The 243,793-nt window shown below is 42.5% G+C and overlaps 3 protein-coding genes, 2 long non-coding RNA genes and 1 pseudogene across 5 annotated transcripts; 3 read left to right on the top strand and 3 right to left on the bottom strand.

Annotated features, from left to right (window-relative positions):
• The first annotated feature begins 12,265 nt into the window (after positions 1 to 12,265).
• Positions 12,266 to 214,511, top strand: WWC2 (WW and C2 domain containing 2). Its single transcript, XM_064585704.1, has 23 exons — positions 12,266 to 12,742; positions 113,233 to 113,342; positions 125,463 to 125,666; positions 126,465 to 126,541; positions 145,164 to 145,243; positions 150,032 to 150,161; positions 153,278 to 153,424; positions 154,463 to 154,536; positions 158,192 to 158,434; positions 163,939 to 164,028; positions 164,860 to 165,479; positions 168,938 to 169,067; positions 169,597 to 169,677; positions 169,773 to 169,859; positions 173,289 to 173,481; positions 175,267 to 175,431; positions 185,043 to 185,179; positions 187,347 to 187,545; positions 188,969 to 189,133; positions 190,402 to 190,494; positions 193,320 to 193,562; positions 210,036 to 210,163; positions 211,721 to 214,511. Exons 1-23 carry the CDS (start codon positions 12,612 to 12,614, stop codon positions 211,785 to 211,787), a joined length of 3,594 nt encoding a protein of 1,197 aa, XP_064441774.1. The 5' UTR covers positions 12,266 to 12,611; the 3' UTR covers positions 211,788 to 214,511.
• Positions 34,591 to 75,086, top strand: LOC135363708 (uncharacterized). Its single transcript, XR_010409737.1, has 2 exons — positions 34,591 to 65,080; positions 66,318 to 75,086. It is a non-coding gene; the product is annotated as an uncharacterized LOC135363708 (long non-coding RNA).
• On the bottom strand, positions 127,731 to 135,650 carry LOC123847831 (uncharacterized). Its single transcript, XR_006791601.2, has 3 exons — positions 135,554 to 135,650; positions 134,171 to 134,337; positions 127,731 to 128,801 (listed from the first exon to the last, which is right to left on the bottom strand). It is a non-coding gene; the product is annotated as an uncharacterized LOC123847831 (long non-coding RNA).
• LOC129045953 (mitochondrial import inner membrane translocase subunit TIM14-like) lies at positions 129,420 to 145,243 on the top strand (annotated as a pseudogene).
• A 935-nt stretch (positions 214,512 to 215,446) lies between the features above and the next one.
• On the bottom strand, positions 215,447 to 216,258 carry LOC123842570 (claudin-22-like). Its single transcript, XM_045871851.3, has one exon. It carries the CDS (start codon positions 216,229 to 216,231, stop codon positions 215,578 to 215,580), a length of 654 nt encoding a protein of 217 aa, XP_045727807.2. The 5' UTR covers positions 216,232 to 216,258; the 3' UTR covers positions 215,447 to 215,577.
• A 1,554-nt stretch (positions 216,259 to 217,812) lies between these two features.
• LOC123841992 (putative claudin-24) lies at positions 217,813 to 218,475 on the bottom strand. The gene has a single exon (XM_045871438.2). It carries the CDS (start codon positions 218,473 to 218,475, stop codon positions 217,813 to 217,815), a length of 663 nt encoding a protein of 220 aa, XP_045727394.2.
• Between the last annotated feature and the right edge of the window lie 25,318 nt (positions 218,476 to 243,793).

Here is a 243,793-nt window from a genome sequence, read left to right as displayed (position 1 = left end):
AGTTTCTTTAAAAATGTAAAAATATCTGAAATATTTAGCCTTGACAAAGATATAAAAGATAAGTTCTGAATCTATCATTCATGTATATCTCCTTGGCCCTTTACAGCTGCTCTGTCTATAGTCTGCGTGCACTTTTTCCTTTAAAGTTCATGGCTATTGGTTCCTAATTAAATAAGGTCTTTGTATAGTTAGGCGGAATCAAAATATTATAGAACCAGAGAGATTGTTCGGAGTAGTTCAGGGCAACATTTACAAAACTCACTTAATCAAAGGAGTAATGCCGAACTTATTCAAGAGAAGCTCGGGTTCTTATTAAACACAGATTCCACTCCTTTCTTCCCCTGGAGAGTCTGATGCCATAGTGCTGACCCTGCAAATCCGAATGTTTATCAAGAGTTCCAGGTGATGCTCACCATCAGGCAAGTCTGGAAACACTGATTTAATCCAAGACCCTGCTTTTATAGTAGGAAATTGAGGGCTTCCTGTCGAGGGTGTGGATTTCAGTCTCATTTCAATGGGTTGAATCAGAGTCTCTGGAAGTGTGAGCTGATAATCTGCATTTTTAACAAGGTCATCAAGAAATTCTTATGTTTAAGAAATGCTGCCCAGAGCCTTAGCAGGGTGAGGAGGGCATCCACACAGAGGGGCAGCATGGTGTGGGATATCGGGGCCCAAGAGGGGTAAGGACAGTATGTGCATGGGTGGGGAATAAAACGAACAGGGTGAAAATGGTGTCCCCATGGAGGGGTGGCCCAGCACAGGGTGTTGGAACCCAGGCAGATGAGAGAATCATCTTTCGAGGGAGCGGGGTGCCTCGGTGTGGGGTGTGGGAGCCCCACAGTGGCTAAGGAAGGTTTTGGGAGGGGGTGAGCCAGGCGTGGGGTGTGCATTTCACTGGGGTAGGCACAGTGGCAACCTTTGAGGTTAGTTAGATTCAGAGGTATTGATTAAATACATAAATACATTAAGGATAAGGAGAGTCAGCTTTCTCCCTGTTGAAGAAGGGAGTTACAAATATGGAAAGGAAACAAAATGGGAGTGAATCCTGTGGTGTGGCATGAGAATGGAAGGAATTTGCATAGACTTATAGTTCTTGATATGCATGTGCATGTGTCTGCTAAGAGGGCCTGGGTCGTGCTCCAATAGCGGTGACTTCACCCATGTGTTAGTTTCTAAATACCTCCCATTACAAGCAACTGGAGTCCTTGGAGAAATAGCTGATTCTGGCTCTGGGACAGGGAAAGCCTACAAGAAGCCTGGATTATCTTCTTGTGTCAGAAAACAAGTGTTCAGGGGTGCCTGGGTAGCTCAGTGTGTTAAGCGTCCTACTCTTGGTTTCAGCTCAGGTCATGATCTCAGGGTCCTGAGATCCAGCCCCAGGTGGGGCTCTGCGCTGGGCGGGGAGCCTGCTTAACATTCTCTCTCTCCCTCTGCCCCTCCCTCTTCGCTCACATGCGTACTCTCTCTCTCAAAAAAAGACAAGCCAGACAAAACAAGACAAGACAAGAAAAAGAAAACAAGTTTTAGAAGAATAACGGGGATATATGAGAGGACACGTGAGCCAGACTGAAGGAACACCCATTGACCAGAAATTAGGGGGGAGGGGAGAATGGGGAGTTAATGTCTAATGCGTACATAGTTCATTTGGGGAAGATGAGAAAGTTCTGGGGATGGATGTTGGTGATGGTCGCACAATGTGAATGTGCTTCATGCCGCTGAACTATATTGTTAAAAATGGTTAATGTAACAAATTTTATGCTATGTAAATTTCACCACAATAAAAAAATGATGGTAAAAGAAAAAACAATCCCCTGGGTTCCTAATGATAAATAATGATAATGCTACTGCTGAGAATAATAATAATAGCAAGAAGAGATAAGGAAAGTTCTTTACAAAAAAAATGCTGGCTGCTAAATGTGGGGGGGGGAAACCATCATTTTGGAAAACCATCAATGTAATAATTGATGTATGGAAGCACGGATCTTCAGTAAAATGCCAAATCCAGTGGGTGAAAGATTCATTTGGGAAAAGGATATTCACACAATCTCAAAGAACCACCCCACAGATAGCTGTTAACTACAGAGGAGAAAAGCTATCTTTCAAATGGCATCAGATGCACTTGGCAGCTACCACTGTAACTGAGCAAATCGGGCATGACCAATGGTGGCACAAAACCAGAGACACGTGCCTCCAAGTGTGATGAAGTGGGAAGTCCGTAACCTAACCAGGAAGCTCTCCCGTCACAAATTTTAATCTGAAACTAATCCCGAAGAGCTCAGCTATAACCTGATTGTGAGATGTTTTGCAAAACTGCTGGCTTAGGCTCTATGTCCTTGTCATGAAAGATTAAAAAAAAAAGAAGCAAAGGGACGTTTGAAATTAAAGGGGACTAAGCAGACAGGACAATTAAGCACAATATGATGTCCTTGACCACATCCTGCTTTAAACAAAGAAGCCAATAATAAATAGCTAGAGAGGATGTCTTGGGGCAACAGGGGAAATTTGAATACTGACTGTATATTAGATAAAATTTATTATAACAATTTTAATCTTTTAGGTTTGATAATAATGCTGTGGTCATATGGGAGGATATCCTCTTTTTTTTTTAGGAGATACATATTGAAATAGTTAGAAATCAAATGTCCTATTTGAAATTTACTTTCAAAAGGTTGAGTAAAAAAGTCTATCTATTGACAAATAAAAACGATGTGGCAAAATGTTCATATTTCCCGCTGAATCTGGAAGACAGATCCATAAATACTCATTATTCTTTCCATTTTTCTGCAGTTTTTCCATATTTCAAAATTAAAAGTAAAGTCTAACTCTCTCAGGTATGTCTCAAGAAATAAATGGCTTGGGATTTCTTATTTTAAAAATACTAAAATAACTGTATGACACCACCAAAATGATAGATATTGACAGACATACAAACAGGGCAATCTATGGGAATAGCTAAATATGGAGAATCAGCGTTGCAATCCAGCAGGGATCTGGTACTTACTCACCTTTTAGTCTTCGGAGTGTGGTTCATAGTAAGCGCTTAATAAACGTTGAGTGGGTGAGTGAGGCATTTGCTTTGTGACTGGATGTTTTAGGCAACTCCTTGAAAAGGGAATTTGGATGTTTTATGCAGAAGGAGGCTAGATGAGCTGAAGGGTAAGAGCAAACACTGGTGCGCACAATGCTGCTGGGGGAGATGCGGGGGTGGGGTTGACCCCCACTGGCCTTGCCATCCCCACCTGACCACCAGAGGATGCTGTTTTATTTTATTTTTATTTTTTTATTTTTATTTTTATTTTAAAGATTTTATTTATTTATTTGAGAGAGAGAGAATGAGAGACAGAGAGCATGAGAGGGAGGAGGGTCAGAGGGAGAAGCAGACCCCCCGCTGAGCAGGGAGCCCGATGTGGGACTCGATCCCGGGACTCCAGGATCATGACCTGAGCCGAAGGCAGTTGCCCAACCAACTGAGCCACCCAGGCGCCCTTTTTTATTTTTTTAAAGATTTTATTTATTTATTTGACAGAGAGAGCACAAGCAGGCGGATCGGGAGAGGGAGAAGCAGGCTCCCCGCTGAGCAGAACCCCGGGATCATGACCTGAGCCGAAGGCAGACCGGCTGATGCTGTTTTAAAATAAAAGTGTTAACTAAGTGGATAGAGCATTCCTTGTGCAGAGCTACTGTTGTGCATAATTTATTACGGTTTTAAAAAGTTCTGGCACAGGATTGTCATATGAAGGATATAGTTTTGTTTTATGGAATTATGGTAATTGGATCTTATTTGTATATGTGTCCCCAAAATCTGTGAATAAATAAACAAAGGAACTCTTAGTCTATTTTAGGAAGAATAAACTTGAGGGTGGCATTTGCATTCACACACTAAATGTGCTAATTATAAGTAACTTTTGCATCTGTTCATTAAAGCATGTTTCCCAAGTGTTGGGGTAGGTGGTGGGTATTCCTCACACTTCAAACTATGGTATTTCTGTGTGTGTGTGTGTGTGTGTGTGTGTGTGAGAGAGAGAGAGTGTGAAAGAGACAGAGAGAGAGAAAGAGAAATTGAACGTACAGAGAACTGTATAAAGCACGTACATATAGTGTAACAAATAAATATAAAGCAAACAAGTGAAAAAACAGAACATTTTTAGAACTCCCCTCCCCATGTCCTCCTCCCCAAGTTCAACATCTTCCTTCTCTTTAGAAATAAGCACTATCTTGACCTTTGTGTTAATTATTTTCTTGTTTTTCTTTATACTTTTGCCTCCTTGTATACATCTCTAACCAATATGGCTTGGTTTTACCTGTTTTTGTGAACTTCATATGAATGAAATCATCCTATACAAATTCTTCTGTTTCTTGCTTCTTTTATCCAACATTATGTTTTTATTGTTTTTATTTTTTTTAAGATTTTATTTCTTTATTTGACAGAGAGAGACACAGCGAGAGAGGGAACACAAGCAGAGGGAGGGGCAGAGGGAGAAGCAGGCTTCCCACCGAGCAGGGAGCCCGATGCGGGGCTTGATCCCAGGACCCTGGAACCATGACCCGAGCCAAAGGCAGATGCTTAACGACTGAGCCACCCAGGCGCCCCAACATTATGTTTTTAAAGACTCACCTAAAGTGTTTTGTGCAGTGGTAGATCACCCTTTATTACTGATGTATTGTACTTCATTGTTTAAAGACATTACAACTAATTTACCCACTATGCTCTTTCTTGTACATTTGCATACTTCAGTTTGGGGCTACTGAAAGTAATACTGCTATAAACATGCTTTTTTAAAAAAAGATTTCATTAATTTATTTATTTGAGAGAGAGAGAGAGCCCAAGTAGGGGGAGAGGCAAAGGGAGAGAAACAAGCAGACTCCCCGATGAGTGCGGAGCCCCACACACGGCTCAATGTGGGGCTTGATCCCAGGAACCTGAAATCATGACCTGAGCCGAAGTCAGATGCTTAACCAACTGAGCCACCCAGGCGCCCCTATAAACATTCTTATACATGGATCTGATGCATATGTATGTATTTCTCTTTCTCTCTCTCTTTTTTAAGTAGGCTCCACACCCAGCATGGAGCTCGACGCTGGGCTCAAACTCAAAACCTTGAGATCAAGACTTGAGCTGAGATCAGAGTCAGACATTCAACCAACTGAGCCACCCCAGGTACCCCTATATGTGTTTCTCTAGGGGTATACCTAGGAGTGGAATCACGAGGTCATAAGGTGTGGATATCCTCAATTTTCCTAGATAAAGCCAAATTGTGGTTATACCCATTTGTATTCCCATCTGTCTTTGATGAGAATTCCTGTTGCTCCACATTCTTGCCAACACTTGATATTACTAAACTTTAAAATTTCGCCAATCTAGTAGTTGTATAAGTATCTCATTGTGGTTTGAGTTTTCATTTCATTGGTTACTAATGATGTTGAGCACCTTTCTATGTGTTTATTGTCAAAATAGATTTCTTTGAACATGTTTTATTCCATAGACCTTTCCCCCCCCAATCTATTTGAATATTCCCAAATGAGACACATTTAGGAGATTATATTGTAGCTAAATTTCTTTTTTTTTTTTCTATTTTTTTAAAAGTAGGCTTCACACCCAATGTAGGGCTTGAACTCATGACCCTGAGATCAAGAGTCACACGGTCTCCCACCTGAGCCAGCCAGGCACCCCAATTGTAGCTAAATTTCTTAAAATCAATTTTACAGCATTGAGGTCAACATCAGAGAACCAAGAAGAGACGGGATGAATGAGGAGAGAGACAGGCTGATAAATAACAACTAGAAATAATTTTTTTCTTTTTTAATTTAAATTCAATTAATTAACATATAATGTATTATTAGTTTCAGAAGTAGAGGTCAGTGATTCATCAGTTGCATATAATACCCAGTGCTCATTACATCATGTGCCCTTTTTAATGCCCATCACCCAGTTACCCCATCCCTCTAACCCCAACCCCAGCAATCCTCAGTTAGTTTCCTATAGGTAAAAGTCTCTTATGGTTTGTCTCCCTCTCTGATTTCATCTTGTTTTATTTTTTCCTTCCTTCCCCTGTGATCCTCTGTTTTGTTTCTTAAATTCCACATATCAGTGAGATCATATGATAATTATCTTTTTCTGATTGACTTATTTCACTTAGCTTAATACCCTCTAGTTCCATCCATGTTGTTGCAAATGGCAAGATTTCATTTTTTTTTGATGGCTGCGTAATATTCCATTGTATATACACCACATCTTCTTTATCCGTTCATCTGTCATTGGACATCTGGGCTCTTTCCCATAGTTTGGCTATTGTGGACATTGCTGCTATAAACATTGGGGTGCATGAACCCCTTCGGATCACTACGCTTGTATCTTTGGGGTAAATACCCCGTACTGCAATTGCTGGTCATATGGTAGCTCTATTTTCAACTTTTTGAGGAACCTCCATATAGTTTTCCAGAGTGGCTGCACCAGCTTGCATTCCCACCAACAGTGTAGGAGGGTTCCCCTTTCTCCACATCACCGCCAACATCTGTCATTTCCTGACTTGTTAATTTTAGCCATTCTGACTGGTGTGAGGTGGTATCTCATGGTAGTCTTGATTTGTATAGAAATAAAAATTTTAATAGAAAATTCAGAGGGGTTGGAAGAAAGACGTAAAATTCTCTCCAAATGAGAGGATACATATAATCCACCCTTTATTTATTTATTTATTTATTTATTTTAAAGATTTTATTTATTTATTTGACAGAGAGAGACACAGCGAGAGCAGGAACACAAGCAGGGGGAGTAGGAGAAGGAGAAGCAGGCTTCCCACCTAGCAGAGAGCCCAATGTGGTGCTCGATCCCAGGACCCTGGGATCGTGACCTGAGCCGAAGGCAGACGCTTAATGACTGAGCCACCCAGGTGCCCCACAACCCATCCTTTTAAAGAAGCTGTTTTTTATCGACTGTGAAGTTGGAGGGAAAAAGAAAAAAGCAAGCTAAAAGTGGTAAAAGGGGAATAGAACCTCATATTATTTCGTTATATAAGAAAGAATGTAAATGAATACCCATTCTAGAAGTCTACCCCACAGAGTATACAAGAGGTACCCTCTGAGGGCCTCATTCATATAAATGTGGCATTTAAGCTTTTGTTCCTTTCCATTATAAGATGGAGATTCTATATGTTCAGTATCTTTTTAGCCACCGTAGAATTTGCTCAGTGTGAGGCTTCTGTCTGCAGTGAATAAGGTAAAACCTAATCTGTTTGATGTTGCTTACTATTGAATTGCAGTGATGGTTGTTGAACTAAGGTGTTTTTATAATAATTAACTGGAGGGGAAGTGGTTATGGTTAATCAAGGTTTCTGGTTTGGCCCAGCACTGGGAATTCTTAAAGATCACATGCTTGTCTTCTTAAGGACTGTCTAGACAATAAATTTTAGGAATTGTGGATTAGGGTTACCTAGTCACAGTAATAGAAATGTTATTTATTTCAACCAGTTTGGTGGCAGAAGAGCAGAAACAAAAAAAACCCCACTAATTTGATTCAGAAAAAAAAGGAACGTTCTCTTTATTAAGAAGTTCCAGTTTATATAATCCCTGATCTCCTTGAGGAAACAGGGGATATTAAAATATTGGAAACCTGTTCATCTTGTCCTATACATGAGTCAATTGATTAGCATAACGATAAAGGTTATGATAAGAATTCATTCAGAGATGATTTATACACTACTAACTAATTCTTACACACATCCTGAAAATGAGACCATGTTTTACAAAGAGATAAACTAAATCATATCGAATTACTGAGGAGTTAGAGGCCAAAAATAGGATTAGAGATGGGTGACTTAAATCTCATTGACGAGTACTGAGATTTCCTTTCCAATATTCAGTCCTGAATTCTCAGCCCTCCACAGACTTTTAGATGGATGACGCCCCACCATACATTTGCAGTCCTGGCCTCTTGTTTGAGCTTGAGTCCTGACCTTTCACTTTCTGTTGAGTATCTCTAATTTCTAAAAACAGCCTCCATATCAGATCCCCCTTTGGACTTCGTCATTTATTTCACTACTTGAGTCTCTCTTGATGGCCTAAAATCTTGGACTCATACCAGACTCCGCCTTCTGCTCGATTCACTGTGCCCTTCTTAATCTAATCAGTAGCAAATTCTTGCTAGATCATTTCTTTTCATCCCTCCTTGCCTTATTTCTGATGCAGACCTTTATCTCTCTCATACCTATACTATCATGCGGCCTCCAAACTCCATGGCTCCAGCCAGTCTTGGGCTCTTGCGCGCCAGATTCATCTTTGAGCTTTGCACAAGCACGCCCTGCCCTGGCGGGCCGTTCTGGGGTCGTGTCTGTGCTCATCTCTACCCCATCCCCTTTCTTTAATGATCATTTTCCTCATGTGTACTTCTTTGATGGAACTCCCCCAGATGGCCCCCATTCTCTATAAAAACTCCCTTACTTTACTGAGAACTCAGAGAGCTCTTCCTCTGACACTAAGCAAATGTAGAGGACACCGTGTTGTTCTTTACATTTTATGATCAGCCCCACCTCCCACGAAGTTTGCAAGCATCTTTTTGCACCTTGCTTTTTTCACTTAATGTATCCTGGACATCCTTTTTTTTTTTTTTTTTAATCAGAACATATATGTTTATCTAATGCTCTTTATTTTTAGATAGGCTCCATGCCCATGCGTGGGGCTTGAGCTCACGACCCTGAGACTGAGAGTCCATGCTCTACCTCCTGAGTCAGCCCTTTAAATGCCTGCTGAGTATGGGTGTTCGATAACTCATTTAATCAGTCCCCTACTCATGGACACTGGTGGCTTCTTCAGTTTTGTTATCATCAAACATGCTGCAATGAACATCCTTGTGTATCTTGAGCTTTCAGATCCGTAAGCAAAATTGCAGCACTGGGATTGCTGGGTTGAAAGCATATACATTTTAAATTTGGGTTGATATAACTAATTATCTTTTGAAATAATTTGCACCCTCTATACTTCCATTTTAGATATCACCAATTTTCCTGCCGTCCAGGATTTGGACATCGACAGTGGGGGTTTTGCTTAATGCCGGTTCATCTCCTCAGACTATTAGTACCAGGGAGAATGTAGAGCCAGGAGGAAAGGGAAACAAAGTCCAGAGAACAGACCCTTCAGTGGCTAGCGTAGAGTTCCTTCGGCTGGGGAAATCAGCCATCCAGGACAGCAGGACGCACCATCTTTCTTTGCCAACAACGATCAACTAGAGCTAAATGAAATCCAAATGTGTCCATTTATAAAATAGGGATGATCTTTATACCTATTTTATTTTTATGGATGTGAATATCAATAAGATAAAATTTCATTGTCTTAACCATTAGGAATTCTCCAGAGAGGTGGTAGGGTAAGCACGTGAACTCAGGGCAGCAGAGTTCAAACCCGATCAAGACACAAAAGCTGTAGAGCAGTGACTTGCTTGTCATCTTAACTGCTTTTGTGTGACCAAATGTTTCCTGTGCCAACCAGTGGGAGAGAAGAAGTGAGCTTGTCTTTTAATTGCTTTAGAGTTTTGTTTATCTATTTAGCATCCCTTTTTGAAGTCCCAGGATTTATGGAACAATAAATGCCATTTACCGCTATGTGCTATCTTGGAATCCCCATCGGTTTTAGGAGTTTCGGTAAAAATATTTATCTGAAAGCTTATCAAATTTGAAATTGTACCAAGAAGTATTTTGCAGTAATTCATCCCAGTGAAACAAATTAAACTGTGGCAACGGCAAAGTTACTGTTTTGTTTTGTTTTTTTTTAATAGTAGGATACAGATATTTACATATAATATATGATTCCTAATGGGTGGGTGGGGAGCCTGGAAGGAAGGCTGAAAAGAGAATGGTTTGGCTGGGGTGCTGAATGATGGTTTTTTTTGTTTTGTTTTGTTTTTAAATTTTATTTATTTATTTGAAAGAGAGAGAGAGTAAGTAAGAGAGAGAGAGCACGAGGCGGGGAAGGGGCAGAGGGAGAGGGAGAAGGACAAGCAGACTCCCCAGTGAGCAGGGCTGGATCCCAGGGCAGTGGGACCATGGCAGTGGGACCATGACCTGAGCCCAAGGTAGCCGCTTAACCAAGAGAGCCACCCAGGCACCCCTGAATGATGTTATTAGTTTACTCTAATACAAATTTTGGCCATGCAAGTGAGCCAATTTAGAGCATCCGAAACAAAGCACCTTCACCTTCTCACCTTAATAGTGTGAGAGATTAGTTTTAGACAGGTTTCATTTTTTTCACAGCATTCAGAAGTCCAATCTTAAGATTACCCAGCAGGATGTCACATGTCACATCTCACTGGGAACTAGAGAAGCTTGCCTGGTGTGATCATGACTTGATGAATGGAGTGGGGCAGAACAAGGGACCAAGAGGTGGGGGCTGCTCTTTGCTAAGGGCAAGCTTAGTGTAAAAGAGGAAGACCTAGAAGGACAAAGGGAGTGAATTCATTGGGTGACTCCCTTGCCCACCTCCTGCTCCCTCTGGTTTGTTCCTCCCGAGGACTGAACTCCCCAGAGTTTCTGGTGGTTTGAAGTTTCTGCTCCAGAGCAGACTACTCCAAGTGCAAATACAACGTCTAAGACTTTCGCCCAAGAAGGCAAGTCCAGTCCCTGCTGTGAAGCTGTTCCAAGCCTGGCCCTCCGTCCTTACTCTTCAGGACCTCCCTCCTCCACCTTCAGATTGACCGCAGATGCCCTGATGGCCTGGGGATCCAAACCCTCCGCATCCCCCGGGGGGCAGCAGCTACCCAAAACCCCGCTGCGCTGGAATCCCAAGTCCCTTGACTCCCTTACGGGTCTATGAATCCAGGAGGAGAGACGACTTTGTTCCACACCCTCTGTAAGCCCCTATCCAACGCTGTGTCCTGCAGAAGGTGGGGAAGTCATTACGCATTGGCCGGCAGGATTAAGCGAATTCACACCAAGAGGTGAATGATTGAGCTCCGGGGCCTTCTGCGGGCATTTTACTTTAAAAGAAGCTGTTAGTAACCCGGAAGAATATGAACGGGGGACGGTGTAGACCAGGCTGGAGAGGAGCTTTGGGACTGGGAGGCTCCCTCCCAGCCCGAGGGGCTGGGGGCACTGAAGGCCCTGTGCCCAGGCCCTGCCAGTCCTACTGCCCGTGGCACTGACCTACCCGGAGCCCAAGGTCCGGCCCCTCCTCAGTGCCCACCAGGAAGCAGTAGGGGATGAATAGAGAAACGCTTGTGGACTAAGGGAAGATCCACATTCCGTTTAAGACGCAATCCAGGGCCTAGGAAAGCCTGGCCTGCGGGCTGCAGTGGGGTCCCTCCAGTGTGGTCGCCCACACCTTCTTGGCCACAGCAGGGTTCGGGGTGGGGGACTTCCCGCGGCGGGGGCTGGGCGGAAGGGAATGGTTTCGGGATTAGTGCACGTCCAGCTGTCCTAACCCCCTCCACCGGAGGCCAGCCGCCGAGGGTCCCCGGTGGCTGGCCTGGGCCCCCCGGGTGGAGCGGCCGGACCGGCGGGAGGCTCGAGTGCCTTCTAGCTTCCCAGGGTCAGGCTGGAGTTTCCCCCGCAGGCCACTGGGGCAGGCGTGTCTCGGCGCTCTGGGACAGCCGGGCCCGCCTTCGCTTTCCGCCGCGAGGCCCGTAGCCGCTGGGCTGAGGTCATGGAGGGCCAGGCGCTCTGCAGAGGCCCCGGAGGCGACACCGCCCCGGACACGCCACGGACACGCTAAGCGCTTTCGGTGCTTTTCACACTTTCCCACCGCTCCGGACCGCCCTCGGGTTCCCAAGTAGCCCAGGGCGCGGCGTGGGGAGCCTTTGTGCCCTCGCTGGTTGCTGGGACTTTTTCTTCCGAAAAGAGCTTCCCCCACCCCTTTCCTCTCGAAAGTCTTGTGGTTTCCCTAGAAGTCGGCAAGAAGTTGAGAAGGTTGCGGAGCGCTCTCTAGCTCTTTCCCGTCCCCAAACTCTAAAAACCCGAGGCGTTCGGCCGCTGGGAGATATTTGGGGTCAAGGGGAGGGAGCGAACGGTGCATTCCTTCGCCCTCCTCCCTCCCACCTGGTCCCTCCGCTCCCCTCCTCCGCCCCCGCCCCGGGCTCGGCCCTGCGCCCCGGCTCTCGCAGCGGGACCCGGGAGCTGCAGGGTTAAGCCCTGGAATGTGGCGGCGAGGAATGTGCATGCAGATGAGCCCAGCGAGGGGAGGGGCGGACGGAGGCGGGCCCGGGGCGGGGCGCATGCTAATCGCACGCAAATGAGGAGGCCCGTCGCCGCCGCGGCCGCCGCTCCGCCGAGCTTCCCGGATCCGAGCCCAGACGGCGGCGGCTCGGGCAGCCTGGGCGCCGCGACCCTCGGCGGCCACAGGGGGACGGGGAGGAGGAGGAGGAAGAGGCGGAGGCAGCGGCTGCAGCCGCGAGGAGGAGGAGGAGGGTTCGCTCGCCAGCTCCGACGCAGACATGGTGGACTGATCCCCGGCGGGGCCGAGAGCAGGGCTTCCTGAGGCGCCCCCCGCGCGTGGCCCCGCCGCGCCCCGCGCCCCGCAGCCCCTCGCCGGCGCCTGCGGCGGGTGCGGCGGCCGGGCCGGGCAGTCACGTTCCCGCCGCGTCCCGCGCCCGGTCCCTATGGAGGCGCCGCTCGCCGGCGAGGCCGCCGACCATGCCTAGGAGGGCCGGGAGCGGGCAGCTGCCGCTACCCCGGGGCTGGGAGGAGGCCAGGGACTACGACGGCAAGGTCTTCTACATCGACCACAACACCAGGAGGACCAGCTGGATCGACCCCCGGGACAGGTGGGCGGCCGGGCCGCGGGTGGGCGCGGGGACCCGCTTCAGAAGCGCGGCGGCGGCTGTGGTCCCGGAGATCCGGCCGATCGGCGGCGCCCGCGGCGCGGGGGGCGTGGGGCGTGGGGCGTCGCCGGCCCCGGGGTGCCGGGAGGGGTCTCGGGAAGGAGGTTGGGGACCATCAGCCGGTGAGGAGCCCCGGAGGGGCTTGGTTGGAGCCGCCCCTTCCAGGGCCTCTTTGCCCGCTCCCTTCCCGACTCCCCCTGGGACCTTTAGACACTCCCGGCCCGGAGGGAAGGGTGGAATTTGGCGCCCCGGGCTGGCACTTCGTGTCCCGTTAACGGACCCCGAGGAGCCACCTGAGCCTTGCCGCGAGCTCGCCTCCACCTAAAGTGGGCCACATTGGAGCTGGCGGGTAGCCTCGGCCTTTGGAAGGCGGGGACGGGCCGGGAGCCTCCGGGAGAAGGCCTAAGTGCAAGGTGGGGAACCGGCCGACCGAGCCACCTGTGGCATCTCTCTGGCCGTCCTTGGCAGCCAGCCTTGACTGCAAGTTCTTGACGGGCCACCGGTCAGGCGGGAGGTCCTGGGCATGGGGGGGGGGGGGGCGGTTCCAGGCACCCTTCCTCGCCGGGCCCTGGCTGTGGGTGTTACTAGCTTTGCCCCTCAGAGTTTAGAAACGCTTTTTTGGGGGGTGGGTGGAGGGTTTGGTTTACTGCTTACTCTAAGTCTTCACCTGAAAACTTGAACTGAGTCTTAGATCTTGAAAAGGCAAATTCTGTTTTGAAGAAAGAAGTGCAGTGAACATCGAAACGGACTTGAGCTTAGCATGATGTCTTGTAGTTTTCAACACACACTTTTTAGTCCTGCTTGGAGGTAACGTGGAGAAGCATAACCAAATCATCGTCCAAGGAGCTGAGGAGCTGAAATTTCGCCTAATGTTCACAAATGTTGGAACTCTATCTCATCTGTCTTGTTACCCTTACAAGGAAAATTTCTGAAAGTTGGACCTATTATAAGCATAAAGGAGATATTCCTAATTGTAAATTTGTAAATTGGCCATTAAGGAGGCGTTCCTAATTGTAAATTAGGGGTTTATAACCTTTTAGGTGCTTCTATTACTCCTTTTCTTAATTCGAAGTTGAAATAGTTTCGTACTTTATGTTCTTAGTTAACTTTTATCTTAAGAATATTGTTTTTTGAAAGCTAGTAAAGAGTAATTATAAGAAAGTCATAAATGGCATTATAAATTTATGGAACAATCCTTATTAAATTATCCATGAAGGTATCAGTTTAGGTTTCCCTTCTGAAATGAGAAAAGGCACTTGTGCTGAGGTTCTCTCTTGCCACAGCCTGGCTGCCTGTTGCTGGCCTGATGAAAGTCAGGAAAGGCATCACACCTTCACAGTTTCTCCAGACATATTAGTTGTTGTCATAAACTTCACGCTCCAGGTCAGTTACTTGACTTATGCCCTTGCACTTGAAACTGTTTAACAGATAGTAAATGTCAGTGATGATGGTGTGCACCCAGCAGTGACTTCTAAGGCACCTGTATAAATATTTGACTTTTACAGTTATGTGGTAATTCTGCTTTCTCATACTTGGAGTTTCAGGTTCTTGAAATTGCAGTGAATTCTTGAAATTTTTAGGCATTTCAGATTCCCTTCATTTTGCATGTTCAATTATATCGTCTCATTTATATTTACCAACAAAGATTATAAAGAACATGTGATGCCTGGGTAAAACAAATAGAAAGTGAGGTAAGATATGACTTGGCTTATCCATATCACTACTTCTTAAACAAGTTAAGCATGCCTTTTACTTTAAACTGTTAATGGATTAACAATTATTATGAACTCTGTTTTCAGGAAACTGGGTAGCCAATTCATTTGATGTGGATAAACAGTTTTGACTAAGATGACTTGTTATTATTCCAGTTTTCTTTGAAGCAGTTAGATCTTTAAGTATTTGGAAATAGAAATTTGGTTATAAACATTTCTGGATCTCACTAGGAGTGCTAAAAAATTCTGTGAGATCAGGGTCATTGCTGACATACTTAGTTTAAATTTGATTCTGTTTTCTTTTAGGGCAATGAAGTGACTGTAAGTCTTGCTAAATTGTGTGAGAGGATATTTGGAACAACTATGAACTCTAGTCAGTTTTGTTAGACACTTACCAAACATATGGAAAAAGAGATGTTACACAGGCCAATTGGAGTGTGCCCATTCTTCTACAGGATCAAATTACAAATCCTGGAAGAAAAGTGTCTTGATAAACTGTGGGTATGCAGTACCTTTGAACTTTTAAAGTCAATTAATTAAAATGGTCACGATGACTTACCCAGTTGTATTTATGTTAAGAAAAATTCTGACGGTCTATCAGAATTGGTGAAGTATTTCTGATTGTATAGATATATATGCACATTTAGCGGTGGGGGGGAGTGGAAGGCTGGAGGCTTCTACAAGAACATAATCTTGTTCAATAAGCAGTGGTTTTAGAATACTGAAGTATTAAAATACTTTTAAGCTTTGGGAGGTAGATGACCTAATGCAAACTTTGCTGGGACATGATTAAAGCTTTTATTGCCCCACCACTTATTAACTGAGTAAGCTTAGCTGAGTTTGTGAGTCCCTCTAAACCTTCGTTTTCAACTCTGAGATGAAGATAATGCCACGTACCTCATAGGGATGGTTTGGGGTCCCTGATTACAGCCCAGCCAAATAGTATAGTGGTGGTGCTGTCATTCCACTGCAAGAACTGATCGGTAGTTCAGGTTACCCCTGGACATAGAGGATGTACTGGCACCTATTTATTCTGTCTTTACTGTGTGGCCGTCCCTGGGCTAAGCTTCTTAACCGTGATCTCATTCTGTTCTCCCGTTAGTCCTATGAGGTGGTGCTATTATTATCTTCCAGTTACAGATGAGGAAATGGAGTCACAGAGACATTGCCATTGCTGTTAAAAGTGGCCAGGATTTGAAGTCAGACAGTTTGACTCTAGAGCCTGTGTCCTCTGTCATTCCTTTAGAGCGCTGGAACACCTGGACATTCTCAGGGGTTTTTGGGTGGAGTAGAACCTCTTTGCCTAAGTGTTGATTTTTCAGGCTGATTGACCGGTCTTTGTTGGTCTTCAAAGGTTCCTGTTAACTTTTTGTGATTCTTAGATTCCTGAGTTAGCCGCCCGTAGGGTCTGGTTCATGAATGCCTTGGGAGTAGGGTTGGCCGCCCACCAGGTCGACCCCATTGAACAATAGTGCAGGGCCAGGTAGAACTTGGAAATTCAGTGTACTCTTGGGCACATTAGAAGTTCTGTTTGGGGAAGAGTTAAGGGCTCTGTCTCGTTCCTGAATAGATTACAATTTTACTATAGTGGGCTTGACTTTGCCCTCCTCCTCCCCCCCTCACCAATCCTGAGGAAATCTCCCTGTCCATGATTCCTTGCCTCCTACTCCCACGCCCTCACAGTGGATCAGCTGTTATTTTGGGGGTCTACTCCCTCCCTCACCTCTTATTTTGCCCACCACGGACAGCCTTTGAGCACACCAGTTGGCGTTTATGGTGGCCCATAGATCATGGCCAAATGGTGCGGTGCGTAAAAAACACCCCCTACATTCAACATAGGAGAAAAAGGTGGGATGGATTCATTGCCTCTGAGAGGAATAGCGGGCGAAGGTGGGCAGGCCTCAGAGACTGGGTGAGTGGTTGTACAAACTCTCAGTAGAGTTCTGCTCATTTTCTGCCCTTGGATTGAATGTTATCCTGAGATACAATAATTTTGTCTAGTTGAATGTAAAAGATTTACCACCACACAAAACTTGCTAATAGACATACTCTTTGGTTTATGGCTAGCATCAGATATTGAGTGACCTGTGTGCTTTCTAATTGAATGGCAGAAGTTCTGGGGGTGGGGTGGGAAGGGGAGGGTGACAGGAGGAAGAGGATGTCAGCTGGGTATCCTTGATGGCTGAGCTAACTCTTGGCTCTTTACACCCAGTTTATGGCACGTGATTAGGATCTGAGGAACTCTGTATTGTCTTTCAAAGTCAAAGCAAGTAATTTTGCTAAACCTACTGCTAAAGTGTAAATTCCTCAAGAGACCTAATTGCTTATTACTGCTTTCTGTGTCCTTTGTAGATGGTAGATGTTAAATGAATGTTGGTTAGGTCAATTAATGAAGAAAGTTGTTAAATTAATGAAAGAATGCTAGTTGAGCTACTCTCTTCCAGTTCCTTATTGTTAACGCTTTAGAAAAAATTACCCATATCCACCACCAACCAGAGACAATCGATTTTCCAGTTAGATTAAAAATAATGAGAGAACTAAGCTGCTACATTTTGACTAATGGTATAAATATGGGAATTATAAGAGCAAAGAAAACAAAATCAGCCCTTACAGTCTTAATCACAACTGCCATTGTCATAGATTGCCGGAAATCATTCCTCTCCAGCCGGCTGAGTTTGGGTGCCAAGTGGTTACTGTGAATTATTTGAGCGATTATGGTTTTTGAAGTGTGGAGAGGTTGTTAAAGAAAGGTTTTGTTTTGTTTTGTTTTGTTTTTAATCACTCTGGGAAGCACTAATTTAAACTCAACTGTGCTGTCTTCCAAAAATTCCCAAAGAAGTATTTCATGTTTTCAACACAGTTTGCTATAGTGCTTGCAGGAGGGAGCAGCGGTTGCTTAGTATATGACTAACATTTCTCCTGTGACTTTAATAGTCCGTAGTTAGCAGTGTAATTTTGTTGGAAGACTTAGGGCAGCACTTGTTTTTTCAGGAAAGACTATTATTTATTTATTTTATTTATTTATTTTTTTAGCTGCAAATCACTGAATTGCCAGTTACCTAGTCAACCCTCAAGGCTTGTGGCCTTCCAGTGTTTTAAGGCTCCTGTAGGGAAGCCCAGGTGAGCTGGGAAGTGTGGAAGCTGCCCTGCAGCCTGACAAGATCCTGCCCTGCCTGCTTGTGGGACTTGGAGAAACTGCCTTGTGAATGGCACGTGCTTGCTTTTCTTGCGTAAACGTCAGTAGGAGAGAGACGCTGCCATGCAAGCGGGGCATGGCCAGCTTCCTTGTGCTGATGCGGGAGTTCTTGAAGTGAGCCTAATGCGACGTCAGATCCTTGAGATAGGGCCTGAGTCTGTGTGGGCTCTGGCCCTATGAACTTGATTAGAATTGGTTGACCTGATTTCTTGGTAGAATTGTGGGCTAATTTCTTCATTTCTGAAGCTCTGTTATTGGAAAAACGATCACGGAAGTATAGAGAATAGGAAAGGGGTTTTTTAAAGACAACAGTGTGTATGTAAGTTATGGATTAAAAATGATTTACCAGATATACAGGCCCACTCTCTTCAGTGGCTTTTTTTCCAGTTATTATTTTATTTTTTATTGAGATTAAAAAAAGATCACATAAAATTCACCATTTTGAAGGAACATTCAGTGGTTTTTAGTATACTCACAATGTCGTGCAACCATAACCATTATGTAATGCCTGAACATTTTTATCACCTCAAAAAGAAACGCTCTGTCCACTAAGAGCTCACCTTCCATTCTTCCCCCCCCCCCGCCTTTGGCAACCACTAATCTACTTTCTGTCTTTTTTTTTTTTTTTTAAGATTTTATTTATTTATTTGACAGAGAGAGACACAGTGAGAGAGGGAACACAAGCAGGGGGAGAGGGAGAAGCAGGCTTCCCGCGGAGCAGGGAGCCCGATGCAGGGCTCGATCCCAGGACCCTGGGATCATGACCTGAGCTGAAGGCAGACGCTTAACGACTGAGCCACCCAGGCGCCCCTACTTTCTGTCTTCATGGTTGTCCCTCTTCTGGACATTTCGTGTAAATGGAATCATGCAACTGTGTCCTTTGTGTCTGGCTTCTTTCATTTAGCACAATGTTTTCAGGTACCATCCATGTTGTAGCAGGTGACAGAACTTCATTCCTTTTTATGACTTTGAATAATATTCTCTTGTATGGATATACCATATACACTTTGTTTCTCCATTCATCGGTTGATGGGCATTTGGGTTGCTACCTCCTTTTGGCTGTTACGAATAACGCTGCTGTGAGTGTTCATGTATAATTTTTGTATGAATATATGTTTTCAGTTCTCTTGGGTAGATCCCTAGAAGTGGAACTGCTACGTCACATGGGAATTCTGTTTAACTTATTGAGGCTCTGCCAAGCCATTTTCCATTCCCACCAGCAGTGTCCAAGGGTTCTAGTTTTTCCACATTCTCACCCGCACTTGTTGTTTTCGGTTTGTTTTGTTTTGTTTTAAGCATTTCTCCTGGGCACGAGGTGGTATCTAACTGCGGTTTGGATTTGCCTTTCCCTCTGCCTAGTGTTTTGCTAGCCTTACCGTGACCCAAGCTTCCCGCCTTTATTCTAGCCTTGTAGCCCTTCCCGCTCTCCCCACCTTTTTGTGTCCTCTCGCTTATTACTGGACCAGGAAAAAGTTAGCTAAGAGACATCAGTTCTGTTCAGTCTCACATCGCTCTTCCCTTTCTCCCCAGTCTCACCGCTTTGAATCAGTGTAACACCGAAGTTGAGGCTATAGGCTTTTCTCATGTGGACATCCCCTTGATGTGATGTGATGACAGTGACACTTTGTGGTCTTCCTCCCCCAAACTATCATAACCCTAGTCTAATCATGAGAAGAACACCCACCAAATCTCGGCAGAAGGACATTCTACAAAATATCTCACCTGTACTCTTTAAAAAACTGTCATGATTCTCAGAAACAAGGGAAGTCTGAGAAACAGTCCTAGCCAAGAGGAGCCCAGGGAGACATGAGGACTAAATGGAATATGGTATCCTGGAGAGGAGCCTGGAACAGAAGAAGGACATTAGGTACAAGCTAAGGAAATCTGGAAAAAGTATGGATTCTAGTCAATCATAATATATCGTTCCTGGTTCACTAATTTTAATCAACATAACATCCTGTTAGGGGAAACTGAGTGTGGGATATACGGAAACTCTGTACTAAGTACATTTTTTTCTGTAAATCTAAAACTGTTCCCCCGCAAAATAGTTGATTTTAAAAAGATTACCAAAAAAACACACAAAACAGTTGGAAGTGTTTTTCTTTAGTCAAAATGTGACTGCGCTATATAATTATGGGTTTTTTTGGTATACTTGAAAAGCAGGGGTGGGCAAACTAGGGCCCAGGGGCCAAATCCCAGCCTGCAGCCTTGTTTTTATATAACCCTCCAGCTAAGAATGGCTTTTACATCATTAAAGGGTTGTAAACAAACAAGCAAAAACAAAGAAGAATATGTGACAGAGATTGTACATGGCCCACAAAGCTTAAAATATTTACTCTGGCCCTTTACAGAAAAATTTTGCCAACCTCTGATAAAAAAGTGAGATGATAGTCTTTAAAAATATTTTATATTGGGGTGCCTGGGTGGCTCAGTTGGTTAAGCATCTGCCTTCGGCACAGGTCATGATCCCAGGGTCCTGGGATCCAGCCCCGCATTGGGCTCCCTGCCCCGCGGGAAGCCTGCTTCTCCCTCTCCCAATCCCCCTACTTGTGTTCCCTCTCTCTCGCTGTGTCTCTCTCTGTCAAATAAAATCTTAAAAAATATATTTTATGTAAACATTTAGAAGAAGTACTGAGCATACATGATAAAATGGTATGTTTATCAGTTATCATTGATCATTTTTTTTCACAAAGAACCTGGGCTCTAGGCACCATGTAGTATAATGATGGATCAGACACAGATGCTGGGATTGAGGAGTTGTCTTGCTGATCTTACTACTTTTCTTTTAATGCAGCATGTCACATAAAGTTTTCCAAACCCGTTCTTCTCTGAAGTAGCTGTAATTGTATGTAGGGACCTGAAAAAAACAGGCAAAACTGAAGTTCTGGAGATATCATAGTTGTTTACAGTTTACTATTGGAGGTACAAATACAATAATCGGTTTTGATGGTTGGAAACACTGATTTTCCTGTGACAGATTGATGGTGTTTATAAAATCACAAAGTTGGTGATGATGATCAAGTAGAAAATGAGGCCATGTATTATCTTTATAAAGCAAGTGCCTGTCACAGTCAAGGGTGTTCCAAAGATGCTGTGAAAGGCTAAGATTGTTTTACTCTGTGACTAATTTTTCCAATATTGTTAGCCCTGATGCCAGTAAAGAAATCATAGTTGTGGGGCGCCTGGGTGGCTCAGTTGGTTGAGCATTGAACTGTTGGTTTCGGTTCAGGTCATGGCCTCGGGGCCCTGGGATGGAGGCCTGTGTCAGGCTCTGCCCTCGGCAGGTAGTCTGCTTGAGGTTCTCTCTCTCCCTCTGCCCCTCCCCTCTTGCTCGCTCTCTCTAAAAATAAATGGATAAACCTCTAAAAAAACAAAAAGTAAAAGGAAAGAACTCATGGTTCCGAGAGGCCAGTGGCGAGCAGCACTGAAAATGGGGCCCCTGGGAAGTGGGGCATGGCGGGGTAACAGAGCTCAGCTTTGGGGACCGTGCTTTCACTCCTGTGACACTGGAGGAGTCGCGGTGGTCCCGACAGAGAATTGGACCAGAGGTGTACATTTAACTTACTTTGGTCTCCATGGCGGCAGGGGTAGGGAATGGAAAGAAATGGGGACACTATCTTGATTATCAAAATAGCGACTGACTTTTAGCTAAAGAGTGTCCCTGCTATTTCTGTAAAAAGGAGTGTGTCGGGATCGGGCAGGCAGAGAGGCTTTCCTTTGGTTCGACTCTTGCTGCTTCTGCACGAGCTGCTTTTCCAGCGTGGCCGCGGCGGTCGTGATCACTGGCTCTGACCGTGACCGTGAGTGCCGACAGCAGTAGTAAACATTGACGGACAGCGATCTGTGCTCTGCACTCCTGATTAAGATTGTGTCTTTGTGCTAGACTGTGGAATGTGTTGTGTACTTTACTGATATTGCTCCATTTTACGAGAAGGTAATTTTATTAAGTGGCACTGATAGTCAGGTTTAAAGCATGGGAGACACAACTTTTACTGCAAAAGACAGCAAGCGCACGCAGTTTCACGCAGCGCAAAACTTTATTCTGCAGTTTTCCTTAGTGGTACGGTTTTTCATAGAGATACATTGAAATGCCAATCTTTTTTTTTTTTTTCCATTGAAACTGTGACAGTGAATGAATGTGTGGAATCCGTATTGTACGTGATATCCCTGGGTTGTCAGTTTTGTCTGCTTATAGGTCTAGGTGTGTTCATTTCTGGCTGGTCCTTTCCCTTTCTGCCAATTGTCAGGGTGTTTGAACTTGTTAGAGGTTTACTTTCTCCCCTCATTGCCTCCCTTTCCCCCTTTCTACTAAGTGGCGCAGCTCATGACATTTCTCTTAGGACCATATAACTATAAACTGTAATTTAACTTAGGACTGTGTAACTATAAACTGGTATTAATGCCTTGGTTTGCTGTTGCAGATCCAAAGGCTGTAGGGCTGACTCGATTGTCTAATACCCCTTTCAGCTTCCCCCCGCCGAAGGTCTGCCTTTAGATGTATATAGATGCATTCTTGAGAGATTTCCTAATGTCTCATATGTAGGAGCATCTGTGTGTCTGCATCGCTAATGTTCTCATAAAATTGATTTCAAGTCAGTTGAGGATGGAGACTTGCTTTGCATGTGCACCATTCCTTTGTGCGATCTGCTTAGACTGCCTGTTCCCCTGGGGCACTTAAGAACACTGCAGAGCCCCATACCCATATAAATGAAATGTCAGTATCTGAAGGACCTTTGCCTTCTTCCAGCAGCCTCCATAATCTGTCCCCAACCTACTCTTACTGACTTGACCCCCTTGTCACTCACTCATTCATTTGTTCAACCCTTCATCAAAGATTTGCTGAAAACACTGTATGCCTAACATATAACTTGGGGACATGGCATTGAATGGAATAGGCAAGGTCCCTACTTATATGGATTTTTATATTCCCGTTTAGGGATGACAAATTATAAAGGCAGTAGTGAATGTGTTTTGATGAAAATAAACAAGGTGATGTAATAAATGGTGTCAGTGGGAGCTAGTTTGGGTGCAGTGGTAAGGAAAGGCCTTTCTGAGGAGCTGACTTTTAAGTGAAACATCAGGATAAGAAAGAGCTATCCAGGGCACCTGGGTGGCTCAGTCGGTTAAGCATCTGCCTTCTGCTCGGGTCATCGTCCCAGGGTCCTGGGTTCAAGCGCCGCATCGGGCTCTTTGCTCAGCAGGGAGTCTGCTTCTCCCTCTCACTCTGCCTGTTGCTCCCCCTGCTTGTGCTCTCTCTCTCTCTCTCTCAAATAAAGAAATAAAATCTTTTAAAAAAATTAAAAATATATATATATAAAAAAGGAAGAGCCATCCATGTGAAGATCTGGGATGGCCCAGGCAGAGGAAAAGGCTAGGCGGAAGCCCTAGTCCTGCTCTGTCCCGTGTGATAGCTGCTAGGAATATGTGGCTATTTAAATTAATCAAAATTAAATAAAGTTAAAAATCTCCTTTCTCAGTCTCGTTAGCCACAAGTTAAGTGCTCATGAGCCACATGTGCAGTATAGAACATTTCTGTCAGTGCAGAAAGTCCTCCCGAACCCCACTGTCCTAAAGTGCTAAGGAGGTTGGTAATGTTCAAAGAGCTGAAAGGCAGCCTGCGTGACCGCAGGGTAGAGACCCAGTGGGACAAAGGTCTTGTGAGATGAGGCAGAGACATGGAAACGGTCTGCCAGGTATGCCTTATAGACCATCAACATTTTTAGGGCATTTGGGAGCCACTGGACGAGTTTTAAGTTGAATGGAGGTTGTATATGTGCGTGTGCGTGTGTGTTCCTGCTGTCTTTCCATAAAGGGAACATTTCTTTGTAAGACCTTATCCATTTTTCACAAGCTATCACTACTCTGTGGAGAAGTGGTAGAAGCCATTGTGATGAGATAATCTAGGTGAGAAACCATTAGATCCTGAACTACAATGATGGCTTTGGCAATGGAGAGCAGTGAATGGATTGGGATGTTTTTTAGGTAAAAGGGAAAGAACTTGCTCGTGCTTTGGCTGTGTGAGGCATGAGGAAAAGAGAGGAACGAAGGATTTGCTGATATACAGATGGGGAAAGACGAAGGGAAGAATATGGTTGGTTGGTATGCAGTTGGATCAGTAATCTAGAGTTGAGGTCTGAGATGCCTATTAAAACATACACATGGAGATATCCAACAGGTGGCCAGAAATAGAGTCTGGAGTTTGGAAGACAGCTCAGAGCTTGAGATAGTAAATTTGGGTGTATGTAGATAGTATGTTTAAATGGTGGGATGGGATAAGATCCCTGGGAGAGAAGGAAAAGAAGAGATCTCAGGATGAAGTACAGGCCTGAGGCTCAATACACTTATTTTTTTGGTTTGTGAAACCTCGTTCCAGCGAAGGTGATTTACTTATTCTCGTTGGAACATCCCTTATACTTGATGGCGACAAAGATGACAGTGATGATGGTAGAACTACCATCTGTGGAGCCTTGCTTGTAGGTCATCTCAGGCCCCACCAGGGCATGCGCGCTGTCCGTCTTGTCCACTGTTGTATTTCAGTGTCTAATTCTGTGGGAGCTCCTAATGAGTATTTATCGAATCAATGAAACCTTTGATAAGGTACCATTATTGCCCCCATTTTAGGAAACTGAGGCTTAACGGGTTAGGTGACTTGTCTTAGGCACAAAGCTGTGATGCAGTGGTGGCGGAACTTGACCATGTCTCTCCGACTTCAGAGCTGTGCATGTAACTACCTACCGCCTCTGACAACTGCTAGGAAGAGCCCTGGGCCTCCTGTTGGGGTTGGAAGTCCTAGCCAGTACACAGCGAAGCTTCAACACGTGGAGCTTCCCTTAACAACTTAGCCGCATGTCGTCTGCCATTGCCTTAATCCTTAATCCTGTACGTGCACTGTGTGTGCACTCTTCAGATTGAACTATTACTTTTTCAGAATTTATTTTTTATTTTCCCGGGCAAGTTGGTAGGCTCTGTTTGGTTAAGTCATGCACACTGTTCCTTATTCATGCCCCCCAGAGGGCACCCAACACAGCGTCTTGCGCATGTTTGGTACTCAAGTAAAGCTGAGTTGGTTCTGTCACTTCTGCCTTATTCCAGCGCTTTAAGTTCTTTCAGAGGCTGAGATCCGATATGCTATAAATCCTCTTTATCCTTGTCTTCTGGTTCTAAAAAACCCTTTGACCTTGTACCACAGTCTTCTCCCAATGCAGGCTTCTGTGGGACTGTCACCTTCCCAAATGTGCCCTACACACCTGCACCCCTCCAGGTGAACTGATTATTAAGAATGGAGAATTTTCAAAGCATAAAGCTGAGCCCCAGCTCTTCCAGATTCTTTCCTAGAGCTCTCTCTTTTTCATGGATTTAAACCCTGCTGGGCCATCCATTGTCTGAAAATACTGTGGTTTTACCAAGTGTGTAAATTACAGACCTTGATTGGAATTATTTTTTACTTTGACTCTTGCAGTTGCGTGTAAGTCTTGGGGGAACAATAATCTCTTTCTGTAAATTGCCATGTTATATTTTGCTTTACACTGCTTTGATTTGTCCACTGTTGTATTTCAGTGTCTAATTCTGTGGGAGCTCCTAATGAGTATTTATCGAATCAGTGAAACCTTTGATAAGGTACCATTATTGCCCCCATTTTAGGAAACTGAGACTTCAAGCGCTAGCCTTCGGAAATGGGAAGTGATAGAAACTAAGAGTGAGTGTGGTGTTTTTTTGGTTGGTTTACTTATGCCATGAAATTTACCTGGAAGCATACAAGCTGTCACTAAAAGAGTGGTTGTAGAGGAACCACGTAAGGTGTATATTCTTGCTCCCTGTCACTTTTATTTGTCTTTGTGAGAGCTAAACAATGTATTGTGTATCTGCTTCTGTCTGGAAATCTAGTATTCTTACATTTCTACTTTTGACTTGGTTTGAGATCCAAGTTTGTGAATTTTAATTAAATGCTTAGATTATGCATGTGAAAAATCTTTTGTTCCTGTGTTGCTATGAGCAACAGTTGTTAAAGTTAACCTTCCCCTTTTCAAAGAAATAGTGGACAAATAAATATATGAATTTCGTCAGGTTAAAAAAAGGTCTTCATTTAGTGTTGCAAATGGTCTGCTTATAAAATAAATTGTTACTATGACCATGATTATCACAGAGAAGGGAAGAATGCAGTAGAAGTGAATAATCATCTGACACATTGACAAAACATTCCTAAAATACTATTCAAATGAGGAAAGACTTTACGGGGCTGCAGCGAGTAGCCAAGCGTTGAGTCCTTTTAGTCGGAGGCCGTCTGACTGCATTTACTGTTGCGGCTGAAAAGAGGCTGTGTGTGTAGTGGTTTGTGTAGAAAAACCATGACTTATATGAAATTTCCCAACTTCCTTCCTTCCTTCTTTCTTTCCTTCCATTTCTTTCTTTCCTTTTCTTTCTTTCTTTTTCTCTTTCTTCTTTCTTTCTTTCTTTCTTTCTTTCTTTCTTTCTTTCTTTCTTTCTTTCTTTCTTTCTTTCTTTCTTTCTTTCCTTCTTTCTTTCCCTTCCTTCCTTCCTTCCTTCCTTCCTTCCTTCCTTCCTTTCTTTCCTTTCTTTTTCTTTTTTTAATCTTGCCTCTCGTCTCCCCACACCGCACTATCTCATTCTTAAAGGCTTCTTTTGTCTTGATAGTATTTGTTTCATTGCTCGCCACCCTACTTGAGTCTAAACTTCACTGACTCCTGGTGATTGCTTAGACTTGCTATTTGGTTCTGTTGTGTGATTTTTGATTATACTCCTTTGTGCTGTTTAAACTAGCAGTGTTTACCTAAATTAGTGGTGGGAGCAAAGGACTCAGGTTGGCCCATTTGAATGAAAATCCAGAGAGTTGCCCTGGCCCCGTGGTGAGCCTGCCGGATGGATTTCCCTGAGCTCTCGCTCCAGAAGGGCCGCTAAGAATTTGGGTGGACCGGGAAGCCAGCTCCCCGGTTAGAGGCAGGAGGGCTGGGAATGGCCGGCTTAGGGATTTATAGTGATAATGGAATTAATTCTCCCTCCAAGAATCCAGGACTCAGGGAAGAGACGCTCTTTGTCCTCCACCTACTTTCTTGCCTGCCTCTGCCCCAGTCCACTCTTGAGAATGAACCCTGGAGCTCCAATCCTTTACATGGTCTGCAGGAGGAAAACAGAACTTTCTCCTTCAGGATTTCAGCACCTCCTGCGGAGCTCCCCACCTTTAGGAGAGGGTGTCCGGCCCCTCATGCTAGCATCTCTGTAGCTGTACGCTTTGTAGGTCGGAAAACAGTGGTTTTTTAAAAAAAACAGTCTGTTTTTTAATTCTGAAAATTTAAATTGGATTTTTATTTTTCATTTTTGGTTAAGCTACCAGTTTTTAAAGCACAGATAGAGTGTTAGAATGCTAAATGTGTAATGTATTCTGGGATAAGAGTCGGAATTGAAAATGAACATGTAAGTATTTGAGAAGGATGTTCATTTAACCCATGCTTCTTGTATGCGAAGTTCATTTCCTTTCCACTGTTGTCAGTTCTTGTTCCAAGGTCTGTCTTTAACTCCTGGATTCTTTATTCTGATATTCATCCACAGTGATAATTATATAGTTCTTAAACAATCTATCCAAAGAACTTGAATTTGTTTGTTGGTGGGTTTTTGAAGTAATGGAATGGAATGGAATGGAATGGAAATGGAATGGAAATGGGAATGGAAATGGGAATCATCCAAACATCTGGTTTCATCAAGATATTGGAGGTGATGTCCTATCTGCAGAGATGAAAAGTTCCTTTTGCAAGTATAGAAAGGATGTTTTTACTACTTTAAGGTTAACTCTAAGTTAATTAATAATTTCAGGACTAAAAGAAAACAGGTAAGCTGGTTTTCCTTTTCTGGCCTTAAAGAGGAAAATGAAGAATCAGTTGGAAAACCAGTTATTTTAGAATTTTCAAGGTTACAAGGTCAGCTGTCTGAAAAGGTGTGTGTGTGTGTGTGTTTGTGTGTGTATACATTTTACCGAAAAATACCTTATTCATGTTGGATAATCATGGTACATAGAAATGAAATACTGTGAATTGATAAAGATGTAAGGGTGCTAAAAAAAAAAAAAGATGTAAGGGTGCTGAGATACAAAAATCCCTACTGCGGTCCCATTTGAGTTAAAGCATGCACACACTCCTATACATGTCTACATTCTGATACTCGTCAACTGGAATAGTTTTGAGCAAAGAACTTTATTGGCAGTTACTTCTGGGGAACAAGACTGTGGTTGGGGAAAAGACTTGTGTTTTCTGTAATTACTTCTGGGCCACTTATTATTATGTACATAACTTACTACTTATTGAAATAAAACTCCTCTTTACAGATAAGAAAAAGTTCAAATATTTTATAACTAAAGAGTATTTGTTTAAATCATAATATCTGTAAATTTCCATTCATATTTAATATTGTATAATTTTTACCTTGTCTGAATTCTGGAGGAAATTCTCTTAAATTCCTCTGGTATAAGATGGATGGAATAAATAACACACATTTTTAATTTATTAGTGCTATTTATTAATGTCATTAAAACTAACATTGTGGAGGGAAACAATTTAATTGTTGGTATGTATAATTTTTGCTGATGATTGTTTCCCAAATATAGAGGTAGAAAAATGTCTATGATCTGTTGGTTGTCAATGGAGAGAACATTTTTAATATCCGTATATTTTAGTTTTGCCAGGTAGATAGTTTATTATACTGTTATCTCATTTAGTTAGAAAATTAAGTTTAAAAAAGTTCCATCATTGGGGCGCCTGGGTGGCTCATGTCGGTTAAGTGTGTGCCTTTGGCTCAGGTCATGATCCTAGAATCCCAGGATCCAGCCCAGCAAACTGGGCTCCCTGCTTAGCCCGGAGTCTGATTCTCCCTTTGCGCCTCCCCCACGGCTTGTATTCTCTCTCTCTCTCAAATAAATAAATAAAAATCTTAAAAAAAATTAAAAATAAAAAAAGTTACAACATTTTATGCAGTGAACATCATCTAAACATGAGGTATCTTTCTTCTGTTTCAGTGGGGACTGTTCAAAGGCAGTTGGCAAACTATGGCCTGGAGGCCAGATTCTGCCCATACCTATTTTTTTAATGGCCTGTGACCTAACGGAGGGTTTTACATTTTTTAAATGTTTGAAAAAAATCCAAAGAAGAATATTTTATGATGTGAAAATTACATAAACTTAAAACTTTTGTGTCTGTAATTTAGTTTATTTAATTCAGCCACACTCATCCGTGGGCATACTGTCTACTTTCAGACTATAAAGACCGAGTTGAGTAGGGAGACGGAGACTCTGTGCTCCCAAAGGCTACAACATTTATTATCTGTCCTTTTTTACAAAGAGTTTGCTCAGCCCTCAAATACGATAATAATAAGAGAAAGTAGGGATGCATTTCTTTGTGGAAAACTGTAGATTACATTGAGTCTTCTTGACAAATCATTTAACTTAATAATTTGGCCTGACTGATGCATGTGTACTGGATCTGTGTGTGTGTGTGTGTGTGTATGTGTGTAAACCAACTCACCTCCTTTTCTTCTTCTTGCTTGACTTAAATTTCATTTTGCTCTGTCATATTTTTGTAAGCCACCATCAATTGAGCTCTTAGAATTGGTAATCATAATACTATCTCAATTATTTATTGAGGGCCTTTGATGTGCTGAAAGTATGGTAGGTGTGCTAAATATATTCTCATTTAATTATCATAGCTTTTTAAAAAAACTGTGGTCAGAAACACATAATATAAAATTTACCATCTTAACCATTTTTTAGTGTTCAGTACACAAGTATTAACAGCATTTACATTGTTGTTGTGTCACAGATCTCGAACTTTTTCATCTTGCAAAACTGAAATTAGATCCATTGAATAGCTCCTCTGTTCCCCTCCCCCACAGCTGACAACCACCACTCTTCTGTCAATTTTGAGGACTTGGACTTGGATACCTCATCAAAGTGGAATCATGGAGTCCTTATCTTTTTTTGACTGGTAGTTCACTTAGCATAATGTCCTCAAGGTTCATTCATTCATGTTGTTGCATGTGACAGGATTTCTTTCTTTTTTAAGGCTGAATAATATTCTGTTATATGTATATACCTTATTTATCCATTCATCTGTTGTTGGACATTTAAGTTGCTTCCATTTCTTGGCTATTGTGAATAATGTTGCTATGAACATAGCTGTGCACATATCTCTTTGAGACCCTGTTTTTAATTTTTTTGGATATATATCCAGAAATGGGACTGCTGGATCATATGGTAATTCTATTTTTAATTTTTCGAAGAACTTCCATAGTGTTTTGCATAGAGGCTACACCATTGTATGTTCTCACCAGTAGTACAGAAGGGTTCTAATTTATTTACATCCTTACCAACACTTGTTATTTTCTGTTTTTTTGTTTGTTTTAATTTTTTTATAGTGGCCATCCTCATGGGTGTGAGGGTGGTACCTTATTGTGGTTTTGGTGTGCGTTTCCCTGATGATTACTGATGGTGAACATCTTTTCATATGCTTATAGGCCAGCTGTATATCTTCTTTGGAGAAGTGTCTCTTCAAGTCTTTTACCCATTTTTTTTAATTTTTTTAAAGATTTTATTTATTTATTTGACAGAGAAAGACACAGCGAGAGAGGGAACACAAACGGGGAGTGGGAGAGGGAGAAGCAGACTCCCCGCCGAGCAGGGAGCCCGATGCGGGACTCGATCCCGGGACTCCAGGATCATGACCTGAGCCGAAGGCAGTCGCTTAACCAACTGAGCCCCCCAGGTGCCCAGTCTTTTACCCATTTTAAAATTGGGTCGTTTCTTTGTGTTTTTTTGTGTTGAATAAGTTCTTTATATATTCCAGGTATTAATCCTTTATCACATATATGGTTTGTAAATATTTTCTTCCAATTCATGGATTGTCTTTTCACTCTGTTGATTGTTTCCTTTGTTGTGCAGAGTTTTTAAGTTTGGTGTAATCAGATGTGTCTATTTTTGTTGTTGTCTGTGCTTTTGGTGTCATAACCAATAAATCATTGTCAAATCCGATAGGAATCTTTTCCCCTATCTTTTCTTTTAGGAGTTTTAGTGTCAGGTCTTATATTTATATCTTGAATCCATTTTGAGTTAATCTTTGTATATGGTGTAAGGTAAGGGTCCAGCTTCATTCTTATGCATGTTTTCCCATCATTTATTAAAGAGACTACCCTTTTCCCATTGCGCAGCCTTGGGACCCTTATTGAAGAGCCTTTGACCATAAACAAAAGGGTTTATTTCTGGGCTTTCTTTTCTGTTCCTTTGGTCTATATGTCTGTCTTTTTTTTTTTTTTTTTAAGATTTTATTTATTTATTCATGAGAGACAGAGAGAGAGAGGCAGAGGGAGAAGCAGGCTCCCAAGGAGCAGGAGCCCGATGCGGGGCTCGATCCCAGGACCCTGGGATCATGACCTGAGCTGAAGGCAGACGCTTAACGACTGAGCCACCCAGGCGTCCCTGGTCTATATGTCTGTCTTTATGTCATAGCAATTTTAGCAGGATAGCTAATATTCTCCCTATAGATAAGAAAACCGAGGGTTTTGTTTTTTTTTTAAGATTTTATTTACTTGAGAGAGAAAGAGAGCACAGAGGAAGAGGGAGAAGGACAAGCAGACTCCCTGCTGAGCATGGAGCCTGATGTGGGGCTTGATCTCAGGACCCCAAGATCATGGCCTGAGCTGAAGGCAGACACCTAACTGACTGAGCCACCCAGGCACCCGGAGAAAACTGAGGTTTAACTAGAAGGTAGGGAGCCAGAATTTAACCACAGGCTTTCAGTTTATACAGTGTGCTAACCTAGTTTGTCACTTTTCAGAAATCAGAATGTCGTTAATACTTACCAAAACAAGAACTATCTGAAGATGGAATGTGTTTCACTTTTATGAATGACCGTGTGTATGGAAGTATATATGCATGTTTCCTGTGTCTCCTGCTAAATTATAAACTCATTGAAAGTTGGAATGAAAATTTTTTGGTATGTTTCCCAGCACTGCATATATCACCTGATGGGTAACTAGAGGTTGGTATATACCTATAGGAGTGTGACCTAAATTATAAAATAATGATCTTACATTTATAGAGTGTTTACTATGAGCCAGGGGCTCTTCTGGGCTCTCCACATGTCTTACTTTATTTAATTCTTACTAAAACACCTTGAGGTAGATATGTTCACATTCTGTAGTGGTAGCCTCCTAACTTTATTTCCTTGTTTATTCAATTATATGAAAAATTCTACCACCTGACCTATCTTCGCTCTCTTTCCTGGGCTCCGTAGCTCCACTGTTATTGTGATCTTCCGTCTTTAGGGGCTAAATGAAGTCCTCCCGTCCTGGTAAGACGTGGAAGACGCCACATTATTTTAGCAAGTCAGGACCAGTTAGCAATTTTTTCCCTTTATTTTTAAAATTTTCTCAGTCTTTGATTAGGTAATTATGTATTACAAAATTCAAGAACAAAAAGATAGTAAAAAGTAAACCTCCTTCCCACACCTCTTGGTGCCCCATTTCTCTTCCCTAAGGGAGAGACATCAGTCATCATTCTCTTGTATATTGTCCCAGAGATATTCTTTACATAAGCAAGACTGTATATGCACATGTATGGTTCTACATATATCTTAGCTTTGTATTTTTTGATACAATTGTAATACCGTTTTACACCTTGATTGCTTTCCTCTTAGTATGTATTAGAGATTGTTCCATTCTGTTGCATATAACCTGCCTCTTAATACTCTATTCTGTGAGTGTACTGAATCTTTTTGAACCATTTCTTCATTGATGGTCATTTAAGTTCCTCCCCGTTTTGTTTTTCTGTTACAGCAGTCCTTCACTGATACTCACTGTGTAAGTTTCTTTAGTACAAGTGAGTTCCTAGAAGTGGAAAGGCTGGGTCATTGATATGCATTTACAGTTTTGATAAGTTGCTCTAGCCTGCTGTCCATGGAGGTTGTACCTGTTTCTGCTTCCGGCAACTTTCAAATTAGTGCCTTTTCCCCACACCTTTGCCAAACATTATGTTTCAAAACATTTGACATGTTTTACTAATAAGAGAGATGCAAATTAAAATGACAGTGAAATAGCATTTTCCACCTATTATGAGTGAGATCAAACATTTTTTCACTTACTTAAAAGCCATTTATTTTTCTACTTCTGTGAACCAAGTCTTCATATATATATTTTTAAAGATTTTATTTTTAAGTAACCTCTACATCCAACGTGGGGCTCGAACTTACAGCCTTGAGATTAAGAGTCGCACGCTCCACCAACCGAGCCAGCCGGGTGCCCCAAGTCTTCATATTCTTTCTTTTTTATTTTTTTTTGGTCGGATCATTATTATTTTTATTACTGACTGTAAACTTTATGTTAGGCAAAGTATAAAATCAGTGGGGCAGAGATGGATTATTTAAGAAATGGTACTGGCTCAGTAGACCATCTGTATTAAAAAGTACAATTTGGATTCCTGTGCTTTCCCATACACAAAAATTTGTACATTGATTAAGGTGGAAAATCAGCATGGAAAAACAGATTTTAAGCTACTAGAAAATTATAGGTAGGTAGGTATCTGCGTGACGCAGTAGTGTGGACTAAGAAGTCCAGATGTTTAGGAAAAGGTTCATACGTTTGACGACAGAAAAAATTTGACATGCCAAAAGGCACAAATAAAGTTAAAAGACAAAAGAAGTGGGAGGCAGTGTTGCATATAACCATAAAAAGTTAGTAGCTTGATTGAGGGCGCCTGGGTGGCTCAGTCGTTAAGCATCTGCCTTCGGCTCAGGTCATGGTCCCAGGGTCCTGGGATCGAGCCCCGCATCGGGCTCCCTGCTCCGCGGGGAGCCTGCTCCTCCCTCTCCCACTCCCCCTGCTTGTGTCCCCTCTCTCGCTGTCTCTCTCTCTGCCAAATAAATAAATAAAATATTTAAAAAAAAAAGTTAGTAGCTTGATTGAATAAAGATCTGTTATTCAGTAAGTACATGAGAACCCAGAAGAAAGTAACAGCCAGTTCTCAGAAAAAGGAAACAGGCTCATCAGTGAATGTATAGACAGGTCTTGATTTCACTAGTAAGCAAAAAGGGAGATGCAGAGTAAAACTCCAACGAAATACCATCTCATTTTCATCAGATTCACTAAAATTAATAAGCCTGATAGCATCAAGTGTGGCGAGGATGTGGGGAATGGGAGCTTCTATCACTGCTGATAGAAACGTGGGCCATTAAGATCCTAAGGAGAGCAGTTGGCGTCGTATGTCGGTTTAAACCTTTGTATTCCTGTGAGTCCAGGGTTCCATGTGTATGCCCTGGAGCAGCTCTTGCATATATGTACAAGCAAGTTCATTGCAGCATAATCTGAAAAAGCTGAAAATTGGCAACAATCCAAATGTCCATCAATAGGGGATTGTAATAAACAACTTTTATGGTTTAGTTGTATAATCGAATGCTATACAGCAGTTAAAATAAATGAGCTAGAATCTTCTTACATATATCAACATAGATAAATCTTGATGACAGTGTTTAGAGAAACAAAGCGAGTTTCAGAAGTATATATGTAATATAGCACTCATGTAAATTTTTTTAAAAACCCACAAAACTGGAGTATATAGACTTTGTGGATACATATGCAGGTGGTCAAGATTTTTTTTTTTTTTTTAAGATTTTTTTTTTAAAATTTATTTGAGACAGAGAGAACGAGAGAGAGAGAGCACATGAGAGGGGGGAGGGTCAGAGGCAGAAGCAGGCTCCTTGCCGAGCAGGGAGCTCGATGCGGGACTTGATCCCGGGACTCCGGGATCATGACCTGAGCCGAAGGCAGTCGCTTAACCAACTGAGCCACCCAGGCGCCCCGGTGGTCAAGATTTAAAAACAGCGGGGCGCCTGGGTGGCTCAGATGGTTAAGCGTCTGCCTTTGGCTCAGGTCATGATCCCAGGGTCCTGGGATCGAGTCCCGCATCGGGCTCCCTGCTCCTTGGGAGCCTGCTTCTCCCTCTGCCTCTCTCTCTCTCTCTCTCTGTCTCTCATGAATAAATAAATAAAATCTTTAAAAAAAAAAAGATTTAAAAACAGGAATGATCCACCCTGACATCAGGATAGTAATTGCCTCTGAGGAGGGAAGGGTGTGAGGAGGGTCTGTCCTCAAAGATACCAATATTCTTTATATTTTTAAATCTGAAGGCAAGAAGGGCAGCCTACCATTCCTTAAATCTTGGTGGTGTGCACAGGATCTTCATTTGTCTCTGTATTTTTTGATATACTTTACATACACATTTTGAATTTTTCCACATGCCTTTTCACTATGTAGAGATAGTTTATGCTTTAAGCTAATAACATAATGAATTTTATTAATAATTTAATGAACTTTATTAATTTGAATTTTGGTATGAAACCTACTGACCCATTTAAAAAGTGTATTGCTGGATTCTGTTTTCTAATACTTTATTTAGGATTTTTACATTAATATTCATGAGAGTTGTCTCATTTTTTTCTTCCTCTCTTTCGGTGCTCCCTTCATTAGATTTTGGTTTCAGTGTTACGCTGACTTCCTATTTGGAGCAGTTCGAGTATCATCAGAATTGTGTGTTCCTTGTAGTTTGGTAGAGTTCATGTTTATAACTTACTGTATGTATTTGATACCATACTTTGCCTGAAGGGTTAGTTCTTGGATAACTGTTTTTGTATCTATATGGCTGATTGGGTTTTTGTCCCTGTCTTCAGGGATCAGTTTGGTATTTCTGTTTTCCTGGAAAATCACCAGTGTTTCCAATTTATTGGACAAGATAATCCTTTAATGTTCTTTTCGTTTCTACTACATCTGTGGTGGTTTTCCTGTTCTCATTCATTACTTAGTGTATTTGTGCTTTTTCTTTCTTTTTTTTTTTTTCTAGTTCGGGTCAGCTAATTGCTCAGTTATTTGGGTATTTCTTCTTTTTTTTTTTTTTAAAGATTTTATTTATTTGACAGAGAGAGACACAGCGAAAGCAGGAACACAAGCAGGGGGAGTGGGAGAGGGAGAAGCAGGCTCCTCGCTGAGCAGGGTGCCCGACGCGGGGCTCGATCCCAGGACCCTGGGATCATGACCTGAACCAAAGGCAGACGCTTAAAGACTGAGCCACCCAGGCGCCCCTGGGTATTTCTTCTTAAAGTAACCAGCTGTTCAATTTATTCTTATTATAACTACTCTTTTTTTAATTCAGTACTTTTTGCTTTTTTCTTTATTCCTTCCTTTTGCTTTGTTTTTCATTTTTTTGTAACTTCTTGAGATTGCTTATTTTCCTTATTACTTATTAATACTAGCAGTGAAAGCTATGAATATTCCTTGGATCTCATGTGGCTCAGGACATACTACCCCAAAATATGGCACACTCCTTAATCTATCATAGTCCTCAACCATTACCCACTCTTCTTCAAACCTAGCATGAAAATACACAGGTCTGATTGCTTCTTTGGGTCTTCCATTTCCTTATGAAGGCTTCCATGTCACGGAAAACTTATTAAATAAATTTAAATGCTTTTCTTCTGTTAATTTTTGTCAGTTTAATTTTTAGACCCAGCCAGGAATCTTAAAGAGAGTCGAGGAACACTTTTTCCTGCTTTAGTTGTATCAGAGCTTCTGATATGTTAGGATTTCATCATTATTTTGTACTTCTTCATCAATATTCAGGTTTGAATTCCTCTTTATTCAGAATTTAGAATCTCTGGTAACTCAGACTTTCTCCAAAAAAGCGTAGAAATGACTAACACACTAAATTTTTCTGATATATTATGTAGCCAAAGAAATCATCCCCAGTGCAGGAAATGTCCCCAGTGTGGCACCCCGGCCATGGTGTTTAGAGATGACATGGGGCTATTAGGGCTGCTTTTAATGTGTGTGGGGCATTGGGGAGGGGGTGAGGCTGGTCTAGAATTACAGTCTTTCCTTTCAATTGCCTTCATTCCCCTGATAGCTCAGGGCTGGAAGCTCTTACATAAAACAAGGTATTTTCCTTGGAATGGCATGCTTAATTTTGCCAGTTCTCTTTTCAAGTGACTCACATTTCAAGGGCACTGTGGGATCTGCATCATGGGATCTGCCTTTGGATGTTGAATTCAGATTATGTGACGGATAGTTTTAGCTATATATGGGTGTGCCCTGACAACTGTCCTGTTGTGGTATTGTAGCCATCATATTTTCATAATTACGAAATATTTTAAATAAATGTGTTGTTATAAAAATGAATGCTAAAAAAAAATAGAAAATGCTAATGTTAGTGAAAAATGTGATGACTCCTTCCCTTCAGTCAAATACACATTTGATCAAATAAGCATTTGATTGAAGGGAGTTGTCTATGTGTTCAGCTGTAAAAGAAAATTAAAATTAAAGGTATTCATGTTGGTTTTGCATCATATAATATTGTCTACTTCCCCGCTCCCTCCTCCGCCACATCACCTTAGGCCTTTGGACAACTCTTCATACTCAGCTTACTATGCTTTTTCAGGAATTTGTTAAATATCAGAGTAGAAGATTCTGTACACTTCTTGTTTGAATTTACTCCGGTCTGTAGGTATGTTCAGGGTTCCAGCAGAATTCATGCCCATTCTCAAGTTCTTCCCTCCAAATTAGAGGAGAGGAGTAACCTCCCACGTTCCCAGCTGTACCGAATCGGAAGGCCTTTAAGACGGTGTAATGAATGCTTACCGTTGGTAAGATGAGATGTGCTGTCACTGTTCACTTCCAGGGCTGGACCAGGGTGGGGCCAGCACCTCACAAGATGAGGCCTTGGACGCAGGACTCATTCTTGCTCTTGTGCATGTTCGGAGTTGGCAACTGCATGGTTGCGACCCTGAGAGGCAGCACCCCCTCAAATTTTGTGCACTGGGACCTTGGTTTGCCTCACCCTAGTCCCAGCCCTATCCAGTTCCTCTGCCTGTCCATGTTTCCTCCTTCTCCAGATACCATCTCCGTGAGCTTGTTTGTCCTCAGGGTAACTTAGAAGCCACCCACTTGTCCATCCCAGTGTCCAGATAACTTTTGCTCACTGCTGACCAGAACTGGGTGAGAACCAGTAATTGTTACTGACTGGTTGAGAGATGATGCCAGTGCTGCTTGTCAGGGTTACGTACTCTGTAGTGAAGATCTGTTCCTGGTCGCTTATTTCTAAATTCAGTCCTCCATGATCCCATTAGGACAGAGGAGGCTGGTAGATGCGGTGACCCTCGATCTCCAGCAGGATCAAGGTGCTCCTCAAAATATGGCTTGGTGGTAGACGTGTGATGTTCTTTCTGCCCACCCTTGTCATTTTCGAGGCAACTAAAACCAGGGGTTTCTTGGAAGTAGCAGAGGAGCTGTTGTCAATGAAATGGAAGCAGTTTCCTTAGAACTTTCCAAGATTTATATACTACTGTGTTTTCAGGTCAAACGATAGATTAGCTTTTACATCAAACCTGGTTGAGTGACTATGAAGAATAATTTGGAAAGTCTCTAAGGCCTGTGAATGCTCACACTAGTTTATTTTTATTTACGTGGGAGAATGGGGAAGGAATTTTAAAAAGGGAGCAGTATGCTGTGCCCAAACTCTCTTACTATTTACTACCCCCTGAGACTAGTTGCATTTTGAACTAGGTGCAGGGATGAACGTATGTGGTCAGTTTATCAGTTCGGTACTGCTGTGTCACAAGCGATCTCTAAATTTAGTGGCTTAGTGGGTCCTTCCTCAAGTGGTGCAAGTAGTTAGTGACTCCCGTGCTCGCTTCCCATTGGACTTCCTTCAGAGTGTGATCCACATTTCTCCAGTCTGAGTGGAGTTTTCGCTGTCTAGTCAACACTTCCGTGTTTTAGGCTCTCTACTCTCCCCACGTGGAATTCTTTCTTCTTCTTGGTTGTGACCCATGTCCTGTGGATTCATTAGGAGGTGCCTTAAGTTTTCAGTCTCTTTAAATACCTCTCTTAATTCTTCATTCTATCTCAGATACTTAGTGAATGCCAGTTGTAGAAATGACACCCCTTGGGTGGGTCAGGAATGGGCATGTGGTCCCTTCCGGCCGGTGAGAGGTCAGGGGAAGTCCGCTAGAAGAGTGCGGGGAAAAGCTAGAAGAGAAGACAGTTTGTCTCGTTCTTTTCAACGTTGTTTGGCCTGGAACTATGGCCTCCATCTTGCTGCCAGCGCAGGGCGGAGCAAGATGGGCAGAGGCGAGGTCCTTGACATTGTTAAGCCACTGAAGCAATCAACTCTGGAGTCTCCACTATCCTGGCGTCAGGTGGAATACAAGATTTTTGTATTTGAACCAACTTCAGACCCAAAGCTTTCAATTGCAACAGAGAACTTGTAACCGCACCCATGGCCCTCTGCGTAGTATTGCAGTTCTAGAATGTAGGATTTGGCATCTGATGGACTCTTAACTTTGTTTTGGTGCCCACGTAATTATATCATTTAATCCTTCTAATATAATCATTTCATAGATTAAGGAAACTGAGGTTCAGAGTTAACTGAGCTTGTGAGTAGGGCCTGAAATAAAATCAGATTTATTTGGCCCAGCTTCTCAGAGCCTCATTATTTAATGTGAAAAATGGGCTACTCTATAATGCCAACCTCCTAGGGTTGTTGGGAGATTAAATGAGATAATTTAGAGCACTTCAACACCGGGTCTGTTACACAGGCATCGTCAATAAATAGCTGCTACTGTTTTATTATTCCTGTTGCTGTTATTATTCCCTCCTCTGTGCTCACCACTTTACTATGGTGTCTGGCATGGTTTAGGCCCTTCGTAAGTATTTGCTGACTCATGAATGATTCAATGGATGATTTCTCTGATTCTGTTAATTATAGTGCTCAGGCATATCGTCCCTCACCACGCATGCTATTTCACTGCTTCACTAAGGTTTCTGGTCTCCCCAGGGACATTGACATTCATGTTCCTTGACAGTAGGGAGCAAATCTCACCCTTTGCAATTCTCTTTACTACCTGGTTCAGTGGTAGGCATTTGAAGTTTATTAAAAATTAAATATTTGCCATATTAAGAAGTGTTTTTCAAGAACTTTGTTTGGAACAGCTGGCCACTTTCATTGACTCTCAACATTTTCAGAGGAATCGAAAGTTTTGTAAAGTATCCCATTGTTACCAGTTTTTTGGGCCCGATTAATAGATTGAAGAGAATTTATTTTATGGATCACTTCTGAAATTCCTATTTGCCTTATATAGCACTTTATACCTGAGGAACTAAAAAAAAAAAAATTCTTTATAAAGATTTCCTTTACTCGTCAGATTCTCAGTGAGACACGAAAAGAATTATAGTGCCTCCATCTCATGAGTTTGTTAATAACTTTTTTTTTTGCTTCCTGAGAGACAACTGAGTCTGATTTTGAGTCTGAATTTCTTTTTTTTTTTTTTTTTAAAGATTTTATTTATTTATTTGACAGAGAGAGACACAGCGAGAGAGGGAACACAAGCAGGGGGAGTGGGAGAGGGAGAAGCAGGCTTCCCGCTGAGCAGGGAGCCCGATGTGGGGCTCGATCCCAGGACCCTGGGATCATGACCTGAGCCGAAGGCAGACGCTCAACGACTGAGCCACCCAGGCGCCCCTGAGTCTGAATTTCTGACTTCTAGCTTATGCTTATGCCCTACATTATACCTTCTCTCAGGAACTATAAGTCCGTAGTCCTTCTTAGGACAGCACAAACTACCTTGTAGGGGTAGTTTACGATAAATGTGGTCGGAACAGCCCAGTAAACTACATTTCTCTGTTTTAATCTATTGCTTTACTCTTGTAATAATCTTTTCCCCCCTCCCCAATACAGTGAGTGCTATACCATATAATTTTGCTGTATTTGTATTACCCATAAAGATGGAAGGGTTGTCATTCTGTCTGTCTGCTTAAGTAAGTTAACGGATGCTTTTGGAGCCTGGCTTTCTCTTTTTTAGGTTTTTATGAAGAATGGATAAGCATTTTTTGGTGAGAATGAAATCTGATTTGCTAATAAAGATATAGGGTTGTAATATACAATTGCCTTTTATTTCTAAGTATATTGAAGACTTAGTGCAACACTGTCAAGGTGGTGTTCAAGGAGATCACGGGTCTTTTTGGTCTTAGGGTCCATGGCTAAAAAAGACCCAAGAGCCTTTGAAATACCTTGATATTTCTTTGCTTTCTTTTAATTGCTCATCTTCTTGAAATAATTCTCCCACAATCAACATTCAACAAATATTTACTGGGCATACGCTCAGTAAATGATGTGACTGGGGCCCGACTTCTTAAAAAAAAAAAACCCCAAGAAACCCCGATTTCATTTTCCTGCCCATCGCTTTACTATAATCTGACTTTTCAAAAGTGCACAGTGGCCTTCTTAAACCCAGTGGCGTACCAGTCAGGGGAGTTGATTCAGGAAGACAGAAGCTATTCTGTTTTCCAAGGCATAGATGGCTTACTCCCCAGCGAGCTGTTCCTAGGGAAGCGCGGAGAAGCTGGCGTGGAAGGTGGAGGCCTGAGCGAGGACATGGCTTCTAAACCACACGGGAGTGCGCTCCTCTCCTTGCAGCCCCCCCGGGGGGCTGTCCAGGCGAAGGGGCGCTGAGACAGGATTTGTGGCCCCCGCCACACTGTGGAGCGGGCGAGGTGACAGCCCCAGGTCCAGCACCAGAGGCCCTCCCCAGTCTTCCTTCTCCTCGGTCCTCCTTCCGTGTGTGACCCTGTGACTCCTTTCACCGGCTTGGAGCTTGTCTGCCTTGCCTTGCATCAGAGTTTCTCTCTCGGCTTTTGTCTCCTTCCCCTTCATTTGTGGCCATTCTCCCAGCCCACCTGTGTCTTAAAGCTTTGGGTCACACCTCGGAAGAGCTTTGTCCTCGTGTCTTTGTTCTTCACCGTGTTGTCTCCTTTTGGGACTCTGGCTGCCCTCATGTCAGTGGTCATTCCTTTGTGTTGGCATGCCTCCCCGTTGGAAATATGTTCCCTGACAGCCAAGTCCCCTGTTGGAAATACGTTCCATAGACAGCCAAGTCCCAGCCATTCATTCTCTTAGCAGCTTCCTCCCTTACTAAATATATTAGGTAGACAATGAAAGTCTCTTGCAGTTTCTACTCAAAAGACGTTATATTGTTAACCGGATGTTATGGATTTGTTCCCTTTCCTAAAAAAAAAAAAATGCATGTAGTGACACACTTATTCTTTGTAAACCAAACGGGATAATATTAGACATAGTTTATAGCTTAAGCTTTTCACTTAATATCTTAGATATCTTTCCCTATTAGTTCATGTAGCTTTAATGCACGCTTTTAATTAATAGCATTGGATAAAAGTTTCTTAAGAGTATTTACTTGTAGTATTTGTGTTTCTGTCAATAGGCATTGGGATTGTTTCTAGTTTTTTGCTCTAGTAAATGATACCCCAGTGACTGTCCTTATATGTACAACTTTGTGCGCTTTTAAATTTAAGTATTTTATTTTGAAATTATTTTAATCCTACAGAAAAATGGCAAAAATGGTACAGAGAACTCTGGCTTACTCTTTATCCAGGCTCACCAAGTATTTTGAACATTTTTGCTGCATTTGCTTTATCATTTTCTCTTTTGTTCTCTTTCGAAAATTTATAACTTTGTTTGCTGAACCATGTGAGAGTTGCATACCTTCTGTCCCCTCACCCCACGTCACTTCAGCGTGCATGTTCGAGAACAAAGTTGTCTTCTTCTCCAACCACAACACGGTTTCCAGACGCGCAGAACTGATGTAGCACTTTAATCTGCTGTCAATGTGGCACTTGGTCAGTTGCCCCCGTGATGTCCTTTCCTTCCTCCCGTGGAGGGTTCCGAGCTAAGTATTGCACTTAGTTGTCATGTCTTCTTTCGTTTCCTTTAATTTGGAACATGGACCATCAGTCTTTTATGACCGTGACATTTCTGAAGAGTACAGATCAGCTGTTTTGTAACATGGTCCTCGGTGTGGGCTTGTCGGATGCTATGCCGTGATTGGACCCCTGGCTCTTCATTCCGGGCAGAGGGTCCCACTTGCGCTGTGTTATGTTGTACCCTTTTCCTTTGTCGCAGCAGGGATGCATTGGGTCCTCTTCTGCCTTGATCATGCTGTGTTTGATCACTCAAAGTGTCGTCTTGTTTCTCCATGTGTTTCGTCACTCGTGTCTTCTAAATCTCATGTGAGCTCCTCTCGTCGCCGGCTCACCTGGAACCATCCAGACAAAGACGTTATGAGCGATGATGCTCCGTTTTACCTTGCGGCTAACAAGCAGTCTGTGGGGAGACACTTGGAGAACATAAAAAAGTCCTGTTCCCTAGCAGATTTCCCCTTAGATTTCGCATCCACGATGCTCGCACTTTTACCTGCTCTCATCTTTGCTCTGTAGATTGCAGAATATGATTTTCTGTCTTTCCCGTTCTCCTTGCTTTTATTCCTCATCATGGTGTAAGGACGAGCCTGCCGCTGTCCCCTATTTTTATATATCTGTTTATTATCATTGTGGCTGATAAGCTATTACTGTCCTCTGGGTCCTTAAGTTCTGACCCCTTCGGTGTGCGAGATTTCTTTGCAGAATAAATTTCTAGATGTGAAATTGCCGTCTGTGTACATGTACACTTTTCATAGGTATTTTCAGATTTGCCCTCACAAAGTGCATTCATTCCCACCAGCAGTGTTTGAGAATGCTTCTTTCCTCACAGCTCTGCTGATTCTGGGGTCTGCAGTCTTCCTGTCTTTCCTGATCTGACAGGGGTGGGGTGGGTGGAGAGCCACATTGTTTTAATGCACATTTCTTGAACTGTTAGATTGGATTCTTTTAATAGCTTCCTTGGAAAATGTTTTTCTCATTTTTAAATTGGGTTGTCTCTTTTCTTATGATCTGTAAAAGCTCTTATTTAAATAATTAGAGCAGTTAGTCATTTGCTAATGTACTATATATACATTTTTTCCATATAGATTTTACAGAGTTTTGTGGTGTTTAATGTTTTGAATTTTTATTTAATGAAATTTCCCAGTCTTTTCTCTTATGCTTCTGGGTTTTGTCAAATGCCTAGCAAGGCCTTCTCTGTGTGAGGATTATGAAAATATCCTTCTATTTTTTTCTAGTCTTTTTAATTTTTTTTAAAGATCTTATTTATTTATTAGAGAGAGAAAGCGTGAGCAGGGGGGAAGAGGCAGAGGGAGAGGGAGAAGCAGGCTCCCCGCTTAGCAGGGGGCCTGATGTGGGGCTCAATACCAGGACTCTGTGGGATCATGACCTGAGCTGAAGACAGATGCTTAACCCAGCTGAGCCACCCAGGCGCCCCTCTAGTCTTTTTTAAAAGAAATTATTTTATACATGTAATCTTCAAGTCATCAGGAATATATTTTCCCATTATTATTTCACATGTTCAAGGTCAAACTCCTTCCCTTTCCTTTGCAAATCAATTGTACCTTCCAGTGATGTTTGTACCATTCTAATTAACACCATGCAGGTGCAGGGTCTCCTTTGACTCTTCTCTCATCAAAAGCCTTTTTCCTTGGCTCTTGCCAAAAGACATCCCCCTTGTTCTTAACCTTAATCTTTGACTCCGCCTACTCTGTTTTTTTGATTGGTCTTCTTTTAACTCTTTAAATATGAGTGTTTTTCAAAATTCTGTGTTAAGTAGGGGCCATGTACCTTGCTGCCAGTGTGTCATGTGGGCCAGCCACAATGCTTGGCACATAGAGAAGTTGAGTTTCTTGAATGACTAGGTATCAGTGGGTGAATGTACTTCTGTCCTTGTTCTCCAGCTACTTTCACCATACTTCCACGCTGACATTCAGATACTACCTCCAAAATAAAATGTCCCAAAATAGTCTCATGCAGTAAACATAGGATATTTAAACAAGATATTTTATGACATTCTCATGAAGATCCTGGTGAAATATGGACTAACTTTTTGTTAGGCATATTAGTAATTGAGTGACCATCCCCAAAAGGTGTCTGCAAGGGAGGAAGGGATTGGTGGAGCCTGGAGGAGGTTTCTTTGGGCTTGTTCTAGGATTTTCAGATTAGCAGATAGGATAGAGTGGGGAAGGATCAAGTACATGGCAGATTACCATGCGTTGTGCATTTGGATGAAGTAAGGAACTAAATGAAATCTAATGCAATAATATAAGGCCTTGTAAAAGGTTCTAAAAACCTATCATGTAAGTACAGTATTGCCTGGTGGAAATGTAAGGGGAAATGACTTAGAAGTTTTAATTGATAATTTGGGTTTAACATAAGTAGAGTGTGATCTTATTTCTGAAAATGTTAAGGTGCCCCTGTCTGATCAGGGGAGTAAGGTCTGATTTTTCCTGTGAGAAATTATATTTAGAATATTATATCTGGTTTAGGAATGCCAGTCCCCCAGAGCTCATTCAGAGCTAAGGGCATAAGGGATTGTGACTGGGAACTACATCATGGGAGGAATGGTTGGTGAGAAGGCGAATGCTTAGCCCAAAGAAGAGGATATTTCAGGGGGCAGGGAGTTTCTCATAAGTGGGTGATCATATGATTTACTATCCAAAGCAGGACTCTTTGAGAGTGAAAGAGGTCAGTATTAATAATTATGCTGGGATGATGGGCATGGGCAAGTGGAAACATATGGTCGCCTACTTATAATCTTCAAATATTTGAAGGTCTCTTACATGAAAGAAAGATTAGACCTCATCTGTGGGAGAGAGTGGGCCAGTCAGTGCACACAACTACCAGAAGACATGTGTCTTTCTCCTTATAATGAGCCACAATCTAGTTCTGATTCTTTGTTGGGGAATGGGACGGACTGCTTTACAAGGTGGTATGTTTCTCATCACTGCGGACGCCAAGAATTTGTATAGCTGCCCTTTCTAAGTCTTGATAATACACAGCTGAGATAAATCCGTTTGTACCAACCCATCAAATATTTGTGTATGTATTCCTTCCAGGTACTATGCAAATGTCCATTTTCTCATTACGTTTGGCTTAACCATTTGTATACTCATGACCCTGCGCCGTTCCCTGGAGAAGGTTCGGATCCCCATCTCTGAGGGCTGTTATGGTAGACCTCATTCTGCGGTCGTGGGATCTCTTCTCCTGCTGCGGAATCTGGCCATTCCCTAGTAGGGCGTCACCCCTCCTGCCCATTCCCCAGAATGTGGGGGGGCTGTCATGCCTTTTGTCTCTGGCCTTCCCCACTTTCAGCTCTTCTGTCACCTGGGTGGGGGCAGGTGTCCGTAAGTCCTGCTGTCACCTCTGCTGCTACTATCTTATTCAACTTGTGCATCTCTTTTCCTAAATACCCTTCTGTTACATGGCTTATCTCTGTGAGTCTTGGTTTTTATGCTAAATAAAAGATGTACCTTCTCTTCCTCAGGCCAGAGCCATCTCTTAAACTTTAAGGTGCACAAACTTTGGATCTGTTCCTTTTTTCCTGTGGGTGCCGTGGTCATTCCTTGGGTTCCGCAGGGCACTTAGTCTGTGCCTGATTCTTTGATACCTTGTGTAGCCCTTCACAACAGCTCCAAGAGGCAGATGCCACTGTTTCCGTTTCATTTTCTTTTTTCTTTTTTTTTAAGGTTTTATTTAAGTCATGTCTATACCCACATGGGGCTCGAACTCACAACCCCAAGATCAAGAGTCACATGCTCTTCTGACTGAGCGAGCCAGGTGCCCCAACTGTTTCCATTGTATATGTGAGGTTTAGAAATGTTCATCTCTGCTGGAGGTGACCGAGCCACTAGGCGTGCAAGCTGGATCCAAGCCCGGGTCTCTTCCTTTGTCCACATATTTATTTATTTGTTCGAGCAACATGTGAGTGCCCGCATCATGCCAGCCGCCTTCTTCCCCAGATTCATAGCAAGTCTCCTTCCCTTCTCCCCACAGCCACACACTGGAGGGCACTCTTCTGTACCCTCGGGCTGCCAGATTTCCTCCTGCTTGGTCAGTAAGACAGACCCAGCCACTGTCCCCATGTTGGTTGGCGTCTAGTTGAGTAAACAGATAGAGAATAGGAGTTTTCTTTTAAATGTCACGATATTAAGAACAGAAGTACAGAGTGTAGCAGCAACATGCTGGGTGGCCCTTGACTTACTCTGGGAGTCAGGGAAGCTTCCCAGGGTAGCTGAGGAAGTGACGTTTACTTGGAAACCTGAAGGGTAATAGGAGTTAGCGTGAAAGGGGTGGGATGAGACTGTTTGGGGGACAGAGGAAAGTGCATGTGCAGAGCCTCTGGGCAGGGAGAAACTTGATGCCTTGGAGGTTCAGAAAGAATCCGTGTGTGTGTGTGTGTGTGTGTGTGTACACGCGTGCATGAGAGGGAGAGAGAGAAGGAGGCTTGATAGGAGACTGGGGGTTAGGCAGGGGTTAGATCAAGGTCTTGGTAGTTTATGCTGAGAGCAAGGTATTTTTTTCTTTTAACTGCATGTGTGTTTTGAATAGGTAAAACAGTCACATAAGGGGATTTTCAAAGGACAGCAAAGGGTATGGCAGTGTCGCCTCCTGCCCACCTCCAGTTCTCTTCCCTGGAGACACCTGTAGTTTCACTTCCTGTGTGTCCTTACAGAGATGTCCTGTGCACGTACAGGCAAATACACAGTGATTTATTTTTCCTCACCCTTTTTTTTTTACACAAACAGCAAAATATTATATAGACTGTTCTACACATGTTAACGATTTTAGATCTTGTTCCCTGGCAGTAAAGAAAGAGCTACTTTGTTGGACTGCAGCCCTCCTAGGAGCTTCCCGGGTGTAATCTGAAACCGGCCTCCGTTCGTGGAAGGCAAGGAGAGACCCAAGAAAGTGGCAGGCTGGTAGGTGGCAATTTTCATAAGCAAAGGGAACTTCTATATAAGGCTTACTTGGGCAGCAGCAAGATGAATGGATCCCTGCACCCGCCCGCCAAACCTTACAGGCCTATATAGAGGCCTTACTTGGGTTCAGTCATGTATATGGTGCAGATGTTCGCAACACCACATCACTATCGCAAGGCTCTGTCCTGGGAGCAGCCTCTGGGAGCAAGAAAGGCAAGTGGAACCTGCTTTCTAAGGACAGCAGAGGCGGTGGGGACCCTCTGATGGCCCAGGTCCAGTTCATGGGTCACTTGGCAGTTATGTCTTTTTGATGACCTCTCTCCACATAGTTTCATTCTTCTGTATAGTTGCATGGTATTCTGTTGCAAATATATACTCTGATATATCTAACCAGTCTATGAGAAGTAGAAAAAAGATTGATCGGGAGGGGCAGTATTGCAGAGGTGGGAAATAACTAGGAAGCCATTAGTATTTCAGGCAGGAAGTGATGTTGCCTTGAATTCAAATAGTGGGGGTGGAGCTTATGTGATCAGTGGATCTACAACAAAGGAGGAAAGAATATACAATGGGAACAAAACAATCTTTCTTATAAATATTTCTGGGAAAACTGGACAGCTCCATGCAAAAGAATGAAACTGGGCCACTATCTTACAGGTAGACAGAAATAAACTCAAAATGGATTAAAGATCTAAATGTGAGACCTGAAACCATAAAACTTCTAAAATAAAACATAGGCAGTAATCACTTGGACATTGGCCTTACTAAGACAGACATATTTATGGATATGTCTTTGTAGGCAAGGGAAACAAAAGCAAAAATAAATTATTGGGACTAAACCAAAACAAAAAGCTTTTACACAGCAAAGGAAACCATCAACAGAACAAAAGGCAGTCTATTGAATGGGAGAAGATATTTGCAAGTGACGTATCTGATAAGGGGTCGATATCCAAAATATATAAAGAACTTATACTCAACGCCAAAAATTCCAAACAATCCAATTAAAAAATGGGGAGAGGACCTGAATAGACCTTTTTCCAAAGAAGACATATAGGGGGCCAACAGACACATGAAAAGATGCTCAACATCACTCATCGTTGGGGAAATGCAAATCCAAACCACAATGAGATACCACCTCACACCTGTCAGACTAGAAAGACAAGAAACAACAAGTGTTGGCAAGGATGTGGAGAAAAGGGAACCCTTGCGCACTGTTGGTGGGACTGTAAATTGGTGCAACCACTCTAGAGAACAGTATGGAGGTTCCTCAAAAAAAAAAAAATAGAACTACCATAAGATCCAGTAATTTCACTACTGGGTAATTTTTTTTTAAAGATGTTTTATTTATTTGAGAGAGAGAGACAGAGATAGCGAGAGAGAGTGTGAGTGGGGAGGAGAGGGAGAAGCAGGCTCCCTGCTGAGCAGGGAGCCCGACTTGGGGGCTCCATCCCAGGACCCTGAGATCATGACCTGAGCTGAAGGCAGACGCTTAACCTGCTGAGCCACCCAGGCGTCCCTCATTACTGGGTATTTATCCAAACAAAATGAAAACACTTCGAAAAGATACATGCAGTGCTGTGTTTATTGCAGCATTATTTACCATAGCCAAGATGTGGAAGCAACCTAAGTATCCATTCATAGATGAATGGATAAAGAAGATGTGGATAAAGATGTGTGTATACACACACACACACACACACATATAGTGGAATTTTATTCAGCCATAAAAGAGAATGAAATCTTGCCATTTGTGACAACATGGATGGACCTAGAGGGTATTAAGTGACATAAGTCAGACAGAGGGACAAATACCATATAATTTCACTTATATGTAGCATCTAAAAAACAGAACAGATGAACAAATAAAAAACTGAAAAAACAAACTTAAATACAGAGAACAAATCAGTGGTTGCCAGAGGGGACGTGGGTGGGGATAAGGGCGAAATAGGTGAAGGGCCTTAAGAGGTACAGAGTTCCAGTTATAAAATAAAATAAGTCAGATGAGAAGTACAGCATAAGGAATATAGTCAATAATACTATAATAACACTGTATAGTAACAGATGGCAACTATACTTATTGTGGTGAGCACTGAGTAATGTATAGAATTGTTGAATCACTATGTTGTACACCTGAAACTAATTAGAATGTTGTATGTCAACTCTACAACAATAATTTTGTTAAAATGTGAAGAGAAATGGTGGTGGAGATAAGAGCTCGAGTGTCTGTATATTGGAGAGATTTAGTGTTAAGCAGCAAGAGGATCTGTTGATTGATGGCATATTAGGGGTGAAACACAGGGATGTCTTCCAGCCTTTCAAGCTTGAGCAGTTGGGTGGACAGTGATGTTATTTTACAAGTTGGTTGACATGAAACTTTGTAAAGGCAAGGTTGAGTTTAATTGTACACTTGTTGAATTTAAGGAATTTGTGAGATGTGCAGATGGAGATGCGAAGTTGTCATTTGACTATTGGAGTCTAGAGCTCAGAAGAGAGGATTAGTCCTAGGATATAAATTTGGGAGCTATTATTGTATAGTGATGCACAGTTACAACTATGGTAATTCACATTTTGGGAATGCTTGAGATCACCCTGATCAGTGACCTGGTCAAAATGTTGATGTGGTGGAAAGTGCTTAAAAAAGGCATGTCCTTTTAGACTTTGAGATAATGATACACAGTTGATCCTGGAACAACATGGGTTTGAACTGCGTGGGTCTGCTTACATGTAGATTTTTTACCGTATGGTACTGTCAATGTGTTTCTCTTACGATTTTCTTAACATTTTTTCTCTAGCTTGTTTTATTGTAAGAATACAGTATATAATTTTTATATATAATCTCTCTTTATGTATATATATGTGTATATAACATACTAAATATGAGTTAATTGACTTTATGTTATCGGTAAGGCTTCTGGTCAACAGTAGGCTATTAGTAGTTAAGTTTCTGGGAGTCGAGTTATGCACAGATTTTCAATTGCATGAGGCTCAGTGTTGTTCAAGGGTCAACTGTACCCAGTTCTGTAAGGTTGTTAGTAAAGTCTCCTGAATGAGTTTGTAGAGATGATTACAGTTTGTTGTTTGATAACAATTAGCACATGAATTAGAATTTAACTTTTCGTGTGCTGCTAAGAAGTTGGCTCTTTTTTTTTTTTTTTTTTAAGATTTTATTTATTTATTTGCTAGAGAGAGTGAGAGTATACAAGCACAAAGAGGGGCAGGCAGAGGGAGAAGCAGACTCCCCGCTGAGCAGGGAGCCCGACACAGGACTCGATCCCAGGACCCTGGGATCATGACCCGATCCGAAGGCAGCCTCCCAACTGAATGAGCCACCCAGGCGCCCCAAGAAGTTGGCTCTTACACAACTTCACAAAGCGTATTTATTTCAAATGCTTAACAGTTGGAATTCTGCAGTTTTTTTTCTAGCCACTCATTTACTCATGTTAACATGTGTTGAGTTCCTACCTTGTTCTGGAAGGATGTTCATATTTAGTGTTCTCTGGAGGTAGTCATTGTTCCCATTTGCTTCTTCTGCTTTGTAATCATTAATTTCAGTTACCTGAGTGTCATTAACTTCAACTGAGTTCTCTGAGTTATTTTAACAAAGTGTAGCGATGCACGTTTCCAGCAATGGTATTTCTTACCCATATTTTCTAGTAACAAAACTTCAGACCTATATGAATTGTGGTTAAAATATGAACTGTCCCATATATGTGCTTATTGCTAAATAGGGAAGTAAATACAATAGTCCTCTCAGACTTTTCTTATATAGCCACAAGTGTCTTAGTCCTGAGTTCTTTTTCCAAGAAAGAGTAGCAATGGGAGGTGGAGGACGTGGCTTGTGAGGAATTTAGCTCCTTCAAGGTGGCTACCTTAGTCAAAGAAATTTCAGAGCCATTGGCCTAGTATAATGGCTATCAACTCTGACTTAAGCAGTAACTTAAAAAAACAAAAACCAAAAACCAAATTATACATGCTTTGTCCTTACCCTAGAAAGAAACCATACCAAACCAAAAAAATTTTAGACATTGAAACCATTATGAAAAACAAAAACCACTATATAACTATGTAGGAACTATGAGTATTCTGGTAGTTAAAGTATCATAGTTTTGTAAGGAAAACAGGGTGGTAGATGCAAAGCCTAACATTTGATAGATATATTCCCTCTTTTGAGAGTCCTAACTTTCTAAAAAACCGTTTTAACCACATTAAAACTGAATTCTTTCTCACAACTCAGTAATAAGAATACCAACAACCTAGTAAGGGTCAGGCAAAAGATTTGGGCAGACTCTTGACCAAAGAAGTTATACTGATGAAAAAAAAATGCATGAAAGATGCTCAGTATCATTTGTCATTAAGCTGCAAATTAAAACCGAGTGAGATACCACTGCACAGGAGGGGCTAAAGCAAGCAAACAGCAAGCAGTTGCTAACCCCCAGCGCCGGTGACGATGTGTGACCGCTGGGACTCTCCGCCATTGCTTGTGGGGATGAGCATGGTGCACGCACTTTGGGGAGCAATGTAACCTACCTTTACCACTCAATCCCACATTCCCACTCCTAGGTTTTTATTCAAGAGAAACGAAAGCATGTGTCCATTGATGACTGAGTGGAGAAACAAACTGGCACTTCTATACCAAGATTCTACTCAATAGTAAAAAGTAACAAGCTGTTAATACAGGAAACAGCATGGATGAATCTCAAATGCATTATGCTAAATCAGTGTCTGTCAACCTTTTAAAAATTACTACACTACTCCAGCCTTTTCAGATTTTTTTCCCCCTAAGTGCCCATTTCCTTCGTGAAATTTTAATGCCACAGATACGTTTTCTATTGTGCTGGGGCCCTTTGGAGAACCTAGACCAGTGTAATATCTAAGGTTTTTGCACCTGCCAGGAACCAGTTTTTACCTCCTGGGGACAGTATTGCCCTCACTACTCCGTTGAGAATTCATGGGCTAAGTGAAGGAAGCCAAATTCATGGATTTATATGCCATTCTAGAAAAGGAAAAATTATCAAATCACAGGAAAGGTCTGTGGTTACCAGGTAGGAGGGGTCACAGAGGAGTATGAGGGAACTTTGGGAGGTGATGGAAATGTTCTGTTCCTTAATCATGGTGATGGTTGTACTGTAGGATGAATTTGTCAGAATTACTAGATTGTACCCCAAAAGGGTGAATGTTAAGGTATTTACAACCTTAATAAGCCTGCCTTTCCCAAACATAGCTTCCTGGGTTAAACCTGGAAGGGTTTTTGGGAAGTAAGAAGATTGGAAGCATCAGAGGCCAATTATTTTGGAATCTACCATCACGAAGTGTGGTCTGTATGCTGAGAGAGTCACATATGAAATCATAAATAACCCATAAAGCTTTCTGGAAACACACAGATGTGTACACACACAAACACACACACACACACAAACAATGGGAAATCCAGGGGGCAGTGAAAGAATAGTGTAAGTGGAGGTTGTCTAGGGAGTCATTGAGGGCTTGATGACCCAGACTCCTGAGGACAGGGGCTAATCTAGATAAATCAAAGTCCTAGTTTTTCCTTGAGAATTGCTAAAACCAAGTTGAGATTTAATTTGCAAAGAGAGAACAGAAGAAAAGCTGCCTTCTATTTCTTAGTTGGAAGCTGGCTTATTGTTTGTCAGTCTGACTTTGGGTAAAAGTTCCCCAGTTCCTGTGGCATCCAATGGGGGAAAAGTTTTTTACACTACATTTGCTTTTTTTTAATTTTTTTTTTTTTTTTTTACGTAAGCTCTCTGTCCAATGTGGGGCTTGAATTTATGACTCTGAGATTAAGAGTCACATACTCTACCGACTAAGCCAGTGAGGCGCCCCTACGTTTGCTTTTTTAATAGTTAAATCTGAGACTTTTCTCCCTTACTGCAATCCCCAACTGAGGTATATCAAGGTATCAAGAGGTATCTGGTATCAAGAGGAGCCTGGAGAAGCAGGGGTGGTGGAAATACAGGTTTTGCTTTTGGAATACCTTTAACAAAGGTATTTGAATTTGCACGTGTTACCAAGAAATGGAGTTTCCTCTTCCGTTAAAGTTCTTATGTATAATCATGGTATGCATCTGATTCTGAGCCAAAATGTTATATTTTTAAATGCTCTGGTAACAAATGAGCTTTTTTTCCCTCTTCTTCTTCTTCTTCTTCTTTTGAAAGCCCTTACTGAACTGTCACATATTTTGGGAAGTTTCCCAGATGGTGGTGTAAGGAAAATTCTGCTTCTTGTAATCTTCCTGCTGCAGTAGTTGGTATAGGGGTTGTAGTGAAGGTTGTTAACGACCGCAGATATTAAGGACATCACCTTACGGGCTGTATCTTAGGATATCTGAAAGTCATGAAGAAGATATTACTGACTTCATTGATCCCAGAGAGACAGGCATCTTGTCAGTACCGGTTAGTTGATATTTCCAGCGTGCCTTCCGGGATTGGAATCACTTTTTCTAGGAACACAAAGAATACAAATGAAACTGAAGAAACTCGGTCTTTTACTTAAATCACACTTCCACCTGGCCTCGTGGATCATTGGCCCCTAACCTGTTGTCTATCGCCATTACTGCAGGTCTTCTGTTAGATGTATCACTGTTGATGTTGACCTTGATTTGGCTGAAGTAGGGTCTCTCAGGTCTTTTGACTATAAAGTTACCTTTTCTTTCCCCCGGCCCATGCTGGCCTTTTGGGAACGAAATCACTATGCGTAGCCCCCACTTACAGAGCAGGGAGTTATGCTCTACCTCCTTGAACATGCAGTAGGTACATAAATTAAAGCAGTACTTTTATAAGCTGGCAATAGAAAATTTGAAACCAGAATTAAAACGGTATCATCACAAAACCTAATGTACACAAAACTATCATCTTTAAAGTGCTTAAAATGCCAGTGGAAATCAAGGTATGCCTAAATGAATGGGGAGACATATTCTTGAATTGGAATACGAAGAGTGAGGATGTCAGTTCTTCTCAAATTGTTTAAACTCAATTCCAGTATAACTCTCTACAGGATTTTTTTTTTTTTCTGGATATACACAAACTGATTCTAAAATTTATCTGAAGAGGTAAAGGAGCTAGAAAACAGAAAAGAATTTTGCGAAAGAGGAGTAAGTTTGGAGTAATCACACTATCCAATTATAAGACTTACTGTGAAGTTTTAGTAACTTTATTAGTCAGTTTTCCCCAAAGACACAACTGATAGGAGATAAGTTTAAGGAATTGGCCCACACAGTTGTAGAAGCTGGTAAGTCCAAAATAGGGTAGGCCAGTGGGCTGGAGACTACGGAAGAATTGATGTGGTAGCTTGAGTCTGAGGGGGTGGTTTGCAGACAGAATTCCCTCTTCCTCTGGGATCAGTGTTCTGTTTTGTTTTTTCTTGTAAGACCTTAACATTTAATGTTAATTTCTTCCAGAAAGTACCTTCATAGCGACATCTTGACTCAGGTTTGACCAAATATCTGGGAACTGTCACCTAGTCAAGTTGACGCATAAAATTACCCACCAGGAATTAAGACAGTGTGGTATTTGTGAAGGGTAGACATGCAGATCAGTGGGACATAATAGAGAATCCAGAGATAAACTTACACAAATGTGAGCGATTGACTTTTGAAAATGGCTCAGATGCAGTTTAATGAAAAAAGGATACTTTTTTCAACAAATGGCATTAAAACAATTGAACATCAGGGGCGCCTGGGTGGGTCAGTTTAGCATCCGACTCTTGGTTTCTGCTCATGTGATCTCAGGGTTGTGAGAATGAGCTCTGCACTGGCTGTGGAGCCTGCTTAAGAGTCTCTCCCTCTCCCTTTGCCCCCCCCCCCCGCTTGCTCTCTCTCTCAAAAAAAAAAAAAAGATAAAAAGAAAATAAACAAAACCAATTGAAAATCTGTGCAACAAAAGAAACCTCTATGTAAACTTAACATTCTATACAGAAATAAACATCCTAGATGTAAATTTAAAATATAAAATTATAAAAATTTTAGAGAAAACATCAGAGGAAATTTTCATGACCTTCTGTTAGGCAAAGAATTCTTAGACATGACACCAAATGCATTATTCACAAAAGAATGATCACTTAGACTTTATAAAATTTTTTTTTTAAGATTTTATTTATTTGAGAGAGAGAGAGACAGAGCATGAGTGAGAGGAGAGGGAGAGGGAGAAACAGGCTCCCCTTTGAGCAGAGAGCCTGATGCAGGACTGGATCCCATGACCCTGAGCTCATGACCTGAGCTGAAGGCAGACACTTAGCCGACTGAGCCACCCAGGCGCCCCTAGACTTCATCAAAATTAAACACTTTTGTGAAAGATGTTAAGACAATGAAAAACCAAGCTTCAGGAGCACTTGGCTGGGTCAGTTGGTGGAGCATGTGACTCTTGATCTCGGGGTTGTAGGCTCATGCCCCATGTTGGGTGTTGAGATTACCTAAAAATAAAGTCTTTGAAAGAAAAAAAAGAAAATCCAACCTACAGATTGGGAGAAAATATTTGCAAATCACATATCTGACTATATTCTATATAAATTATTCTCAAAATTCAACAGTTGGAAGCATAAAATCCAGTTAAAAAATGCACAAAAGAGGGCCATAGATGAGAACCCATTGAGGTAATAACATCCTCAGTGCAGAAAACCGGAGCTTTTCCTCTTTGGTCTGGAACAAGACAGGGATGTCCACTCTTTAGCACTGTTACTTAACGTAGTGCTGAAGTCCTAGCCACAGCAGTCAGACAAAAAGAAATGAAAGGCATGGCGCCTGGGTGGCTCAGTCAGTTAAGCCTCTGACTCTTGATCTCAGCTCAGGTCTTGATCTCAGGGTTGTGAGTTGAAGCCCTGTGTTGGGCTCCACACTGGGCATGGAGCCTACTTAAAAAAACAAAACAAAACAAAATGAAACGAAACAAAAGAAATAAAAGGCATCCAAACTGTCAAGGAACAAGTAGAACTTTCACTGTTTGCAGATGACATGACTATACAGAAAACCCTAAGGATTCCACCAAAAAACTGCTGGAACTGATAAACAACTTCAGTAAAGTCGCAGGATACAAAGTCAGTGTACAGAAATCTGTTACATTTCTATTTACCAATAATGAAGCAGCAGAAAGAGAAATTAAGGACTCAATCTCATTTACAATGACACCAAAACCAGCAAGGTACCTAGGAATAAACCTAACCAAAGAAGTGAAAGACCTGTACTCTGAAAACTATAAAACACTGATGAACGAAATTGAAAATGTCACAGAGAAATGGAAAGACATTCCATGGTCATGAATTGGAAGAACAAATACTGTTAAAATGTCTATACTACCCAAAGCAATCTATCAAAATACCAACAGCATTTTTCACAGATCTAGAATAAGCAATCCTAAAATTTATATGGAACCACAAAGGACCCCGAATAGCCAGTGCAACCTTGAAATAGAAAAATAAAGCTGGAGGCATCACAATTCTGGACTTCAAGTTCTATTACAAGGCTGTAGTAATCAAAACAGTATCCAAAAACTAATGATGTAATGTATGGTGATTAATATAACATAATAATAAAGAATGATAAAATTTATTTTAAAAAAGAAAAAAAAACCAATATGGTACTGGCACAAAAAATAGACACATAGATGAATGAAACAGAATAGAAAACCCAGATATGAACCTACAACTATATGGTGAATTAATCTTCGACAAAGCAAGAAAGTATATCCAATGGGAAAAAGAAAGTCTCTTTCACAAATGGTGCCGGGAAAACTGGAGAGCAACATGCAAAAGAATGAAACTGGACCACTTTCCTATACCATACACAAAAATAAATATACAGTGGATGAAAGCCCTAAGTGTGAGACCTGAAACCATGAAAATCCTAGAAGAGAACACAGGCAGCAATTTCTTTGTCATTGGCCATAGCCGCTTCTTTCTAGATATGTCTCTTGAGGCAAGGGAAATAAAAGCAAAAATAAACTGTTGGGACTTCATCAAAATAAAAAGCTTCTGAGCAGTGAAGGAAAGAATCAACAAAACTAAAAGATAACTATGGAATGGGAGAAGATATTTGCAAATAACATATCAGATAAAGGGTTAGTATCCAAAATATATAAAGAACTGATCAAACTTAACACCCCCCAAAATAAGTAAAACTTAACATGCAAAAAAATAATCCAATTAAAAATGGGCAGAAGACATGAATAGACATTTTTCCAAAGAAGACATACAAATGGCCAACGGACACATGAAAAGATACTCTGATCACCTGGGAAATGCAAATCAAAACCACAGTGAGCTATCACCTCACATCTGTCACAATGGCTAAAATCAGCAACAAGAAACAACAAGTGTTGGCAAGAATGTGGAGACGGGGGACCCTCTTGCACTGTTGGTGGGAATCCAAACTGGTGCAGCCACTGTGGAAAGCAGTATGGAGGTTCCTCAAAAAGTTAAAAACAATCTCAGCTCAGGTCTTGATCTCAGGGTCGTGAGTTCAAGCCCTGCACTGGGCTCCTTGCTGGGTGTGGAACCTACTTAAAAAAAAAAAAAAGTTAGAACTACCCTACTACCTAGCAATTGCACTACTAGGTGTTTACCCAAAGGATACAAAAATACTAATTCAAAGGGATACATGAACCTTGCTGTTTATAGCAGCATTATCCACAGTATCCAAATTATGGAAAGAGCCCAAGAGTCCATTGACTGGTGAATGGATAAAGATGTGGTGTGTGTGTGTGTGTGTGTGTGTGTGTGTGTTAAATGGAATATTACTTGGCCATAAAAAAAGAATGAAATCTTGCCATTTGCAGTGACATGGATGGAGCTAGAGAGTATAATGCTAAGTGAAATAAGGCAGAGAAAGACAAGTACCATATGATTTCACTCATACGTGGAAACAAGAAACAAAACAAGCAAAGGGGAAAAAAAGAGGCAAACCAAGTAACAGACTCTTAACTCTAGAGAACAAACTGATGGTGACCAGAGGGGAGGTTGGGGGGGGCATGGGGAATGGGTGAAATATGTAATGGGAATTGAGGAGTGCACTTGTGATGAGCTCCGGATTTGGTATGGAAGTTTTGAGTTACTATATTGAACTCCTGAAACTAATATTACACTGTGTGTTAACTAACTGGAATTTACATAAAAACTTTTAAGAATGCCCAAAAGATTTGAATAGATGTACCGCTAAAGAGAATATACAGATGGTAAATAAGCAAAGGAAAAGATGTGCCACATCATTAGCTTGTAGGGAAATGCAGATCCAAACCGCAAGGAGATACCACTGCCTGCCTAATAAAGAGGCTAAAATGAAGAAATGGTGACAACAGCAAGTGCTGATGAGGGTGTGGAGGAAGCAGGGCTCTCATGGTCGCTGATAGAATGGGGAATGGTACAGCTGTGCTGGCAAAAAAGTTGGCCGCTTTGTTACGAAGTTACATACAGACTTAACATAAGACCCAACACTCCCAATTCTTGGTATGTTTTCTAGAGAAGTAAAGACTTATATTCACCCCAGAACCGATACATGAATGTGTATGCTGCTCTGGTCATACTGGCCCCACCTAGAAACATCTCAAACGTCCTTCAGTGGGTGAGCGAATAAACAGATGGTGACACATACATACCATTGAACACTGCTCAGCAGTAAAAACGAAGGCAACAGGCATCTTACTGAGTGCAAGACTTCTGTCTCACAAGGTTGTGGACTGTAGGATTCCATTTATATGATACTCTCAGAAAGATAAATTCACAGTGATGGAGAACAAAGCAAAGTTTACCAGGGTTTGCGGGGTGGGAGGAGGACCCAGTACCTACAAAGAGGTCGAACGAGGGAGGTTTTTGGTTGTGATGGAATTGTTCTGCATTCTGATCGTGGTGGTGGCAACTCTAGTTAATACATTTGTTAAAATTCGCCGACTGTATGCTCTCCAAAATATCAGTTTTATTGTCTGTCCATGAAAAGACAGCTCATAATAAAAAGAACACATTAGGATCAGCACACAGTTAAGATAGTGTATTTATCGATGTTGGTGACTGTTACTCACGTACAGTTATTGCTCTGTAGCCTCACATTGTGTAGATGCAGCCAATGGGCATTCCGGTCTGTATCCAGGTTCTCTCTTCCAGGAACAGCGCTGCTCTAGGCATTTTGTACACGAGTCTTCAGGCACACGTGCAAGGGGAGATTCCCCAGAATATCGATGTAGGAGTGGATTTGTTGGGTCGTACAGTTGCATGTGCCAACTTTTCAAAAGAAAAATTTCTTTGTAAAGCAGTTTACACTCTCTTCGCAGTCAATGAGGTTTCCCAGTTGTATACATTCTTGGCCACACTTGAATTTGTCTGACTTCTAAAGTTTTCTCATTGGGGTGGGTTTGAACTGAGATCTCATTGTGGTTGAACATAGTTTATGTTTAGAGGCCATTTGTTTCCCTTAGAAATTTCTGGGTGCGTTTTTGTTGTTGTTGTTGCTCACCTTCCTATTTTTTTGTGAGTTTTTTTATTGATTCTTAAGAGTTCCTTATATATTTTAGAAACAAATCCTTTGAGTTATACGTGTTGCAAGTATCTTCTAGTTTGTGGCTTATTTTAGTTTCTCTTTTTTTTTTTTTTTAAAGATTTATTTATTTGAGAGAGCAAGAATGAGAGAGAGAGAGAGAGTACATGACGGGGGGAGGGTTAGAGGGAGAAGCAGGCTCCTTGCTGAGCAGGGAGCCCGATGCAGGACTCGATCCAGGGACTCCAGGATCATGACCTGAGCCGAAGGCAGTCGCTTAACCAACTGAGCTACCCAGGAGCCCCTATTTTAGTCTCTTTATGGCGTTTCTAATATAGTCAGATCCATCCATCTTCTCCTTCATGATTGTGCCTTTGTTTCTTGTTCAAGAAACCTGTATCTTGTATCCTGAAGTCATAAAGTATTCTACTGTATCATCTTTGCAAAGCATTAGGGGTTTGCCTTTCGCATATGGGTCTTCAAATCCCTAGGACTTGGTTTTTGAGTATGGGGTGTGGGGTGAGGCCAGTTTCACTTTTCCCCCTATGGGTCAACCTGTCACCACAGCATCTGCATCCAGACATCTCACTTTTCCCACTGAGGAACCTTGATACCTCTTGCCTGTCAGCTTCCATACATCGTGTCGGTCTGTGTGTCGGTCTAGTTTTGTGCAGCTGTCCAGTTCCTTTCGGCTGTTTATTCAGTTCTTTTGCCATTACCACACTGTCTTAAATACAGTTTAATAACAAATTTCCGTATTTGGTAGGAAAGATCTCCTCGATTATTTACATGAAGACAGTGATTACATTGCAAATAAGGACACTTTTGTTCTTCCTTGCTTTATCCTTAATCCTTTTTTCCCTTTTTCCTGCCTTACAGTACCAGCTAGGACTTGCAATACACTGTTGAATTGAAGTAGTAATAATGGGCATCTTTGTTTTGCTCTAAATCCTACAGGAAATGCTTTCAATGTAAACAGCTATTTTGGAGACACCTTTATCAGGTTTAGGAAGTTCCCTTCTATTCCTAGCAGGCTAAGAATGTTTTTGTGTGTTTTTTTTTTTTTTTTAAATGATGTTGAGTTTTATCAAAAGGTTTTCTGTTCTTTTTGAGATAATCAAGTGATTTTTTTTTCTGTGAATGGCACAAATTTCATTAAATGCCTTAGTTGATACTTTAATGTTAAGCCAACCTTGCATTCCTGGGATAAAACCCAAGGTTATGAATTATTACTCAGTTTAGTTTGCTAATACATTTTTTTTTCAAATTTAAAATGCTGTTATGTGGGCGCCTGGGTGGCTCAGTTGGTTGGGCGACTGCTTTCGGCTCAGGTCATGATCCTGGAGTCCCTGGATCGAGTCCCACATCGGGCTCCCTGCTCGGCGGGGAGCCTGCTTCTCCCTCTGACCCTCCCCCCTCTCATGTGCTCTCTCTCTCTCATTCTCTCTGTCTCAAAAAAAAAAAAAAAAAAAAAATCTTTAAAATGCTGTTATGTAAGATGCATTCCTATTTCAGGGATGTTATACATATATATTTTTAATGGCTAATGATGATCATAGATTGTAAAATGTATTGTGGTTTCAGAGATGTATATTTGAAAAGTTATATCTTAATGTCAATTTAATGTTCTATTGTTTTGTGTTTTATATTTGTGTTCGTAAGTGAACTTGACCTACAATTGTCCTTTCTCATTCTTTTCTTGTCAAAGTTAGGTATTAAGGCTGTGCCCCATGATAAAATGAATTGAGTAATGTGCTTACTTTTTCTATCTTGAATAGTTGATGTAATAATGTCTTTATTTTATTCCTGACTTCTTGGTTGAACAAGCCTACAAAGTCATAAAGTTGTAGCATTTTAACTCCTGATATAGTTTCTTTAATGCTTATGAAACGATTCAGGTTTTCTATTTTTTTTTTTATTTTGAAGTTTATTTATTGAAGTAATGTCTACACGTAATATGGGCTTGAACTCATGACCCTGAGATAAAGAGTCACATGCTCTTCTGACTGAGCCAGCCAGCCGCCCCTCTGTTTATTTTTGATTCAGTTCTTTTGAGTTTGCTTTTTAGGAATTTGTTCATTTCATCCGTATGTCCAAATTCATTAGCATAAATTATTCACGATAAATTCATAGTATGTGTTTGTTTCATCTATGTGGCATCCATAGTTGTGTCCTCTTCATTTGCGCTTTTGTCTGTTTGTATTTCATTCTTTTTTTTCTTTATCTTTCTCTCTTAAAGATTAGTCAGTTTCATTATTCTTCACAAAGAAATGAGTTTTGATCCCAGCATTGTTCATTCTCTTTATCACTTGCTCCCTATTGCTTTCGAATTATTTCCATACTTCTACTTTCGGTTGATTTTACTGACTTTTTAATATTTCTTAAAAGGGATGTTTAGCATATTAAATTTTGGTCTTTTCCCCTTAAAAATTGCACTTGCTAGATAATAAACCTAACTACATGGTGCTTTACTTGAATCTTGTATATTTTTACATGCAGGGTTTTCTTTATTATTGTCTTACGAATTTTGTAATTTTTAGCTGTTTTTTTCTTTTACCCATAACCATTTAGAAGTATCATTCTGAATTTTCGAACAACTAAGATTTGTTATTGATTTTGATTTCTGATATAATTGAATTGGGGTCAGAGAATGTGGACATAGAGTGCCAGTCTTTTGACTTTGTTGAAACTCGGTTTATGGCTTCTTATATTATCATTTTTGGTGAACATTACAGGTAAGCTTGGAAATAATGTGTATCCTGCAGTTTTCGCAGCGATTCTCTCACACACAAGGTTTGAGATCACTGCTTCAGAGGGACCGTGTTCAAGTGCTGCCAAAGGAGAAAGACAAAGGCCGATTTGCTTTAACTGTTATTAGTGGGACGATACTGAGTCACATGGGGTCATTAATATGAACTATTAACTTAGAACTTTTCAATGCTTTCAACAATATATTGAGATGACCACTATTTTTAGTGTGCCTATAAAAACATTCTTCTTTAATAGGCAGAATTACAGTTTTACTATTAGATAAAATGACTGAGGAGCCCTTATAGGAAAAGCACTGGAAAGAAAAAATAAATTGCTTTCTTGATTTGTGTCCACTTTTATTTTTTTTTGTTTTGTTTTGTTTTTTACTAATGTTATAGTATGACCTTGGTAATAAAAGCAACAAGCTTTACAGTTTTCATTGTAGACCAGTGATGGAATTAAGAGCCTAGCTCCCAGAGTCAGACTGCCTGACTTCCAGTCTTGTCCTCCTCTACTCAGTAGCTGTGACCTTTCTGTGCCTCAGTCTCCTGAACTGAGGATGCTGGTTGTACCCCCTGTAAAGTGTTATTTGGGGAGTAAACCTTATTAATTGTGCTCCTAATAGTAGTTGATACAATATAACATTTTCTCTACTACACACTGCTCTCAGCCTTTACCATAACGTAATTACATCCTCACAACAACCCTATGAGGGTTTTTCAGTTTAGGGAGCCTTAGAGAAAGGCATCGGGATAGCAGTGAAACCTTTCCACAGCTGCTGACTTCTGTTCCTGAAGTCGGGAAATCCTAACCCCGAGAGCTCTGTGAGGATGACAGAGGTTTGCGGGGAACTAAATGGGGAGCGTTTAACAGAGGAAGAGGAGTGGGTTTCTGAGGGACTTCAAGGCCGTTAAAGATCATTTGAGGGATGCCTGGGTGGCTCAGTCAGTTAAGCGACTGCCTTCAGCTCAGGTCATGATCTCAGGGTCCTGGGATTGAGCCCCGCATTGGGCTCCCTGCTCAGCAGGGAGTCTCCTTCTCCCTCTGCTGCTCCCCCTGCTTGTGCGTGCTCTCTCATGCTCTCTCTCTCTCTCACAAATAAATAATATCTTAAAAGAGGAAGGATCATTTGATTTCCATCCTTTACATATTAGTCAGCTTGGACTGCTGTAACAAAATATCATAGACTAGGTGGCTTAAATAATAGACATTTATTTTCTCACAGTTCTGGAGGCTGGGAGTCCAAGATCAAGGTGATGGCCAATTCGGTTTCTGGTGAGGGCTCTCTTCCTGGCTGCAGATGGCCACTTTCTCATGGTGTCCTCACACGGCCTTTCTCTCTGAGTGCTCACAGAGAGAGATTTCTCCCTCTTTCTTCTGAGACCACAAGCCGTATCAGATTAGGGCCTCATCCTTATGATCTCATTTAACCTTAACTACTAAAGATTCCCCTCTCCAAATATAGACGCATTGAGGGGTAGGACTTTCACATATGAGTTTTGGGGGAACACAATTTACTCTGTAGCATCGCACCACCACCCCAAGGAACATATAATATAGCATCTTCTAAGACTAAATATGTTTCTACTGCCTTCTAGTAAGTGTCAGGTTGTTGTTGTTGTTTTTGAAGTTATCACCAGAGTGATTAGGTTCATATTTATATCACCAAGAGGCTTATTCCAGAGTATTTGGCATTTCTGTAGGCAGAGAGGTGGTATTATTTTGCTAAAATAAGGCAGACTGTGCCCTCAGAGTATGTCTTTCTGTGTACTGGGAGATATGTGCAGTTAGGCAGATGTACAAATCTGATATCTTCATGTCTCATATTCTACATTTTTGAATAAATAGATATAGTCTAGTAGTCATTCATTTAACAAATGTGTAATTATCCTGCTGTAGGCCAGGTACTGTAGCTAGGTTTTGATAATATAGCAAAAAGTGTAATAGAACAAGGTCCTGCCTTTACTTTACGGAATATATATTATAGTAGGGGGGACACGTGCTTAAGAAGTAAATAAAGAAGTAACTTAACAAATGTCTGTGTACTGTGAAGGAAACATACAGAAAGGTGAAGTGACTGAGATTAGCAGTCTTGGAGAAAATTTGAGAAAAGTGATAGGAAAGAAAGAATGTGAGCCAAGGAACGATCTCAGAGACAAACGTTTGGACAAAGGGGCTGAAATACAAAATACAAAGGCCCACTAGTTAGAATATTCTTGGCAAGTAGTGTAAGGGTGATACCCACGGGTTCTGGGTCCCACTGCCTGGAAATGCTCAATAAATGTTAAATATTGCTGTTTCTGTAGTCATTATGGTCCAGATATAACTGCAATAAACGAAACTTTTTTTTTTTTGCCCAAATGTAGTCTTGTTGGAAGCTAAATTGTTACAGGGATCAGCTTGCCTCCCATCTCTTCTCTGAAAATCAAGGTAACTTATTTTTTCCGAGTCACTCCTTAGTTTATGCACACTAATAGAGTAATCCTGTGTTTCTTTAAGCTTTCCACCAAAGTATTCTTTACTGCAAAGGAGATTGAACACAAAGGGTGTGTGTGCATGGGTGTGTGTGTGTGTGTGTGTGTGTTCTGACCTTTCAATAAAGGAAACATTTTTTTGTAATCTCTTGTTTTCTTCTAAAGATTCATGCCAGTTTTATGTTCGTCTAAATATATTTGTACCTATTTTAATATTTAAATAATGTCTTAAATGTCATGTCTGTTTTGTGGCTTTGAATACCCTTGCCCCCAGGTACATTGCCTGGCCTGCACCAGTATGAAAGGCCCTGGAATAGAGCCATGTGGTGTATATTCTGGCTTAGGTTCAGCAGGAGGCTAATGTTACCCGAGGGTATTAGGGTGTGGGCTGGGTGGTTTTACTGCTCGGTATCCTGTAAAGCGAAACACAAGAATGTTCAACTTCCTTCCATAAATTATATATAAAGTAGAAACCAAGAAAATGCAGGGTTTTTGTTTTTGTTTTTGTTTTCCCCAGAATGAGCAGTAGAAAGCAAAGCATAAGAAAGTCCAATCTGCTGTCAAGAATGAACTGTGAAGGTCATCCTGTCACTATCAGAATTGAATCACCAGGTAGAAGGTGTATCAAGAGACCTTTTCCCCAAATCACTTTTATTTGATTTTGGAATTCATAATGTGACACTCACTTTGACAGGCAAATTTTCTTTTGAAATTATGTTTTATTGAATTAATATTAAAATTAACTGGGCCGCTCTTGAATATTGATTAATAGTGGGTGTAGGTGACTCAGGCATGGGGCAGGTGCTGCTATACCCTTCCCGTGCATCCTGGACCTGGCTCTCTGCTGCCCAGAATCCTTCTCAACACCACGCTTCAGGAAGTCATTACTAATTAATTAGAGTTGCCCTAGAGATGAAACTCATTTGCTAACTCTGTTAAGTGTGCATGAACTTCTTTGGACAATTGGGAACCAGCCATACGATAGTGGACTCTGGTTATCATTCTTTTAGTTGTATATACTTTTAATAATATAAAACCATTTTTAGGCAAGAATTAGGTTCTAGTGCTAGAATACTAAATGAAATATATTGAAAGTTTTCAATAAAATTGAAAACGGTACATATTTTGAGTTAAGTCATGATTTTGAATGGGGTAGATGTTCTTAGCATGAACTCTTTTTTTTTTTTTTAAAGATTTATTTATTTTAGAGAGCGAGCGAGGAGGGAGAGGGGCAGAGAGAGAAAGAATCCTGAAGCGGATCCCCCCCGCCTCCCTTCACTGAGCACAGAGCACAATATTGGGCTTAATCCCAAGACCCTGAGATCGTGACCTGCGCCCAAACCAAGAGTTGGATGCTTAACACATTGAGCCACCCAGGTGCCCCAGCATGAACTCTTTCTTAACACGAAGGCTGAACTACTAGTGAATATGAAATTAAGATACCAGATGCAGAGACATAAAGAAGGAGATCCTAATAAACTGTTCTCAAGCATCTTCTCCAGGTACCTGTATTTCAGAAGCCTGAGTAAATGGGAATGGTGATGGGCACATCATCAGAAATTCTGAATAGTTTGTTTCCCTAGTTTCAGTTATGTAATAAGTGAAAGTAACAAAGTTAAGTTTCTGTAGGTTTCTATTAAATAGTTAGTCAATTCATTTACTCCTTTAGGTTTTAGGTATTTCATTAGTCTGAATCAGGGACCTTTTCCCCTGATGTGTGTGTTGTGTGTATTGAAGGGGTTGCAGAGATAATAATGTGAGGTATCAGTCTGAGGAGACGTGACCATTTTGACTTGAATAGGTAATAATTGTTTCCTGTGAAACTTTTGTATTTCATTTAGTCTCCTGTTTTCGCATTTCATTTGCAAATTGGAAAAAATTTATAAATTTTGGGAGGACTTTATTAGGAGATTAGTATTGAAATGCTCTTGGGCCAAGAAAACTGCCTGGCATTAATTTCATAATTTCGGAGCATTGCTAAATCATTCTTTGAAGGTTAAAATTAATATTTGAAAGTAATAATTAAGGCCGTGGCTGCCAGGACTAATTGAAATTTTTGTAGACAGAAAATGTATGATCCCAAATGTCATTACTTATTCATGATATGTCTTACTAATAAGAGATTATTCTGGCTTCAGTTGTTCTCATACTGTTTATAACAGGACAAGATTTGTTTAATGATGTTCATTGTACATGAAGTGCTATTCATTGTATATACATACTGCATTGTAATTAGAAGATAATTACAGACAAACATTATTATTTTTGAATTGGAAAAAGTATCACCTCACTAACATCTGGGGCATTCTTAAAGCCACTGTGCTTTTCTTGTATATCTAAGTACTGGTTAGATTTGGTTTATTTAGCTGATGAAATCAGACCAAAAAAATCCCAACCCAAGGAAGTATGGCCATAGGCAGGATAGTGTGCTCATAGAATTTTTTGTCTTCTTTAGAGTTTGGACTCCTTCAATGGAGAGAAGGTTTAATGAATTTAGCCCCATAGTTGAGAAGCAGAACTCTGGTAGTTGAGTATGGTTCTAATCCTGGTGCTGCTAACTAGGATTACTAACTATCCCTGTGGCAGGTTTCTCTGCCTGTACCCTCATAGGCTTGTTTCAGGGATTAAATGTGTGTTGTTAATAAAACATTTAGGATCACCATTGCCTCATAGTCCATGAATATAAATGACTTTTAAATAAATAAAAAAAATTCTAGGCAATATTTATTTATTTATCTTTATTTTTTTAGGATTGATTATTTGGGAGAGAAAGAGAGAGCAAGCATGGTGGGGAGGAGCAGAGAGAGAGGGGGAGAGAAACTCAAGCAGACTCTGCACTGAGTGCGGAGCCCTACTTGGGGCAATTGCACGACCCTGAGATCACGAGCTGAACTGAAACCAAGAATCGGAGGCTCAACTGAGCCACCCAGGTGCCCCCAGCTATATTTATTTTTAAGCTTTTTTGAAAATACACCTGGCAAACATTTTTTCTTTCATTGTTGTTGAATAGATGATAGATCAGCAATATTAAAGAAAAATTTAAAAGTAATTATCCATATAAAGAAGATGTGCTATATATCCGATGGAGTATTACTCAGCTGTCAAAAAAATGAAATCTTGCCATTTGCAATGACGTGGATGGAACTAGAAGATATATGCGAAGCAAAATAAGTCAGTCAGAGAAAGACAGTTGTTACATGATTTCATTCATATGTGGAATTTAAGAAACAAAACAGAGGAGCATAGGGGAAGGGAGGGAAAAATAAAACAAGACAGAATTCAGAGAGGGAGACAAACCATAAGAGACTCTTAATCAGCCTGAGTGGCTCAGTCGGTTAAGCGTCTGCCTTTGGCTCAGGTCATGATCCCAGGGTCCTGGGATCAAGTCCCACATTGGGCTCCTTGCTTAGCGGAGAACCTGCTTCTCCCTTGGGCTGCTGCTCCCCCTGGTTGTGCTCTCTCTCTCTCTGACAAATAAATAAAATCTTCAAAAAAAAAAAAAGAGAGAGCCTCAATCATAGAAAACAAACTGAGGGTTGCTGGAGGGGAGGGGAGTGAGAGGATGGGGTAACTGGGTGATGGGCATTAAGGAGGACACGTGATGTAATGAGCACAGGGTGTTATACAAGGCTGATGAATCACTGACCTCTACCTCTGAAACTAATAATACACTATATGTTAATTAATTGAATTTAAATAAATTTTAAAAAATCAGTAAAAAATAATTATCTGTATAACCAATTTTTAAAAATAATGTTTGCATATTATTTTCTAATTATTATTTATTTGTATGCATATTTTATATTATTGAAATTGTAATATATATAATAATCAGTGTAGGCAACTGAATTTGATTGGCCCATCCTGGTCACGTGCTTGCTCGGGAGTGGGTTGGGCATAGCGGTTGCAAACGTAGCCACAAGGGAGGGGGCGTGGGGTGCTAAGCAGCCGAAGAAACAGAAGTGCACTGTCACGAACAGTGGTCTTTCTTGTCCAGAAGTGTATGTTTACTAAACAGGTAGAGTTGTGGTGGCAGGATTCCATCTCCTTCAGGGATTTGAGCGGAGATAACGATGTGTCAGCAAGAGCGGTGGGCTGAAGGGCCAAGGGAAAGGCAGTCTTGTCCACTGGTCTGAGCTGAACGACCTTGGACAAGCTTGATGTTCTTTTTTCCACCCCTAAATTTATCCTGCTTTAAGCTATAGAACTGCTTTTTGATATTTTTGTTTTGACATAATGCTTGTTTAAGATGGGATGTCAGGATATTGTGAGTTTTGCTGTTCTCCCCCCCCATCCCATATAGTTGTTAACAGTGTGAACAGAACAAGTAAGAAGTATGTTTCTCAAACTTGCCCTGTAGCAGTTTGCTTAAAGAAATGATCTCTACAAGGAAGGAATGCATGTGTCCAATTTTTTAAAAAGTGAAAAAATGATTAACTTTTTTAGCAATCAAAAACACATGAGGGGGCACCTGGGTGGCTCAGTCGTTAAGCGTCTGCCTTGGGCTCGGGTCATGATCCCACGGTCCTGGGATCGAGCCCCGCATCGGGCTCCCTGCTTGGCGGGAAGCCTGCTTCTCCCTCTCCCACTCCTCCTGCTTGTGTTCCCTCTCTTGCTGTGTCTCTCTCTGTCAAATAAATAAAAATCTTAAAAAAAAAAAAACATAGCTTCCTGGGCTTGTCCCAGAGATTCTGATTTGTTAAGTTGAGCTGGGGCTCACACCATGAATTTGCACTTCCAGCAGGCTCCCCGTTAATATCAGCGCTGCTGGTCCTCAGACCACACTGGAAGAACCACTATTCTCCATCTACTGGGTATCACAGGCAAGCTTTTCTTATCCCTCCAATCTCAGTGTTTCTGAAGAGAAGAGAAAGAAAAAGCAACTTTTGAGTTCTTATTCTGTCCCAGATGCTTAGTTATATGTATAGCGTCACTTCATTTTCACAAACATAAAGTTGTATAATCTCTATTTTCTGTGAGGCTGTGGAGGCTCAGAGAGACCAAGTAATTTGCCCAGAGCCGCACAGCTTGTCTGTGTTATGACTGGTTTCCTGAGTTAATGCCAAAGCCTATTGTAACTCATATTATTTTCCTTAAAGTAACTGCAAAGCAGGATAGAATTTGGGGCAGTGGAGGGAGCCTTCACATCTGTGATAAGGAACACTCAGATTACTCTGATGTTAGAGATTCTCCATTCACCAAGACCTAAAATATGGCATTGTACCAAGTGGATTTCAGAGATTTGTAATTGGTAAAATCTCCTCAACTTTTTGCTTAAACATGTAAAAGGATGATATTAAAAAATAATGAAATTTTAAAAGTTTAGGGTCAGGCTGGAAATGGTACAGAAATTTCTGGCATGCTTTGCTTAGGATTTCAGTTAAATCTTATTCTGAGAGATTTGGGGCAATGTTAAAACAAAGCGTTGTCCAAGTTATTTCTTTTAAGTTCTGTTTTCTGAAACTTTGTAAAGACGAACATAAAAGCATATCAAGGCAAGTATAAGAACAATAAGGTGAAGCATATTTTTTTCAGTGGTGAAATATGTATTTGCACATGCTAATGAGTTTCATTGTTCAATATGAATGGGAACAGCCTTTATAAAATGAATATTTAGAATGATTGTACTGACTAATCCTTTTGTTTTGAGTAGTTCAAAAAACTAAAAGTAGGTTATAAGAAATTTTAGAACTCTGTGAAATTATAGCTCTGCAGTTAGTTGATCTTACTGAAACCGCCCGTAAACTCCGTTTCCCTGGCAGAGTACAAAAAATACGTGGAGTGGGTGAGACTGTGGCTGTCCACAGTGCTTGAGGTGTTCACATTGCCCCCGTTGGGTAAAAATACCTGTCCGGGCAAAACTGTGTGTTGCTGTTGTTGTTTTAATATAAAGTTCTACTGAAGAATATTGTTACAGACAGACAAACCTACAGCAAGGATTCATTTGGGATAAAGGCCGGAGAAAAGGACTATGTTACTGACGTTCTAAGCACCTCAGTACATACTTAGTCTGCCTAGTGGCTAATCTGGAATTAACTTTAGAATCTCACTCTTCAGGGCACCTGGTGGGTGGCTCAATAGGTTAAGCGTCTATGCCTTCGGCTCAGGTCATGATCCCGGGGTCCTCGGATCGAGCCCCGCATCGGGCTCCCTGATCTGCAGGGAGTCTGCTTCTCCCTCTCCCTCTGCCCCTCCTCCTGCTCATGCTGTCTCTCTCAAATAAATAAATGAAATCTTAAAAAAAAAAAAAAAAAAGAACCTCACTGTTCTGTTTTTAAACATTTTTTTGTTAAAAAAGTACACACACACACCCCACATAAAACAAACATATTCTTAATGAATTGTTGTAAAGAGAGTACCCTTCTAACACCACCCAGGACACTAGAACTTTGCCAGCCACCCCAGAAACCTTCCATAGCCCTTTTCCATAAAATCCGTTATCGTGATGAAGCTACAAACACCATGGACTGATTCTTTTTTGAAAAAATGCCCTCTTAGTATTTTTTAATCCGCAGCTTTTCTCCTCTTCCTTTCTTTTCTGATAGCATCCTCATTGTACAATTCCATATTTCTTGTGAATTGGTAGAGATTTGTTCAAATTCAGGATATATATGTGTGTGTGTATATATATATTTATGCCCCCCCATACATACATATGGATATTTTGGTGGTGGAAAGCATACAGCATTTGAGATGTTTCTCAGTGAGATTGAGAAAGGGATCAGTATTTGAGCCATTGATATTCAGTGTCTAGATCTGTGAATTGGGTGTTGTAAAAAATGATGCTCTCATTCAGTCATTCTCATGTATTTGTTAGCCGGACTGTTTCTATAAAGAAGAATTTCCCTTCCCCTACTCCTTGGTTATGTAGTAGTACAGAGATCATGGCTGGCTTCTGGGGTGCTGGGACGTATTATTAGTGGTAGGATTCTCTGGGCCATCTGGCGAGAGCCGTTTGATAGACACATGTTTTGGTTCTTGGGTTGGACAAGGAGCCAGTGGTCCTGGCCTGCAAGTTGTTAGTTACTGGTGAACCCTTTTTTCAGAAGACTGGACTCTTTTCTTTAAGCTACCATGTGGGTGTGTGTTTGTTTTATCTATTCCTGTTTGTTGGCAGATCTAAAGCCTTATTTTGCTGTATGAAACCATTCAATATCATTTGGTCCTATCTCTTGCCTCCAGCGGGTTAGGTGCAGAGATCTCCCATCTTACACAGAGTTTAAAGTCATCACAGAGGCCAAAGTTGTCAATTAAAAAAAAAAAAAGATTTTTAAAACAATAATCTCAAAAATTAAATCTTTAAGTAAATATTTGTGTATAAGCCATCCATATAAACTGGAATCTAGAATCAGGATGTATTAATGCCGTTACTTTCCGCAACGTTTCACAAAGGACAATGGGGATGGAGACACATTGTTTCTCTCTCTTGGACTCTGGAAAGTATCAGTATAGTTTAGACTTACTGATATACAGAGATGAAAGTTATCTGTTCTTGTTTCTCTTCTAAGAAAGAAAAGGATTTAACATTTATTTCCTTTAGGTCTGCTGTTTTGTGTATATTATATATTTTTTATCTTCAAAATAACTTTAGACTGTTGGTGTTATTTACAAAGCTCAGAGAGGTTAAGTACCTTGCCCGAGGTCACAGGGATGGAGAATGGACTGGCTGGGATCCAAGCCCTGCTTCAAGGCCTGGGTGGAGCCCTCTGTGCTTCACACCTCTCAGGAAAAGGAATATGAAGACTGAGTAGATACCAGATACTTTTTCATGGTAACCCAGCTAAAATGTTCTGTTTCTGTGTGTTTATTTCCTTCTGGTTTTAAGAGACACTGTAATTCTATTTATAACTAAGATAATTAAACATTTAAAATGTGTGTGCCTACTTAAAAATGATTATTGTTATTAAAGGAAAATATCCATCCTATATTAATGTTATTTTGATGAAACTTATAATTGAAAAGTCAGTTTTTAGGAATTATTATTGCCCTACAAGTAATCATGATTAATGGGCACGCTATGTTAATGGCGACTTATGGTAGCTTTTAAACGCAAAATAATAAATTTTAAAAATCCAAATCATCATTTAATACTGTTTAAATTAGACGGCATTGTAAGTATTAACCATAAAGTATGCAATTAAAATATTACACTTGGTGGTTAATTCTTAGACCGCATTCATTTGATCTTTTTTTGCTGCATTTATATTTGTGTAACAGTTGAAAGCCTGGGCTTTGGAGATCGTCTGTTTGAATCTGGCTCTGTCCCTCCCTGACTGTGTGATTTGGAGCTAGCTACCTAACCTCTCTTGGGCCTCAGGTTCTTCCTCTGTGAAGTGATAGGAGGACCTAACTCAAAGGTTTGTCAGTGATGATTCTGCGATTAGAAACCTGCTCAAAATGTGTTAACTGTGACTGTGATTACCTTGAATTGGGAAGACTGGCTCACGTGCCATTCCTGAAGATTTTGGTCCCCAGGGAATATCTTTTTTTTTTTTTTTTATGAAACAATTTACATGGTCAGCTGCTTTTGCTACATTCTCACCATCCTGGCTAAATACTCATTCTTTTTTTTTCTATAAGATTTTATTCATTTATTTGAGAGAGAATGAGATAGAGAGAGCATGAGAGGGGGGAGGGTCAGAGGGAGAAGCAGACTCCCCGCCGAGCAGGGAGCCCGACGCGGGACTCGATCCCGGGACTCCAGGATCATGACCTGAGCCGAAGGCAGTTGCTTAACCAACTGAGCCACCCAGGCGCCCTAAATACTCATTCTTATAAACATATATTGAGCCTGTGAATTGGGCTGGGAGCTGCTGATACAATGATAACGCAGTGGGCTGGCAAAGAGCTCAGTCCACTGGGGGGAGAGAATGAATGATTTTCACATGTGGAAACATGTTACAGGGAGTAAAGGGAGTAGTTCTCTCAGTTTAGGATGAATTTTATCCTTGGAGACGCTTGGAGGGTTGTAGATGTCATCTTTTCAACTACTTTTTCTCTCTTTTTATTTTAGAGGAAAATAAAAGAGGAAACACAGTTTTTAATTTTTCTCATTTGAGCTGGGCTCTTGGTTTTGTGGAACTGGACTGCAATGACAAGAATTTCTTTTTTAGGGGCGCCTGGGTGGCTCAGTCACTTAAGCATCCAACTCTTGATCTCAGCTCAGGTCTTGATCTCAGGGTTGTGAGTTCAAGTCCCGTGTGGGGCTCCATGCTGGGTGTGTAGCCTACTTTAAATAAATAAATAAATAAATTGAAGAAGTTCTTTCTTTTTTTAAAAAAATTAACTTTTAAAATTTAGACGTGATTGACCTGTATCATGATGTTAGTTTCAGGCGTACAACGTAATGATTCAGTATTTGTGTGTATTCAATATGTGTGTGTATTGCGAAATGATCACCGTAAGAGGTCTAGTTAACATCCATTACCGTGCAGCTGCCCCTAGAGAATATCTTGAAATGTTCTTGAAGCCCTTGTCCTGAATGAAGAGGAAAGAGAGGTCACGTACAACCTTTGAGGTTTCCCCAGTGCTGGATTTCTGGACTCACCAGCAGGATCTCCATTTCTGTAACAAATGGATACATCTTCAGTAGGGATGCACCCTTTGTTACTGCTGTACTCTGAACATGTAGCAATGTTTCATTAATTTCGATTTATCTAATGAAACAATTCTTTATCATTTGAACTGGATGAGATGGAGTTCACCCTTCTGTCTGCTTGCTGACTCACCATCAGTCCCTCCCCGGCTGGGATATATTATGCTGCCAGGGGCACCGTGCCCCCTTGTGCTGCCTTCCCTACACTCTGGCCCCTTCTCTCAGACCATAAACACCAGTTCTCCCTGGGCCATTTTTGGGTTTTATGCTTCTTTGAGGACTGTCATCCCTTCGATACCTCTATGCTCTCACAGCTGCTCTAGCCCATTGTACTATAGAATCAGCATGTGCCAAAGGTACTTGCAAAGCTGGAGCAGTTAAAGAATGAAATATGGGGGAATGGTGGGCAGGAATTAGGTAATTAAAAAAGTCAGAACTCTGTAGGACTTCTTTATTCTTTCTCCCTCCCTTCATGGAGTTCCTCTGGGAGTCCCTCCCAGATGGGCTTTGAGGATCATCTGGGCGAATGTTAGGGGTCAGCAAAGACACGGTGGCTCGTCTTGGCTGAAGGGAGATTGGAGAACAAGCCTGGAGAAGAAGCTGAAGACTAGACAGTAGGAGACCCTGGATAGTTGGGGTAAGATATTTGAACCTGATTGTTTATCAATGTCTTTTGATTGATTGACTTCCATGCCAGTGATGGCATGGAAGGTGTATTTTAGAATGCAGAATCTGGGGATGAGTGTAGCTAGAGAGATTGAAAGGCAGAGTGATTGGCAGGAGGGAGACTAGTTGAGATAATATAATGAGCGAGGGATGATACGGGCGCCTGGGTCTCGTGTCGGTATTGGAATGGAGTTATGTAAGAGTTACGCCATTATGCTTTCTTCTGTCGGCAGCCTGTTGGATCATGTGCACTTGCAAGTGATAACATGTACTTTCAAAAAATGTCATATAATACAAACTTTTTGCTTGGTTCTTCTCTGTATGAGTGCTTGCTGCTAATACAGAACCTACTTACAGGCATTGTCGTAAGAACACCCAAGGAGAGGCTGAAGTGATTTATCCTTCTGCCGCCTGGCAAGGTTGGTGATTTAAATCAGAACTTTCCAACCTGTATTGTGGAGCCTGATTACTTTACAAGGTTGTTTATTTATTTATTTTTTTTAATTTCTGAATTCAGATTTTAAGAGGATGTGCTAGTATTATTTGTGAATTTCCAATTCTCCTTTGTTCTTTGTTCTTTAATTATACTCCTGTCTACACTGCCATGGCCTTTTTGTTCCCAGTGGATGAATTAAGGACTTGGCCAGAAAGTACACATTGGAAGGCTGGGCAAAATTTATCTTTTTCTCTAACTTCTTATTTTGAAATCATTTCATACTCACTGAATAGTTGCAAAAAGAGTACAAAGAATCCCGGTGCGCCCTTCACCGAGATTCTTCAAATGTTAACATTTTACCATGTTCGCTTTATCATTCCTTTCCTCCTTCCCTTTTCCTCCCTGCCCTACTCACTCCCTTAGACATACTAAGTTTTGTTCTGAACCATTTGAGACTAAGTTGCAGACATGATACCCTCCACCCTCAACACTTCAGTTGGCACTTCCTAAAAACAAGGGCATTCTCCTACATAGTCACAGCACAATGATCTGTTTCATGTACTTTATTCAAATTGTGCTGAATTGCCCCACTTACACTGTCCTTTATAGGACATCTACCCCTCCGAGTCCACTCTACAGTTCAGGCTCACCTGTTCCATTTAGTTGTAATGTCTCTTTAATTCTCCCTTAATCCGGAATAGTTTCTCAGTATTTGTCTTTCCTGAATTTAACATTTTCGAAGAGTACAGGTCATTTGTTTGGTATGATGAATGTCCCTCAATTTGTGCTTGTCTGATAATTAATCATGATTAGATTCAGAGTATGCGTTTTTGCTACAAATATCCCAGAAGTGATTTTGTGTCCTTCTCCAGTTCATCATGTCAGAGGGTACGTGCTGTCTGTCCGTCCGGTTGCCGGTGAGGTTAACTTCGGGCTCTCCTGTGAGGGGTGTCTGCCAGGGTTCTGACAGTGTCGTCCAGTGCGGTTGCTTTAGATGGCTGGAGGGAGACGGGGAGGATTTATGTGTCCCCCCAGTGGTGGAAAAGTTATTTTCTCTGGCAGGTTTCTAAATTTCCCTCTCTCCCTTTTTTTAAAAGTTACCATGCACTTCCCAAAGAGTAACTCTTTTTTACCTTATTTTCCGCCAAATAGTTGCCTCGTGGTGTCTGGGATGTACTTTTAAGTTCACCTCTTTCTTGCGGTTGTCTCTCTAACCCCTCAGTTTAGGGTGGACTTTCTCTCAGAGGCAGTGACGTTAGCTCAGTCTTGAAGACCCCAGCCACCACTCCCTTCTTCCTTCCGCTCCATTCTTTCTGGAATCTCCTTTTTCCTCTGACCACTTACAGCAGGGACATGAGGGATACAGTCAGTTCTGCTATAATTCGACATATGCATTCCTAAAAAATCATGCTGTGCCAAATCGCACAATAAAAACCACAGGGCTTGTGGGGAAAATGGGTTTGGGGGCATGTGTTTCTTTGCTAGGGCTGCCGTTACGAAGTACCACAGGCTGGATGACTGGAACAACAGAAGTGTATCTTCTCACACTTCTGGAGGCCAGAAGTCAGAGATAAGGTCGGCGGGGTTGGTTTCTTCTGACACCTGTCTCTTGGTCTTCCCTGTGTGTGTCTCTGTCCTAATGTCCTCTTTTGATAAGGACACCAGTCATGCCGGATTAGGGCCCACCTGGATGACTTCCTTTTACCTTAGTTACCTTTTTAAAGGCCCTGTCTCCAAATACAGTCAGATTCTGAGGTCCTAGGGGTTAAGACTTAAACATATAAACTTCGGGCAGAGGGGACGCACAATTTAGCCCATAACAGGGCACAGCACTCAAAAAACGTCAAGTGGCACGTTTAAAAAAAAAAAAAGATAGGAACCTAAGTTTTACCCATGTTAAGTCATTAGAAATATAAAAAATACTCCAGTAACTATGGCGCTTTAGAGAAAGACTTGAAGTTTGCTTGTGGGAGTGGCCGTGGAAAGGATTGTAGTTTGTGAGTTATTTTATGGGCTGGAAAGCCATAACTCCAGACATGGACCACTGCAGCTCATAACTCCTGTGGTGAACCAAAGTAGCCGGTAGATTTTTGAAGGTATGTGTGTGTTTCATATTCATTCCTACCAGTTTGGTTCAGCCGGGTGCAGTTTTCTGCATTTACGTCCTGTTTCTTGTAGATAAAGATGCTCATAAGCAAACTCAAAAATTCTCATTATGTTCTAATTGTTCCCTAATATAGCAATCATATTTGAACACCAGATTTTGCATTTTCAAGAAAGTATTACAGCAAAACTCACAGTGGCTCACTGGGATATGGTATTTATTTTTTTTACTTAAAGGTAGGTTGAAATTACTCTAGCCTCTGGTTATCCTGAAGGCACGGGACATGTAGTTTTATTTGTTCCTGCCTATTAAAATTGTCTTTTTGTATTTTGGAGGATTGTTGGGAGATTTGGCAATACACGGCTGCCCTCATTGGTGCTGCTCAGGTCCTTCCATGCAGAATTCCTCTTCTTAAAATACTTTAATCACAATAAGTCAATTAATGTACTTTATAGTGAAATTTTTTTGTTTGTTTGTTTCTTTTTTTTAGTATTTCCCCTTCTTTTTCTCTCTCTTGTTTCCGTATGCCTTCTCTGACCTGTTTGGTCAGAGCTTAAGGTTCTTTTTACTTTTCCCTAAGTTTCATTGTTTCAATCACATCTTTAAATCTTTAGCCTCATTGGCCTGAGGAATTGTTCAGCAGGGATTGGAATGAAATTAGGCAGTCTTCACTCTGCATGATTCTGCTGTGCGCATACGTAAGTTATCATGGTTCACAGGTCAGCCACCCCAGTCCATCGACTGAGCCCGCATACAGTACAGACATTGCTCAGTCCACAGATCGTGGCATAAATAACCGATGTGCACCATGATCAGTGACAAAGCACAGTGCCTTTTTCAACCCTCAGCGGGCGAGTCGCTGTGTGTCTGTTATTCTGTTTACAGACAGCAAAGTGTGTAGCCATATTGCCTCTTTGTCTCTCAGTGATAAACCCACACAGCATTGTACAAGGATGAATAATTGAAAAGGGGACCTGGCCAACAAAAATGAAAGTGCAGCAAAGAAATGAAAAGTGATAATGTTAGAAGTGAACTTGGAAGTATCCGAAGATCTGAAAACATTGACAGCAGAGCCAAGATGGGTTGAGATTGAGGCTTGTGTGAAGCTATGGGAAAAAGTGATGAAAAAGTCCTGTGAATATGAAAATCAGGCACAGTCACTTCAGCATCTTTTAGTTTAAACTGTACTGGGAACAGAAAATGGCTTATAGTTAAAATGGAATGTTGACTTCTCTTTTGGTTTGATGACTGTCATTAAAAAAAATCCCAGTCAGTTTACCTCTCACTCAGGCTTAATCAGTTCAACTTCTCATCTAAGTTAGTTGCCACGTTGAAAGAAAAAATAGTAATTACCTGGATATTAAAGAGGAAAGACTGGCTTCATCATTCAGAAGTCACCGTGGGTTGATTAATGTTAAACCATCAGGTGAAGCTGTAGCGTTGGTCGGGATGCTGCTGAGAGATTTGCATCCACATTCCAAGGATTAGGTAAAGCGGCTGAAGATCCTCATTATCAACCATTTAGTGTCGATGAGACACTGAGACACGTTGGAAGGCAACCCCATCAGGAACTTGGGCCACAGAAGATGTAAGATCTTGAAGTGGCTATGAAGGAGTTCGACTCAGAGTAACTTTTCTTTTAGGAGGCAGCACAAAGGGTGACTTTAAATGAACACCTGTGTTTATCTATCAGTCTGAGAATCCCAGAGCATTAAAAAATCACAAAAAAGCATCTTTTTTTTTTTTAAGATTGTATTTATTTGCGAGAGAGAGAATGAGAGACAGAGAGCATGAGAAGGAGGAGGGTCAGAGGGAGAAGCAGACTCCCTGCCGAGCAGGGAGCCCGACGCGGGACTCGATCCCGGGACTCCAGGATCATGACCTGAGCCAAAGGCAGTCGCTTAACCAACTGAGCCACCCAGGCGCCCACAAAAAAGCATCTTGAGCAGTCCCTTGGCACACAAAATAAAAGATCAGGGGTTACGGTATCATTGTCTCAAAACTTGTTTCAACTGTGTTTTTGTCCAGAGGTAGGCAGAATAATTTTAATTTTTAAAGCACAGTTGCTACTGTTAGATAATGCTCCAGGTCACCCTGATTCTCTTGGGGACTTGAGTGAATGGGAAAACTTGGCTTTTACTAGCTAACACAGCTTCATTATGGAGCCAATGATCCAAGGAGTTGTTTCAGCTTTTAAAGCCTATTATCTTAAATGGACTTTCAGACAAGTTATTGGTGCTACAGCTGGACATTGTGCATTTTCTGTAGCTGAATTTTGGAAGAAATATGACATACAGCATGCATTAGAAAATGTCCAAAGCATCGCAGCAGGAAGTAACAGTGAGGCGTGTGTGCAGAACGGCGGGAACTTTTACCACACTGTGCAAATAACCTTGCAGGATTGGAGTCAAACGTAATAGAGTTACAGAAGAGATAGTTGACCAAGGGAGTGTTGACATTGGCACCACTGGAGAGACTGGAGGAGATACGTAGCTCTGGAAATTTGGTGGAGGCAAGTTTTTTGGCATAAGTGAGGCAAGTGAGTGACGGAAAGGACAAAGATGCCCCAGAGGGGGTGATGCCACCAAGTATCTTCACATTAAAGGAGCTCTCGGAGATCATTCATGAAAGCACAAAGACTAAGATGTTGGCAGCCAATCCAAACTTAGAGTGTGGCGGTTTGTTAAGGTATAGAAAAGAGTCTCCCTTCGTATATTAAGTTATACAACCCGAAGAAGGCAAGCCCTGTTCAAACTACTCTTGATAATTTTTTTCTTTGATTTTTTTTTTTTTATATTTTTTTACAAAGAAATATACACTTTAATTCCCAGTTTCTGATGTTTTAAATCACGGTATACTAAGTAAACATTTGTTTTACTATTTTTCCATTTTTTTACATTAATAGAGAGCCTTTAATATTTTGAATAAGATTTTCAAAGGTCATGGAACCGTTGTAGCTTTTTCCCGTTGATTAGGAAGATCACCCTGCATGATTTCGGCTGACGCCTTCATTTTTATGGCGCAGTACTCCGGGTACTGTGAGGACAGCTTGTCCTCAAGATGGAAGTTCTTCGCCTTCCTTTGCCTTCGGCAGCCATTGTCAGCAATTTTATTGTCTGTATGTAGCTGTGTTGTTAGGGTCTGAATAGTGTTTCCGGTTCACATGCCATCACTGCCCCTGGTCTGAGATTGTCCCCTCTTCCCTGTCCTGGTTCTGGTCCGCAGCGTTGGCAGAGTTGTTTTCTGTGGGACTTTTCGGTTGTCTGACTCATGAAGACGGACTCTGCTCCTGTGTCAACTCTTCCTCTCGCTGCCCAGCCCCCCCCCCCCCCCCGGCTTCCTCTCCCCCTTCCCCAGGAGCGTTGCTGTTTTCCCCTTGTCTAGGCGATGCAGTTCAGCGGTTATCTTTGCTTGGTATAACATGTGCTTGGAGTCCCAGCCACAGTCCCAAGATCTCGTCAGGGCCTTTGCCTTTTCAAACATATTCATCTTTCATCTCTGCTCCAAGAGGCCTCATTATTCCCAGTGTTCAATTTTTGTTCTTCTCTGTAGCCCCTTGGTGAGATGACAGGACTTCAAGGAAGAGCAACCCTCTTCACTTCCAGCAGTGAAAAGCCATAGGCTAGCCCGGTGATTTGCCTCAGGCACAAAAGAGGATAGAGGTGCAGCTTACAAGACTGTTTCCCCGGTGAGCTGTAAAGGACAGCCACTCTGGATTGTAAAGAAAAGTGGTAACAAGCAGGCCGCTCCATGTGGCCACAGAGACATTAGAAAATAATTTCTTGGGGAATGTGCAGAGGGTTACCCTGCCGGCCCGTGGAGCCCCAACTCCGGTCCACACCCGCATTCCTGCTGGCCCTGGGCTGCAGCTGGAAGAGAGGTCCAGAGTCCACCGATGAGAGGGTAGTAAGAACAGAATGACAAACCTTCTTGCAGTGGAAAAGCTTGGCAGATGGTAGAGAGGACGCAGACACCTTTATATGGGTAAACTGTGAGGGTCAGAGTTCTGCCATCTGGTTTGGGGCCTAACCAGATAAGTAACCTGTGCACTAACCAGCGGGCTCACAAAGGAGCTCTTGGTGCCTAACTCCAGTCTAAACAAGGATGTGTTGTAGATGCTTTCAATTTTGTGAAGAGACGTTGGATATTTCCTAGGTCGTAATGCCAAAATGATTAGTGATCGAGCTGTTGGGTGCCTTACAACTTTATAACATAGTTATACATAGAATTGAATCATAAAATAAGGTGGCAAGGTTAGAGGGAGTGGTTTGCTTTAATGTTGCAGGTTGTATTAATTTTAGATAAAATGAAATTAGTGTTCCTATGGACAGTTGAGCCAAGTTACTCTGAATTACTCTATTCAGCTGGGACTGACTCAGTTTAACAAAATGATACTTTCAGAGTCTTTGAGGGTAATGAGAAAATGGAACAGAAATTAAAATTCTCTTTTGCAGTTTGGACAAAATAATTTCTGTGAGCAGCAATTAAGAAGGTCCATATAAGAAATTCACTTTCTGCTCTACATTCCATTTAGTAAGGTTTCATAATCTTAAACTGCCTGTTACTTTACTTAGAAAACGTTAGGACTTAATGCAGTTCAGTGTCCTCTGCATTACGTGATACGACCTTTTTTTAACGGGTCCGAAAGAAGTGGCAACAGAAAAAAGAGACTGGGACTTGGTCTTTCAAAGATAGAGAAACTTAGAATTAGAGATGCTTGCTTTTTAAAAAATCAGGAATATTTGGGGCAACTCTGAAGCCAGTCTCTCCTGTTGGAGGGAAGTTTTGTGTGGTTTTGGAGCAGGCAGAAAAGTAAGTCCTTTCCTGTGGGTACAGGTCCTGGAACGGATCGGTGTAGGCCAGCTTGACCCACCTAGCAGGAAAATGTCCCTGAGTGGAGCCAGACCTCTGGCTGTTCTTCGACATTCGTTGGCTTCTGGGGACGCAGATAGATTGTCCAAAAGCCAGGCAAATTATGGCTGGCAGTGTGCCAGGTCTGTGTGATAGCCTCCAGTGCGGCGACATCCATATTCTCATTACCTTAAGGATTGTTTTCTTGACCAATGGTATCCTGTCAAAAAGGCACACTTTGGGGGCGCCTGGGTGGCTCAGTTGGTTAAGCGACTGCCTTCGGCTCAGGTCATGATCCTGGAGTCCCTGGATCGAGTCCCGCATCGGGCTCCCTGCTCGGCGGGGAGTCTGCTTCTCCCTCTGACCCTCCTCCCTCTCCTGCTCTCTCTCATTCTCTCTCTTGCAAATAAATAAAATCTTAAAAAAAAAAAAAAGGCACACTTTGGACATTTAATAAACCAGAAGTCAGTGCTGTTACAGAGGGTCCTGATAGCTAATAAATGTTAGACTCGTTTAAACACTGTCCTGACAATCTTTACCTCTAGTATACCGTAAATGGACGTTCCCGAGCCCGTGCATCTTACATTCCATTTGTTGCAGAGTCTTACTTGCACTGGGTAAACGCCCATGGGAACTCAAACCAAGGTTGGGCAAAGCTGATAGGAGGTGGGTGAGGGAGCAAGGGTTAGAGAGGTGGAGGGTGGGGGAAGGGCCTCTCTGGACTTGGAGAGTCGCAGCCACATGCATGTCAAACGTTGGAAGGGCCTCTTGATTAGGGTTTGGTATGTGGAGAATGGAAAGCCGAGTTGGTAAGCTTTCTTCTTTTCCTCCTAAATTCCACCCTGATAACAACAGAAAAGCATATTTGACCTACATGGCATTGAAATATTTGAGCATTAAGGGTCAGGTGCTGGGCTAGAGGAGCTGATGAAGCCGGGCGAAATACAACTTCAGTGGAGATGTGGTGTCTAAACAAACTAAGGAATAGTACGCTGTTCCTATTAGTAACTCGGGTTTAGGTTTTGAAGAACACAGCAAGCCTTTCGAAGGCAGTTGAAGGGATGGGTGTGGAAGGGGGTGTGGGGGAAGGAAATCTCAGCAGAATGCTTTTAGATATTTCCTGTTATATAAATGCTGCATGCTTCTCATGCCTTCAGACTCACAGCAAATGGGAATGAAGCCCATTGAGGCTTAAGTTTAATTACTCTAGCAAAGAAAGAATGTGGAACCTGTATAGGTAATGAAGGAGCTCTAAAAACTGGCACAAAATTTGAGTTCTAATTTTTCATCCAAATCCTGTATGTGGCATTTAAATATGGTGCGATGAAATATACTTGGACACAAAACAAACGTGTTCGAGTTTTTCGAAGTGCTTTTGTTTAATCCGTGAGACGTTCTGTTTTAGTAAAAGACTCCACCGCCAGGTGGACATTCCACACATGATGACGTGCCTCATTTATTGTGTCCCCAGAATCACTTGATGCGTTTTTGCAGCAACGTTGCAATGTGCGCTTGCACTGAACACAGCGCCGCACTGATACTGTGACGTTGAAAATGAAATGAAAGACCACTTTCTCCTTCTGAACCCTTTATTTCCCTCATCGGTGGTTTCTCTCTCTCCTTTTCCCCCACGCTGACATAGGCAGGTCTATCTGTGTCTGGAAGCAGATAATGAAAGCTTTTCCCCCTTTGTTTTCAGAAAATTACTAGAACTACGTAAGACATTGGGGGCAGTTGTCTGGTGTAGCCTATGGCACTCGGGGATGAGAGTAGCTATCGACTTGTAATACTTTCTGTTATATACCTGCTGGATCTATCTGTCAAGTTCATTGCAGTGTGCCCGGGTGAACCAAGATAGTTCTATGGTCAGCATGTCTGGATTTAAGACCCCGCTCCATCACTTAGCAGCTCTTTCCAACAGTGCTCTCCGTTTCTCAGAACCATACAGGGTTTTGTAAGATGAGAACTCATCATATCTGTCTGATGGGACTTTTGTGCATTAAGGAGTGGGGATACATGGACAAAGCGGGCCTGACGCGGTGTATATCTTATGTTTGGCAGGGCCATGGAAATTCTTCCTTTCCACATAAGTAAGGCTACTGCTCAACCTCAAGTCACTTACTCATCGATTTAAGGTTAATTCAGCCAGCATTCGTTGAGAGTGTACTCTGTATGTTATTCTGTGCTCTCCAGAGGATACAAAGATCAGTGAGTACAGATCTGGACCCCAAGGTGTCTAGAATGTGTAACTAGAAAGTAATCAATATCCTAAGAAAGGAATAGATAAAGTACTTGGGGATTCAGGGCAGTCAGAAGCCTTTTGGATGATAAATAACCCCTCAGCTCTCTATCCTGAGATCTAAGGCTCTGCCAAGGGAGAACGGGGCTCTTCATGAAACATCTCACAGATTGGAAGCACAGAATTCTGTAGATCTTGTTATCGGGGCTTAGACATGTTGTTACCGAGGCACCAAGTAGTGGGTGATAGGGTTTTTGCCCCAACATATATGGCCTCATGCGAATTTGGCAGATGTATCAGGGAAGTTTCATACTAGGACAAGCCATCATAGTGTGTGAACATGGCCCGTCTCTGAGGGAGATGGCTCTTTGGCGTGGCCAAGGAGTGTGGTTCTCTTCTGTGTGAACTGTGGTGTTGATTTTAAAGGTAGGTAACCAGCTTGAAAGAACCTAATGTAATATACCAGAGTTACACATACCTAGGAGCTCATTCATTCATCAACTATTTACTGAACACTTACTGTATATGCTAGGCATTACGGGGAGTATCATGCTGAATCATTTCATGACTCAGACAGGTAGGGGAGATAAAGCTTGTTACACATGTAACTCAGATATGCGGCAGAAATGATCATTGAAAAGAGATACAAATTTAAAGTGCAGTGGAGTTTTAGGGAAGGGAGAGATTATTTCCAGTAGATGTGCACTTGAGTTGGGCTTTGTGTAGAGTGATCCCATCCCACTCAGTCTGCTTGGGTGAGCCCCAGCTTACTCCTGGTGTCGTGGTGTCCCACTCAACTAACATCCCCTTTCACTGTCAGATCGTCCCAGTTTGGATGGTAAGTTATATGGTCCCTCCACCTTTGAGGATTAGGTAAAACTTGACTTTATGGAGATAGAGAGCAGTGTAGGTAAGGATGGTACCATGAACAAAAAACATGGGCGATGGCAAGGGTTTGGTGTACTTAGGAAAAACGTGTTCAGAAAGTGTGTAGTTTCGGGAACGGGAAAAGGAATCATTGGAGATAAAAATTGGGAAGGACAGTTGAGGTCAGATTTTGGGGTATTCTGAATGCCAGACCACATACATACCTTGGATTTTATATAGTTGGCAATGGAAGTCATTGAGCAATTTTTTTTTTTAAGATTTATAAAGATCTTTGTATTTCCTTCCAGATATAGTAAAGGGCTCTTTTGGGGACACGGGCCCCTGCCAATTAAGGATCATTTAGATTTCTCTCTAAGTCAGTGGGAAAATAAGATATGAATTCCTACAATCTACAGTGAAGTATTGCAGAATCTAAAAAATCATTAAGCTTTAGAGCATGCATTGACTTTGAACCAAATGCTGTGGGTTTTTTTGTTTTTTTTTTAAAGATTTTATTTATTTATTTGAGAGAGAGAATGAGAGACAGCACAAGAGGGAAGAGGGTCAGAGGGAGAAGCAGACTCCCCGCTGAGCAGGGAGCCCGATGCGGGACTCGATCCCGGGACTCCAGGATCATGACCTGAGCCGAAGGCAGTCGCCTAACCAACTGAGCCACCCAGGCACCCCTAAATGCTGCGGTTTTATAGATGAAGAAAACTAATAATCAAAGAGATTGTTAACTGTTTAAGCTCTCCCAGCAAACTATTGGCAGAGATTGATCCTAGGTGTCCTGATTTCTTGTGTAGTGGGAATCTCACTTCACCAGAGAGCTGTATTTTTGGGACTCTACAATGACTTCTGGCCCAGTGACGTCAGTGGCTCTGTGTCTTGGTTTAGTTGTGATAAGGTAAAGACGTCTACTCTACTTCAAGGATGTTGAAGCTTACTTTTTAAAATGTCTAGTGCCTAGAAATTCTTTGAAGAAAGCAAACATTAAGAAGGGAGATTGTTAAACCAGTTGTTCACTCCCTGTCTGTCCCTGGGTGTCAGAGTGCATGCTAACTATGGTAGAAATCATTAAGGACAAAAATTAAAAGCAAAACCATTTTCACACACTGAAATAGGAGTTTAAATTATGGCTTGTGTATGGGGCACCTGAGTGGCTCAGTCGGTTAAATGTCCGACTTTTGGCTTGGGCTCAGGTCATGATCTCAGGGTTATGAGATTGAGCCCTGAGATGGCCTCCCCACTCAGGGCGGAGTCTGCTTGAGATTCTCTCTCTCCCTCCCCCTCTTCCCCTCCCCCTGCTCACTCTCTCTAAAATAAATAAATACTTAAAAAAAAATAAATTATGGCTTGTGTAGAAATGCAGGAATTTCTAAAAAAAAGTCTTTAATTATGAAATGTCATCTTTTCATAAAGTCTAGGTCTTTGTACTTTTAAAAACATTTGGAAATATTAAAATTAGCAAAATTGATCAAATAAGTACAAGCTTACAAATCATTGGTGGTGGGAACTTTATTTTGCTCTGATTATACATAATCATTGTTGATATTCATTGAAATTAAATGTATTACTATAAAGCTGTTAAAGCCTGAGAAAGGACTGAAAGCATGTTTTGTGTATTTTTTATACTTTATAGAAAGCTAACTTAATGTTTTTTTATTATTGTATTTTTGAATGTCCATCAGAGAAATCCTGAGAAAATACAATTTTGGAATGACCATGGTATACCCAAACTGTGGGGTGAATATTTTCATACATAAAAACCCAGTTGCTTATATCACATAGTATTTATGACAAAGAAGTAATTTTGGAGATTCAAGACCTGGTGTAGAGAAAGGAAATGTTAAATGAGGTGCTACAGCTTTCTTTCACAAGTCATTCGTTGTACCATCAAATAAACACATCATGTAAAATTACGTTTTCATCCCAGGAACACGTTGGAACCTGATTCTAACTTACTTAATATGAACAATGAAGTAGATATTTTACCTAAGTGGAGAAGTTGCTGTAAAATCAGTAGTTTCTCATGGACCCCAATTTGAGCTTCAGAAGAACAGCATACTTCAAAATGATGCCTTGATTGTCTTTGGGAACTAGGTTTCAAGTCACTTAGAGAACAGTAGGTTTGCTGGACAAAATGAGCGTAAAGCCACAGCAAAAATAGTAATGGTGAGAGGTTTATTCCAGATGCTTATTATAAACCTAAAAAGACAAAAACATTCGATGAGCAGTTGCTATGCCCTTGGCCAGGGAATGATTTCCACTCTAGAAAATAGTGGGTCTTCTTTGATCTATCATCTGTCTTCAAACATCAGATTCAGGAGGCAGACATGGAGTCACAAGCGGGGGACGAGCTCACCAGGCCAGCCTGAGGGTATAGGAATAAAACATTCAGAAACCTTCCATGAGCGTGATCTTCAGATATCTGACAACAGCTGCAGGGCTTCCATGGGCAAACTTTTCAGCTTGCCCATGGAGTTGTTGTCATTTGGAAGAATTTGTGGGTTGGGGGAGAAGGCAGGGGAGGAAAGCATGTTCACCAGGTTGGGGAACTTGTGGGGTGCTGCAAAGGACTGTGTACAGAGCTCCAGGCGAGTCCTGCTGGGGGAGCACTGGAGCCTCGGATGTTGAAATGCACTTTCTGGACATAGTTTTTCATTTATACTGACTTTTTATATTATTTTTTGAGAGCGCGGTAGAAATAATAGGGCAGAGAAACGGTCATCGTATTATATGACATCTAAGAAGAGGAATTTCTTCAAACTAATTTGTTTTTTTGCTTTGTAAAATGAGGAGAGTAGATAGCTGATGAGAGCTTAGCATGACAACCACCATTTCAGATGCATCTGCTCTATTCAACTGTCTCATTTCTTCTTTGTACCATTCACATGGTACTTAGCACAGATTGCCTTACGTTAGATTATTTCTGCATGTGCTTTATCTTGTTAGATTTTGGAGTCTCTTTGAGAGCAGAGTCAAGGGTTCAAAAATGAAAATAAAGGCATTAATGTTGTGGTTTAACACTTTGTGGAATACTTTTCAGATATATTATTTGGTATCTCTTAACAGTGTGCTGAATGTAACAGGGGCTTCTAATTAAAAGCTAGAAGAACAGATAGAATATGTGTATTTTCTATTTTATTTAAGATTCACTAAAACTTGGTTTATGCTAAAAGACAACATTGGCAGTATTTTCAAATGTTTATGTTATGTGCTTTAGAGTACCAAAAAAATCTACTTTACATAAGTGCCGAGCAAATGTAATGTTAACAATTTATATGAGATTTATTTAGGGATAAATTTAAAATCGGTAAATAGAGACAGTAGAGAAAGGTTTCAGACTTTTGAAATTAAAGTTGGAAACCTATGGGAGATTTTGCAACTTTGTTTCAATGAAAGTTATATCTGTAAGTGATTAATAAACACAAAATACATTCCCAAGACAAAGCGGTGGTCTCCTGACCCACTTTCTCTTATTCTCTCTCCCCAGAGTCAACCATACCTACGTATTTAGTGGTTTCTTTTGGTATTTACCTCTGTGTTTTTAAATAACATATTTGTATGTCTTTATTTTTCAATTGTAGATTTTGATAATCGACTTCCTGCTCTGGATGAGGCTTCTCCTCTCTTACGGGTGCCTTCCCCTCCCTTCCCGCTCCCCCACCTCACACACTTCCTTTCCCCTCATCATCATCTCGGGGTATTCTGTCACCTTGTGAAGAAATCAGTATTCAGTGTTTACATTTTTATGACTATGTAAATATTGTTTCTGGATGACCAATCTAGTGTACTATAATTGAATTTCCTCTGTTTTTTCTGTGGTTAATAATTATCTCTTGTTTTTCATTTGTTTAATTTTCTATGTCCCTGTCACCCATTTGCTGCCAGAATTATAAATCTCCTTTCAGTGGATTGAACACAACAGGTGTTCTATTGGTTTCAGACCTCCTGCTCCTTCTGTTCTTGGTCTCCACTTCAGACTGGTTATTCATTATAACTGCATTCAATACTTTAATTTTGGGATCCCAGTCTTCTAGTTTTCTTGGTTTCTTCTGTCATTTTGATAGAGTTGCATTAGAAGGGGACAGAGGAAAAGAATTTGTTGGGACTTTTCATCTCAGACAATGCTACATTATTCTACTCTCATACCTGATTGATATTTTAGCTGGGGATATAATTCCAGGTTGGAAATAATTTGCACTCAAAAATATGATGATATTGATTGCTCTATGACTTGTAGCTTTCAGTCTTGTGTTTGAGAAGTTTGATGACTCTGATTCTTTTTTTTCAGTTTTACTGAGAAATAATTGACGTACATCATTGTATAAGCTTAAGGAATACAGCATGATGGTTTTGGTTTACATATATTGTGAAATAATTATAGAAGGTTCAACTAACATCCATTACCTGATATAGATATGATTAAAAGAAAAGAAAAAAAGAAAAAAAATTCCCCTTCGATGAGAGTTCTTAGTATTTACTCTCTTAACAACTTCCCCATATATCATACAGAAGTGCTAGTTACAGTCACCATATGGTACATTCCATCCCTGGTTCTTATTTATCTTATAACTGAGAGTTTGTACCTTTTGACCCCCTTCCTCCAGTTCACCCTCCCCATGCCTTTGGCCTTTGGCAGCCGTGGGTCTCTGATCTTTTTCTGTGAATTTGTTTTGTAAAATTCCATATGTAAGTGAAATCATACAGTATTTGTTCTTCTCTGTCTTACTTATTTCACTTAGTATAATATCTTCAAGGTCATCCACGTTGTTGCAAATGGTTGGGTTTCCTCAATTTTTAAGGCCAAATAGTATTCCATTGTATGTATGTACCACAGCTTCTTTATCCATTCATCTATGGATGGTCACTTAGGTTGTTTCCATGTCTTGGCTATTGTAAAGAATGCTCCTATGAACACGGGTGTGCAGATACCTTTTGGAGTTAGTGTTTTCATTTCCTTTGTATATATTACCACAAGTGAAATTGCTGGGTCATATGGTAGCTCTAGTTTTAATTTTTTTAGGTTCCTCCATAATGGCTGTACCAATTTATATTCCCACCATCAATGCACAGGGATTTCTCTTTCTCCACATCCTCACTAGTATTTGTTATCGCTTGTCTTTTTGATGATGTCCATTCCAACAGATGTGAGGTAATATCTCATTGTGGTCTTAATTTGCATTTCTCCAGTGATATTGAGTGATGTTGAGTATTTTTCTCATGTATCTGTTGGCCTTTCATATATCTTCTTGGAAAAATGTCTATCCAGTTTCTCTGTCCATTTTTTAATTGGGCTACTTGTGGTTTGTTTGTTTTTGCTATTGAGTTGTATGAATTCTCCATATATTTTGGATATTGACTCCTTATCAGGTATTTTTTTCTCATTCTGTAGGTTGTCTTTTTACTTTGTTGATGGTTTCTTTTGCTGTGCAGAAGCTTCCTAGTTGGATGAAATCCTACTTGTTTATTTTTATTTTTTTGCTTATTTTGGATGTCGTATCCAAAAATTCACTGCCAAGACCCATGTCAAGGAGCTTTATTCCTATGTTTTCTTCTAGGAGTTTCATGGCTTCAGGGCTAACATTTAAGTCTTTAATACATTTCAAGTTAATTTCTGTGTGTGGTTTAAGACAGGGGTGCAGTTTCATTCTGTACATGGGAATATCCAATTATTTAAGCACCATTTATAGAAGAGACTGTATTTTCTCCATTGAGTATTTTGGCTTCTCTGTCAAATATTAGTTGGCCTTATATGCTTGGATTTACTTCTGGGCTCTCAATTCTGTTCCACTGGTTTATTTGTTTTTATGGCAGTATCGTAGTGTTTTGATGCTAGAGCTTGAAATCGGGGAGTGTGATGCCTCCTGCTTTTCCTTCTTTCTCAGGATTTCTTTGGCTCTTTGGGGTCTCTTGTGGTTCCATATAATTTTTAGCAGTATTTTTTCTACTTGTAGAATAAAATGCCATTGGAATCTTGACAGGGATTGCATCGAATCTATAGATGGCTTTGGTAGTATGGACATTTTAAAGATTTTATTATTTGAGAGAGAATGAGAGAGAGAGAGTACATGAGAGGGGGGAAGGTCAGAGGGAGAAGCAGACTCCCTGCTGAGTAGGAAGCCCGATGCGGGACTTGATCCTGGGACTCCAGGATCATGACCTGAGCCGAAGGCAGTCGCTTAACCAACTGAGCCACCCAGGCGCCCCAGTATGGACATATTAACAATTGATTCTTCCAATTCTATCAACATGAGATACCTTTCTATTTATTTGTGCCTTCTTTGATTTCTTTCATCAGTGTCTTATAATTTTCACACAGAGTTCTTTCACCTCCTTGGTTAAATTTATTCCTAAGTATTTTAATGTTTTAGATGCTAGTGTAAATGGAATCCATTTTTTAAATTTCTTTTTCAGAGATTTTGTTGTTAGTGGATAGCCTTTCTGATTCTTGATTTGTTTGGGGGGGGTGTGTGTGTTTGGTCACCTGGTTCCTCTCTGAAGCTTTTAGACTCTTCTCGTTGCCTCCACACTCTAAAATTTTACAGTGTTGTGCTCTGATTTAGGTTTTTTTTAACCATTGTTCTGAGCAGGCCATATACAATCTGGAAAACCTATGTCATTTCTTCAGAGAAATTTCCTTGCACTACATCTTTGTTAATATCTTCCCCTTCACATGTACCTTGTTTTCTCTCTCTGAAACTCCTGCTTGCCAGATACTAGACTTTCTGGACTGCTCCTCCAATTTTCCTGTCTTTTCCGTCCTATTTGTCTTATTGTCTGGGACATTTTCTTCACTTGACCTAACACTTCAATAGATGGGTTCATTTCTGTTCTCATATTGTTTATTTCCAAGAGTTTAAAAATTCTTTCTCCAAATATTTCCTTTTTGATGTTCTGTTCTAACTCTTTGAAGATGCTAATTGAAACTTCTCTGAACAAAATTGAAATTTTCTCCTATTCATTACATTGCCTGTTTCATTGTCTCAGTGTGTTTGTTTTGGTGCTTTTATTGTACAGGCCTAGTATTCTTAACTTCTCTGTTAGACGTAACTAATTCCCATCATTCTGCTTCTTAATTCCCTCCAGGCACATGAGAGGATTAACTTCCCTGCTTTTATGTGACTTGTTTTGGCCAGTGGACTACGAACAGAAGTGCTGTGCATGGCTTCCTTGCCACAGGATACATGTAATCTTGGGTTGAAGGTGCTGCAGACACCTGACATGTGTTCTGGAATGCTCAGCCATGCTGTGGAGGCCAGCTACCTGGGGGAGTCATCCAGACTTACTTTGAACTTGGCTTCAGCGGGAAATGGGTGATTGTTGTGTTTCGCCACTGAGACTGGCTTTGATTTTTGTTGCAGCATGGCCTGGCTTGTCCTGACTGATACAGCCCACAGTCGTATTTAAGAATGAGTCATAAAAAGCTCTCTGGAGGCTCTATACTTACGGGTGGGGCTTCGTTGTGTAGTGATCTAGCTCAGCCTCTCTGTTATGGTACTCCCAGATGTTAATGTCAACAGATCTCGTCTCCTATTCTTGTTAGTTTTCCTGGGAAAATCCCCACCACCCCCTGCCTGGTCAGTATAAGCCCAGCTACCAAGATTCTACAAGGCTGAGTGGGGAATGGGGCTCGGGAGGCTCCCTGGACAATATGTAGACCGTCCCTTAATCCTCCTTTTGTCAACGGTGTCTTCCTTCTTTCAGCTGTACCAGCTGCCCGGAAGCCCACCGTCCCTCTGTGTGGGTCTGTGTGGAAAAGAACCGTCAGTTTCTGACCAGGGTGGGACACAAGCAGGCTGAAGCTCTGACTGCTACTTAACAGACTTCCAGCTAGTCCTCCCCGGCCACAGCCTAATGTCTGAGTCCTTGACGCTGGAATTCCAGAGCCGTGTTAGGGGTTTGCAGTATGAATTGATCAGCTTCTGAGCTCGCTTTCTTGCTGATGTAGGTTTCCTATTTCTCACATCCACTAAGTCAGTTACTACTCTGCCATTTGCTTTCCACTGCCTCAAATTTTGTTGCACTACTTGTCCATTGATCCACCCTTTGTCTTCTTGTGTGTATGCCTTTTTTTCATCCCCTGTCTGCTATGTCCTAGAGGATAAACACATATATTGAGTCTGTTGTGTTTACTGGAATTTCCTTGATGAGGGATTTTTCCCCCCAACATTTTATTATAAAATATTTCAAACATACAAAAGAGTGAAAACAGTAGAATGAATACATGTATATTTTCTGCTTAAATCTAACATAACTTATTGCCATATTGGTTTTATCTTCCCTTCCTCTCTCTTTACATATATGTATATATTATATTTGTATCTATATTTACCTTTTTTGCTGAAACATTGGAAGGTAAGTTAAGATATTATGACCCTTCACTACTAAGTAGTTTAGTATACATCTTCCCAGAGCGGGAATATTCTCTTACACACCATAATACCAATTATCGCAACTAATGGAAATTAAAAGGTTCTATAATATCACCTGACATCTAGTATATTTAAATTACCTTAGTTGTTCGAAGAATTCTTTTTTTTTTTTAAAGATTTTATTTATTTATTTGACAGAGAGAGAGATAGCGAGAGCAGGAACACAAGCAGGGGGAGTGGGAGAGCGAGAAGCAGGCTTCCCGCCGAGCAGGGAGCCCGATGTGGGACTCGATCCCAGGATCAGGACCTGAGCCGAAGGCAGACGCTTAACGACTGAGCCACCCAGGCGCCCCAAGAATTCTTTTATAACCTTTTTTTTCCCCCTTAAAAATTGGGACCTAACTGAGATAAATATGCTACAATTGGTTGTTATTTCCCTTTTGGACTAAAAGCCAATTCTTCAAACTTTTTGCATTTTGCATTTTTTCTTTTAGTTAATCTTGAACAGTACCATCACCTGTAGAACTGGATAAATTAACTGAAGATGAGGCCCTGATTAAGGAGATGTTAGGGAAAGTATCCGGGAATAGGCTGAATTTTATTTTATAAAGCAATTTTAATGGCTTGTTCTTCTAAATCAGAGGTGACTAATCTAAAAATTTACCACGCAGTGTGCCTTGCACATTCAATTCATTAATGTTGTAGATAAAGAAGCAGTGTTTATCTTTGCAGTGATGAAGAACTATATTTAGAGTTCTGCCCAGCCCACCCCACTTCACCATGTACACTTTGCCAGCATTCAGCCTCGTGACTTCTGCATGCTTCAAACTGAATTTGAGTCGAAGCCCCATTCCCCACTCAACCTTGCAGAATCTTGGTAGCTGGGCTTATACTGACCAGGCAGGGGGTGGTGGGGATTTTCCCAGGAAAACTAACAAGAATAGGAGACGAGATCTGTTGACATTAACATCTGGGAGTACCATGCATTTCTGTTTATGACTGAGGGCTGATCTCTGAAGTTAGTATAGTTATCAGACATTCCTGGCATTCCATATGTCTAATTTTTAGTGCTTCGAGGACCTGGTGCTACGCCAGGGGAAAGTAGAGGGCGAGAGCCCAAGGAAAGAGCACCAGAGAAACTCTTCAAGTAAGTTATAAAAATTCAATCATGTGTTTAACTAGCAAACCAAATGCCAGGTATGGAATTGATTTGTAGCATGTTAGTGCCATTCCTTAGGCTGCTTAAGAACATTTCTTAGTTTTCTGATATTTGATTATTGAAATTCCAACCCTGGAGCTTTCAAAAATTCTGTGATTCTTTTGATTTGTGTGTTAGTTGCACTCGGGGCCAAGATGAGGTGCTTTTCAAAGCAGAGGTCTCGTATCCTGAGAGTGATTCAGTGTTTGGTGGGTGGGGTCATCGTCACAGATGCAGTGACTGGCAGAAAGAACATTTATTGAATGCGTGTTGAACGAACACCAGCCACTGCTCTGGGCACCAAGGACTGCAGTGGTGGACAAGGCAGGTCGTGGGGAGGTAGGAAGAAAGACCGTATCAATAAACAAGACAGATGAGACATGATAGCAACTTTGAGGAAATCAACTGAGTCATACCATGGGTAGTGATTATTGTAGATAAACTTGTGTATTAGTCAGCTCTGCCGAGTTAACAAGCAGCCTGCAGATCTCAGTGACTTTTATACAAATGTCTGCTTCTTGTTCATATTATATCAAGTCAACTAAACAATAAAATAAGAAGTAAAATAGTCAGCTAAACTATAAATCCAAGGGATGGGGATTACGCGTGATCTATTAAATTGGTCACTAAAAACGTGTTTTATTTTTTTTCTTAAAGATTTTATTTATTTATTTGACAGAGAGACACAGCGAGAGAGGGAACACAAGCAGGGGGAGTGGGAGAGGGAGAAGCAGGCTTCCTGCTGAGCAGGGAGCCCGATGCCGGGCTTGATCCAAGGACCCTGGGATCATGACCTGAGCCGAAGGCAGATGCTTAACGAATGAGCCACCCAGGTGCCCCAAAAACATGTGTTTTAAAAAAATTCAAATTTGTCTCAGTCCAATATACACATGTCACAAAAGAGTCGAATTGGATCCTGATGTCAATAACTTAAAATTAAAACCTTTAAATTTAATATAAAACAGTTTAATACAAAGAAATTGAAGAAATAAATTGTAGGACCTTTGGTCAGAAGCTTTAAATGTTTGTTATACTCCTTCAATGTACACCAAGGTTCAAGAAAGGCCAAATAATAGAAAGATGTTTCCTCTTCATAATGAAGATATTATACATAAAACATGTGAATGGATGGGTCCTCCTCTTAATGGAGACATTATATATAAGATATGTGAATAGATACTGTATAGAAACTGACTAGCCAATGTAACCCCCAAATTTCCAAGTAACATATATGAGTGCAGGCATAGATCTTTTGCAGGTGTATAAACAGTTGTCTTTGAAACATTAAGCACACTTTGCAGGTACACAGAGGATGATTGACTCCTGGACCTCAAAGCTTTCTTTGGAAGCAGTCAGACATGGTTTCACTTGTGGGAATCTGGTCAGATGTCCCCAGAGTCTTCCCATTCTTGAAGACCTGTACTTAACCTGAGAATCCCTTCTCTACTCGGGGCTCCTGGAAGAGCCCTGACAGTCCAGTGCTAACTACTCCATTTGGGTCAGTCCTAATGAGACGTCTTAATGCCAGGCCAGGCTCTGCTAATAGCATCAGCATAGCATCAGAAATTTGTTCAGTGCAATCTATCAGGAATGCAGTGCTCACATGGCCAAACCAACATACTTTCCTGGAGCCTTTATCCAGGCAGGCTTGCCAGGGACCCACGGAAACAACACAAGCTTCACATGATGAACGGTATGACATTCATTTGCTTTGTCTCTAAATGTAACGATAGCTGTAGACGTAGACCATAAAAAAGTAAAACCAGAGGATAGAAGTGAAGCCCCAGATACTTCCCCATGAGTCACCAAAGCTTACTTCTTAAAATTCTCCAGCCTTGAAACTTAGCAGCTCGCTGCATGGTAGCTAGAACCCAGGCCGGGGTAGCTGAGCACTCCGTTCCGCGGCCCCCAGCTGCAGGGCTGCAGACCCGGAAACTGCACCACGTCAGGCACGTGGCCTGGAGTCACCGTCCCCTCGGGAGCTGCCATCCTGTGTGCGCATGTGTAGCTCTGACGCCACCTTGGTGCACCTGTACCTGAATATTTGTCAGTATCTGCCCTAGGGCTCATTCAGGAATGCCCAGTACAGCGTTGTTTTTAGACACAGTTCAACTGTCCATCGGTACTGGACTGTACTGGAAAGGCCAAATAAACTGTGGTCTAAACCTGCTATAAGAAATGAGATAGCGGGCGCCTGGGTGGCTCAGTTGGTTAAGCAACTGCCTTCAGCTCAGGTCATGATCCTGGAGTCCCAGGATCGGGTCCCGCATCGGGCTCCCTGCTCGGCGGGGGGTCTGCTTCTCCCTCTGACCCTCCTTACCCTCCCCCCTCTCATGTGCTCTCTCTCTCTCTCAAATAAATAAATAAAAATCTTTAATTAAAAAAAAAAAGAAATGAGATAGCAACACGAAAGGTCCCAAGTTATATCGTTGGGTGAATAAGGTAAACTGCAGAATGACACACACAGTGTATTATTTATGTTAACGCTGCAGACAGTTTTCTAGCTGTATGCAGAGACGGGTTTGGAAGGGTACCCACTGCACTGGTAATCGTGGGGACTCCCGAGGAGAGGGGTGTGGGGACTGGGATGAGAGCTGGCCGTCAGAGGGAGGTAGAGGTGGAGAAAGCGAGCTGTATGGGTTGAGGTGGAGTCTGGAGGTTGAGCCTGAAGGATTTATGATGGATTGAGTAGGGGCGGGTGGGGGGTGAGGGAGAGGGAGATGTGAAGGGTTGTGACTCGAGCATCTGGGTTGAGGATCACGGCATTTTCCAAGATGTGTAATCTGGGAAGGACCATGGTTGGGGGAAGGGTGGGGAACGGGGGTCAAGGGTTATGTTTCGTGTGAGTTTAACATTCATTGTGGCTATGAAACCACCCTCCCCCCCAAACAGAATTATCAGGTAGATGTTGGCTGGATCTCCACACAGAGGTGTGGCTTAGCAATCATTCACTCTCATTGTTTTCTCTAACATCTGTTGAGCACCAGGGGCCATACTATGGGCTTAGAGAAAAACCAGGAAGGACTTAGTGAACAGAATAGACAAGTCAACTGAAAAAATGTGAACAGTGTGAAAAACGACCAATTTGAAGGGGAAAGATATTTCCCAAACCAAAGCTCCTACGATGCTATTAAATAGTGTAGTTTAGGAAGCAGGATGGCTTGCCTGGGGAGACAACGCATTCTGAAGGATCTTTTTTTTTTTTTTTAATTTTTTATTGTTATGTTAATCACCAAACATTACATCGTTAGTTTTCGATGTAGTGTTCCATGATTCATTGTTTGTGCATAACACCCAGTGCTCCATGCAGAACGTGCCCTCTGAAGGATCTTTTAAGGAAGTGGAATCTCAAAGGACAACCGTAAGGTGAAACTGAGCAGGGAGAGATTGGTGGAAAAGTGGAGGGAAGGAGGGTGTCCAGGCAGAGGGAGCTGCACAGATAAAAAGCCCGTTTCTGCTGCCTGATTCTTCCTTTACTTTGCACGGACTCATTTAGGTTTTCAGCAATTGGTAGAGTAGGCGTCTGAAGAGCAGGTGTCCTACTTCTGGGCAGTGAAGTCGTGTAGGATTGCCACCCTTTGCCCGCTGGCAAACATTACGATTTTCTAGTGTTAATGAGGTCAATAAGCTGATCGCTTGTTGGTATGAGCTGGTTTTTCTTTCTTCTCTGCTGTTCAGTGTTTGTAGACCACTATGCCAATAACTTGTGCCAACCATGTCACAAAACTTGGCCCCTCACACTGAGCTGGAAGTCGGATCATTGTTTCTCCCTCAAAAGCGACGTTTGTTTGCAGATGCTTATGGCAGCCTTACTCATCCTAGCGGAAACAGTCCCAAGGTCTGTAAAGCGGTGAATGGATACACAAAATGTGCTATGTCCATACAATAGGACACTATTTTGCAATAAAAGGAACAAACTCTTGACACACACAACAGTATGGATGTACCTCAAAAAAACAGTATGCTAAATAAAAAAGCCAGACATCAGAAACCACAAGTCGTACGACTCCATTGATCTGACATTCCAGAAAAGGCAAATCCATAGAGACAGAACGTAAATGAGTGGTTGCCTGGGACAGGCGGTAGGGATGGGGTTCCCGGGTGACTGCACCTAGGCACAAGGGATCTTTTCGGGTTGGTAGGAATGTGCCAAACTTAGATTGCGGGGTGGTTTTAACTCTCTACATTTACTAAAAATTTCTGATTTGCACACTTAAACCATGGGCAAGTGTTATGGTATGCAAGTTAAACTCCGGTCATGCTGTTAAACAGCAACAGCTAGGCTTGGGGTTGTAAAATGCCAGCATGAGCCGTGACTGCTTCCCGTGGTCAGGATGGTGGGAGAGCAACCCTAGTGACAGGGCATTCAGTGTCGTGGAGAAGAGGTTGCACCTGCGTGGACTCTGCCAGGTGGGGTTCCTGGCCACGAGGATTCCTTCCCTTTTAACCAATATGGGGTCCCTGGGACGTAAGCTCGAGAACTAGGTGCTCTAGTCCATGGAGAGTTTCATATAGTGTCGTCGGGAGGATTCCTTGGTTTTCAACGGAACTGCCTCCCTCGTTTGCTTTGTCTCTTTTGAGACAAAAGACTGACTTTTTGAAAAGTCAGTCATTTTCTAAATGGTACAACAAGCAGATAGACTCTAAGTTCATTGGTTTTCAAAGCACACATTTCGCTCTCACTGGGGAACACTTTCATGCCACGCTTACATCCAGAGGACAGCCAGTCAGTCACTGGTTATCTCTGGAAGAACTGCTGGGGGACCAGAACCATGCTTCCCACATCCTGTGTATCCCAGTGCGGGACAGAGGCATTCAGTAAAGATTTGGTGACCTGATGAATGCATGAATGAAATGTTCCTTTGCTGTAAGTTTTATTATTACTTGCCATGGGCAGGAGCAAAAAGATGAGAGAGAAGTGGGGTTCCCCCCCTTCTGTTGTCTAAGCCCTTCTTTCTGTTCTCTGCTTTTGTCCCGTTAAATGTGGGCACATCCCAAGGCCTTGCCTGGCTCACTCATCTCATCCATTATCTGATGTCCCAGTGGAAATTTTAGTCTATATTTTCCCTGCGTGTCCCTCAGGCACCTCACACACAACATCTTTTAAAGTTAATTAATCCGGGATAATTTTGCTTACTGGTGTTGCTATGACCGTACTCAAACCACAGAATTGTAGACTTTCTCAATTACCTCTCTCTTGTTTAGGGAGAACACCCCCCAGCTTTTCAGTATCCAGCTTCTACTTTCAGGGACCCAGGCCTGGAACCCCACATTTACAGGAGTCTTTTCTCTTCCCTGGCAGCCTCAGATGCTGTTGTTTTCCTCATGGCAGTGCTCCTGTCCACTGCCACGGTGCTTTCCTTTCTCCCTGGCCATCGCCATTGCTTACTACCTGATGGTAAAATGGAAAATTGAGCTGTTTCAGCCCCTCTCTAACCCAGTGGCTCTCCCCCTGCAGTAGGCGGGGAGGCTTGTGGAGGACGAGGGTTGGCCCCGCCTTCAGGCTCTGATTTAGTGGCTTGAGGGGAGGAAGTTGATAACTTGCATTTCTAGTAAGTTACCAGGTGATGCTGATGCTGCTGGATTAGTCTGGTCAGGGCACCGCTATTAGGTTCACCTTCCTCAATTAAAATTTGTCCCCATTATGCTGCCCTTTGCTGGGGTCTTCCATTGGCCTAGGACCATTTCCCAAGAAGGGTGTAGTAGAACGGGGACATCACATTAAGTAAATTTGAGTCATATTACTTTCTGTTGTAAGGAGAAAGTCAGTCTGGTGCTAGTATGTCTTTAACACGTTTCTAATACTTATTAATTGCCTTTTTAACAGAGCAAGCTGTAAGCTGAACGCCTCTGTCGCCTCTGTCGGTAATTCTCTGAAATGTGTTGCACGATCTTGTTTTCATTGTATATATTTTTCAATGGCAAGTGTTAAAGGACTACAGTTTGAAACACTGGATGTAGGAATGGAACCCAGAAGTCATAAAGAATTCTTATGTATCTTTTAGTGGGTTTCATACTTCAGCTTCTTTATCTATCACAGGTGATTCTTTTGACTTATCTGAAATTAATTAGGTTGGAAGGAAGATAAGGATCTAGCTTTTTTCCCCTGTCAATCTAGTTTTCCCGAGACTTTTCTTCTTCTTTTCTTATTATTTTTTAGAGAGGGGAAGGGGCAGAGAAAGAGGGCAACAGAGAATCTCAAGCAGACTCTGAGCCTGTCTCTGGGCTCAGTCTCACAACGCTGAGATCATGACCTGAGCCAAAATCAAGAGTTGGGACACTTAACTGACTGAACCACCCAAGTGCCCCCCCCCAATACTTTTAAATAATCAGTCTTTTATTTATCCTAAACAGTTCATGGACCAGTAATGTCCTCGGAAAAAAATGTTTGCAACTTGACAAAGGATTAATGCCAACATGTCTTACAGGTTGCTACAAATCAGTATGGAGAGCACTTTTAAAAAAGGACAAAAGGAAGCAAACATACAGAAAAATTACAGACCTTATGTAGTAATTGTTAGATTTATGCCCCCCACCTCCACCCCAGGACCGTATCAGGGGTGATGGAATGTGGGTAATGGGCGCTCACTACCATTGTGGATCAGAGTGCAAATTGGTAATGCCCAGGTGGAGGAGAGTATGTATCAGGATTAAAAAATTTAAATGCTAATATGTCTTTAAGATCTCTCTAATGCATATTGACATTTTTAAATTTTAAAAGCGTGTATATTCTTCGACTCACTGCCAGGAATTCATTCTAAAAAGTACTTGCACAGCTGAAAATATTTACACGCATGTACATGGAAGCATTAATTTCTCTTGAAGGAAGTTGAAACTAATGTCTGTTAATTGGTGATTAGTCAAATAATGGGCTGTAATCTGTTCCATATATGTAGGTATTAAAAGATTGAGGTAAATGTATAGTTATGCTCATTGAAAAATTTCTAACTTGTATTGCAAACTAAATAAAGTCATAGAAAATGCACATAGTATGAGCCTGTTCATACGTTTTGTAATAGCATGTGAATTTATAGATGGACTGAAAAGATACCAACGTATGGAAATATATATCTTTCTATAGGGAAATGAAGGCAGGACTTTACTAATAGTTTATCCTATTTTATATATTTTTCATGATGAGAAAGTATTACTTGGGTTTTTTTAAGGCAAGGCTCAAAACTATAGTGTATAGTTTATTTAGTTTATTACCAATCTTGTAAAAATGTGCATAATATTATATGTGCTTCAGTATATGGGTGTATATGTTTTTTTAAGAAAAGCATAGCCTGGAATGAAACAAACTGTTGACTGGGGTTATCCCTATGTAATAAGGTTATAGGGATTAAAAAACATCTTCCTACTTCCTTAGATTTTGATAAAAGTAATACAGGATCATTTTAATCATTGAGTTAACCTCTTTAAGATAGAGGTTGAATACAGCAAGGTTCTAGCCATCCAGAGGGGTGTGCTTACTGTAAATCAGTTCTTTGTTGTTCTGGCTGGAGCACGTTCTCCTGAGTGAATCCTCCAGTACCTTCCAGTCCTGGTCCTTGAATAGCTCTTATCTGTGATGGTGTCCACAATGGTTGTGCTGTTTGAACTGTAGGTAGGAGGATGAGGCGGTCTTGGTGGGTTTGTTTGTTTGGATAATAATCTGTTAAGCCCTCTTCCACTCGCCAGCATTCTTTACTGGCATATCTACTTAAATTCTCAAACTCTTTTCCAAAACCAAATAATCCAAAGGGCAAACATTTCTTGGCACTTAGGAGAGAAAAGAGGTTCAGGTTGAAGTGTTTGCTGACCACTCTGTTTTCTTCTGTAGGGTAAAATACTTTTAAAAAATGGCTGAATTATTTTAACACCTGCGATAAATTCTTTTACCTCTCTGTCACTAAGAATCTGTTTTCTGTTTAGCTATTCATTTATGATATATAATGTAATTATAATAAGCCAAAATAAGTTACAGGACCAGATATTTTGGTGCAGTATTGAGAGATTTTTCTCCTTTCTTGTCCCATAGTCTTGTTATCAGCTATTCACTAACATATTTATCAATGATCACCTAAATAGTAACCTTCATATTATTCTTTTAATAAATGCACTTACTATTACATTTATGTAAATTGAAAATTAAAAAAAAACAATAACAGTCCTTCCATAATTGTTTTCTTCCTGTCTTTCTTTCTAATCTGCATCCATTCAGTTTCAACATGGATTCTAAACTGATGAGGTAGGTATTGTGCTGGGGACGCAGAGAACAGAATGGGGCCCTGCCTTGGAGAAGCTCGTAGGCCGGTGGGGAAGACAGAGGCTAGTAAGATGCCTTAGGTGGCCACTGAGTCTTTGGAGGGGTGGTCCTGTGGGACAGGATTCAGGGAATACTGCGTAAGACTAGCATTCCTAGGTTAAAGGGAATCAACTTTTTAATGGTTTTCTAATACTGCCAAATTGTTTCTTAAAAGGTTTGTCTCAAGTTACAAAATTACCAGCAACAAACAAAAGTAACTGATTCTTCACATCCTCACCAGAACTGAGTTTCATTAGGAAGACAAACCAAACCAAAACAAAAACTCGATACCCTAACAGGCTTAAAATTAAGCCTCATTATTGTTTCATTTGGCATTTCTTTTTTATTAGTGAAGTTACACATTTTCACATATTTTTATTATTTAACTTCCTCTTGTGAAGAGATCTTACTCACTTGGAGTCTTGGCATTGTTATGACGTGTTGCTATTTTTAAAAAATAGTTTATTGAGGTGAAATTCACATACCACAGAATGAACCACTTTAAAGTGGCATTTACTACATCTACACTGTTGTGCAAGCACCGTCTCTGTCTGGTTCTGAAACATATCTCTCCTTCCAGATACTCATCCAGCAGTTTCTCCCCATTTGCCCCCCTCCCTAGCTTCTGACAACCACTCCTCTACTCTCTATCTTTATGGATTTGTTTATCCTGGATGTTTCACGTGCGTGGAATCGTACCCTATGTGACCTTTGGGGTCTGGCTTTACTTAGCCTAATGTTTTGGAGGTCCTGTGTGTTGTAGCACGTGTAAGCACTTCATTCCTTTCCAAGGCTGGATGATACTGCATTGCACGTATATACCACACGCAGTCTATCCGTTGATGGACATTTGAGGTGTCTCACTTTTTGGCTGCTGTGAACATTATGGGCATGCAGTGGCTTGGGTACCTGTTTTCAGTCCTTTGGGGCATGTACCCAGGAGCAGAAATGCGAGGTCATGTAGTAATTCTGTGTTTAACTTCTGAGGAACTGCCCAACTGTTTTCTGCAGAGGCTGAAAACATGTTACCTTCCCACCAACAATGTGCAGGGGGTTTCCCTTTTCTCCACATCTGTGTCAACACTTGTTACTTTCTGTTCTGGGGGTGTTGTTCTAATTATAGCCATCCTGGTGTGTATGAACTGATACCTCATTATGTTTTTTATTTGCATTTTCCTGTTGACTAATGATGTTGAGTACTTATTATTATTCTGTATGTAGGTGAAAATATGAAAGAAAAAGAAAACCTTGCTTTTCAAGACCTTATTTTAAAATTTTTTAACTGTTCTTTGAGGAAAAAAAAATATTTACTTAAAATTAAATGAAGCGACTCCAGTCTGAGAATTATTAAGCCATTAATTTTGTTTAAACATCTCATTAAACACAATTTTCATCATATAGGTATTTCTGAAGCAGAGGCTTCTGCCTCCAGTTTCATTTTTAAATTGAGTTTGTTTTCCTTTCTCCATCACCTGGGTGGATTAGGGCTGTGATTAGTGGTTTAACTAGTGATTCTCCAAGTATGGTCCAGGGGCCAGAGTATGAGCATCGCTTGGGAACTTGTTAGACACGCAGGTTCCCCACCTCGATCTACTGAGGCAGAAAGTGTGGGGATGGGCCCAGCGATCTGTTTTATAATAAGCCTTTCAGATGAGTTGGATGTACACGTAGGTTCAGGAGCTACTGCTCGGAATCAACATTTCCAGGCTGATCTTACATTAAAGAGCTCCTGTGGGAAATGTGATCCATAATTTTGACCTTATAGGCACCAACTGTTTTTTTTTAGTTAAAATAGCAGACAATGTAAACAATTAAGTCGAATCATTTTCTAACCTCCTGTTTCAGAATTGCATGTATAAATATAGTATTACTTAGAAATTGCAGTTCCGTCTACAAATCCTATCAAAAAGATTAAGTATTTTTAAAAAGCTGCTTTTGATCGTCGGTCAGATCTTTAAAAGAACGTAGGAGTTGTGTGTCCCTGATCCGTATCTTTCCCTCTCTCTGTGATTGTACTGGACCTCCTCGTGCTTCGGAGCCTCTGTTGTGAAGGTGGACAGTGTGAAGGCCTGTGTGGGGGCACGTAGCCTTTGCCGCCTGAATAGGAGCCCCTCAGGCCATGTAGACAGCCACAGTGTACCCCTCTGCCCAGCGATGCTGCTTCAGCATACAGACCCCTCCCCTCTCCCTCCAGAACTTTTGAAAGGGGCCCCTTTCTTGCCGCGTCTTCCAGAAACTGGTGGAGAGTCAAATCCGTATCAGAAGCTGAACGCACGCTTTAGAGAACAATGACAGCCACACTGCATAATCAGCCCAGTGGCTGGAAACCACAAATGTTGACTAGAAAGAGGTATGTGTTACCCAGTCATGTGCTTATTGGATTACAGTTTAAGTTTTTTTTTCCCGCATAGGCTATTCAGATGGCAATAACACTTATATGTACTTCGCAGAGTTTTATGAGGATTTAACGCACACATTTATATGTATTAAAGCATGTGTGGTACATGGTAAACAGTGAATGTTTTGTATTTTTAGTATAATTACTTCACGTAAAAGTTGACTTCTTTCTACATAGAATAGTGTAAGCGTTGACATTTTTGCAAATAATACAGTTGAGTCCCCAAATTGACAGCATAAGCGGTGTGCTCTTTCAAAGGTGAGTCACCCACAAATATTGCCTTTCAGTCATATATTCATGAAGTAGCTATAGAATGGGTTAGGTGGCATTAGGGAGATTTTGACAGGGTCTCCTAAAGCCCTCTAGATTTTAAGATCTCTAGGTTGGAATGAATAAATGGTTAGGAAATGAACATTAAAGATGATCCAGAAGATTTGAGGAAAGGTTTTCTTTAGGGTGGAGGGATTGAGTATATTTGTAGGCCGAGGGACAAAAAAACGAACTCTACGAGAGGAGATTCATGCTTGATACTAATTGATGGGATGTGATTGCAGAGCAGGGAGCATCGGGTGGGATTATGGACAGGAGATTGGCAGGCTTTTGAGTAGAGAAGGGATATGAGCAACGGTGAGGGGAACCAGGCATTTGGGTTCTAGGAGAGCAGGTTTGGGAAACAAGACCGTTGTGTTCAAATTTGAAAGCCCGTCATGTGGAAGAAAGATTACACTGGTTCTCTTTGGCACCTAGGGAAAAAACTAGCACCAGTGGGTAAAAGTTAGAGGAAGACCAGACCTCGGGCCACCACAGAAAAGAACTGTCTGAGAGCCCTAGCAGGTACAAAGATGACATGAACTCAGTCTGGAGAAACGGGCCTGGTTGGGCCCCCCAGTTATGCTCCTCGGCAGCGAAACATTGGGTGAGCCATTTATTATTTTTTTTAAAGATTTTATTTATTTATTTATTAGAGAGCGAGCGAGAGAGAAACAGCACAAGAGAGGAGAGGGTCAGAGGGAGAAACAGGCCTCCCGCGGAGCAGGGAGCCCGATGTGGGGCTCGATCCCAGGACCCTGGGATCATGACCTGAGCCGAAGGCAGTCGCTTAACCAGCTGAGCCACCCAGGCGCCCCTGGGTGAGCCATTTAAATCATGGTGCCCCAGGCTCCTCCTTGACCCGGTGTACTGGGCTCAGGGCCGTCCCTGTCTGGCAGTTCTCCTGTCTAATGTGGCTCGTTTTGAAAATTTAAGCTAATTTCCTCAAAGATACGAAGGTCTGTGTAATTTCTCTTAAGAGCCGTTTTCTTCTTTTTGCTGCCATTCACCCTTTTCTGTGATTCCCCCTTTTTCTGTCCCTTTGCTACTTCCCCTGACTAGTATAGCGACAGAAACAGATAAACGTATTGGGGGGCCTAATTAACATCATTATAAATTAATATTCTGTCAGGCCTCTGTAGCCGTTCAGGGTTGTTTGTGTGGGCAGATCCCGTGGTAATCCTAGACAGCTCACAACGTGAACTCTGCTTTGACTAAGCCCCACAACGAGAGCCGCGGATACCACGAAGCAAAAACAACTGGGAAGACCTTTCGCATTCACGCTGAACTCTACATTTGGGGGACTTGAACTGTGGCAAGCGTTTTATTAACCCGAGAATGGCTTTCTCTGTCAAGTGCCTTTTCTTTCGGTGCAGTTAGTACAAACTCAGCACTTTGGGATTTGTGCTTATGCGCACGCAGCATTCACCATCACGTAATTGTGGTGAAGAGTCAATCTGTGTGTGTGTGGCAGATGTCTCATGTCATAGGACAGGTATCTGTGATTGACAGTAAGCCCTAAATGGCGGATCATGTGGAAGGATGAGACAGTGCCCACAAAGAGAGGAAATGCCGTGCAAAGTTCAAATTTTGTATGTGAGCGTTGGCAAAGCACTGTAGTAAATTGGCATTTTCTTCACATTAGTCACGGTGCAAAAGAAGGCGGTTTTTAAAGCAAAGAGTAATCTCTGGAATTTAGCATAAAGACTCTTGTTAGTTTCAAGCTTTTTGCATGATGTTGCTCCTTTGTGGGGAACCAACAAAAAGCAAACTCCATCCATTTTTACTTCTTGAACATCAAAGGAAGATGGAATGTTTCAGAGATTCCTTGTGCAAAACAAGAGGAAGAAATTTAGAAACTAATCAACGTTTCTGCTTACTGGATTTGTTCTAAGTCATATTGTTTCTAATTTTGGAATGCATCTGTTAACTTCTTTTTGTTTTGTGTTACTTCTTAGTATGTCGCAGTAATATGTTCCCATTATCAGGATAGCAGCAGAACTGAGTGCTTAATTCTATTTGATATCTGAGAATGTTATTCTATTTATACCTGTTTGGATAAGAATTAAATTCTAACATTTTGAAATTTATACATATGTATCTTAACGGTTTTACTTATTGATAGAGTGTGGAGAAAAGATAGGTACTTATCCAGGTACAGAAAATAAAGCATCTAATTGATTTTTGAAGTAACACTGCAAAGAAAATTTTACATTAAAATTTCCAGGAATGGAAACTTTTAAATTTTTTAACTGAGTTCATAATTACATGTATATTATAGATGTAATTCTAGTCTTAGAACAGTGACAGTTAATAAAATGCTTATTATCTGTTGAGCAATTAACAGGAAAAACTGGATAATTTCCAAGTGTAGTCAAATTACCATAATTTGTAATCATAACCCATGTTCTGAAGCTTTTGTGACTTCTCATTCTTAGAGTGATAAATACATTCATGTCATACTCAGGCTGAAGCATGTTGATTTGATACCAAGATAACGCTTGTGTAATACCACTCTTTTGTCATTTAAACTTACATATCCATGTCTTATTCATTTCTTTAGGATGCATGTGCATTTTAGACAGCACTGATAAAAGAGTGAGGGAAAGAGAACAGAATAATATGTAAGATAACCTGGCACAGGGGCTTTGTCTAATAATCAGCTTTATCAACAGAGTCAGAGATCAGTCTAACAGACAATGTATGAAGGCAAGGCCACTTCCTGTGGTATGGGGTTTTATTGATGTAGTATCTAATTCCTTTATCAGTTTTCCTGGGCAGGTTACGATATAAGATGGAATTTAAACACAACTAAGAGCACGGTTTTTTGACTTGGATTGGGTTCAAATTGACTCCAGGTTTGCAAAGTAAATCTGACGAGTTGCCATATTATTTGGTGCATTACCTAACATGTCTGGGGCTCATTTCACTCATCTAATATATACTGAAGCTTCCCATTCGTCGACGATCATGTTGTTCAATCCTCATTTAAACTTCACGATCCGCCTTCCCCCCTTTAAAAACGATTCAGAAACGGATTTTTAAGGTTAGTAACCTGCCCTAGGTTGTCCAGCAGGTAAGTGGCAGACAAGGAATTGAACCCAGCAGATCTCTGATGCCAAATTTCAGGCTCTTACCTTCTGAGCCAGTGGTTCCCAAATTTTCCATAATTACCTGGAGAGCTTGATTAAACATGCATTGGTGGGCCCTCAAGTTTCTGATTCTGTAGGACTCCGCCTAAGGGCCCAATAATTTGTTATTTCTAACCAGCGCCCAGATGTTGATGCTGCTGGTCGTGAAGACCGTACGTTGAGAACTACTGCCTGACTCCGTTCCTCTGAAGAACAAATTAGAGAATTCATGTGTTGCGCTTGATTGATAATTTCTGACATCTGGTGACTATTTACCATGTCCTTGACACTGTTCTAAGTTATTTCCTTTTTAATCTCACATTAATCTTAAGAGGCTGTTAAATTGCAGGGAGAGGATAAGGGGGGTGTGATCACCACTTAAAAGAGAAGGAACCTGGGGTAGATAGAGGCTCCCAGTAAGGTGGTCTCCTAGTGTCTCAGGGGCAGAGCTACTTGGTCTCCTTATTACTTCCATCAGCTGAACTGGTTTCAAAGGCCGGTGTCCCCAGAAGCAGATTTCGGGCTCTGGGAACATTGAGAGTAAAGGAGACACTCCCTTTTTTTCATCCACTGGTATTTTATGTCCTTGGAGGGGGCTATTGTAGGCGAGGCCTGGGAAGAAAGGGTTTCCCTCCTTTACGTATTGATCTCCCAGCATTCTGAAGGGTAGGTGACACAGTTTGTCATTCTGATGAATGATGAGATTCTGGAAACGAGCTGTATTTCAGTTGAACCATGTCATTGTTGATATTCATTAGCATGGATAAATGGGATTCCAGGTAATTCTGTATGTAGGAACTGTGTCGGTGGTGGTGCCCGTGCGCTAAATCAGAAGGCATGTCCGCTGATGTTGGCCGCCCGACAATAGGACATTCACTGACCTGTACTATTAGCCTGCCCAGGCTGCTCTAACAGCCAAGGAAAAATCTCAAAATCAAAAATGAAGAAAGTGCGAGAGAAAAATCAACCCAACATTAAGCTTGAAACCTGTAGTGCTTAGGAAACTGTGGTTTCCATCATTCATTTTAAAGCTTAAAGAGAAAGCATAACAGAGAACTATAAAATACTCATGAAAGAAATTGAGGAAGACACAAAGAAATGGAAAAACGTTCCATGCTCATGGATTGGAAGAACAAATATTGTGAAGATGTCAATGCTACCTAGAGCAATCTACACATTCAATGCAATCCCCATCAAAATACCATCCACTTTTTTCAAAGAAATGGAACAAATAATCCTAAAATTTGTATGGAACCAGAAAAGACCCCGCATAGCCAGAGGAATGTTGAAAAAGAAAAGCAAAGCCGGCGGCATCACAATTCCGGACTTCCAGCTCTATTACAAAGCTGTCATCATCAAGACAGCATGGTACTGGCACAAAAACAGACACATAGATCAATGGAACAGAATAGAGAGCCCAGAAATGGACCCTCAACTCTATGGTCAACTCATCTTTGACAAAGCAGGAAAGAATGTCCAATGGAAAAAAAGGCAGTCTCTTCAACAAATGGTGTTGGGAAAACTGGACAGCCACATGCAGAAGAATGAAACCGGACCATTTCCTTACACCTCACACAAAAATAGACTCAAAATGGTTGAAAGAACTAAATGTGAGACAGGAGTCCATCAAAATCCTAAAGGAGAACACAGGCGGCAACCTTTTCGACCTCAACTGCAGCAACTTCTTCCTAGAAACATCGCCAAAGGCACGGGAAGCAAGGGCAAAAATGAACTATTGGGACTTCATCAAGATAAAAAGCTTTTGCACAGCAAAAGAAACAGTCAACAAAACCAAAAGACAACCGACAGAATGGGAGAAGATATTTGCAAATGACGTATCAGATAAAGGGCTAGTATCCAAAATCTATAAAGAACTCATCAAACTCAACACCCAAAGAACAAATGATCCAATCAAGAAATGGGCAGAAGACATGAACAGACATTTTTCCAAAGAAGATATCCGAACGGCCAACAGACACATGAAAAAGTGCTCAACATCGCTTGGCATCAGGGAAATCCAAATCAAAACCTCAATGAGATACCACCTCACACCAGTCAGAATGGCTAAAATTAACAAGTCAGGAAATGACAGATGTTGGCGGGGATGCGGAGAAAGGGGAACCCTCCTACACTGTTGGTGGGAATGCAGGCTGGTGCAGCTGCTCTGGAAAACAGTTTGGAGGTTCCTCAAAAAGTTGAAAATAGAGCTACCGTACGACCCAGCAATTGCACTACTGGGTATTTACCCCAAAGATACAAATGTAGGGATTCAAAGGGGTACATGCACCCCGATGTTTATAGCCCCGTTGTCCACCATAGCCAAACTATGGAAAGAGCCAAGATGTCCATTGACAGATGAATGGATAAAGAAGATGTGGTGTATATATACACAATGGAATATTATGCAGCCATCAAAAGGAATGAAATCTTGCCATTTGCAACGACGTGGGTGGAACTGGAGGGTATTATGCTGAGTGAAATAAGTCAATCAGAGAAAGACATGTATCATATGATCTCACTGGTATGAGGAATTCTTAATCTCAGGACACAAACTGAGGGTTGCTGGAGTGGGGGGTGGGGTGGGAGGGATGGGGTGGCTGGGTGATAGACATTGGGGAGGGTATGTGCTATGGTGAGCACTGAGAATTGTGTAAGACTGTTGAATTGCAGATCTGTACCTCTGGAACAAACAATACATTATATGTTAAAAAAAAAAAAAGAAGAACGTAACAGGAAGGGAAAAATGAAGGGAGGGGGAATCGGAGGGGGAGACGAACCATGAGAGACTATGGACTCTGAGAGACAAACTGAGGGTTCTAGAGGGGAGGGGATTGGGGAGATGGGTTAGCCTGGTGATGGGTATTAAAGAGGGCACGTACTGCAAGGAGCACTGGGTGTTATACGCAAACAATGAATCATGGAACACTACGTCAAAAACTAATGATGTAATGTATGGTGATTAACATAACAATAAAATTTAAAAAAAAAAGAAAGCATAAGGCAGCTTCAAAGGTAACATCACATTGATACCTAAGTATTTTGTGTGTTTGGTTCCATTAAAAATTGTGTTGAGTGACTGGTATGTGTAAGATACTTACAAAAATAAAATATACTTGTCCCTCCTGTCATAGTGGACCCCACATTCAAGTAAGTGTTCAGTTAATTTATACAAGAGCATCTAAATCTAGAATTAGTGTAGCCTGATACGTATCTTGTCTTAGAGTTACTGGTGTGATGATTTCCATGATGCCAGGATTTGAATCCCGGGACAAATTCTTCTTTGTCATGGGAGAGCCATTTAGTGGAGAGCTGGAGCAGGGTCCCGGGCCTCCTTACTGTCAGCTTGGACTTCTCCCTGATTTAAAATGGCCTTACTTATTTATTGTATGGATTTATTTCCTAGTCTTAAGCTGTGAACTTTGCAAAGGGTATTATGACTTAACTTTTTTGGATATTCATCTCTGTATTTTATCCTCGTTTTTTTTTTTTCCCATTAAGATTTCAAACACAGCAGTGCAAACTCTAGACACAATTGAGAACAAAACGGAAATGCCACCTAGACACGTCTTCATTGTGGTTAGGGTACCGAATTTTGACCTATGTTGTTTGATGGAAAGAATCACCGTGCATTTATTCTGGTCTGTTGCAGGTTAACGAAGCCCTTGTCATTTGCTGATTGTGTTGGGGATGAGCTGCCGTGGGGCTGGGAAGCAGGGTTTGACCCACAGATTGGCGTCTACTACATCGATCATGTCAACAGTAAGTTTTTCTTTTTTGTAAAAGTACCCCCCCCCCAAATCTGGATCATACAAAAGGGTAAACTCTCTACAAAGTGAATTTTTTTATTTTAAACCCCACTTTCTCAGTGACTGATATTACCTGAAATGCCCGTTTTGGAATCTGGGGCATGTATGTACATTGGGCTTATGGGGGCAGAGACAGAGAAATGAATCTGTCTGTCTGTGTGTCTGTCTGCGTGGTAGGGGGTGAGTGTTCTCGAGCGCAGGTGTGGGGGCCAGTGGAGACCATGAGCTGTCCCATGACCACTGCCCTTCAGAGTGGGGTTCCTCCTTTTCTTGTCCTTGCCACAGAGTTGGGCATGCTGGGCACGCCGCGTACAGCCAGGTCCAGCGGCTTCGTGTGTGCTATGGTGGGAAGGGGGGCGACTGACATCAGCCCCTCTCGAAGATGCAGCTGTACCGTGGAAGAGACTAAACCCTTGTTTTGTTTTGTTTCCTGATTTCTTTGTGGTTGTAAGGGGAGCACCTCTCATTTTAACAGCTTTTTAATCTGTCAGATCACTGGCAAGGTAAGGCTAGGCAGAGGATTGCTGTGACCATGAACAACTTTTTAAAAACACATACTCGGAGTATTGTTTATATGTCTGTGTGTGTGTGAGTGTAAGTGTGAGTGTGTGTATATTTACTCCCTACCCATCCCTTTAAAAAATTTATTCAGATGGATGCATGTAATACTCACTGATACGCATTTTGCTTATTTCACTTAAAAGTGAGGATCTTGAGGGGCGCTTGGATGGCTCAGTTGGTGAAGTGTCTGCCTCTGGCTCAGGTCATAACCTCGGGGTCCTGGGATCGAGCCCGGTGTCGGGCTCCCTGCTCGGCAGGGAGTCTGCTTCTCTCTCTCCTCCCTCTTTGTGCTCTCTCTCAGTATCTCTGTCTCTCTCAAATAAATAAATAAAATCTTAAAAAAAATAAGGATTTTGAGTAATATATAATGATTTATACTCTGTTATCTTATTTCTCATAGGTCTATTATATTAAAAATTTACATAATATAGTACTCTTTGGGGCACCTGGGTGGCTCAGTCGGTTCAGTGTCTGGCTTTGGCTCAGGTCATGATCTCAGGGTCCTGAGACTGGGTCCCACATCGGGCTCCCTACTCAGCGGAGAGTCCGTTTCTCCCTCTGCCTCTGCCGCTCCCCCTGCTCGTGCTCTTGCTCTCTCACGCTCACTCTCTCTCAAATAAATAAATACAACCTTTAAAAAACATATATAGTGCTCTTTAATATCTTTAAGAATAATATCGTTATAAAAAAGTATCTTATTTGATGCTTGGTTATTAGTGATGGCTTGTAGCTGCCCTCGTGTAGGTATATGATAAAGTTTTTGAGAGGCACAAAAAGCCCTTATTAATAACAGTGATCTCTTAGAAACCTAAGAATGTTCAATATATAAAATCTGCTCACAGCACTTACATCAAATTTGAGAAAATATCCCCCCACTGATTCTCTGTCAGGGTCTTTTTTTGATCTGAGCAAATCCTCACCTCCCAGGATGATTGGGAAGGGTTCCAGAACTGATGGAGCTGCCCCACTCATGCCTGACATCTGCAGAGGCTGAAGGCGTGGGGTGCTTGCTGAGGTGGGGGAGAAGGCTTTGTGCCCCCCGGCGGTCTGCTGGGAGGCTCCAGTCCCAGTGCGGTTGGGACACAGGACTGGCTTCCAGCAGTTCACACTGCGAGGAGGGGCTCTGCCTGGGAGACCACCGAGAGTGGACAGTAAAATGCTTCCCCTCAACCCAGCGGCAGCCGGCGAGCTGGACAAGAGGGCAGTTAGGATGCCGGCATGGGGGGTGTTTGTTACCGCGCGGTGGGCGTGCAGGTGGCATGGTGAGTCACTGCGCGCTGGAGGGCTGAAAGTTGTCCCGTCCTCACACGAAGATGGGATGGAGGGATGGAAGGAGCAAGGACTTGGAAGAATTAAGTCAGTCTTTCAGCGAACACAGATAGCTCGTAATCTCTTGGAGGAGAACATCTGGCGCATAGAGTTTGGGAACCATTGTTTATGCACACATTAGTTCAATGTAACTACAAGTAATAGTTTCTGTAAGCTTTACTGGCTTGTAAAATATGATTAGAAGAAATGTGACTTTTGTGTAGAGACATCTCTCCCTGAAAGCTTGTACAGATCCCATGAAGAATTCATCATTGTGGGTTTTAAAGTTAGCTTTCATTTTTATATTTTTTAGTAAACCTTTCTTGATTGTATTGTTATTTGTGGGTTTTATTGCTTATCAATGATCAACATCCAAATATTTTAATGTTACAATGGAAGGGACTACTTTTGGTAAGATTCAGTTCATTTTGAAGTTGAAACTCCTGATGTCATTGCAAATAAATAATTCAGTGGACTATCCAGAGTGTATAACTATTTAAATAGCACTTTCATACAAGTTTAGCTTTTTTTTCCTTAAATAGTATTTATGGAAGCAGAAACAAACTTCCCTGTCCTGGTTCGACAGAACCAGGCTCTCATGGCCCTGAAATGAGAAGCTTGATTCCCTCAGCTTCCCTCTGGCTACCTGTAGAGTCTCAGGTTCCTAAAGCCACCTTTCGGGCTTCCCTTCTATCTCAGTGGAAAAGGGGTTCTCCTGGACCCCCACCCCCAAGAGCCCTCTGAATAGCTTTTATTTTTTGTTTTATTTTTTAAAGATTTTATGTATTTATTTGAAAGAGAGAGAGGTGGTGAGAGAGACTATGAGTGGGGAGGAGAGGGAAAAGCAGACTCCCCACGAGCAGGGAGCCTGACGTGGGACTCGATCCCAGGACCCCGGGATCATGACCTGAACCGAAGGCAGATCCTCAACCGACTGAGCCACCCAGGCGCCCCTCTTAATAACTTTTATGTCCCATCCTTCTCTTTCGTTTCTTTACCCATCATTTTCTGGTTTTAAAAATTTCTCCCAGCATTTCTTTATCTAGTGGTTCTTTTGTCTTCATATTTAAACACTGGAAACTCTCAAAATGAAACCAAACCAAAACTACCAAAAGAAACAAATAACAGTTCTCTCTCCCCAACCCCCATTTGTACTCAAAAACCGTCTTTCAGCCCGAATCCCTCACCAGCTGTAGCCCTCTCTTTTCCCCTCCACCGAGAAGCTTGCTTGAACTGCACTGTGGACATTGGTCTCCGTCTTGTCACAGAGACTGGGCTCACCTGAGACCCCACAAATGGTCACATCCAAACAACACCTCTTCCTTCATCCGACAAAAGTCTCTTGCCACCGTGGGTTATTTCCTCTTCTACTTTACTCCTTTGGATTTCACCATACCTTCTATTGGAATTTCTTTCTTTCTTTTTTTTTTTTACCATACCCCACTGCTCTTACCCCCTTTCCTTTTGCCTGTCCCCGGCGTCAAGATTTCTGTAGTCACCTTCTGTCTGCAGCCTGCAGATCCCCTTGGGTGATGACCTCAGTTACTTCCTGAGGCCGATGGCTGCCAAATGGGTCTTGTAAGTCTTGTCCCGGGTTCCAGATGCACGCAGTTGATTCTTACGAGGTGGCTCTTTCCAGTCTGCCCCCACTAGCGTGCCCTCCACCGGCTTGCCCTGCCACTGGAGGACGTTGTCCCTGTGTCGTGTGCTTCCTTGGCTTTCTGCCTCCCTTTGTGACATTTGGTTCCAGCCCTGAACGCTCTCTGCCCAGCGCCTGGGCCCTCCCTTGTGGCCACGTCTGTCCAGGGCCCCTCTGCCCAGGCCTCGCTGCTTCCCACCAGCCTTCTCAGGCATGCAGGTCCCCGCCCCCGTTCCGAATAAGGTGCCCTGTCCAGGTATTTCTGTAGTGCCAGGCGCCTAGGGATTTTTAAAAAAACATTTGTCACATTGCATTTAAATTCTTTATTTGTCTGTTTTCCTCACTAAATTGTGAGCTTCTTATGGACAGTGACTGCAGCTTCATTTCTTTATCCTTGGGTAGCTCATATTATGACGAACTCTTAAACGTTAGAAGGACGGAAGAGCTTTATTGTTTAACTCGCACACTGAAAGCTTTCTGTTTGTTTTTGAAGAAAGTAAAGTTCAAGGATAAATTATGCTTCAGAGCGTACCCTTCTGAATATTTAAAAACTTAATTGTTAGAATACAGGTTTTTAAGTCTACCATTTTGCTTTAGTGCGATAATGGTATCCCAGTGGCCTGATGGATTTACTGTGCCCTAAAGTGCCCAAATTACCCACAGCAAGTAGTTTTCCCACTAAAAAGGATCTGGTCCATTATCTCATTAATCTTAAAGACATTCCTGTGAAGTAGTTTAGGGAACAAATGGTATTACCTTCTCATAACAGCTGGTCCACACATATGTTGTGTCTTGACATTGTATAGTTTCAGCATTATTTTCTCTTTATTTACAAAAAAAAGAGAAAATGAAATAAAGCCTGTTTGGCTGTTTAATACTATTTCTGTGTAACACTATTAAATATCTAGGTGTAAAAGATTTGACCTTGACAATGAGTATCTTCAGCCTTAAGTGTTTTATGATAGAATTCTTTAGTGAGTTTGTGTGGAGTGGGGGTATAGATATTGGTGGGGGATGTTTGTAACTAAAAGGTAATTATGAAGTGCTGTTTATAAGGTTTTGATATTATCACCATAAGTAGAAATAAATCACTTTTTGGGTAGCTTTAGAGTTGTACCTTAATTTTTTTGTCTTTCTTTTGGTAATGGAGGTCTCATTTACATTAAAAAAAACACACAGCTTTTACGTGTGCATTTCAGTGAATTGTGGCAAATGTATAAATCTTTTGTAACTGCCTGTCCAGTCAAGATGCATCTCATCATCTCATCATCCCAGTAAGTTCGTTCCTGTCCCCTTCCCCACTGCTGCAGATTGTTCTGATTTCTGTCACAGTGGCTTAGTTTTGCCTGTTCTAGAACTTCATATAAACTGAGTACATTCGAGTCTGTGGATGGAATCTTTCACTCAACGTATTTTTAAAGGAAAAGACTGCTGATACAATATTGTGGATGAATACTCATAGTACCTTTATCTTGATAAAGAACCCGTATCTGGATCATATAAGGAACTCCTGAAAATCAACATTAAGAAGACAAATAACCCAATTTAAAAAGGGCCAGCCACCTTAGATACTTCCTCAACTCTCTTCTCTGTCATCTGGCTCCCGTAGAGCCTCTTTTCCTGGTATTCTAGCAAGTACGATGTGGCCTCAACCTCGCCACACACTATCGAATGCTGCTCAGGACTGCCTGGGTGTCAGGACGGAGTGGAGAGCAGAGGAGCCTGCGGTGGGCTTCCACCCACCTCCAACCACCAGCCGCTGTTGCCTGCCGTGGGGCTGCAGCCCATTCCTGGGCTTCTCTGGGATGGTCGTGGACGCCCCCTCGGTCCTCTGACAAGATGGAGTGGGTTTTGTCTTGGAGCTTTTTTTGTCTGTCCCCATTTCAGTACCCATGGATATGGGAAATACCAGAGGTAAGGGGCATATAAAACAGCAACAAAATAGGACTTATTGCTGTACCGTTGTTCTCTGAGTTCCAGCTTCCTTCCACAGTCCTCCTTGCTCTTGCTTACTGTGTAGCGTCTTCCTTTGATTGTTTTATGTACACGGTCCTTGCTGCTGGTGGTTGTCGTTTTGTTTCGCTTTGCTGTGCTTGGTTTTTAGTTGTAATCAGAGGGAGAGATTGGATAGCACACGCTTACTCCATATTACTTGCCCCGAACTCCTCTGCGTTAGTTTTGAAGAATCCCAGGTTGTGTTTAAATTTCATGAAAATTCCTCAAGTGTGTGTAATATTTCATATGGAGCTGTTTCCTTTAGAAGAAGGGAAATAAATTTGGGGCCCAACTATTTCATCTCTGTCATAATTCACCCTTTATATTTTCCTGGGAGGATAAACTATTAAGTTATTTTATAAAGAAAATTTTTAGATACTTAAAACATCCAAGTAAAACCTATGACGGTGGTGGTGATACAGATTTTTAGTGAGTGTAACTAACAGTTGTTAGCATCACGAATCTGTGTAATGATCTGCATGTTTCATAGAATTGTCACTTCGGGGGTCTAGTCCCAATCACAGTTGTCCCTTCCTTCCATCTAGATGGAGGGTGACGAAGATGACGGTGCCCTTCTTCCTGCACCTGGAACCTTCCTTCCTGCAGAACGCTCCTTCTGTCTCCCCTCATTTGCTGTATCGAGTGTCCCCATATCTTGTCATCCTCGAAGATGTGACCTCACCCTCATGCCCCCCCATGCCATCCTTATCTCTACAGCATTATTCTTCTTTGCCATTACCATATGAGCGACGCTTCTGCCTCTATTTCTGGCTCTTGATTGTCCTAGTATTTTGTCAGACATTTCATTTATAGGACACTGCTACCTATTTTGCCCTCAAGACTTCAAAACAAACAAGTACTAAATGGGATTCTTCTGTTTTCCCTTTGACTTTATTATCTTTTGATACATTATGGTCCTCATGATTACTACATTGAAAAATTTAGAATCATTTTGTCAGTTCTCACAGATATTTATCTATAATATAATAGCAAATTTGCTCCTTTAGCTACTTCTCCACTGGCATTTTCCTAATTCAGACCCTCATTATGCCTTTTGTTTCTTTCTCTTTTTTTAAAAAAAAAATTTTATAAAAGTAATGCATATGTATAGGAAAAAAGTAGAAAATACAGATAAATAAAAGGAAGAAAGAATATCCATATTCACACAACCCAAAGAGAACTAAGTATTCTAAATCTCTTAGTGTGTATCCTTCCAGACTTCTTCATTTTGATACACACACACAGAGTTTTAAATATTTTTCTCTCTAAAATTTTTGATATCTCAAGTGGGATTATATTATACGTATGATTTTATAAACTTTTTTCGCTTAACATATAATCTTTTATTAAAAAATTTTCTGCACAATCATATTGAGTCTTTTGGAGACTTAGTCGAGCTCTGTAGAGACAGTAGAACCTCACATTTCTGTCAGATAATATTCCTCAAATACAGCTAAGGTCTTTCCTGGCTGTCCTAGAACCTTTGTGGCACACCATCGCTTACAAAATGAGTTTCATATTTATTAACCTGGTGTCCAAGAAACCGCAGGCTAGTCCCTCTTGGAGTAGTAGTGGGGAAGAGGTGAGACAACATAGCCGAGTGTGGGAAGAACCGCTGTTGGGCTGGCAGAACAAGCGAGAACAAGTAGAAGGACCCTCTCTATTCTGAAGGCATAGCTGTGACTGCTAGAGACAGTGCTTTGAGCTGATACCCAAAGAATGACTTAGTTAGCCAGGCCAGGAGAAGAAGGGGCTGGGGTTGGGCTTGGGGGTTGGGAGGATACCCTCTCAGAAGAAGAGAGATCACAAGTTAATGCCAAAGGTCTAGAGAGGCCCCAGAAAGCAGGGCTTGATGGAAGGAAGAAATTCGGTGCCTCTGAAGGCTGGTGTGTGTGTTTGTGGGGGCCTTGGGGGGTGGCTGTAAAAGTAAAGGGCTGGTCCTGAAGGGCCATTTCTGGAACCTTTCAGAGCCTTGTTCCATCACTGCCTATTGCATGGAACCTTCCTTTTTTAGCCAGAGAAAACCCCGTGTCTAAATTGCCATGGCTCTTGGCCTTCCTCCTCTCAAAGCTTTTATCACTTTTTACTGGACAAACTCATTGTGTGTGTGTTTTTTTTAATTCGTGTGTCACAATTTCTTCTATATTTTGTAAGTTCCTTGGAAGGAGGGCCTCACACCCGAACATCTCATTTCACCTATATTGCATGTAGTAGGTGGTCAGTACTTGTCTGCGGAAGTAACAACATAATAAGCTCAGCAGGTAGTTTCTAAGAAGAAAGAGAAGGACAATTACTCATACTTGCATCACCTGTTCTTCCTGAACACAGCAGAAAGAACAGAAATAGGCATGACAGACGGGGATCATACTCTTCAAGAATCTAATGTCAGGGCGCCTGGGTGGCTCAGTTGTTAGGCGTCTGCCTTCGGCTCAGGTCATGATCCCAGGGTCCTGGGATCGAGCCCCGCATCGGGCTCCCTGCTCAGCGGGAAGCCTGCTTCTCCCTCTCCCACTCCCCCTGCTTGTGTTCCTGCTCTCGCTGTCTCTCTCTGTCAAATAAATAAACAAAATCTTAAAAAAAAAAAAAAAAAAGAATCTAATGTCATCTTCCATGATAAGCTCTTGTAACTCACAACCTGTTCTCTGTCTATAAAGCTCCACATCTGAAACTGATGGAGTGCGAATCCCCTTCAGGTATGGGACGTTGCCACAGACATCATGCGAATTATATTGCTTTCTAATACAGTGATTTCTCAAGGTCACCAGGTCTTAATACAAAAATACCACATTTTTATAATATCTTTTTAATATTTACATTTAATAAATATTCTTTACAACTCCATTCAGCAAATACAGGCGAAGGAGGTGAAGCACAATCCTGCTTTATGAAGCCTTCTTCTGAGGTGCCTCTGGGAACCCTCTTTTGTAGCTCACATTTGCATTGTACAGCATTTCAGAAACGTAAACGTTCCCACTGAAGCTCATGTAGCATACAGTATTTAAACCAGCCTACCGGAGTGTTCCTGCTGATCTATCCAAATAAATGCAGATCGTTTTTTGTTTGGTTTGGTTTTGTTTTTTAAGATTTTTTTTTTTAAGATTTTATTTATTTATTTGACACAAAGAGAGACAGCAAGAGAGGGCACACAAGCAGGGGGAGTGGGAGAGGGAGAAGTGGGCTCCCCGCAGAGCGGGGAGCCCGATGCGGGGCTCGATCCCAGGACCCTGGGATCATGACCTGAGCCGAAGTCAGATGCTAAACGACTGGGCCACCCAGGCGCCCCTGTTTTTTAAGATTTTAAGAAATTTTTATTTATTTATTTGAGAGAGAGAGCATGAGCAAGGAGGAGAGGCAGAGAGAAAAGCAGACTCCCCACTGAGCCGGGAGCCTGACACAGGACTTGATCCCAGGACCCTGGCTGCTTAACCAACTGAGCCACCCAGGTGCCCCAATGCTGATCGTTTATTATTATTATTATTATTATTGTTATTATTATTATACTTTATTCATTTCAGGGTCAGTCCGTGTTACTTTCAGTGTTTTGTGGCAATTTAACTGTTGAACAGGTATCTTGTGGAAAGTATGCCAGTTCCCCAGTATGTAGGGAAAAGATGATTGGATGACACCTCTGAAGGTATTGACAGAAAACTAGGAGTACATACCTTACTCTAACTGTTATAAATTTTTCACATTTTTCATATGCATTTTGCGTTTGTAGTACCCCTTTGGTTGTCTAGTTTATTCGTTCTGTATCTCACTATAACATATTATCTCAAAACTTAGTGGCTCAAAATACATTTATTACCTCATGGTTCCTGTGTGTCATGAATCCAAGCAAGGCTCAGTGGAATCTTCTAGCTCACGGTCTCACAGGCTGGCTGTCCTCAAGGTGGTAGCCAGGCACAACTGGAGAAGGATCCGCTTTCACGCTCACTCACATGGTTGTTGGCAGGATTCAGTTCCCTGTTGGCTGCGGGCCAGAGGCCCCCTCATTCCTTGCCACATGGGCCTCTCCATAGGCCAGCTTACAGCATGGCAGTTGGCTTCATTACAGCAAGAACGCCAAGAAGCTCCAGGGAGGGAGGGCACGCAGAGGTGGCAGCCATAGCCTTTGGTAATCTAGTCCAGGTCCTACCCATCACGTCCTCTCTCATGTATTCATTGGAAGCAGATCACTAGGTCTAGCCCGTATTCCTGGGGCCAGAGTACGAGGAGGTGAGGATTATTGCAGGTCAGCTACAGTTAGGAAAGCTTTTTTAAGACCATAAATTTCCATTTGGTAGAGGATGAGTTCTGTACTTTGAGTCAGCTTGCAGTTGTATGTTGGAAATGAATATAAATATTACATGTTTGTATAGCCAGACACCTGAGTTATAATGAATATGTTAAACTGAGAAGTTTTGGCTCTTACTGGCTGGTGTCTGCCCATTCTCCTTATTCTCCAGATGGGGAGGCTGCCCCACCGTGCTGATGTCCATCAAGGCTGAAGGGGCTGTCCGATCAGGACTATTCCCTCCTGCATCTCTTTAGACATTGACTCCAAGCATATTTTTTTCTCATAATTACATGAGATACACCTCTTTTGTGTGTTGAAATACATCTTTAAAAATGAGCGTTCAAAATACTACGGTAGAGGAAGCTCAACTTTTGTTCCCAGTGGCTGTGAAGTGAGGGTTCCTGGCCTGAGGCAGTGGTTCCAGTGTATCTGGCTGACCCAGGCCATTTTTGTTAATCACTCAGGACCTCTCTAAGCCCTGAGGGGACCCAGGCTTCCCAGCCCGAACCACCTCAGTTTAGTGTTATCCCTTATCCTTAGAGACCAGGGTAGTTAGACATTTCCAGAACCAGCCTGGCCCCTAAAGATTCTTGTGTCCACATCAGATCACCTCATATCATTGTCTGGGTTTTGACTTAAAACCCTACAACAAAGGTTGCAGCCTTTGGGGCCAACCAGAAACATGGACATTAAGACTGAGAGTCACACACAAAAACATTTTAAACGCAGTGTATGTCCCTGGACATTCCAGCAAATTTATAAATTAATTTTCCTGCCCTGATTTACCAGGAGCAGGTTCTCATATTCATACAGTGGCCAACCCATATGACCCAACTGTTTTGATAGTAAGTGATTTAATTTATAGAGGTGACTGATCGGCAGCACGAAGCGGTCAGCACCCATCAAAGGAAGTTGTATTACTCCCAGTTCCCAAGGGAAAGGGTGCATCGCCCTCACTGGGCCACAGTGGGAAGCTGCTGGGTCTGTCTGGGTCGGGCGGGAGGTAGGAGTGAAGGAGAGAGCGCAGGCCAGAGCCTCTGTTGGAGGAATGGGCGAGGCCGGGTAGGCAAGTTTGAGCAAGCTCAGGATTGGATAGTTTGAATAATTTCATGGAGAAGGCAGCTTGTGAGCCATTGCAGAGGAGGGCTTCTTGCAGTCTCCTGTGCAACCTTTAAACCTACCATTGCGTGGGTTCTTCCCATAGAAACTCTCATTGGGCTGGGATTTTTTTTTTTTTTTTTTTTTTTAAGAGCTCTCTGGGTGATTCTAGTATGCAAAAGGGCAGAACCAAGAACTGTGCCTTGGAGTATTCTCCAACCAGGTCTAGGGTTTGGTTCGGTTTTTTTTGGGTTTTTGGTTTGTTTTTAATGTTCAAATCCACTGTGGACTGACTGATATTTTTGTAAAATTCAATAAAAATGAGTTATTTGAGAAATGGGGAAAAGGGATAAAATGTGAGCCCAAAGATTAGTAGAGTCAACAATATACAGTAACTGTATAAAATTGCTATGAACATTTCAAAGTGTTACCTCGTGATTTCTGTCCTGGTTGTGGTGGACATGTAACTGTGTGGGACTCGTGTGGTTGGTCAGCAGAGACTCTGAGTAGTGCTGATGTCGAGGGCAACATGGCAAGAGTATCCTGTATTAAGTAAAGGGAAACATGTGCCATGGGAAGTGAATTGGGTTCAGATCACACAGGACCTTGAATGCTGGCATAAATCGTTTGGCTGTTATTCTCTAGGTATTGGGGAGCCAGAGAATTCTTGAGACGAATGGCCGGATCCCGGATCCCGGCTAAGGAAGCTTACTTTGGCAACTTTGTGTACAATGGCTTCACAGTGAGGATAATTGTTAGCAAGGATCTGAAAGGGGCTGGATGGTGTGGCGAGCCACTGGGTAAAATCAAGCAAAAACTGTTATCAGGGGCGCCTGGGTGGCTCAGTCGGTTAAGCGACTGCCTTTGGCTCAGGTCATGATCCTGGAGTCCCGGGATCGAGTCCTGCATCGGGCTCCCTGCTCGGCGGGGAGTCTGCTTCTCCCTCTGACCCTCCTCTCTCTCATGCTCTCTGTCTCTCATTCTCTCTGTCTCAAATAAATGAATAAAATCTTTAAAAAAAAAAAAAACAAAAAAAACTGTTATCAGATTTCTGGAGAGGTCACTTCATAAATACTAATGAACTGCTTAGAGGAGATAAGAATTAAAGCTAGCCACTTTTTTTTCTCAAAGCTTAAATCATCCAAAAAAAAAAAATCCTTAAATTCTAAAGAATAACCCACCTAATGTATTTTCAGAAACCACACAGATTGAAGATCCGCGAAAACAGTGGAGAGGGGAACAGGAGAAGATGCTCAAGGACTATCTCTCGGTGGCTCAGGATGCTCTCAGGACGCAGAAGGAGCTGTACCACGTGAAAGAGCAAAGACTCGCTTTGGCCCTCGATGAATACGTACGATTAAATGATGCCTACAAGGAGAAGTCAAGTTCTCACACAAGCTGTAAGTATAGCGTGACTGCTCAGACTCTGGAAATGGGGACCGAAGTGTAGCTAAGAGAAGGCCACTTGGGTTTCAGTGGAGTTTCATTTTGAGTCCTCCTTTCTAGGCAGAAAGAGTCCCCAGAAGCCACGAGAGGGGGTGAGGGCACCCCACAGACTTCTCAGCAAAACCCCTCGACTCCATTCCAGACAGAAGTCCCCACCCGCCTCATTTGTAGAGGATGAATCCCTTCTGGTTTTTGCTCCTTCCTCTGCCTGATTGCCTTTTATTTATTGATGAGTTAATTTTTACCTGTTCAGATCAAGGCAAATAATTTGGCCCCCTTTGCTACTCTTGTACAGTATTCTAGCGGGAGGTAGTGGGACTGTTGGCTGGAATGAAGTTTCTGTTGATCACCCTCTCATATCTCAGAAACTGATCATCTGGAGCTGGTTTGTCTAAAGAAGCAGTTTGGATGGGCTCAGAAGTTCTCTAAGTTTCTGGGTAATGCACAGCTCTGACAAGCTGTATGTGCTGTCAGGTCCTCAAAGAGTTTATACGTAGGCATGAAATCCAGAGAACAGTAAGCTCCATGGTCTTTATGACATTCCTCTTTCTTGAGTTTTTATAAAAAAATGATAAAGGTTTGAAGATTACTTTTTATATTTAGGTGTCTGATGAATGACAGTAAAGGAATTCTAAAGTAAGTATCCACAGAAGCATGTAAATCTTGCTTTTAGAGTTTGTAAATTCCAAGCCGAGAGCAAGTTATACAACTTGTAAAAGTTACTTTTTTTTTTTTTTTTTCTCTCCGAAAAGTATTCTCAGGATCTTCATCCAGTACTAAATATGATCCCGATATTTTAAAAGCGGAGATCTCCACTACACGATTAAGGGTAAGATTTTTTTTTTTTTTAATTGTGGTTCTCTGTTTAACATATGTATAGAATCTGAAGGTGATGGGAGGGACTTCATTGACCCCCTGTCCTCTCCATTCGGTGCCGGGGTGGCCGGCCTACCTTTATGACCACATGTTCAGTGATTGAGAATGTCCTTGTTATAGAGGCACGTGTCCCATTTATCGGCAGTTCTGTTATCTGCGGTAGGTTAAGTGTATTATATATACCTCGTAATATTAATATGACATTTACAATATACTTAGTATATTTAGTATATTAAATCAACATTCGAGTCACGGGAACTTACCTTATCATGCTCAAATGTGTCTTCCAGGGTTCAGTGTAGCGCCCACAAATCGTGTTCCCAAGTCATTCCTTCTTGAGGGTAAAACTTTACTAGTTTTTCACACTTCCTCATGGATTGTTTCCTGATCTTTACCCTAAATCTTTTTGACCACACTGCTGCTAAGACCAGAGCTGCTTTATCCTTGATTTTTGGAGTCTTAAAGACTGTTTGTCGAGTAAATACATTCATGCAGCCAGTATCTCAATCATGAAATAGATTCTTACTGTGACTCCAGACTTACCCTGCATCGTCACTGCCCTTCTCCCCAAAGTTAACACTGGCCTCAGCAACACTGTAGGTGAATTTCTTACTTGCTTCCTTTGAATTTTGCTAAAATTCAATACATGCTGCCGTATGTATTCTTTCACGGCTTCTTTTGAACAACACTCCGAGATTCATCCACATTAACCTTTCCTGCAGCAAGCATTCCACTTTGTGTACATACCGTAAATTGTTTATCTCTTCTACTGTTGAGGTACATTAGAGTTTATTCCAATTTAAATTAAAAAATGTCTTAATATACATTTCTATGATACATATCTTTTGGTGCACATAGGCACACATTTTTGTTTGTTATGAAACCAGGAGTGGAATTGCCGTGTTGGAAAATAGACAAGCTTCAGTGTTAGCAGGGGCTGACAGAGGGCTTCGGGTCTCTGACTTGCTGATATCTGCCCTTAAAGCCGACATGACTTTCTGTGCATGGCTTTTGCCTTCACCCCACAGGTTTTGAATTTTGTATTTTTACTCTCAGTTCAAAATATTTTCTAACTCTCTATGATTTCTCATATGAGGGTATTAATTTTTAAACAGTTGGGGATTTTCTTATCTTTTTTTTTTTTTTTTTTTTACTGATTTCAGCTTAATTCCCCACTGTGTATTTCTCTGTTCTAAAATTTCTGTTGGATTATTTTTTATTTCTACTTACTTGCCCAAATTCTGCACATGGATATGTAATTTTTTTGAACAAAATAATCACAGTTACTTTTAAATTCCATGTCTTTATTAATGCCGTGTATAGATTTCCTATATGTTGAATTCTTCGATTTGGTCTGTTTTTTTTCCTATTTGGTCAAGCTTCTTAGAGGCTCTTTTTATTAAGAGCCATATGTTATGTATGAAGAAATATAAGGATAAATTGAGGTTTGGGATGATCTTGTCATCCTTCGGAGAGGATTTAGTGTTGCTTCTTATGGACAGTTAGGCCAGGGGCAGGTAATTGTAATTCAGTCATGGTTCAAGATGTCTGAAATCTGGGCTTCATTCCTTTTCAAAGACTGGGTCTCTTTCCACTTCACCCTTTCTCTTAGGGCAGAGCTCTTCAAAATCCCACCTGAACTTTGGGGATATTTTGTGGGGATATTCTATTCCTGCTCAATGGAAGCCAAACTCCAAATCTCTCCCCTGAACCTCTCAGCTCTGTGGGACCACCAGTAGCTAGCTAGCTCTCTGACCTCCGGCTTCAGTCACTGTGTTCTCCCAACTCGTCAGCTTCTCTGTTGTACACTCTAATGCCTCCAAAGGAAAAACAACACCAAGTCTGGATCCTGACTATGGGCTTTCCTTACCTTTAGGGTTTTTAACACAAGTTCTTGCTGCCATAGTAGTTCTCCAGTGTCTTCCTATAGATGTTTTATTTTCTTTCTCACAACTTCTCTATTTGTTCTCAGAGGAAGAGCATGAGAAAAGTCTGTACTTTTGGAAGCTAAACCTCTCTTCAGTTTGGATTTCTTGGTTTAATGTGTGAAAACATTAATAGAAGTGTTCTGTGTCCTTCTACTGGAAATATCCATCCAGTGCATCACTGACCCTTTACTCTGTTGGTCCACCCATATTTCTCTGTACACTTCTTGAGAATATTGTGGGACGGCTTGTCAGCTGCCTTGTTGTTGTACCTCAGTCTATACATTTCTGTGATTTAAAAAAAGGAAATGAAAGTATTTTGTTAAAACTTACTCTGAGTAAAATTTAATACTCACTGGAACTATGCTCATATCAGGAAATTATTACATATTACAATTGCCCTTTGAAATTTTAAGTTTTTCACAGTTCTTGTCTTTGTAAAACACGTTGTAAATGGAATAACCACAATAGGAAGAGTCTTCTATTTTTCCTTTTAGGAAAGGTGAAAACTAAAGAAGAGTTGTTGCTTTTTATTTTTTTAGTTCAAATTAGTTAACATACAGTGAAAACTAAAGAAGAGATTTCAAACAAAAGCATATAGGGTATCTCCTGCAGATAACCATTTAGAAGGAAATGAAGCCCCATCACAATCGGGAGATCCCAGGAGATCCCAAGTGGTCACATTCCCCAGACCTGTTCTCCTAATGCAGCAGAATCTCTCAGATAAAGCTTATTTTATACCAGGTTTGATGTACTCTTACTATCAGAAGCCTTATATATATATATATATATGAATTTTATATTTTATATATTATATAATTTTATATTTATATATATTTATATATAAATTCATATATATATATGAATTTTTTTCCCCCCATCCCTGTGAGACCACAGAAAGTGCTTCCCTCCAGAGGAGTTTATAAGACAGTCATAGCGAGCTGTAATGGAAGATAAGAAGTGACACTCTCTTCATCTCTTTCATTAGTGAAGAGGTGCTCATTTAACACTTTCTGGCAAGGTAAATGCCTTTTTAAAAATGTTCCCATAGCAAATCGGCCCTTGTGGTCTATGTTGCTGTAGTCGTGGTTTGAACACAGGCAACAGCTGGCGCCTTCACTCTCCTGTTTGTGCACGTTTTGGCCACTTTGAGAACGCCCCAGCCATTCAGAGGTGGATGGGTAACTTGGCAGAGTCTCATAGATTTTGATAATCTGGCCTTTCTTGGCTGGCCTACCCTGTCGAAATCCCTGTGTTGGCTAGTCCTTTTTCACAAATTAATGCCACAGAAATAATAACTCACAAATGAACTAATAACTTTTCATTACTTTGGTGTCTTGAGTACCTTCCTGCATTTTCAGTCACTAACAGTTTTTTAGGCATAGCCAAACACTAACTTCATCTTCATTATTTTGATCTAACAGTATTAGTAGATGTCCTTCATTTGTTATACGGAATTAGAGCTAGTTGGTCAATATTGAGGAACTAGGTATTTAGGAACATCTGTCTAAAACATCTGTTTTATAGTGTGGTCATAGGTATTGGTGATAATTGGGTTTTCTTTTCCCTCTTGGTCAAATGGGATAATTGGGTTTTCTTTTCCCTGTAGGCAGCTTATTTCTCATTTTTGAAATTGTGAAATGAATAAGTTAATGCTTTTTATTAATATACTCATAACTTTTAGAGGTGGTATTTAATTGTGTGAGAAAATATTTCTTAGGAAGAGGAATATAAAAACTTTTTACTGCAAAATTTATTATTTCTGTAGTGAAGTCCATTATTTCTATGTAAACTGGGAAAAAAACTATTTCATTTATTCATAATAGATACTTAGACCATATCCTTCTTGGGGTAGGAAATGGAATGTCTCATACAAACTGAAACTTAAATTCAGCTGATATTTTAAAAAATTCATACTCCATACAAACATTCATGATAAAAATTCTCAACAAAGTGGGTTTAGAGGAAACATACCTCAACACAATAAAGGCCATATATGGAAAACCCACAGCTAACATACTCAATGGTGAAAAACTGAGAGCTTTCCCCTAAGGTCAGGAACAAGAAAAGGATGTCCACTCTTACCACTTTTATTCAACATAGCAATCATACAATAAAAAGAAATAAAAATCATCCAAACTGGTAAGGAAGAAGTCAAACTTCCACTATTTCCAGGTCACATAATACTACAAATAGAAAACCCTAAAGACTCCACCAAGAAACTGCTCGAACTCCTAAGTGAATTCAGTAAGCTCTCAGGATACAAAATCAATATACAGAAACCTTTGCATTTCTGTACACTAATAAAAAAGCAGAAAGAGGAATTAAGGAATCAATCCCATTTACAATTACAATTAAAATACCTAGGAATAAACTTAACCAAAGAGGTGAAAGACCTGTATTCTGAAAACTATAAAACATTGATGAAATAAATTGAAGATGACACAAAGAAATGGAAAGACATTCCATGCTCATGGATTTGGAAGAACAAGTATTACTAAAATGTCTATACTACCCAAAGCAATCTACACATTTAATTCAATCCCTATAAAAATACCAACAGCATTTTTCACAGAACTAGAACAAACAATCCTAAAATTTGTATGGAACCACAAGAGACCCTGAATAGCCAAAGCAATCATGAAAAAGAAAAATGAAACTGGAGGCCTCACAATGCCAGACTTCAAGTTATATTACAAAGCTGTAGTAATCAAAACAGTATGGTACTGGCACAAAAATAGACACATGAATCAATGGAACAGAATAGAAAGCCCAGAAATAAACCCACCATTATGTGATCGATTAATCTACAACAAAAGAGGCAAGGCTTTGCAATGGGAAAAAGACAGTCTCTTCAACAAGCGATATTGGGAAAACTGAACCACTTTCTTACAGCATACACAAAAATAAACTCAAAAGGATTTAGATATGAACGTGAGACTTGAAACCATAAAAATCCTAGAAGAGAGCATAGGCAGTAACCTCTTTGACATCAGCCATAGTAACTTTTTTTTAGATATGTCTCCTGGGGCAAGGGAAACAAAAGCAAAAATAAACATTGGGACTTCATCAAGATAAAAAGCTTCTGCATGGCAAAGGAAACAGCCAACGAAACTAAAAACCTACTGAATGGGAGAAGATATTTGCAAATGACATATCTGATAAAGGGTTAGTATCCAAAGTATATAAAGAACTTATACAACTCAGGGTGCCTAGGTAGCTCGGTTGAGCATCCCACTCTTGATTTTGACTCAGGTCGTGATTTCAGGGTCATGAGATCAAGCTCCACGTCTGGCTTCATGCTCAGTGGGGAGTCTACTTCTTTCCCTCTCCTTCTCCCTCTGCCTCTCCCCTCACTCACATGTGTGCACTCTCTCTCTCTCAAATAAAGAAATCTTTAAAAAAAAAAAAAAAAGAACTTATACAACTCAACACTAAAAAACCAAACAATCCAATTAAAAAATGGGCAGAAGACATGAACATACATTTCTCCAAAGAAGACCTACAGATGGCCAACAGACATATGAAAAGAGGCTCAACATCACTGATGGTCAGGGGATTGCAAATCAAAACTACAATGAGATAGCACCTCCCACCTGTCAGTATGGCTAAAATAAAAAACTCAAGAAACAAGTGTTGGCAAAGATGTGGAGAAAAAGGAACCCTCATGCACTGTTGGTGGGAATGCAAACTGGTGCAGCCACTGGAAAAGACGGTATGGAGGTTCCTCAAAAAATTAAAAATAGGTTCTGTGCCTGCTGGTGGTGGCCACATCACTGTCTGGCAGAGGTGGGAATAGGCGGCTGCAGCCTTTGGGCTGGGATGAACTGCTCTCTCGGCAGAGGCCGGGGAGCTGAGCCAGAGCCAAGGCCAGTCCAGTGGTAGCACTTGGACTGACCTTCGCTGCTGCAGGATTTGCAGACTGTTACATTTAACTGCAAGCCATGAAACATAGGGAGCCTCAAGTAAAACAAGTTTTTCAAAGTCCATCAAAATCTGCTTTCAGTGGTGGCTATGACAGAGGGGGGGGTTTGATCCAAAATGGCAAAATGAGAGGCAGCATTAATACTAGGCGTAAGGCCTACTGCGAGTAAAGGAAAAATAAGAGATGCTCATCAATGAATTATGCTTTTAAATCACCCAGACAAGGGAGGATCTCCTTACATAGCAGCCAAAATCAGTGAAGCTAAAGACTTACCAGAAGGTCAAGTTAAAAAATGAAGAAAATATGTGATGAATTTTAGGTTGTTGTTTATGTATACATGTGCCAGCTTTTTATAATAAGATGCCTCAAAGCTATAAATAAATATATAAAGATCTACCCTACAATCCAGGAATTACACTACTGGGTATATATCCAAAGAATATGAGAACAATAATTTGAAGAGATATATTTACCCCTATTTTACTGCAGCACTATTTACAATAGCTAATATATGGAAGCAGCCCAAGTGTCCCATCAATAGATGAATGGATAAAAAAGATGTATGTGTGTTTATATGTGTGTGCACATGTATATCCATGAATCCACATGTATCCATGTGTACACAATGAAATATTATTTAGCCATTAAAACAAACAAAATCTTGCCATCTGACCAACATGGAAGGATCTAGAGAACATTATGCTAAGCAGAATGAGCCATTCAGACAAAGACAAATGCCATAGTATTTCACTCATAGGTAGAATTTAAGAAAAAACAAAGAAAAAATAGGAGACAAATAATAAAACAAAATCTTAACTACAGAGAACAAACTGATGGTTACTAGAGGGGAGGTCAGTTGGGGGGGTGAAATGGGTGAAGGGGGATTAAGAGTCTACTTATCTTGATGAGCACTGAGTAATATATGGAACTGTCGAATCACTATATGTACACCTGAAAGTAATATAACACTGTATGTTAACTACAGTGGAATTCAAAATAAATAATAATAAAAAAAAATTTAAAATTTTTTAAAAAATTTATACTCCAAATTACATATGGGTGAGATTTGGTGGAGAAAATAGTTGGTGAATTTTAAATTATCACTATTGTTTATTAAAGTGAAGTAAAGTGTTGGAAGTGTAAAAGAAAACCCTTAGAAATACAAATGCATTTGAGAAATTTGTTGAGCACTATAGCATATAGGCTGTGATCCAACTTTTAATTTTGTAAAAAAAAGAAAAGAAAAAGAAATAATAAGGCCCCTTTGGTTAAATTATTTGTACTCTACTCCAGACACATGGCTGATTGGTGAGCACTGCTATTAATACCAATGTACTCTCTTTGTTCTCAAATACATTTACTCGCACATTGTTAATACGAATTCACTTTGAATTATTTTTAGCAATGATGGTGGACTTGGGAAAGTCAACTATAATCTTACCCATTTGCAATCTTGTGCATAGATTTAAAAGAATGGCAGTTCAACTAAGGTTTAGTTTGTCACTGTGAAGGGAGTTAACTCATGTGCACATCAAATTATGACACTTTAACCAGTGATGTAAGTAACACAAAAATCCTAGCAATGTGCTTCAGATGAAAAGAAATATGCCTTCTGAGAATGTAAATTGCTGCCAATAAGGCTTGTCTCTTGACTTGACATGAGAGTTGTTTTTATACTCACACTACATTTAAAACTGAGCTTATATCCTAAGTTTTTCCATCTGTGACTTACCCGATTTTAGCATGCTGAAGGAGATAGACCAGTACTAACCCACAGCACCCAACTGTATATTAGATAAGGCTATTACTCCTTTAGGACGTTCAGAAATTGTATTGTAGTACGCCAGTCTTCCTGAATCTTGAGTGAAATGAAGAATGGTGTGACTTGACTCATACTGGCTTAAAAAAACAAAAACAAAAGAGAGAGCAAGAGTGAAAGAGAAAAGGAGAGAGAAGTACTCTATTTAGTGCAAGAACTGGAGTTGTCTCCACCGTGATGGACTAGTAGCTTGAAGTAATTAAAATTCACAGCACAGAACTGCTTTTTTTCCCAAACCATATTCAGACCTTGAGTAAAATGATTCTGTAACACTTAATCACATTTTTGGTTTCATAATATTTTCTTTCTTTCTCTTTAATGATTTTGGTCTCCTTTTCTAGCTTTGAAGGGGACCGTCCTGCAAGCTAAATAATATGTACTTGAAAAGAAATCCTTCATTGACACTGTATTGTTGGGAAAGAGATGCTTAGTTTCTCCTTGCCTAGATAAACTACCAGATCAGTTTCTCTGGCCATGATTTTCAGTCTTCTCCATCTTCATTCATAAACATTCTTATATCCACAATGCCGGTGGCAATTTATAAAGTTAAATGCAATTAGCTTCTTTTATGGGAAAATATACATTCTAAAGCAGAGAGGAAAATAATAATTCATAAATGATAAATTTTAAATGATTCTATAAAGCCTGCAAAACTCATTCTCTCATTTTTGAAAGGCCATAGAGTTAAGCTTTGTGGAGCTGTATGTGATAAATGAATACATTCAAACCAATACTTACATTCTCATACTTTTCCTTGATACATACACAACAAATACATTGACTTAATGTGTTCACATTAAATTTTGAAAGAATCAGTCTCATGAGGCCATAACAATGAAGTAGTGAAAAAAAATTGCTATATTATATGCATTTTGTAATTTTCAGCATTTTTATGTGCACGTTAATTTCTAGAGGTAGGGTGGTAGACATAGTATTATCAGCTTCTACTTTGTCAAAGAACCAGAATCTGAGAGAGCTCCTTCAAGATATAGAAAAATAGAATTGTATGATTTGAGATTAGCCAATTGGATCCCAGATTTAGATCTTGTGCCTTTGGAGAGGAAAAGGAAGATTGATGAAATAGGTCCAACAGAGAGATATTTTGCCTAAAATACAGGTTGTTGGAATCACACAAATACCTTTTAAAAGCTTGAAATGACTTGTTGCAGTCCAGGAAGGATTAGCTGCTATAGGAATTTTCTTCCAATAGCAGACAATTAAAGAACTGGACAAAATCTATAAAACAACTGCTTTCAGACATTGGATAACAGGCAGTTGAACACTGTAATCTCTTACCAAAGGGAAACAGAAGAGGTGAGCCCCGAGATCATACCATCTCCAGTGCAGGTGAAGGACTCAGATGCAGTCTACTTGTGTGCCTGAGCTGAAGAATCAGAAGAATAAAGTTCAGTGAAGTGGAAGTGTCTGGAATTTGTGGGAATCCTGGGGAGGAGGGAGCTACAGAGAGAGAAGAGGCAAGAGAAAGCTCTGGAGATTTCTAATGCAATCTCCTCAAATCTTTGGCTGAGTAAACATGGTCTAAAATATGACAAGGATGGGGAAAGAAAGCAGTAGGACAAACAATTCTCAGAGCTCATAGGACTAGGAATAGTTTCCATCTACAAGCCAGAATGGAGAGACCTCATAAGTTATGGGGCAGTAGAGAGACCTCAGTAGTGGGGCCATGTTAGTCTAAGGCCAAAAGGCCGCCTCTGGAACTGCCGTAAACAAAATTACAAGCAAACCTTGAGTGGATCACATTTATTTATTTATTTATTTATTTATTTATTTATTTATTTATTTTAAAGATTATTTATTTGACAGAGAGAGAGAGAGGGAACACAAGCAGCAGGAGTGGGAGAGGAAGAAGCAGGCTTCCCGCGGAGCAGGGAGCCTGATGCGGGGCTCAATCCCAGGACCCTGAGATCATGACCTGAGCTGAAGGCAGTCGCTTAACCAACTGAGCCACCCAGGCGCCCCTGGATCACATTTATTTAAACCAATTTAACTGTGTGATAGAAGAAGGTCCATCACTCTTTAAAAGAATGCATCAAAATTCAGCACCAATGATGTAAAATTCACAATGGCCAACATCTAGTCAAAATTTCCATGCATGTTCGGGAATGAGAGTAGGGAGGAGAAGCAGAAGGAAGGGATCCCCAAGGGGCATGAGGAAGCTTCCAGGGGAATGATGGATATATCCTTTAACCTGATTATGTTGGTGGTTTTGTGGGTATATGCATATGTCAGCACTTATCAAAGTATACAGTTTAAGCATACTCACTTTATTATATGCCAGTTATGCATCAATAAAGCTATTAAAAATTGCCAAGCATTCAAAGAAGCAGGAAAATACAACTTGTAACAAAAACAAGAAGTCATAGCTATTACTTAATTAGCAGGCAAACATATTAATTACACACATGCTCAGTAATGCAGAAGAAAACATGATAAGAGAAAATAAAGATATAAAAAAGATCAAAATGGAAGTTTTATGGATTAAATATGTAATATCAGAAACGAAAAATACACTGGTTGAGAACAACCTATATGTTGAGTAAAAAGATCAGTGAATTTAAGAGATAGGAATAGAAACTATCCAAAATGAATTACACAGATGAAAAAAGCCTGAGAAAAATTTAACTGCACATCAGTGTCCTCTAGCACAGTATTAAATGATCTAATGTATATGTTAGAGTCCCCACAGAAGAGCAAGGAGGAGGAAATCACAAAAAATGCTTGAAGAAACTAAAACTCTTAAGTCCATAGGTACAGGAAGCAGAATAAAAAGCAGAATAAAAACAGAGATCACACCAAGGTATATCATAATTAAATTGCTGAAAATCAGTGATAAAAAAACAATCTTAAAAGCAGCCATAGAAATTAGACAGTTACATACAGTGGAACAAAGATAATGACAACAGATTTCTCATCAGAAGCTATGCAACCAACAAGGCAGTGGAGTGATATCTTAAGAGTACTGAACAAAAAAATGTCAACCTAGATGGCTATACCTAATGAAAATATCTTTCAAAACTGAAGGCAAAAACAGCTCACTTCAAAAATGGGCAAGGCACTTTAACAGACATTTCTCCAAAGATGTGCAAATGTGCCATAAGCATATGAAGAGATGACAAACATCACTAGTCATTAGGGAAATGCAAATCAAAGCCACAATGAGATATCACCTGACACCCATTAGGAAGTTTTTGTTTTTAAAGGGCAAAATAACAAGTATTGGTGGAGAAATTGGTACCCTTATGCATTGCTGGTAGGGATAGAAAATGGTACAACCACTATGGAAAACAGTCTCTGCCGTAGATTTTTCTTTCCAGTTTCTGGGAAAATTATTAAAAACATGAAAACCATTCTTAACTCATGAGCCATAAAAAATTGGACTGCAGGGTGTGTTTGACCCACAAGCTGTCATTTACTGATCTTTGCCCCGAGAAACCACTGAGAAGATATAGAGATATTAGAGGTATTGCTAAATAATGGAGATAAAATGGAATCATAAAAAAATATATAACTAATCCAAAAGGAGGCAGGAATAGAGGTAGAAAGGATAAAAGAATATATGTGACAATTAAAAAACAAATATAAAGATAATAAACTTAAACCCAGCTATACCAATAATTACACTAAATGTAAATGGTGTACATGCTCCAGTTAAAAGGCAGAAATTATCAGAATGGTTGAAATAAGACTCAACTTTATGATGGCTGCAACAGAGCTATTTTAAATGTGAAGACCCAGACAGCTTATAAATTAAAGGAATGAAAAATATCTACCATGAAAATACAAATGCAAGGAAAATTGCAGTTGTCATATTATTATCAAAGTAAACTTTAGAACAAGGATATTTTTACCAGGGGTTTTATACTAATAAATAAGTCAGTTCCTCAAAGGACATAAAGATGTATGCACATAACCCTAAAGATGTACACACATAGAAACAGAGCTTCCAGATACCTGAAGTAAAGACCAATGAAGCTGAAAGGAGAATGACAAAGTCACAATTATAGTTGGATATATCAGTACTCCTTTCTCAGTAATTAATGGAATATATAGACAGAAAATCAGCACAGTTGTTGAAGTTTTGAACAATACCATCAAACCAACCTGATCTAATTAACATTTGTAGAACACACCAAAAACAGCAGAACGATATTATTTTCAAATGTAGGCAAATTCCCAAGGAGAACTTACTCAAAGCAATGAACAGAAGTCTCAGTACATTCAAGGGGACTGAAATCAAATGGAGCATGATTATAGTGGAATTAAATGAGACCTCAAAAACAGACCTATCTGGAAAAACTTTAAGTGCCTGGAAATTACTAGCGTATTTCTTAATAATTCATTGGTCAAAGAAGAAAGCAGACAAAGTATATTTTTTTAATATTTTGAACTAAATGAAAATGGAAATACCTAAAAATTTATGGGATGTAGCTAAAACAGTGCTCAGAGGGAGGTCATTGGGAACTGGAACTCTCACACATTACTACAGAATGCAAAGTAGTACAACCACTTTGGAAAACAGCTTAGCGGTTCCTTATAAAATTAAATATACACTTAAACTGTTACCCAGCAATCCCACTTGTAGGTATGTACCCAAAGAAATGAAAGCATATATATACCCACACAAAGACTTGAGTGTAGATACTCACAGGATCTTTATTCTTACTAGCCCAAGCCTGGAAATCACCTAAATGTCTATCAGTGAATGAATGGATAAACAAATTGTGGTTTATCCATAAAATGCAGTGTATGGTTTATCCATGAAAACAAGCTACTGGTACTCACAAAATGGATGAATTTCAAAAACAATATGATAAGTGAAAGAAGCTAGCCTTGAAAGTCTACTGATTGTATGCCTCCAGTTGACCCTTGAGCACCATGGGCTTGAACTACCCAGGTCGACTTAATACATTGATTTTTTTTATATAAATATAGTACAGTACTGTAAATATATTTTCTCTTCCTTATGATTCCCAAATAACATTTTACTTTCTCTAGCTTACTTTACTGTAAAAATAGTTATATAATACCTATATACAACATATGCTAATTGGCTGTTCATGTTATTTGTGAGGCTTCCAGTCAACAGTAGGCTATTTTGGGAGGGAGTCAAAAGTTAAATGCAGATTTTCGACTGCACAGGGGGTCGGTTCCCCTAACCCTTGCGTTGTTCAAGGAAATTCTTGAAAAGGAACAACTGACAGAGGTGGTGAGGAAGTTAGGTGGGAAAGAGTTCATGTGAAGGTCTTGATATCAGAGAATTTGTGGGATCTTCACTAGAGGGAGAAGAGGTGAGAGTATTGATCTAGGCAATGGAGTGAAGTCGGAGCACGTGAGCCTTGTAGACCACTATAAAGACCGGGGACGTTAATCTGAAAGAGGCAGCCACTTGATGAAGTTCTAATGATTTGTATTTATTTTCTGCTAGCTTAATTGATATATAATGATACCAGGGGTTTCAGTTTTATCTTTGTTAAGAGGTGATTTATTTTGTGTGTGTGTGTGTGTATGCGTGTGCATATGTGATGCTCTACCTTTTCTATTACCATTTGCTAGTTTATTTATTATCCAGCAGCTTTATTGAGAAATAATTCACATACCATACAATTTACCTATATGTAAAATGTACAGTCACTGGGTTTCAGTATGCTCATAGTTGTGTACTCATGGTCACAATCTTAATTGTAGAACATTTTTGTCTCCCCCAAAAGAAACCCTGTACTTATTAGCAGTTCCTACCTAGTCCCCACACAAGCCCCAAGCAACAACTGATTTCCTTTCTCTCTCTAGATTTGCCTGTTCTGGACAGTTCATATAAATGGAATCCTGTAATATGTGGTCTTTGTGATTGGCTTCTTACACTTAGCAAAATGTTTTCAAGGCTTATCCATGTGGTAGCAGGTGTCAGGACTTAATTCCTTTTTATTGCTGAACGATATTCCATTGTACAGACATACCACATTTCATCTCTTCACTCATTAGTTGGTGTTTATTTGGATTGTTTCCACTTTTGGGCCACTATGAATAATATGAACATTCCTGCACAAGTGTTTATGTGGACATATGTTTTCATTTTTCTTGGGTAGGTGGAATTGTTGGGTCATATGGCAACTTATTGGCTTATTTTAATTACTTGTGGGGATCTAACATTGGACCCTCTGTATTTTTATTTAATATGTATATCTCCAGGTGTAGTATATTTCACAAATATTTCTTACAATTTTTTCCAGTGGCTTTTGCTTTATTTTCTTCTTACTGTTGTTAAAGTTTGAGTTTTTTAAAAATATATATACATTGTATTCAGTCATCTTGTTTCTGATGACAGAATCCATTTATTATTAATCACAAATGGTTCCAACAGCATGCGGGGTTCTGTTTTCCTCTACTCTTTAGTAAAGTCAAAAAATGTTTTATTATTGATCCCTTCTCTATCTGGAGCTGATTTCTCATTTTCTTTAAAGGTGACTTTTGAGGTGAGGCAGGATGGTGAAGGATTTTCAGGGAATTGGAAGTGGTGGTGAAGAGAAAGATCCCTAGAAGGAGCAAGCTGACAGTTGCCCTTTGTTGGCTTGCCTAAGGAGCTCTCGGCAAGATGGTAGAGAAAGTGGTGAAAGGGGAAGGTAGTCATTAGTAAAATGCCATTTTGCTCATTATAGCTTTAATGTTGCAGGGTTCACTTTTAGGGCAAACTTCTGAAACCTGCCTGTCTTGTGATCCTTCCAAGGTCCACAGATTTCTGGTATTTACTTTTGTCTTATTGTCATCTTCTTTCTCCTTCTTTTAAAATAAAACTTATTACACTAGGATTGTCGGAAATCGGAAGAAGCTCCATGATTTCCAATCATACTCATCACATTTAATCACAGCATCTTCCTGGTTTTCAGAAATAACTTTAAAATCAATTTAAAATGTCACTTGCTTTGGTGTACTCAGTATAGAAAGTGGGAAACGTGCAAAAGCCATGGGTCTCTTGCTTCCAGTTTGATACTCTGGGTTGTGAGATTTGATTTCTTAGAAGTAAGCCTATAAAATTAGATGGTTGGCTATGGCAGAAAGTTGAGTATGTAAGAGACAGAAAGCATAGACTCCAGGGCTTGTGGGGCTCTTCATGTGTTCAGTTTGGGTGGGCTATAAGAATAATGAAGTTTCTAAGGTAAAATAAGGGCCATAGATTTTATTTGGGTCATTTTCCAAAATTCTGGTTTGTCTTTGATCTTACATGTTTGTACTATCATGCCATTAATAACTAAAACATCTATGATTATAGTTTTAAAAACCTTCTCCTGGGCTCTGGATTGTTCCCCACTGGTTGGTAGCAGTGTAAGCTTCAGCACATTACTTACTTATTCTTTTTTGGTTTGAGATTCCTCACCTATAAAATAAGAATTGAAACTATCTATAGAATAGCTGTGAGGATTGAAAATAGGCATTTATATTTAGCACAATGCTGGGAATACATAAAGTCCTCGTGAATTTTAGCTGTCATTATTGCTTCCTGGTAGGGTCTGTATTGTGCAAATTTGCAAGTCAGCATTAGCATAATCCTTTAGCTGTGATCTAAGGACATTGATTTTTATTTTCTGTGTCCTACATTTGAGGGTGGGATGGAGAATGGAAGAGGAGAAACAGTGATCCTCTAATAGTTAATGATGTCACATGGTTCTCTGAGAAGAAAGGTTGTTGAACTAGTTCAGACCATATTCTTGAAACCAAATACAATTGGAAATGATGTTTGATTGGAAATAATACCTGTTTTCACTTGTCATCATGATAGAAATCAGACTTTTTCATAGTTAACAACATAAAATGCAACATTGATACTTGGAGCTAAAGATCATTCAGGTAGTCCACTACGAAGACTCCCCAAGATGGAAACAGTACTTATAGCAGGCGTTAGGTAAAATAAATAATGTGGAATGAAAGCAAGCACAGGTTAGCTTCCTCCATCTTTGTCACTCAATGGACAATAAAATCTCACTCCCATCACTTAAACAGACAAGAGTGTGAAAGTTCCAAAGTTAATGTTAGATTTTAAATGATAATTTTTGAAAAAAATTTAAACTGGTGTGTCCAAATGATTTTTATGTAGAATGCTATTTTATGTCAGTGAGATATGCTCATTGTTTTAATTTGGTGGTTCTGAGTGAATTCAGTATCACCATTGTTTCTATCCACTGTGTTTTCAGAGGTAAAGACAGGCTTCAGGCCAGTTACTATTGATTTTTGGATTAACTGTGGTTGTTGTTCTGAAATAAAAATGTTACAGTCTTTGGTAAACAGCTCTTTAGAGGTGCTGTCATAAGTAGAAGTACGGGTGGAATGAGCTATTGATTACTGATGGCTCTTTTGACCTGATAATAATCGAATGCTACAACTGAAATGTCTTTATGATCCACCGTGAACGAACTCACTCTCTTCGTGAATATGAAAGCACTTCCACAGTCCAGGTCAGATGGCTTCTTCTCCGTGAGGCCAGGCGGAAGTGCTCCTGTCCGCCTTTGGATTCCAGTAGCATCGCTTATACTTCAGATAAACTCAACAGATAATTTATCAACAGATAAATGATTGAATATCCATACTTCCCAAAGTGTTGTGCTTTAGGTGTGCAAACATGAGTATCACACGGCTCTTGTCCTTGTCACTTTATTGTACGTAGTGCCTACTCTCCCTCTTGATTTTTTTCTCTCATTTTCCAAGATGCTGTTTTCCCTCCGACTTCTCTTGCTGCTACTTTGCAGCATGTTTTGTCCCTTCCTCTAGTAGATTTCTGAATGATGAAGGTGCCTTAGGTGTGTTCCTGGACTCTCTTCTGTTTTCAGTACACACTCTCTCTAGGTGATCTCATTTATTCTCATGCATTTAAAGTACTATCTTGATGTCAGTGACTCTCAATTTTATATCTCTGGTCCAGACACTTGAACATCGAGCCTCCAGATTCCAATGGCCTTTGAAGTTTCCTGAGTATCAGAAAATTAAACATCTCAAAGAACACCCTTGATCTTACCCCCAAATCTGGTCCCACCCTCCAGGGAGGCACCTTCGTGCCCCCACCTGGCAAGCCAAAATCCTGGCAGTGATCTTTGACACATCTTGTCCCTCACCCTGCGCCTTGAGCCCATCACCAAGTCCTGTTGATTCTGCCTCCCAAATATGTTCTTCCTCTGGGCTCTACTCTCTATACACTGCCCCCAGGCCAACCCACGGTGCAGGGGGAATGGCCCCTTTTGGCCCCTCTGGTCCAATCACCAGAGTCATGACAGTGGTTTTTAAAAATCATAAAGCAGATCATGCTTTAAAATTCCTCCCAGTTCTCCTTGTTTTTTTTTTTTTTTTTAAAGATTTTATTTATTTATTTGAGACAGAGAGAATGAGATAGAGAGAGCATGAGAGGGAGGAGGGTCAGAGGGAGAAGCAGACTCCCTGCCGAGCAGGGAGCCCGATGCGGGACTCGATCCCGGGACTCCAGGATCATGACCTGAGCCGAAGGCAGATGCTTAACCAACCAGGCACCCTAAATCCCAGAGATTTGACGAGTTCCCTCCTCTCATGGTTTAGGGTTTGTGCACAAGCTCTGCCTTTTGAGGACCCCCTTTACCAGATGAAGCCCCGCTGACCAGCTCTGCTTAAACATCATTTCCATAGACAGGCTTTATCCAGCTTCTCACACTAAATCAGGTCCCGTCCCCCTTTTTCATCCTGAAGTATCCCGAACCTTTCCTTTACATTCCCCATGGTAATTGGTAAGATTTATTTCACTGGATGATTATTTGCTCAACATCTGGCTCCCCCATTGTTCTGGAGGACCCGTGAGGGCAAAGATCTGGTCTACTTTATTCACACTTGAGACCCAGGACCTGACAGACACATAGTGGAAAGTCAGTAAATATTTGTGGAATGGATAGACTAAATAGGAAATAAAAGTTCAAAAGCGCATTGAAATACTGTCTAACAGAATGCGCTTCAAACTTAAGGCTAATACGGAAGTAAATTTCTGACACCCACGTGAAGACCTTTAGTTTGTGACTAAACCAGACTTCTGCTGGTTTTTTGACCTATCACATTTTAGCATTGTCATCACCAAGACTGTATTTGGCAACAGGAAAAACAACATATTTTTTAATCAGATTGACACCGGATGTTTATTGATCACGCAGTGCTTGTCCTTGTCATTTTTATTCCTCATAGTGCCCGGTAGTCTTCTAGAAGTTTGGGACGCAGCTGGTGCAATACAGCTTACTTTCCCATGGGGGACAGACAGTAAACAAATACACAGAATATTTCAGCTCTTGAGAAGTACCATGCACTAAGTAAAACATAATGGCATACTTCACTTGTCATTATGATGGAATGGGATGGTTAGAGAAGTCCTATTCCAAAAGGTGGCATGTAAGCTGAGACCTGAGTGACAGGAGTCCGCTCTGGCAGATCTGAGGGAAAGCCTTCCAGCCAGGGGGAACAGCATGCTGCAGAAGCAGAGCGGGTATTGCCCGATACATTCGCGAAACAGAGAGGTGGCTGGCGGTCCTGGAGCGCAGCAAAGGAGGGAGGGAGGAGCACGCGCAGAACAGAAACAGAAACCGGGATTTCAAGGTCTGACTCCCCCCTTCCTGGCTATTTGTCACAAAATGGAGATAGTCAGGACACCAGCTTGCAGGAATGTTGCTAAATATGATGATGAGGGTAAATATAGGGGATAATGAATGTCACTGATAATTTAAACATAATTAACCTGCCTTCCACAGAATTTATGTCAGGGGGAAGCCAGCAGAGTAAATGTTAAACTAATGGTTATGTCTGTGTGTTTAATAGTTTCCTGATGGACGATCTCTTAAAACAGTGTTGCTAATTATTTACAAACATTCTTATTTACATTGGTTTCTCACAAAAGGTTAAAAAGCTGAAGCGAGAACTCTCACAGATGAAGCAAGAATTGCTGTATAAAGAACAAGGCTTTGAAACGTTGCAACAGTGAGTATAAAAATACTGAAATTGGGAATAATTCAAAGCCCCCTAACTCATACAAAGAAAATAGAAGTACAGATTGCCTAAGAGATTTCTCAGAGAAACATAAAGTAAAAATGGCTCAGAACTCTGCACCAAAAACCAAACAATCAACCAACAAACAAAAAACTTGGGAAAATCTGTCTACTTTGAAAAGGTCTAAAGCTTTATGAATCATTGGCGAGTCAGAGAAACCAGTGAGAAACTTCACTTTGTCTGGGCACCTGCCAGCCTGCTCTTAAGATTGAGGTTCTTGCTATAGGGAATGGTCGCAAGAGCGCCTCCACGTGCGGCTCTCACGTCTGGACAACGTGAGCCTCTCCTGCCTGGAGCCCTGGGTTGGAGACGTCTCTCTGCCCCTTTGTCAGCCCCAGGTCCCACCTAACGGGGGCTGAGCTCAGGGAGCAAGTCAGGAGGTCAGCAGAGAAGCTTGAGTGGGTTCCTCATTTCCTGCCTTTCTTCTGTCCTTTCCATTCTATAGTCAAGTCTGATGGGCCACTGGCCTGACTCTAGACTGGGCCAGGCCAAGGGAGATGTAGACGGCAGAGGGTAGCGGATTCTGGAATCTCCTGCCCCGTTCCCAGTCCCCAGAAGCCACCGTTCTCCCGGCTGACGAGGTACTGCCGAGCTAAACCCTGACAGGCACACTGGGCTTTCCAACCCTCACGATCCCTACCACACGGTCTCTGGTGTGAGGCAAGAAGCTGATGGTTTTCACAGCCACATGACCACAAAGAGAGGATTGAAGGCATTATCCCTCAAAAGGCATTCAACTGGTTTTTTGGTTTTGTTTTTTTTTTACTTCCCTCCTCTGTGTGCAGGGCTCTGAGCCAACCATGGTACAGTGTTTATAGAGAGTCCCTGATGGCCTGCACGTTCTTCCCCCCCATCCCCCTGTCTCCCTCTGCAGCAATCCAAGGCAGCAAGGCATTACCCCTTTTAAAGATCCTGTGTGTTTGTTGGCCAGACAAAACATAAGCTGGTTGTTCTGTATGTTTGCATGATGAGTTACAGCTCAGGACACCAGTCATGACTCCTGACCATCCGTCATATGGCTGATTTCAGATATGGGTCTTTGGGCTCAATCTTTTTTTTTGCCACTCACCTCAAGTAATCATCACCATTTTATTCTTTCAGATGCTCCTGTCCTAGGAGCATACTAGAATCATCTGAGGAGCTTTTTAAAAAAATACCTGTTTTTGGTCTCCATCTAGGTAAATTTTGTGTGATCCCTAGGTAGTTCTCTAGGATGGCTGTGTTCTAAGAACCTCAGCTGGCTGCAGAGCTGCCCCGAAGAACTGAGCAGACCGAGAATGACATAAATGTGATACTTGGTAATTGCATATCAACATAAAGGAGGGCTTTGTGGTGGGAGTGGAGAGAGAAAACAAACTTGAAGAGCCCTACAAAATGTTTAGCTATACGTTAAACATTTTTAAGGCACATGAAATTGTAACTCATGTCACCACCCGGGATTAAAGGTTAGCCAAACTTGCTGTTTTTGTTTTATTGATATAACAATGCTGTATTGTTTTAAAGCAGTTTGCTTGCAAGCAATTTTTATAGGAATCCAAGGCATGTTTAAGAATCTGTCAATAACATTCCACAAGAAAACAATAGACATTTGTTGTAGAAATTCAGGCATTCTCTTGCAATGATTCTAATCCCTTGAACCAAGAGCAGAAAGATATGATATCTACCATCAGAGACCTCTCTTGTTGATCCTAACTCTAGACAAAATAAAGCTGTTTTCATTCAAATGTTAACCACCATACTACTAGAACATTGAACAATGATTGAACCCAGAGACCATACTTTTCAAAACACCACACTCCTGATACTATAAAGGGACTTTTCCTTGGGGTTTTGACAGAAAATATATTTCAGGAAAAGATTTAAATAGAATCCCATGCAGGCTTTTATAGCTTTTCATTTATTCACAATAGAATGGACTATTTTTGCCAAATCTGGAGCTATAATGTAATTTGAACTCAGGCTTTCATTTTACTGAGTACACGAGTTTATGCTGGATGAATGAATATAGTTTTATTCTCTGCATTATTCATTTCAGTCTGTGGTCCCAGAGTTGACTTTGGCCTAGGCCGTAGCATAGCTTATGTGTAGACAGATACCACCAGGAAGACATTTCTACTTTGCCACCTTCGGCATTCACTCAAAAGTGGAAAATGAGAAGTGAAGCACTCGGCCAGCCAAAAATGTATACCTAGCCTATGAAAATCTGGCTCCAGGGGCACATATTCTCCAGGGAAGGCTTGCAAATGGGAACCTCTTCTCTTTCGGAAGAGACCAAGATATAGGGGAAATTAATAATATGGTACTCAGAATCCCCACCCTACCCCCCCCAAAAAAAACCCAAACAAACTTTTAAAAAAATTTTTTTAGGGAAGAATATAAAATTGTATTCCTCAAATTAAGAACAAAAAACACAGTACTTTGTTTTAAAAATCAGCAATTAACGCGAATATTTTGTTTGATTTTGTTTGACTTTAACTTATGGTCAGTTGGGGTCAAAAAAAGAGAGAAAAGATGGGAGATGAAGAGTTGAGGAGAAAAGGAGAAACGTGGAGATAAAGGGAAAAGCAATAGGTAGAGGAAAACAGAGGTGCTCAGAGAAGGCAGAAGGGAGTCGGAGAGAAAGAGCAGAAGGGCTCCCCGGTGGGGATGGAGTGGGGGTGGGCGCTGAGCTGACCTGGCTTGTCCTTGTCATGTTGAGCACCCAACTGAGCAGTGGGCAGCCAGGACATTTTTATCTAGTTTTAAAGCTCTCTGAAATGTAAATGAACAGTCTTGACGTAGTCCTGCCTTTATTTTTAAGTGTTAAAGTTGATTTCTGAAAACAGCTTACCTACTTTTTTTGTTTTCTAATGTTGAAGTTGATTTCTGACTTAAAAATTTAACTGTTAGATTCTGAAGGTTTTACACAAATAGGAAGAAATCACTTGGGCTTTAGAAATTCACTTTGACACAGTTTGAGAGTCCTGTGTTAATAGCTATTTCATGAAATCTCACAGATTTTTTTTTTTAATTAAAATAAGCCTTTTGCCTCAACTAGGTTGGTAGATATAATACTTAAGGGAGCCAACAATTTCAGTGATAAATCCCTTCCCAAATAAATGGAATTAACCAATATTCGAAGTACCGCCTGAGCTTTTTATCAAATATTCAAAGTGTAATAGACATAAGAGCCCTGATCCTGAATCTGTCATTTTGAGGATTGTCCCCCTACTAGCGAAGTGTTTATACATGTTAGGGGCTAAAGTTGCGTAAACCTTCCCGTTTTGCTTTTTCACTTAGAGGAAGTGTGATCTCTAGGGTCCCTTCCTGCCCTAAACACTGTGTGCGTGTGCTCGCACCTGCTTAATTCAGTGACTTCGTTAGTTGTACTTTTATTATCAAATAACCTTATGATGAAATTCCTTTTATTTTCTTAGGTTAAGACTTTGTTCAGCAACAATAAAATATTTTCTAAAATAGTACTTGGGGAAATATGTTATCTGCCAACTGTACTTGCTTGAGTAAACTTTGTTTGGAAGAATGAATAAGATGGCATTGTTGGTGGGTTCTTTTTGGTTTTGTTTTCAGATTATACCCCTCACATTGAAATAAATATAAATCATTAAATGTTTTAAACCAAATGAGCTCAGAGCCAGTTCTCTGTGGTTTCATAGGTGCCATTTCTCTGTGGATAAGACTAAGACTTTGTCCAAGAGTGAGAGTCGATGGCCGATGGGGCAGAGGTATAGCTGTATGTCCTTCAAGGGAACCCCAAGTTGTATTCAGAATGAATCCTGGGCAGCATCAGTGGTTGGAGAGAATCAGGAGAGTGAGAGTGAGGACACTAATGTTAAACCATTTTTTTTTTTTTTTAAAGAGTTCGGTAACTTGGTTGGGCCCTTCATGCACAAAGAGTTAGGTTACTTGAAATCCTCTGACATAGGGTGACCAAGCGAACTGTAAGGACGATTTGGTGAGCAGATCTGGGGGGTGCGATAAATGAGCTCCTTGAAGAGCTTTGTATTCAACGTTAGTTGACAGATGAATACATCTACCCTTCTGCTGTATTCCTAAATTTGAATTCGTCAGCAAGGCAAGCAGTTTGATGTCAACTCCTGTCATAAAAACAGAACAAGTACTTTTCATATATTTGAAAAGAAACAAGAAACTAACCACACACGATCCAAATATTGTAGGATCCTCACTAGTATAAATAATAATCACTCGCATTTCAGAAAGGCCCGTCAGCCCGCAGGCACTGTGCTTGGTTTGGCACAGACGTTACGGCATATGTAAAATTAGGCAACGGTGAGGAATTCCGAACTTCCTGTAGTTGTCCAGTTTATTGGCACTTCTGTCCTGCTAAATCCTTTCCCCGAAGCCTTAACCTTTCTCAGGGTGGAGGTCGGGCTTAGCGTGAGGATTTTGAATTCGGCCCATGGTGGGGTCACCCAAACCAACTGAAGACAAAATGACTGAGCCTGAAAGTGATGAGGAAGGTATGGGGCATGAGGTAGGGGATGGGAGAGTGTGAGCTAGAAGTGGTTGGAAGAGAAAGCGGGAGGAACGATCCGCTTGAAAGGATGATACTGGTATGTATCAGAAGGCAAGTAACAGAATCATCAGCCAACTCCAACACTCCAACAATGCGAAAACCAGTTCCTATACTGTTGGCTTAATTTGTATTCTGTCAACACTCTTTGACGTTTTTCTCTTTTCTTTTTTTTTTTCTTTTAACAGAATAGATAAAAAAATGTCTGGAGGCCAGAGTGGCTATGAACTTAGTGAAGCCAAAGCCATTCTAACTGAACTGAAATCGATCAGAAAGGCTATTAGCTCAGGAGAAAAAGAAAAGCAAGATCTGATGCAGGTATGTTGTGAAACATTTTGTTAAGTCAGACACCTACCGGCTGGGGCCCCAGAAACTCGCCTTGAGGCAGAAGTTCTCCGTCAGAGTCTGGATGGCCCTTTCTCCCACTGCCTCATTCAGACTTTGTTCTAGGCACTGAGGCCACGGGCTGCGTTGGAGGTAAACAGGTGGGTTCCGAGGTTCTGCTATGCTTATTTGAAGGCAGGCCTTGGATGGCCTTTGAGACAGGAGGTGGTGGATCCTGGAGCCCATATGAGATGAGCATTTTGGTGCACCTGCAACTCACTAAAACTTCGTGTGGAACCCAGATAAGCAGGGTTGTCTAAACCACGATCCTCAGCCCAGGATGCAGAAAGGGCATGTCACGGGTCATCAGTGAGTAAAGGATATGCCTTGAGGAGTGCGGGGAGGGTATATGAGGAGCTTAGAAGAGCTTTTCCCTACCCCTTGTGACTCTGAGGTGCTATCTAGAGATGGGGAGTGTTGACCCAGCTGCGGGATACCCATCTAGTCATCCCAGGAAAGTTGCTAATGGTAGAAGATCCCCTTGTTACACCTGTCCGGTTCTTAGCCCAGGGGACTTGGCTCCCAGGGATCCAGCCTTGTGTGCAAAGGAAACAACCATTCAGTGATCAGTATCCTGCTTTTTAAATATCTATATTCAGTAAGTTTAGTCGGATTGGGTCTTCTTTTTTTTTTCTGAAGAGTGTGTCTCTTCCTCCTCTTACCTTCCCTCCATCCCATAATTATCACAAGGCCTGAGAATTCTTTGTATTTCAGATATTTGGAGCTCTGAGTAAGGATTTAGTCTGTGTCTTGAGGAGAATGTTAGAGCCAGTGGCTGTTTGCATTCTTAGTAGAAACTCTGCCTTTAAATACTATATTCAACTACTTCATGTCAGTTTTCAAAATGTCAACTGAATATAGGTATATATTCTTAAACACTTATAATTGTGCATTTAGGGAATTTTGAAATAACTTGCAAGAAGCGATCAAATAGAGAAGATTATAGTATTAATAGGAAGTCCTTATAAGCACTGACTGTGCTGGGCAGTCTTCTCCCTGCCTTGCATGAAAGTAGTTCATTTAATTCTGACAACAACCCTAGAGATGGGCATGTATTATTCTCACTTACAGACAGGAAATTGCAGTACACAAAAATTAAGTGACTTCCTCAAAGTCACACAGCTCATAAGTGGTAGGACTTTGGTTCAGACCTAGGCAGTCTTGCTCCAGAATATGGTGTTTTAAATATATATGTGGAACACAGAAGACTTTATTTGGATGTATTTTTATTTTGTTCCACCAAGATCCTGAGGCTGATGATTAAATCAGTAATTCCTCAAATGCACACCATAAATCCTTTGGAAAAAGTTAATAGAACCTGAGCAAATTTACATTGGAACTTTATAATTCAGCAATTTTAGGTTATCTTTGATTGTTCCTGTAAAGAAGAAATTTGGATTTATGCACAGACCAGATTAAATTAAAAGATTAGATTCCTTTTCAATTACTAAAGCATAGAAAACAATTAATTAGTAGATAGGGCAATCAACAGTAGAGCTGAGAAGGACACTAGGTGGGCAATTTCTGTGACTTTCAGAGCTCTTTGACCATGACCCACAGTAAGAGATATATTCTAATGACAACCCAGTCACACAAAAATGTCTTCATGTTTGGACACATACATACCGTATTTCTTAATACTTCTTTCTTAATACTCTTAATACTGGTAACGTGGTCCGAATTAATTTTCTAGTCTCTTCTTTTTCATCAAAAAACATGCTAGTCATGACCTACTAAATTGATGGAGGTGCATGGTCGGCACAGACAGATTTGAAAAATACTAATCTTTTCTCTCTACTAATGAAAAAATAGAAAAGACTTGCCCAAAGTCACTAAAAGGTTTCTTTGTTCTTTTCTGTAGTCTGTTATTTGATGTGACTGCTTGAGTTTTATCCCTCTTGTACATATATTTTGCATAAATATTCCTTTGAAAGAAAATAAAGAAGGTTAGATAAAAGGCACAAATCAGATCTCTGAGATTTCTAATTTGGGGGAACATTTCTCATTTTTTATCCTAAGAATCGTAAATGTCAGGATTAAATCCTGGCTTTTCTTAAAGTTAGTAATAATGAGTTTCTTACCATTTTTATTAGTGTTTTATGAGGGGGAGGGTTGATAGCAGTGTAGCTAAGATCTTTCTCCTTTTTAATACTTTCACTTGCTCACATCCTCTCTTTAAAGTAAGCTCAGTTCAGGACACCTGGGTGGCTCAGTCGGTTAAGCATCTGCCTTCAGCTCCGGTTATGATCCCAGGGTCCTGGGATTGAGCCTCCATGTCGGGCTCTCTGCTGAGCAGGGAGCCTCCTTCTCCCTCTGCTTGTGCTCTCTCTCTTTCTCTCTGTCAAATAAATAAATAAAATCTTTAAAAATAAATAAAATAAAGTAAGCTCCGTTTATTAGGTGTGGGTGCCAACCGCAGGCCCATTCACTTTACAAAACCAGACATTATCCCTCTGGCAGTACCACGCAGTCGGCGTAAGGACAGGCTTGGGATCAGCCGCCAGGACTGCAACTCCTGGCCCTCGGTCTCTTCATCTCTGACGTTAGCGGGAGCAGATAATCCCTTTGGTTCCATCCCGATGTAGAGTGGCATGATTATAGAAGTCTGCTAAGTAGGAAGTTTGCTTGCTAGATTCTACAATGAGTTTGCATTGTAGGTATTCCATGTTTCCATAATTTCTGCTGCATGAAGTGAGTAGTTGAAATGAGTCTTTTTAAAAGAGAGCTCTTTTCAATGACATTTTAAAAACAAGAAATGCATGTATTACATATAAAGATGCCATTATGCACAGTGTGAATAATTGCCATGCTCTCTTGGGGAAGGTAAGATAACCCGTTTATTATGATCTCACATACTTCCAAAGTCACACGTGTGTATATACAAAATCATATTCTCACCTTATTTTTTCAGTAATTTAAAATGATAAGTTCCTGTTAAAATAAAGTCGTTTTTCTATGGCGATCCTGTCTTTCAGTTTGAGTTTACTTGCTGGGGAAGTTTTTCATCTTACTTGTTAAGCTCTATGTAGGACTTTGTGTTTCCTCAACAGAGTCTTGCTAAGCTGCAGGAGCGGTTCCATTTGGATCAGAGCATTGGCACATCCGAGCCAGACTTGAGATCCAGTCCTGTGAACTCCCGTTTATCTCTGTCCAGACAGACCCTTGACGCTGGGTCACAGACAAGCATTTCTGGAGATGTAAGTATCCACGTGGCAGGGTTGTCCCCAGTGCTGTCCTTGACGAGCCTGATCTACAGTACGGATGGCAAGTGGGACAGGAGCGAGTGAGGTGGTTTGCACTGCAGCTGTGTGGATTCAATATTTCCTACTCCTAGATTGGTTTTAAAAAATCAGAGCCTTATCTTTTCTGTCTGGGTGCCAAGCATATCAGGATCTGTCCATATGAACGGCTTTGTTCAAACTTTCTCAGACCATATTTATTTGGAGACGTTATTGAAAGGTTAGAGGTGCATGAAAATTTAAGTTTTTCCTATTACATTTAAGGTCTTCGAAATTCAGATCTTTTCAGTTAAACATTGAGGCTAATGAGAAACAAAAAAACACGCCTTAAAATTTTTTTTTGTAGATCAAAGTTTGTTTATATTAAAACGTTTGATTTGTGGCTTATGCCTAGCATTTGAAAATATTTAACAGTGGTTTGACTACTGTTAATTGTTTTGCATTCTCTCCTTTGGGGCGCCATTTAGCAAATACTGTTTTCTAGTCCAGTCCCAGTTATTTTCATATTCCCTATTGCTTCTTTGAATTCTGCGCTATGAAAATAAAACAGGTAGAGATCAACAATAGGACCTACCTGTTTGAAAAATTGGTTTTTGAAGTTATTTAGTTTATGTTCTTTGCATTCAGAAGCTAAGTGATGGAAATTTGGGTTCATGGAGACAAGGAAATTAGTTTCAGTTCATAAATTTTATTGACCTGTACACCCTTCGTAAACTCTTTAAGATACCAGAAACCTTGACATAATACTTTTTATCTTGAATTTAATGTGTGGAGAAAATGATGTTAAAGTCTTTGAAAAACAGACAAGCTTGAATTAAAAAGAAATGTTTTGCCCCTACTGAGACTAGAAAGTAAGTGCCTTTTTAAACTGGTGTTCCCAATTTCAAGACCATCTTCTTTAGTTTTCCAATTACTTGTGCTTCCTAGAAGCAAAAGCAGTTTACCTTCATTCATTAGCAGAGTTAATTGACTTCTTTCCCTTTTGTTTTTTACCAGATCGGAGTGAGAAGTAGATCAAATTTAGCTGAAAAGGTCAGGCTGAGCCTACAATATGAAGAAGCCAAAAGAAGGTAACAGCAGGGGAGCTATTCTGTGTTCGGTGGTCAGTGGGCTCAAACGGTATTTTCTTTCCCAGAATTAATCTTTACTCCTATAGTGACATCTGCTGGGTGCTTCCCAACATCTTCCTACCAAGGTTACTCTTGCAGGTTTTTAGATGTAAGGGTTGCAGACCCCCCTCTCAGCTCAGCTTCTCCCCCCTGCCCACAGTTGAAGGACAGGGAGAATTAATGAGAAGTGTGGGCATGAAATTGCCCCCTTCCCTTCTGGAAGAAGGAAGCTTTGAGCTTGTCCAGTACTTACTCACAAGTAGAAGCGGGAAGATCGGTTTCTCAGGTAGAATCATGGTGCAGTGACTTGGGTACAGGACTTAGAGGCCGAGGACCTCTGAGGTAAATAACTGGAATTCCTTTGCTTTGAGGGGAGGATTTCCCGCCAACATCCTTGAAGATGCCGAGCTATCTGTTCTGGCAACTGACTTTAGGGCAAAGGAGGAAAGATCCTTATTTCTCTCGTTTATCCTCTAGACCCTTAGAACCCTGTGCTTTATTTTCCTCACCTTGTGACTCTGCTTGGGGAAGCCTCAGGAGACTTCTCCCTCCTCATCCAGTAGACAGGCTCAACTAGTTTTCATAATATGGACACCTTGCTCATTTTGAGGGAGAGGGTCATACTGATCTATTTGATTTCATTATTTTCCTTTTTAGAGTTTAAAAATGCTTTTGATTTATTATTTAGGAAGGCATTGGGGGAAAAAAAACTGCAGTACCACCCTGTAGGCGACAGAGAAATTTATCATGTTCCTCCTTGAGAACATGGAAAACTCAGCTGAGAACCTGCTAGAATGTCAGAGTTTGCTATCATAAGACCATCAGATAGATAATAAAGTATACCCATTGTTACTGGTGATGAGGATTATTTAAAAGTAATTAGCCAAGGTTCTTGGAGGTTATCTGGCTTTAACATAGCAATTATTTGATTTGCCTAAATACAATATTTGCCTCTTTGTAACCTCTGTTACTAATATTACTTAGTTCTTTGATGACTGAAAAAAAAACAAAACTCATAAGCTTTGTTCTACAAATTACTAACCGTGTGTGCTTGAGCAAGTCAGTTTCTGTGAATAACATTTCACTCAGCTAATTTCAATGCCTATAAGTTTTCCTGGGTAGATTATACATTTCTTGAGGTTATAAAACATTTTATATACTTTATTGGCTACTTCTCGGAGCCCAGGCAAATGCCTTACCCACCATAAGGATTGAGGACTGCTTTGTGGTTTTGTGGCCCTCTGGCTGTGAGCATACCAACCCAAAAGCGGCCACAGCTCCTGGGTTCTACTGTAAACAAAGCCCAGGATCTATGTCTGGCATTCTGAAGGAGAATGGCCATAACTCAGAATTAATTTTGGAGAACAAGGCCTCGTGCCCCTGAGTTCTTTGGGGCTCAACTTGGCTTCCCTTGGATCAGCTTGAGCTTTCACTTTACTCTGGCTGCTAACAGCTTATTCCATCTTCCTAGATGTACCTGGAAACCTTCATCATATCTTCTTCCCCAGATTTGGTGTGCCCTTTCCAAATAAAATCCAAGACCCACCTAACGCCTGATCCCACAAGTAATAGATGCCTTTCTTTCCTTCATTATGTTGTTGCTCCCAATTCAGTTGTTAATTCAGTTGCATCAAAACTTAAGATATTGGCTCTTTCCCATTGGGTGGCTTCGCTGTCCTGTTCTTATTTGGGGTTTTATTTTAAAGTTACTAGCAAGGCTGATGAGAAGGTAAATCTCGAGGTTTGTGCATCTGTTGAAAATGTTCTCTTCTTCAATTCTAAGTAAAGAGGTGGGTTGTATTTCCCTGAAACCTGTTTTCTCCTCCAGCCTTTGTTTTATGTGCTTAATGAAGCTAATAATACCATGCTTAGTTAGCATTTTGATGATTAATTTTCTTGCACACTGAGACAGTTGTGTATGGTTTTGTGGTTCTGGCTGAAGAACAGCTGATGTTACATCTATCATGAGTGCAGACGCTGGGTGGAAATCAGAAGTACACTGTACCTGCAGTGCTGGTGAGGGAGGGCAATTTTTTTTTTTTTTTTTAACTCAAACAAGAAACTGGCACAAGAATGTGGATATACTTCCATCTTTGTCCCAATAACATTATTTTGTTTACCTTTTTTCTTCCGTCCTACAACTTCTTCCATTAAAAAGGGAAATAAAATGCCCTCTTTCCACTTTTCATATTGTGGTATGGGCTATACCAGTATCCAGAGGGATCATCCAACTTTTTTTTTTATAGGCGTACCGATCCCCTGCGCCAACATCAGTTGTGTTCATAATTTGCCTTGATGTGGTGCTGATGGTCAAAACAGCCATGTGCCATTTGCCTTGTGAACCATCCTGGTAGTGCTCACAGTGCCCCAGAGCAAGTGGTTTGGTTCGGAGGCCCGGGGGCGGGTCAGAACGTTCTCATTCCGCCAGAAGTTAACTTGACCATTTAGCGGGAAGCTCGCGACATGGTGGACTCCCAGGTCAGGCAGAATGATGCAGCCGGTGACGTTCCTCCCTGCGGGGCTTTCCTGCTCCTCCTCCCATCTTCCCGTCCCTGTCCCCCGCGCTCCAGTACCTGCAGTCACTGTGCTGGCTGCCCGTCCGTGCTGGGGAAGGTGCTACTGGACGGCTCCTGTGGACGGAGGGCGCCCGGGTCCATGCAGTCACGCCTACAGGGCTGGCTCAGAGAGCACTCAGGAAACCGGGTACACACTGATTTCACAGCACACAGCTAGCTGCAGGAGGATTCTGGTGGAGGAGGCCCGGGAGGGCAGGGCTGCTCCCTTTTCCTTGGCCACGTGGAACGTGCTGGATTGACTTTGTTGTAATACTGCTTGGCTGAGCCACTGCTCTCTCTTTTCCCCCACCCTTCCCTGACTGGCTCACGTCCCAGTTGCTGCCCATGCGACACTGGGGACTACGATTTTCCTGGGGGACAGCGTCTTTACCCAGAGGAACAAAATCTATAGTAATATCCTGTCAGACAGCATTTACCTTCATTTTTTTAAAAATGGAAGCCCTTCGGGGGCACCTAGGTGGCTCAGTCAGTTAAGCGTCTGCCTTCGGCTCAAATCATGATCCCGGGGTCCTGGGATCGAGCCCCGTGTCAGGCTCCCTGCTCAGCGGGGAGTCTGCTTCTCCCTCTCCTGCTCCCCCTGCTTGTGCGTTCTCTCTCTCTTTCTTAATAAATAAATAAATAAATAAAATCTTTATTAAAAAAATTAAAAGTAAAAATAAATAAAACGGAAGCTCTCCAGGTATCCCTCCTGTCACCCTCCACAGGCAGTCACACATCGGGGTGGCCACCCGCAGCTCCCAGAGCTCTCTGCTTTTTAAGTTTCAGTGTACTTTGACCTTCACCCTTTTTTCAGATAGGCGGTGTGCTTGCTGGTGTTGGAAAGGTGAGGAAAAGGCAGTGGACGAGAGCCGGGTGTCAAGTCGGGCCCAGGGTCTGGAGGGCGGGGCTGTTGCTCTTCCCCTGCCTCCGAGGGGGGGGCGGTCACCCCTGAGTAAAGTCAGGACAGCAAGCATCCAGCCCCCCAACTTCGCCTGGTTCATGTTCTCCCTTTCTTGAGAGTTCTCAGTGTGCACATCCCTCTCTTACCGCTTTGTTTGTAGTATGGCCAACTTAAAAATTGAACTGTCGAAACTGGACAGCGAGACGTGGCCCGGGGCGCTGGATATCGAGAAGGAGAAGCTGATGCTGATCCACGAGAAGGAAGAGCTTCTGAAAGAGCTTCAGTTCGTCACCCCGCAGAAACGCACTCGAGACGAACTGGAGCGCCTGGAAGGCGAGAGGCGGCGGCTGGAGGACGAGCTGCTGTCCGCGAGGGGTCCGCCGAGCCGAGCCCTGGCCGAGAGGTTCGTTTCCCTCCCTGGGGACAAGGGCGCGTCCGACCGTGCGCGGGAGTCTGAGCTGTGCCTGGAGGCCAGGTCCCCCGGGTCTTTGGAAAGCTCCGTCGCATCTGTTGCCGGTGGACGGAGACCCGGCACAAAGGGACCTCCTTTCCGTAGAGCAATAAAGCACACCCTCCTCATAGTCTGCGGCATCAGTTCTTCTGTTCGTTAGGAAGGCGAAAATGCCTGTGACAGATGTTGAGTAAGTAAGGAATGTGGACATAAAACCAGGAATGCAGTCCATCGCTGACTGAGTCTGGTAACAGTGGCTATAAACTATTGCACTCTGATAAGAAAGATTATCTGGACTGTTACGGCCCCGGCAGCTTCCTACTCGGAGGTTTATGACTCACAAGAATGCAAAAGTTTATTGCTTTTCGTTTCACAAGGAAAAGACAGCTTGCTCCCTTTGATATCTTAACAGGTCACAGAATGTTCACTGGGATTTTGTTTGTCAGTCAAGCCCCTCCTGCGAAGCAGGTGAAAATGTAAAGGGAAACACCTGACGCAGTTTTGTGATCTTTCCAGGGGAAGGTGCGAATGGATCATTTAACCCAAGAAAATCCAGTTCTGTAAGCAGGTCAGCTGCAGGGTCAAGCAGGGGAACGTCTGGGTGTCAGTTGGCCAAGGAGGCGTGTGCGAGGGAGCCCTGGGATCCCGGCCTCGCTGGCGGGTATGGTTCCACCCCTGTCCCAGCCACAAGCCACAGCCCGTGCAGCCCTCTGGGACCCCTGCACACCCATCCATTCTGTAGGCCAGCAGTCCAGGTGCGGTGCCTGTCCCAGGATGACAGGAAGGAAGGTCACATCCGTATAATGTCAAGTGACTGGAAGTAAGTTTAAAACACCCAGCCATAATCTAATTGCCTTTTTTTTTTTTTTTTTACCTTCTTGGCTTCTTGCCTTCTAATTCCTTGTCCTCCATGAATGTGTAAGGCTGTGTGTCTACATAATATCAGAACATTTGAAGTGTGGTGCGGGGAATGGTAGGAGGAAAAGCCTCGGACGTTGCTGGTTAGGCGTTAGCATGCGGACTTGCCTACCCTGAGTTTAGTCATCTGGGGACAGTTGACTTTTGTGAGTTTGAAACTGGTGATCAAGGTAAAGCAGAGCTACAGCTCGGTGGCCATACAGAGCAGGCGCGAGAGTCAGGAGGAAAAGCCTCTACAGCCTACGTTCCTTTACCATCTGAAAGCATTCTCATCGCCCACCTGCCCTGGCTGCCCTGACATCTTGGTCTAGTGGTGCCGACTGAAGGCTCACCCTCAAGGCTGGTGTGAACAAGGCTGGCGGGGCAGTGGGGGGGTGGGGGGGACACGATCCACTCAACAGAGACCAGAAGGATCCAAAAGTAAGGGAGAGAGGGCAGAATTTCCTTGTTTTCCTGAATTACCTTGATGTCGTGTCTGTGTTTATAGATCTTAAATTTGTAGGATAAAAGGTTGCTAATCACCAGCAAACATGACAAAATGAGTAGCTTTTGTGTGGCCCATGTAGAAAGCAGCAAGGACACCTGTACCTTGTGTCACACTTACTGTTACCTAATCATACGTGTGGAACGCGCTGAGTGCATTTCAGCTGTTCTCTGTAGTGTGTGAATCTGGGAAGGGCCTAGAAACAGCCTTTAGATTTGTTCTGGGAGAGAGAGAACAGATGTGTGTTTGTTTAATCAGCTTTTACAGGCATGATGTCTTGTTTTGTTTTTTTTTAAGGGCTAGAGCTTCAAAAATGACTGATGAAGTAACGTTAAAAATACAGTTTGTTCCTAAGTGCCTAGGCTCTGGCTTTTGTACTTTGGTTTGTGCATAATACATATAATAACTGTCCAAATTCTGGCAGAAGCCGTAGTTTTGAACCCATCAGGAAGAGGAGCTATAAAATACTTATATAAAATAATTACATCCTCAGTGAGATCCAGCCATGGGGTTTGTCTCAGATGGGGAGTAAACAGTTTGAATGTCCCTCTAACTTACGATACCTGCATGCCCCGGTCTCCCACAACTAGACGTTAGCAAGAAGGGACATGTATATAATTGTGTTTTGTATCTGTCGTATGTTGGTGGCCAGAAGCCAAATCCCTGTCATTATGTTGTTGTATAAGGTTGAGAGGACTAATACTTTCTTGCTTGAGCAACTTAAAGTTTTCTCACTGCTCTCCTTGGATGCAAACCCAGCATCTCACGTGTCCGAAAGAGCAGAGCCACCTGCCGAAGGGAGCGCCGAGTCTATTTTCCAAGTAGACACAGATGGTATGGCTTTGGGTTTTGTTGTTCTTGTCAGTGGTTTTACTTTGCCCCTCTGTACTCTCTCACCTTTTCTTGATCTTCATTATTTCTTCTCACCTCGTGTATGTACAGTGTTTCTGTTCTGTGTATTGTTACTGTTGAACTAAAACAGGGTGCTTAGCAAGCAAGAGAATACCTCTCAACACTGCTTCCTCAGCCCTAAAGCAGGTGGTGCTGGGAGATACTTCTGGGAAATAAGATTCACTGTGTAAAACTTTGTTTCACCATAAAACAAATTGGGCTTCACCAGTTCTAAATCCTTCAGTTTCCTCTTGGCACCTACCCAACTGCCATAGAAACCACTTCTGCATTCCCCCAAATTGTCCCATTTGCCATTTACATGGCAGGTTTCTCATTATTTCAGGGGTGGCCTCAGGCAAGATTCTGAATCAGTGCTGAGAGTTGGGCTCAGAAGGAGCTAAGCTCACCTGAATTTCAGCCAGTGAGCATGACCCCAGAGTCCCCCAGCCGTGTGCGGCCAGCACCGCCCCACCCCGGGCCGAGCGCTCAAATGCAGTGACAAAGCTCCCACCGTGGGCCATGAAGCACTTCAGGAAGAGGGAGATGCTCACCGGGAGGGACCATCAGCAAAGACAGATGGCTCTCAAATGAAGACTGTCATTGTGTGTGGGACTTTTCACACATCTTCCATGTTCTCTCCATACAGCTACTGAAATTCCAAAACCTCTGTGCTTTTCTGTAGCTGATAAGATCTTAACAGTGCTCCGTATTTTCACAAAGATCTTGAGAGTTTTGTCTTACTTCTTACCTGGATGTCTTAATTTTCCTTAATAATATATGAATGTTTCTGTCTCTGATTCTGAAAAAAATCTAAAGCCAGTAAGTGCCCCGGGGTATGAGTGTCATTTATTTTTTAACAGAAAAGGAACTTCTTACTTCTATAGATGACATGACATTTTCCCTACGTGGAAGGCTCTGGGTGGTCTTCATCAGGAGAGACTGGGCAGGTGCTTCTCTCTCTCAGGGCACAAGGGCAGAGAGAAGACAGTGGGAAGGCGCTGCCCTTGTCTTGCAAAGAGCAGATGAATGCATAGCGTGGGTCAGTTGGACCAGCAGGAGAGGAATCTTCTAGGGGCCGGGTGGAGAAGATCCTTTCTCATCGTGGAGAAGGGCTTGGAGAGACAGAGATGCACCCTCTTGAAGGGGCTGATACCTGAGCAATTTCTTCTACTCCCTGGTCCAGAGGAAGTTGGGGAGGATGCTTCTTGGACACCTGGAATCTGAGGAAGACTTCTGGCTTCTGTGATTACATCAGAGATAGGAGTGGGGTGCTTGATCCAAGAAGGCCACCCCACTGGAAGGGCTCCTGAGTGCCTTGGTTATTCTTCTCCCAGTGAAGGGGTTATCTAGAGACACCGGCCACCAGCCACAAGGGAGTGCTGGGAGGGCAGCCTGGGCGGAAGAGGGAGAAAAAGCTAGTGATTGCCTTCTGGGAGCTTAGGATCTGACTGGGGAGCATGCCAACAAGAACATGAAGCCAGGTCTCAGCAGTTCAAAGCCATAAGAGGGCCTTAGCAGTCCGCTGGAGGAGGCCAGAATGAGGACCATCGCTTGTGACCGAGATGGGGAAAGCTTTGGATTTTAAATTTCAGCATGAAACACACTAATGTCATACTGAAGCCTCCTTACCACACCAGAAAAGCCTTCATTTGTGCAGTATTTAGTTTTAAAACTTCCTTCAAAAATGTTTCTCCTGTTTCAGAAGACACGGATTTTGGTAGATTTGGGGGCTTTCTCCAGACCTTTACCTTCTAATTCAGTTCATCTAAATTGTATTAATTTTTTTTCCATGTTGAGTTTTTGTTTATATTTAAGAGATTAAAAAAAAAATAGGGACTGTACTCCTTTTCAGAATACACCTTTGAAAGCTGGGAATTAAGAATTTATCACGCTTTGAAGTACTAAACAAAATGACAAGAATTGCTTTTTTTATTTTAACATATAATGAAATTGTGTTGGTGACACATCAAAGGATGGATAGCTATAAATAAAATATGGGCATGTTTCCTTACTGCCTAAAACATACATTTCAAAGAGGTTAGAAATTAGGGAAATTTTATTCTTCTCCAAAGAAAAATAGCTAATTTTTATATCCCCACCTTGTAAGGCATGCTGAGGCTTTGAACAAGGAGTTTTGTTTTGATGTCTGCAGAGCACTTTCACATATATCACACGCCATTTGATCCCTTTAACAGCCCTAGCAGACAGACACAGTAGGATTTTAATCGCCAATTTGCAGATGAGAGCGCTGGGACCCCTTGACTAAGTGACTTGTTTAAGGACACGTGGTCGGTAGCAGCAAATCCACCAGAAACCACAGTGGTTTTCTGGGTCCCATTTTGCGGTCCTTGACCACTCTGGACGGGCTCATTCCAGGGATGTCTAAAGACCTTCAGGTGACATAGACCTTACGCTTGATATATTTTTAGATAACTCACTCACATACACAGTTTCCCGATACTCAAAATTTCTTTACAAACTCGGTCGCTTGAATGTGGATGAAATTTCACGATAATCGTTGCGGGCAATGAGATGTGCTGTATAGTAGGAAGGGAAATCACTTTTGTATCTTTTCCTTGTTGAAACCGTTAAGCCCAAATGAGCTCACAATGGCAATATGGACTAATTTGTTTCTTAATCGCTGAAATTCTCATCAAAGTAAGATTGGAATTTTTGTCACTGAATGGCAGTTGGGAGCAGTCCTTGTCAATTCCAGCACTTCGGACGGTCTTTCACAGTTCTCTGTTATTGCCGTCAAGTGTTTTAGTAACTTAAGCCCAAATCCCAGGCCCGCAGAAGGATTCTGCAATCTTTGTTAGTGATTTGTGGTTTTCCTCCTGTCTTTCCCTACCTCACGAGAGCACAAGGGTTTTTTGTTTGTTTGTTTTTTTGTTTTACCCATTTAAGAAAATTTTAGAATACCAGATTTTTAAAAATTCTCAGTAATGTTGATTGAGGATAGATCTTCCTCTTCACTTGGCGTGGCTATGGACAGTTCCGCCCACTTTGCTTCTTGCTGGTGGTTCTGTTTTCTCTCCCGTGCATTCACTTGGGTTTCCCCCTCATGGTACATAATGTTTATATAATAAGAATCTTTTCCTTCAGTTTCTGTGCTTTATTATAATTACATGGAAATAAATTCGTTTCTGTTTCTTTTTTCTAGATTGAAATTGGAAGAGCGAAGGAAAGAGCTCCTACAGAAACTTGAAGAAACTACTAAATTAACTACTTATTTGCATTCACAACTTAAAAGGTAAGCCTGCTTGGTTCTTGAGGGAGAAGTTTTTCTTGACTACATTCAGGCGTGTTTTGGTTCATCCTGGATTACTTTTCTCTTTATTTTCAACTGTTTAAAAGTAAATAAAATAGTTATGCTGGTACAATTAAAACTTGGATGATCAAATTTAAAGTTACAAGATTTTTTTTTTCATGAACCCCAAGGTCATAGGCAGAAGATATTGTGGGAAGAAGATATACTTTATATATTTTAGCTATGAATACATACTTAGGAAATGACACATTTCTACAGATCACCCTTTCTTTTAAAAAGGGAGGAGGAAGAAAGATTTGCCTTAAAATAGTTAGCTACGTGTTCACTCCTTCAGTACGCACACCCTGAGGGAGACGGTCCCGTGTGAAACCTCTTTGTCTTTATTAGCTTGCCTTTGTTCTCTCTCAAAATTAAAAGCTTTATTCTTTAACCAGAATAACTACACTGATACTCTGTGCTGTGTATGCTATTTTTCCCCCTTCCGTATTATTAAGTTGCATACTTGCTGCTGGATATCTGTGCAGGTAGATTTATCAATAGGTACTCATCATTCTCTTTGTTTCGGTTTCTGCAAAAGGGACTCGATCTTTGGTCAGAATAGAATTGCTATGTGGAGAGCCAGGTTGAAAGTGTCCATGAGTCAACATGGCAGTAGGTGGTATAATAATAGCAGGTTCTTTTTCCTGCAGTCATTATGTTGTTTGGCGCCACTGGGTTCCTTCCCTCCGGGGTCCGGAGGAGGAGGTGGCGGGCATCGTGCTTGGGTTTTCTGTACCATCCCAGTTTTCACAGCGAGTGCTCCTCTCCCCTCAGCCTCTCGGCCAGCACCCTGTCCATGTCGTCCGGGAGCAGCCTGGGCTCCCTGGCCTCCAGCCGGGGGTCTCTGAACACTTCCAGCAGAGGCTCGCTCAGCTCCCTCAGTTCCGGAGAGCTCTGTTACACCAGTCAGAGCGACCAGGTGGACACGGATTATCAGTGCAAACTGGACCTCCTTCTACAGGAGAAAGGCGGCTACATTCCTTCTGGACCCATCACCACCATCCACGAAAACGAAGTGGCCAAGTCCCCCAGGCAGCCTGGCCAGAGCAGTCCCTGTGGGGCGGCGGCTGCAGCCACAGGCCACACGCCCCCACGGACTGAGGCCCCCAAGTCTGTGACGTCCCTGTCCTCACGGTCCTCCCTCTCCTCCTTGTCCCCTCCCGGCTCTCCCTTGGTTCTAGAAGGCACGTTCCCCATGTCTGCTCACGATGTCCCTCTCCATCGGTTCACTGCTGACTTTGAAGACTGTGAATTGAGTAGCCATTTTGCAGACATCAGCCTCGGCGAGAGTCAGATCTTGCTGGATTCTCATTCAGGAGGAGTGTCCCAGTCTCTCTCAGAGGATAAAGACCTCAGCGAATGTGCCCGGGAGCCGTTGTATGAAGGAACTGCAGGTGAGCGGAGACCTTTGCTTCTTTCTGCTCCCTCTTAATTATTTTAAGAAGAATGGTGGGAGGGCTACTTTTTCCACAGAAACAACTGTGCTACCCACCCACCCCCTTCTCTCTGCGCTGCTTATTCATTTTGGCTTCATTGGAGAAGGAGTTTTTATTGATATACCTGGAAACTAGACCTTTTTTTCTTTATCAAATAAAAGTCGCCTTCCCTGCTTACTAGATTTAATCATGAAGTGTCTGTCTTCTTGTCCAGAAACCCTCTGGACGGTGGCAGCTGACTGGGGACATGTCTTATGAACATACTTCACACTTCATACAAATACATTCGGGCTCTGAAATAGCAAGGCAAAAGAAGAGGGCTTTCTTCTAAAAGTTGGCCTAAAACAGGTTAAAGCCAAGCCCATTAGCATCCCAGCTAATTAGTACCAGGGTTCAGTGTTTAGATTGCTCAGGGAATTCTATACAAATACGATTTCTGTTTCTTGCCAGACACTCCCTTTCTGCGCAGGGTGAATTTGGAGAAAGCCGGGTCCCGTGTAGTGGTGGTACCCTGCCATCTTCTGGCCGCGTTACTAGCTGCACCCGGGGAAGTGTGCCCTCGATCAGGCTCTCACTGCTGCCGTTGTGTGCCCAGACACAAACAGAGGGCGCATTCCATTTTTGTTGTTGTTTTTTTTACTATCTGTATCCCTTTGCAAGGCGGAAGCTTTCGCTGTATTAGAAGTGGTTGTATAAAGAGCACAAGATAGTACCCTTGCTGGCAGAGGACCGTAGTTGTGGTCTGAGGACGATGGTCTGTTTCGGAGCTAGCCAGAAACGAAATGTGAAATAAAAGCTCCAGGGCCGGTCCCCAGGAGCCCCGCTCAGATCTACGCACGTCACCGTGTGTCCACCACACAGAAGAGGCCAGGCCTCTTCACAAGTGTTTTCCTGCTGCTTTGAGAAACCTCCTTATTTTGTATCTCTGCTCCGGAGAGTTCGGAGTCTTAACTGATTGGCCAGTTTCGATGTTTAAAAGAGAGAGAGACAAATCCATCCCGTGTGTGTGGTTTCCGATCCTGAAGACCGACACCCCAGCCTGGAGAGCCAGGAGACATTAGTGTGGCCTGTGTGGCTCCGCCCAGAAGGGGCCACAGCTCCAAGTGACGTGTCATCAAAATCCTCCACGGCAGAGAAAATGAGCAGAGGGGTGGTGTCTACTTAGCGGCTCCAGGTGAGCAGAAGCCAGCGGTCAGGCCTCCCTTCCGCCCCCAGCGGAGCCGAGCGATGCTCTCTGCCCCTGGAGCCAGCCAATCCTGCACCCTCACCTTGGTTCTAGCGAGCACGAGCACATTACCCCAGCTCTCAGCCTTGTTGTTTCTCAGCTGCAAAATGGGAACGGCCGAGTCTCTACTTCGCAGGGTACTGGGAGGATTGATGCTGGAACACAGCGAAAGCCTCTAATCGTGCCTGGTGCTCTGCTCTCTGTTCATGTCGTTAGTACTACCATATGCGGATAATCCATACAGACGGTGCTAAGCCCGGTTCCTACCACGACCACTGAAATTTATGAAAGTACAAAAGAAGAAGCAAGAGAAGAAACTGGAGTGTTTTCTCTGCCATGCTTCTGTGCTTTGGACTTGAAGGATCTTGAACATGTCAAAGCTGTTTTCATTCTTCGTGTATTGCGAGTGTTCTCCAGCGACCCCTTGTCAACGCTCAGTCAGTTTGGAGGGGCTGGTCAGTGGGCCCAGCTGCCAGAGGACGGGGACCCGCGCGAGAATCTCCCGGTGTCCGACCCCACCTGGGTCCGCGGGCTTCTTTGCCTGGGTCTCGCCTTGCTCCTGCCACTGGGTCTGCTGTTGTGCCTGGGAAGTCGGCCCAGAGCCCGGTGTTGCCAAAGTTTCCAGGATAGAGCTTTTACCTTTAAAATGCATCTTGTACTAGACAGCTGCTATTAAAAAGTCACCCTAAAGGAATGATACCCGAGAGCTTTATTTGGAAAGAGTACTGAATGCCATGTGAGAAAACAACTAAAAGCATATATATTTTTTTTTAAAGATTTTATTTATTTATTTGAGAGAGAGCACATGAGAGGGGGGAGGGTCAGAGGGAGAAGCAAACTCCCCGCCGAGCAGGGAGCCCGATGCGGGACTCGATCCCGGGACTCCAGGATCATGACCTGAGCCGAAGGCAGTCGCTTAACCAACTGAGCCACCCAGGCGCCCTAAAAGCATATATTTAACCGTAAATACTAATCCTCTTCAGGTCAGATCACCAGCACTCAGTCCATTCGGGGGTGCCTGACCGCCACGTGGGGGGCAGGTGTCCCGGGATCATGACGCTGCTCGTCTCCCTCAGGATTCTGGAATCTTCCACAGGCAAAGTCGACTTCCTTTATGCACATCCCACTCTCCGGCCCCAGTCCCCGCTGGAGGACAGAGACCGTGTTGGAATGACTATGAAGTCCTTCCAGTCAGTCTCTGTCATTGTCAAAGTCAATTTCAGCCGCTGTGGATATTCCTGGGGGTAATCAATAAATCATGTCATCACCTTCACCCCTCACAAAGGGGGGTGGGCGGAGAGAGGCACTGCATCATCAAGGAAAAAGCATTCCCACTGCCAGAAATAAAAGGGAAAATGCAGCAATCAATCGGGTAATCTGAAGCCTTAAAACTTAAACATCTTAACAAGATGTAAAGTCACGACTCAGAAGGGGGGCGAAATGCATACCAATCCTGGTCCCCGCTCACTTGCTGGAGGATAAAAGAACTCCACAGGCTCGCAGCTTATTACCTAGGAACGCAGCTTTAAATGAATGCTCCTTGCTCACCGCAGGATGCAGTGTATGAATATGAGTTCGAGATAAAAGTTAAGTGGTCATTGGTGCTAAAGATTCAGTAGCACAAAGTTGTTTTTGTTTTTGTTTTTGTTTTCTAATGGTGTTAGCTGGTGAGGAATTCTGTAAGTCAAAGACTTTTTTTTCTTAACTTCTGTTAACGTGATAGCACAGGAGATGTAGAATATGGTGTGTACAGAGAAGGGGAGAGCAAGGGAGGCGGAAACCTTTCTCGCCATTGAGTAGTAGATGCTCTCTATTATGCAAATATCTTTAATAGTTGAGGGACGCAGCTCGCTCCTTGCCTCCGAGCGGATGGTAACTGCAGTGAATCCCTGACAGAGAGAAGCAAGGGAGCGATGGGAATGTGTCATTTATCCCTTCCCTTCAAGTTTTTCAGGACGGAGAGAAACCGTATTCTTTCTCAAATGATGACCAAAATAGCTGGCATCCCAGGGACCTCTGTCACGTGTTGGTGCCTTGAATCGGCCACATCTGTTGACTCCAATAGTAACATCCACGATGCCCCAGATGCAAATACTTTGGGATTTCTCATAACCAAACCACGTGTGTATTTTTATACTTAACTTTTCCTAATAATAAATCCTAATTAGTACGCTCACTGTCCCGTCCCTAGATGTGGAAAAGTCATTACCAAAAAGAAGAGTAATCCACCTGCTCGGGGAGAAGACTGCCTGTGTGTCGGCTGCTGTGTCCGATGAGTCTGTGGCTGGAGACAGCGGGGTCTACGAAGCTTTCGTGAAACAGTAAGGACTCGCAGGAGCGCTTTTCGGTTACACTGTCTCTGCTCCTAGCCGTGGGAGGGCTCCAGCTTGCGAGCCTACTGCAGCCCTGAGTCCACTCTTTGCAGTAGAAGGGCGGTAGGCTAATGCCTGAAAATTTCAGTATACCAAAAACATCCCATCTGACCCACTTGGAGGCTTAAAACTCAGGGAGAGCGTTGGAGTTGCTAGTCACTACCCGTTTGGCACATGAATCTTCTCGTGTATATTTCTGAAAGCCTGGAATGTGTCTCGGGGTGTGGGGTACCCCAGGGAGGCTCAGGAAAGTCAGGCATCAGGAAGTCTGTCCTTTAATGGCTCAGAGGCAGACTCCTCTTGAAAAGGTGAAGAAATAGGTAAAAGAGTGAGTTTTCACTGGGGTCAGGTCCCCTGGGGGCTGGAGGAGTGCTGTTAATTCAGGTTTTCATTCAGAATCAATAAGTGGCAAAGAGTAACCATAACAGGACCCTGTTCATAAACAGTTCACCTACGCCCCCTGTCGCCCTGTCCCTAGGCCTAGTGAAGTTGAAGATGTTCCCTACAGCGAAGGGGATGTCACCATCGTGGAGACAGCCCAGGTGCAGGTCGGCCTCAGGTAAGGGAACGCACATGGAGGGGCAGTTTTAGACTTCGGTGCAGGGACAGATGGCCTGTGCTCTTTCCCTGTTTCATCAGCTTCTCTTTTGACAGATACGATGCAAAAAGGTCAAGTTTCATGGTGATTTTAGCACAACTTCGAAATCTTCATGCCTTCTTGATACCTCACACTTCAAAAGTGTAAGTAAAAGTAGCAAAGGACAAATTGAAGTACTGAATATTGTTCACATGTGATAAATTGTACATTGGAATTGAGCAGTTCATCCAGATGAACGTGGAAAAGACATAGCAGGGGTGATCAAGCCTCAATCCACAGTGGAGTAAATGAAAAGAAAAGGAGAATGCGTAAAAAGCATGTTAGATTTTGATCCTTATCCAACCAATTCATTATTAGGCTTAGGAACCAAGACTCTTTTAATCTCCCTTTTCAACCAGAAATTCTGTATTATGCTATGTTGGGGCCCGATTCTTTGAATTGAATTAAGATGTTTGCTGTTGCCTGATTATGCCTGCTGTTGGTTTGAAGTAAGTTTCTGATCTTTTACATGAAACTGTCGTGATTAAATTTCATTTATCAGTACAACTTTGCCAAACACCGTATCGTGCTGCACATAAGAGTATCATTCAGAGCATCAGGCATTCACTTCCCTGTGACCATTAATTTCTTAAAGTCACTTCACTTTAAGTGATGTCATAATGCCTTGTAGCCTGTTGCCTGGGACTCTCTCTCCTGACAGGTATCTCTAGCGGTCTTCACCACCATTCACACCCTCTGGAGTCAGACTTTTGGGGGCTCTCTTAAAGGCCTATGGCTAGAGACCACCAAAAAGAAGCCCGATTTCAACTTAGCACCTCTGACTTCAAAGCCAGCATCTCTGTGTATAGCCCTGCGCTTAATAATATGTTCAATCTGCCAGTATAAGGGTTTGGAAATAAGAAAGAGCTATTGAGGGGTGGCCCCCAAGACTCTGTACCCAGCCAGGTGGATGTTTGCCTTAGTGATAGAGAATATTCCTCAATGAGAAGGACATTTAATAAAGTAAATGTGAGAGTTCTGGATGTTTTCCTTGTGGGTTTACTTTTTAGTTCATATCTGAATACTCTTAAGAATGGGATCTAATAGAAACTGGGTCTAAATAAAAATAGAGCTAGATGGAAATTATTCAGTAGACAGCAGAAGAAGAGAGCCAGTGGATGTCTGTGTATTGATGATCATCAAAGCTGGAGGGGAATAGGATTCCAGGAGGGGAGTGGGCTGCAAGATCTCCTGAAATCAAGGTGTGTGTATGGGGGGCGTCCGCATTAAACAGGGAGACCAGAAGGAGGGAAGGCTTACTGGGGAGTGTCTGTGTCACCCCAAAGAGCCTGCTTCCTGGAACTGAGATGAGGAAGGCCAGTCAGTAGTAGTACGCAGGGAAGACGGCCCTGACGATATTATTTGTGACTTCTCCGTACCAGGAAATAGGCTGAGATATTGGAGCGTTGGCAACCTTTTTATTTCAGTATGACATATCTGGGAGAAGACCGCTCCAGCAGGGAGCGAACCTATGAACAGGGAGAGCCATCCCACTAGTCCAGGAGAAAACTACAGAAGTCCCCGAGAACACGCATCTTCTTTAATCTCGTGCCGTTAAGGGCTCAGCAAATGTGCCGCCGCCAAGCCAATCGCGGGGCCTCTCACTTTCCTCCTGGGAAGCCACAAAGTGCCCCGAGGTAGGGTGACAGCCAGCACAGTTGAGGACCGATGGCAGTGAGTGCAGTGGGCTCTTCTGCCCCCAGCTCGTGGGCAGTTACTCGTCTGCCTGGTCTGCACCTTCCTGAGATGTCTAGCGCCATGTTCTTAAGCCCCCACATAAAAGCCTTGGTCTACATAATGACACTGCCAAAAATGAAATATCTTAAAATCGTTCTTTTTCTCCCCCCCCAACTTCAAATTTTACTTTCTGGTTATCAATTACACCAAACAGAGCTTGTGCCCCAGCTGGTTGGCTCCTGACTCAGTGTGGACAGACCCCACCTACAGCAGAATGAAAGGAAAAGCAGCCCTACCTTCTTTCCCCAGTGCCTTTGGCTCTTAACCATGTAAAACCGTTCTTCACGTGGAAACGTTCTGGGGCTGCAGAAGAGGTTAGGCCACTGGTACAGAGGAAAACTGAGGTCTGGAGAAGCAGAGAGTTGCTTCCTCCATTGCAGCTCTGCAGTGTACTTCCCCTCCTGGCTTTCGAACGCAGATTTCTTCTGCCAAATCTCCAGCCTTAACAGCGGCAGCCCAAGGCTCCCTAGTCCCCTATGGCTGAATCTTCATAATCAGTTTTTATATTCTGATAGTTCCATAATTATACATATTGCATCATCAGTTTTATATTCTGATATAAAATACAGAAATAATAGGACATCCCTCAGTCCTGCCTGTGAATTTACAGTTTTCATAATTGGAGAAAGGCATCTTTTATTTATTTGTTTGACAGAGAAAGACACAGCGAGAGAGGGAACACAAACGGGGAGTGGGAAAGGGAGAAGCAGGCTTCCCACGGAGCAGGGAGCCCGATGCGGGACTCGATCCCGGGACTCCGGGATCATGGCCTGAGCCGAAGGCAGTTGCTTAACCAACTGAGCCACCGAGGCGCCCGAAAGGCATCTTTTAGAATCAGAATTAGACCAGCCTGGAATTAGCGGGCGAGGGATTTAATGGGTGTTGTCTTTCTGGGATTTAAAAGAAAATACCTCATGCCGTTTCTAAGAATTGTGAATCCTCATGTAACGTGTGCTTAGAAAAATCGCCTGAAAGTCGTATTAGAAGTTACTGGTTTTCTGTAAGTCTTCCTCTGAAATTTACAAAGCAATAAGCCTCTTAAGACAGTTTGTCCTTCCTGAAACTTCGACAATAATACTTGTAAGTTTGCAGGCGCCTGGGTGGCTCAGTCGTTAAGCGTCTGCCTTCGGCTCAGGTCATGATCCCAGGGTCCTGGGATCGAGTCCCACATCGGGCTCCCTGCTCGGCAGGAAGCCTGCTTCTCCCTCTCCCTCTCCCCCTGCTTGTGTTCCTGCTCTCGCTATCTCTCTCTCTGTCAAATAAATAAATAAAATCTTAAAAAAAATAAAAACTGCTAAGTTTGCTTCACAATATGCTCCTCAGCCGTTCTTCTTCGCTAGTAGGGTAATGTATTCCACTCCTGGGAAATGATCACCAGCACCCCTTGTTTAATACTGGGGGGTGAGTATTCTTGGGGACAAAGTTTGCTTAGCATGATCCCATCTTCCCAGACTCAGAAAACTTTACTTTGGAATTGGCTGTCCCCGGGCAGGTGGGACGTTAAATTCATCTGCCCCACGGATTTTTTCTCCTCCCCTTCTCTTCCCCCGTCCTGTCGTTGCTGTAGCCCTGTGGGGAGTGGCAGGCCCAGGGGCACGGTCAGCATGGGTGGGTGAAGAACGGAGCCTCTGGGCCGCTGAGCACAGACGGACCCATTCTGACAGCAAAGCTCTCAGTTGATGATGAACTCCATGTTCCCCTGTGTTTCTCTCTTTCGCAGATGATTTCAGACGACAGCTGTGAATCTGGTATAATTGAAGTACCTGTAAAATCCATTTTACTCTTGTTCTTTGCAGATACTTTAGGGTTGCTCTGCTTCCCTCCTCGACGGATGTCAGCTGTCTGTTTCGAACAAGAGTCCATCCAGCCACAGAATCCATCTTATTCAATGATATGTTCCGAGTGGCCATTTCCCAAACAGCCTTACAGCAGAAGACGCTGAGAGTCGATCTTTGCTCTGTTAGTAAACACCGAAGTGAAGAATGCCTGGTAGGTTATTTCACAGTTCCCTCTACCGCAGAAGACCCATGATTGGGGTATGCTGAGAAGAACTCTCTCGTTGCTATTTCGCCAGCCCTGGGACCACCACAGATCTGCCCAGCGCCTTGGGCACAGCCAGTGGTAGTTTCATTTTTTTATCGGAAGCAGTGATTTCTGGTTTTCATTTTCTTATTCAAGACCTTTCAAATCTGCTTATTAGTTGTGATTTTCTGTAATATCTATCTCCCGTTCTACCCTTTGACCTCTGTCATGATGATCGGTCTGGAGCTTGCTTGTTATTCCCAACAGGAGTCTTTGTGCTGGGTGCTTGGTATATATTATCTCCTTTAATCCTCGTGACCGTCTCAGAGGAGAAGGTATGAGTACCCCCTATTTTTAGATAAAGAACTGCAAAGAGAGGTGATGTGTCCAGGGTCACGAAGCTGGTGAACAATGGAGCCTGATATCAAAAAGACATCCCACACATAATTCACTGTTATAAGTTTAAATTAAGCAGGAGACTGAGTATCCAGTCCCTTTATTATATTCTCGCCAGCCATGGTATTACAGCTTCTAGGAAGACTTAAATGCTGCTATTTAGAGGAATATGATGTTTAAATGCTCACGCGAGAGACTTCATGTATAACTAATGGTGAGTTTAACACACCACTGTACATAATAACCAGAAAACCATTATACACCAGAAAAGTACACAAGGTGTTCCAGCGCAGGCATTGAGGGGGTGCCCTTGTGTCCAAACAACAGGACAGGTTTCGTGTTGAACTTTTCTCCGCGGTACAATAGGAAACACAAAAACAAGCTTCATGATGAACAGAGTTTACAAGGATGATAGATTTCTTGTTGGTATTTCCTTTTCTTTATATGAAAAAAATATTTGATAATATTACCTGGCAATAAAAAAAGAAGCAAAGATAGCGACTCAGTAGGCTGTCAGATTACTGCAATAGATATGTGTGTCAGAAGCTCCTTAAAGTTAGTAAATACGTTAATTAATAGCCTTTAAAAAAAATGGTACTGTTTAATTAGATCCTGGCTCGTATGTGTCGTTTGCTGGAATATAAAAACTTTCTTTGACATTCATCTAATCCAAAGAAAAATTTTGCTATCTGGTCTCTCATTTAAGAACCACAGTAAGGGGGCGCCTGGGTGGCTCAGTTGGTTAAGCAACTGCCTTCGGCTCAGGTCATGATCCTGGAGTCCCTGGATCGAGTCCCGCATCAGGCTCCCTGTTTGGCAGGGAGTCTGCTTCTCCCTCAGACCGTAACCCCTCTCGTGTGCTCTCTCTCATTCTCTCTCTCAAATAAATAAAATCTTTAAAAAAAAAAAAAGAACCACAGTAAGGTTTTTGTTTTTGAATTTTATACTGGATAATGGGTTTTTGTGAGTAATAATCAAATGACTCTTACAGCATATATTGTAAGAGGTATTATGATTTCTGCTTAATCGTTTATTTTTTTAATTTATTTTTTGACTTTTCATTAAAAAATAATTCTACTTACAAAAAGTTGCATGCTTAGTCATTAGGTTTTAGCAAAATAGTATCTCACAAAATAATCGTAGGGTTGGCATCTAGATTGGGGTTATTTCTTACTTAGTCACACCTTCAGGTTTAAAAAAAAATCCACCAATGCTTTATATCATGAGTATTGCATTTGTTTAACCCTAAAACAGGCTAGCCCCATAATCTTAATTATATGAGAAGAAGCAAATATGAATTTAAACATTTATTTTCTCTTCTTTTCTCCCCCCCTCCCCCCCCTTCATTTCACACAGGCTGGAACTCAGATCAGTCTGGCTGATTTACCATTTTCCAATGAGATTTTCACTCTGTGGTATAACCTGCTTCCTTCCAAGCAAATGTCTTGCAAAAAGAATGACGAAGAAAATGAGGACTCTGTATTTCAACCAAATCAGCCATTAATAGATTCTATAGACTTGGTGAGTCCAAATTGGGGTAAAAAGGCATTATGACTAAAGGAAATAATGCGAAATGTGGAATGCTGTGGTAACCGGTGTGTTTCCTGCTCACTTTCACTACCCTTCCTTCCCCAGCTTACGCTTTCCTCCCAGCTTCCTAACAACGACAAAACCAGAACGAACGATTATTTCCAGCTTCCTTTCAAGTATAGTTTATAAAAGAATCACTCATTTCTGCTCACACTTCCTTCCATCAGAATAAACTGATGCGTAGTCTTAGCTGGGTTAGGTGACCACGGAAAACCTTTTGCTTTAAATTTATACTTTCATATGTCATGTTCACATCTTTGATTCCACTGTCAGGTTATACATTTGGAACTCAGATCATTTGCAGACGTTAAATTACTAAGGCTAAAGAACGTCTTGGTTTCTATTTGTTACGTCAATAAAGTGATAAATATTTTCTATTAAGCTTGTTATAAATCAGCAGTCATACTGTTGTAACCAAAAATCATCCACATTCAACACTTCAGAAAATTTACAGGGGGCCTTCTGGGAAGCCATTCATCACTGACTTGGCATCTGTGAATATTGTTACCAAGTTCAAGTTCATTTTCGGTTATCTATGAGTAAAGAGTTTACCAAGCAGAAGTCAGATGATTACTGATCATCTCCTGTGTGCAAGGCACGACAGTGGAAGTCGTGGTAGGTGAAGAAAGGAAAGCAAGCATGCTGGTGGAGATGGTATCGCATGCCCCACTTTGTGGTTGACGCTGAGTAAGGCACACAGGATGATGAAATAGGACTTGGACCTTGGAGAGTGCTGATGTGATGGTCATGCTGTGGGTGAATTTTTTTAACAGATTCATGCAGTGTAATTCACATACCATACAGTTCCTCCATTGAAAATGTACAGTTCATCCTCCTGAAGCACATAGTTCAGTGGTTTTTAGTATATTCACGGAGCTGGGCCGCCATCACCACAATGTAGTATTCGAACATTGTCATCATCCCAGAAAGAAGCCCCGTACCCATTCGCAGTGGCTCCCTGTTCTCCCTAAGGCCTTTCCCCCAAGGCAACCACTTGTCTTTCTGTCTCTATAAATTTGCTGACTGTGGGCATTTCATATATATTCAGAAGAATAATACTTCTTTTACTTAGCATCATGTTTTCAGGGTGCATCCATATTCTAGCATGTATTAGTACCCCATTCCCTTATATTTCCAAATAATACTCCATTATATGGATATACCACCTTTTATTTATCTGTTCATCAGCAGATGGGCATTTAGGCTGTCTCTGTTTTTTGACTCTTATTAATACCACTGCTGTGAACATTTGTGTAAGGGTTTCTTTGGACACACATTTTCATTAATCTTTGGTGTACGTATCTAGGTGTATGACCTGCTGGGTCATATAGTAGCTCTGTGTTTTAACATTTTGAGGAAATGACAAGCTGTCTTCCACAGTGGGTGCACCATTTTGCATCCTCACCAGCAATATACGAGGACTCCTGTCATCCCAGCTCTTGCCACGTTATTAATCTTTCTGATTTTAGCCAGGCTGTGTGGTGTGAGATGCTATCTCATTGTGGTTTTGATTTATATTCCCCTAATGACTAATGATATTGAGCACATTTTCATGGACTTATTGGCCATTAGAATATTTAAAAAAATTTTTTTGAGAACTGTCTATTTGGATCCTTTGTGTTTTAGATGGGTTCCTCATCTTTTTTTATTTTACTTGATTATTATCTCTTTCTTATTATTTTATTATTGAGTTATAAGAGTTCCTTATGTATTCTTGATACAAGTCTCTTATCCAATAAATGACTTGCAGATATTTTCTCTCATTCTATGGATTTCTTTTCACTTTCTTGATGGTTTTGTTTGCAGTACAAAATACTAAATTTTGATAAAAGTCCAGATGTGTTTTTTTCTTACATTGCTTGTGCTGCTGGTGTCATATCTAAGAAGACTTTGCCCAACCGAACATCATAAAGATTTACTCCTGTGTTTTCTTCTGAGAGTTTTAAAGTTTAGTGTTACTTTTAGGTCTCCGATCCATTTGAGTTATTCTTTATGTGTGATGTGAGGAGTAGGTCCAATTTCATTTTCTTGTAGGTGGGTATGCAATTGTTCCCAATACCACTTAGTTGAAAACACTAGTCTTTCCCCATGAATTAGCTTGGCACCCTTGCTGAAAGTCACTTTACCGTAAGTGTGATCGTTTATATGTCTGGACTCTTAAATTCTGTTCTATTAATCTATTAATCATACAGATTTGTATTTGTGCCAACATCACACTACTGTGATGACTGTAGCTTTGTAGTTATTTTGAAATAAGAACATGTGAGTCATCCAGCTTTGTTTTTCTTTTTTAAGATGGTTTGGGCTCTTTGGGGTCCCTTGCATTTCCATATGAATTTTAGTATCAGTTTGTCAATTTCTGCAAAAAAAAAAAAAAGGCAGCTAGGATTTTTATATAGATGGCATTGAGTCTGTAGATCAATTTGGAGGGTATTGTCATCTTAACAGTTTTAAGTCTTCTGATTATGAATATGGTATATCTTCCCATTTATTTGGGTCTTCATTAACTTCTTTCAAAAAATGTTTTGCCGTCTTCAGAGCCCCAAATCACACTTCTTTTGTTAATTTTATTCTTTTTGATGCTATTGTAAATAACTATTTTCTTAATTTCATTTTCAGACTATTTATTGCACAATTGATTTTTGACTACTTGTCTTGTATCCAGCAATCTTACTGAACAGGTTTAAGTTGAATAGTTTTTTTCGTGGATTCCCTAGGATTTCCTATATGTAACATCATATCTTCTGCAAAGAGTTGGTTTCACTTCTTTCTTCTTTCCAGTTGCTTTTTCTTTCTTTTTCTTGACGCTTCACCCTGGCTAGAACTTCCATTATGATATCGCAAGAAGTGGTGAGAGCAGACGTCCTTGTCATGGATGTGATCTTAGGGGGAAATTTTCGGTTTTTCACCATTACGTATGATTTCTGCTAATGGTTTGTTGTAGTTGCCCTTCATCAAGTTGAGGGGAATCCTTTTCCTAGTTTGTTGAGTGTTTTATCATAAAGGCTGTGGATTCAACCAATGCTTTCCTGCATCTGTTGAGATGACATGTGGTTTTATCCTTTATTCTGTTCATACGGTTTATTGATTTTCAGATGTCAAACCAACCTCACATTCCTAGGATAAATCCTACTTGGTCATGGTGTATAATCCTTTTTATGTTATTAGATTCAGTTTTCTAGTATTTTGTTGAGAACTTTTTTTGGTCTGTATTCGTAGTTTTCTCCTGATGTCTTTGTCTAGTTTCGACAGCAGATAATTTTGGCCTCAGGGAATGAGTTAGGAAGTATTCCCTCATCATCTGTCTTTTGGAAGAGTTTGAGAAGAATTGGTATGAATTCTTCTTTAAATGTTTGGTAGAGGGCGCCTGGGTGGCTCAGTTGGTTGAGCGACTGCCTTTGGCTCAGGTCACGATCCTGGAGTCCCCGGATTGAGTCCTGCATCGGGCTCCCTGCTCAGCAGGGAGTCTGCTTCTCCCTCTGACCCTCCTCCCTCTCATGCTCTCTCTATCTCATTCTCTCTGTCTCAAATAAATAAATAAAATCTTTAAAAAAAATAAAATAAAATAAATGTTTGGTAGAATTCAGCAGTGAAGCCCTCTGGGTTTGGACTTTGTGGAAAGGTTTTTGTTTACTAATTCAGTCTCTTACTTGTTATAAGTCTACTCAGAATTTTGTTATAATGTCACTTTGAGTAGTTTGTGTCTTTCTGGAATGTGTGCATCTTATCTAGGTTGTCTGACGTCTGGGCAAACAGTTGTTTGTGGTAACCCTTATAATTCATTTTATGTCTGTAGGGTTGATAGTGATATTCCCTCTTTGGCCCCCTGATTTCAGTAATTTGAGCTTTTTCCTCTCTTTTTCTTGGTCAGTTTGGCTAAAGGTTTTTACTTTTTTGAATCTTTTCAAAGAATCACTTTTTGGTTTCATTGATTTTCTCTGATATTTCTCTGTTTGCTATTTCATGAATTTCTACTCTGTCATTATTATTATTGTTATTATTATTATTGTTATTATTATTATTATTAGAGAGGGGCAGGGAGGAGAGGGAAAGAGAGAATCTTAAGCAGTCTCCAGGCCCAGGATGGAGCCCGACGCGGGACTCAATCTGACAACCCTGAGATTTTTTTTTTTTTTTTTTTTTTGAGAGAGAGAGAGTAGTCTTTATTATTTCCTTCTTTCTGATTACTTTAGGTTTACTCTTTCTCCATTTTCTTAAGGTAGAAGGTTAGGTTATAGATTTGAGATCTTCTGCTTTGACACAGGCACTCCTAGCTATAAATTTTATTCATCTCTAAGTATTTTCTGATTTTCCTTGTGACTTCTTTGACTCATTGGTTATTTAGGAATGTGTTAATTTCCACATCTTTGTTACTTCCTATGATTTCCTTGCGTTATTGATTTCTGATTTCATTACAGTGCGGTCAGAGCACATACTTTGTATGATTTCAGTTCTTCTAAGTTTACTGAGGCTTGTTTTACGGCCTAGCATATGCTACCGTTCCCGGAGAATGTTCCATGTGCCCTTGAGAAGAATGTGTGCTCTGCTCTTATTGGGTGAGTATTCTACAGGTGTTTCTTAGGTTCACAGTGTTGTTTCACATATATATACATTTTTATTACACTTCTTATCTTATTCTAATCTCACTTTAACTTGTTTCTTTTGTGGAGAGGAGTGATGGAGAGATTTGTAACGAAGTGTACAGAGGTAGTGTGTGTTTTCCAATGAATTTTCACAAAGTCAACACGCCTGTGTAGCTACCACCCAGATCAGGGTATAGTGCCTTACCAGCACCCCAGAATCCTCCCTTGTGTCCCATCTAGTCATTACCATTGTCCCCTGAAGGTAATCTCTATTCTGACTTCTGTCTTTGAACTTTATATAACGGAAGCATTCAGTATATGTTCCTTTATGTCTGGCATCTCATTTTCAGCATTACGTTTGTGCAAGTCATCTGTGTTTTATGTCATTGTAGTTCATCCATGCTCAGTGTTGTGTGATAGATCACTGTATAATTATGTCACACTTTCTTTATCCATTCTGCTGTTGATGGACATTTGAGGTTCTAACTTGAGGGCTATTATGAGTAGTGCTGCTATTAACATCTCATACATGTCTTTATTTATCTTCTTTATTTTAGCCATTGTGATAGATATATAGTACTCTCCTGTTTTTTGCATTTCCCTGATTATGTTCAATGGCCAGATGGATGTCATCTTTTGTGAAGTGTCTGTTCAAGATCTTGCCCGTTTATGTATCAGATTCTCTTTTTTTTTTAATAGGTTGGTAGCAGTTCTTAATTTTAGATTTGAGTGTTTTGTCCAGTATGTTTTTTGCAAAAAGCTTTTCCTATTCTGTGGCTTGCCTATTCATTTTCTTAATGTTGCCTTTTGGTGAATGGAAGTACTCAGGTTTAACATAGTCTTATTTATCAATTTTTCCCTGTATGCTTAGTGCTTTCCTTTGCGATTTAAGAACTGTTTGCCTACTACAGGATCATGAAGATGGTTTACTGTATTGTCTTAAAAGCTTTATTGCCTTACCTTTCACATTTAGATCTAAGTTCATCTGAAATTATTTTTTGTATAAGGTGTGAGGTAGGGGTCAGGATTCCTTTTTATCCATGTGATAGCTGATTAACCCAGCACCATTTGTTGAAAAAATTTTCTTTCCCAACTGCATCACAATGTCATCTTTCTCCTAAGGTGCTTGAGAGTCTGATCATGGATATCCTGTTCCATTCTATGGGCTTAGTTGTCTACCTCTGCAGAAAATACTATACTTTTTTCAAAGTGAGGGTTTTAAATAATTCGTCATTTAGAATGATTTTTAAGGCTATTTATAGATAATTGCTATCAGATTAAAGGAATTTCTCGCTCTTTCTAGGTTGCTAAGACTTTTTATTATGCATGGACATTGAATTTTATCAAACATTTTTACTGTTTACTTTCTCTTAAATTGATTACACGATTTTTCTCTTTTATTTTCTTAATGTGGTGGATTATACATTGATTGACTTTTGAATGTTAAGCCACCCTTGGATTCCTAGAATAGGACAGACTTCATTGTGGTATATTTTACATGTGTTTCTATATGCGTTGCTGGATTTGATTTCTTGATTTTGTGTTTGGGTTATTTTTCATTTATGTTCATGAGAGAGATTAGTCTTTAGTTTTCTTTTTTTGTAATGTCATTTTTTGATATCAAGGTTTTACGGGCTTCATAATATAAGTTAGAAAGCATTCTTTTTTTACTCTCTGCAGAAGGTTTTGTAAGATGGGTGTCATATCTTCCTTAAATATTTGGAAGAATTCCCAAGAAAATTCACCAGCCCAGCCTGTAATTTTCTTTGTGAGAAGCAGCCTTTCTCAACTAAGGTTCTGCAAAAGTAGTAAGCACTATAAAAAATGTTTTCAGTGACTACTTTCTTATTTCTCCCAAGGATGACACATAACTTATACCATTCTAGATGTTACATTTTGTTTTGTTTTAATATAATGGATGCTAGAGGGCATTAGGCTTAATTCTCATGGAATCCCAATTGAAAAGGGCTGGTGGATTGTTTTTTAATGACAGGTTCAATTTCTTTATTAAGTATAGGACTATTCCAGCTTTCTGTACTTGTATTCATTTTAATAAAAATAGTATTTTCTATAGGATTTTTCTATTTTATCTATATTACCAACATTTTGGCAAAGCTATTCATGATACCTTCTTATTTTCATATTTGCAAGAACTTTGCTATGTTCTCTGTTCTGTTTCTCACATGGGTAACTTTTACTATTTCTGTTTTTTCTCACTTTTGCTAGGGACTTGTCAAATTTTTTATTTTATTCAAAGAAACAACTTGTGGCCTCATTGATTTTTTTTTTCTATTTATATGTGTTTCCTATTTTTTTAATTCTGCTCTTTTCTTTATTATTTCCTTGCTTCTACTTTCTTTAGGTTTAATTTGCTGTACTTTTTTTACTTCTTGAGATAGATCATTATTTAACAACATTCTTTTCCAATATATGCATTTAGGGCTAAAAAATTCTTTTTTTAGCACAGCTTTGGCTGCTTTTCACAAGTTTGATAATATGAGATTATTAAAATATCGTTGAATTTAAAATAGTTTATAATTTCTATTGTCATTTCTTTTTTGATCTGTGAGGTCTTTTTAGAAGTGCATTTACTTAATTCTCAAACAATGAGGTTTTCTAGTTATCTTTTTATTATTGATTTCTAGCTGTATTTCACTGTTTTCAGAGAACAGAGTACATACTATTCAATCATACAGAATATTGAGACTTGCTTTATGGCTTAGCACGTGGTCAGTTTTGGTAAAAGTTCTGTGTGTTGTTGAAAAGAATGCATTCTGCAGGTCAAGTTTATTGATTTTGCCCTTCAAATCTTCCACATTTACTCATTTTTCAGCTCACTTATTTTATCAGTTGTTGAGAGGTATATTAAAATCCTCCAACTTAGGATTATAGACATCTGTTTCTCCTTTTAGTTTGTTAGTTTTTGCTTTCTGAATTTTGTGTCTATATTTTTAGGTAAAGATAAATTTAGCATTGTGTTGTATCTTTCTGTTCAACTGGCCCTTTTATTGTTATAAAATATCCCTCTTTATCTGTTCTAATACCCCTTGTTTTAAACTCTGTTTGTCTGATATTCATAAAGCTATCTCAGCCCTTTTTCTGGTTAGTGTTTTCATGGTTTTATCTTTTTCCATCCTTTTACTTCCAGCACTTCTGAATTCTTAGATTTAAAGTGTTTCACTTGTAAGCAGTATATAGTTGGTTTTGGTTTATTATCCAGTCTTAAAATCTTTACCTTTTAATGGAAATATTTAGTTCATTTACATTTAATGCTAATTAGTAATATATTTGGATTTGACCCTATGGTCTTACTGTTTGTTTTCTTGCAGTACTGTCTTTGTTCCTTGTCTTCCTTCTTTTGGATTAGTCAAGTACTTTTTTAAATTTCATTTTCCCTCCTATTAGATCATGAGTAACACAGTCTTTTATTTTTTGCTGTGTCCCTGGTGATTACAGCATGCATCCTTGCACTATTAGAACCTACCTTAAATTAATGCTTTTACTTTTTCCAGGCAGTCTAAGAATTTTAAAAGACTTTAACTCCATTTATTCCCTTTCCTCCTTCTGTGAAATTATTGGTCATGTATTTTAGGTACGCGTATTTTAAATCCCACAAGGTATTATTGTTTTATTGACAGTCAATATTCATTTAGATTTCCCTACATCTTTACCCCTCCTGGTGTATTTCATTTCTTTCTGCATTAGTGTGCTTCCATTTGGGTCATTTTCCTTCTGCTTGAAGAACTCCCTCTGGTATTTCTTCTAGTGCAGATCTGTCAGTGTCTTTATTTCCACTTGTGAAGGACTTTTTTCCTGTATATTCAGAGTTCTCGGTGGGCAGTTAATTCTCTGAACACACTGAAGATACCATTTTGTTGTCATCTGCTTTCCACTGATTCTGTTGAGCTGCTGGAAAACAGTTGATCCTTCAAAAGTAATGCATCTTTTTTTCACTGTTTATAAGATTTTTCTCTTTTTCTTTGATTTTCAGCAGTTTCACTCTGATGTGCTAATGTGGCATTTTTTCTGTATACATGAGTGAAATTCTCCATCATTTCATCAGTTTTCTTGAACATATTAATTGTAAAATCTTAAATTCCTTCTCTGAATAACTGCAGTATATGGATCACCTGTAGATCTGCCTCTTTCATCTTATTTGTTGCTGTTCTTGCCCTTCAGTCAGTCATTGGATCCTGTTTCCAGTGGATTCTGGATAACATGTATGAAGAATGATAGAGGCTCTGGCTGATACCTTCCTCCAGAGAGGATTTAATATTCTTCCAGAAGGCAGGTTACAGATCACCTGGATCACTTGGAGGATCTGAGTTCCAATTTAATGCTCCCTAGGAAAAAAAAAGACCTAGGACCGTAAAGAAACTGAAGCATCTGCTTCCTGTTTTAGCCTCCTCACAGCTGGGTTTTGTTCAGTTTCTCACCTCTTGCTTTCACATATGCCACTTAGGAACAAGCAAATAGCACACCAAGAATATTGTACAGAATACCGGACTCACTACAGGTCCTTTCTCTGGCCCCTCGCGTGCTGCCTGCTGTGGTGGTTCAGCTTGGTTTTCATCTCGGCATCCTACTGATCTTGCCAGTGTCCTGCACAGCTGTAGTTTTAGCCTGTGCGCCCCGCCATTAGATCTGACACCGTCCCCAAGGGAAAAGAGTGACAGTGATGTCGCTTCACCTCCTTGTACTTTCTTCTCCCTGGGATCTTGGCCTCTAGTCCTGATTGCCGGTGTTGCTCTTTCCTTGCTTTAAAACAGCTGGAGTTTGGTTTGTGTGTTGCTCTTTGTCTTATTTTATTCAGCTTTCATATTTGTTCTCAGCAGAAGGATTGGGTCCCGTACCACCTTCTTTTTCCCAACTGGAAGCTTACGTCCCCATCTGATGAGTTTTTAAATCATGTCTCACAATAGATGATGTTCAGTGCCTTATATGCTTTCTATTCCCCAGGATGCAGTGTCAGCCTTACTTGCAAGAACATCAGCTGAGCTGTTGGCTGTGGAACAGGAATTAGCACAGCAAGAAGAAGAAGAGGAAGAAGAAGAACCCGGGCAGGAAGAAGAGCAAAGAGGTCCAGATGGAGATTGGTAAAAACAGTTGTTTCCTTTCGCTCTCTGGGAACTCAAAGAGGATGTGTTTAGTTTCTTACCAGAAACTTTCAGGGGAACCTTCATAGGTTCAGATCTTATTACCCTGGAATTTTGCAGAACAGTGCCATGCCAGGGAGCCGCCACTAAAGGAAAGACCTTCTTCGGGCATCAGAGAGTCGAAGAAGGCAACAGGGCAATGGCGGGCAGCATCAGCATGAACACAGGAAGGAGGCTCTTTGTTCCTGCTTCCTTCAGTTCTGACACTCTTTCCGGAGCTGTTTGAAATTTTAAGTCTAAAAATACCTGTTTTGAAAGGTGTGGTGGTGTATTGTCCATTCATACATAAATTTAAAACTTACTTTCTTTTTCTTTAAACTACCAGAAGTACCATTGTACCATTTAGGTTCAGGCAAGTCAGAGCACACATTCTAGAAGACAGCTTCTGAGTCGTCACTCTCTATTTGTTACCACTTCCATCTTCTTTTACTGCTCCCTCCTCATTCTCCACACCCCCACCGATAAAAAAAAAAAAAAAGAGGTTACTATAGCTTTTGTCTAGATTCACATACAAAAAAGAACTGTTATTTCCTGGTTTGCAGTTTTCTCTAAGAACAAATTTTAGTGACTGCGTCAGTTTTTAAAGTATATATGTAAAATTATTTGGATTGATTTTAATGTATATGTAGTTGCTTATACTGATACGCTTGAACTACTGTTAACACATATGTATAGCGTGTGTGTGTGTGTGTGTGTGTGTGTAAAACTTGTTAGAAGCTAACAGTGACAAGGTATGTCGTAAATAACAAACTCTTAGACATTTGGAAGGAACAGCTTACTACAGTGATGAACAAAGGCATAGATGTACTTTGTTCTTATCAGAAGCCCTTTACAATGGTTATGAATCAGAGTACTGCAAAAATAATAAATACAAGAGTGATTATAAGGTTCATCATGGTATTTTTAAATACCAAGCCTTCTTTGTGTATGTAAAATACAATTTGTTTCATATACATTTCAGAAAATACACTTGGTATGTAGCATAAAGGAATTTATAGCTCGCAGAATTCATTGCTAGCTCCCCCGTGCCCACTGCATGACTAGGCGTTTAATTACTGGCGTGTGCCAATTTGTCAGAAAGTCACCAATCACAATTATAGCTCAACTTTGAGTTATCAGTGGAAGAAGAGTTTCCGTTCTAAGGACATGGAACTCAACAAAGCATGAGGTATTCTAAGCCATGCTGGTACTATTACGTTCCTGCCCATGCGGGTTATACAGACTATATGTCATATGTACATTCTGGAACCCTGCTTATCATGCCACCCCAGCCCATGCCATGGCTTTTGTTAAAGACGAGATCATATGGCATTAGGATTCTTGTGCTGTCAGTAGTAAAACTCCCTTTTCCCAGGGTTTTACCCCTGCTAGCCTGTAAGCACAGCTGACCATGGACATATTTTTTTTAAGATTTTACTTTTAAGTACTCTCTACACCCAGCGTGGGGCTCGAACTTAAAACCCCAAGATCAAGAGTCGCGTGCTCTTCTGACTGAGCCAGCCAGGCACCTGGATAATGGAGATTTTCGGTGCTTATGTCTTTATTCGCTTTTAGAATAAAGTCATCCTGTTGCATGATTAATTTTACAATAAATAAACGTTAGAGTGAGTGTCAGTTTTTTAAATGGTGGGGTTGAATTTCATATGTGATTTTTTTTTAAGATTTTATTTATTTATTTGACAGAGAGAGACACAGCGAGAGAGGGAACACAAGCAGGGGGAGTGGGAGAGGGAGAAGCAGGCTTCTCGAGGAACAGGGAGCCCGATGCGGGGCTCGATCCCAGGACCCTGGGATCATGACCTGAGCCGAAGGCAGACGCTTAATGACACGACTGAGCCACCCAGGCGCCCCTTTATGTGTGATTTTCAGACTCTTTCTATTTTAATATCTAGGAATTAGGTCAAATTTCATTCATTTAACTTTCTAGTGCCTAAGTATGTGATGTCGCTGCGTGTCGCTCGAGTCAGAGGGCGGTTGTGTCTTTGACGCGCATGTCGCGCCGCAGCCGCGGTCGAGTCACGGTGGGTGAGCCGCGTTCGCTGCGCCGCCCGGGGACACGTGCCTCACCTACCTGGGGCCTGCTTCCCGCTGTCTTGTCGCACCGCAGGTTGACCATGCTGCGAGAGGCCTCTGATGAAATTGCGTCCGAAGAAGAGGCCCCCGTGAAGTCGCCCGAGGGCAGTAGCTGTCCCGGAGACTTGTGCTCGTGCCCGAGCGCGCCCGAGGCGCAGGAGGACGCGGGCAGGAGAGAGCGCGGCTGTGCCGAGGACCGCGGGCGCCAGCCACCTGCCGGGCCGTGCACCCTGGTGAGGACCCGCGGCCGCGCGCCCCGACGCCCCGTCCGTCGGCACCGCGCAGGCCGAGTCTGTCCCGGCTGTGATCCCGTGTTAGGACTTCGTGCAAAGCTCGTCCTGAGAGGCGCTTGTGGAAATGGGCTGTAAGAGGCAGTGGAAATGCTGTAAAATTTTTAAATGGGCCCCAAATATTCAGTCTTCGCTTACCTTTTATGTAGGAAGATGAGTAGTGCTATTTAGATCTCCATAAATGTCTTCTGAACATGTATTAAAAGCATTTCCAGAATGACTACCGAATTCCAGGATAACTACTTGATTAAGTTTTGTAAATGTAAGTTTATTTCCATCTCAAAGCTGAAGTAAACATTTAAAGTTCCTCTTGGTTAGGGTGGGGTTCTGGTTGGAATCTGCTCTGGAACGTGGCAGGTGGCTCGGGTTCCCTGTGGGTGCCAGCCAAGTTATGCTAGTTGACGGAGAGACGTGTGGGTGGAGTCATTGGGATGGGTAATGGAGGCTAGGAAATTCCAGTTCTTTTTTTTTTTTTTAAAGATTTTATTTATTTATTTGAGAGAGAGAATGAGATAGAGAGAGAGAACATGAGAGGGGGGAGGGTCAGAGGGAGAAGCAGACTCCCCACTGAGCAGGGAGCCTGATGCGGGACTCGATCCCAGGACTCCAGGATCATGACCTGAGCCGAAGGCAGTCGCTTAACCAGCTGAGACACCCAGGCGCCCCGAAATTCCAGTTCTTTATTCCTGGGGGAAATAGTATTGTACCCTGACCAAAGACTTTTCTTCAATAAACCAGCGCAAGGCGGGTTGGAATCCTTTTATACACATAAGATCAACAATAACCATCTGCATGTGCCTGGAGAGTTTGTATTTTGAGAAACTTCTGTTTTTACTTTTATTTTTCATTACATTTCCAAAGAGAAGCTAAAAATCCAAACTCAACTTCAGAGCGTTGCTATTTTCAAATACATATAATTGCATATTCTATATGAAACTGTAACTCTGTAGTACATTTTCATTTTCTTGTATGTAATTGCTTCTATCATTATTCTGAAAAAAAGAAAAACCTAATTGGAATGTTGAGCAGCGTTTAATGATGAAGTATTCCTAGATAGGATTTTCTACAGAACCACACTTAATCTCTGTAAATCTTAGCCTTCCTCATGTGGGTCTGATGTGTTAGAGACGACACCTCCATTTATGGGCGATCCTGTCCTCCCCATGGCGGGTCACTTCCTAACTCAGTGGAGAACCCTCTCCCCGGGTTCCCATCCGGAGTAACACCAAGCCTTTCTCTCCCCAGTGGCCCCAGTGCTGGGTGAGGCTCTGTTGTGAGATTAGATATTTCTTTTGTATTTAGAAGAAAGGAGCAGACAGGTATCCAGGCCCGTCCGCTTCTGACAAATTTCTGACTTCCGTTCCAGGTCGATAAAGAGACAAACACGGAGGAGGCAGGTGACGCCGGGGTGGCGGTTCGCCCCAAAGAGCGCAGCTGCCTGAGCGCTCGGCAGCGGCCCTTCGTGCGGAGCAGCGTGATCGTGCGCTCGCAGACCTTCTCCCCGGGGGAGCGTAACCAGTACATCTGCCGGGTAAGGGGGCCGGGCCCTGCCCTCCCGCTGGCGAGTGGCCCCCCGAGGACGAGAGACGGTGCACTGGCAGTCTTCAGACTCCGACTGCAGACACACAGGGCTAGAACCGCTGTGAAATATACACGAAATCGCACACTCCTCTGGGCCTTCTCAGTTGGGGTTTTTTTTTTCCTTTCCCTAAATTTAATGTCTCATGAACTCCAAGCCATTTATTTGGCAAACATGTGAAATTAAGGACCTGGCTGCTGAGTATATTTGTACTTGGGTCTGTATTTAGAAACTTAAAATTTTTTGTATTTCTGCAGTACATCCTATCTGCTTCAAACCACGTTAATCCTGCAGAACCAAAATTGCGACTTGGGTTTTAGAACAAAAATCATCTTTTAATAATGCCTGTAGACACGGAATCAGATTCACAGTTCTGTAGAGAATATGGTGGGATTTGCATCCGTTTGCCAAGTTCTATTTCCGGAAGTATTTATGACTTACAGTAATATAGATTAATACTTATAAAATGGTTTAGAAAATACTTTCAAAATTCTAAATTTATTCATTCAGTTCAACAAATACTTTTATGAAGCACCTGCTGCTAAGCATGCTTCTAAACACTTGGTTGGAATTCCTCTGTGAACAGAAGAGCCCCAGAGCCCGGCCCTTGCAGAGCTCACATCCTTGTGAGCTGAGCCAAACAGTGAACGTGATGAACAAATTATGAAGTGTCTTGGGTGGGGACCGAGCCTCTGGAAAACCGTAGAGCAAGTTAAGGGGGATTGGGCATGGTGAAAGCAAAGGGTCTCAGGTTTAAGTAGGGTTCAAAGTAAGCATCATTGAGAAGGTGCTGTTTCAGCCGAGACCTGAAGCAGGTGAAGGGGTGAGGACGGGCTGTCTGAGCCAAGGGCATTCTAGGTTGTTCTAAACTGTGACTCAGCTCTGATCTGGTTATAACCCTCTAGGTTATACAGACCTTCCTTTTTAAAAATGAATATTGCAAATTAGCTAAAAATACAAAGGATCATTTTATTTCCAAGTATGTGTAATTATCTTAATGTAGGAGTTCTGATAACTACCACCAAAAGGCAATTGTTGAAATTACATAAGAAAACTTAGTTGTTTAAGAAAAGCATAGAACAGAAAAACTTGTTTGGGAAGGATTTTCTTAAAGAAACAACCTCCTCACCACCTGCTTTTACCTGATAAACTTCTCAGTTGTAAACCACTAGCGCTCTGTTATGCAGTGATTTTCTTTTTCTTTTATCCTTTGTTGCCAGTTGAATCGAAGTGACAGTGACAGTTCAACCTTGGCTAAAAAATCACTGTTTGTGAGAAACTCCACTGAACGGCGCAGTTTGAGGGTCAAAAGGGTATGTATTTCCCCCCAGCAACATCTCCCTGTCTCAGTCCAATCCAGAATCACAAATTGTGAACTGCTGAGCGTCATGGCTCCATGCTCTTGGGCCGCTGAATGAAGCCACTGTGATTCCAGAGAGACACAGATGTGTTAGTGATAGAGACGGAGGGAGGGTGTTCTTGAGGGTAGCCGTTCAGTGCTGGTTTGGATCCTGTGATAATGAAGCCAGGAAATTCACTTTGCAGTATCGATGGAAAAAGGGCTTGCTGAGGGCGCCTGGGTGGCTCAGTTGGTTAAGCGACTGCCTTTGGCTCGGGTCATGATCCCGGAGTCCCGGGATCGAGTCCCGCATCGGGCTCCCTGCTCGGCGAGGAGTCTGCTTCTCCCTCTGACCCTCCCCCACTCATGTACTCTCTCTCTCTCATTCTTGCTCTCTCAAATAAATAAATAAATCTTTAAAAAAAAAAGGGGGGGGGGCTTGCTGAGTGGGTTGATGGTGCTGTGTCCCCACACCGTCTCTGGCTCTCGAGTAAGAGTGTAACACCCAGGACCTTTTCGGAGGGGCGGATATTCTGCTAAAGGAATACACAGTATTAGCAACTTGCTTCAGAAACAGACATTTTTGGGAAAGCGCCAGTTCTCCTGGAAGCCATAGGTCTCTGAATGAGCCTTAAAGGATAAGTCTGAGAGAATATTTAAATAAATTAAAAGGTTGGACTGTTCAAGTAGTTCAGCAATTCCTGCTCACTCACAGCTGAAATGCTAATGAAAGTTATTGGCTTACTAATGATTTGTGTAGTAATAATGGACTAAGCTATTATACTTCCGCTGAGATGTGTTGTTTAAAGAAGCATGAAGCCCTGCGTGTGCTAAGCTCTGTGGATGAGGGAAGCACCGCCTGCAGGAGGCTCCAGTCTAAAGGGGGCATTCAAGGAGCGCACAGGACTGTTGAATGTGCGGTGGGTGAAAGAAAGGAAGGAACTTGGGCGCCTGGGTGGCTCAGGCGGCTGAGCCTCCGACTCTTGATTTCGGCTCAGCTTTTGATCTCAGGGTTGTGGGATCCAGCCAGTATCGGGCTCAGCTCTAAGGGAGGAGTTTGCTTGTCCCTCTCCCTCTGCTCCTCCCCCCTGCTTGTGCACAGTGTGCTCTCTCTCTCTCATCTCTAAAATGGATAAATAAAATCTTTAAAAAAAAAAAAAAGAAGGAGCTCATCTGGTTGGGAGAATCTAAAAGACTGTGTGCCGGAGGTCCATGGCCTTGACACCTGGATAAAATTTCAAAAGAAGATGGTAGCGGGGTTGGAGGTGGGGAGGAGGGATACCAGTGCGGTCTCCCCAATGTAGTGACAGCCCGCTGACAGCACAGAAACAGTTACGGCGGGCGTACTTACACCATAGAAATTGGCGAACCCTACAACCCATGCTCCGCTCTCCGCCCATGCCCCCACCCAGCGCTGCTTGTTAAAACGTCGGCCAGCACACTGCTGCACATGGGAGTCCTTAGAAGGGCTCCATCTACATAACCACGAGGAAGGATTTCTGATTCTGAAAAACAATACAGCTGAAGAGTGTGTGTCTCAGTGATTCTGCTGTATAATAGGTTTGTTAGAGCAGAGGTTGAGTAGAGGGAACCTAATAAGAATGTTAGAGAACGTTACAGCAGTATGTGTTGGGCGAGGAAGAGGAGTGGTACAAGCTCTTCATCCCTGGGCGAGGGCCCTGGAACAGGAAGGGGGACGCAGGCCCCCACCCCCATCTGTCATGAACACCACCGTCATTCCAGATCTTTAAGCCCGAGTACTTCTCAAAGTTGAGTCCCTCCCCTCGCATCAAATAGTACCAGTTTTTATTAATAACCTCTTATTTTCCATTCCCACTGCCAGCAGTCTGGGCAAAAAATACCCTCCTTGTTCCCCTCCACTGCTGCAATCTTACCCAGCCTCACTGGACTTCCTTTCCTCAAGCAAGCGTGACTGGCCCTGAGCAATCTCTCCCTTCCCTGACTTCCTGTGGCACAGCTCACTGCTGGAAGTCTTCAAGGTTAACAAGTGGGGCTTCTCTTCCTGGGGTTTGGCCCACCACCCCCCGCCCCCACCCCAGCAGACATTTAGTCACACATATGCTATAATTATTTCTTGCTAAATAGATAAGATTGGCCCTGGGAAGAGCCCCAGTGATTCACGAGTGAAAGTGTACATTAGGCCATGAGAAATGGAGGAAGGAACTGGGATTTAAGCATATTGATGAGAGTAGGGGCTCAGAATCAGAATGACCAGCTACATTCTGGCCAGCACCTACAGAAATGATGGCTAAAGGAGTGCGCTCTGGGGGTGCGGTCACTGGTCTTGAAATGGACGAAGGGTCAGTTTCTTTTATGTCTGTTTCACAGAGGGCAGAAGCTCTGTGTAGTAAATTGGCCAGGCCAGGAGAGGCTATACTAGGGTAACAAGTTAAAAAATCTCTGTCGTTTAAAATAATAAAGGTTTATTTCTCACTCAGCTACATGTTCGTTGCAGGTTGGCTAGATGCTCTGCTCATTTTGTCTTCGCTCAGGACCCACACTGACGGGGCCTCCGCCTCTGAATCTTTGCTGTCCCGCTGGCAGGGGACAGAACTCCTCACATCTCACACTGGCTTGGAAAGGCTTCTGCCCGGAGGTGGTGCATACACATGACTGCCACTCACCTTTCATCGGCCAAAGCAGGTCCCCTGGCCGGTGGCGCCTCCCTTCAAAGGAGCCAGGAAATGCTGGCTGTCATGTGCCAGGAAGGACAAAGAGCAGAATAATGAGTACCCACATAATAAGGGTGTTTTGTTGTGTTGTTTTCTAACCCTGCAGACGGTTTGCCAGCCAGTCCTGAGACGAACAGCACAAGAACGCCCAGTGCGCACATCTCTAGACCTAGAACTGGACCTTCAGGCATCTCTAACCCGGCAGAGCCGTCTCAATGATGAGCTGCAGGCCCTCAGGGGCTTGAGGCAAAAGCTGGAGGAGCTGAAAGCTCAGGGAGAGACTGACCTTCCGCTGGGTGTGCTGGAAGATGAGAGGTTCCAGAAGCTCCTGAAACAAGCTGAGAAACAGGTACAGATCTCAGTGTCCCCACTGTCCCTGAGGGGCGGGCGAAGAGTGGGTCCTAAAGCCTGCCCTGTGGAAGGTCCCCAGCTTACACCTGGGTCTGACCAAGTCTTCAAGTCCTTTTGCTGGAACTCAGAACACTTTTTTCCCATTGTCATAGGACTTTTTTTAACCTAGGCTATTGCTAAGAGAGTGGTTACTGCCACCCACCAGGGTACAGATAGGAGGTCCCCCCACCACGTCACCCCCACCCCACTGGCCACCTGACTGCCAGCAAGGAGCACAGTCGCCAGGGAGGGTGGTGGTCTGTTTCTGCTCAGCAGTTGTCTCCGTCTCAACACGAGACTTGGCAAATAAATACAATATAACTTTTAATATAAATGACAAATTTCATTTGAATTTTCTGAGTAGCTCTTTGAGATTCATGAACCACCTCAGTTGTAAATGCATTGTTCATTTTAATGCTTCTAAATTTTCACATTCTTTATTTCCTTCAAAAAAGATCACACTCCACATATTGGCATTATTTCCTGTCTTTCACCATACAGGTTACTATACAAAATAAGGTAAAATCACTGATTAAAAACTAGGGTATTTGGGGCGTGCCTGGGTGGCTCAGTTGGTTAAGCATCTGCCTTCAGCTCAGGTCATGATCTTGGGGTCCTGGGATTGAGTCCTGCATCAGGGTCCCTGCTCAGTCGGGAGTCTGCTTCTCTCTTTCCTTCTGCTTCTGTGCTCACTCACAATAAAATAAAATTTTTTTTAAATCTTAAAAAAAAACTAGCATAATTTTAAGGGAATATTTCTATTGTTCTGCCACCTACCTACAACCAAAATTTTCTGGAACCTGCATTTCATTCATTCAGTTGGTTTATTCTCTGAAGTTTAGAATTCATATTTGGGTATAGGAGAGTATCCACATCCATATGTAATATACAAATAGAATTTTCCACATAGTTGAAATATTACAAATGCCAAAACATTATTCTCTTTCAAGCATTTTGGATGGAAATCTGAAATAGATTATAAACTTCCTTAAACTAATAGAAAATCTTGGGCGCCTGGGTGGCTCAGTCGGTTAAGCGACTGCCTTCAGCTCAGGTCATGATCCCGGAGTCCTGGGATCGAGTCCCGCATTGGGCTCCCTGCTCGGCGGGGAGTCTGCTTCTCCCTCTGACCCTCCCCCCTCTCATGTGCACTCTCTCTCTCTCTCTCATTCTCTCTCTCAAATAAATAAAATCTTTAAAAAAAAAAAAAACTAATAGAAAATCTCGTCCATAATATAAACTTCCCTTTTTGGCCCGGAGTTATTGTTTGGTCACTAGTGTGTGGTATATAGCGAAACTGAGTCGTTTAATTGACCAGCACTACTAATCCTGGATGGAACTCAGAAACTTAATGAATGAATTTTAGGGATCAGACTGATCCCAATAATTTTTAGAGAAAGTTTAGCAACAAAACATATCACTTATCTGTATTATGTCCCACCTGATAGAGAGAAACCTTGGCATACCGTAGAACATCAGTAAGTATCTCTGTTCAGTGGAGAGTTGAATCGTAGGCCTTATGTTTGGTCCTATAGAGACTACCAGGATAATTAGACACTGTCGCGCCCTCTAAGAGCTTATGGATTGGCAAAGGAGATGAGCCAGATATACCAGGTCCTCAAGAGAAATCACTTTCTAGTGAGATCAGCAAACGTTTCATGGAGGAAGTAGCAAAGTGGTCTTGAGGGCGGGCAGTGGGATTTCATCCACAGTGGGTTGAGGGGCCAGCAGGTGCAGGAACCTGCAGTAGTCAATGTCCAGGGTAGCTCTCGACAGTGAAGGGTCCATAGATATGAGCCCCCAGGAAAGCAGTGCCACAGCGTGGCCGTCTCTGACAATGGAAAATCGCATTAAAAGCTGAAATCACCAACTCTTACATTTGTCACCTTGATAATAACCATTGCTTTTATTCTCTTGAGTCTTTGAATTCATCATCAAGAATCATTTCAAATTCTTGGTTGACATTGATGAACTTTAATATCATGGAGAAGCATCACAATCTTTTGACCCCTATGGGTCCAAGGCTTTCAAAGCTGCATTAGAGTTTTACAACTACAGATTTATTTTTTTCTTCAAGATTCTATTTATTCATTTGAGACACAGAGATACAGAGAGAGAGAGAGAGCATGAGCAGGGGCGAGGCAGAGGAAGAGGGAGAAGCAGGCTCCCCGTGGAGCAGGGAGCCCGATGTGGGGCTCGATCCCAGGACCCTGGTATCATGACCTGAGCCGAAGGCAGACACTTAACCATCTGAGCCACCCAGGCGCCCCTACAACTACAGATTTAAACAGAACACTGCATCTTTGGGGTTTTTTATTGTTTGTTTGTTTTTGATTTGTCATAATCTGAAATTCCAGATCCTTGGATATCAGTAATTATAAAATCTTTTGGGACTCTTTTTTTTTTTTTTTTTTTTTACCTTATATCATACTGCTAAATTCATCCGTGAACTGCTTGTTAGTGTAGTTTGTTTTGACGGCTATCTAATCTCCAGTGTGTAGAGAGAGGCTCAGTAAAGCAAAAAGTTAGTTATTTGAAAAAAAACTGAAATAAACAAAAATAGACAAAGCTCTGGCAAGATCAATGAAGAGAAGATACACATACAGAAAATTATAAAACTAAAGAGGGATAGAATTACAGATAACTTTAAAATGTAAAAGATAAGTGAATAATATCAAAGACATAAGCCTGTAATTTGAACAAATATCTTGGAAAATGGAACATATTAGAATGGATGAAGGGGAAGAAACAATTGAAAATCCTATACCTCTTAAAGAAATGAAAGCAGTGATTAAAAATCTATCCACAATGAAAACATAGGTCTAGATGTTCTGTAGGTAAATTCCACCAAACTTTCAAAGATTATCTCAATTTTATATATACTCTTCCAAACACCAGAAAAAGAGAGAACACTTCACAACTCATTCTCTGTGACCAACTTCCCTAATACCAAAACTAGACAAAGATATTACCAAAAGGAAAAATCACAGGCCAGTTTCATCCATAAGTGCAGATGCAAAAATCCTAAATAAAATGTAAGTAAATACAATCCAACAATGTATGTAAAAGATACTACATTTTGACTATGTTGAATTGAGCAAGGATTCTTTATCATTAGAAAAATCATTAGTACAATGAGTCCCCTCAACAGATTAAGGAGGAAAACGCTTTGATCAACTCAACAAATGCAGGAAAAATATTGATAAACGTCCATATTCATTCATGTTTAAAATTCTTGGTAAGTTAAGAAGAGATGACATCTTTAACTTGGTAGAGAATAACCAAAAGCAAATGTGGTCCTAAATAGACAAACATTGGAATTGTTCTTTAAAATCACACACAGGCATTCAACGCTCTTCTGCTCGACATTGTATTGGAACTTCTAACCGATGTAAGGCAAGAAAAAAGTAGAAGCAGAGAGACGGGAAGGGAGGAGATAAAGCTGTCATCCATGGCAGATACCATATTGTGTACATTAAAAATCCTCAAGTTCCTACAAAGAATAAGAGAGTTTAACAAGATGTGCAAATGGAAGAATCATTTATAAAAGTCCATTGCATTGCTATTATACACCAACCAGAAACAACTGGAAAATTTAATTATGAAGATATTTTTTACCACAGTATCAAAGAATATCAAGTATGAAGGAATAAATTCAACAAAAATTTGTATTATGTTACAGGGAAAACTTTAAATAACCTTATGAGGAGAGTAAAAAAAAAAAAAAACCTAAATTCATGGAGAAGTATGTGCTACATTCATATAGAGTAGAGGTCAGCAAACTTTTTCCAGGACAGGCCCAAGAAGAAATTTTTTGGCCAGAGGGTTCTCATTCACTAACCTCTCCACTCTGCCATGTAACACAAGAGCCACCATAGAAGGGACATACATAAATATTTCTCTGGGCTGTGTCCTCAGAAAACTTTACCAAAACAGTTTGCCACCCTGACCCAGAGGAAAAATTACTATTGTGGAAATAGTCGAGTCTCCTTAAAGTGTCCCACAGATTCGACGTCATTCCAAGCTGAATGCCTACATGGATCTTCCTGGAAATTGGTGCAATTAATGGAAGAAGAAGAATAGCCAAGACACTTCTGGAGAAGAAAAAGAGTGGGGCTTAACAACCCCTGATTTCTTGCAGGGCAAGTCCCACTGGGGACTTAACAATCAGGGGTTGTTAAGCCGGTAAAGTTGGTAGATAGTAAGGATGCAGTGGGAGAATCAAGAGACCAACCAATGGCATGAAATCAGGGCCAGAGACAGATGCACATGCGTGTAGAGCGTTGCTGGGTGGGGAAGTAGCAGGTCAGCCTGTGGCAGGAGGACGGACTGTTGAGTCAGTGAAGCTGGGGTAAAGGTCAGGAAAAGATGGCATTGGATGTCTACCTTACCTACAAAAATCAACTCCAAATAGATTAAGGACTTAAATATCAAAAATAAAAGTCAAAAACTCATAGTGAGAAATGTGGGGTGCATCTTTTCGTGTTTTGATTTTTGTATCTCTTGACATCTATTCTGTGTCCTCCGTACTTGAAGATAAGGTCGATTGGGGCAGAATTGTTGAGAGTCTTGAATGCTGTGATGGGGAGCCACCAAAGGCTTCTGAAGAGGAGGCTTCTTTGGGAAACTTGTGGTAGAGATGTGTGTGCGACATCGGCCGGTCCACTTGCCACAAAATACAACGTGGGGAGCTTGGGCGGGATCCAAGCTGTCTGATCCTGATTGAAAGAAACAGGGTTGAGGCATCCTTTCTGAGATCAAAGTATCATAAATGCACCATTTCCTAGGTGGGCTGGTTTTAGTCTTTCATTGTATAGAACTCTGAGACTTCTGCTGGTGTTAATAGATGACGCAAGGTTTGCAGGTTTTTAGGGTGACTCTTGTTTTCCTTCTTCATTAAAGAAATCCTTAGTGCAAGTAGATGAAAACGGAGGGGTCTAGAACCCTGCAACCCAGGAGATCTTCAGGGCTCACTTAGATGGATTGTTGAGTCTCTACAAACCTGCGCTCAAGTAAAAGTTGATGTTTGAGGCACATGTGCTCATTTTAAGGATTTGTCCTTTAATGAGCCCGTCAAGAATGTGTATCTGTTCTCAGCTGCAGAAAATTCTGGGAGGGCGGGCGGTCCTGGGGAACTTGAGCAGAACTGTTCGCTGTAAAGGAGAAACACCTCTTTAACGCAAGTCTTTGCTCTCCTGGGTGCCTTTGGCCTAGCGGGCAAACTCCCATGTAAACGCCCCAAGGGAGCGACAAGGCCACCGTCTTGCTGTTTCTGTGTTATGGCACCTTATGGTGGATATTCCATCCTGCCTTGGCAGAAATCTGCCTCATCAAAGCCTGCCGAACTTGCTTGCCAGCCATGATTTTTATCCTGTTTTGAGTTTTGCTCGCCCCTTACCCACCACTAGAATACACAGTTGCCTCTTGACTTGCTGGTGGATGGATAAATGCAGCATAGAGTGGTGAGAAACGGTTGGTGGCCCCAGGATAGCTTGGCCACCTGAAGTTAGGCATGGCCCTGGGACCAAGGCACTGCCCTCAAGGTTAGGCACGGCCGTGGGGTGGGCATCATGGTCCAGGCTGTGCCTTGGTTGGTCCTGGGACCAAGTATCCCTGAAATCCCGGGGTCCAGGGATATTATCAGGTCAAACCTAGGGGCTTGGGGAAGACACCACTTCATGCCTGAGCCTCAGCAGTTCTGACAGATGGTTCTGATCCCAGCATCCCACGTAACGGTCACGGTCACCATCCAGGGAAGTAATGGCAGTGACACGGAGAGAGTGGCCTGTTAACACTTCCCAGGCTACGGCGATCCCTGGCTGCCCTGTTTTCGTACCTATCATATGAGCCCATCCTACTGTTCTTACTGGCGGGAATAATCATGGGACTATCAGGCAGGTTTTCCAGGCATAATACGAAGTTGTGACCTCTTTGAAAACTGTTAACAGCTGTGTCAGGCAACCGTTTGTGTGTCGTGGGTGGTATTTTCCCCTCTCATCTCCTAATTATTGGCAGTTTGTCCCTGTTTTAAGTCGCCATCTGAGAAGTGGGTGCCGGCTGTCATCCTGACGGGTGCTCTCATTTCCCGGGCCTACCCCAGAACCAGTGTCTCCTTGAAAGTGCTGCTGAGGGTGTGTGAGGATTTTCGTGCTTCAAACCTCAGCACAACCCACCACGCTTCTGCACAAAGCCACGTGCAGTTGGCCTCGCCAGCCGAGTTACCTTGCACGCCACACTGGGTGCATTTTGCTCGCGGAGCAGGCCTCCTCCCACCACCGTAGCGACACTCATTCAGAGCTAAGGCAGGAGCAGGGCACTTGGCCTTGCAGCTCCCCGGAAATACTTCAGAGATCCTGGGCGTTTGCTGTTTGTAGCACAACGGCAAAGATCCGGGATCTCTGGAGTGTTGCCCAACGTGGGACATAGGCAGGTCTTGTTGCGGTTTTGGAAAGTGTCTTAGGAAGAGTGACACTTGAGAATTCTTTTCTGTAAAATAGTGGTCTGTTTTTATCTTAATTTGCAGTTGTTTAGTCATTAAATTGTCCCTACTTATGCATGATTCTGGCCCCATAATAAGCTACTGATGATTATAATCATCCTTACAGAAGTTGCATTGATGATTATGCTTCGAAATTTAATTATATCTTAATAGAGGTTTTCTGATCTGTATATCTGACGAACCGGCACTTAGTTGGTTTCGTAATCAGTTTGCACTGCAAGATACTGAGGGAGAAGAAGAGCTGAAGGAGGGTCTGCTTGCGATGGTGCAGAGCGTGGGCTAAACACGCCTGTCCCCCTGCGTCACTAAGGGGGTGCAGCCTCGAGCAGAGCAGAGGCGAGGTGAGGGGGAAGGACATGGCCCCTGGGTGCTGCTTGCTCGCCGTAGGGCGGCCCCCGGGAGCCCTGCACACCACATCTCACAGGCCTCCTCTGGCAGGAGGAGGAAAGAACCGCTCCGGCAGGGGCGGGAGGCTCAGAGAAGGGACACGAGGGGAGACCCTGGGGGTGCCTCCATGGAGTCCCCCAGGCCCCACAGGGAGCTGATGACCACAAGGGCAGCAGGAAAGAAGAGGGTCTGGGCTCACATGTCAGGGGTGTCTGATTCAGAGTGAGGATCTCGTTTTCCAGTTCTCATCCAGAAAATTCCAGCATTGGGCGCCTGGGTGGCTCAGATGGTTAAGCGTCTGCCTTCGGCTCAGGTCATGATCTCAGGGTCCTGGGATCGAGTCCCGCCTCGGGCTCCCTGCTCTGCGGGGAGCCTGCTTCTCCCTCTGCCTCTCTCTCTCTCTCTGTCTCTCATGAATAAATAAATAAAATTAAAAAAAAAAAAAAAGAAAATTCCAGCATTGATGGAGTACCTGGAATAAACATGAAGATGTGTCTAAATAATTAAGGGGATTAAGAGCTGAGGTGGTTGTCTTCATGATTTTATTCAAGTTTCCATACCATTGCTATCAGTTTCCTAGATCGTTAGCGTGAACGGCAGGCAGATGGGGATGCTATTAACAGCTCAGTACAAACTCCTTTGTTAGAGTTGATGCGCAGATAAACAAAATGCTAAATTTGTGTGCGCGATACAGGGCTGAGCTCTCTACCCAGCCTGCTGATAATCTGGTGAAAAAGTCTTTGGTAGACGTTGGAAGTCCCAGCTGAGGGTCTAAGTGTGAAGGAAGAGAGTGACTGACTGTACCAGCAAAGTCCCGGGGGCCCGGGAGCGTGGCGGGATGGGCGCTACATTCTCTTTACCAGGTCTGCTTTCTCACTGCCGTTCTCCTTCCTTCCTGTCATAGCTCCTTCCTTCCTCGTCTGACAAACTAAAGACAAATCAGCCTTAAAAAATGCCATAAAAATGTGCCTATGTGGGGCTTCTATTTTTCCTGTGCTCAAATAGGATTTTACATATTTAATCTACAAAATAAGAGGATTGGATCAGATGACCCCCGAGATCCCTTGCAGTTGCAAAATCTAATCTGTCTGAATCAGATCTAACATGCTTTCTGTATAAGTGAAGATGTGGGGAGATGTGTGGAACTGGAAGGCTGTGGGGCCCAGGAGCCATACCGTTAGGGCACAGGCCGTGCTTCGAGAATTCTGCAGTCCAAGGTGAGATGGGGTTCCCTGAGGCTTTTCCATCTAAAGGCGTCTGCGGCTGGGTCTTCCACAGGCCACGAGAGCAGCGCTCGTACGAACTGTAGGAGCTGCGCTAAGCCCGCCGTCCCTGCATCTTTTCTTCCTTCTGCCAAGGACGGCTGTCGTCTCAAGCAACAGGGAGGTTGGAGCTCTCAAAGCCAAGTGCATGCAAACCATCGTGAAACCATCTGATTCCCAAGGACAGCTGGGTTTTTCTCTTTACGCTTACCAACTCTATATAGAGACGACTTGAGCTGCATACTTGGCTTTCTCACCACCAAAGTTTGGAACAGACTCATCTGCAAAAATGCAGACGATTTCAGTGGTGTACCTTTCATTATGGCCACAAACATTGGTAACCACTATGGACTTCTCTCTCCTGCTTGCTCCTCATTTCCACCTCCACTTCTTTGTACACACGCGCACACACACGCTGCCCTTTGAGTCCCACCATTTCCCTGAAGTAGTGGGGATTTGTGGGATTTTCAGCAGCCCGGTCATAAAATGCCTGACGGTGAGCAAAGAGCCTGCCAATTGCCATAAAAAATACAGCAGCAGGCCCTGAATTTGCCTCCCTTGTCAGGAAGGCTGTCAGGTCTCAGGGTCACACTCCATAACCTTCCTCCTTTGTGACAGAAGGTCTGTTTTGTAGCTCAGAATAAAAACGGAATCAGAGTCAGTGGCTTTGTGTATCACACAACCCCTCAGGAAGCCGAGCAAGAAACGTAGGACCATAAATTCGGACTGGATCGTGTTCCTTACTCTGTTAGGCTTCTCAACGTGGCTTTAAGTAAATCACTGGACCTTTCTGCAGGTCAGGCGCCCATGGCATAAACTAAAGGTTAATCGTACTCTTCTGGAGTCTGGGGCATAAAAAGTGGCTTCCGAGCCTGTGAATCAGGCAGCTTATCATGACTTGTTGGGTGAGGAGAGGGGAGGGGTGCTGAGGAAGGTTGGTATTTTTCCAAAGGAGCCTCATGTTGCTTACAAAGCAGAAATTTCTTTTTCTTCCTCAGAGTGTTTCCCTGTCAAAATGCCAAAGTTCTGTGATGCTAGCCTTTTTTTAAAGCTTAAAATAATACAGATGTTAACATTTTTTAAAGCTAGAATCTGCTAAGAAAACCATGTGTCAAAGATACTAATACACCTCATTCAACAAAATAATTCTTACTGATTACAATGAAGTATTCAGCATGGAGATTTAACTGCCTGAAAGTCGGCTACTCTTATTAACAGCTGACAAAAATTTCATGATGTATTTGGTCACCCAGATTTTGAGAGAGAGATACAGATGTGTGGGTACAAACACATAAACAAATATAGTTTTCAGTGAAGTATGCGCTTATTCAGGGGGGAGAGGAAGATGTTTCATGGTCAGTCTTATTTTGCCCAGAAGAAACAGATTTCAAAGTGATTTTGCAGTGCCCACAAACACGCTGGAAAGGCAGTAGCCATCAGCCTTATTTAGAGGGACCATCTTACCAGTGTTCTTCCGCAGTGGGTAAAACAGACCCCCGCAGTTCCATTCCTGTGTGGAAGGTGACCGAAGGTGGGACAGGGCCCGGGGAGCCTGTTGTAATTCTCATCTGATAAAATAAACCCCGGAGAAACTGGCCCAGATTTTCTTACCCAAGTATACCCAGCACGTACCTTCTCTCTCTGGCCTTTTCCGACCTGTCCGTTGCTTAAGTCAATAAGCAGATGGCTATGTTAAGATTGATTTATTCATGTTCCGTGTTGCCAAGAATTAGGATAGCAGCAATGCTTTTGTCTACGTACCAGCTTACCAATCTGATAGACCTCATCACGGGAGAAGTCATTTGTTTCTGTTTACGAAGTCAGTGGTTCCTTCTCTGGGACCTAATGAAAAAGTATCTGTTTTCTAAAGGCAAGACTTCACAAAGTAACTGAAAGATCCCATTTGTCCCCTTTGAATTCGAATGACATCAATTTGGGATCTCCAGGTGATAGCTAAACTATCTCACCAATTGCAAAATAATCAAGAGAGAATTATTACTTAGCAAATAAAGGCCGCCTTTCTAAACAGAATCTTTCAAAACAGGCAGAGGAAAGTGGGGCAGTAAAAAATATCTGGAAAAGGATCCTTTGTGGTGAAAAAAATCAGAAGTTAACTGCAGGGGATTATGGTTAGCAAAGTACTAGGAGTGCCCTTTTGCAGGATATTTAGCTTTCCATAAAGTGGTGTGAGTATGCTTGATGCTTCGTAAGTACTTGCTGGATAAGTAAATTTTTAAAAATCTCATCTTCCCAAAAAGGGCCACAGCATTTTTACCTTCAGATTTACAGGGAGTAAGTACACTTGCGCTTTGAGAATATTTTAAAATTTAAAAAGATTTTCTTTAGCTAAAAAATTACCATATGCTTATTGTTCAAAGCCAAATAATACAGAACTATAGAAAGCAAAAAGCAGCGGTGCCTCGTTGAAGTCCCATTCCCCTTGGCATTTGTCCTTCCGGTTCCTTCTTATGCCATGTATGTGTGTTAGTGTTATTTGGAAGGGTTACACAAAAATAGGGTCATGAAGACAAATTGCCGCAAAACTTGATTTTCTCCCCCCACCTAATTCTATGTTCTTCTATGAAAAATAGCTGTCCATTTTAGTAAATGTTGCTGTAATTCATTATTTTTAAGGCATTCACCTGTGTAGATACATCGTAATTATGTATTTATTCTAATGACAATTTCCCGTATTTTCAGTTATTGGACAATGTGGAAGTAAGCATTCCTGTACATTTTGGGACACCGTTCAGGATTCAGTAGTGTTTCCAAAGCATAAATGCCTAGTAGTAGAGTGGCTGGTCCTGTCAGTTTGGCTGCAGACCGGTTAACCACAGGCAAAGGTCTCGTCTGTCAAGTCTTATAGGGCTAAAACTTTGTTCTTTCCTTTCCTGGCCTTGACAGAGTCTGAAGCAGTGGGTGCATATGGGAAGACAAGATCCTTATAATCCCCCTTTTGCCAGCACCAGTCTTTTCTCCTTCCAAAGTTTATAACAGAAAGACTTGGCTTTTTCAAGTCCAGAAGGATCTCAATGATGGGATTGTCCAGTCAATTTAGATTGTAGGCTGCAGGCGACCACCCTTAGCAAAGCTGTTTTTTCTTCCCTCTCTTTGTGCCAATGCTGACTTCTGGCCTGAATTGATCTCTGTCTTGTAAGATTTTGCCCTAAGCTACCAACAAACACCGACATTCTAAATTTTCCCAACCATATCCTTTACAGCCCCAGCTGCCACCACCATGACCAGTGGCCCCCGCTAAGCAGCGCTACGTTTCATATTGTGTTATTGGAACACAGCCCTTGGGAAACCATGGGGAGAGAGGCTGACCAGTGCTCGGGGCGGGGCGCCTCCCACATGAACTGAGTCTCCCTGGCCCCTAACTCCCTTCCCCCCAACACCCAGAACCTCCCCCCCACTTTGGGGGGCCACATGTGACTCCAGAGGCTTCCTCCTGGGCAGTTGTAGGCACAGCCCTCTGACCTCCAGAGGCTCAGGCATTGGGACATACACCCTGCTGTCCCTCGGACTCTCAGTCCCTTAAATGTTCACAGTCTGGTGGTGAGAATGGTGTCACTGAGGAGAAATGTTTATTTGCCATTTGTGTTTATTCTGTGAGACACCTGCTCATACCCAGTGCCCTTTTTTTTCTGTTACGTCCTCTTTTTCTCCTTGAAAGACCTCTTTCTACACCTATCTGTTATTTGAGTTACAAATGGGTTTGTTGACTCTATCATTTGTCTTTTGAACACCTTTCAAGTGAGAGAAGTGCAGGTGTTTGCTCGAATCTGAATCTAAATCCGTCAGTCTTTATTTTCTGCCCTTCTGGAGAGCTTTTGTGGTAGTCCGTCATCACTGGGAAAAACCCAAGGCTGTTCTAAATCTTTTGAGAGTTACTGAAGCACATTAATCTTAAAAGTCATCATCTAAAAGCCTGTTTTTCCCATAGACTGACACTCGTTCCTTCAGCCTGTGTCCACTGCACCCCCACTGTGTGCAGGCGTGTGGAGGCGCTGGGGAGTCTGGCACCGAGGAGGGCAGACAAGGCCCCACCCTCAAGCCACTTCCGAAAGGGAGGCAGGGTAAGGGTGCCTTGAAAAGAATCTCTAGTTCCTGTGCTGCCCACAGGTCTCATTGTGAAAATGGCTGGTACTTGGTAAATGTGCCAGAGAGAGCCCGAGACACAGGTTTGAGTAAACCAACTCACGTTGCATCTTGTCAAGGATAAAAGGAACGGTGGTTTCTGTTGGAGAAGAGCAGCAATGTGGTCACCTCCAGCACAAGGGAGCTTCCTAGAGCGTGCTTGGTGGGCTCGGTTTCCCCAACACCCTGGGGAGGATTAGGAGGGAAGCTACCCTGTTTCACCGCCAAAAATTCTGTTTAGAATTCATTTTCTTAAAGCAGTTTCCCAAACACAGGCCAAAAAGCCAATTCACAAAGTTATAAGATCTCACTCTTTCCCCAAACTCAAAGTAACTTGAATTAGATTTCTGTTTCTGTCAGGTGAGGATAACTACTGTATTGACAAGACTGCTTCTAGATGACATTTCCCTTCATTAAGTATGTATGTAATGTGAAGTCTCCAGCCATTTGACTTAATATAATTCATTTTATAACACAACATCACAAGCAGCTTCTGCAAATAGAGGCAGTTTTCAAAAACAAACCACTGGCTTAAAAATCTTCATTGTGCACTTGGACCTCTATAAATTATGTTAAACAGATGCCAAAAAAACCCAAACCAAAACAACAACAACAAAAAAAACCCAGATACAGTCCCTGCCCTTCTGAAGTGTATGGACCCATGTAAACAGCTCAGACCCCAAGGTGAACCGTGAGCCAAAACCCTAAATTAACAACCAGACAGCCTCTTTGCTTTACATGCAGGTGGGAGTCAATGCCTTTGTGGAGGTCAGCTTCTACATAATGGATAAGTCACATAATTTCCAAATATGAAGGGGCGAGGAGTAACAAGTAGCACATTTATACCTAAGCCTCATTTCCTATTTCACAGTTCACTTATGTAGCTGAGGAATTGTCCTTTTAGATGATGTGTTCTTAAGCGCTAAGTCAAATTAAACAAAATTGTGATTATTTTCTCCCTGATAGTGGGGTAATACAAATGCAGAATTCTATATGGATACAGATGTAGCTATAGATGCATGCAGATATACTCATATTGTGGATAGTTTTCAAAAAAAAGAAGGACATGCCTGCTTTTATCTCCTGTAAATCTAATGTACCAAATGTACATTTATCTAGATGCTTAAATTGCTAACTCCCACTTCAGTGAACATTGCAGCATGAAAATAACTTAAATATGTGATTCCAGAAGGTTAATTAAATAATTATGCTCTAGCTATTAAAGGATCTTATCAAACTATTAAAAAGTTATGGACTTCCATTTCCTGGACTGGCCTATAAGGAAATCACTACTTTGCCCTAACAACAAGGAAAGAAAATGAACAAACTGAAAAATCAATAACTCTTCATAGATCTGTCAGGAAAATGAGGTCATGGGTCAAAAGATTGCCCCCAGAATTGGAGAGACAGGCAGCACAGAAAATGACAACTCACCAGAGCAGAGACTCTGAGGGAACCAGTACCAGGGTAAAAGAACCTAGACTATAATTGATGAATCCTGGAGGCTCCATGTAGACAAGCCTAAGAGTTAAAAACTCCAGGGGACCGGCCATGGGAAGCCCCTACACTTTTGTGTATCACAATGGAATAAAACTAGAAATCAATGACAGAAAGATAGCTGGAAAAGCCCAAAGTTCTTGGAGACCTTACCACACATTTTTAATAACACATGGGTCAGAAAAAGGAATCTCAAGAGAAAACACATTTTGAACTAAATGTCTTTGAACAACTTATCAAACTTTGTGGGATGCAGCAAAAGCAGTGCTTAGAGGGAGATTTATAATAGTGAATGTATATACTGGAAAAGAAGTCAATAACCTAAGCTTCTGCCTTAGGAAACTAGAAAATGAAGAGTAAATTAAATCCAAAGCAATCAGAAGAAAGGAAGTAAAAATTAGAGTAGAAATCAATGACATTGAAAACAGGAAATCAATAGCAAGGTTGCAGGATACAAGGTTAACATACAGAGTCAGTTGCTTTTCTGTATTCTATAGGACCAAGTGGAATTTGCAATTAAAACACCATATAATTAGCACCCCCCCAAAATGAAATAGTTATGTAACAAAATATGTATAAGATCTAAATGAGGAAAAATACAAAACCTGATGGATAAAATCAAAGAACTAAATAAATGGAGAGATAGTCCATGTTCATGGGTAGGAAGACTTAATATTGTCAAGATGTTGGTTCTTTCCAGGCTCCTGGGTGGCTCGGTTGGTTAAGCATCCAACTCTTGATCTCAGCTCAGGTCTTGATCTCAGGATCATGAGTTCAAGCTTCCCACTGGGCATAGAACCTACTTAAAAAAAAAAAAAAAAAGTTAGTTCTTCCCAAATTGACCTATAGATTTAATGTAATCCCAATCAAAACTCCCAGCAAATTATTTTGTGGACATAGACAAACTGGTTCTGAAGTTTATACAGAGACACAAAAGACAGATGATAGCCAACACAATATTGAAGGAGACAGAGTTGGAGGACTGACCCTACCCAACATCGGGGCTTACTGTTCAGCAACAGTAATCAAGACAGTGGGGTATTGATAAAAGAACAGACAAGCAGATGAATGGAACATCATAGACAGCCCAGAAACAGACCCATGTAAATATAGAGAGAGTCAACTGACTTTTGACTGAGGAGTGAAAGCAATACAATGAAACGAGAGTCTTTTCAACAAATGGAACAACTGGACATCCACATGCAAAAAAAAAAAAAAAAAAATTTAGACACAGACTTTATACGCTTAGCAAAAATTAACTAAAAACTGATTGTAGGCCTAAATACAAAACCGTAAAGGACTGTTGATAAAGACTGTTATCCAAAATATACAAAGAACTCTTAAAACTCAACAATAAGACAATGAACAACCCAATTGAAAAGTAGACCAAAGACCTAAACAGACACCTCACCAAAAAAGATATACAGATGGTAAATAAGCATATGAAAAGGTGCTGCACATCATGTCATTAGGGAACTGCAAATTAAAACAAGAGTGAGCTACCACTACACGCCTGTTAGAATGGCCAAACTCTCGGGGCGCCTGGGTGGCTCAGTCGTTAAGCGTCTGCCTTCAGCTCGGGTCATGATCCCAGGGTCCTGGGATCGAGCCCCATATTGGGCTCCCTGCTCGGCGGGAAGCCTGCTTCTCCCTCTCCCACTCCCCCTGCTTGTGTTCCCTCTCTCGCTGTGTCTCTCTCTGTCAAATAAATAAATAAAATCTTTAAAAAAAAAAGAATGGCCAAACTCAAACGCTGACTCTTCACTGACGGCATGAAATGCTGGCTGATACGCTCTTGTTCGTTGCTGGTGGGAATGCAAAATAGTACAGCCACTTTGTACACAGTTTGACATTTTTTTTCAATTCTTTTTCCCCCAAGCTTTATTGAGATGTAATTGACATATAATATTGTGTAAGTGTAAGATGCAGGTTAACATTTTCTTACAAAAGTAAATAAACATGCTGTTGGCAAATGATCCAGGAGTCACACTTGTTGGTATTTACCCAAAGGAGTGGAAAAGTTATGGACATCAATGTTATGGCATCTTTCCTTATAATTGCCAAAACTTAGGAGCAGCCAAGATATCCTTTAGAGAGTGATGGTACTTGTACTTTGGTACGTGTAAATAATGGAATATTATTCAGCTCTAAAAAGAAATGAGCAGTCAAGCCACGGAAACACACGGAAGAATCTTAAATGCATATTACTAAGTTAAAGAAGCTAACCTGGTATGTAAGTTCTACTTCAGTAAACAGCTTTTAAAATGGCTTAGATTTTAGATAGAAAAAAAGTTTGAAAAAATGAATAAGAGGTTGAAATGTTAGGAGATATTTCTTGGTCACAGTGCTGTAAGTAGTTTTTCATTTCTTTTTTGCGGTTCTTGGGTTTCCCAGACGTAATAAAATGATCACATATTACCTACCTAGTAAGATCTTTTAATACTTGTGACAATCAGCGACTGCGCCCCCTGCTGGTGAGAGCGCGCGCACACCCGCTGCGCAAGATGCCGCCCCTGCTCCCCCCCCTTCCCCCCCCCCCCCCCCCCCCCCCCCGGCTCAGGGCCCAGGCTCCCAAGCCTTACAGCACGTCTCCGGAGCTTTCTAATTAGTGTTCTGTGGGGTTTGGGGTTTTTATTTCCTTTGCCAGGCTGAACAGTCAAAAGAAGAGCAGAAGCAAGGTTTGAATGCAGAGAAACTGATGCGGCAGGTCTCCAAGGACGTGTGCCGGCTCCGGGAGCAGAGCCGCAAGGTGCCTCGGCAGGTGCAGTCCTTCAGGTAATCCGCCCCGCCCGCGACACTCTGGGCTTGTCCCCGCGCCGTCTGAGTTATGCTGCAAGTCCGCCTCAGCCTACGAGACCCCAAATCCTCTCCTACCGTGTGAGCTTCGTTTGCCCCTTCCTGAGGTTACAGGCTCCCCCGGAAGCGGCCCTGACCCGAGTCAAGCCCGGCTCCCAGGAACTCGGGGTGCCCCCCACCCTGAGAAGCGGATGGCACATCTCACTGAGAAAACACAGAAAGGCATAGAGCTTCTGGGCTTTTTGTTGTTCCTTGGGCCCTTCCTAGGCGCCGTGCTGGGCAGGGGATACTCCCCGGGGTCCTGGGGCGTCTGGGGCGCCCTGCCACTCCGCCGGCCTGGGTGGGAGAGCGGGGTGTTCCGTCTGCCCCCAGCACTGGACACACACACACACACACACACACACACCCTGCCTGCTTGTTCCACGTGGAAACAGGGGCCCCGTGTTCCCTGGTCCTCTGATTTGCCAAGGGAAGTTCAAAATCAGGAGTCAGAAGTGGCCACTGATTCAGGGATGTGACAGCCCCGGCGTGAGCCGAAGAAACCCACTAGCGGCGCGTGTTCCCTTGGGTTCTCCTGCTGGCCTTCAGTGACGCCTCGAGCTCGCTCCCTTGCTTGTAAGGATGCAAACCACAAAGAGAACTCTTGTGCCAGGGCCCACAGTTCTGGGCCTCTCCCTTTCTTCTCTCTGCTTTCCTTAGTCTAGAGCTTTTCCACCTCTGCACTTGCTTCTTGACCCCACACTTCCTCCACCATCTACATAGACTCTTATTTTCTCAAAGGAAGGCTGGTGCTTTTCTTTTTTCTCTGTTCTTCTTTATCGCTACCGGAGTGCCCTGCATAACAGAATACACCCTCAGTAAATATGTGTGGATGGGGTACTATGTGTGATGTGAAGATTTTGCACAAAAGTGAATATATTGCTCCTGTCTTTGGTAACTCTACAATCTTAAAACCTTATTATTATTTTTTAAATACTCTCCTAAGCTCTGAAAACCGTTCTGCCCGATATTTCTCAGCGTCTCCCTTTCGGGTTGTTTCTCCTTATCCCTGCTTCGGGATTGGGGACAGATCTGCCTTTACTACAGGCACGTTCCTTCCTTCCCCTTCATTGGGACTCATGGGACCACTCAGCAAGTGTCCCTTCCCTGAGCATGGTATCGATTTTAAATTTTCCCGGTACCATGTACTTTTCTACAAGGTCCCTGAGAAGTTCCCTGGGACTTCGGACTTCTTGCATCCTCTCCTGCCTCATTTAGAAGCACTCATAACTGACCCCCTGGGGGTTTAAAAACTCTGATGCTGGAAATCCAGGAAGGGGGCAATTCACCAGAGGCCAGAGCTGCCATGCTCCTTTATATGCTTTATATCCTCCCGTAAAGGGGAAAGACGGTCTTGATTTCATGGAGTTCTGCCTGAGGAAAAGACCTCCTGCGCAGGCTTGCAGACGCTACGCTGTTCCTGGGACTCCTTTTAATGGGCACAGAGTATTTTCAACATTATATTCAAGCCGGTTTATTTCTCACCCCTGCCTCTAGGGAGAAGATTGCCTACTTTACCAGAGCGAAGATAAGCATCCCGTCCCTGCCGGCTGATGATGTGTGATTACACCCCCCAAAGAAATTATTCTGTCACCTGTTCACTTCTTAGGGAGGGTACAAGACTGAACTTTTGTTTTGTTTTGTTTTGTTTTGTTTTGTTTTGGGGAGGGGGGTTCTTTTTGTAACGTAACTGTCAACTCTTAAAGAGCTTTTATTTCACATCAGATTTTCAACATGTTAATTTGTAAAGTACCTTGAATGTAATTCTTGTATGTTTAAAAAAAGAAAAAAGAAAAAGTCAGATAACCCAAATGGAATAATCTGGTCCACAAATGTCGTCCAGTACATACGAATTGCCAGGAGGCTGTGTTTTGTACAAATGGCATCGGGGCAACGCCCGGTGTGTATCCTGTTGAACCAACTGTTGAGAAGTAACTCGGTTTAGCAGACGGCGATCTTGGCTTTTCCTTCATTGTCTCACGGGCAGACTGTGAGGATGGCAACGGGCCAGCTTGCTCTCTTTGTGCCAGGGGGCAGCTCTTAGCGTTTGAAGGCAAATGTGAGCCCAGCTCCAAGTCCACCCGGCACAGGTGTTGTGCGCTCACCCGGTGACCTCTGTTGGAGCACTTGCTTCCTTAAAACAAGTTCCTTTTTGTCCTTTTCTTTTAGTCTAAAGAAAACCAGATGCTGAGTGAGATCTCAGAACACAGAGGAGCAGTGCTCCCGGCTACAGTGAAGACCTCGTGATCTGTCACATTAAGGCGGGGGGCGGGGGGCGGAGGAGAAAGCCAGGTACCCTAACCACACTCGAGTCAGCCCCTCAGCGAGCACGACCAGGATTTGCAGACGCGTCCCGGGGAGGTTCTGTCCGAGGTCTGAGCGTGGTGCCCAGGACAAGCCCGGGGCAGCCGGCCCTCTGAGGACAGACAGCCCCGTGGAGGGAAACGCATGAGCGCTTCTTGGGGGACACAGGAATCTTGACTGGATCCAAGTGGCCAAAAAATTTTTTTAAAAAAACTCTATTAAACATTTCTCACATTCACTAGAAATTATTTGCAGCTCTCATGTTGAGGGGCTTCCCCTCTGTAATCTGTGGTAAGGAGGCCAAGAGAAGAGTGTGCCTGGGGAGATTATCAATTTGAAGTATGGGCCAAGGCATTTGTCTCAGAAAACAATTCTAGATGAACTAAATGAAGAGAGAGGAATGGACTCAAGTGTCCTCTGCGTCCCCAGTCGGGCACGGCTTAAAAGAAAGAGATCCACCATGTAGCTCTGCCGGCATAAAGGCTTTTAAAATGAAGAGTATTATGCAATTTAAATCCTACTTATCATTCGGTCAGTTACAGTGGAAGAGGCGATTTTTGGTTAGCCATCTTCTGTAATGAAATCATTTTTTTTTTTAGAAATGCAAAAATCACCTTCAAGGAATAGACCCCTTAAAAAAAAAAAAAGGGTAAGTTCTATTTCTAAGATAGAATCCCCAGTAAGGATTTTTAGTTTTTTGAAAGTAATTATCCCTATTTTGCAAAGTTCATTTTATCAGCATCGAAATTCAAATTAAGCAATTTCTGAGCCTGGAACTTTAATTATTTTTTCCTCAGTTGTCCCACCACTTATATCTAAATGTCTCTGAAGCTATAGCTGGATGTGACACGACTTTGAACAAAACCCAGCCTTGTGAATTGACTGCACACAGTCCTTCAAGGCCGCGCGGTTCATTCTATCAGATGACTAAGGAGAACTAGAAAGAATACCATTCATCCTTGTCAAGGTCAAATGTGAAAGACAGAGGTTTATTTAATGTAGAGCTAAATGAAGGTCAGCTGTTTTCAGCTTCTTAGTTTGACCGTGAAAATGTTTATAGAATTATGTGTAGTTGTGCCGTACGATTTTATTTTCTTCATTTATTTATTTACGGTCTTATTTATGTTCTGTTTAATATATAGTTCGGTTCTGGCCATTTTAAATGTTTGACATAGAAGAGGCTATATTGGAATATCTACACCTTTATAAATCTTCATCAGATTCGCTGTTAACTTTTTGTAATACAAAAAGTTTCAGACAAGTATAAAAGAATAAAATCTGTCTCAGGCTGGTAGTTAACAGCTGTGACCAAGACACGTTGGGTTTTATTTTACAAAATTTGCTCATTTCTAACATGAGAAACGAACTTATTTTAATATAATCCTTTTCCACACTTTAAAAATCAGCAATAGTGTTATGTATTTATAGGCAGCTTTTAACAATTCTGTCATATTTGTACTAACCCAAATGATTCACAGTGACAAAACATCTTAATAACTTGATCACAAAACCATATGAACAATACGAATTTTAATATTATAAATACTATTTTTTAAAGGTAGAATTTATTCTGCACAGGGTAAAAAGAATGTAATATTTAGTTCTCAAGTTTGAATTATCAGTATGTTATTATAATTTTGTATATCAGAATCTAAGTTACAGGTACAAAAAAAAAATATTGCTAGCCAAATGAACAAAGTTTAGCTGAATCTCTGTAGCATGCAAATCAAATTTAAAATCTTTTTTTTTTTTTGCTATTACTTTATATTGTATTAAATATCAAAAGCTCAGGACTGAACTAAATATTTAATCAGGTTAAATTCTGAATATGTTTCTGTTTTAATTGTCTCGTCTGTAAAAGTATGCAAATACATCACATAGATTAACTTTGGTTTCTGCACTTTTCCTGTGTTTGTGGGTGGAAAAAAGTTCAGTGGGTTTGTTTTTTTTTCTTTTTTTAAACAAAGATGTATATTGCCTCATACTTAATTTCAGTGTTGTTTACTGTTCAGTTTCCCTGATTGGTGCAAACAAGAGTTTACTCGAGCCATGTACCGAGCAAATACCAAATCCATCATCAGAACTTCCCAAGCCAGCCGTTGGCTGGGAATGGTTCTGGGTTGGGCAATATGTATTGCTGATAGAAAAAGACGGCCTATTTTTATCACGCGAGTAAAAGAAGGGGTCTCCAAGGTGAGCCCATCCCGGCCTTGTGCTCTGGTGGTGGGGCAGCGGTCCCAGGAGCTTCCCCCGACCTTGACCTGCAGCAACCCCGTGGCCGCTCCTCAGAGCCCCGAGGCAGCTGGGGCTGACAGCAGGCATCAGCCATCTACCACAGAGCGTGGGGCACCCAAGCCAGAGCACACTTGGGGGGCCGTATTTTACGTGAATCTCCCCAAACACGAGATTGCCACCCTCTGTTTCTGCCCTGGTGAGGAAAGCATGAAGAATGTGGCTGGCTTTTGGAAAAGGCTCCGTAGAGGCACCGAGGTCTCCGATTACAAAGGAGATGATGTGTCCCACATCTCTCTTCTTTCAAGCTTTCAAAGAACCAGCAATTTTTTAGTCTAATCTAATGTTGTCCATTCTCAATAAATATGCAACAAGGCTTTAGTTTCAATATAATAGGTGATCTTACACACTTGAAAGCAGTAAATGATTAGCAGGAACATTCCCAGTTGCCAAAATGATTCATCTCTATGAATAACACCTTCAAAGATATGTAAGCACTAACATAATGTTTTATTTACTAGCTCTGTGCCATCACTGAATCTATTTTAAAATTGAGAAAATTCATCCACAGTAATGAGTATGATTCCTATTAAGTCTTGAGTGGTTTTGGTCTCAGAATAGAAGATGAAAGTGTTTTTGCTGTCTTAGAAGGATATTATAATTTAAGAAGCGAATAGCCATGGGTGGGGGAAGATGCATTTTAGAAAATTAAAAGCGCAGTGAATGGGTGGCTGTGTAGCAGGAAATCCTACCAAACGCTGAGAGGAGTGAGCGTCTCTTCAAGAGTGAACACCGCTGACACTTGCTGGCTTAGATTTTCAGATGGGCTTGGTGCATCTCCTGGTGCTGATGGTGATATGCGTTTCTGCCACTGCATGGTGGCCCGAAGCTGGGGCAGCCCGGGTGGAGCAGGCTGCACAGTTCAGCAGGCACCCTCCCACGAGGAGGAAAAACCCGGCAAACCAGCCCAGGAAGAGGGCTTCCCCAAACTCCCACCTGGGCACGATCTCTGGCACAGTCTCATCCCAGAACTCCTGGACCGTCTTGTAGGCGACCCAGGACACCGGAGCCAGGGCCGAGATGCCTGCTGACCAGAACAGAACCCCTCCCAGGATCAGCAGCCCCTTCTTGCGGCCCCGCCGCGTCTCTCCAATCCTCAGGCAGTCCAGGCCAGACCCGGAGAGCAGCAGGCCCAGGAGCCCCAGCCCGTTGGACAGGAACATGAGAATCCTGGAGATCCTGAGTTCGGCAGGCAAAGCCAGGAAGGAATCGAAGTCCTTGCACTGCCTCCCCACTTCCTCTTGGATGACACAGGCCTGCCAGAGCCCCATGGTCCAGTTCTCCATTTCGTTTAGGTCCAGATTGAGGTTTTTCCACTGTGGCAGGTAGTTTGTAAGACAGGATAGCACCCATCCCAGCAAAGATAGTGAGATCCCAGCGAATTGTGCCACACTCTGAAATACCAAAGCCATCCCTGAGCCCCACGGAGCCTGAACCAAACCAACTCCTGCCTTTCGGCTGGTGTGCAGAGAAGTGTGACGTCTTATGCTGTCACCTCAGAGCTCGGAAATATTTCTTCATTGTGTGTAAAGGATTCTTGCCAGAGTGGCTATTGTTTGGGTCTGTGTTAACTGGCTTTCAGGAAAGGACAGGGAAATAAGTCTGCCAACCGGCAACGCCAAGGTGTGGCCAAGCGCCATGCTCGTGTCCTCGCGGCTGACCGTGGTCGCAGTTTGTCTCTGAAATCACGCCAGGCAGCACTCATCCTCCTGTCATTGTTAATGTACAGATGGCTTTCAGGTTGTTCCCAACCTTTCTAACAGCTCAAAGAATTAAGAAGTCTAAATGCAACGTGGTCAGGCGGCAGTTTGCGTTCAGCTCCAAGGCTTTCTGTCTATCTTACTAACTGTACCTGTCACATTGCCATGTGTTATCACTCTCGGATTTCAGTACGTACATCGCAGTAATACTGAATGTGGTCCCTTTTTAAAAGCACGTTCAAGAAAAATATTTCTTACCAGATAAATCGATCTTACTTCGGAAATCTCTCTAGACCTTCAGTCGGGTCTGTTTTTTTTCAGACCCTTGACCTATCTATACGACATAACACATGAAACCATATGGAGCCTAAATCTCAAGTCTACTTACCTCCCTGCCTTTCTGTCAAATTCATGCGCCTGTGCATGCACAGTTTTTGTTTTGTTTGCTTAAATATGCTTTCTATGTTGTGGAAGAGGTAAGCAATAGGACTTTGTAGGTCGGAATGAACATCTCTGTCGGTTCACCACCGAAGTAAATAGCCCCATGCTGATCATTTTTAATGAAACAAAGGGAAGTTTGTATTAGGGCAAGTGGGAACTATCAATATCTGGATATCAAGCACAAAACATTTTTGGAATTGTTCATCTTTTTTAGATTTGAAACTTTTGAAGGAAGAGACAAGAGAGGTCGAGACCGGCCAGTATTTTGAGTGTGAGAGTATCATAAAGTACTGAAAACCGTCAGCCTCATCCAGTTCTGTCACACAGCATGCCTGTTAGGTCCTGAACACAAACTGCCTCTGTTCAAAGAAGACCAAAGTCATTGTTGTGGAAATAACACTTTGGGATAGGCTGAACATGTGCTGTGGCTAATGTAGAATGTTTAAAGGATTTCAGATTGGGTTTTCCTTTAGGAAATAGAAACGAATTATTATTTCCAGCTACCAATAAAAACAAAAACAAAAAAGTTTCTAATATAAAGTTAACACATTAAAACTTAATACTGATTACAATGGACAACCACCACCACATTTTGATTTAAATAACCAGATCGATGAAATTATTTTTGCCCATACCTATGTAATGCTTACCATGATAATTTTCTTTTAGATATAAGACTTGCCTCTTTCTTACCTCTCCAGATTTGCGGGGGCAGGGGGGTCTAGAATAGAAAAGTAGTTATTTAATGAGTGAGCAGCACGGATTTAGTCACGTAACAAAGACCCCTTTCTAGTGTAGACCCCACATCACAGCTGATGTGGAAAGATGCATCTCTCTGGTCCCGTCCAAGTCTTACATTCTCAGGTCTGTGGTTCCATTTTCCAGGTACGGCCCCTGAGTTAGCGTTTCTGCCACTGCATGGTGGCCCGAAGCTGGGGCAGCCCGGGGGGAGCAGGCTGCACAGTTCAGCAGGCACCCTCCCACGAGGAGGAAAAACCCGGCAAACCAGCCCAGGAAGAGGGCTTCCCCAAACTCCCACCTGGGCACGATCTCTGGCACAGTCTCATCCCAGAACTCCTGGACCGTCTTGTAGGCGACCCAGGACACCGGAGCCAGGGCCGAGATGCCTGCTGACCAGAACAGAACCCCTCCCAGGATCAGCAGCCCCTTCTTGCGGCCCCGCCGCGTCTCTCCAATCCTCAGGCAGTCCAGGCCAGACCCGGAGAGCAGCAGGCCCAGGAGCCCCAGCCCGTTGGACAGGAACATGAGAATCCTGGAGATCCTGAGTTCGGCGGGCAAAGCCAGGAAGGAATCGAAGTCCTTGCACTGCCTCCCCACTTCCTCTTGGATGACACAGGCCTGCCAGAGCCCCATGGTCCAGTTCTCCATTTCGTTTAAGTCCAGATTGAGGTTTTTCCACTGTGGCAAATAAGTTGTGATCATGGACAAAACCCATCCCAGCAAAGATAATAAAAGTCCAACGAATTGCATTGCTACTCTAAAGACGAAAGCCATTCTAACAGATCTTACTACGTGGGCCACTGTCTTCCGTGGTTGACAGGAGTGTGACAATCTTGGTCCTATGCTGCCTGGAATATAAGCGTTGGCCATTAACTCTTTGGAAACTCTGAAATGCGTTTTTGTTCTTCTCGAATATAATGTTTCATGTAAAGGACGAAGGACCCTGTTAAAACTATGAGTTAGGCTTTCTGATAAGGATTTGATCTGTTACCTTCCAATTTGCTTGGTAAAATTATATCCCCAATGCTTGATGATTATAAGTCTAAGGATGAACAAAGAGGGCTCTATGACCCCTCACCCTAAAATACAACAGAAATCTTTGTGCTTCAATATGGATTAATTAGATTTTAAGTGGTGATAAAAGGCCAGCCCTTTCGGCAACAGGACTTCATTGTAGTAGCTGAGTCTGAGATTTCAGGGATGCAAAACAAGACCTTGTAAAGAAAGGTAGACTGTTTCCCTATAATCTTTATTCTTCTTGGACTTCCTTAACCTACACATGAGCCCGGGCCCAGTTCTTGAGTGTCACAGGCACTCAGTGGGGACTTGGCAGGAAAGTTTCCTCAGATTCCTTTGAAAGGTGGAGGCTGGTTCACTGGGTTCATTCAAATGAAAAAGACCCAAGACGGATGCCCAGAGGTGCTAAGTGAGGAGGGGAGAATCCCAGGGAGCTCTGGATTTCATTCTAAGATTTTCTCCATCCTCGTTGAGGACCTGGGGTAACGCATGATTTCTTAGTGTCTGCGAGACATTTTTTTGTTCACAGCTGAGCTGTCTTTGCTGTCAGTTAAGCCACTAGACAAAGCAACGCCAGGCCAGAAGACTCCTGGCAGGTCCAAGACAAAGGTTTGGGTGTGGAGACAAGAGCCACAAGAGGGCTGACCTTTGAGGCATCATCTTGTTTGTTCTTTTGATTTAGGCCACATCGTGAGAGCATACTTCTGCAGAACGTGACCCCTCAGAGAACACAGGGCCTCTTGGCTAGGATAAGAAGCCACATGCTGCAGAGTCCCAGAGCGGTGCCAGGCCCCACACACCCGACCCCACTCTGCACGGGGCCCTGGGCCTCCCGCACCTGCAGCCGGAAGGCGGCATCTGACGGGCTGGGACAGGACATGCAGGAGCCAGTGCCTAGAAGATTCTAAGCTGCTGAAAGAGAACCACTGCCCATCACCTCCCACGGTTGAGTCTAATCCAGGATCAGAGAAGAGCTTTTATAATGTTGGCCGACAGGAGATGGGAGAAAAACAGAACCCTGATCCTGATGTATCCAAGTAAGCCTCAGAGTCATGAGGTGAATGGTGCTTTCTTCAGCATTTTCCAGCATCCTATGTTAAAAAAAGAAGAGGAGTTCTTAACTTTTACAAATTTTCAGAATCCCTTAAGTATACTGCTGTACTCAGTGTGCTAAGATAGATGGTTCCAGTTTGCACAAAGACAGAAGAGTCCAGAAAGGGCTAGTGATTTGGCCAGGGCCTCATCGCCGTGCGCTGGGATAATGGTGAGCTAGAGCTTTCCTTCTGGGAGGCAGCCAGGATGCAGAAAGCTCTCGAGAGCAATCCTTAACAGTCACAGATGATTCTTGACATCATGATGAAGCTTTTTTTTTTTAATGGAATAGAATAGGCTTCTGTGTGAGGCAGTGATCTCTCCTTCCCAAAGGTGTTTCAGAATAATTCTCGGGGCGCCTGGGTGGCTCAGTGGGTTGGGTGTCTGCCTTCGGCTCAGGTCATGATCCAGGGGTCCTGGGATCAAGCCCCACGTTGGGGTCCCTGCTCAGTGGGGAGTCTGCTTCTCCCTCTCCCTCTGCCTTTCCTCCCTGCTCATGCCCGTTGTCTCTCAAATAAATAAAATCTTTTTTTTTAATTGTTAAAAATAAACTAAAAAAAGCGTAATGCTCAGGGGCACCTGGCTGCCTCAGTCGGAAGAGCATGCCACTCTTGATCTCAGTGTTGTGAGTCAAGCCCCACATTGGGTGTAGAGTACAAAAATAAACATTTTTTTTAAAAGGCTAATTCTCACCTGTCAGGGCTACCATGAGGGAGGTTTCTGCCACAGCGGGGGTCAGGCCTGGATAACCTCTAAGGGCTCCCTCAACTCATTTGTTCTTTCATCATTTCGAAAACTATTTTTGAGCACCTCCTCCTGGCCAGACTGTTGCGTGCTAAAAACACAATCAAGACCAGGACGGATGCAGGTCCTGCCCCTGCCTCTGCCCTCGTGGCTCACCTTCCAGTAGGAAGAGGCCACCAGGAAGCAAGATAATTCAGAGAACTGCAAGGAGCGGGGGTGTGAGTGTTCGGGGCAAAGGAGAGCCCAGTGTGGCATCCCTGGGACCAGAAAGTGCGAGGTCCCACCCCCGGGAGCTCCCACCTCCATGGGCCAGTGCCAGTCACGGGGGAGGGGGTGGGGACACTAGCTTCTCAGCCCATTTTGCTCCCAGGCTGGGGGTGGGGGTCGGGGTGAAATTCAGAAAACAAATATTACCACCACACCGTTCATTGTGCGGAGGACTACATGATCTCTGTCTCCAGAACATTCATCTAAAAGCAAAAACCTCAGTTTACCGAAAGCCACACATCTGGGGAAAGCTCTCAGGAACAGAGGCTCCATCTCGCCTCCATCTCTCGGTGGAGGAGTAGCAAGTTCTGGAAGAACTTTGGGACGGGAGGAACTTTTGCGGCCATTTTTGGAAAACAAATCTGTCACAAAAAAGTCAATCAGATTGACCCGTTCATGCTGCTCTGGGGCCAATCTAGATTGCAGGAGATGCATGGCAAGCATTGCATGGAGAAGCTGACCTTTCTTTCTGTCCTCGGGTTTATGTTTTTATGCTCTCGATGAAGGCTGTGGACGCAACCAAACCGTCTATGCTGTGCAAAATTGATGGGTTGTACCCAAGCTGCCGCCCCTGCCCGCACGGACCACACACCCCTCTGTTGCTGGCCCTGCCCTTCCTACTGGCCCGGGGCTGCCGACGGACAAAGCAGTCCCCTCAGGCTTCACCAGTTCAGCCTCACGTGTTTGGATCCCTTCTCTGTGCCGGGTACGGTGTGAGAGCCAGGCGTGCAAAGGTCTGTTCTCCAGCGAGAGTAGCCCAAAGAGCAAGACTAACAGAGACGGTGCTAAGTAAGGCAAGGACGACTGCTTCAGGGGAGGGAGGCAGGAACAGGTGTCTTGGGATTGCTCCTGAAAGGTGGTAGGTGGGGCACGGCAGGAGAGTGAGGGAGCCCCTAGAAGGTGAGGCTGGCACCTGGGGCACAGTTATGCAAGCTGAATCATTCGGATTTATAGATCATGAAGAGCCTTGGAAGGATTCTAAGCAAGGGTATGATGGGATCATTTTTACATTATAGAGACCTAGCTGGGGCTCAGGGGGTGAGCTTCTCTGTATCATCTAAGACACAGAAGCCACAAAGACAAGCCCACCTGAGGCCAAACCACAGCAGCAGGTGACCCGTGGCAGGGGGCAAGCCTGCTGCAGGGGAAGGTGTGCAAGAAGAGAGATTGAAGGGGGGTGGGGGGGAGGTGGGCAGGGCACAAGGTGTCTTTTGAGAACATTAGAGTCTGAAGTCCACGGAGAGACACAAATCCTGTGATCTCAAAATTACCCTAAAAAAAAAAAAAACCCTTAGGCTCTGGAAAGACTGCCCATCTCCCAGAAGGCCCAGCGTGCCAACTCCCACCCCCCGAGCAGTGGGGGGAGCACAAGAGGAAGTAGTTGGCTTCGTTTGGCATCTTGGAGGAAAAATACCCTAAGACCCTAAAAACCAGCATTTGTGAGACAGGAGGGCACCAACAGACTACAAACTCCCTGGGCACCCCACCCCCAGCAAGCACTCCGGCATGTGATAAAGGGGAGAACCAGCCCTTCTTCTAACAGGCGCTTAGCTTCCCTGTCACTTTGACCTAAGAGTAAAGACAAAGGGGTTCCTCCCGCCAAACACAATTTTTTTGATCAAAAGAAAACCTATAATTTATTAGTTTTTTTAAAATATTCCTTGTCCTGCTATATAGAGATTCTCACTATTAATAAAATGAGCTCACCAATAAAGACAAGACACCCCGTTGTCTTCCTAGCAACCAAAGCACACTGCCTTGTGTTCAACAAATATTTGTTTAATAAATGAATGAGGTCAGTCCTTCTAAATGATAATGAAGGTAAACACAGAATCCCAGTACAGTGACAGATGCCCATCCCACGGCCAGTTACCTTTTGTAATGCTGATGACACAATCTGTCCTGGTTTATCTGAGCATGACCAGTGATAGAAAATGTTCAGGGCTCCTGGGTGGCTCAGTGATTAAGCGTCTGCCTTCGGCTCAGGTCATGATCCCAGGGTCCTGGGATCGAGCCCCACATCGGGCTCCCTGCTCGGCGGGAAGCCTGCTTCTCCCTCTCCCACTCCCCCTGCTTGTGTTCCCTCTCTTGCTGTGTCTCTCTCTGTCAAATAAATAAATAAAATCTTTAAAAATTAAAAAAAAAAAAAAAAGAAAAAGAAAATGTTGCCCGCACATCATGAGTTAGCAAACGAGAGCGCCCTATTCCGGAAGGACATCAAGAGGGACATATTCTAGGTTTGGGAAAATGACAAAAGGGCTGGAGGTGCACCCAAATGCTTACTGGGTCCTAAAGATGGAGGCTTTTCCTTTCCTTCATTTTCATTATTTTTGTTTTTCTAGATGTTCTACAACCCGTGCAGGATTCTCAAAAGAAGAATAATAAATGTTATACATATATATTTTAAATTTTATTTATTTATTTGACAGAGAGAGAGCACAAGCAGGGGGAGAAGAGGGGACAAGCAGGCTCCCTGATGCGGGACTCGATCCCAGGACCCCAGGATCATGACCTGAGCCAAAGACAGACGCTTAACCGACTGAGCCACCCAGGAGCCCTGAAAAATAAATGTTATAAAAGGCAGGGAAAAGCCTCTGCTGGACTAAGCTTTTTTCCTTTTGTCAGAGGGTAATGATAGGTAACTGTTATCAAGTGCCTTCTACTTCCCAGGCACCATTCTGAGGACTTGAACATACCTTGGCTCATTTCATCCCCTCAAGCACTGAATGCGGGAGGCAGTAGCAGCAGACCCATTTTACAGATGATGGGACTGAAGCACACAGAGGCAGGCCCCTTGTCCGTGGTCACGAGGTCATTTACAGAGCTTTGGATGCAGGCGCCTAATTTTCTTTCCCAGAGCACAGAGGTAGGCTGGGGCTGGATCCCCGAGTCTACACTACCGAGCAATGTTGATCCAAGAAGGCCATGGGATTCAGAGCCACCTGAGGGGCTTATTCCAGCTTGATTTTTGGGTCCTGCCCCCAGGGGTGTGCTCGTAAACATTTAGCAGCAGCTCTGGGGTTGTGGGAACCCTGGTTTATAGCCTTTGCCAATTTGCCTGGCGTCCATACTTTTGCTGTGACCAATCCCAGGCTACCAATGTGACGTCACAGAAGGTAGAGTTGGGAAGAGATACACTGCAGCTACCACTGTATGGTATTGTTAACAAACAGATACAACGGACATAAATAACCTCAAGAACATAGGTAATACCTGAATTAAAATCATCAGGAAGCGATAATCCAGAGTACTAATAAATACTTTTGTTTTTAATATAATTTAATTGTAAGTTTCTATAATTCGATTTCAATGATGGCTGTGTTTAACAACCCACTCCCAAAATGCCTGAAAAGTTAACCCTCGGCTCGCCTGAGCCAGCCGGAGACAGCTCCAGCACATCCCAGACCTGAATCACAGATCACATCATAGCTCAGAATCTCTCGAGGGAGCTGGGGTTGCAGGATTCTGCACGCTAACCATCTTCTGCAGGAATCTTCAAACATTCTGATGCTTACCATTTGAGAACCAAGACCCTGGGCTTTGCCGCCAGGAGCTCGGGTCTGAGACCCCTCAGAATCATCGACTGAGCCCACATCCCCCACTGAAACTCAGCCTCGGGGCTGCGGACAAGGGGGAAAAGCCATCAGTCTGGTCTAGACTTAGCCAACCCCCTTCCTTCTCCACCTACCTCTTGATTTTTGCTGTTCTGCTCATTTAAAACATTGACGGTTTAAAAAAAAAATTGTGTTAAAATTCACAGTACTTATCAATTACTTGATTGGTTTGATTTATAATTGCCAGGCAATCTATTAGTTGAGTGCCCCTGAAACTTTCACCAAACAATTTTGGGAAGAGAGAAAAAGGAAAAAGATCCAGTCCTTGCCCATCGGAATAAAAAAAAGGGGGGAGGGCGGAGGAGGACATCAAAAACTGTAAAGAAAAATATTTCCTTATTTCTCTTATAAACAAGTATAAATGCTTTACTGAGCGCTGTGAATTGTGCAAGACTGTTGAATCTCAGATCTGTACCTCTGAAACAAATAATGCAATATATGTTAAGAAAAAAAGAAGAAGAAGAAGAAGGTAGCGGGAGGGGAAGAATGAAGCGGGGGAAATCGGAGGGGTAGACGAACCACAAGAGACGATGGACTCTGAAAAACAAACTGAGGGTTCTAGAGGGGAGGGGGGTGGGAGGATGGGTTGGCCTGGTGGTGGGTATTGAGGAGGGCACGTTCTGCATGGAGCACTGGGTGTTATGCACAAACAATGAATCATGGAACACTTCATCTAAAACTAATGATGTGGTGTATGGGGATTAACATAAGAATTAAATAAATAAATAAATAAATAAATAAATAAATGCTTTACTGCTCTGCAAGCTTGAGGGCGGGTGCCAGGGCCTTTAAACCTGCAGCTAGTAGCTTCCTCTGGTCTCTGGGGAGTCAGCACCTGGAAGTCGTTCCCACTGGGCTGACCTACAGCTTGGGACATTCTGGGGGTGGGGGGGGGACGGAATGGAAGCAGGTGGGAGGCGCGCGTCTCTAGGGGCCAGATGGGGAGGAGGTGTGGCTCCTTCCCAGGGACCTCCCTGCGGAACTGCCCTCCATCCCGGCCGGAGCGGGGAGTCCGAATGGACGTGCACCCCAGGACGCGTCGCCCACCACGCACGCTTGCCCTGGTTTGTGAGCCGCTCCAGCGCGCCCTGGGCCCGTTTCAGGCGATGGCATTTCGGGGAGGAAGTAGGGGAAGCCCGGTCAGTGGGAAGGCAGCCCCCTCCTGCGTGTGGACGTCCAGCAGCCGGTGGGAAAGGCCGTTCTCATTGCCCGGGGGTGTGGGGATGGAGTGTTTCTGAAAGCCCGGGTAGCTGATGTCTCTGTCTTCCGAAGCCCCAGCCGAGATTCTGTTGCAGGCCTGGCGAGGACTCATGCTTCCAGAATCCTGTGAGCTCTCCCTTCTGGAGAGTGAAGGCCTATAGGAGCGCAAGACGCATTAAAGGGTCATAGTAATAGGCAGTATTTCCTGAGCACTCACGGCTTGCCAGGCTTTAGGATAAGGACTTTATCTGCCTCATCTTCCTTATCCTCACAAGAACCCTGTGATGTAGGCACCTTCTTACCTCCATTTAACAGATGAGGAATCGGAGGCTTCACTAAGCCAATTAGCCTCCCAGACACAGATCGGAGAGGGAAGCCTGACCCCATCTAACACCAAAGCTCATCCAACCCGTACTCATTTTAATACTGTAAAAAGCAATCTCTGCCCGGTGTCACGACTGCTTCCCCATCTTGTCCGGAAGCTCTGCCTGTTCCCAGCACTCAGAGAGCACCGTGCCTCCTCCTCAGACCAGGGACCCATGGCACCCCACCGGCCGCCTGGGCGGGGAAGGTAGAAACCTCTACAGCAAAGGGGCTTCACCGGCAGGAACGATGGACCTGACCCGGCCCGAGACACGTCTCCACCCGCTGCACAAATAAAAACGGAAAGCCCTGTATCTCGGGATTAACTGGGCTCTTTTCTTTGCAAGTCCTCTCCAAGCATTCGTCTAGACTCACCGCCCTCGGGCTAAATTCCTGTTAACAGGTGGGACGACCTTGACCCCGACTCTTGAGGAGGTGAGTGTCTGGGGACTCCCGACACCTCCCGACACCGCAGCAGCTTCATTTCACAGGGGGGCTGAGGCCTGAAGCGCCCACCCACCTGCTTAGGACCAGGGGCGAGTGGGAGACCTGGCCTCTGCTCTCCCAGGCTGCTGGGTTCCGGCGGGAGTCCAAGCCCCAGCTGTGCCCCAGCCCTTGGAGCACCTGTCCTTTCTCTGGAGACCAAAGTCCTTGCAAATGTGAACCCAGCTCCTGCCATGCATAGAAACTGGGCAGGATGGGGTAGGAGGGTGCCACCCCAGGTGGACGGTGACAGGAGCAAAGGCAAGGCCAAGGCCGTGGTGGTGCACCGTCTGGGACCATCCCAGCCCCTCTTCCCACATCCTGATGAGCAGCCTGAGGGCGGATGAGGTGCATGGGGAATGAGGGGAGGGGACGTTAGAAACACAAGCCAGGGTCACCGTCATTCAGTTACTCAACAAATATTTATTGAGCAGCTACTATGGATGAGACGCTGTGCTTGGCCCTGATTAAGAAAGGCACAGTCTTGGGGGCACCTGGGTGGCTCAGTCAGTTAAGTATCCGACTCTTGATAGGTAAGCTCTTGATCTCAGGGTCATAAGTTCAAGCCCTGAGTTGGGTTCTGTGCTGGGCATGGAGCCTACTATAAAGAGAGAGAGAGAGAGAAATGCATAGTCTTGGGGGTACCTGGGTGGCTTAGTTGGTTAAGTATCTGACTCTTGATCTCAGGGTCATGAGTTCAAGCCCCGAGCTGGGTTCTGCACTGGGCGTGGAGCCTACTATAAAGAGAGAGAGAGAGAGAGAAATGCACAGTCTTGGGGGTACCTGGGTGGCTTAGTTGGTTAAGTATCTGACTCTTGATCTCAAGGTCATGAGTTCAGGCTCTGAGTTGGGTTCTGCGTTGGGCTCTGCACTGGGCCTGGAGCCTACTTAAAAAAACAGAGAGAGAGAGAGAGAAACTCATAGTCTTGCCCTTCTAGGAATGATTTGAAGTGAGACACTGACAATGAGCTAAAGAGATAGAGACCAGTTAGAAGGTTCTTCAGTAGTAAACACAACATCATGAGGGCCTAATCTAGGGCAAGAGCAGTGAAAATGAACAGGCAAGAAGAGATAGTCAAGGTCACTGTAGTCACTAGACCCTTGTGATCTGTAACGCGGAGAGGAAGAGCTCTCAATGTTAATATATGGACTGTGACACTCTTAACCAAGACGGGAGCTAGCGGGCAGCAGTTGGCCCCAGTGGCAGGGTGGCGACAGGCAGAGCGGAGTCGATGTGCTTGCGGTACATCCCTATAGCTTTCTGGGTCTCATGCTCAGGGGAGAAGCTGGGGCTGCAGATGGAGTTTCGAGAGAGACCAGTGAAGAATGGTCAAAGCCCTGGGCTGGGATGAGCTTCCTCACAGGAAGGATGAAAGGCAAGAAAAGCCGAGGTTCGCTAAGCAGGAGGGCCTCCACAGTGGACACGGTACATGGGACTCTTGAGGCCTTTGGTAGATTAGTAGGATCACTGGGATTGCCATCAGTCCGGGCAGTGCCTGCAGGATCCATTTACAGCCTTTCTGATTCTGTGGCGGACTCTCGGAAAACCTGGGTGTAGACTCCCGCTGACAAGTTCCTGGACTCGCTCGTGAAGGTTGGGGGCCCCACGGGATCAGCATTCCCCCACCCTTATGGAGCTCTGGACTCTGTGACCAGAGCGGGCTCTGGTTCTGTGTTCCAGAATGACTTTAAAGGAAACATCAGCCGAAGGACCCACACCAGCCTTAGCCCAGAGTCACAAAATGAGGAATTTCTGGGAACAAAAGGTAAAATCTGAATTTGCATCACTGCCTGGGTCCAGTTTGCCTGAGGTCATTACAGGGAGCACCACTGACAGAATAAGTGAGCTGTCAATTCTGTTCCCTCTCTTTATATTTTTTTATTTATTTTTTTAAGATTTTATTTATTTATTTGACAGAGAGAGCACAAGCAAGGAGGAGGGGGAGAGGGAGAAGCAGGGTCCCTGCTCAGCAGGGAGCCCCATGCAGGGCTCGATCCCAGGACCCTGGGCTCATGACCTGAGCCAAAGGCAGGCGCGTAACCGACTAAGCCACCCAGGAGCCCCTGTTCCCTCTCTTTAAACAAAAAAACAGGCTCTAGAAAACTGAAGAGTTCTCAGGCATATGTTCAACAGGTGTTTCCTGACCCAGCCTGACAGGGCCATGACACTCAGACCTCACCAGGAAGGGGCTAGAAATCGCCACCACAAGGTGGGGGTCCCCTGAGGCGGAGGGAGGAGGAAGGCCTTATCTCGGGCCAGGTGGGCCTTAGGACGGCGGGGGGGGCGTGCAGGAAGAGTTCTGCTTCCATCAGGCCTGAACCCCCAATCTCAAAGAGTGTGGAGCAGAGCTGACGAGCTCGGGTCACTTGCTTACAGACCTTTCCAGAGCAGTGAGCCTTCCTGGGGACCCATCTTAGCAGCCAACTGGGTCCCCAAGCCCTGACAGCTGGCCTGGAGCGCCGGAGGATGGGTAGGTCCAGCTCAGGGCCAAGCCCGCACCCCCAGCCCGCCGCTCGCGGCTGAGCCTGGCCTGGCCAGAGGGTCCGTAGGAGGGGAGCGTGTCCCTAGGTCTCCCCACAGAAGCGCGCCAGCCGCTGCCAGCTACACATGGCTTTCCCAACACTAGGCTCTTTGTTCTCGCTACAGGTTGTTCCATTCTGGTGTCCCGAAAACAGGGTGCTTGCTAAGGGAGTCTGAAGGAGGTGTCTCTCGTCAATCTCCTTGCAAAGGAAAGCCTTGTATCCCAGGGATATATTTTGTCATGGCCTCTTCCTTCATAAATTCCTTGTTATTGCAACCGCTGAAAAGCATAAAGTGGAACAGAAATTGGCTGCACGAAGGCTTCGGCGAAGCTGGAGCTGAAAGTAACCCTTTTCCTCCCTTCCGCAAACCTCCCCGCCTCCCTTAGCCGGCTGTTTGTCTCAGGAGCTGGGCACCGCCATGAGACATGACAAAGGGGGCTGGCAGCAAGGACCCCATTCCCGTGGAAAGCTGCATTTCCCTATAAAGCCCCCCAGCCCCTTCCTGGGGGCGGGCTTGCAGGTTTTCCAGGCCAGAGCCTGCAGCAACCTCCTGCCCCTGGCAGAGCAATAAAGCTATTGTTCCTCTCTACCCCAAATTCCATCTTCGAGTTATATTTTGGCTCCGAAGCACAGAGGTCGGTTTTCAACGACATGGTCTCTCCATACACCTGTTCGCAGCTCAGAGGCTGCCAGCAAAAGGGACTGGCTTGCCTGGCTACATGGGAGAAGTGGGACAGCCACTGCACCCAGCCGTGGAGGCTTCCAGAAGGCTGACCCCTCCCCAAGGAAGCACCATTTCACTGTCAATACAGATCACCTCTGAAATTCTCCTACACCTAATACTCGTAAGAATGGTCTTACTTCAGAACCTTTACATGGATTCCCACCCACCGCCACCCAGAGAGTGAGACTTTTCCATGAAGCTATGGTTTATTGGAAGGAAATAGAAGAGGGACGCCTGGGGGGCTCAGTCGGTTAAGTCTCTGCCTTCAGCTCGGGTCATGATCTCAGGGTCCTGGGATTGAGTCCTGCTCAGCGGGGAGCCTGCTTCTCCCTCTCCCTCTGGGCACTCTCTCGCTCGCTCGCTCTCGCTCTCTCTCTCAAACAAATAAATAAAATCTTTAAAAAAATAAAAATTAAGAGAATAAAACTGGAGCCTCTGCCACTGGAAAAAGCTTGGCAGACAGGCTTGGCTCAGCTCGCCTGCCCGTGAAATGCGCTCTTTCCCCTTAGACTCGAGGGAACGGACATCTCGTGGGGGAGCTCCTCTCTCACGCGGAGCCATTTGTGGTGGTTCCGTCTCACTCATCTGCAGATGAAGAGGATCAGATACCCGGGTCGCCAACTGTGGTTCCTGTGGCCACCGACCCACCTGCTCGACCTGTGGCTGAGGCTGGGAGGCTGGATCGAGAGTCCGTGTCTCTGGCCAAGTTTCCCTAGGATGCTGCTTTGGGACAAGGCTGTAGAGATTACCAGCACAAAGATAACTGAAAGGAAAACCTTATTTCGAAAGGAGGAAAATGGATTAAAGAGATCGCAAATGTGAAATACTTTGCATCAGCCCCAAATCTTTACATTTATCCATCCTTTGGTCCATCCATGCATCCATTCGTTCCTTCCAGCACCAGGTATCCCCACCTTGAGTGCCCATAACAAGCACATCAGGCACGTGAGGCACAGGGAGTCAGAGATGGAGAAGAGGGGTCCTCTCTGTGAAGCAGCTCATGGACCATTCAGAGACATGGACAAGCAGAGACGATTAGAGGCCATGTGATGCTGTGGAGGGAGGGGCGGAGGAGAGGGTGCAAGGGCGGGGGTGGGGCGGAGGGAGAGGACACCAAACACTTGCTGGGAGTCCCGTATGCACAGTCAGGGAGGCTTCCCAGAGTGGGTGATGCTTCAGGGCCATGCAATGGGAGCCTACAGGGCAGAGAGGAACAACAGTCTGCCAGGCAGAAGGAACAGAATGTGTGAGGCCCACTGATCAGTGGTCCCAGCAGACTCCCAGGCTGGGGAGGCCGGGGGCAGCCACCGGGGGAAGCCTGGGCTCAGGGCTTCATCGTGCATCTACACGAGGCCTATGAATTCCTTTCAGAATAATGTGGGGGTTTTTTTGTTGTTTTGGGGGGGGTTAAAAGATTTTATTCTTAAGTAATCTCTACACCCAACGTGGGGCTTGAACTCACAACCCTGAGATCGAGAGTCACACGCTCCACCGACTGAGCCAGTCAGGTGCCCCCAGAATAATTTTTTTTTTAAGATTTTATTTATTTATTTGACAGAGAGAGAGAGAGAGAGCACAAGCAGGTGGAGCAACAGTGGAAGAGGGAGAAGCAGACTCCTCACTGAGCAGGGAGCCCATTTCAGGACTTGATCCCAGGACCCTGGGATCATGACCTGAGCCGAAGGCAGATGCTTAACTGACTGAGCCACCCAGGTGCCCTCCAGAATAGTGCATAAAATAGAACAGAATGCAATAAAAAGATGAAATACGTAAGTTGACAAAGGAAGCTAATTACATTGGAATCCAGTTATCAAAATACTTTTCTAAATGGTTGATAGATGTGCTTCTTTATTAACTCATGAAGTAACAAGATCTAGCAGAGGGGTTACGGGGACCGTAGTTTCCAGATGGCAACAAGTGTTAACGATTTCAGCGTATCTGTAACAACTGCAGTATAATATGAAAACGTGGTTTCCATCGGTGTCAAACCACCTGGGCTACTAAACCGCTGTGGTATGTCGCTCACGTTCATCGTTAAAGGAAATGGTACATTTCGGTTAGAAGTCAGTAGAAAATGTCGTTTCTTCCCATTTTCAAGAGCCCCCTTGTTGGCGTTCGTGGACTCCAAGTGTACAAACACGGGGTCCAGCCCAACTCACTCCTCCTGTCCCGCCTCCTCCGGCCCCTCTCGAGACATGTTTGCTCACTCCCATCCTTTGGTCCATCCATGCGTCCATTCATTCCTTCCAGCACCAGGTATCCTCCAGGGCCTGTCAGAGGCAAGTCTCTGTATATGGCAGGTGCCCTGTAAATATCTGTTGAATGAGTGAACGAGTCATGTCACACTAAGAATTTTAGACTTTGGAAAGGGATTGGGGGTGGGGTTGGAGTGGCAGGATGAGATTTCTCTGCAGCACTACCATGTCTGGCCCAGATGAGGGGCCAAGGTGGATGAAGAGGGAGTCTGGTGCTTTCGAAGTTCGTGTGGGGACCTGCCATTCTTATCAACCCTTCATTCCGCCAGTATTTCCAGAGAACGAACCAGAAGACAAGCATCACAGCAACGGGTCTGCCTCACACACAGATGCATGGCTGTGGTCCTCTCGAGTCTGGAGTCTGACCCACAACAACTTCACATCTAAGAAATTACTGGTTCTCTCCACCCCATGAGAACGTGCCCCTCGCGAAGGACCGCGAAGGACCGCCTCCACCTGTCCCCAGAAGAGAAGAGGAAGCACAGGAGGAAGCGCCTGGTGCAGAGCCCCACCTCCTCCGTGGACGTGAAGTGCTCAGGATGCGACACACTCACCACGGTGTTTTTTTAGCACACACGGTAGTTTGGTGGGTCGGCTCCTTCGCCAGGCTGTTGGGGGGAAAGCGAGGCTTATAGAAGGAAGCTCCTCCAGACAGAAGCAGCACTTCATGCACCCTGAATCAAAATGAGTGGGAAACTATCCCAATAAACAGATTTTGTATTAAAAAATAATGATAATATATAAAGGAAATTACTTGTTAACTAGTCAGATACATACGTATTGTGTGCGATGCATGCTCCGAGCAGCTGAATATGGTCCCTCCTTACAAAACGATATGTAATCTTATAGGGGAGACAACACATCACCTAAAAACTAACATAGAAGGTAAAGATGGGGAGTCCCTTAGGCCAGGAACAGATTACAGGAGATGCCTCCAAGGGGATCAGGGCCAGCTATGGAAGAGGAAGTGATGGGTCGATTTGGGAAGGTATCACTAAGAAAGCGGTCTTTGAGGGCGCCTGGGTGGCTCAGTTGGTTAAGCGACTGCCTTCGGCTCGGGTCATGATCCTGGAGTCCCGGGATCGAGTCCCGCATCGGGCTCCCTGCTCGGCAGGGAGTCTGCTTCTCCCTCTCCCGCTCCCCCCTCTTGTGCTCTTTCTCTCTCTCACTCTCTCTCTCAAATAAATAAATAAAATCTTTTTAAAAAAAAAGAAAAAGAAAAAAAGAAAGCGGTCTTTGAGCTTAGCGCAGGAAGTTGGGCAGGATTTGAATAATATTAATTTTAAATGGTTTATTCCTTGCCAATAGAGAGTGATTCCAGGTGGAATTCTTTCTCTTCGTCCTCGATATTTCCTTATTAAAGGTCCAGCTCACACTATCTGGTATTGTGAATAGTAGACCTTCCTTATCTGAATTTTATCCCATGTGCCTTCAGCATTTGGTGAATGCAGTCATGACCCCTTACATAATTTGAATTTTATTTTTGTAAGGGTGGCAGTGTGAAGCTTTCAAACAATTCCAGAACCCTTACAATAAGCAAAAGATAAATGCATTTTATTTCGCTTGCGGAATTCATGTAACTCCTACTTGCATTTTTAACAACGCTGAAGAAAACCATGATCCTAGGGGAAAAAACCCTCTTGGCAAATACTAAGACCTGCTGTGGAAAAACAAAAATGCATCAAGAAATTAAAAGTAGGAGTAGATCTTTTACACCCAGGGATTTAGTTTCATGATGAAGAGATACTACAAAATATGAGATACAGTGGTTATATGTCATTAATTTGAAGGTAGCCCCAAAACTAGAATGGACTTTGGATGTATACTTCAGCCATGTTTCCGAAACCTGAGGATTTATAGGGAAATAATTTTGAGTTCTCTCAGAATTTGTTCATGAACCCCAATTTGAGAAAACGTTGACTTAAGAAACATAAAGTCTTTTTCTAAAAATATTAAATGTAAATTATCTTGGTGAGTTTTGTCTTTAATAAGTTTTAAAAATGTATCAATAAAACAAAACAACAAAATTAAAATCTTGCAGTTGGGGCACCTGGGTGGCTCAGTTGGTTAAGCATCTGCCTTCGGCTCAGGTCATGATCCCGGGGTCCTGGGATCGAGTCCCACATCAGGCTCCCTGCTCGGCGGGGTGCCTGCTTCTCCCTCTGCCCTCCCCCACCCCTGCTCGTGCTTTCTCCCTCTCTCTCTTGCAAAAATAAATACAATCTTTTAAAAAAGTAAAATCTTGCAGATGTGTAAGCATCTATGATTCCCAGTTTGAGAAACTTTCTATTTTAGAAAATTATAATTAAAACAAATAGGATCTCTAATTGCCTGAGAAATAGTAGTTCATATTGTCTTTAATTATGTGATATACCAAAGAAAATTAAACTTTAACTATAAATGGCTACAACTTATGGTAGAGACAGAATAGTAGAATCAAGAGAGTTGAGTTTTACTTAGTAAATTTTATAATTTATAAATTTATAATTTATATCTCACCTAACCTACTACTTCTCTAAAGAATCTGAATTTGGCCAAGACAATTAAAAACTCTGCAAAACAGCATTGTTGCAAAAAATTTTTAATTTTATCTCCCCCTTCTCACAGAGTATGTGGAACTTTAAAATTTGGGAGATTTACATTAAAAGTTTGGTGTATGCTACCATTTTTAATATCAAAGTCATGGTAAGGAACCTCTTTGCTTGAGTGAGCACTAATGTGCATTCTGTCGAAACTGCCAAATGAAAAGTTAATTGTTAAAGTATTTACCACCATTGGAAAAAGTTAGATGGTCATTTTTCTCAGTCCGTTCTGTGGGTATGACTAGTGGTCTCTGTTTCTCTGTCTGCCTTCCCTGCTGACCAGATGCTTGAGGAAGGCTTGGAAGGCAATGGCCATATTCGATTCCTTTCTGGAAGCTTTTTCTACTCCTAGTGCATTTGGTTCTTCTGAGACCATTTTGCCAGGACCGCTCGAGGAAAGGCTTTGACCTCGCAGCTCCCCCTTGGCCAACACACCCGTTGCTCTCCTCTCCGCTGCCTACATTCTTGACAGCACTGGTTGGCACTCCCTCAGCGTTGCCTTCCTTGTTCTTAGACCTAGATTCAGCACACATCTCAGCTCTAGTCCCTTGTTACTTGTTTGTTCGGTTTTGTATTCCTTGCAGTTGCCTCAGATTAGAATTTCTGCGCCCTCCCACCCCATACAAGGATGGCTGCCTCATGCCCAGGGATTCTAGAACTTTCCATTTGCTCATTAATAATGTCTGTGGTCAGGAGAGGACTCAGACCTCGAATGGATGGGGTACGTGTGTAAGGTTTGGTAGGGTCTAAAAGAAAAAAAATAAGGCTGCTTTCTCGAAACAAGGTTGTGCTTGATGGATTCTTGCCAATTTTTTATTTTCTGGTCTCATTTCACAAAAGTCGTGAGAACAAAGACGAGAGCCTGAAAAATGTTTGGAGGAAGTGATCCTGATTTTACTGAAGCTGGAAGAGAACTGTGGAATTAGTCACCACCAGACCCCAGCCCTGTCACCAAAGAGGTGGCTTCTTTCCCTACTCAATACCATCTGCCAAATAACCAAACAGTATTTGGCAGCAAGCAGGTAAATTTATTCAGTGGCCAGAGAACGGAGAAGGGGAACTCATGCTCTCAAGGCACCTTCTCTCCAGAAGGTCTCGTGGTCAGGGTTTAAAGAGGTGAGGGTAATTAAGGGGCTGGTATGCCAGCTGATGCAGGAGGTTTGGGGCGGGGGAAGGGAGGGGGCTTCTGAGAATCAGACTGCCACCTCTTTTCTTCCCTTAAATGGGCACAGTCAGATCGGTTACCCCACGGGTAGGTGTGTTTTTTGTTATTACAATTAGAGGTAATGATCCTGAGGTTGGGTGGAGGGTTAGCACTGCATCTGAACTGGATCAAACTGGCAGAAAACTGGGTTATGAGGGCTCCTTTGGAGCTTTTAGCAAGGTGACAGCCCTCCCCTTGCTCCTGCCCCAGGAGTCAGGCGGGCTCACTTGTCTCGAATGTGTCACAGATTTCTGGGTCAGCCCTGGATTGCTGACCCTGTGTCCACTGTAAGTCCCAGGGCTAATGAATTCATCCTCTCATTCATTCGTTCACCCGTTCTCTCACCAAATTGAACCATGTACTGGATACTGCACTGGTCCCGGGGAAACACGGTGCGGCTGCCACAGTCTTGTGGGACCCGTGTGAGGAGGAGGGAAGGGCAGGATGCTGTGGGAACACAGACAGCAGCTCCTAACCTTGTGCTACAAGGTTCTCACAAGTCACTTGTGTTAAAGGGGACCCACAACGGGACGCTGGTGGGGTGCTTCTTCGTTGGCCTGCGTATTCTCCCCCGGCTGTGGCTCAGGGCAGGCTTTCCTGCTGGGATCCCTACACAGACCTCTGGACGTCTGGCCCCATGCCAGGCTGATGGATTTCCAACCTCCAGCAATGATACAAATATCACTTAAAACAATCTCCCATCTATTAAGCAGGCACAATCTTTTTTTTTTTTTTTTTTAAATAGAATAAAGCACAATGCTGGCAGGACTTTAAGGAAATGAGCACATGCATACCCGGCTGGTGGCTCTTTACAGTGCTTCTTCTCTTCCTTGAGAAAAATTGGACAATATGTAACAAGAGCCACGGAACTGTTTGACCCAGGAATTCCCCTTTTGGGAATATGCTACAAGAAAATAATGCCTAAGGAAAAAAACCTAATATGTACAAATATATATACAGCAGTTGCTATTTAATATGGTGTAAAACTGGAAACGGGCCAGACACACAGAAAAGGGGAAATGACTGAGCAAATCGTACAGTGATATGAAACACTCCGTGGCCATTAACAACCAGCACATGGGCCACGTCAGTGTATTCAGGTCTGACTATTTCAGCAACAATAGAACGTGAAAGCGCCATGCCCATGCTGAGTGTAATTATATTCTTTAAAGCATGTCAGTATTCTACAGACATTACGAGATAACCTAAAAGGAAATACATTTAATTTAAACGATCATTGGGTTCTTTCTCTATGTAGTTATTTAAGTTCATCATTTAAAAAACACATTTTTATTTTATTATTATTTTTTAAAGATTTTATTTATTTATTTGAGAGAGCAAGCACAAACAGGGGGAGTGGCAGAGGGAGAGAGAAAGGGAGAAGCAGGCTCCCCACTGAGCAAGGAGCCCGATGCAGGACTTGATGCCAGGACCCCAGGATCATGACCTGAGCTGAAGGCAGACCCTTAACCGACTGAGCCACCCAGGTGCCCCTAAAAAAACACATTTTTAAAAGGCAGATGTGTGTGTGCCTCTCTAGGAGGAAAACAGCCCAAACCTGGGAGCACCGGAGAACTACAGCCGTGGCCGTGACAGCGCTGTGAGATCATCAGGCTGCGGTTGACGAAGCCTCGTCGTCTCTGACTTGCTCATCGTGCTTGCACGCCTGCCTGGGACAGAATTCACACAGCTCTTTTCTCGGAGGACTGCAGGACAGCCTAGTGCCAGGGAAGCCATGGATCTCGTTTCTGCTCCACAGAGCGCTGGCAGGATTAACAAAGGGAGGCAGAGAATTTCCAGTTTGCTTTAGAATGCCAAGATGTCCTCCTATCCTCTAGGACAATCCGTCTGGCTGGGCTGGCATTTGCTGCGCCAGAATGTAAAGAAGTTACACACAAGGAAAGGAATGACCAACAAGCCAATATGTAGGATATTTAGGGTCTAATAACTAAGAAGCATATGGGCTCCAATCCTGGTGCAAACTGGGGCTTTCAGGAAATAGTCACCATCAATTCTCTTTTTTTCATTGTATTACCATTAAATTCCAATCCAAAGACCACTTTTGTGGTAACAGCTTTATTAAGATATAATTCATACACCCTACAATTCCCCCATTTAAAATATACAATTCAGTGGTTTCTAATATATTTGGAGGTGTGAGATTATTACCGCGATCTACCTTACAACATTTTTATCACCCCAAAAAGAAACCTCATGCTCTTTAGCCATCGCTCCCTAGCCCCCCCCACCAGTCACCCCGAGAAGTAGACAACCACTAACATACTTTCTGTCTCTATAAATTGCCTATCCTGAATATTTCCTATGATTCATACAATATGTGGTCATTCGTATCTGGTTTCTTTCACTTAGCATAATGTTTTCAAGGTTCATCCGTGTTCTAGCATGCAACAGTACTTCATTTCCTTTTTATGGCCAAATAATATTGCATTGTGTGAACAGATCACATTTTATCTCTCCATTTGCCAGTTGATGAGCATTTGGGTATTTCTACCTTTTGGCTATTATTAATAATGCTGCTATGAACATTCATGTACAAGTTTTTATATGGACACAGGTTTTTATTTCTCTTGGGTATATACCCAGAAGTGGAATTTCTGGGTCATCTGGTAACTCTATGTTTAACCTTTTGAGGAACCACTAGACTGTTTTCCAAAGTGGCTGCACCATTTTACAGTCCATCAGCAGTGTGTGAGGGTTCTAACTCCTCCATATCCTCACTAAGACTTGCTATCATCTGTCTTTTGTATTCTAGCCATTCTAGAGAGTGTGAAGTGGTAGCCCACTGTGATTTTGATTTGCATTTCCCTGATGATGAATGATGTTGAGTATCATCTTTTCATGTGCTTATTAGCCATTAATAAATCTTCTCTGGAGAAATGTCTGTTCATTTCTGATCTTTTGCCCATTTTTAAGTCAGATTGTCTTTTTATTATTGAGTTGAAAGAGTTCTTTATATATTCTAGATACAAGTCTTTTATCAGATATATGATTTGCAAATATTTTCTCCCATTCAGTGGGTTGTCTTTTCTTGATGGTGTTCTTCAAAGCACAGAATTTTAAATTTGATGAAATCCACTTTATCTGTTCCTTGGTTGTTTGTGTGCCAGACTCTTGCAGAGGTCGGTCCAACAGAGACATTCATTCTGTCCTGAACTTTCTGAGGAAATTTAATTTAATTTAAAATTTCTGGACCTTATCATATTACACATCCCAGTTCTGCATTCAGAAAGTTGTAAACTCTATGAATATACTCCAACATGATTCACTAGAATTTCAATTTACGATTCTCTGGTTTGGGGAACAGGACATTTTGAGTGATGAAGAATACATCTCTCCCCAGGAAGTCCCTGAGCTGACCTCCATCACTGCTTCTCTAAGTAACTTTCCAAAGGCTCCCCCAGTACCAGAAGATGTTGGAGTCCTCAAAATTTAAAACATGTACACTATTTGTTCCTGCTTCTGGAAATCGATTCTGAAGACATTCTTACACAGGATAGCTACTCAAGCATGTCTATGGCAGAATTACTTTGTAAAAGGGAAAACATTAAGCCTCATCTAAATCTCCATCCATAAGGGATTGATTAAATAAATTTTTAGTGTGGGAATCTCTGAAGCTGTTTTAAAAAGAGACAGATCTTTAAGTCTTGGCTTGGAAAAATATCCACAGGATATTGTTTCTCAAAAAAAGCAAGTAGAAATACTCTATGTAAAATATACACTTATTTATGTAAAAAAAAATTGTTGGACATTGTTGAAGATTAATAGAAGGATGATTGCATTGTGTAAAGGAAATATGGCTTTCCTAGTCTCTGTTTCCATAACTGATCAAACCTTCTTCAGGTCCCCCCTTCCTCCAGTTGAGGGAGTAGAACTTAAATCATCTAGTTAACATTTCACTTTCCTCCAGTTTGAGTGGTTTCCCAATTTAAACAGTTTCTATCCAGTAAATATTGAGTCAAGTCAAAGGTCAAGTCCCAGGAGAGATGTTCCTCTCAGCCTTTTCCTCCTGCCCACGTTGGCCCCTGGGAGCAGAGGAAAGGTTGCGTCCTCCTGACCTTGGGGGTGGGGCCCACCATGGAGGTCCCCTTCCTCATTCTTGCTGCAGGGTAGACGTTTCTGTCCTTGGGGTGTACTGGGTGCTCTTCCCTGGAGTGAGGGCAGTCTGCACCTGCCTCTAGACAACCCCTGGCTTCTGTCCTTGGCACCCCAAGGATGCCTGGGCTTCTTTCTAGGGATGATCAGGGCCTGGAAGCCCTCCCTTGCTTTCTCACCTCACCTTTGACCAGGGCTCTGGATGCACCCCCAGGTCTGATTGGGACCCCAGAGAGTGTGTGGCTAGAGAGCCCCTCGCATCCCCCATGGTGACCGGGTCCCCTGCCGTGAGGACCACGGGATCTCCTGGCTTTCTTCCACTCCTCTTGCCGAAGCCAGGAGCACTGCCTGGGCTTCCGCTGCAAGCCCTCCCTCACCAGCCATGCGCTTTTACCCTTATGATAGTCCATTGCCACGGGGGCTGCTTTCTTCCCTGTTCTGCCTTCACCCCTCAGCCCTCCCCTCCTGCCTTTCAGCAGGAGTGGGAAGCCAAGCCCGCATGCCTTCTCCCCTGCCACTTCGGTAAGCTTCAGGAGGGCCGGGCTGGTCGTCCTGCTCATGCATTCCCCGGGGTATCTCACACCACCTGCACGGGGTAGACACTCAGCAAATATCACTTTAATAAATACATAAAATGGGGCCCCTGGGAGGCTCAGTTGGTTCAGCGTCTGCCTTTGGCTCAGGTCATGATCCCATGGTCCTGGGATCGAGCCCCGCATCGGGCTCCTTGCTTACTGGGGAGTCTGCTTCTCCCTCTCCCTCTGCCCCTCCTCCTTGCTCATGCTCTATCTCTCTCAAATAAATAAAATTTATAAAATACATACATACATACATACATACGTAAAACTTCCAGCTAGGCAGATACTTCCTTTCTTTTTTTCTTCCTCTCTGGTTCTGACTTTCTCCTTCTGGCCACAGGCAGCTCTCAGTTTCCCCAACCCTGGCGCCCTGGTGTGAACAGAGCACAGGGACAGAAACAGGAGGGAGGGAGCCCCCCACGAAATGTTATTCCTCCTATATTAGTGTGTGAATGTGAGTATGTGTTTGCTTGCTTGTTTGTACGCTCAAAGAAAATGTTCAAGGGGCGCCTGGGTGGCTCAGTTGGTTAAGCGACTGCCTTCGGCTCAGGTCATGATCCTGGAGTCCCGGGATCGAGTCCCGCATCGGGCTCCCTGCTCGGCGGGGAGTCTGCTTCTCCCTCTGACCCTCCCCCCTCTCATGTGCTCTCTCTCTCTCATTCTCTCTGTCTCAAATAAATAAAAAAAAATTAAAAAAAAAAAAAGAAAGAAAATGTTCAAAAGGATGCCCCCAGAGAAATTATTCCTGTGGTCTGGGGACTTGAGGAGGGGGTAGGGTGGGGGACTTGTACTTTTCCTTTATACCGTTCACTCCTATTAGAAAGTGTTAAATGAGCAGGTTTTTGTCATTCTGAGTAACTTTGTCATTTTGCAGGCTGTTGCACTGGGGGAGGAAGCTGCAGGAGGACTCACTAGAAACAGGGCATCCTGTGCAGTTGGTTAGGGGTACGTATTTGGCTTTCTCTGGTTGGAGTCTGTGAGAAGCAGAGACAAAAATCCAAGAAATTGGCAGTTATTAATCAAATCCTGGCCGTTGGGGGCTGATGGCTGCAGGGGTTATATCTGGCTTCCTGGCCCAGGGCTAGAGATGGCGGTCTGATGGAGAGAGAGCAGGCTGGCTTCCTGGGCTGGTTACTACAGATAATGGGTTGGCTTCCTGAGCTGGTGGCTGCAGACTGTGGCTCAGTGTTCTATTTTTATGCATGGTCTGGCTGTTGTCCATTCGTGTATTCACTCTCTCAGGCCTGACATAGAAAATTATAATATCTGTATGGCACGCTGGGGTAAGAAAAGGCATCCGCTCAGCTAAGAGGCCTCATGTCCCACCTGTCACCCCCAGGGCTGCTGGGAGTGGACATCGGTGCATCTAACTGGGGCGCAGGACCCAGGGTGCTACAGTTCTACGTAGCCCCCCTAAGCGTCAGCTTAGAGACACGCGGAGGTCATAATTCTCTCTTGCAGGGCTGTTGTAGGGTTCAGACGGAATAACGTATGCACAGCACCTGTTACAAATGAGACCTTCCATGATGGTTAGGTGTGGGGCTACTACCCCCTTCAGTCTAATTCATGCTCTAATTGATCTTCAGTGTGAAAAAGAATGGTCACACAGACTATTAGCAGCTCATACATTATGAATTAACTGGATTAATCAGAACTTCATGGCTCTGAGCCTTAGAATTTGCAAACCAGGAGTCCACGGACTGAGACCGAGTGCTTGGTTCAACTTTCTCGGTATTTCTCTAAAATCAACACAACATTTAAAATCACAGTTGGGACACTTGGGTGGCTCATTTGGTTAAGCATCTGCCTTCAGCTCAGGTATGATGCCAAGGTCCTGGGATCGAGTGCTACATAGGGCTCCTTGTTCAGCAGGGAGCCTGCCTCTCCCTCTGCCTGCCACTCTCCTTGCTTGTGCTCTCTCCTCTCTCACTCTCTTTGACAAATAAATAAATAAAATAAAATCATAGAGAATCCACATTTTAGGGGCGCCTGGGTGGCTCGGTCAGTTAAGCGTCTGCCTTTGGCTCAGGTCATGATCCCAGGGTCTTGGGATGGAGCCCCGTGTCAAGCTCTCCACTTAGAGGTGCGTCTGCTTCTCCCTCTCCATCTGTGATCTCTCTTGCTTTCGCTGTCTCTCAAATAAATAAATAAAGTCTTTAAAAAATAAGCTTAAAATAAAATTGCAAAGAATCCACACTAAAAAATTTTTTTCTGGCTCCTGTTGGAGATCTAGAAGGCTTTATGATGGCAGTGGGCCACCCTGCCCCATGGCTGCCATCCGTTGTGCAACCATGTGTGTGGACAACTTCTCACACTTACCACCGCTGCCCCTTGTCTGATCCAAACCCTTCCAACCCCGTCTACTGTGCTCTTTATTTCAACCAGGAAATCTCTCATACTTAATCATTTTGCTTAAGTCTTGTAAATGAATGCCTTCTTATTCCTGCTTTATATTGCCAATAGCTTCATTTTCTATTAAAATAAATAGAAATAACAAGTATTTTACAGCCTTAGTCCATCTGTTCCAATAGTTCTGCTTTGGATGGTTGTCCCATGTTTTGGTCTTTCTTTTATGATATTTTGCTCCTGGAGAGCCTAAGCTCATGTGCTGCGGGTACGTCAGTCACTCCACAGGTCATGCCCATTAGGGTTGAAGGTCAGGTCCTAGCCTCGTTGCCTCTTAGGAAGCAAGGAAGGAGAAGGGATGAGCCCCAGGGCAGAAAGTCATAAGCCCCACAGACCCCTGGTTAGACATATTTATTTGTAGGTGTAAAGAGTATTCCCACACATTTAAAATGAAAGTAAAGTATATCTATTTTTTTTTTTATTTTTTAAGATTTTATTTATTTATTTGACAGAGCAGGGAGCCAGATGCGGGGCTCAATCCCAGGACCCTGGAATCATGACCTGAGCCGAAGGCAGATGCTTAACCGACTGAGCCACCCAGGGGCCCCAAGTGTATCTGTATTGATTTTGCTTAACACCTGGCCCATTTTACTCCTTCGTGCTCCCTGTCTGACCCCTATGAGCATCTGAGTTCGTCACGTCCCTGCCAAAGATTGTGTGGGCTTGACTCAGAGGATGGTTAAAAGGGATGCGTGTGAGCCGACAGCCACTGCTAATTTGTGCAGATCCCTGGTTAAGGGGAGATAAGGGAGGACTAACTTGCTGAGTAGAGCAGAAGCCCTCCTATCAGAAAAGATCAGCCTTGGTAAGTAGTCATTTATTGGAAACAGTCTTGAAGTGGAGAATCATGAGAAATGATATGCATTCACCTTCATCAGGTCATTTCACTTTCAAAGACATAAATATACTTTCATCCACTCACCTTGT

The sequence above is a fragment of the Mirounga angustirostris genome, unplaced genomic scaffold (genome assembly GCF_029215605.1).
Source record: "Mirounga angustirostris isolate CCGP_5_RB_7025 unplaced genomic scaffold, mMirAng1.0.hap1 SCAF_2, whole genome shotgun sequence".
Taxonomy (NCBI): domain Eukaryota; kingdom Metazoa; phylum Chordata; class Mammalia; order Carnivora; family Phocidae; genus Mirounga; species Mirounga angustirostris.
Note: the sequence above shows the minus strand (reverse complement) of the source record. Positions and strands in the feature narration are given on the sequence as shown.

Bases quoted from the DNA above. Each gene is read 5' to 3' on its own strand.
- LOC123841992 (XM_045871438.2), bottom strand. From the start codon at position 218,475: ATGGCTTTCGTCTTTAGAGTAGCAATGCAATTCGTTGGACTTTTATTA.
- LOC123842570 (XM_045871851.3), bottom strand. From the start codon at position 216,231: ATGGCTTTGGTATTTCAGAGTGTGGCACAATTCGCTGGGATCTCACTA.
- WWC2 (XM_064585704.1), top strand. From the start codon at position 12,612: ATGCCTAGGAGGGCCGGGAGCGGGCAGCTGCCGCTACCCCGGGGCTGG. The intron at 169,068-169,596 runs GTAAGGACTCGC...CCCTGTCCCTAG, and splicing joins TACGAAGCTTTCGTGAAACA to GCCTAGTGAAGTTGAAGATG. The intron at 169,860-173,288 runs GTAAGTAAAAGT...TGTTCTTTGCAG, and splicing joins ATACCTCACACTTCAAAAGT to ATACTTTAGGGTTGCTCTGC.